Raw genomic sequence first — 210,000 nt, 5'->3', positions numbered from 1 at the left:
CTCTCTCTCTCTCTTTTTCTTTTTCTCTTTCTCTCTCTCTTTTTCTCTCTCTCTCGCTCTCTCTCTCTCTCGCTCTCTCTCTCTCTCTCTCCCCTCTCTCTCTCTTTTTCTCTCTCTCTCGCTCTCTCTCTCTCTCTCTCTCTCTCTCTCTCTCTCCCCTCTCTCTCTCTTTTTCTCTTTCTCTCTTTCTTTCTCTGTTTTGCTCCCTCAGAGCACCTCAGATAAGCATTTTCTGCTGAAGCAGCACACTCTCTCACTCAGACGCCAGAAGAAAACCTTCAAGGCGCCCACCACTGTTTCAGGCACTAGAGAGGGCAGCTCTACCACCATGAAAGACCCCTCAGCAGGCATCGGAGAGGACAGCCATATCGCTCAACTGAAGGACCCCTCTGCACAGCCTACAGGCAATGACAGCCCATCATAAAGATAGATAGAGGACTCTAGTGCCCAACAGCCAGTTTTAGCATGTGCAGCGACATTCGGGACTTTCACCATTCTGAAGTAATCAACTGAGTGGAACTACCTATGGTTTAAGAAAGCATCACATGATTCCATCCAGGTCATCAGGAGGGTTCAACCAATGAATTATCCTCGTGAGGAAACATTCCATAACTGCAGGTGGCTGTAAATGGCCAACATTGGCTTTACACCTGTTGAAACAACACCCTCCAGGTGGCAGGATGCACCCTTTCAGTTTGTTTACCAACTCATAGAAGTAGTAGAAGAAGAAAATGAACTAGTTTGAAATGAAGATTTCCTCAATGGCTCTTCCCATGCTCCCACAGACGCCCTATTGGGACAGATACAATGTTGTGTTCTCTAACTATCTCTATGCAGCCCATAGAGTTAGAAATAGAGCCCACCACCTATCATTGTGCCAAATGCACCCTCTATCCAACTCTATGGAGCAGACTGCCAAATGCACCCTCTATCCAACTCTATTCAAATGGCACCCTATTCTATATTTAGCACACAAAAGTAGTAGCAGATGTGACCTTTGAGCTTTTTGTCACTCCCTAACATTGAGTTTATTGCTCTGGGCTGTACCTACATGTCATATACAGTATTCAGAACAACAAGCGTGTCAGTTACAGAACTTGTGTTACTGTAGTGATGTGTTTAGTGGCTATGATGCAGTTGTAAAAGTTTCATTCTCAGGTGTGTTGTATGATCGGGGATGATGTTGCTATATAGGCTGTACTTGGAAACAGCGTTAAGGACAGAGTACTACTAATGTGTACTGTTAGAATACTGATGTGTTTAATGGTTTTATATATGCAGTGGGGAGAACAAGTATTTGATACACGGCCGATTCTGCAGGTTTTCCTACTTACAAAGCATGTAGAGGTCTGTCATTTTTTATCATAGGTACAAAATCCAGAAAATCACATTGTATGATTTTTATGTAATTAATTTGCATTTTATTGCTCACAGTTGAAGTGTACCTATGATACAAATTACAGACCTCTACATGCTTTGTAAGTAGAAAACCTGCAGAATCGGCCGTGTATCAAATACTTGTTCTCCCCACTGTTTATGTAAAAGCTCTGACTATGAAGTAGATGTTGTCTCTGCAACAGCTTGAGTTTTTTTTTTTTTTAAATACGTTTTTTAAACATTTGATCAAATACTGTTTTTAAATGTGAACTTCTATGAATGCCGTTTTAAAAGAGCTTCTATTAAAAGGCTGTGTTGTTACGTCATTCAGTGTTCTGTTGTTGTTTTCTCAAATCCCTGGTTCCTTGTGTCCTCCATTCAACAACTTCACCTGGTTTAGGTTAGTAGTCACAGTGTTGTCTAGATGGACAGTATAGTTGTTTAGGTTAGTAGTCACAGTGTTGTCTAGATGGACAGTATAGTTGTTTAGGTTAGTAGTCACAGTGTTGTCTAGATGGACAGTATAGTTGTTTAGGTTAGTAGTCATAGTGTTGTCTAGATGACCAGTATAGTTGTTTAGGTTAGTAGTCACAGTGTTGTCTAGATGGACAGTATAGTTGTTTAGGTTAGTAGTCATAGTGTTGTCTAGATGGCCAGTATAGTTGTACTAGGTTAGTAGTCACAGTGTTGTCTAGATGACAGTATAGTTGTTTAGGTTAGTAGTCACAGTGTTGTCTAGATGGACATTATAGTTGTTTAGGTTAGTAGTCACAGTGTTGTCTAGATGGACAGTATAGTTGTACTAGGTTAGTAGTCACAGTGTTGTCTAGATGGACAGTATAGTTGTTTAGGTTAGTAGTCACACTGTTGTCTAGATGACAGTATAGTTGTACTAGGTTAGTAGTCACAGTGTTGTCTAGTTGACAGTATAGTTGTTTAGGTTAGTAGTCACAGTGTTGTCTAGATGGACAGTATAGTTGTTTAGGTTAGTAGTCATAGTGTTGTCTAGATGGACAGTATAATTGTTTAGGTTAGTAGTCACAGTGTTGTCTAGATGGACAGTATAGTTGTTTAGGTTAGTAGTCATAGTGTTGTCTAGATGGACAGTATAGTTGTACTAGGTTAGTAGTCACAGTGTGTTGTCTAGATGGACATTATAGTTGTACTAGGTTAGTAGTCATAGTGTTGTCTAGATGGACAGTATAGTTGTTTAGGTTAGTAGTCATAGTGTTGTCTAGATGGACAGTATAGTTGTACTAGGTTAGTAGTCACAGTGTTGTCTAGATGGACATTATAGTTGTTTAGGTTAGTAGTCATAATGTTGTCTAGATGACAGTATAGTTGTTTAGGTTAGTAGTCACAGTGTTGTCTAGATGACAGTATAGTTGTACTAGGTTAGTAGTCACAGTGTTGTCTAGATGACCAATATAGTTGTACTAGGTTAGTAGTCATAGTGTTGTCTAGATGGACAGTATAGTTGCTTAGGTTAGTAGTCACAGTGTTGTCTAGATAGACATTATAGTTGTTTAGGTTAGTAGTCATAGTGTTGTCTAGATGACAGTATAGTTGTTTAGGTTAGTAGTCATAGTGTTGTCTAGATGGACAGTATAGTTGTTTAGGTTAGTAGTCATAGTGTTGTCTAGATGACAGTATAGTTGCTTAGGTTAGTAGTCACAGTGTTGTCTAGATGGACATTATAGTTGTTTAGGTTAGTAGTCACAGTGTTGTCTAGATGGACAGTATAGTTGTACTAGGTTAGTAGTCATAGTGTTGTCTAGATGACAGTATAGTTGTTTAGGTTAGTAGTCATAGTGTTGTCTAGATGACAGTATAGTTGTTTAGGTTAGTAGTCACAGTGTTGTCTAGATGGACATTATAGTTGTTTAGGTTAGTAGTCATAGTGTTGTCTAGATGGACAGTATAGTTGTTTAGGTTAGTAGTCATAGTGTTGTCTAGATGACAGTATAGTTGTTTAGGTTAGTAGTCATAGTGTTGTCTAGATGACAGTATAGTTGCTTAGGTTAGTAGTCACAGTGTTGTCTAGATGGACATTATAGTTGTACTAGGTTAGTAGTCACAGTGTTGTCTAGATGACAGTATAGTTGTACTAGGTTAGTAGTCACAGTGTTGTCTAGATGGACAGTATAGTTGTTTAGGTTAGTAGTCATAGTGTTGTCTAGATGGACAGTATAGTTGTTTAGGTTAGTAGTCACAGTGTTGTCTAGATGGACATTATAGTTGTACTAGGTTAGTAGTCACACTGTTGTCTAGATGACAGTATAGTTGTACTAGGTTAGTAGTCACAGTGTTGTCTAGATGGACAGTATAGTTGTACTAGGTTAGTAGTCACAGTGTTGTCTAGTTGACAGTATAGTTGTTTAGGTTAGTAGTCACAGTGTTGTCTAGATGGACAGTATAGTTGTTTAGGTTAGTAGTCATAGTGTTGTCTAGATGGACAGTATAGTTGTTTAGGTTAGTAGTCACAGTGTTGTCTAGATGGACATTATAGTTGTACTAGGTTAGTAGTCACACTGTTGTCTAGATGACAGTATAGTTGTACTAGGTTAGTAGTCACAGTGTTGTCTAGATGGACAGTATAGTTGTACTAGGTTAGTAGTCACAGTGTTGTCTAGTTGACAGTATAGTTGTTTAGGTTAGTAGTCACAGTGTTGTCTAGATGGACAGTATAGTTGTTTAGGTTAGTAGTCATAGTGTTGTCTAGATGGACAGTATAGTTGTTTAGGTTAGTAGTCACAGTGTTGTCTAGATGGACAGTATAGTTGTTTAGGTTAGTAGTCATAGTGTTGTCTAGATGGACAGTATAGTTGTACTAGGTTAGTAGTCACAGTGTTGTCTAGATGGACATTATAGTTGTACTAGGTTAGTAGTCACAGTGTTGTCTAGTTGACAGTATAGTTGTTTAGGTTAGTAGTCATAGTGTTGTCTACATGGACAGTATAGTTGTTTAGGTTAGTAGTCACAGTGTTGTCTAGATGGACATTATAGTTGTTTAGGTTAGTAGTCATAGTGTTGTCTAGATGACAGTATAGTTGCTTAGGTTAGTAGTCACAGTGTTGTCTAGATGGACATTATAGTTGTTTAGGTTAGTAGTCACAGTGTTGTCTAGATGGACAGTATAGTTGTTTAGGTTAGTAGTCATAGTGTTGTCTAGATGACAGTATAGTTGTTTAGGTTAGTAGTCATAGTGTTGTCTAGATGGACAGTATAGTTGTTTAGGTTAGTAGTCATAGTGTTGTCTAGATGACAGTATAGTTGTTTAGGTTAGTAGTCACAGTGTTGTCTAGATGGACATTATAGTTGTTTAGGTTAGTAGTCATAGTGTTGTCTAGATGACAGTATAGTTGCTTAGGTTAGTAGTCACAGTGTTGTCTAGATGGACATTATAGTTGTTTAGGTTAGTAGTCACAGTGTTGTCTAGATGGACAGTATAGTTGTACTAGGTTAGTAGTCATAGTGTTGTCTAGATGACAGTATAGTTGTTTAGGTTAGTAGTCATAGTGTTGTCTAGATGACAGTATAGTTGTTTAGGTTAGTAGTCACAGTGTTGTCTAGATGGACATTATAGTTGTTTAGGTTAGTAGTCATAGTGTTGTCTAGATGGACAGTATAGTTGTTTAGGTTAGTAGTCATAGTGTTGTCTAGATGACAGTATAGTTGTTTAGGTTAGTAGTCATAGTGTTGTCTAGATGACAGTATAGTTGCTTAGGTTAGTAGTCACAGTGTTGTCTAGATGGACATTATAGTTGTACTAGGTTAGTAGTCACAGTGTTGTCTAGATGACCAATATAGTTGTACTAGGTTAGTAGTCACAGTGTTGTCTAGATGACAGTATAGTTGTACTAGGTTAGTAGTCACAGTGTTGTCTAGATGGACAGTATAGTTGTTTAGGTTAGTAGTCATAGTGTTGTCTAGATGGACAGTATAGTTGTTTAGGTTAGTAGTCACAGTGTTGTCTAGATGGACATTATAGTTGTACTAGGTTAGTAGTCACACTGTTGTCTAGATGACAGTATAGTTGTACTAGGTTAGTAGTCACAGTGTTGTCTAGTTGACAGTATAGTTGTTTAGGTTAGTAGTCACAGTGTTGTCTAGATGGACAGTATAGTTGTTTAGGTTAGTAGTCATAGTGTTGTCTAGATGGACAGTATAGTTGTTTAGGTTAGTAGTCACAGTGTTGTCTAGATGGACAGTATAGTTGTTTAGGTTAGTAGTCATAGTGTTGTCTAGATGGACAGTATAGTTGTACTAGGTTAGTAGTCACAGTGTGTTGTCTAGATGGACATTATAGTTGTACTAGGTTAGTAGTCATAGTGTTGTCTAGATGGACAGTATAGTTGTTTAGGTTAGTAGTCATAGTGTTGTCTAGATGGACAGTATAGTTGTACTAGGTTAGTAGTCACAGTGTTGTCTAGATGGACATTATAGTTGTTTAGGTTAGTAGTCATAATGTTGTCTAGATGACAGTATAGTTGTTTAGGTTAGTAGTCACAGTGTTGTCTAGATGACCAGTATAGTTGTACTAGGTTAGTAGTCACAGTGTTGTCTAGATGACCAATATAGTTGTACTAGGTTAGTAGTCATAGTGTTGTCTAGATGGACAGTATAGTTGCTTAGGTTAGTAGTCACAGTGTTGTCTAGATGGACAGTATAGTTGTTTAGGTTAGTAGTCACAGTGTTGTCTAGATGGACATTATAGTTGTTTAGGTTAGTAGTCACAGTGTTGTCTAGATGGACAGTATAGTTGTTTAGGTTAGTAGTCATAGTGTTGTCTAGATGACAGTATAGTTGTTTAGGTTAGTAGTCATAGTGTTGTCTAGATGGACAGTATAGTTGTTTAGGTTAGTAGTCATAGTGTTGTCTAGATGACAGTATAGTTGTTTAGGTTAGTAGTCACAGTGTTGTCTAGATGGACATTATAGTTGTTTAGGTTAGTAGTCATAGTGTTGTCTAGATGACAGTATAGTTGCTTAGGTTAGTAGTCACAGTGTTGTCTAGATGGACATTATAGTTGTTTAGGTTAGTAGTCACAGTGTTGTCTAGATGGACAGTATAGTTGTACTAGGTTAGTAGTCACAGTGTTGTCTAGATGGACATTATAGTTGTTTAGGTTAGTAGTCACAGTGTTGTCTAGATGGACAGTATAGTTGTTTAGGTTAGTAGTCATAGTGTTGTCTAGATGACAGTATAGTTGTTTAGGTTAGTAGTCATAGTGTTGTCTAGATGGACAGTATAGTTGTTTAGGTTAGTAGTCATAGTGTTGTCTAGATGACAGTATAGTTGTTTAGGTTAGTAGTCACAGTGTTGTCTAGATGGACATTATAGTTGTTTAGGTTAGTAGTCATAGTGTTGTCTAGATGACAGTATACTTAGGTTAGTAGTCACAGTGTTGTCTAGATGGACAGTATAGTTGTTTAGGTTAGTAGTCATAGTGTTGTCTAGATGGACATTATAGTTGTACTAGGTTAGTAGTCACAGTGTTGTCTAGATGGACAGTATAGTTGTTTAGGTTAGTAGTCACAGTGTTGTCTAGATGGACATTATAGTTGTACTAGGTTAGTAGTCACAGTGTTGTCTAGTTGACAGTATAGTTGTTTAGGTTAGTAGTCACAGTGTTGTCTAGATGGACAGTATAGTTGTTTAGGTTAGTAGTCATAGTGTTGTCTAGATGGACAGTATAATTGTTTAGGTTAGTAGTCACAGTGTTGTCTAGATGGACAGTATAGTTGTTTAGGTTAGTAGTCATAGTGTTGTCTAGATGGACAGTATAGTTGTACTAGGTTAGTAGTCACAGTGTGTTGTCTAGATGGACATTATAGTTGTACTAGGTTAGTAGTCATAGTGTTGTCTAGATGGACAGTATAGTTGTTTAGGTTAGTAGTCATAGTGTTGTCTAGATGGACAGTATAGTTGTACTAGGTTAGTAGTCACAGTGTTGTCTAGATGGACATTATAGTTGTTTAGGTTAGTAGTCATAATGTTGTCTAGATGACAGTATAGTTGTTTAGGTTAGTAGTCACAGTGTTGTCTAGATGACCAGTATAGTTGTACTAGGTTAGTAGTCACAGTGTTGTCTAGATGACCAATATAGTTGTACTAGGTTAGTAGTCATAGTGTTGTCTAGATGGACAGTATAGTTGCTTAGGTTAGTAGTCACAGTGTTGTCTAGATGGACAGTATAGTTGTTTAGGTTAGTAGTCACAGTGTTGTCTAGATGGACAGTATAGTTGTTTAGGTTAGTAGTCACAGTGTTGTCTAGATGGACAGTATAGTTGCTTAGGTTAGTAGTCACAGTGTTGTCTAGATAGACATTATAGTTGTTTAGGTTAGTAGTCATAGTGTTGTCTAGATGACAGTATAGTTGTTTAGGTTAGTAGTCATAGTGTTGTCTAGATGGACAGTATAGTTGTTTAGGTTAGTAGTCATAGTGTTGTCTAGATGACAGTATAGTTGTTTAGGTTAGTAGTCACAGTGTTGTCTAGATGGACATTATAGTTGTTTAGGTTAGTAGTCATAGTGTTGTCTAGATGACAGTATAGTTGCTTAGGTTAGTAGTCACAGTGTTGTCTAGATGGACATTATAGTTGTTTAGGTTAGTAGTCACAGTGTTGTCTAGATGGACAGTATAGTTGTACTAGGTTAGTAGTCATAGTGTTGTCTAGATGACAGTATAGTTGTTTAGGTTAGTAGTCATAGTGTTGTCTAGATGACAGTATAGTTGTTTAGGTTAGTAGTCACAGTGTTGTCTAGATGGACATTATAGTTGTTTAGGTTAGTAGTCATAGTGTTGTCTAGATGGACAGTATAGTTGTTTAGGTTAGTAGTCATAGTGTTGTCTAGATGACAGTATAGTTGTTTAGGTTAGTAGTCATAGTGTTGTCTAGATGACAGTATAGTTGTTTAGGTTATTAGTCACAGTGTTGTCTAGATGGACATTATAGTTGTTTAGGTTAGTAGTCATAGTGTTGTCTAGATGACCAATATAGTTGTACTAGGTTAGTAGTCATAGTGTTGTCTAGATGACAGTATAGTTGCTTAGGTTAGTAGTCACAGTGTTGTCTAGATGGACATTATAGTTGTACTAGGTTAGTAGTCACAGTGTTGTCTAGATGACCAATATAGTTGTACTAGGTTAGTAGTCACAGTGTTGTCTAGATGACAGTATAGTTGTACTAGGTTAGTAGTCACAGTGTTGTCTAGATGGACAGTATAGTTGTTTAGGTTAGTAGTCATAGTGTTGTCTAGATGGACAGTATAGTTGTTTAGGTTAGTAGTCACAGTGTTGTCTAGATGGACATTATAGTTGTTTAGGTTAGTAGTCACACTGTTGTCTAGATGACAGTATAGTTGTACTAGGTTAGTAGTCACAGTGTTGTCTAGTTGACAGTATAGTTGTTTAGGTTAGTAGTCACAGTGTTGTCTAGATGGACAGTATAGTTGTTTAGGTTAGTAGTCATAGTGTTGTCTAGATGGACAGTATAGTTGTTTAGGTTAGTAGTCACAGTGTTGTCTAGATGGACAGTATAGTTGTTTAGGTTAGTAGTCATAGTGTTGTCCAGATGGACAGTATAGTTGTACTAGGTTAGTAGTCACAGTGTGTTGTCTAGATGGACATTATAGTTGTACTAGGTTAGTAGTCATAGTGTTGTCTAGATGGACAGTATAGTTGTTTAGGTTAGTAGTCATAGTGTTGTCTAGATGGACAGTATAGTTGTACTAGGTTAGTAGTCACAGTGTTGTCTAGATGGACATTATAGTTGTTTAGGTTAGTAGTCATAATGTTGTCTAGATGACAGTATAGTTGTTTAGGTTAGTAGTCACAGTGTTGTCTAGATGACCAGTATAGTTGTACTAGGTTAGTAGTCACAGTGTTGTCTAGATGACCAATATAGTTGTACTAGGTTAGTAGTCATAGTGTTGTCTAGATGGACAGTATAGTTGCTTAGGTTAGTAGTCACAGTGTTGTCTAGATGGACAGTATAGTTGTTTAGGTTAGTAGTCACAGTGTTGTCTAGATGGACAGTATAGTTGTTTAGGTTAGTAGTCACAGTGTTGTCTAGATGGACAGTATAGTTGCTTAGGTTAGTAGTCACAGTGTTGTCTAGATAGACATTATAGTTGTTTAGGTTAGTAGTCATAGTGTTGTCTAGATGACCAATATAGTTGTACTAGGTTAGTAGTCATAGTGTTGTCTAGATGACAGTATAGTTGTTTAGGTTAGTAGTCACAGTGTTGTCTAGATGGACAGTATAGTTGTTTAGGTTAGTAGTCACAGTGTTGTCTAGGTGGACAGTATAGTTGTTTAGGTTAGTAGTCATAGTGTTGTCTACATGGACAGTATAGTTGTTTAGGTTAGTAGTCACAGTGTTGTCTAGATGGACATTATAGTTGTTTAGGTTAGTAGTCATAGTGTTGTCTAGATGACAGTATAGTTGCTTAGGTTAGTAGTCACAGTGTTGTCTAGATGGACATTATAGTTGTTTAGGTTAGTAGTCACAGTGTTGTCTAGATGGACAGTATAGTTGTTTAGGTTAGTAGTCATAGTGTTGTCTAGATGACAGTATAGTTGTTTAGGTTAGTAGTCATAGTGTTGTCTAGATGGACAGTATAGTTGTTTAGGTTAGTAGTCATAGTGTTGTCTAGATGACAGTATAGTTGTTTAGGTTAGTAGTCACAGTGTTGTCTAGATGGACATTATAGTTGTTTAGGTTAGTAGTCATAGTGTTGTCTAGATGACAGTATAGTTGCTTAGGTTAGTAGTCACAGTGTTGTCTAGATGGACATTATAGTTGTTTAGGTTAGTAGTCACAGTGTTGTCTAGATGGACAGTATAGTTGTACTAGGTTAGTAGTCATAGTGTTGTCTAGATGACAGTATAGTTGTTTAGGTTAGTAGTCATAGTGTTGTCTAGATGACAGTATAGTTGTTTAGGTTAGTAGTCACAGTGTTGTCTAGATGGACATTATAGTTGTTTAGGTTAGTAGTCATAGTGTTGTCTAGATGGACAGTATAGTTGTTTAGGTTAGTAGTCATAGTGTTGTCTAGATGACAGTATAGTTGTTTAGGTTAGTAGTCATAGTGTTGTCTAGATGACAGTATAGTTGCTTAGGTTAGTAGTCACAGTGTTGTCTAGATGGACATTATAGTTGTACTAGGTTAGTAGTCACAGTGTTGTCTAGATGACCAATATAGTTGTACTAGGTTAGTAGTCACAGTGTTGTCTAGATGACAGTATAGTTGTACTAGGTTAGTAGTCACAGTGTTGTCTAGATGGACAGTATAGTTGTTTAGGTTAGTAGTCATAGTGTTGTCTAGATGGACAGTATAGTTGTTTAGGTTAGTAGTCACAGTGTTGTCTAGATGGACATTATAGTTGTACTAGGTTAGTAGTCACAGTGTTGTCTAGATGACAGTATAGTTGTTTAGGTTAGTAGTCACAGTGTTGTCTAGATGGACATTATAGTTGTACTAGGTTAGTAGTCATAGTGTTGTCTAGATGGACATTATAGTTGTACTAGGTTAGTAGTCACAGTGTTGTCTAGATGGACAGTATAGTTGTTTAGGTTAGTAGTCATAGTGTGTTGTCTAGATGACAGTATAGCGTTAAGGACAGAGTACTACTAATGTGTACTGTTAGAATACTGATGTGTTTAATGGTTTTATATATACAGTGGGGAGAACAAGTATTTGATACACTGCCGATTTTGCAGGTTTTCCTACTTACAAAGCATGTAGAGGTCTGTCATTTTTTGTCATAGGTACAAAATCCAGAAAATCACATTGTATGATTTTTATGTAATTAATTTGCATTTTATTGCTCACAGTTGAAGTGTACCTATGATACAAATTACAGACCTCTACATGCTTTGTAAGTAGGAAAACCTGCAGAATCGGCCGTGTATCAAATACTTGTTCCCCCACTGTTTATGTAAAAGCTCTGACTATGAAGTAGATGTTGTCTCTGCAACAGCTTGAGTTTTTTTAAATACGTTTTTTAAACATTTGATCAAATACTGTTTTTAAATGTGAACTTCTATGAATGCCGTTTTAAAAGAGCTTCTATTAAAAGGCTGTGTTGTTACGTCATTCAGTGTTCTGTTGTTGTTTTCTCAAATCCCTGGTTCCTTGTGTCCTCCATTCAACAACTTCACCTGGTTTAGGTTAGTAGTCACAGTGTTGTCTAGATGGACAGTATAGTTGTTTAGGTTAGTAGTCATAGTGTTGTCTAGATGGACAGTATAGTCGTTTAGGTTAGTAGTCACAGTGTTGTCTAGATGGACAGTATAGTTGTTTAGGTTAGTAGTCACAGTGTTGTCTAGATGGACAGTATAGTTGTTTAGGTTAGTAGTCATAGTGTTGTCTAGATGACCAATATAGTTGTACTAGGTTAGTAGTCACAGTGTTGTCTAGATGACAGTATAGTTGTACTAGGTTAGTAGTCACAGTGTTGTCTAGATGGACAGTATAGTTGTTTAGGTTAGTAGTCATAGTGTTGTCTAGATGGACAGTATAGTTGTTTAGGTTAGTAGTCACAGTGTTGTCTAGATGGACATTATAGTTGTACTAGGTTAGTAGTCACACTGTTGTCTAGATGACAGTATAGTTGTACTAGGTTAGTAGTCACAGTGTTGTCTAGATGGACAGTATAGTTGTTTAGGTTAGTAGTCATAGTGTTGTCTAGATGGACAGTATAGTTGTTTAGGTTAGTAGTCACAGTGTTGTCTAGTTGACAGTATAGGTGTTTAGGTTAGTAGTCACAGTGTTGTCTAGATGGACAGTATAGTTGTTTAGGTTAGTAGTCATAGTGTTGTCTAGATGGACAGTATAGTTGTTTAGGTTAGTAGTCACAGTGTTGTCTAGATGGACAGTATAGTTGTTTAGGTTAGTAGTCATAGAGTTGTCTAGATGGACAGTATAGTTGTACTAGGTTAGTAGTCACAGTGTGTTGTCTAGATGGACATTATAGTTGTACTAGGTTAGTAGTCATAGTGTTGTCTAGATGGACAGTATAGTTGTTTAGGTTAGTAGTCATAGTGTTGTCTAGATGGACAGTATAGTTGTACTAGGTTAGTAGTCACAGTGTTGTCTAGATGGACATTATAGTTGTTTAGGTTAGTAGTCATAATGTTGTCTAGATGACAGTATAGTTGTTTAGGTTAGTAGTCACAGTGTTGTCTAGATGACCAGTATAGTTGTACTAGGTTAGTAGTCACAGTGTTGTCTAGATGACCAATATAGTTGTACTAGGTTAGTAGTCATAGTGTTGTCTAGATGGACAGTATAGTTGTACTAGGTTAGTAGTCACAGTGTTGTCTAGATGGACATTATAGTTGTTTAGGTTAGTAGTCATAATGTTGTCTAGATGACAGTATAGTTGTTTAGGTTAGTAGTCACAGTGTTGTCTAGATGACCAGTATAGTTGTACTAGGTTAGTAGTCACAGTGTTGTCTAGATGACCAATATAGTTGTACTAGGTTAGTAGTCATAGTGTTGTCTAGATGGACAGTATAGTTGCTTAGGTTAGTAGTCACAGTGTTGTCTAGATGGACAGTATAGTTGTTTAGGTTAGTAGTCACAGTGTTGTCTAGATGGACAGTATAGTTGTTTAGGTTAGTAGTCACAGTGTTGTCTAGATGGACAGTATAGTTGCTTAGGTTAGTAGTCACAGTGTTGTCTAGATAGACATTATAGTTGTTTAGGTTAGTAGTCATAGTGTTGTCTAGATGACCAATATAGTTGTACTAGGTTAGTAGTCGTAGTGTTGTCTAGATGACAGTATAGTTGTTTAGGTTAGTAGTCACAGTGTTGTCTAGATGGACAGTATAGTTGTTTAGGTTAGTAGTCACAGTGTTGTCTAGGTGGACAGTATAGTTGTTTAGGTTAGTAGTCATAGTGTTGTCTACATGGACAGTATAGTTGTTTAGGTTAGTAGTCACAGTGTTGTCTAGATGGACATTATAGTTGTTTAGGTTAGTAGTCATAGTGTTGTCTAGATGACAGTATAGTTGCTTAGGTTAGTAGTCACAGTGTTGTCTAGATGGACATTATAGTTGTTTAGGTTAGTAGTCACAGTGTTGTCTAGATGGACAGTATAGTTGTTTAGGTTAGTAGTCATAGTGTTGTCTAGATGACAGTATAGTTGCTTAGGTTAGTAGTCACAGTGTTGTCTAGATGGACATTATAGTTGTTTAGGTTAGTAGTCACAGTGTTGTCTAGATGGACAGTATAGTTGTACTAGGTTAGTAGTCATAGTGTTGTCTAGATGACAGTATAGTTGTTTAGGTTAGTAGTCATAGTGTTGTCTAGATGACAGTATAGTTGTTTAGGTTAGTAGTCACAGTGTTGTCTAGATGGACATTATAGTTGTTTAGGTTAGTAGTCATAGTGTTGTCTAGATGGACAGTATAGTTGTTTAGGTTAGTAGTCATAGTGTTGTCTAGATGACAGTATAGTTGTTTAGGTTAGTAGTCATAGTGTTGTCTAGATGACAGTATAGTTGCTTAGGTTAGTAGTCACAGTGTTGTCTAGATGGACATTATAGTTGTACTAGGTTAGTAGTCACAGTGTTGTCTAGATGACCAATATAGTTGTACTAGGTTAGTAGTCACAGTGTTGTCTAGATGACAGTATAGTTGTACTAGGTTAGTAGTCACAGTGTTGTCTAGATGGACAGTATAGTTGTTTAGGTTAGTAGTCATAGTGTTGTCTAGATGGACAGTATAGTTGTTTAGGTTAGTAGTCACAGTGTTGTCTAGATGGACATTATAGTTGTACTAGGTTAGTAGTCACAGTGTTGTCTAGATGACAGTATAGTTGTTTAGGTTAGTAGTCACAGTGTTGTCTAGATGGACATTATAGTTGTACTAGGTTAGTAGTCATAGTGTTGTCTAGATGGACATTATAGTTGTACTAGGTTAGTAGTCACAGTGTTGTCTAGATGGACAGTATAGTTGTTTAGGTTAGTAGTCATAGTGTGTTGTCTAGATGACAGTATAGCGTTAAGGACAGAGTACTACTAATGTGTACTGTTAGAATACTGATGTGTTTAATGGTTTTATATATACAGTGGGGAGAACAAGTATTTGATACACTGCCGATTTTGCAGGTTTTCCTACTTACAAAGCATGTAGAGGTCTGTCATTTTTTGTCATAGGTACAAAATCCAGAAAATCACATTGTATGATTTTTATGTAATTAATTTGCATTTTATTGCTCACAGTTGAAGTGTACCTATGATACAAATTACAGACCTCTACATGCTTTGTAAGTAGGAAAACCTGCAGAATCGGCCGTGTATCAAATACTTGTTCCCCCCACTGTTTATGTAAAAGCTCTGACTATGAAGTAGATGTTGTCTCTGCAACAGCTTGAGTTTTTTTTAAATACGTTTTTTAAACATTTGATCAAATACTGTTTTTAAATGTGAACTTCTATGAATGCCGTTTTAAAAGAGCTTCTATTAAAAGGCTGTGTTGTTACGTCATTCAGTGTTCTGTTGTTGTTTTCTCAAATCCCTGGTTCCTTGTGTCCTCCATTCAACAACTTCACCTGGTTTAGGTTAGTAGTCACAGTGTTGTCTAGATGGACAGTATAGTTGTTTAGGTTAGTAGTCATAGTGTTGTCTAGATGGACAGTATAGTCGTTTAGGTTAGTAGTCACAGTGTTGTCTAGATGGACAGTATAGTTGTTTAGGTTAGTAGTCACAGTGTTGTCTAGATGGACAGTATAGTTGTTTAGGTTAGTAGTCATAGTGTTGTCTAGATGACCAATATAGTTGTACTAGGTTAGTAGTCACAGTGTTGTCTAGATGACAGTATAGTTGTACTAGGTTAGTAGTCACAGTGTTGTCTAGATGGACAGTATAGTTGTTTAGGTTAGTAGTCATAGTGTTGTCTAGATGGACAGTATAGTTGTTTAGGTTAGTAGTCACAGTGTTGTCTAGATGGACATTATAGTTGTACTAGGTTAGTAGTCACACTGTTGTCTAGATGACAGTATAGTTGTACTAGGTTAGTAGTCACAGTGTTGTCTAGATGGACAGTATAGTTGTTTAGGTTAGTAGTCATAGTGTTGTCTAGATGGACAGTATAGTTGTTTAGGTTAGTAGTCACAGTGTTGTCTAGTTGACAGTATAGGTGTTTAGGTTAGTAGTCACAGTGTTGTCTAGATGGACAGTATAGTTGTTTAGGTTAGTAGTCATAGTGTTGTCTAGATGGACAGTATAGTTGTTTAGGTTAGTAGTCACAGTGTTGTCTAGATGGACAGTATAGTTGTTTAGGTTAGTAGTCATAGAGTTGTCTAGATGGACAGTATAGTTGTACTAGGTTAGTAGTCACAGTGTGTTGTCTAGATGGACATTATAGTTGTACTAGGTTAGTAGTCATAGTGTTGTCTAGATGGACAGTATAGTTGTTTAGGTTAGTAGTCATAGTGTTGTCTAGATGGACAGTATAGTTGTACTAGGTTAGTAGTCACAGTGTTGTCTAGATGGACATTATAGTTGTTTAGGTTAGTAGTCATAATGTTGTCTAGATGACAGTATAGTTGTTTAGGTTAGTAGTCACAGTGTTGTCTAGATGACCAGTATAGTTGTACTAGGTTAGTAGTCACAGTGTTGTCTAGATGACCAATATAGTTGTACTAGGTTAGTAGTCATAGTGTTGTCTAGATGGACAGTATAGTTGTACTAGGTTAGTAGTCACAGTGTTGTCTAGATGGACATTATAGTTGTTTAGGTTAGTAGTCATAATGTTGTCTAGATGACAGTATAGTTGTTTAGGTTAGTAGTCACAGTGTTGTCTAGATGACCAGTATAGTTGTACTAGGTTAGTAGTCACAGTGTTGTCTAGATGACCAATATAGTTGTACTAGGTTAGTAGTCATAGTGTTGTCTAGATGGACAGTATAGTTGCTTAGGTTAGTAGTCACAGTGTTGTCTAGATGGACAGTATAGTTGTTTAGGTTAGTAGTCACAGTGTTGTCTAGATGGACAGTATAGTTGTTTAGGTTAGTAGTCACAGTGTTGTCTAGATGGACAGTATAGTTGCTTAGGTTAGTAGTCACAGTGTTGTCTAGATAGACATTATAGTTGTTTAGGTTAGTAGTCATAGTGTTGTCTAGATGACCAATATAGTTGTACTAGGTTAGTAGTCGTAGTGTTGTCTAGATGACAGTATAGTTGTTTAGGTTAGTAGTCACAGTGTTGTCTAGATGGACAGTATAGTTGTTTAGGTTAGTAGTCACAGTGTTGTCTAGGTGGACAGTATAGTTGTTTAGGTTAGTAGTCATAGTGTTGTCTACATGGACAGTATAGTTGTTTAGGTTAGTAGTCACAGTGTTGTCTAGATGGACATTATAGTTGTTTAGGTTAGTAGTCATAGTGTTGTCTAGATGACAGTATAGTTGCTTAGGTTAGTAGTCACAGTGTTGTCTAGATGGACATTATAGTTGTTTAGGTTAGTAGTCACAGTGTTGTCTAGATGGACAGTATAGTTGTTTAGGTTAGTAGTCATAGTGTTGTCTAGATGACAGTATAGTTGCTTAGGTTAGTAGTCACAGTGTTGTCTAGATGGACATTATAGTTGTTTAGGTTAGTAGTCACAGTGTTGTCTAGATGGACAGTATAGTTGTACTAGGTTAGTAGTCATAGTGTTGTCTAGATGACAGTATAGTTGTTTAGGTTAGTAGTCATAGTGTTGTCTAGATGACAGTATAGTTGTTTAGGTTAGTAGTCACAGTGTTGTCTAGATGGACATTATAGTTGTTTAGGTTAGTAGTCATAGTGTTGTCTAGATGGACAGTATAGTTGTTTAGGTTAGTAGTCATAGTGTTGTCTAGATGACAGTATAGTTGTTTAGGTTAGTAGTCATAGTGTTGTCTAGATGACAGTATAGTTGCTTAGGTTAGTAGTCACAGTGTTGTCTAGATGACAGTATAGTTGTTTAGGTTAGTAGTCACAGTGTTGTCTAGATGGACATTATAGTTGTACTAGGTTAGTAGTCATAGTGTTGTCTAGATGGACATTATAGTTGTACTAGGTTAGTAGTCACAGTGTTGTCTAGATGGACAGTATAGTTGTTTAGGTTAGTAGTCATAGTGTGTTGTCTAGATGACAGTATAGCGTTAAGGACAGAGTACTACTAATGTGTACTGTTAGAATACTGATGTGTTTAATGGTTTTATATATACAGTGGGGAGAACAAGTATTTGATACACTGCCGATTTTGCAGGTTTTCCTACTTACAAAGCATGTAGAGGTCTGTCATTTTTTGTCATAGGTACAAAATCCAGAAAATCACATTGTATGATTTTTATGTAATTAATTTGCATTTTATTGCTCACAGTTGAAGTGTACCTATGATACAAATTACAGACCTCTACATGCTTTGTAAGTAGGAAAACCTGCAGAATCGGCCGTGTATCAAATACTTGTTCCCCCCACTGTTTATGTAAAAGCTCTGACTATGAAGTAGATGTTGTCTCTGCAACAGCTTGAGTTTTTTTTAAATACGTTTTTTAAACATTTGATCAAATACTGTTTTTAAATGTGAACTTCTATGAATGCCGTTTTTAAAAGAGCTTCTATTAAAAGGCTGTGTTGTTACGTCATTCAGTGTTCTGTTGTTGTTTTCTCAAATCCCTGGTTCCTTGTGTCCTCCATTCAACAACTTCACCTGGTTTAGGTTAGTAGTCACAGTGTTGTCTAGATGGACAGTATAGTTGTTTAGGTTAGTAGTCATAGTGTTGTCTAGATGGACAGTATAGTCGTTTAGGTTAGTAGTCACAGTGTTGTCTAGATGGACAGTATAGTTGTTTAGGTTAGTAGTCACAGTGTTGTCTAGATGGACAGTATAGTTGTTTAGGTTAGTAGTCATAGTGTTGTCTAGATGACCAATATAGTTGTACTAGGTTAGTAGTCACAGTGTTGTCTAGATGACAGTATAGTTGTACTAGGTTAGTAGTCACAGTGTTGTCTAGATGGACAGTATAGTTGTTTAGGTTAGTAGTCATAGTGTTGTCTAGATGGACAGTATAGTTGTTTAGGTTAGTAGTCACAGTGTTGTCTAGATGGACATTATAGTTGTACTAGGTTAGTAGTCACACTGTTGTCTAGATGACAGTATAGTTGTACTAGGTTAGTAGTCACAGTGTTGTCTAGATGGACAGTATAGTTGTTTAGGTTAGTAGTCATAGTGTTGTCTAGATGGACAGTATAGTTGTTTAGGTTAGTAGTCACAGTGTTGTCTAGTTGACAGTATAGGTGTTTAGGTTAGTAGTCACAGTGTTGTCTAGATGGACAGTATAGTTGTTTAGGTTAGTAGTCATAGTGTTGTCTAGATGGACAGTATAGTTGTTTAGGTTAGTAGTCACAGTGTTGTCTAGATGGACAGTATAGTTGTTTAGGTTAGTAGTCATAGAGTTGTCTAGATGGACAGTATAGTTGTACTAGGTTAGTAGTCACAGTGTGTTGTCTAGATGGACATTATAGTTGTACTAGGTTAGTAGTCATAGTGTTGTCTAGATGGACAGTATAGTTGTTTAGGTTAGTAGTCATAGTGTTGTCTAGATGGACAGTATAGTTGTACTAGGTTAGTAGTCACAGTGTTGTCTAGATGGACATTATAGTTGTTTAGGTTAGTAGTCATAATGTTGTCTAGATGACAGTATAGTTGTTTAGGTTAGTAGTCACAGTGTTGTCTAGATGACCAGTATAGTTGTACTAGGTTAGTAGTCACAGTGTTGTCTAGATGACCAATATAGTTGTACTAGGTTAGTAGTCATAGTGTTGTCTAGATGGACAGTATAGTTGTACTAGGTTAGTAGTCACAGTGTTGTCTAGATGGACATTATAGTTGTTTAGGTTAGTAGTCATAATGTTGTCTAGATGACAGTATAGTTGTTTAGGTTAGTAGTCACAGTGTTGTCTAGATGACCAGTATAGTTGTACTAGGTTAGTAGTCACAGTGTTGTCTAGATGACCAATATAGTTGTACTAGGTTAGTAGTCATAGTGTTGTCTAGATGGACAGTATAGTTGCTTAGGTTAGTAGTCACAGTGTTGTCTAGATGGACAGTATAGTTGTTTAGGTTAGTAGTCACAGTGTTGTCTAGATGGACAGTATAGTTGTTTAGGTTAGTAGTCACAGTGTTGTCTAGGTGGACAGTATAGTTGTTTAGGTTAGTAGTCATAGTGTTGTCTACATGGACAGTATAGTTGTTTAGGTTAGTAGTCACAGTGTTGTCTAGATGGACATTATAGTTGTTTAGGTTAGTAGTCATAGTGTTGTCTAGATGACAGTATAGTTGCTTAGGTTAGTAGTCACAGTGTTGTCTAGATGGACATTATAGTTGTTTAGGTTAGTAGTCACAGTGTTGTCTAGATGGACAGTATAGTTGTTTAGGTTAGTAGTCATAGTGTTGTCTAGATGACAGTATAGTTGCTTAGGTTAGTAGTCACAGTGTTGTCTAGATGGACATTATAGTTGTTTAGGTTAGTAGTCACAGTGTTGTCTAGATGGACAGTATAGTTGTACTAGGTTAGTAGTCATAGTGTTGTCTAGATGACAGTATAGTTGTTTAGGTTAGTAGTCATAGTGTTGTCTAGATGACAGTATAGTTGTTTAGGTTAGTAGTCACAGTGTTGTCTAGATGGACATTATAGTTGTTTAGGTTAGTAGTCATAGTGTTGTCTAGATGGACAGTATAGTTGTTTAGGTTAGTAGTCATAGTGTTGTCTAGATGACAGTATAGTTGTTTAGGTTAGTAGTCATAGTGTTGTCTAGATGACAGTATAGTTGCTTAGGTTAGTAGTCACAGTGTTGTCTAGATGGACATTATAGTTGTACTAGGTTAGTAGTCACAGTGTTGTCTAGATGACCAATATAGTTGTACTAGGTTAGTAGTCACAGTGTTGTCTAGATGACAGTATAGTTGTACTAGGTTAGTAGTCACAGTGTTGTCTAGATGGACAGTATAGTTGTTTAGGTTAGTAGTCATAGTGTTGTCTAGATGGACAGTATAGTTGTTTAGGTTAGTAGTCACAGTGTTGTCTAGATGGACATTATAGTTGTACTAGGTTAGTAGTCACAGTGTTGTCTAGATGACAGTATAGTTGTTTAGGTTAGTAGTCACAGTGTTGTCTAGATGGACATTATAGTTGTACTAGGTTAGTAGTCATAGTGTTGTCTAGATGGACATTATAGTTGTACTAGGTTAGTAGTCACAGTGTTGTCTAGATGGACAGTATAGTTGTTTAGGTTAGTAGTCATAGTGTGTTGTCTAGATGACAGTATAGCGTTAAGGACAGAGTACTACTAATGTGTACTGTTAGAATACTGATGTGTTTAATGGTTTTATATATACAGTGGGGAGAACAAGTATTTGATACACTGCCGATTTTGCAGGTTTTCCTACTTACAAAGCATGTAGAGGTCTGTCATTTTTTGTCATAGGTACAAAATCCAGAAAATAACATTGTATGATTTTTATGTAATTAATTTGCATTTTATTGCTCACAGTTGAAGTGTACCTATGATACAAATTACAGACCTCTACATGCTTTGTAAGTAGGAAAACCTGCAGAATCGGCCGTGCATCAAATACTTGTTCTCCCCACTGTTTATGTAAAAGCTCTGACTATGAAGTAGATGTTGTCTCTGCAACAGCTTGAGTTTTTTTAAATACGTTTTTTAAACATTTGATCAAATACTGTTTTTAAATGTGAACTTCTATGAATGCCGTTTTAAAAGAGCTTCTATTAAAAGGCTGTGTTGTTACGTCATTCAGTGTTCTGTTGTTGTTTTCTCAAATCCCTGGTTCCTTGTGTCCTCCATTCAACAACTTCACCTGGTTTAGGTTAGTAGTCACAGTGTTGTCTAGATGGACAGTATAGTTGTTTAGGTTAGTAGTCATAGTGTTGTCTAGATGGACAGTATAGTCGTTTAGGTTAGTAGTCACAGTGTTGTCTAGATGGACAGTATAGTTGTTTAGGTTAGTAGTCACAGTGTTGTCTAGATGGACAGTATAGTTGTTTAGGTTAGTAGTCATAGTGTTGTCTAGATGACCAGTATAGTTGTTTAGGTTAGTAGTCACAGTGTTGTCTAGATGGACAGTATAGTTGTTTAGGTTAGTAGTCATAGTGTTGTCTAGATGGCCAGTATAGTTGTACTAGGTTAGTAGTCACAGTGTTGTCTAGATGACAGTATAGTTGTTTAGGTTAGTAGTCACAGTGTTGTCTAGATGGACATTATAGTTGTTTAGGTTAGTAGTCACAGTGTTGTCTAGATGGACAGTATAGTTGTACTAGGTTAGTAGTCACAGTGTTGTCTAGATGGACAGTATAGTTGTTTAGGTTAGTAGTCACACTGTTGTCTAGATGACAGTATAGTTGTACTAGGTTAGTAGTCACAGTGTTGTCTAGATGGACAGTATAGTTGTACTAGGTTAGTAGTCACAGTGTGTTGTCTAGATGGACAGTATAGTTGTACTAGGTTAGTAGTCACAGTGTTGTCTAGATGACAGTATAGTTGTTTAGGTTAGTAGTCACAGTGTTGTCTAGATGACCAGTATAGTTGTACTAGGTTAGTAGTCATAGTGTTGTCTAGATGGACATTATAGTTGTTTAGGTTAGTAGTCATAGTGTTGTCTAGATGACAGTATAGTTGTTTAGGTTAGTAGTCATAGTGTTGTCTAGATGGACAGTATAGTTGTACTAGGTTAGTAGTCATAGTGTTGTCTAGATGGACATTATAGTTGTTTAGGTTAGTAGTCATAGTGTTGTCTAGATGGACAGTATAGTTGTTTAGGTTAGTAGTCATAGTGTTGTCTAGATGACAGTATAGTTGTTTAGGTTATTAGTCATAGTGTTGTCTAGATGGACAGTATAGTTGTTTAGGTTAGTAGTCATAGTGTTGTCTAGATGACAGTATAGTTGTTTAGGTTAGTAGTCATAGTGTTTTCTAGATGACAGTATAGTTGTTTAGGTTAGTAGTCACAGTGTTGTCTAGATGACCAGTATAGTTGTACTAGGTTAGTAGTCATAGTGTTGTCTAGATGACAGTATAGTTGTTTAGGTTAGTAGTCACAGTGTTGTCTAGATGACCAGTATAGTTGTACTAGGTTAGTAGTCATAGTGTTGTCTAGATGACAGTATAGTTGTTTAGGTTAGTAGTCATAGTGTTGTCTAGATGACAGTATAGTTGTTTAGGTTAGTAGTCACAGTGTTGTCTAGATGGACAGTATAGTTGTTTAGTAGTCATAGTGTTGTCTAGATGGACATTATAGTTGTTTAGGCTAGTAGTCATAGTGTTGTCTAGATGACAGTATAGTTGTTTAGGTTAGTAGTCATAGTGTTGTCTAGATGGACAGTATAGTTGTTTAGGTTAGTAGTCACAGTGTTGTCTAGATGGACATTATAGTTGTACTAGGTTAGTAGTCATAGTGTGTTGTCTAGATGGACATTATAGTTGTACTAGGTTAGTAGTCATAGTGTTGTCTAGATGGACAGTATAGTTGTTTAGGTTAGTAGTCACAGTGTTGTCTAGATGGACATTATAGTTGTTTAGGTTAGTAGTCACAGTGTTGTCTAGATGGACATTATAGTTGTTTAGGTTAGTAGTCACAGTGTTGTCTAGATGACAGTATAGTTGTTTAGGTTAGTAGTCATAGTGTTGTCTAGATGACCAGTATAGTTGTACTAGGTTAGTAGTCATAGTGTTGTCTAGATGTACTGTATAGTTGTTTAGGTTAGTAGTCACAGTGTTGTCTAGATGGACATTATAGTTGTTTAGGTTAGTAGTCACAGTGTTGTCTAGATGGACATTATAGTTGTACTAGGTTAGTAGTCATAGTGTTGTCTAGATGTACTGTATAGTTGTTTAGGTTAGTAGTCATAGTGTTGTCTAGATGGACAGTATAGTTGTTTAGGTTAGTAGTCATAGTGTTGTCTAGGTGGACAGTATAGTTGTTTAGGTTAGTAGTCATAGTGTGTTGTCTAGATGACAGTATAGTTGTTCAGGTTAGTAGTCACAGTGTTGTCTAGATGGACAGTATAGTTGAACTAGGTTAGTAGTCACAGTGTTGTCTAGATGGACAGTATAGTTGTTTAGGTTAGTAGTCATAGTGTTGTCTAGATGGACAGTATAGTTGAACTAGGTTAGTAGTCACAGTGTTGTCTAGATGGACAGTATAGTTGTTTAGGTTAGTAGTCATAGTGTTGTCTAGATGGACAGTATAGTTGTTTAGGTTAGTAGTCATAGTGTTGTCTAGATGGACATTATAGTTGTACTAGGTTTGTAGTCATAGTGTGTTGTCTAGATGGACAGTATTGTTGTTTAGGTTAGTAGTCATAGTGTTGTCTAGATGGACAGTATAGTTGTTTAGGTTAGTAGTCACAGTGTTGTCTAGATGGACAGTATAGTTGTTTAGGTTAGTAGTCACAGTGTTGTCTAGATGGACATTATAGTTGTACTAGGTTAGTAGTCATAGTGTTGTCTAGATGGACAGTATAGTTGTACTAGGTTAGTAGTCATAGTGTTGTCTAGATGGACATTATAGTTGTACTAGGTTAGTAGTCATAGTGTTGTCTAGATGGACAGTATAGTTGTTTAGGTTAGTAGTCACAGTGTTGTCTAGATGGACAGTATAGTTGAACTAGGTTAGTAGTCACAGTGTTGTCTAGATGGACAGTATAGTTGTTTAGGTTAGTAGTCATAGTGTTGTCTAGATGGACAGTATAGTTGTTTAGGTTAGTAGTCATAGTGTGTTGTCTAGATGGACAGTATAGTTGAACTAGGTTAGTAGTCACAGTGTTGTCTAGATGGACAGTATAGTTGTTTAGGTTAGTAGTCATAGTGTGTTGTCTAGATGGACAGTAAGTTGTACTAGGTTAGTAGTCATAGTGTTGTCTAGATGGACAGTATAGTTGAAAGTTTTTGATGAGAGACGCACATACTCAAGTTATCTCCCTCTAGCATGTGGTGGACCGTTCAACACCCTGACACACACAAACACACACACACACACACACACACACACACACACACACACACACACACACACACACACACACACACACACACACACACACACACACACACACACACACACACACACACACACCCATGACACTTATACAGACAACATGCTTCGGATGAAGACTGAGCCTGAGTATGAAGAAAAATCGTGAATTATGTTTTTTGCCTGTTTTAGGTGAGTCAGTGAAACAATTTTGTATTCATTTTCTTTCAACAAAGTTATACCCTGTCCCCAGATCTGCTTACCGACTCCATTGCTGTCCTTGTCAAGCCAATGATGGCAATGCCATAAGGAGACTAGGACCCAGGCTAACAGAGCAAAGTTGACAAGTGTCCTGTACTAAGGTATTTCTGTTGGTTTGTTCTCTTCCAGTTGTGGCCTGTCTGGTGTCCATAATGGGTATGTATTCAAATTGTTCCGGTTTTCTGTTTTCCAATTACAATAAATTAAAAGCTGCATCTCACATATGACTCTTATCACAGTCCATTATATCCTCCATTTGGTTCGATGAGAAAATGTCAAGTTTTGAGTTTCACAGCCACACTAAACTCTCTAACTGCTTGACAGCAATGTTCTAAAGAACCTAAACAAATGTAAAACCATGTTTCTGAGCTCTGGGCTGAAGTTTCCTCTAGGTACAGATCTAGGATCTGCTTCCCCAACCCTAACCTTAGCCATTAAGGAAATGCAAAACTGACCCGAGATCAGCATCTTGAGACTACTTCAACCTACTCCCTCTCTGCAGGTGGTTCATCTCTCCCTAGCCCTATTCTGATTGGTCCAGACAAGGCCTACCTGAACTCCAAGGTAGAGTTCCAATGTAGGTCACCTGGGTCTCCTCCACCAAACGCATATGAGCTCCTGAAGGACGGCAACCACCTGGTCGCCACGAGCAACGACCTCCAAGACAACCAATCGGCTACGTTCTTCCTGAAGATCTCTGTGACGTCAGAAGGATCGTACCACTGCAGGGTGACGGCAGGTGGAAACATGGGCCTCAGTGGAACAGTCCGCCTGCAAGTAGTGAGTGAGTAGAAGGGTGTGTGTGTGTGTGTGGTAGAGCTGTTTCAGTGGAATAGATCATTTCACAGCTAAATGCTTTCACCCATCCCCTTCGTCCATCCTCCTCTCCTCCATCCTCCTCTCCTCCACCCCACCTCAGTCCCTGTCTCAGGCACTATGGTGACCTCTGACCCTGATCCTCCCATTCTCTACGAGGGTTTGCGGCTCACTCTCACCTGTGATGTCACCAAGGGCTCCCACCTCTCCTACACCTGGTTCTACAACAGAGAGGAAGTGAAATCATCTCCAACCTCACCTTTGACCCCGCTTCTGTTCTGGCCGGTGGGGAACACGCTGGTGGTGGAGAGGGTCACAGCAAAGCATGCTGGGAATTATTCGTGCATTGCCGGGACCAGGATGCAGACCAACAGCAGGTTCTCCAGCAGCAGAGAGGTCACGGTCAGGGTCAAAGGTACAACTGCAGAGGTTAAAAGTCGAAGGTTAAGTTTCACAACCACAACCGTACTGGACCTGCTTGAATGGAGATCACAGAGACTATTTACACAGAGAACCTATAACATGTCAAATGTTCTGCTCCCTTTTAACCCCTCTCTTCCTTTCCCTTTCTCTCCCTCCTTTCTCTCTGCCCTCCTTTCTCTCTGCCCTCCTTTCTCTCTGCCCTCCTTTCTCTCTCCCCCCTTTCTTTCAGCCCTCCTTTCTCTCTGCCCTCCTTTCTCTCTGCCCTCCTTTCTCTCTGCCCTCCTTTCTCTCTCCCTCCTTTCTCTCTGCCCTCCTTTCTCTCTGCCCTCCTTTTCTCTCTCCCTCCTTTCTCTCTGCCCTCCCATCTCTCTCTCTCTTCCTCTCCCTTTCTCACCCTCCTTTCTCTCCCCCTATTTCTGTCCCCCTCTTTCCTTCTTCCTCTCTGCCCTACTATCTCTCTCTCTCTCTCTCTCTCTCTCTCTCTCTCTCGATCTCTCTCTTTATCTCTCTCTCTCCCTCAGCCTATCTCTCCGTACCCCAAATATCCTTCACTATCTCCAAAGAGGGTTCAAGTTACAGCGGCAATGTGACCTGCAGGTCATCAAGGGGAACCCCTCCCGTGACCTTCTACCTCTTCCTTGACGACAAGGAGGTGGGTTCCGACGTGGCAACGGAGTCGCTGGTTGCCTGGTTCCCTGTTGCCATGGTTCCCGGGAGTGACATGGGCACGGTGCGGTGTACAGTGGAGAGTGATGCACAGAGACTGACCAGCAGACCCCTGACTCTGGTAGTGGGTACGGGCTAAACCTATGTGTGTGTGTGTATTGTAGTATTCCATGTGCTTCCTGCATGTGTTTATGTCATGATAGCTGTATGAGTATTGACTGTGTTTATGTCATGATAGCTGTATGAGTGTTGACTGTGTTGATGTCATGATTGCTGTATGAGTGTTGACTGTGTTTATGTCATGATAGCTGTATGAGTATTGACTGTGTTTATGTCACGATAGCTGTATGAGTATTGACTGTGTTTATGTCATGATAGCTGTATGAGTGTTCCTCTATCCCTTCCTCCTTCTCATTCCTCTCTCTCCCCTTCCCATCCCTTCCTCCTTCTCATTCCTCTCTCTCTCCCCTTCCCATCCCTTCCCCCTTCTCATTCGTCTCTCTCCCCCTTCCCATCCCTTCCTCCTTCTCATTCCTCTCTCTCTCCCCTTCCCATCCCTTCCTCCTTCTCATTCCTCTCCCTCCCCCCTTTCCATCCCTTCCTCCTTCTCATTCCTCTCCCTCCCCCTTCCCATCCCTTCCTCCTTCTCATTCCCCCTTCCCATCCCTTCCTCCTTCTCATTCGTCTCTCTTCCCCCTTCCCATCCCTTCCTCCTTCTCATTCCTCTCCCCCCTCCCCATCCCTTCCTCCTTCTCATTCCTCTCTCTTCCCCCTTCCCATCCCTTCCTCCTTCTCATTCCTCTCTCCCCCTTCCCATCCCTTCCTCCTTCTCATTCCTCTCTCCCCCTTCCCATCCCTTCCTCCTTCTCATTCCTCTCTCCCCCTTCCCATCCTTCCCTCCTTCTCATTCCTCCCTCCCTCCCCCTTCCCATCCCTTCCTCCTTCTCATTCCTCTCCCCCTCCCCATCCCTTCCTCCTTCTCATTCCTCTCTCTCCCCCTTCCCATCCCTTCCTCCTTCTCATTCCTCTCTCCCCCTCCCCATCCCTTCCTCCTTCTCATTCCTCTCTCCCTCCCCCTTCCCATCCCTTCCTCCTTCTCATTCCTCTCTCTCCCCCCCTTCCCATCCCTTCCTCCTCATTCCTCCCCCTTCCCATCCCTTCCTCCTTCTCCTTCCTCCCTCCCTCCAGTCCCAGTAGGAGGCTCACCAAAGGTGGATGTGGAGTACCTTTACAGGGTTGATTCCAAGATGGCCGCCGCTCGTCTCCAATGCCTCCTGAGCCTCGGGACATTCCCTTTCTTCTCCTGGTCCCTCAACGGCTCCCTCCTCCTTCACCCCTCCGAGGGAGACTCCTCTCACCCCTCTCACGCCCTGGCGGACGGAGGGCGCACCCTATTCCTCACCGAGATCACCCTAGAGGACTCTGGGTATTATCGGTGCAGGGCAAGGGACAGTTATGACGTAACGTCCGCCTGGGTGGAAAGCCAACCTGTCCTTGTGCAGGTCACAGGTGAGTTAGGATGTGTCCCAAGTGAGGGAGAATTAGTCACCCATAGGCCATAGTCAAAAGTAGTGCGCCAAATGGGCAATAGGGTTCCATTTGGGAAGCACGCTAAATGATAACAATTTATTTAACTGTATTAACTTTATGCATGTTGACGACTTTACAGGTGAGTTAGGTTGAAACTTTACAGGTGAGTTAGGTTGAAACTTTACAGGTGAGTTAGGTTGAAACTTTACAGTTGAGTTGGTTGTGGTGACCTCTCTCTCCCGTCTCATCTCTGTCCATACAGAAGTTGCCACGACAACCATAGAGGTCATGGCCATAGTATTCTGCTGCTTCCTCATGCTGACCCTGGCAGGGGGTGTGGCCTGTGTGATGAGGATGCTCAACCGCCAAAGAGGTGGGTGTGTGTTCAGAATATGGTCATTGTTCTTAAATGTGTCACTCTCAGTCTTTCGTTCTTTCCTTCTCTCTCTTCCTTCCCCCTCTCTCTCAGACATTGTTGCAAGCAGCGAGCAGAGAGCGAGAGCAGCAAAGTGAGTCCTGTATTTCTTTTAGTCTATTGTAGGCCTACAGTGTTTTGAAATTATCCAGTTTAATTCAACCCAACTATGATCCCTTCCAAGATCTCCTTGTACTGTCTCAGATTAGTGTCATTGCCCATACAAACATCTCCCTCTCTTTCTCTTTCTCTCTCTTTATCTTTCTGTCTGTCTCTCTCTCTCTTTTTCTGTTTGTCTGCCTGTCTGTCTCTCTCTCTCGCTCTCTGTCTCTTTAATGTCTCCCCTTCAGTGAAAGACGATTCAGCGAACATTTCTGCATCATTCCAGATCCACTTCCTCTGTCTGACATCACTACCAGGTCAGGGGTCAAGCAAGTGGACACTTCCTGTGTTGGCAGTGACGTTGAGAATCAGGTAGAGTTGATGACGCATTTAAAGCAGCTGAGAGCTCGGAACTCAGAACTCTGAAATCTCCGACTTCCGACTTCATTGCATTCAAAACAACGGAGAACCCGGAAGAAAACGAGCTCTATTTGAAAGATCATCCCACACGAAATTCCATCTCCGGAACTCTGGCCTCTTTCTTGTGCTCCGACTTTCCGATCTGAAGGTCACTGACGTCATGATTTGACCTCGTATTTTTCAGGGTTCCCAGTTGTTTTGAATGCAGCAATAGTACAGCCAATATACTACTGATATTAGGTGCATGATTTTGAATCTAGACTCCAGAATAATCCAGTGTAGAAAAAGGAGATCACACTGACAAATGTCCATAGAGTATATCACTTTTTTTGTGATATATATTTTGGTAAAATACAACTTTTTATCATAACTGTTCTTTCTCTTTTCAGACCCTTGAGATCACAATATAACCGACGTGATGAAATAAAACCCAACTTTAGACCGAGTTCCTCACAAAATGATCCTTCAATGTCATTTTATCCAACAAACTATTATAACGTTTTTTTCAAACACTTCAGCCCATTTTTCAGATTGAAGTGTTATATTTTCAAAACTCTTACAACAAAACTCATATTGATTGCAGTACTCGCGGGGGTAATACACTCGACCACTGTTACTCTAACTTCCGTGATGCATACAAAGCCCTCCCCCGCCACCCCTTCGGCAAATCCGACCACGGCGCCATCTTGCTCCTACCGTCTTATAGGTAGAAACTCAAACAGGATGTACCAGTGACTAGAACCATTCAACGCTGGTCTGACCAATCAGAACCGATTCTTCAAGATTGTTTGATCATGCAGACTGGGATATGTTCCGGTCAGCCTCAGAGAACAACATCGATCTATACGCTGACTCTGTGAGTGAGTTTATAAGGAAGTGCATTGGAGATGTTGTACCCACTGTGCATATTAAAACCTACCCTAACCAGAAACCAAGGATGGATGGCGGCATTTGTGCAAAACTGAAAGCGCGAACCACCACATTTAACCATAGAAAGAGGTCTGGGAATATGGCTGAATATAAACAATGTAGTTATTCCCTCCGCAATGCAATCAAACAAGCGAAATGCCGGTACAGGGACAAAGATGAGTTGCAATTCAACGGCTCAGACAGAAGACGGGTGTGGCAGGGCCTACAGGAAATCATGGACTACAAAAAAAAAACCAGCGCTGTCACGGGCACCGACGTCATGCTTCCAGACAAACTGAACACCTTCTTTGCCCGCTTTGAGGATATACAGTGCCAACGTTGAGGCCCGCTATCAAGGACTGAGCCCCCCCTTTCTTTCTCTGTGGCCGACGTGAGTAAAACTTTTAAACGTATTAACCCTGCTGGCCCAGACGGCATCCTTAGCCGCGTCCTCAGAGCATGTGTCCTCAGAGCATGTGTCCTCAGAGCATGTGTCCTCAGAGCATGTGTCCTCAGAGCATGTGCCCTCAGAGCATGTGCCCTCAGAGCATGTGCCCTCAGAGCATGTGCCCTCAGAGCATGTGCCCTCAGAGCATGTGCAGACCAGCTGGCTGGTGTGTTTACCGACATATTCAATTGCTACCTGTCCCAGTCTGCTGTCCCCACATGCTTCAAGATGGCCAACATTGTTCCTGTACCCAAGAAGGCAAAGATAACTGAACAAAATGACTACTGCTCCGTAGCACTCACTTCTGTCATCATGACGTGCTGAGAGACTAGTCAAGGATCATATCACCTCCACCTTACCGGCCACCCTAGAGCCAATTCAGTTTGCATACCGCCCCAACAGGTCCACAGACGATGCAATTGCCATCACACTGCACACTGCCCTATCCCATCTGAACAAGAGGAATACATGTGTAAGAATGCTGTTCATTGACTACAGCTTAGCATTCAACACCATAGTACCATCCAAGCTCATCATCAAGCTGGAGGCCCTGGGTCTCAACCCCTGTGCAATTGGGTCCTGGACATTCTGACGGGCTTCCCCCAGGTGGTGAAGGTAGGAAACAACATCTCCACTTCGCTGACCGTCTTACGGGAACTCGGAGAGTAGTGTCAGGAAAACAACTTCTCACTCAACGTCAACAAAACAAAGGAGATGATCGTGGACTTCAGGAAACAGCAGAGGGAGCACCCCACTATCCACATCGAAAGGACAGCAGTGGAGAAGGTGGAAAGTTTTAAGTTCCTCGGCGTACACATCACAGACAAACTGAAATGGTCCACCCACACAGACAGCGTGGTGAAGAAAGCGCAACAGCATCTCTGAAGAAATTTGGCTTGTCATCCAACACCCTGACAAACTTTTACAGATACACAATTGAGAGCATCCTGTCGGGCTGTATCACCGCCTGGTACGGCAACTACACCGTCCTCAACCGCAAGGCTCTCCAGAGGGTAGTGATGTCTGCACAACTCATCACCGGGGGCAAACTACCTGCCCTCCAGGACTCCTACAGCGCCCAATGTCACAGGAAGGCCACAAAGATCATCAAGGACATCAACCCCCTGAGCCACTGCCTGTTCACCCTGCTATCATCCAGAAGGCGAGGTCAGTACAGGTGCATTAAAGCTGGGACCGAGAGACTGAAAAACAGCTTCTATCTCAAGCCCATCAGACTGCTAAACAGCAATGACTAACTCAGAGAGGCCGCTGCCTACATTGAGACCCAATCACTGGCCACTTTAACAATGGATCACGAGCCACTTTAAATAATGGCAGTTTAATGTTTACATATCTTCCATTACTCATATCACATGTATATACTGTATTTTATACCACCTACTGCGCCTTGCCTCTGCCGCTCGGCCATCGCTCATCCACAATGTATATGTACATATTCTCATTCCCCCCTTTAGATGTGTGTGTATTAGGTAGTTGTTGGGGAATTGTTAGATTACTTGTTAGATATTACTGCACTGTCGGAACTAGAAGCACAAGCATTTCGCTACACTCGCATTAACATCTGCTAACCATGTGCATGTGACCAATAAAATTTGATCTGACTCATACAGTACATGTGTCAGTCTTAATGTTTCATTATCCGTGTACAGTACATATGTCAGAGTTAATGTTTCTGTCAGGAACCGGTTACGAACCTGGGTCTCCGGAGTGAGAAACAGTCACTTAACCAACTGAGCCACGAATAGTCAGCAGAACCCAGAAGATGAGGCAGACACAGCAGTACTTAAGACGGTGTATTTAATAAAGTAAAAAGGAGAAGTCCTTAAATACAAAAATGGCAAATCCAAAAGGTGGTAGGAATAGCACAAAAAGCCTCAAGAGACACTCAAAAACAAAAACAGAATTCCACAAGAGCATCCACCGGAATCGACAGGAAAACACAGAACACTAGGGCTGGGTGCTAACATACAAACACAGAGCACAGAACTGAGGGAAACTAAGGGTTTAAATACAATCAGAGGAAACGAGGCACAGGTGCAAATAATAATGGGGAACAAGGGAAAAAACATAAGGTCAAAAAGCACAATGGGGGCATCTAGTGACCAAAACCCGGAACAACCCTGGCCAAATCCTGACAGTTTCATTATCTGTGTACAGTACATATGTCAGAGTTAATGTTTCATTATCTGTGTACAGTACAGTACACGTGTCAGTCTTAATGTTTCATTATCCGTGTACAGTACATATGTTAGAGTTAATGTTTCATTATCCGTGTACAGTACATATGTCAGAGTTAATATTTCATTATCCGTGTACAGTACATGTGTCAGTCTTAATGTTTCATTATCCTTGTACAGTACACGTGTAGATGATCAGATATATGGGGTATTGTGTAGGTATTGTAATGCCGTAGGCTACAGTTATAATGTCCTGATGTAGTCTGGTGTAGCTATTTCTGCCCCATGCAACACTTTTCAGCTACACCTTTTCCTGTGTGACTCGTCAACTGATATGGCATCGCCTGTCTCTCCGCTTGAAATTCATCAGTGTATCAATGAAATCTGGATAACGAGTCGAATATATTGTTGTATTCAACTCAGGTATAAATATATTGTTATATACAACCCAGGTATAAATATATTGTAATATACAACTCAGGTATAAATATATTGTTATATACAAATCTACAAATCAGGTATAAACATATTGTAATATACAACTCAGGTATAAATATATTGTAATATACAACTCAGGTATAAATATATTGTTATATACAAATCTACAAATCAGGTATAAATATATTGTTATACAACTCAGGTATAAATATATTGTTGTATACAACTCAGGTTTAAACATATTACTATACAACTCAGGTATAAATATATTGTAATATACAACTCAGGTATAAACATATTGTAATATACAACTCAGGTATAAACATATTGTAATATACAACTCAGGTATAAATATATTGTAATATACAACTCAGGTATAAATATATTGTTATATACAACCCAGGTATAAATATATTGTAATATACAGCTCAGGTATAAATATATTGTAATATACAACCCAGGTATAATATATACAACTCAGGTATAAATATAATATACAAATCAGGTATAAATATATTGTAATATACAACTCAGGTATAAATATATTGTAATATACAAATCATGTATAAATATATTGTAATATACAGCTCAGGTATAAATATATTGTAATATACAACCCAGGTATAAATATATTGTAATATACAACCCAGGTATAAATATATTGTAATATACAACTCAGGTATAAATATATTGTAATATACAACTCAGGTATAAATATATTGTAATATACAAATCAGGTATAAACATATTGTAATATACAACTCAGGTATAAACATATTGTAATATACAACTCAGGTATATATTGTAATGTACAACCCAGGTATATATTGTAATGTACAACCCAGGTATATATTGTAATGTACAACCCAGGTATAAATATATAGTATAATGTACAACCCAGGTATATATTGTAATGTACAACCCAGGTATATATTGTAATATACAACCCAGGTATATATTGTAATGTACAACCCCAGGTATATATTGTATATAATGTACAACCCAGGTATATATTGTAATGTACAACCCAGGTATATATTGTAATGTACAACCCAGGTATATATTGTAATGTACAACTCAGGTATATATTGTAATGTACAACCCAGGTATATATTGTAATGTACAACCCAGGTATATATTGTAATGTACAACCCAGGTATATATTGTAATGTACAACCCAGGTATATATTGTAATATACAACCCAGGTATATATTGTAATGTACAACCCAGGTATATATTGTAATGTACAACCCAGGTATATATTGTAATATACAACCCAGGTATATATTGTAATGTACAACCCAGGTATATATTGTAATGTACAACCCAGGTATATATTGTAATGTACAACCCAGGTATATATTGTAATGTACAACCCAGGTATATATTGTAATGTACAACCCAAGTATTTCAGCAGTGCATTGTACAGCACAGTGTAATTCTGAATGGAAGCACTTCCAGTGACTCTCCACGTTGTCCAATTGAAGCACCCTGGCTGATGGAGAATGATGATGTAGTATTTACAGACACATACATATAGTATTTGATTTTAAATTCCAACATAAATTGATGACAATTGATACATTTATGTACATTCATTTTACAGTGTTCAGCAGTTGAAACTATATAGGTAAGCTAAGCACTACTCCATTTTGGTTCAGCAGTTATGAAACTATGTAGGTAAACTAAGCACTACTCCATTTTGGTTCAGCAGTTATGAAACTATATAGGTAAGCTAAGCACTACTCCATTTTGGTTCAGTAGTTATGAAACTATATAGGTAAGCTAAGCACTACTCCATTTTGGTTCAGCAGTTATGAAACTATATAGGTAAACTAAGCACTACTCCATTTTGGTTCAGTAGTTATGAAACTATATAGGTAAGCTAAGCACTACTCCATTTTGGTTCAGCAGTTATGAAACTATATAGGTAAGCTAAGTTTGTAGTACTCAGTCAATTGAAAATGTGCTTAGAGTTTTGACCACGTGACATTTTGATGATCTGTTTAGAGTCTAAGAGTTGTGAAAATGTACCACATACCAAAGTGAAACAAATTGCACCAAAGTGAAGAAAATTAAGACTGTAAATCGTCTTTTCAAATGTTTTATGACTTTTAATGGAAGAATTGTTATCAATACTGAAACAATACAAAATGTAATGCTACATCTCGTGTGTTAATAAAGTTGCGACATTTGAAGCATGTTGTGTTCTTGTGGATCTGCTGTTGGAGAGAGGGGGTATAAGGGAGGGGGACGGTGTATAGTACTATCAGTTCTGTGCACATGTGTGTGTGTGTGTGTGTGTCTGGTGTGTGTGTGTGTGTGTCTGGTGTGTGTGTGTGTCTGCTGGGTGTGTCTGCAGTGTGTGTCTGTGTGTGTGTGTGTGTGTGTGTGTGTGTGTGTGTGTGTGTGTGTGTGTGTGTGTGTGTGTGTGTGTGTGTGTGTGTGTGTGTGTGTGTGTGTGTGTGTGTGTGTGTGTGTGTGTGTGTGTGTGTGTGTGTGTGTGTGTGTGTGTCTGCTGGGTGTGTCTGCAGTGTGTGTCTGGTGTGTGTGTAGTGGGGCGTGTAGGTTACTAGGTCCTAACCTTTCTTTCTGTTATTTTTATCGGCCCCCACATCCTGCTCTCTCTCGCTCTCTCTGTCTCCACCATTCATTCACTCTCACCACCCTCCATAACCACTAACCCCTCCAACCACTATCTGCAGTACACACACACACACACACACACACACACACACACAACAAATGTGAATACATTCAAACCTTTACACACACACACGGATGCAAGTCCATATCTGCTTCTTCAGTCAAAAACAAACTTCCAGTCAAATTGGGTTTTGTGGATACGGAGGAAGGAGAGAAGATGACGACTCTCAAAACAACAGTAGTAGTTTTACTGGGTGAGTCCTGGGTGAGTCCTGGGTGAGTCCTGGGTGAGTCCTGCTGTAGTTGTTATTCTGGAGAGAAGATGACGACTCTCAGAACAACAGTAGTAGTTTTACTGGGTGAGTCCTGGGTGAGTCCTGGGTGAGTCCTGGGTGAGTCCTGGGTGAGTCCTGCTGTAGCTGTTATTCTGGAGAGAAGATGACGACTCTCAAAACAACAGTAGTAGTTTTACTGGGTGAGTCCTGGGTGAGTCCTGCTGTAGCTGTTATTCTGGAGAGAAGATGACGACTCTCAAAACAACAGTAGTAGTTTTACTGGGTGAGTCCTGGGTGAGTCCTGGGTGAGTCCTGGGTGAGTCCTGGGTGAGTCCTGGGTGAGTCCTGCTGTAGCTGTTATTCTGGAGAGAAGATGATTCTTTTATACAACACCAACAGTCTTTTTTTCTTCTTCTCTGAAGGTTTCTACACCTTCTGCCAGGAGACAAGTAAGTTTTGTGCCATTGTCTAAGGTGTGTGTGTGTGTGTCTGTGTGTGTGTCTGTGTGTGTGTGTGTGTGTGTGTGTGTGTGTGTGTGTGTGTGTGTGTGTGTGTGTGTGTGTGTGTGTGTGTGTGTGTGTGTGTGTGTGTGTGTGTGTGTGTGTGTGTGTGTGTGTGTGTGTGTGTTTCTGAGTGTGTCTGACTGTGTTGTGTACCCCCTGTTCTCCCAGTCCAAGGAGCCTCGGTCCCAGGAGCCTCGGTCCCAGGAGCCTCGGTCCCAGGAGCCTCGGTCCTAGGCAGACCGTTGCTGTACGGCCCCTCAACAGTGCTAGAGAAGACTGTAGAAGAATTCCAGTGTGAAGTTCTGCATTACCCTAAAGAGGAGTCCATCCTCTACCAGCTATTCAGGTGGGTGTTGCTGTAATGTAGGGAATTCAGGGGGAAGCCCTGACCGAGACTCAAACGACTGTCAACCCAAAACCTTAGTTGTTACGCCAAAAGATCCTTTTCCGAACCTCTTGACCAGCTTGCTAAGTGTTTGGTTAAGATTGCTACAATATCTACCTCAAGCCGCTAAGTACTGTAGATCTGAAAGGAGGTGTTATGAATATATCAGTAGGCAAGTAGGCTAATCAATCCAATGCAGTGCCTAGGGAGTAGGGTTCTAGGGGTCAATTTGAATCTCACATTAGACAAGACCTTAAAGATGCACAATGCAGAAATGGCTCCTCCATTTCCTGGTTGTTAAGATTCGAATAGTTTGCCTAATTTCAGTTTATGTGACAAAACAAGCATGTGTAGCGTAGAGAATCATTGTACCCTAAACCGCTATGAAATATATTTCTGTATATTTGCTGTTTGAAGCTGGTGTACAAAATTGAAAGTAAAAGATGCAAAAACAAAACTTAAGAACGGGAAGCATAGAAATAGCACACATAGAACAGATCTACCGCTTCTGAGACTGGCTTTTAATGAGGATTGCAGATCTATAACTCACATTTCTATGTGCATTTGGTTGGGTCGCCCTCAAAAAGTTACAAATTGCAGCTTTAAGTTTCTACAGAGCCCTGTCAATATAATGCCATGTAAACAACACAATAAAATATACATTTTACCACTGTTATGAATCCAATCCATTACTGTAATCTGTCCTCAGGGAAGGTGACCGGTCCAAGGCCTTGGGCTTCTACACTGCTCTGTCTGGTGAGATGGCCAATTTCCCTCTGTTCATCACTGCTTCCTACGAGGGCTACATGGTGTGTGTAGCCAGCGTCCAGAACAACACAGTAATACACCCCACTGTCAGTCAAAGACACCACCTCAGAGTAGTCGGTGAGTCGTAGGCCCTGTATTACGTCTGTTTTGTCCTGGAAGAATGGCGCCAGAGGGGATGGCTGCCATTTTACGGGCTCCTAACCAGTTGTGTGTTTTTCGCATTGTTTGTAACTTATTTTGTACATAATGTTGATGCTACTGTCTCTTATGACCGAAAATAGCTCCTGGAAAATAAGAGCAGTGACCTCAAACTGGACAAAGAGGATTTTCTTTAATGAGTCTGAAGCGAAAGATATAATGTTTCTCCCAGACAAGGCTCAAATCCCCTTCATTCGCATGAAGAAAATAAGGAAATACAGGGGGCGGAGATCAGGGTCCGATCAGATCCTTGTGAGAATTTGTCGTTGACCTGCCTCTACCATCTGTTCTATTAGCCAACGGGCAATCACTGGAGAATAAACTGGAAAAGCTCCGTTTGAGACCATCCTACCAATGGGACATTAAAAACTGTAATATATTATGTTTCACTAAGAATGACGACACGGATAATATACAGTTGTCTTGGTTTTCTGCACGTCGGCAGAACAGAACAGCTACATCTGGTAAGACGAGCGGTGGGGGTGTGTGTCTATTTGTCAATAACAGCTGGGGCGCGATGTCTAATATTAAGGTAACCTTAATGTATTGCTGAAGTAGAGTACCACATGATACCACACCATCTACCAAGAGAGTTTTCAGCTATATTTTTCGTAGACGTCTATTTACCACCACAAACTGACGCTGGCTCTAAGACCGAACTCAACGAGCTGTATAAGTCCACTCAGCGAGCTGTATAAGTCCACTCAACGAGCTGTATAAGTCCACTCAGCGAGCTGTATAAGTCCACTCAACGAGCTGTATAAGTCCACTCAACCAGCTGTATATGTCCACTCAGCGAGCTGTATAAGTCCACTCAACCAGCTGTATAAGTCCACTCAACCAGCTGTATATGTCCACTCAGCGAGCTGTATAAGTCCACTCAACCAGCTGTATAAGTCCACTCAGCGAGCTGTATAAGTCCACTCAGCAAGCTGCATAAGTCCACTCAACCAGCTGTATAAGTCCACTCAGCGAGCTGTATAAGTCCACATAACGATCTGTATAAGCCCACTCAACCAGCTGTATAAGTCCACATAACGAGCTGTATAAGTCCACTCTACCAGCTGTATAAGTCCACTCAACCAGCTGTATATGTCCACTCAGCGAGCTGTATAAGTCCACTCAGCGAGCTGTATAAGTCCACTCAGCGAGCTGTATAAGTCCACTCAACCAGCTGTATAAGTCCACTCAACCAGCTGTATAAGTCCACTCAACCAGCTGTATAAGTCCACTCAACCAGCTGTATAAGTCCACTCAGCGAGCTGTATAAGTCCACTCAACCAGCTGTATAAGTCCACTCAACCAGCTGTATAAGTCCACTCAACCAGCTGTATAAGTCCACTCAGCGAGCTGTATAAGTCCACTCAACCAGCTGTATAAGTCCACTCAACCAGCTGTATAAGTCCACTCAACCAGCTGTATAAGTCCACTCAGCGAGCTGTATAAGTCCACTCAACCAGCTGTATAAGTCCACTCAGCGAGCTGTATAAGTCCACTCAACCAGCTGTATAAGTCCAACCAGCTGTATAAGTCCACTCAACCAGCTGTATAAGTCCACTCAACCAGCTGTATAAGTCCACTCAGCAGCTGTATAAGTCCACTCAACCAGCTGTATAAGTCCACTCAACCAGCTGTATAAGTCCACTCAACCAGCTGTATAAGTCCACTCAGCGAGCTGTATAAGTCCACTCAACCAGCTGTATAAGTCCACTCAACCAGCTGTATAAGTCCACTCAACCAGCTCAGCGAGCTGTATAAGTCAACCAGCTGTATAAGTCCACTCAGCGAGCTGTATAAGTCCACTCAACCAGCTGTATAAGTCAACCAGCTGTATAAGTCCACTCAGCGAGCTGTATAAGTCCACTCAACCAGCTGTATAAGTCCACTCAACCAGCTGTATAAGTCCACTCAGCGAGCTGTATAAGTCCACTCAACGAGCTGTATAAGTCCACTCAACCAGCTGTATAAGTCCACTCAACCAGCTGTATAAGTCCACTCAACCAGCTGTATAAGTCCACTCAACCAGCTGTATAAGTCCACTCAACCAGCTGTATAAGTCTTTAAGGAAAGAAGAAAATGCTCATCCAGAAGTGGCGCTCCTAGTGGCCGGGGACTTTAACAGACAAACTTAAATCCCTTTTACATAATTTCTGCCAGCATGTCACATGTGCAACCAGAGGGAAAACAACTCTAGACCACAGACTGTCCTCAATAGGCTGAGAGAGGCTGGACTGAGGGCTTGTAGGCCTGTTGTAAGGCAGGTCCTCACCAGACATCACCGGCAACAACATCGCCTATGGGCACAAACCCACCGTCGCTGGACCAGACAGGACTGGCAAAAAGTGCTCTTCACTGACGAGACGCGGTTTTGTCTCCCCAGGGGCGATCGTCGGATTCGTGTTTATTGTCGAAGGAATGAGCATTACACCGAGGCCTGTACTCTGGATTGGGATCGATTTGGAGGTGGAGGGTCCGTCATGGTCTGTGGCGGTGTGTCACAGCATCATCGAACTGAGCTTGTTTTCATTGCATGCAATTTCAACGCTGTGTGTTTCAGGGAAGACATCCTCCTCCCTCATGTGGTACCCTTCCTGCAGGCTCATCCTGACATGACCCTCCAGCATGACAATGCCACCAGCCATACTGCTCGTTCTGTGCATGATTTCCTGCAAGACAGGAATGTCAGTGTTCTGCCATGGCCAGCGAAGAGCCCGGATCTCAATCCCATTGAGCACCTCTGGGACCTGTTGGATCGGAGGGTGAGGGCTAGGGCCATTCCCCCCAGAAATGTCCGGGAACTTGCAGGTGCCTTGGTGGAAGAGTGGGGTAACATCTCACAGCAAGACCTGGAAAATCTGGTGCAGCCCATGAGGAGGAGATGCACTGCAGTATTTAATGCAGCTGGTGGCCACACCAGATACTGACTGTTACTTTTGAGTTTGATTCAGGGACACATTATTCCATTTCTGTTAGTCACATGTCTGTGGAACTTGTTCAGTTTATGTCTCAGTTGTTGAAACTTATGTTCATACAAATATTTACACGTTTAGTTTGCTGGAAATACAGTGATGACATTTCTTTTTTTGCTGCGTTTACAATTTCCTCATAGAACTAGAATGTACTCATAGAACTAGAATGTACTCATAGAACTAAAATGTACTCATAGAACTAAAATGTACTCATAGAACTAGAATGTACTCATAGAACTAGAATGTACTCATAGAACTAAAATGCACTCATAGAACGAGAATGTACTCATAGAACTAGAATGTACTCATAGAACTAGAATGTACTCATAGAACTAGAATGTACTCTTATAACTAGAATGTACTCATAGAACATGAATGTCCTCAGATAAATTAAAATGTACTCATAGAACTAGAATGTCCTCATAGAACTAGAATGTACGCATAGAACTAGAATGTAGTCTTATAACTAGAATGTACTCATAGAACATGAATGTCCTCAGATAAATTAAAATGTACTCATAGAACTAGAATGTCCTCATAGAACTAGAATGTACGCATGGAACTAGAATGTACTCATAGAACTAGAATGTACTCATAGAACTAGAATGTCCTCAGATAAATTAAAATGTCCTCATAGAATTTGAATCTTTATACAATTACAAAGTCTTAATAGAACTAAAATGTTTTCACAGATCTAAAATGCCCTCCTAGAATTAGAACACAACATTATCAGATTCTATGGTGCTACGAATGGTTCTACTGCATGGTTGTATGTGTTCTCCCACAGACCCAGTCAACGGTGCAGAGGTTGTAGTCCAATCAGGGTCTGTGGAGTTCTATGAAGGGAAGCCACTGTCCCTACATTGTAACATCACCAAAGGGACCCACGTCTCCTACCAGTGGCTGGTGGATGGGAAGCCCCTCCCCCTGTCTCCTTTACACAATCAGACACGGGAACAACTCTTCATCTACAGGTACTGTATTGTGGATGGTCTGTTATTACCGGTCTGTCTGGTCTGTCTGTCTTGTGTTTGTCTTTTAGAGATTCATTTGTGCCCACCTGAAGATGCATCTTAGATCAGGGGTGCATTGGATATGCAAACAACTGAAGAGAACTGATATATTTATTGACAAATACACCATTCCAGTCACATAGATCTTTGTCAATTTTTGATTATTTAGCTTCTTATATGTGAACACTCACTGTAAATATTGTTGACAGTATCTGTATTTGTATGCACTACTACAGGATGGTGCCCCAGGACAGCGGGGAGTACGCCTGTGTTGCTACCAACCAACTCAACTTTACCAAGGTCTACTCCTCCAGGAGCACTGCCAAGGTCATCAAGGTCAAAGGTCAGAGGTCAGGGGTCATTTGTATCACATAATTATGGAGTAGGGTGAAGTTGCCCCTAGATGCTGATCTTGAGTCAGTTTTGCATTTTCCACACTAATGCTTAAGGCTTGGGGGAGGGGAAGCTGGTCCTAAATCTGTACCGAGGGTGTACTCATAGAGATAGATAGAGGGCTCTAGTGCCACAAAAAAAAAAACGTTTTAACATGGGCAGCAACATAGAGGGATTTCACCATTTTGAATTAGTCAAGTGGGTGGGACTTCCTCTGGGTTAAGGAAGGATCACATGATTCCATCCTGGTCATCAGGAGGGATCAGCCAATGAATTATCCTCGTGAACAAACATTCCATAACTGCAGGTGACAGTAAATCACCAACCTTGGCTTTACATCTGTTCAAACAACACACTCTAGGTGGCGGTATGCACCATTTCAGTTTGTTTACCAACTCGTAGAATTAGTAGAGGAAGAAAATTGACTACTTCAAAATGGAGATGCTCTCAATGGTGCTGCCCGTGCTCTCACAGATGTCATAATGGGACAGATACAAAGAAGAGTCCTCTATTATTCTTTATGGCAGTGGTTCTCAACTTTCTTGGTTACTGTACCACTAACTGAATGTTGCTCTGCCCGTAGTACCCCTCATGTGCATTTTACCAGCAGGCCTGCGGTCTCATCAGACTTCTCAAGTACCCCCTGTGGGTAGGCCAAGTACCCCCTGTGGGTAGGCCAAGTACCCCCTGTGGGTAGGCCAAGTACCCCCTGTGGGTAGGCCAAGTACCCCCTGATGAAGGGGAGGAGACAGGTTAAAGATGAAGGGGAGGAGAAGTGAAGATGTGGGTAGGCCAGGTTAAAGATGTGGGAAGGGCCAGGTTAAAGATGAAGGGGAGGAGACAGCGGTTAAAGATGACCCCTGGTTGGGAATCACTGATGAAGGGGAAACACCCTGGATCTAGAATCAGGGTGGCATGAGCAGTTAAAGATGAAGTGGGACTGACATGTTAAAGATGAAGGGGACCGAGTCTGTTAATACCTACATGTTTCAAGCAGACCAAAGTCCCTGGGCCAAAGAACGTGAAGGTAACCTTCCTAAATGACGCCGGCCACGTAGCACTCAGTTAGTAGAGCATGGCGCTTGCAACCAGGGTTGTGGATTTGATTTCCAAGGGTGACCAGTACAAAAAAGTAAGCACTCAGTATGTTGCTCTGGATAAGAACCAGGTGAATCCAGGTGAAAGCTGTGATCCCTTATTGATGTCCCTTGTTAAATCCACTTCAATCAGTGTAGATGAAGGGGAGGAGACGGGTTAAAGATGAAGGGGAGGAGACAGGTTAAAGATGAAGGGGAGGAGACAGGTTAAAGATGAAGGGGAGGAGACAGGTTAAAGATGAAGGGGAGGAGACAGGTTAAAGATGAAGGGGAGGAGACAGGTTGAAGATGAAGGAGGAGGAGACAGGTTAAAGATGAAGGGAGGAGACAGGTTAAAGATTAAAGGGGAGGAGACAGGTTAAAGATGAAGGGGAGGAGACAGGTTAAAGATGAAGGGGATGAGACAGGTTAAAGAAGAAGGGGAGGAGTCAGTGGTTAAAGATGAAGGGGAGGAGTCAGGTTAAAGATGAAGGGGAGGAGACAGGTTAAAAATGAAGGGGAAGAGACAGGTTAAAGATGAAGTGGGAGGGACAGGTTAAAGACCCCTTTCTAAAGTTGATGTTTTTATTGAAGAACACATACGCAAAACATTCTGCCCTCTTATTTCCCTTCAGAATGTGTTTACCTAAGTATAGAGGCAGGTAGCCTAGTGGTTAGAGTGTAGAGGAGGCAGGTAGCCTAGTGGTTAGAGTGTAGAGGAGGCAGGTAGCCTAGTGGTTAGAGTGTAGAGGAGGCAGGTAGCCTAGTGGTTAGAGTGTAGAGGAGGCAGGTAGCCTAGTGGTTAGAGTGTAGAGGAGGCAGGTAGCCTAGTGGTTAGAGTGTAGAGGAGGCAGGTAGCCTAGTGGTTAGAGTGTAAAGGAGGCAGGTAAGGTAGCCTAGTGGTTAGAGTGTAGAGGAGGCAGGTAGCCTAGTGGTTAGAGTGTAGAGGAGGCAGGTAACCTAGTGGTTAGAGTGTAGAGGAGGCAGGTATCCTAGTGGTTAGAGTGTAAAGGAGGCAGGTAAGGTAGCCTAGTGGTTAGAGTGTAAAGGAGGCAGGTAGCCTAGTGGTTAGAGTATAGAGGAGGCAGGTAGCCTAGTGGTTAGAGTGTAAAGGAGGCATGTAAGGTAGCCTAGTGGTTAGAGTGTAGAGGAGGCAGGTAGCCTAGTGGTTAGAGTGTAAAGGAGGCAGGTAAGGTAGCCTAGTGGTTAGAGTGTAGAGGAGGCAGGTAGCCTAGTGGTTAGAGTGTAGAGGAGGCAGGTAGCCTAGTGGTTAGAGTGTAGAGGAGGCAGGTAGCCTAGTGGTTAGAGTGTAGAGGAGGCAGGTAGCCTAGTGGTTAGAGTGTAGAGGAGGCAGGTAAGGTAGCCTAGTGGTTAGAGTGTAGAGGAGGCAGGTAGCCTAGTGGTTAGAGTGTAAAGGAGGCAGGTAAGGTAGCCTAGTGGTTAGAGTGTAGAGGAGGCAGGTAGCCTAGTGGTTAGAGTGTAGAGGAGGCAGGTAGCCTAGTGGTTAGAGTGTAGAGGAGGCAGGTAGCCTAGGGGTTAGAGTGTAGAGGAGGCAGGTAACCTACTGGTTAGAGTGTAAAGGAGGCAGGTAAGGTGGCCTAGTGGTTAGAGTGTAGAGGAGGCAGGTAAGGTAGCCTAGTGGTTAGAGTGTTGGGCCAGTAACCGAAAGGTCGCTGGTTTGAATCTCTGAGCCGACTGGGTCAAAAATCTGCCTGTGCCCTTGAGCAAGGCACTTAACCCTAATTGCTCCTGTTAGTTGCTCTGGATAAGAGTGTCTGCTAAAATGTAAAATGCTAGCCAGTATGCACATATCTAAGTCTTACCAAATTGTATTTTTCTCTGTTAGAAAAGAGTTGTTTCCCTGAAGGGAGTTGTTTTCCTCCAAACTGCCCTATCTCTCTTGTCTAGGGCAGGAGTTTTCCCCGGGTAGGTCCAGCGGTCAGGAAAACTCCACACTGCGTATTTCTCAAAGCTCCTGACAGCTGAAATGGATTCTGTCATAAGTCTGTCACATATTCACATTTTGACATTATTTTTGGTGAAGTCAGTGGGTTGTATTCAATCAAACCCTGTATTCAGATGATATCTTGTTCAAAACTCTCTCCATCCATCCTCTCCTCTCTTTCAGAGCTGGTGTCTGAACCAGACTTCCTCTTCCTGGTACTGAAGGAAAGAGGCGGGACCTACTTTGCCCTCGTCACGTGTCAATCACTCAAGGGGACTCCGCCCATCACCTTCTCCCTCTACAGCAAGTCAGAGTTCATTGGCATGGAGACGGTTGACGAGCGATTCGCCACGTTCTCTATTCCAGTGGTTCTAGATCTCCACATGGGCTTTCTACAGTGTCAGGCGCAGAACGGAGACAGGGTGGTGTACGGTCAGTGGACGGCCATGCACATTGGTAAGTCTGTCTGTCTCGCTGTCAGTCTGTCTCTTTGTCCGACAGTCTGTTTCAAGCTAAGGATTTGACCTATAGTTCTGTTCTCAGCACTCAAGACCCACTGGACTTATCACCCACTGGACTTATCACCCACTAGACTTATCACCCACTGGACTTATCACCCACTAGACTTATCACCCACTGGACTTATCACCCACTAGACTTATCACCCACTGGACTTATCACCCACTGGACTTATCACGACTTATCACCCACTGGACTTATCACCCACTGGACTTATCACCCACTAGACTTATGGACTTATCACCCACTAGACATCACCCACTGGACTTATCACCCACTGGACTTATCACCCACTAGACATATCACCCACTGGACTTATCACCCACTGGACTTATCACCCACTAGACTTATCACCCACTGGACTTATCACCCACTGGACTTATCACCCACTAGACTTATCACCCACTGGACTTATCACCCACTAGACTTATCACCCACTAGACTTATCACCCACTGGACTTATCACCCACTAGACATATCACCCACTGGATATCACCCACTGTACTTATAAACTTATCTGGACTTATCACCCATTGAAACCCATCATTTCATGGACTTATGCATCCCAAACTTGGCATCCTTTGGACTTATCTAGACTTATCACCCCCTACAGAGTGAAAATGTTTTTGCTCTGGTCAAAAGTAGTGCACTATGTGGGGAATAGGGTGCCATTTGTGTCGCTGAGTATATCTACCCCCCAGTTCCTGTAGGGGAGCTGTGACGATGCACTACGACACCGACGTGGGAGAAAACTTCTCCATTGTGGGCCTGAGGTTCTACTGTTCCGTGGAGAGGGGAACCTTTCCCCAGTACCGCTGGTTCCTCAACGGAACTATTCTAGAAGGCCGTGGAGAGTTCTACTGGGTGGAGAACCAGCCGGAGCAATCCATTTTGTTGTTATCTGTGGGGAGGAGCAGTGCCGGAACGTACCATTGTGAGGTGTCCGACAGCTTTGATGGCACTGTGGTGATCAGCAGTGAGGCGAGGTACATCGATAAAGAAGGTTTGGTCTGAGACTCTGAGTCTTTGCTTTTTCTTAAATATATTTTGATTGGATAGAGAGAGATAGCTGAAAGAGCAGTGGGCCAGATTCAAACCCATGCTGGCAGCGGTACATTGAGGCCAGATTCAAACCCATGCTGGCAGCGGTACATTGAGGCCAGATTCAAACCCATGCTGGCAGCGGTACATTGAGGCCAGATTCAAACCCATGCTGGCAGCGGTACATTGAGGCCAGATTCAAACCCATGCTGGCAGCGGTACATTGTACAAATGCTCCAGACACAGAGGCTTAGACCACTGGACCATCCCAGGCATGACAGTCCTTGTGTGGGTAGAATGTGTCATGTTAACCTCTCTCCTCTCTCCTCTCTCCTCTCTCCTCTCTCCTCTCTCCTCTCTCCTCTCCATCCCAGGCATGAGGGTCCTTGTGTGGGTAGAATGTGTCATGTTAACCTCTCCTCTCTCCTCTCTCCTCTCTCCTCTCCATCCCAGGCATGAGGGTCCTTGTGTGGGTAGAATGTGTCATGTTAACCTCTCTCCTCACTCCTCTCTCCTCTCTCCTCTCCATCCCAGGCATGAGAGTCCTTGTTTGACTTGGCTGTGTGTGAATCTTACAGACACATGGCTCTACATAAGGTCAATGGGTTGTATGTAGTTCAATCAAAGCCTGTATTTAGATGTTTGAAGTTGTTTTTGTTTGTTTACCTCTTCTTCTTCCTCTGCCAGTGTTGCACCACCTCCCTACCACGGTGGTGGCTGTTGTGTTCGGCTGTTTCCTCTTCCTGGTTACCTTGGTGACCACCTGTTGTTTCATCGGTCTGCTGTACCGTGAGTGTACACTTTACTTATTCTCCTCTCTCTCTTTTCAGTTTGTCTCTCTGTCTCTCTCGTCTCTCTCGCTCCTCTCTCTCTTTTCAGTTTGTCTCTCTGTCTCTCTCGTCTCTCTCGCTCCTCTCTCTCTTTTCAGTTTGTCTCTCTGTCTCTCTCTCTTTTCAGTTTGTCTCTCTGTCTCTCTCTCTTTTCAGTTTGTCTCTCTGTCTCTCACACTCCTCTCTCTCTTTCAGTGTGTCTCTCTGTCTCTCTCTTTTCAGTTTGCCTCGCTGTCTCTCTCTCTTTTCAGTTTGTCTCTCACACTCCTCTCTCTCTTTCAGTTTGTCTCTCTGTCTCTCTCTCTTTCAGTTTGTCTCTGTCTCTCACACTCCTCTCTCTCTTTTCAGTTTGTCTCTCTGTCTCTCTCTTTTCAGTTTGTCTCTCTGTCTCTCTCTCCTCTCTCTTTTCAGTTTGTCTCTCTGTCTCTCTCTCTTTTCAGTTTGTCTCTCTGTCTCTCTCTCTTTTCAGTTTGTCTCTCTGTCTCTCTCTTTTCAGTTTCTCTCTGTCTCTCTGTCTCCTCTCTCTTTTCAGTTTGTGTCTCTGTCTCTGTCTCCTCTCTCTTTTCAGTTTGTCTCTCTGTCTCCTCTCTCTTTTCAGTTTGTGTCTCTGTCTCTGTCTCCTCTCTCTTTTCAGTTTGTCTCTCTGTCTCCTCTCTCTTTTCAGTTTGTCTCTCTGTCTCTCTCTCTTTTCAGTTTGTCTCTCTGTCTCTCTCTTTTCAGTTTCTCTCTGTCTCTCTGTCTCCTCTCTCTTTTCAGTTTGTCTCTCTGTCTTTTCAGTTTTTGTCTCTGTCTCCTCTCTCTTTTCAGTTTGTCTCTCTGTCTCTTTTCAGTTTGTCTCTCTGTCTCTCTCTCTTTTCAGTTTGTCTCTCTGTCTCTCTCTTTTCAGTTTCTCTCTGTCTCTCTGTCTCCTCTCTCTTTTCAGTTTGTGTCTCTGTCTCTGTCTCCTCTCTCTTTTCAGTTTGTCTCTCTGTCTCCTCTCCTCTCTTTTCAGTTTGTGTCTCTGTCTCTGTCTCCTCTCTCTTTTCAGTTTGACTCTCTGTCTCTCTCTTTTCAGTTTGTCTCTCTGTCTCTCTCTCTCTCTTCAGTTTGTGTCTCTGTCTCTGTCTCCTCTCTCTTTTCAGTTTGTCTCTCTAACCCTGTTGCCTGTTTTTCCCACAGAGAAAAGACAGTATCTTGTTGAAAAGTCTCCGTAAGTGAATTTACTTCCCGTAACAACCTCAGCCCTGAGATCTCCCTGTTTCCCAGTGGCCAGATATTCATCCGGGTATTCCTCCATCTCCTACAGGCTGGATCTCAAGCTGGGTCTGGAGATGCACAACATAATGGTGTCTGGTGATGATGATGATGAAAGAGGTTATGGTGGCCGAGAATGATAACAAAGTTATCGTGTGTGTGTGTGTGTGTGTGTGTGTGTGTGTGTGTGTGTGTGTGTGTGTGTGTGTGTGTGTGTGTGTGTGTGTGTGTGTGTGTGTGTGTGTGTGTGGAAAGATAATAAGTACATACTTCACATTCAAGTTCATTTCGAACTTCCCCACAGAGTGTAACATATTCCCCTTTTCTCCCGACGAAGGATGAAGAGGAATACATGGAGGACGACGGAGTGGTGAGAGCAGCCAGGATCGTTGACTCAGATCAGGTAATGTAGCCTCGATCAATCAATCAATCAATCAATCAATCAATCAACTAACTGATCAATCAACTAACTGATCAATAAATCAATCAATCAATCAACTAACTGATCAATCAATCAATCAATCAATCAACTAACTGATTAATCAATCAACTAACTGATCAATCAATCAATTCATCAACTAACTGATCAATCAATCAATTCATCAACTAACTGATCAATCAATCAATTAACCAACTAACTGATCAATCAATCAATCAACTAACTGATCAATCAATCAATCAACTAACTGATCAATCAATCAATTCATCAACTAACTGATCAATCAATCAATTCATCAACTAACTGCTCAATCAATCAATTAATCAACTAACTGATCAATCAATCAATTAATCAACTAACCCATCAATCAATCAATTAATCAATCAACTAACCCATCAATCAATCACTCAATCAATCAACTAACCCATCCATCCACCATGAATCAGTTAACCAATTAATCAATCAATAAATTAACCAATCAATCAGACTGATGTCACTGGTCCACAGGAGGAAGTAGAATCGACAGACGATTGGCTGCAGCTACACCAGGAACTGAAGAACATCTTGGAGGATGAAATTCCAGAAAATAACTTTTGAATTCTACAACCATCTAAAAAGAAGCGATTCCTACACATTCCATCACAAAGCCCTCCCCTACAGAGAGATGAACCCAGAGCAGAGGCCCCTCAGCCAGCTGGTTCTGGGGCTTTGTTCACAAACACAAACAGACCCCACAGAGTCCCAGAACAGCAACACAATTAGACCCAACCAAGTTATGAGGAAGCAAAAAGATAACTATTTGACATACTGGAAATAATCACCCCAAAAACTGAGCAAACTAGAATGCTATTTGGCCCTAAACAGAGAGTACACAGTGCCAGATTGCCTGACCACCGTGACTGACCCAAAATGATGTATAGACTCAGTGAGCATAGCCTTGCTATTGAGAAAGGTAGGCAGGCAGACCTGGCTCTCGAGAGAAGACAGGCTATGTGCTCACTGCCCACAAAATGAGGTGGAAACTGAGCTGCAATTCCTAACCTCCTGCCAAATGTATGACCATATTAGAGACACAGATCCACAAAGAATTAGAAAACAAACTAAACATTGATAACACCCACATCTTCTAGGTGAAATACCAGTGTGTAATCACAGCAGCACGATGTGTGGCCTGTTGCCATGAGAAAAGGGCAGCCAGTGGAGCACAAACAGCATTATAAATACTACCTGTACTTGTGTTCATTTATCTTCCCCTACTATTCGTACTACAACTATTTTTACGTTGCTAAAACATTGTACATAGCTGATAATATAACACTTGAAATGTCTTTTCCAAACCTTTGTGACTGCAATGTTTACTGTTAATTTCTAATAGTTTTTCCGTTAATATTGTTTTGTCTTTTCACTTTTGTTTGTTGTTTATATCACTTGCTTTGGCAATGTGAACACATGTATTCCATGCAAATAAAACCCATTTGAATTGAAACTGAATTAATGAGAGAGAGACAACCGAATACAATGAACTATTAGGGAGGTGTCCATTGCTACAAGACAGACAAATGAAATATATTTTTGTCGAATAAAAGTGGATAGCCAATTATGACTTCTTCTGTCTGCGACGTCACAAAGAGAACCGTATGACCATGTTTATGACCACGTGAGCCGCATCGTATCCATATTGTTCACTTTTGTGTGAAATTACATTTTCACGACGGTCCCTTGGGAGATAGCACGCCACGTACGTCGTTGTGGGCGTCCTTTTACTTTCAGGAAAGTCGTTGGCGAGAAAACAAGAAGGCGGTTGGTAGTCTAGCTATCTGTGTGTTTACAAGGAAGATCCGTGGCTAAATCAACGGCTGCTTGTCTTGTGACCTGTGCTGAAGTTGAGCGACAGAGATGGAGGAGACCGGGGGAGTTGGTGGCGCTAGTGCGTACGGAGCTTCGCTCGCAGGCGGCGGCTTCGACTTTCACAAGTTTGCGAAACAACCGCACACTATCGTGCGCTTCTTGAGTTGGGTGAGTTTGACAAGGCAAGGAACACAGAGAGTAATAACGAGAGTTACTTATTGACTAAAATGTTTCAAGGAAGTTGAGCACAGAGGCTTAACGTTAAGACATTGTCTAACGGCACCTGTCACTTTGTCTTTGGATAATATCTAACGCAACTGAGCGAACTATGCCGTTTGTGTTAAATGTTGATCTGATCATCCCGAATATATATATTTTTTTTTTACCACAGATGGCCCTCTAATTGCATATTAGCCAATGTGTTATTGTCGACTCGTATTCCTCTTGATAGATGTATAATGTTACAGTTGATGTCACCACACTGCAAAGTACAGCTGCTCACGCGGACGTGCGACTGTTGACAACAACAATCAGGATACTATTGAAGCGATAATGGAGGGGGGGGGGGGGGTTATTTGATAAATCGATTAGGCCTAGCAATGTGCCTAGGTTACACTTCCAACTAGGCTTACATGGAGCTTCATTGTCAGTCCATATGCATGACATGACACAATGTGTTGAAGATGTTACCAACACACCCTCCCACACTGAGGGGAACTCGCCTCCATGTGATGCCTGCGGCGGCTGCTGTTATTGTTTAGAAACACAACGCAGAAGTATATATCAGACTTAAAGGATTCACACAGCTTGAACCAGGCTGAAGTGAAACTTCGTGAACACGGTGTGTTTCCATTGTCTGATACAGGTGAGGTTATAGAACAATGGACTTAATGGGACAACAGCCTAAAGTAGCCTAAACACATGGACACTTCTACCTTCTGAGATACCAGGGCCTGTTTGTCCAATAATGACAATCACACACATTCAACTCTGAGAAAAGTCGTTCCCTCTCAACATTAGGCCTATTCTTTGACCTAGGAAAAGACGTGTCCTATAGAAGTGAGTGGTAGCAGCACACACTGCCTGTCCAGTTTGGTTGGTCATCAACAGACATGTTGTAATGCCATGTTGATCCACCAGATGGCAGTGAGAGGGACTTTCCAAAGAGGAAGAGAGAGAGGCCCAGTTTGTCAGTCTGTGGTCTGATAGGTCTAATGGTAGAGATTGTAATTTTAGGGATCTTCCTGGTTTGATTGGTCCATTAGGTTTGAGGAAGTCCCAAAAATGTTGTGTGGGTGTGACATCTATCTACTTTTCAGATGCCCCTAGGCCCTGTTCAATAATATCTGACCAAGACCAGATGCCCCTAGGCCCTGTTCAATAATATCTGACCAAGACCAGATGCCCCTAGGCCCTGTTCAATAATATCTGACCAAGACCAGATGCCCCTAGGCCCTGTTCAATAATATCTAACCAAGACCAGATGCCCCTAGGCCCTGTTCAATAATATCTGACCAAGACCAGATGCCCCTAGGCCCTGTTCAATAATATCTGACCAAGACCAGATGCCCCTAGGCCCTGTTCAATAATATCTGACCAAGACCAGATGCCCCTAGGCCCTGTTCAATAATATCTAACCAAGACCAGATGCCCCTAGGCCCTGTTCAATAATATCTGACCAAGACCAGATGCCCCTAGGCCCTGTTCAATAATATCTGACCAAGACCAGATGCCCCTAGGCCCTGTTCAATAATATCTGACCAAGACCAGATGCCCCTAGGCCCTGTTCAATAATATCTGACCAAGACCAGATGCCCCTAGGCCCTGTTCAATAATATCTGACCAAGACCAGATGCCCCTAGGCCCTGTTCAATAATATCTGACCAAGACCAGATGCCCCTAGGCCCTGTTCAATAATATCTGACCAAGACCAGATGCCCCTAGGCCCTGTTCAATAATATCTGACCAAGACCAGATGCCCCTAGGCCCTGTTCAATAATATCTGACCAAGACCAGATGCCCCTAGGCCCTGTTCAATAATATCTAACCTCAGGTCTTGTAGCTACATACCACCAAGATGTCTGTTGCTCAAACAGTCTCCTCCATACAGAGACATACACTTAACACGAGAGCCACACGGTGTAAATTGTCAGTGTAGTTGGCCTGTAAGCCTGAGCTGTGTAGCGCACCAACATGTAAACAGTGTAACACAGTAGGGTCTGTGACTCAAATGGCATCCTATTGCCTATATAGTGCACTACTTTTGATCAGGGCCCATGGAGCTCTGGTCCAAATAAGTGCCCTATGTAGTGAATATGATGCCATTTGGGACACTGCCTAGGTCTGGACAGAATGTGCTGTCTGTCGACACAACCACTTCTCCTCCCTGCTCCCTAGTGGTGGGGGCAGAAAGGGGCAGATGGGAGGTAAGGTGATACCCCATTGAGCCCCCCTCCCTCCAGTACTCTCTCTGGCAGTGTCTTCCAATGACCCTGTCATATCCAGTGGAACACACACTCGTCATCACACACACACACCATTGTTGTATGACATGGCGTGAGGAAATAACATGGGTTATCATCTGTTGGTGCTCTCACACTGTTTCCTTTGTTTCTGTCTCTTCCATCACCTCCTTCTCCAGTCAGCATTCTCTCTCCCTCTCTCTCTGTTGTTGTTGAATTCTCTCTCTTCCCCAGTCAGCATTCTCTCTCTCTCTTCCCCAGTCAGCATTCTCTCTCTCTCTCTCTCTCTCTCTCTCTTCCTCAGTCAGCATTCTCTCTCTCTCTCTTCCTCAGTCAGCATTCTCTCTCTCTCTCTTCCCCAGTCAGCATTCTCTCTCTCTCTTCCCCAGTTAGCATTCTCTCTCTCTCTTCCCCAGTCAGCATTCTCTCTCTCTCTTCCCCAGTCAGCATTCTCTCTCTCTCTTCCCCAGTCAGCATTCTCTCTCTCTTCCCCAGTCAGCATTTCTCTCTCTCTTCCCCAGTCAGCATTCTCTCTCTCTCTTCCCCAGTCAGCATTCTCTCTCTCTCTCTTCCCCAGTCAGCATTCTCTCTCTCTCTCTCTTCCTCAGTCAGCATTCTCTCTCTCTCTCTCTTCCTCAGTCAGCATTCTCTCTCTCTCTCTCTTCCTCAGTCAGCATTCTCTCTCTCTCTTCCCCAGTCAGCATTCTCTCTCTCTTCCCCAGTCAGCATTCTCTCTCTTCCCCAGTCAGCATTCTCTCTCTCTCTCTTCCCCAGTCAGCATTCTCTCTCTCTCTCTTCCTCAGTCAGCATTCTCTCTCTCTCTTCCCCAGTCAGCATTCTCTCTCTCTCTTCCCCAGTCAGCATTCTCTCTCTCTCTCTTCCCCAGTCAGCATTCTCTCTCTCTCTCTTCCCCAGTCAGCATTCTCTCTCTCTCTTCCCCAGTCAGCATTCTCTCTCTCTCTCTTCCCCAGTCAGCATTCTCTCTCTCTCTTCCCCAGTCAGCATTCTCTCTCTCTCTTCCCCAGTCAGCATTCTCTCTCTCTCTTCCCCAGTCAGCATTCTCTCTCTCTCTTCCCCAGTCAGCATTCTCTCTCTTCCCCAGTCAGCATTCTCTCTCTCTCTCTTCCCCAGTCAGCATTCTTCTCTCTCTCTTCCCCAGTCAGCATTCTCTCTCTCTCTCTTCCCCAGTCAGCATTATCTCTCTCTTCCCCCAGTCAGCATTATCTCTCTCTTCCCCCAGTCAGCATTCTCTCTCTCTCTTCCTCAGTCAGCATTCTCTCTCTCTCTTCCCCAGTCAGCATTCTCTCTCTCTCTCTTCCCCAGTCAGCATTCTCTCTCTCTCTTCCCCAGTCAGCATTCTCTCTCTCTCTTCCCCAGTCAGCATTCTCTCTCTCTCTCTTCCCCAGTCAGCATTCTCTCTCTCTCTCTCTTCCCCAGTCAGCATTCTCTCTCTCTCTTCCCCAGTCAGCATTCTCTCTCTCTCTCTTCCCCAGTCAGCATTCTCTCTCTCTCTCTTCCCCAGTCAGCATTCTCTCTCTCTCTCTTCCCCAGTCAGCATTCTCTCTCTCTCTCTTCCCCAGTCAGCATTCTCTCTCTCTTCCCCAGTCAGCATTCTCTCTCTCTCTCTCTTCCCCAGTCAGCATTATCTCTCTCTTCCCCCAGTCAGCATTATCTCTCTCTTCCCCCAGTCAGCATTCTCTCTCTCTCTTCCTCAGTCAGCATTCTCTCTCTCTCTTCCCCAGTCAGCATTCTCTCTCTCTCTCTTCCCCAGTCAGCATTCTCTCTCTCTCTCTTCCCCAGTCAGCATTCTCTCTCTCTCTCTTCCCCAGTCAGCATTCTCTCTCTCTCTCTTCCCCAGTCAGCATCTCTCTCTCTCTCTTCCCCAGTCAGCATTCTCTCTCTCTCTTCCCCAGTCAGCATTCTCTCTCTCTCTCTCTCTTCCCCAGTCAGCATTCTCTCTCTCTTCCCCAGTCAGCATTCTCTCTCTCTCTCTTCCCCAGTCAGCATTCTCTCTCTCTCTCTTCCCCAGTCAGCATTCTCTCTCTCTCTCTTCCCCAGTCAGCATTCTCTCTCTCTCTCTTCCCCAGTCAGCATTCTCTCTCTCTCTCTTCCCAGTCAGCATTCTCTCTCTCTCTCTTCCCCAGTCAGCATTCTCTCTCTCTCTTCCCCAGTCAGCATTCTCTCTCTCTCTTCCCCAGTCAGCATTCTCTCTCTCTCTTCCCCAGTCAGCATTCTCTCTCTCTCTTCCCCAGTCAGCATTCTCTCTCTCTCTTCCCCAGTCAGCATTCTCTCTCTCTTCCCCAGTCAGCATTCTCTCTCTCTCTTTCCCCAGTCAGCATTCTCTCTCTCTCTTCCCCAGTCAGCATTCTCTCTCTCTCTTCCCCAGTCAGCATTCTCTCTCTCTCTTCCTCAGTCAGCATTCTCTCTCTCTCTTCCCCAGTCAGCATTCTCTCTCTCTCTTCCCCAGTCAGCATTCTCTCTCTCTCTCTTCCCCAGTCAGCATTCTCTCTCTCTCTCTTCCCCAGTCAGCATTCTCTCTCTCTCTCTTCCTCAGTCAGCATTCTCTCTCTCTCTTCCCCAGTCAGCATTCTCTCTCTCTCTTCCCCAGTCAGCATTCTCTCTCTCTCTTCCCCAGTCAGCATTCTCTCTCTCTCTTCCCCAGTCAGCATTCTCTCTCTCTCTTCCCTCAGTCAGCATTTCTCTCTCTCTCTTCCCCAGTCAGCATTCTCTCTCTCTCTTCCCCAGTCAGCATTCTCTCTCTCTCTTCCCCAGTCAGCATTCTCTCTCTCTCTTCCCCAGTCAGCATTCTCTCTCTCTCTTCCCCAGTCAGCATTCTCTCTCTCTCTCTTCCCCAGTCAGCATTCTCTCTCTCTCTCTTCCCCAGTCAGCATTCTCTCTCTCTCTCTCTTCCCCAGTCAGCATTATCTCTCTCTTCCCCCAGTCAGCATTATCTCTCTCTTCCCCCAGTCAGCATTCTCTCTCTCTCTTCCTCAGTCAGCATTCTCTCTCTCTCTTCCCCAGTCAGCATTCTCTCTCTCTCTCTTCCCCAGTCAGCATTCTCTCTCTTCCCCAGTCAGCATTCTCTCTCTCTCTCTTCCCCAGTCAGCATTCTCTCTCTCTCTCTTCCCCAGTCAGCATTCTCTCTCTCTCTCTTCCCCAGTCAGCATTCTCTCTCTCTTCTTCCCCAGTCAGCATCTCTCTCTCTCTCTTCCCCAGTCAGCATCTCTCTCTCTTCCCCAGTCAGCATCTCTCTCTCTCTCTTCCCCAGTCAGCATCTCTCTCTCTTCCCCAGTCAGCATTCTCTCTCTCTCTTCCCCAGTCAGCATTCTCTCTCTCTCTCTTCCCCAGTCAGCATTCTCTCTCTCTTCCCCCAGTCAGCATTCTCTCTCTCTTCCCCAGTCAGCATTCTCTCTCTCTCTTCCCTCAGTCAGCATTCTCTCTCTCTCTTCCCCAGTCAGCATTCTCTCTCTCTCTCTTCCCCAGTCAGCATTCTCTCTCTCTCTTCCCCAGTCAGCATTCTCTCTCTCTCTCTTCCCCAGTCAGCATTCTCTCTCTCTCTTCCCCAGTCAGCATTCTCTCTCTCTTCCCCAGTCAGCATTCTCTCTCTCTCTTCCCCAGTCAGCATGTCTCTCTCTCTTCCCCAGTCAGCATTCTCTCTCTCTTCCCCAGTCAGCATTCTCTCTCTCTCTCTTCCCCAGTCAGCATTCTCTCTCTCTCTCTTCCCCAGTCAGCATTCTCTCTCTCTCTTCCCCAGTCAGCATTCTCTCTCTCTCTTCCTCAGTCAGCATTCTCTCTCTCTCTCTTCCCCAGTCAGCATTCTCTCTCTCTCTTTCCCCAGTCAGCATTCTCTCTCTCTCTTTCCCCAGTCAGCATTCTCTCTCTCTCTTCCCCAGTCAGCATTCTCTCTCTCTCTCTTCCCCAGTCAGCATTCTCTCTCTCTCTCTTCCCCAGTCAGCATTCTCTCTCTCTCTCTTCCCCAGTCAGCATTCTCTCTCTCTTCCCCAGTCAGCATTCTCTCTCTCTTCCCCAGTCAGCATTCTCTCTCTCTCTTTCCCCAGTCAGCATTCTCTCTCTCTCTTCCCCAGTCAGCATTCTCTCTCTCTCTTCCCCAGTCAGCATTCTCTCTCTCTCTTCCCCAGTCAGCATTCTCTCTCTCTCTCTCTTCTCCAGTCAGCATTCTCTCTCTCTCTTCTCCAGTCAGCATTCTCTCTCTCTCTCTTCCCCAGTCAGCATTCTCTCTCTCTCTCTCTTCCCCAGTCAGCATTCTCTCTCTCTCTTCCCCCAGTCAGCATTCTCTCTCTCTCTTCCCCCAGTCAGCATTCTCTCTCTCTCTCTCTTCCCCAGTCAGCATTCTCTCTCTCTCTCTCTTCCCCAGTCAGCATTCTCTCTCTCTCTCTTCCCCAGTCAGCATTCTCTCTCTCTCTCTCTCTTCCCCAGTCAGCATTCTCTCTCTCTCTCTCCCCCAGTCAGCATTCTCTCTCTCTCTCTTCCCCAGTCAGCATTCTCTCTCTCTCTCTCTTCTCCAGTCAGCATTCTCTCTCTCTCTCTCTTCCCCAGTCAGCATTCTCTCTCTCTCTCTTCCCCAGTCAGCATTCATCTCTCTCTTCTTCCCCAGTCAGCATTCTCTCTCTCTCTCTTCCCCCAGTCAGCATTCTCTCTCTCTCTCTCTTCCCCAGTCAGCATTCTCTCTCTCTCTCTCTTCCCCCAGTCAGCATTCTCTCTCTCTCTCTTCCCCAGTCAGCATTCTCTCTCTCTCTCTTCCCCAGTCAGCATTCTCTCTCTCTCTCTCTTCCCCAGTCAGCATTCTCTCTCTCTCTCTCTTCCCCAGTCAGCATTCTCTCTCTCTCTCTTCCCCAGTCAGCATTCTCTCTCTCTCTTCCTCAGTCAGCATTCTCTCTCTCTCTTCCCCAGTCAGCATTCTCTCTCTCTCTTCCCCCAGTCAGCATTCTCTCTCTCTCTTCCCCCAGTCAGCATTCTCTCTCTCTCTCTTCCCCAGTCAGCATTCTCTCTCTCTCTTCCCCCAGTCAGCATTCTCTCTCTCTCTCTTCCCCAGTCAGCATTCTCTCTCTCTCTTCCCCCAGTCAGCATTCTCTCTCTCTTCCCCAGTCAGCATTCTCTCTCTCTCTCTTCTTCCCCCAGTCAGCATTCTCTCTCTCTCTCTTCCCCAGTCAGCATTCTCTCTCTCTCCCTCTCTCTCTTCTTCCCCAGTCAGCATTCTCTCTCTCTCTCTCTTCCCCCAGTCAGCATTCTCTCTCTCTCTTCCCCCAGTCAGCATTCTCTCTCTCTCTCTCTTCCCCCAGTCAGCATTCTCTCTCTCTCTCTCTTCCCCCAGTCAGCATTCTCTCTCTCTCTCTCTTCCCCCAGTCAGCATTCTCTCTCTCTCTCTCTTCCCCAGTCAGCATTCTCTCTCTCTCTCTCTCTTCCCCCAGTCAGCATTCTCTCTCTCTCTCTCTTCCCCAGTCAGCATTCTCTCTCTCTCTCTTCCCCAGTCAGCATTCTCTCTCTCTTTTTCCCCAGTCAGCATTCTCTCTCTCTCTTCCCCAGTCAGCATTCTCTCTCTCTCTTCCCCAGTCAGCATTCTCTCTCTCTCTCTCTCTCTCTCTCTGTTGTTAAATTCTCTCTCTTCCCTCAGTCAGCATTCTCTCTCTCTCTCTGCTGTTGATGAATTCAATTTGAATTCAAAGGGGTTTTATTGGCATGGGAAACCTGTATTTACATGGCCAAAGCAAGTGAAATAAACAACTCTCTCTCTCTCCCCATCACTTCCCCAGTCAGCAGACTCTCTCTGTTGTTATTGAATTATCTCTGTCTCTCTGGCTTTGATCTCTGTTACTTTCACTTTTCAGTTCTCTCTTTTTGGAAGTCCCCAGTAAACTATCTGTACCATTCTCTCCTGTTGTCTTTCTTTCACTGGACAGAGACACCTTTCTCCTTTCTCTGGCTCTCTTTTCCATCCCATTCTCAAAGGAAACACACATTTCTCTCGCTGTCTTTTCCATCCCATTCTCAAAGGAAACACACATTTCTCTCGCTCTCTTTTCCATCCCATTCTCAAAGGAAACACACATTTCTCTCGCTCTCTGTTTCACTAATATTTGAAGAGGAAATTGGTGGCATCTCTGGTCACAAGTATGTCAGTGCTGCTGGGTCACATGACGGTGGTGGACCAGTAATGAGACAGAGACAGGAACTGAACTGACAACAGAGGCCTGGGTTCGGTTCATTAGGCACCAAATGGAGAGAGAAAAAACTAGACTAAAACAGGGAGGGACTTCCCGGACTCGTCCAATAAGAAGTGTTCATTTTTGTTTTCAGTTTTCTGATGTCCTAACGAACACAACCCTGGTGTTGGCATCAGGCCCTAGTTTATTCTGTTCTCACAGTCATTGGAATGGAAAGAGAGAGAGCCCAAGTGGATGATGTCGCCTGTTAGAATATCTTTCAGAAGACCGCTCATCTCCTCTCATTGTATGTTTCTACTGGCCCGTCGGTGATAGATGACTGGAGGGAGAAACGAGGCCCCGTCGGTGAGGGAGGGAGAAACGAGGCCCCGTCGTTGAGGGAGAGAGAAACGAGGCCCCGTCGGTGAGGGAGGGAGAAACGAGGCCCCCGTCGGTGAGGGAGGGAGAAACGAGGCCCCCGTCGGTGAGGGAGGGAGAAACGAGGCCCCGTCGGTGAGGGAGGGAGAAACGAGGCCCCCGTCGGTGATAGATGACTGGAGGGAGAAATGAGGCCCCGTCGGTGAGGGAGGGAGAAACGAGGCCCCCGTCGGTGATAGGTGAGGGAGGGAGAAACGAGGCCCCCGTCGGTGATAGATGACTGGAGGGAGAAACGAGGCCCCGTCGGTGAGGGAGGGAGAAACGAGGCCCCCGTCGGTGATAGATGACTGGAGGGAGAAACGAGGCCCCGTCGGTGAGGGAGGGAGAAACGAGGCCCCCGTCGGTGATAGATGACTGGAGGGAGAAACGAGGCCCCGTCGGTGAGGGAGGGAGAAACGAGGCCCCCGTCGGTGAGGGAGGGAGAAACGAGGCCCACGTTCATTGAGGGAGGGAGAAACGAGGCCCACGTCGGTGAGGGAGGGAGAAACGAGGCCCCCGTCGTTGATAGATGACTGGAGGGAGAAACGAGGCCCCCGTCGTTGATAGATGACTGGAGGGAGAAACGAGGCCCCCGTCGTTGAGGGAGGGAGAAACGAGGCCCCCGTCGCTGAGTGAGGGAGAAACGAGGCCCCGTCGCTGAGGGAGGGAGAAACGAGGCCCCGTCGCTGAGGGAGGGAGAAACGAGGCCCCGTCGCTGAGGGAGGGAGAAACGAGGCCCCGTCGCTGAGGGAGGGAGAAACGAGGCCCCGTCGCTGAGGGAGGGAGAAACGAGGCCCCGTCGGTGAGGGAGGGAGAAACGAGGCCCCCGTCGCTGAGGGAGGGAGAAACGAGGCCCCGTCGTTGATAGATGACTAGATGGATAAATAAACATGCAGGTCAGTCAAAACAGTCAAATTTAAACTTTCCTCTCTTCCTCTTCTTAGATTTTTTCCATCGTGGTCTTCTCCTGCATCACGGCGGAGGGATTTGTCAACAAATCGCACAGCCCCGACGCGCATTGCGTCTTCAACCAGAATGACTCGGCGTGCCACTACGCTGTGGGCATCGGTGTCATAGGTAAGTAGTCTAGTGGTTCTGGGTTACAGGTTCTAATCCCAGGGCTGACTGAGAAAATGCTGTTGGGTGAAGTCGCCTCAAGATGCTGATCTTGGGACAGTTGATCATTTCCCCCACTAATAGTTCCGCTTGGGGAGGGGAAGCTGAACCTAGATCTGTGCCGAGGGGGAAACCCCCCTCGAGTGGAAGAATCTGTTCGGGGCCAGGCAGCAAACCGGATCAGAGATGGCATCTCCCGCCGTTGTGCCCTGGGTTCAGATAACAGAAAAATAATTGTTTGTGTCTCTGTGACAATCGACAATAGAAAGTATCTCTTTATGCAGAGCTATGGTGTAGTGGTAACACTCCTGGCACATCTCATCATACGACTCCCCTGCAGGAGACTGGGGTTGATTCCTTGTCTCATACGACTCCCCGCAGGAGACTGGGGTTGATTCCTTGTCTCATACGACTCCCCTCAGGAGACTGGGGTTGATTCCTTGTCTCATATGACTCCCCTCAGGAGACTGGGGTTGATTCCTTGTCTCATACGACTCCCCTGCAGGAGACTGGGGTTGATTCCTTGTCTCATATGACTCCCCTGCAGGAGACTGGGGTTGATTCCTTGTCTCATATGACTCCCCGCAGGAGACTGGGGTTGATTCCTTGTCTCATACGACTCCCCTGCAGGAGACTGGGGTTGATTCCTTGTCTCATATGACTCCCTGCAGGAGACTGGGGTTGATTCCTTGTCTCATATGACTCCCCGCAGGAGACTGGGGTTGATTCCTTGTCTCATATGACTCCCCGCAGGAGACTGGGGTTGATTCCTTGTCTCATACGACTCCCCTGCAGGAGACTGGGGTTGATTCCTTGTCTCATATGACTCCCCTCAGGAGACTGGGGTTGATTCCTTGTCTCATACGACTCCCCGCAGGAGACTGGGGTTGATTCCTTGTCTCATATGACTCCCTGCAGGAGACCGGGGTTGATTCCTTGTCTCATACGACTCCCTGCAGGAGACTGGGGTTGATTCCTTGTCTCATATGACTCCCCTCAGGAGACTGGGGTTGATTCCTTGTCTCATACGACTCCCCTGCAGGAGACTGGGGTTGATTCCTTGTCTCATACGACTCCCCGCAGGAGACTGGGGTTGATTCCTTGTCTCATACGACTCCCTGCAGGAGACCGGGGTTGATTCCTTGTCTCATACGACTCAAGTCGCCTCAAGATGCTGATCTTGGGACAGTTGATCATTTCCCCCACTAATAGTTCCGCTTGGGGAGGGGAAGCTGAACCTAGATCTGTGCCGAGGGGGAAACCCCCCTCGAGTGGAAGAATCTGTTCGGGGCCAGGCAGCAAACCGGATCAGAGATGGCATCTCCCGCCGTTGTGCCCTGGGTTCAGATAACAGAAAAATAATTGTTTGTGTCTCTGTGACAATCGACAATAGAAAGTATCTCTTTATGCAGAGCTATGGTGTAGTGGTAACACTCCTGGCACATCTCATCATACGACTCCCCTGCAGGAGACTGGGGTTGATTCCTTGTCTCATACGACTCCCCTCAGGAGACTGGGGTTGATTCCTTGTCTCATACGACTCCCCTCAGGAGACTGGGGTTGATTCCTTGTCTCATATGACTCCCCTCAGGAGACTGGGGTTGATTCCTTGTCTCATATGACTCCCTGCAGGAGACTGGGGTTGATTCCTTGTCTCATACGACTCCCCTGCAGGAGACTGGGGTTGATTCCTTGTCTCATATGACTCCCCTCAGGAGACTGGGGTTGATTCCTTGTCTCATATGACTCCCTGCAGGAGACTGGGGTTGATTCCTTGTCTCATATGACTCCCTGCAGGAGACTGGGGTTGATTCCTTGTCTCATATGACTCCCCTCAGGAGACTGGGGTTGATTCCTTGTCTCATATGACTCCCCTGCAGGAGACCGGGGTTGATTCCTTGTCTCATACGACTCCCCTGCAGGAGACTGGGGTTGATTCCTTGTCTCATACGACTCCCCTGCAGGAGACTGGGGTTGATTCCTTGTCTCATATGACTCCCCTCAGGAGACTGGGGTTGATTCCTTGTCTCATACGACTCCCCGCAGGAGACTGGGGTTGATTCCTTGTCTCATATGACTCCCTGCAGGAGACCGGGGTTGATTCCTTGTCTCATACGACTCCCTGCAGGAGACTGGGGTTGATTCCTTGTCTCATATGACTCCCCTCAGGAGACTGGGGTTGATTCCTTGTCTCATACGACTCCCCTGCAGGAGACCGGGGTTGATTCCTTGTCTCATACGACTCCCCGCAGGAGACTGGGGTTGATTCCTTGTCTCATACGACTCCCTGCAGGAGACCGGGGTTGATTCCTTGTCTCATACGACTCCCCTCAGGAGACTGGGGTTGATTCCTTGTCTCATATGACTCCCCTCAGGAGACTGGGGTTGATTCCTTGTCTCATATGACTCCCCTGCAGGAGACCGGGGTTGATTCCTTGTCTCATACGACTCCCCGCAGGAGACTGGGGTTGATTCCTTGTCTCATATGACTCCCCTCAGGAGACTGGGGTTGATTCCTTGTCTCATATGACTCCCCTCGGGAGACTGGGGTTGATTCCTTGTCTCATACGACTCCCCTGCAGTAGACTGGGGTTGATTCCTTGTCTCATACGACTCCCCTGCAGGAGACTGGGGTTGATTCCTTGTCTCATATGACTCCCCTGCAGGAGACTGGGGTTGATTCCTTGTCTCATACGACTCCCCTGCAGGAGACTGGGGTTGATTCCTTGTCTCATATGACTCCCCTCAGGAGACTGGGGTTGATTCCTTGTCTCATATGACTCCCCGCAGGAGACTGGGGTTGATTCCTTGTCTCATACGACTCCCCTGCAGGAGACTGGGGTTGATTCCTTGTCTCATATGACTCCCTGCAGGAGACTGGGGTTGATTCCTTGTCTCATATGACTCCCCGCAGGAGACTGGGGTTGATTCCTTGTCTCATATGACTCCCCGCAGGAGACTGGGGTTGATTCCTTGTCTCATATGACTCCCCTGCAGGAGACTGGGGTTGATTCCTTGTCTCATATGACTCCCTGCAGGAGACTGGGGTTGATTCCTTGTCTCATATGACTCCCCGCAGGAGACTGGGGTTGATTCCTTGTCTCATATGACTCCCCTGCAGGAGACTGGGGTTGATTCCTTGTCTCATATGACTCCCTGCAGGAGACTGGGGTTGATTCCTTGTCTCATATGACTCCCTGCAGGAGACTGGGGTTGATTCCTTGTCTCATATGACTCCCCTCAGGAGACTGGGGTTGATTCCTTGTCTCATATGACTCCCCTGCAGGAGACTGGAGTTGATTCCTTGTCTCATATGACTCCCCTCAGGAGACTGGGGTTGATTCCTTGTCTCATATGACTCCCTGCAGGAGACTGGGGTTGATTCCTTGTCTCATATGACTCCCCTCAGGAGACTGGGGTTGATTCCTTGTCTCATATGACTCCCCTGCAGGAGACTGGGGTTGATTCCTTGTCTCATATGACTCCCCTCAGGAGACTGGGGTTGATTCCTTGTCTCATATGACTCCCCTGCAGGAGACTGGGGTTGATTCCTTGTCTCATATGACTCCCTGCAGGAGACTGGGGTTGATTCCTTGTCTCATATGACTCCCTGCAGGAGACTGGGGTTGATTCCTTGTCTCATATGACTCCCCTCAGGAGACTGGGGTTGATTCCTTGTCTCATATGACTCCCCTGCAGGAGACTGGAGTTGATTCCTTGTCTCATATGACTCCCCTCAGGAGACTGGGGTTGATTCCTTGTTTCATACGACTCCCCTCAGTAGACTGGGGTTGATTCCTTGTCTCATATGACTCCCCTCAGGAGACTGGGGTTGATTCCTTGTCTCATACGACTCCCCTGCAGGAGACTGGGGTTGATTCCTTGTCTCATACGACTCCCCTGCAGTAGACTGGGGTTGATTCCTTGTCTCATATGACTCCCCTGCAGGAGACTGGGGTTGATTCCTTGTCTCATATGACTCCCCTCAGGAGACTGGGGTTGATTCCTTGTCTCATATGACTCCCCTGCAGGAGACTGGGGTTGATTCCTTGTCTCATATGACTCCCCTGCAGGAGACTGGGGTTGATTCCTTGTCTCATATGACTCCCCTGCAGGAGACTGGGGTTGATTCCTTGTCTCATATGACTCCCCTGCAGGAGACTGGGGTTGATTCCTTGTCTCATATGACTCCCCTCAGGAGACTGGGGTTGATTCCTTGTCTCATATGACTCCCCTCAGGAGACTGGGGTTGATTCCTTGTCTCATACGACTCCCCTGCAGAGACTGGGGTTGATTCCTTGTCTCATATGACTCCCCTGCAGGAGACTGGGGTTGATTCCTTGTCTCATATGACTCCCCTGCAGGAGACTGGGGTTGATTCCTTGTCTCATATGACTCCCCTCAGGAGACTGGGGTTGATTCCTTGTCTCATATGACTCCCCTCAGGAGACTGGGGTTGATTCCTTGTCTCATATGACTCCCCTCGGGACACCGGGGTTCAAACTCTGCATCCTTCCTGTTTCTCCCACTTGCCTGACTCACCACCTCATTTCCTTACGGTCTCAATAAAGTGTTAAAATATATATTTCTAAAGTATCTCTTTATTTCTCCAGCCTTCCTGGCCTGTTTTTTCTTCCTCTTATTGGACGCCTACATGCCGCTGATGAGCAACGCAAAGGAGAGGAAGTACGCTGTCATGGCCGACCTGGGATTCTCAGGTGAGGGGGGGGGTGGACCTAGGGTTGTGGTGTGAGGAAGGAGCTTCCAGGCACCTGGGTCTTGTTCATCATAGCACCACATGGAAGAAAACGGACTGAAACGGGGCGGGACTATCTGGAGCGTACAATAAGAAATGCTTATATATATATTCTCCCATTGATAAAAGGTTTCATACCATTTTCAGTTGTGTTCCTTAATGAACGTGACCCTGTAGGTAGTTGTAGTGTAAATATGTATGTTCCATGTTTCCTGTCTGTTTGTATCAGTTGTGTGGACGTTCCTGTGGTTCGTGTGTTTCTGCCTCCTGACTAGCCAATGGAGTCGTACGATTGATGTCAGAGGAATCCCCCAGGACGCCGCCCGCTCCGCCATTGCCTTCTCTTTCTTCTCTATCGCCACCTGGGTGAGGAGGACTGTCACTACAGCTGCCTGACTGCCTCTCCTTTACTACAGCTACACTATGGCCTGGTCACAACTTCACCACACTGACGGACCTCTTCAGTAACGGACTGACTCCATTCATTAACTTACTGAATTATTGATTCATTAACTAACTGACTCCATTCATTAACTGACTGAATTATCAATTCACTAATTGATTCATTAACTGACTGACTCCATTCATTAACTGACTGAATTATCAATTCACTAATTGATTCATTAACTGACTGAATCCATTCATTAACTGACTCCTCTCTTTGTGTCTACAACAGGGAATCCTAACCTACTTCGCTTTGGGGAGATATCGCCGTGGTGTTGCCGACGTCACCCAGAGCATCTATGCCGAGTCTCCGCCGGAGCAGCACACCCCTTACCCTCCGACCTACGCCCCCTCAGCCTACACCCCCACCACCTACTCCCCGTACCCTTCCAGCGCGCCAGATGACTTCCAACAACCCCCCAGCACCATCACCACCACCACCCAACCCCAGGGGGAATACCAACCCCCCAACTACTGAGGGCTCCGCGTGAAGTTTCCCCTAGATACAGGTCTCGGATCAGCTTCACTTCCCCCCATTCCTAACCTTCACCATTAGTGGGGGAAATGCAAAACTGACCCAAGATCAGCGTCTAGGCCAAGGGGCAATTTCACCATACTATTACTGGGAAAGAATTATGGAGAAAGGAAGTGGAAGCTCCTTATCACCAGACCTGGGTTCAAATACTATTTGAAATATTTGTTTTGCTTTTGTCTGTCTGGAGTGCAAGGTGGGTGGAGTTTTCACTCAACTTTTCTACTGGTTTAATTTGCAACAGGGAAACTGGATGAAAGCACAGACCGATAAAGTATTTGAAATGGTTTTAAATAGTGTTTGAACACAGGTTTGCTTACTACTAATGCAGTGGATGATGTGGTTAAAAGGAGACTTCTACCCTGAGACAGGGGTGCAGCTGAGGGGGAGGGGCAAAAGTCAGATCCTGGTCACGTGACACTGGAGCTCACATGATTTGGGATATGCGAAAAACAGCCAATGAGAGCTCTCGTGGGAGGGGCAAGTGCTTGCTTTAGCTAATCTGTGTGCTTGTCTCCCCCCTGTTCAGAACTCTAGTCCCCTGCTTCTGTGCTCCAGAAGGAAGGAGAATGTGTGTCTGTCAGAGGAGGCTGGTGGGAGGAAGATATAGGAGGACCTGCTCATTGTAATGGCTGGGATGCAATAAATGGAACGGTATCAAAAATGGAAACCACATGTTTGACTATTTCATTCCAGCCATTAGTGAGCCGATCCTCCTATATCTTCCTCCCACCAGCCTCCTCTGGTGTCTGTACATACTAGATATTCATAGTTGAACCGCCAATTCTTTGAATGGCTGTACTGTCTTAATGTTGTTTTTTAAAAATCTTTTTGTTTCCAATTTAGCACAATTATCTTGATGACATGCAAGCACAATGTTTTATTCAATGTCAAAAAAAGTAAGTTTATTTAATTGACCAGTGTATCGTGAGACTACTGAATTCTACAGGATAAGCCAAATGCCCAAGAAAGCCTTACTATTAATGTCCTATGTAAACTGCTGGGTTTTTGTCCCACTTCAGGAGCCGTAGGCAGACTTTGATTATGTCCCAAATGGCACCCAATTCCCTTTTATAGTGCACTACTTTTGACCTGGACCCATAAGGCTCTGGTTAAAAGTAGTGCACTATATATAGGGGATAGGGTGTCATTTAGGATTGTCTACAAGTCCTTTCTCATAACTCTTAAACCCTGTTTATCTGATAACAGTCAAGGTAAAGCCAAAGGAAAACAAACACATTAAACCGCATGTTAAATTAAACCGCCCGTTGAAAACAAGGCTTGTTTGCTCAACTGATCTGTGTAATATGCATGTTCCTATCTAGTCATTTATGTACTGATTGAATTTTCAGTCATATTTTTATGTCTACTGTCCACAAAACTATAGCAACTGGATAAGTTGAAACCAGGCTTGTAACCAGGAGATAAATTAGTCCCAATTGTCCACCCTTCTCCCAAAGTGTGCACTGCACTTGCCTACTTTCCCCCTATGGCTTTGACAATGGAATCTCCCTCCAGCCTCACAGCCAATCCTGACACCACTGCTATGCTTTTAGAACCATGTGCACTGGAAAAGGGGGGAGAATCGGAACAGAAGTCTTCCACTGCCGCTAGATAAATTAATCTATGGTTGGTATTACTGAGTGGGTTTCCTATCAGTCGTTCTGAGTCTCAGACCACTTCCTGCTTTGTAATACTAAAGGGAAAAGTCATTCATGAATAAATCCTCTTACTGCCAAGACTGACTTCAGGAACCTCAGTGTAGCAGCTGGGTCATGTTCATTAGGCACCAAAAGGAAGAAAAACAGGCTACATATGAACATTAACAAACACACAATTACCGAACTTCAGAAGCTATTTTGAATACATTTTCTTGGCCCTAGAGTCATTAAATGTTCAGAGTACATTGAGGGGAGTTACTTGCTTTCAAAACAAGTAAAACAGTTGGAAGATTTTCATCAGGCAAATGCTTAGTTTTTTTTTTATCATTGCAAGAAGTTTTGCTGTGGTGTGCACTAATGAACACGACCAAGGGCTGCGGCTGTGTAGCTCCGGTCCACTGTGTGCTTTGGCACTTCATAGATTACTACTTCAAATCATCTGACTGACTTTAAATGTAAGTCACACAGGACTAACTTAAGCTCTTGATAACAGTACAATACTTGGGATTTCTTTGAAGTGGCCAACCTGCAGATCCATTGTTGGACGTACTAATGATCTGTACCAATTGATTCTTGAAGAATAGAACTTATAAATGCCTCATGAGGTTAGTTCAATTGTTGTACCCCATCAGAACCCAAAATAATATATATTTTTTTAAACTCCAATGTTTGTAAACAAAGTAAATGTAAACAAACACTATTTAGCGTCAACATGGTTAACTATAATTTTCATATCATGGATGGTCAGTCCTCATAACCATAACTCTTGAGTTTGCCATTAAAGAATGGCTTCTATGGAAATGTTATGCACTTCTCCTTAACAAGAACCCTGGTATACTTTGTTGACGGTGCCTTAGACTTACTGTATGTAATGTTGACACCACAAAGGTCACCATAGACGAGCATAGATGTACATATTCGCATATAGATGTGTGTAGGTAAATATAGACACACAAAGATAAGTTGTATATAAACACATCATTGGAGTCCACTTGGCCAAAGTGAAGACCTCAAACTGTGTCCAAAATGGCACCCTATTCCCTATATAGTGCACTACACTATATGGGCCCTAGTCTAAAGATGTGCACTACATATGGATTAGGGTGCCATTTGGGACACATGTTGCATTTATTAAATATGAGTGATGCTACTATGCAAGGCTAATGGAAACATTTAGGGAGGGTGGAAACGCTCCCTCTGTATTTCTATGTATACGGGACAGTGGAGGCTGTTGAGGGGAGGACGGCTCAGAATAATGGCTGGAACGGTATCAGACACGCGGTTGTCTTATGTTTGACTCCATTCCAGACATTAATATGAGCCGTCCTCCCCTCAACAGCCTCCACTGACAGTGTCACCTACCATTTCAACTTCTCCGCTAGTGCCTGTGTGAAGTGTCCTTCCGACAGAAGGCTCAAACGCCACGGTGTATACACTCTATTGGCCCAATCAACCTCCTCAAACTGTCCATATATTTACATTATAAAACCGTGGACAAAATCATTTAAAGCCATGATAACACGCACTTGAGCAAAAACTGAAGGGCATATTCAGGATTATCAAACTTGCGTTCATAAATGTCGGGTTTGTGTATGGGAGATGAGTGATGTTGCAATTTGTTGTTTGCATTCTGAACATACCCCCTCATGTCCAGCGTGGCCTAGTAAGGCAGCATCTACACAGGCAGCCAATTCTGATCTTTTGACCAGTGAGATCAGATCTTTTGCCAATAATTGGGATAAAGATCAGAAGTGGGCTGCCTGGGTAGATGCAGCCTTACTGTTCAAATTTAACCTCCCCAGTGAGCAACCTTTGTATCTAGGATTAATCGATAGCCAAGACTTCTGTAAGTATGTGATTTGTAGTTTAGTTATTGGGTTGTTAATTGATTGCGTTTTGTTTTCTGTAGTTGTAGGGGCGATGTGTATATTTCACTTCTTGTTCATTGTTTTATCGTGTTACGTCATTGGTTATCTGTGGTTTTGATTTGCCATTTGATCTCCACCACCACCACTGATCAAAATGAAATAGTGTAGATTTGAGTTCCTCACTTATTTTACATTTATGAAGTTTATTTGCAAATTCTGTGTCTCACATAACTTTAATACACCAAAAAAATGATAGCAGCAGAAACCTGTTAATTCAGTTGTGTTCTATTGAATCCATTGTTGTATAAGGAAGTGTCTGTCATCAGCTGTGACGTATGTGATGTCACAAGGTTCTAATTCAACTTCTGTTCTGTCTAAATGACGTGTGTGTCGGCGTGGGGCAGAATAAAAAAAAAAGACATGTTTACAAATCCAGATTGAAGTGACTGTCTAATGTAACCATGCTACAGTACTGGTAACATGTGCTTTGGAGATCTGTGTTACCATAAAAATAATCTTAAATGGCAGCTAGTTGTACTGTACAACAACATGGCAACTGCCAAGACCTTAACAGGTTATTTCAGTCAAGGCTAGTACATTGGATTGTAATCCAACGCCATTTCTTTCACTCAGTTCACTCGGGTGATTGGCAACTATAATGTTAAGTGTTGGGTGCATGTTTCATGAGCTGAAGAAACAGAAATTTCCCTATACGCACAAAAAGCTTCTCAAACGTGTTAACATCCCTGTTAGTGAGCATTTCTCCTTTGCCAAGATAATCCATCCACCTGACAGATGTGGCATATCAAGAAGCGGATTAAACAGCATTATTACACAGGTGCACCTTGTGCTGGGAATAATAAAAGGCACAATTGTCACAACACAATGCCAGATGTCTCATGTTGAGGGAGCGTGTAATTGGCATGATGTAGTGGCACAACCGAGCCCCTCCACCGTATGTTTTTTAGGGGTGATTGGCACAAAAAAAAGACCTTGCACACTGAGTTGTGTGTTTGACTTATGATTTTGTAAAATCCAGAAAATGACTGAACCCAACCACAAATGAACATTAAAAAAAATATATATATAAATATATATTTGTATTATTATAGGAGGCAAATCAGACCAGAACTACAAAAAGTAACAGTTGAATATTAAGTTGTGTACACTAGACTCATTGCATGGCAGTATTTATGTTTTAGCAGGTGTATCCAAGTCTTACAAAATATGATATGTACGAAGTATATGAAGCCCTATAAAATGACCGTTCAGCGGGTTGATGGAGCTTCATTTATTGTCCAAGCTCATTCCAAGTGCAAAACTTAAGGGATAGTTCATTACTCCAATTAGAAAATTAAGTCAACTATCCATTTTAACTCATCTCCAGTCAAATCACCAAACCTAAAATTAAAAGGGATTGTTCACCATCTCATTCAGTTCCAATTCAAATCAACTTCCCCTTTAAAGTCATGGGAGTGAACTATCCCTTTAAGAATAGTCTACTGGTAATTATCAGAGTTGCAGGGTGGCGAAGAGTTTCCGTGGCGATGTAGTGTTGTCAAGCAGTTTCCCTGTCATCACATGCGGTGGTGTCTCGTCCCTGTGGGGGGCGCTATTCTCCTTCAACACATCCATCAGGCCACCGTAACACTTCCTGCACCGCGCATGGTACATATCGGCTCCACCAATCACCTCCACCTGGGGGCGGGGCACAGACAAGAAACAGGAAGTGAGATCATGTCCAAATATAGGCACAGACCTAAAATCAACCTCTTAACCCTTACTCCTTTGGGCAGATGTGAAAGGATCGGATGGGTTATAAAACGGTGAAATGGGACACAGTGATAATTGTGATTCCTGCAGGGACGTTTCATTCCTAACTGGTTGACTAATAAAACAGGGATGATAGAGATCAAGAGGGGATTTCAGAAAGGGAGAGAAGCAGGTAGACCAGGACTGTGAATGTCAATAGAGATTGGTTGTGACGACAAAGAGGATATGAAAAACCACCAGTCTCATTTCACTCCCAGAAGTCCAAGGGAATACAACCTTTGAGTCTGAAAGGCATGTGATGTTTCTCCTCAGTTCTAATATAAATCACACCCCCACCCCCCTCACCTCTTTCTCTGCCCCCAGTCTCTTGGTGTATGCTGCCTCCTTGTAACACTGCATACAGACAGCGTTCAGCTTCACAACGCTCTCAGCCAGGGGAACCAGGTTCAGGATGTCTCCAAAGGCCTGCAGACAGACAGGGCAGAGTTAGGTCAGACAGTAGTTCTCTGGCTAGTGTACTGTCTGAAGCAGACAGACAGACAGGGCAGAGTTGGGTCAGACAGTAGTTCTCTGGCTAGTGTACTGTCTGAAGCAGACAGGACAGGGCAGAGTTAGGTCAGACAGTAGTTCTCTGGCTAGTGTACTATCTGAAACAGACAGACAGGGCAGAGTTAGGTCAGACAGTAGTTCTCTGGCTAGTGTACTGTCTGAAACAGACAGACAGACAGGACAGAGTTAGGTCAGACAGTAGTTCTCTGGCTAGTGTACTGTCTGAAACAGACAGACAGGACAGGGCAGAGCTAGGTCAGACAGTAGTTCTCTGGCTAGTGTACTGTCTGAAACAGAGACTGGACAGGGCAGAGTTAGGTCAGACAGTAGTTCTCTGGCTAGTGTACTGTCTGAAACAGACAGACAGGACAGAGTTAGGTCAGACAGTAGTTCTCTGGCTAGTGTACTGTCTGAAACAGACAGACAGGACAGGGCAGAGTTAGGTCAGACAGTAGTTCTCTGGCTAGTGTACTGTCTGAAACAGACAGACAGGACAGGGCAGAGTTAGGTCAGACAGTAGTTCTCTGGCTAGTGTACTATCTGAAACAGACAGGACAGGGCAGAGTTAGGTCAGACAGTAGTTCTCTGGCTAGTGTACTGTCTGAAGCAGACAGACAGGACAGGACAGAGTTAGGTCAGACAGTAGTTCTCTGGCTAGTGTACTGTCTGAAACAGACAGACAGGACAGAGTTAGGTCAGACAGTAGTTCTCTGGCCAGTGTACTGTCTGAAACAGACAGACAGGACAGGGCAGAGTTAGGTCAGACAGTAGTTCTCTGGCTAGTGTACTGTCTGAAACAGACAGACAGGACAGGGCAGAGTTAGGTCAGACAGTAGTTCTCTGGCTAGTGTACTGTCTGAAACAGACAGGACAGGGCAGAGTTGGGTCAGACAGTAGTTCTCTGGCTAGTGTACTGTCTGAAACAGACAGACAGGACAGGGCAGAGTTAGGTCAGACAGTAGTTCTCTGGCTAGTGTACTGTCTGAAACAGACAGACAGGACAGGGCAGAGTTAGGTCAGACAGTAGTTCTCTGGCTAGTGTACTGTCTGAAACAGACAGACAGGACAGAGTTAGGTCAGACAGTAGTTCTCTGGCTAGTGTACTGTCTGAAACAGACAGACAGGACAGAGTTAGGTCAGACAGTAGTTCTCTGGCTAGTCTACTGTCTGAAACAGACAGACAGGACAGGGCAGTTAGGTCAGACAGTAGTTCTCTGGCTAGTGTACTGTCTGAAACAGACAGACAGGACAGGGCAGAGTTAGGTCAGACAGTAGTTCTCTGGCTAGTGTACTGTCTGAAACAGACAGGACAGGGCAGAGTTAGGTCAGACAGTAGTTCTCTGGCCAGTGTACTGTCTGAAACAGACAGACAGGACAGGGCAGAGTTAGGTCAGACAGTAGTTCTCTGGCTAGTGTACTGTCTGAAACAGACAGACAGGACAGAGTTAGGTCAGACAGTAGTTCTCTGGCTAGTGTACTGTCTGAAACAGACAGACAGGACAGGGCAGTTAGGTCAGACAGTAGTTCTCTGGCTAGTGTACTGTCTGAAACAGACAGACAGGACAGGGCAGAGTTAGGTCAGACAGTAGTTCTCTGGCTAGTGTACTGTCTGAAACAGACAGGACAGGGCAGAGTTAGGTCAGACAGTAGTTCTCTGGCTAGTGTACTGTCTGAAACAGACAGGACAGGGCAGAGTTAGGTCAGACAGTAGTTCTCTGGCTAGTGTACTATCTGAAACAGACAGACACACATCATTCATACTCAGTTATTAATTCAAATTAAACTGAAACTCTACATATAAAATATTATATTCTCTGAGACAACGGTTACCGATGACGACACGATTACGATGCACGACAACCAGGAGGCAGGCAGCAGACGTTGGATAGGACTCATCATCCATGTTTACCTTTCTCTGGAAGGTTCCGTCCAGGGCCGCTACGATTATAGTCTTCCCCATGTTGGCCATCTCCTCACAGAACTGCACTACGTCTGGGAACTGACAAACACCAAAATAAGAAGAATATGACGTGGATTCATTAGCATACGGGTACAACAGTTAGGACATCATTGGTAATGTAGCCCAGGTCAGTGTAATGTAGGTAATGTAGCCCAGGTCAGTGTAATGTAGCCCAGGTCAGTGTAATGTAGGTAATGTAGGCCAGGTCAGTGTAATGTAGGTAATGTAGCCCAGGTCAGTGTAATGTAGGTAATGTAGCCCAGGTCAGTGTAATGTAGGTAATGTAGGCCAGGTCAGTGTAATGTAGGTAATGTAGGCCAGGTCAGTGTAATGTAGGTAATGTAGGCCAGGTCAGTGTAATGTAGGTAATGTAGGCCAGGTCAGTGTAATGTAGGTAATGTAGCCCAGGTCAGTGTAATGTAGGTAATGTAGCCCAGGTCAGTGTAATGTAGGCCCAGGTCAATGTGTAATGTAGCCCAGGTCAGTGTAATGTAGGTAATGTAGCCCAGGTCAGTGTAATGTAGGTAATGTAGCCCAGGTCAGTGTAATGTAGGTAATGTAGCCCAGGTCAGTGTAATGTAGGTAATGTAGCCCAGGTCAATGTAATGTAGCCCAAGTCAGTGTAATGTAGCCCAGGTCAGTGTAATGTAGGTAATGTAGCCCAGGTCAGTGTAATGTAGGTAATGTAGCCCAGGTCAGTGTAATGTAGGTAATGTAGCCCAGGTCAGTGTAATGTAGCCCAGGTCAGTGTAATGTAGATAATGTAGCCCAGGTCAGTGTAATGTAGGTAATGTAGCCCAGGTCAGTGTAATGTAGGTAATGTAGCCCAGGTCAATGTGATGTAGCCCAAGTCAGTGTAATGTAGCCCAGGTCAGTGTAATGTAGGTAATGTAGCCCAGGTCAGTGTAATGTAGGTAATGTAGCCCAGGTCAGTGTAATGTAGCCCAGGTCAGTGTAATGTAGGTAATGTAGCCCAGGTCAGTGTAATGTAGGTAATGTAGCCCAGGTCAGTGTAATGTAGGTAATGTAGCCCAGGTCAGTGTAATGTAGGTAATGTAGCCCAGGTCAGTGTAATGTAGGTAATGTAGCCCAGGTCAGTGTAATGTAGCCCAGGTCAGTGTAATGTAGGTAATGTAGCCCAGGTCAGTGTAATGTAGGTAATGTAGCCCAGGTCAGTGTAATGTAGGTAATGTAGCCCAGGTCAGTGTAATGTAGATAATGTAGCCCAGGTCAGTGTAATGTAGAAAATGTAGCCCAGGTCAGTGTAATGTAGATATGGTAATGTAGCCCAGGTCAGTGTAATGTAGATAATGTAGCCCAGGTCAGTGTAATGTAGCCCAGGTCAGTGTAATGTAGGTAATGTAGCCCAGGTCAGTGTAATGTAGAAAATGTAGCCCAGGTCAGTGTAATGTAGAAAATGTAGCCCAGGTCAGTGTAATGTAGATATGGTAATGTAGCCCAGGTCAGTGTAATGTTGATAATGTAGCCCAGGTCAGTGTAATGTGTAGCCCATGGTAATGTAGCCCAGGTCAGTGTAATGTAGATAATGTAGCCCAGGTCAGTGTAATGTAGAAAATGTAGCCCAGGTCAGTGTAATGTAGATATGGTAATGTAGCCCAGGTCAGTGTAATGTAGATAATGTAGCCCAGGTCAGTGTAATGTAGATAATGTAGCCCAGGTCAGTGTAATGTAGATAATGTAGCCCAGGTCAGTGTAATGTAGAAAATGTAGCCCAGGTCAGTGTAATGTAGATATGGTAATGTAGCCCAGGTCAGTGTAATGTAGGTAATGTAGCCCAGGTCAGTGTAATGTAGATAATGTAGCCCAGGTCAGTGTAATGTAGATATGGTAATGTAGCCCAGGTCAGTGTAATGTAGATAATGTAGCCCAGGTCAGTGTAATGTGTAATGTAGCCCAGGTCAGTGTAATTGGTAATGTAGCCCAGGTCAGTGTAATGTAGGTAATGTAGCCCAGTGTCAGTGTAATAGCCATTGGTAATGTAGCCTAGGTCAGTGCAATGTAGGTAATGTAGCCCAGTTCAGTGTAATGTAGGTAATGTAGCCCAGGTCAGTGTAATGTAGGAAATGTAGCCATTGGTAATGTAGCCTAGGTCAGTGTAATGTAGGTAATGTAGCCCAGGTCAGTGTAATGTAGCCCAGGTCAGTGTAATGTAGCCCAGGTCAGTGTAATGTAGGTAATGTAGCCCAGGTCAGTGTAATGTAGATAATGTAGCCCAGGTCAGTGTAATGTAGATATGGTAATGTAGCCCAGGTCAGTGTAATGTAGATAATGTAGCCCAGGTCAGTGTAATGTAGATAATGTAGCCCAGGTCAGTGTAATGTAGGTAATGTAGCCTAGGTCAGTGTAATGTAGGTAATGTAGCCCAGGTCAGTGTAATGTAGGTAATGTAGCCATTGGTAATGTAGCCTAGGTCAGTGTAATGTAGGTAATGTAGCCCAGTTCAGTGTAATGTAGGTAATGTAGCCCAGGTCAGTGTAATGTAGGTAATGTAGCCTCGGTCAGTGTAATGTAGGTAATGTAGCCATTGGTAATGTAGCCTAGGTCAGTGTAATGTAGGTAATGTAGCCTAGGTCAGTGTAATGTAGGTAATGTAGCCATTGGTAATGTAGCCTCGGTCAGTGTAATGCAGGTAATGTAGCCATTGGTAGTGTTGCCTAGGTCAGCGATCTCCTCAGAGACAGTTCTGTTGTAGCCCTGCTAGATCACCCGATTCAACTAGTCAAGGGCCTGATGATTAGTTGACCAGTTGAATCAGGTGTGCTCGCTCTGGAATAGTTTAAATACGTGGAACGTCTGGGGGAGATGTTTGAAAAAAGGTGGGCCGAGGTCATAACACTAAGGAATATGGTGCTGATGATGCCATGTGCTTAACAGATGAATATAACAGATGCATATCAATGGCAGGTTATTTAGCTGTCGAGGACATACAGGTAATGATCTAGTGATGAACAAAGAGGATCACTCTGTTGGACACAGTGAGAGGCTAACAGACTAATGTACTGTACTTACAAACTGCCCTTCGTCGATTCCGATGACGCACGCCTGCAGAGCTAGAGAACGCACGTCGCTCAGGCAGTTGGCTGGTACAGCTTCCATTGTGTTTCTGGTGTTTGTGTATAAATAAATAAATAAATATATATACACACACACACACACACACACACATGTATACATACACACACATATACACACACACACACATATATACACACACACACACACACACACACACATGTATATATATAAAAAAGAGACCATCCCACTAAATACATTAGTGATGCTGCAATTGGGTACATTTTGCCATGGGGCAGAGAGGAAAATGAACTGTTTTACAGATAATTTCATGCAATTCTGCAACAGGGTGGAGAGAAATGTTGAACGTTTTAAATATATCTGCGCGAGACTGACAAAAAACACACAAAAAAAACAATCGGCCCCAGGCTGGTAATTCGACCATGATAACAAGTTTAAATAGCTGGCCGCTAAACTAATTTAGCAATCTAAAAAATGGTTAGCTGACATGGGCTATTTGATTGTCTGTCAGTGAGTGACACAACAAGAGAAACTGCCGAAGCACCGCCACACGTCACAATGACACCTTGTGTATTCTACTGTTCAACCTCGCTAAAGCAGAGGGGAAACAACTGTTGTCCTGGGTGGCGACAATGAGAATCAGGTGAAACAGGGTATTGATTAGTTCATGGGGGTGAGGTTAAATGTAATGTTATCTATACAAAATCAGGAGATCATGTATTTGACATAAACCAGAGTGCTCTTACTTGTCGTGCGTGGCCATGCCCTTCTCAGAGTAGCGTGTATCTTTGGCATATTTGACCACCAAACAGTTGTACTGAGCGATCTGGAAACGACGCACTCGCCTTATCAACTCAGTGCTGTTAATAAGAAAATACATTTCAGTCAGTTATAGAAAAAATGTATCACAAACTAGTAATGCAGCTATGAAGCGCTCTCTAAAACACTGACGAGGAGTAGATGGTTACAGTTTATAGGATAAATGCAAATCCTATTAAATTACTAATATATATTCTAATTTGTAATACTATGTAACGTACACTACAGTAGCTTGTTGGGAGCAGTGCTTGAGATGCTGATTACAGTACACCGTGTACTGATGCACTGTTACATTTGGCGGGCTACAATTCTAACGAGTTGTTATTGTTGTGCCATCAAGTTACGGCGGTTCACCGGCTGTCGGTACAAAATCTTAGCTCTTGTCGTTAACAAATAAACAGTTGTTTATGTAGAATTAGCGAACAGAAACCTTTTGCCTGAGAACATTGGGCCAAAGATGACCTGCAAACAAATGAGAGACAATGAGTTTGATGTGTACGATCAACATAGAAATATGAACGTACAGTCAGTGCATTGCATATTTGTTTTGTTATATGATTATAAAAAGGTTTAGGGTGACGTTGGAAAAATGCTAGCAAGCATTTGTCTCAAAAAAAAATGTGAACGTACCTGGATCTGTCCTATTGCTTTCCGTGGGGAATTTGGCAGGATTCTTGGAACATTCAAACACTCCATTACGTTAACCTTCTGTTTCACAATATTTCTAATAATTATGAAAAATAACTCTGCACTCTTTCGAGCGGCTGAAAAGATTACGAATGTCCCTCCGCGGCGGTTTCTGTAAACGCTTGATCAGGGTCACTGAACGAACCAATCAGCTCACAGAATAATCACGTGACAAACGCGCCAGTAGGTCAAATGTTCGTTCTTCTGGCGGGAGACTTTGTTCCTTATACTCATCATAAAGTTGTACTTTCACATAACTCATTTGTGATTGTACTGAGCTCCACAGTATTTAACATGTATCTAGACAATTCATTATAATACTCTGAAGGCACTACTGTACTAATGCACTGTTACATTTGGCGGGCTGCAATTCTAACGAAGCTGTTTGAATGTTAAATGACGAGACAAGAGGCATTGATGCGAGTAACAAGTCTTGTTCAGTACATCACAACACATCCGGATATCTCAAGCACCCCGGTAAAACACAAGAGTTGCAGCAATGAACATTTACCAACAGATGTAATCACTGTGCCATCTTACACCCATAACAGAAGCTCAAATCAAATCAAATTTTCAAATCAAATTTTATTTGTCACATACACATGGTTAGCAGATGTTAATGCGAGTGTAGCGAAATGCTTGTGCTTCTAGTTCCGACAATGCAGTAATAACCAACAAGTAATCTAACTAACAATTCCAAAACTACTGTCTTATACACACAAGTGTAAGGGGATTAAGAATATGTACATAAAGATATATGAATGAGTGATGGTACAGAGCAGCATAGGCAAGATACAGTAGATGGTATCAAGTACAGTATATACATATGAGATGAGTATGTAAACAAAGTGGCATAGTTAATTAAAGTAGCTAGTGATACATGTATTACATGAAGATGCAGTAGATGATATAGAGTACAGTATATACGTATACATATGAGATGAATAATGTAGGGTATGTAAACATTATATTAGGTAGCATTGTTTAAAGTGGCTAGTGATATATTTTACATCATTTCCCATCAATTCCCATTATTAAAGTGGCTGGAGTTGAGTCAGTGTGTTGGCAGCAGCCACCCAGTGTTAGTGGTTACTGTTTAACAGTCTGATGGCCTTGAGATAGAAGCTGTTTTTCAGTCTCTCGGTCCCAGCTTTGATGCACCTATACTGACCTCGCCTTCTGGATGGTAACGGGGTGAACAGGCAGTGGCTCGGGTGGTTGTTGTCCTTGATGATCTTTATGGCCTTCCTGTAACATCGGGTGGTGTAGGTGTCCTGGGGGGCAGGTAGTTTGCCCCCGGTGATGCGTTGTGCAGACCTCACTACCCTCTGGAGAGCCTTACGGTTGTGGGCGGAGCAGTTGCCGTACCAGGCGGTGATGCAGCCCGCCAGGATGCTCTCGATTGTGCATCTGTAGAAGTTTGTGAGTGTTTTTGGTGACAAGCCGAATTTCGTCAGTCTCCAGAGGTTGAAGAGGCGCTGCTGCGCCTTCTTCACGATGCTGTCTGTGTGGGTGGAGCAATTCAGTTTGTCTGTGATGTATATGCGGAGGAACTTAAAACTCACTACCCTCTCCACTACTGATCCATCGATGTGGATAGGGGGGTGTTCCCTCTGCTGTTTCCTGAAGCTGTTATTGTTGTGCCATCAAGTTACGGTGGTTCACTGGCTGTCGGTACAAAATCTTAGCTCTTGTCGTTAACAAATAAACATCTGTTTGTAGAATTAGCCAACTGAAACATTTTGCCTGAGAACATTGGGACACCGCGCAGACACTCGTCCCGCAGACCCGTTGACCCACTGGACTCCATGGTCGTTTTTCCCCGACTTATCTTTTGTCCAATTCCAAAGGTTCTCTGTGTTGTGCCTATCGGAGTCTATATGCTGTTTTCCATTGCAGAGCAACAATGTCACGTTGGAAGGATATGAATAAGGATGTAAGTGATGTTAAGATGATGTACGTTTTGTGTCTGTTCATACAATGTCACGTTGGAAGGATATGAATAAGGATGTAAGTGATGTTAAGATGATGTTGTGTCTGTTTACACAGTAGTAGACATTGTACTGTAAATATGTAACCGGTGCAGCTGTAGCGCTGCTTTGTGTGTGATTGATTGCGACTAAAGCCGTGGACCTCGGATATCAGGTTGTTTTAACGCATTACAGTTCTCTCCTGCAGCCCAAAGAAAATACACAACATTTGTAGAGCACAAATATGTGCGTCTCTCGTAAGTGCGCGCGCCCCTATTCCCCAGGAAGCAGGCATGCATAATAACAAAACAACATGCTATTAACATATGAACCTGCTGGGAAAAAAATGGAAAAAATTAAATAAAAAAAATGTAACCTTTATATAACTAAGTATTTTAACAACTGTTAGAAATATATAATAATGTCTGCAAGTAGCCTAGTTCCTCTTTTTCATAACCTACTCTTCATTTCTAATCTTTGCCTATCCGTTTGCCATTATTACTATAAAATAAAGCACCGTTTCTCATTATAAAAACTTTAGTTCACTGCTCACATCACCTGTTGAAACAACAAAAGTATAAACAAACATCTGTATGTTGACTTCTGCTATTAATCAAAAGTTCCGAATGACTACCGACTGGGGGCACTGTTGGACTGCGCCCTCGCTGTCTGCCTGGTCTTAATGAGCTAATGTTCCCACTCCAACCTGCTTGTACCTATGGCCGCCCCGATTCACAACACACTTGTGTGTGGTTGCTTTGACAGGAGCTCGAGAGGCAGTTTTCGCCCAGCCAATGGTCGCACAGAATGTCGGCAGACGACGTTATCAAATCCCACGTGACGGCGCTCAAAGAAGGTCAGTCGATGATTGATTAACTAGCCGATAAAGTTGATTATTGACAAGTGTGGGTTCAGGAAAGAGCAATAGCCAACTGATTGCTATGGGGAGCTTCTTTAGGCTAGCGGTGATATATGGGTGGTGCCCGCAGTCCGAATAATGAAATGAATGATTGGAAAGTAACCAACTGTATGTCCTTGGTTTGATTTCTATTGTTGTTGTGCACCGTATGGCTAACAAGTATTTCTGTATCCGTAGGTTACACTACAGTTTAGTCAAAATACATTTTTTGCAAAGTAAATACAAGTAAGTACATGTTTTTGGTGCGTGTTTAGGTACGGAGCGTGCCCGTGGTCTGGCCCAAACCCTCCTCAACGTTCCCTATGGAGAAGGAGAGGGGGAGAAACTAGACGTCTATGTTCCCACCACCACTGCTCTAGGTGTGTGTGTCTGTGATATCGCCTGTTTGTCAACAACACACCCTCTCTGATAGTGTCTTCAACTGGAAGATGACGATAGAATAACAGGATAATCAAGTGACACAAGTATAAACGCAACATGCAACAATTTCAAAGATTTTGGTGAGTTCGAGTTAATATAAGGAAATCAGTCAATTGAAATAAATTCATTTGACCCCAATCTATGGATTTCACATGACTGGGCAGGGTCGCAACTGTAACAGTATAACTTTAGACCGTCCCCTCGCCCCGGGCGTGAACCAGGTCAACAGCATCAATGTAACTGTATAACTTTAGACCGTCCCCTCGCCCCGGGCGTGAACCAGGTCAACAGCATCAATGTAACAGTATAACTTTAGACCGTCCCCTCGCCCGGGCGTGAACCAGGTCAACAGCATCAATGTAACAGTATAACTTTAGACCGTCCCCTCGCCCCGGGTGTGAACCAGGTCAACAGCATCAATGTAACAGTATAACTTTAGACCGTCCCCTCGCCCCGGGCGTGAACCAGGTCAACAGCATCAATGTAACAGTATAACTTTAGACCGTCCCTTCGCCCCGGGCGTGAACCAGGTCAACAGCATCAATGTAACAGTATAACTTTAGACCGTCCCCTCGCCCCGGGCGTGAACCAGGTCAACAGCATCAATGTAACTGTATAACTTCAGACCGTCCCCTCGCCCCGGGCGTGAACCAGGTCAACAGCATCAATGTAACAGTATAACTTTAGACCGTTCCCTCGCCCCGGGCGTGAACCAGGTCAACAGCATCAATGTAACAGTATAACTTTAGACCGTTCCCTCGCCCCGGGCGTGAACCAGGTCAACAGCATCAATGTAACAGTATAACTTTAGACCGTTCCCTCGCCCCGGGTGTGAACCAGGTCAACAGCATCAATGTAACTGTATAACTTCAGACCGTTCCCTCGCCCCGGGCGTGAACCAGGTCAACAGCATCAATGTAACAGTATAACTTTAGACCGTCCCCTCGCCCCGGGCGTGAACCAGGTCAACAGCATCAATGTAACAGTATAACTTTAGACCGTTCCCTCGCCCCGGGCGTGAACCAGGTCAACAGCATCAATGTAACAGTATAACTTTAGACCTACCACTCGCCCCGGGCGTGAACCAGGTCAACAGCATCAATGTAACAGTATAACTTTAGACCGTCCCTTCGCCCCGGGCGTGAACCAGGTCAACAGCATCAATGTAACAGTATAACTTTAGACCGTCCCCTCGCCCCGGGCGTGAACCAGGTCAACAGCATCAATGTAACAGTATAACTTTAGACCGTTCCCTCGCCCCGGGCGTGAACCAGGTCAACAGCATCAATGTAACAGTATAACTTTAGACCGTTCCCTCGCCCCGGGTGTGAACCAGGTCAACAGCATCAATGTAACTGTATAACTTCAGACCGTCCCTCGCCCCGGGCGTGAACCAGGTCAACAGCATCAATGTAACAGTATAACTTTAGACCGTCCCCTCGCCCCGGGCGTGAACCAGGTCAACAGCATCAATGTAACAGTATAACTTTAGACCGTTCCCTCGCCCCGGGCGTGAACCAGGTCAACAGCATCAATGTAACAGTATAACTTTAGACCGTCCCCTCGCCCCGGGCGTGAACCAGGTCAACAGCATCAATGTAACAGTATAACTTTAGACCGTCCCCTCGCCCCGGGCGTGAACCAGGTCAACAGCATCAATGTAACAGTATAACTTTAGACCGTCCCCTCGCCCCGGGCGTGAACCAGGTCAACAGCATCAATGTAACTGTATAACTTTAGACCGTCCCCGGGCGTGAACCAGGTCAACAGCATCAATGTAACAGTATAACTTTAGACCGTCCCCTCGCCCCGGGCGTGAACCAGGTCAACAGCATCAATGTAACAGTATAACTTTAGACCGTCCCTTCGCCCCGGGCGTGAACCAGGTCAACAGCATCAATGTAACAGTATAACTTTAGACCGTCCCTTCGCCCCGGGCGTGAACCAGGTCAACAGCATCAATGTAACTGTATAACTTTAGACCGTCCCCTCGCCCCGGGCGTGAACCAGGTCAACAGCATCAATGTAACAGTATAACTTTAGACCGTCCCCTCGCGTGAACCAGGTCAACAGCATCAATGTAACAGTATAACTTTAGACCGTCCCCTCGCCCCTCGCGTGAACCAGGTCAACAGCATCAATGTAACAGTATAACTTTAGACCGTCCCCTCGCCCCGGGCGTGAACCAGGTCAACAGCATCAATGTAACTGTATAACTTTAGACCGTCCCTCGCCCATACCAGGGCGCGAACCAACCCTCTGCACACATCAACAACAGTCACCCACAAAGCATCGTTACCCATCGCTCCACAAAAGCTGCGGCCCTTGCAGAGCAAGGGGAACCACTACTTCAAGGTCTCAGACGAAGTGGCGTCACCGATTGAAACGCTATTTAGCGCGCACCACCGCTAACTAGCTAGCCGTTTCACATCTGTTACACAACCATGGGTGGGCCTGGAAATCAGCATGAGTTTTCCTCCACAATAGAGCTTTATTACAGACATAAATACTCCTCAGCCCCCCTCAGCCCCCCCCCATCACCACAGACAGCCCCCCCCCCATCTCCACAGACAGCCCCCCCCCATCACCACAGACAGCCCTCGGCATCTCCACAGACAGCCCCCCCACACCACAGACAGCCCTCGGCATCACCACAGACAGCCCCCCCATCACCACAGACAGCCCCCCCCCCATCACCACAGACAGCCCTCAGGCATCACCACAGACAGCCCCCCCCCATCTCCACAGACAGCCCTCAGGCATCTCCACAGACAGCCCTCAGGCATCTCCACAGACAGCCCCCCCATCACCACAGACAGCCCTCGGCATCACCACAGACAGCCCCCCATCACCACAGACAGCCCCCCCCCATCACCACAGACAGCCCTCAGACATCACCACAGACAGCCCTCAGACATCACCACAGACAGCCTCCATCTCCACAGACAGCCCCCATCACCACAGACAGGCATCTCCACAGACAGCCCCGGCATCTCCCAGACAGCATCTCCACAGACAGCCCTCAGGCATCTCCACAGACAGCCCTCAGGCATCTCCACAGACAGCCCTCAGGCATCTCCACAGACAGCCCTCAGGCATCTCCACAGACAGCCCTCAGGCATCTCCACAGACAGCCCCCCCATCTCCACAGACAGCCCCCCCATCTCCACAGACAGCCCTCGGGCATCATCCCTCTGATCCCAGCTCCTGAGACACACACCTTCATTCTTCATCTCGTGGTGAAATTAAATAAAAGAAGGGTTTCACTGAAAACATGAAAACTGAGTTATTTTCTGTCACTGATTATTTAAGATATTACATCAAAATAGCATTAAAAGGAAGCATAAACCAAAACTCTCCAGATTCAATCTCCTGATCTAACACTGGTGTACTGCAGCTACAGTATGTTGTTGAGACCAAAGGGGGTACACTGTTGTGTAGTACTGTAATGTAGTGTTGTACTGTGGTGTTGTACTGTAGTGGAGTAATGTAGTGGCATCTCCACAGTACTGTGGTGACAGTACTGCAGTAATGTAGTGTTGCCCTCAGGCATCTGTACTGTAGTGGAGTAATGTCCACAGTTGTACTGTAGTGTAACAGACAGTACCGTAGTGCAGTACTGTAGTGTACTGTGGTGTTGTACTGTAGTGGAGTAATGTAGTGTAATAGCGCTCCACAGACAGCCCTCGGGCATCTCCACAGACAGTGGTGTATTCTCCACAGACAGCCCTCAGGCATCTCCACTGACAGTAATGTAGTGCATCACCACAGTACTGTGGCATTGTACTGTAGTGGCAGTCCACAATGTAGTGCATTGTACTGTAGTGTAGCCCTCGGGCATATCCGTAGTGATCCCAGTCCTGTAGTGTACTGTCATTTGTACTGTAGTGGAGTAATGTAGTGTTGTACTGAAAAGTGTAAAACTGTAGTTATTTAGTGTACTGTGGTGTTGTACTGTAGTGGAGTAATATAGTGTTGTACTGTAGTGTAATAGTGTAGTACTGTAGTGTAGTACTGTAGTGTACTGTGGTGTTGTACTGTAGTGGAGTAATATAGTGTTGTACTGTAGTGTAATAGTGTAGTACTGTAGTGTAGTACTGTAGTGTACTGTGGTGTAATACTGTAGTTCAGTAGTGTATTTTTTATTTGTTTTATTTAACCAGGAAGGACTCATTGAGATTTAAAATGTATTTTTCAAGAGCGTCCTGGCCAAGATAGGCAGCACCAAGTCATGACAAAAATTACAGACAAACAACATGAAAAACTACAAGTAATCTAGTAAAAACCATAGAATTCACAAGAGTATAACAAAATCAAAAACAGCAAATTAAAAACATTGACAGGTCAGGGAATCAGTCTCAAGATCATTCATCAGTGATTTAAAAATACCAATCGGGACAAGTTCTGGCCAGGGATCTTCTAGGTGGGTGTTTGCGGGGGAGGGGGTCAAGGTGTGTGGAAGGATGGAGAAAATGGAACAAATCGTCATTCTGTTACCAAACTTAGCATATGCACTGTTCTTCAAGTAAATTCTATTTTTTTTTGTAAATTTTCAGTGGAAATGGTTAAAAGTAGTTATTGTGTTGTACGGGGCTGTTTAACTTTGTTTTTTGTTTGACATATATTTTAAAGTAAAGCAATCTGAGTGTCCACATCATTCTGTTACTGTGGAATTGCCCATAACCATGTTTTCTTTCTTCTTATAGATGTTCCACTGGTCATCTACCTCCATGGAGGCTACTGGCAGTTCCTCAGGTACCTGTCTATTATCTATCTATCTATCTATCTATCTATCTATCTATCTATCTATCTATCTATCTATCTATCTATCTATCTATCTATCTATCAGTATGTATTTATCTATTTGTATTTATTTAACCAGGAAACTCAATTCAATTAAAATGTATTTTTATTGGCATGGGAAAGTCATGACAAAAATTGCCAAAGCAAGTGAAAAGGTAGATAATATAGTAAAGTGAATATATAACAAAGTCAAAAAACAATAAAACATTAACAGGTAGGGAACATTAGATCATTCACAGTGATTTAAAAATAAAGTGAACAAGCAGGTAGGGAACAGCAGGTGGGTGAACAGCAGGTAAAGAACAGCAGGTAGAGAACAGCAGGTAGAGAACAGCAGGTAGAGAACAGCAGGTAGAGAACAGCAGGTAGAGAACAGCAGGTAAAGAGAACAGCAGGTAGAGAACAACAGGTTATTGTGTTGAACAGCAGGTAAAGAACAGTTTTTTGTTAGAGAATAGCAGGTAGAGAACAGCAGGTAGAGAACAGCAGGTAGAGAACAGCAGGTTTTGAACAGCAGGTAGATGAACAGCAGGTAGAGAACAGCAGGTAGAGAACAGCAGATAGAGAACAGCAGGTATCTATCTATCTATCTATCTAGGTAGAGAACAGCAGGTAGAGAACAGCAGTCTAGAGAACTGTCTATCTGTAGTCTGAACAGTCTGTCTGTCTGAGAACAGCAGGTAGAGAACAGCAGGTCTGTCTGAACAGCTATTTAGAGAATCATATATCTAGAACAGCAATTAGAGAACAGCTTTAGGTGAGAAACATGGTTAACAGAAAGCAGGTAGAGAACAGCATATAAAGTGAATATATAAAGTGAAAAACAATACAAATTAACAGTAAACATTACATATACAGAAGTTTCAAAACAATAAAGAGAACAGCAGGTAGAGAACAGCAGGTAAAGAACAGCAGGTAGAGAACAGCAGGTAGAGAACAGCAGGTAGAGAACAGCAGGTAGAGAACAGCAGGTAGAGAACAGCAGGTAGAGAACAGCAGGTAGAGAACAGCAGGTAGAGAACAGCAGGTAGAGAACAGCAGGTAGAGAACAGCAGGTAGTGAACAGCAGGTAGAGAACAGCAGGTAGAGAACAGCAGGTAGAGAACAGCAGGTAGAGAACAGCAGGTAGAGAACAGCAGGTAGAGAACAGCAGGTAGAGAACAGCAGGTAGAGAACAGCAGATAGAGAACAGCAGGTAGAGAACAGCAGGTAGAGAACAGCAGGTAGAGAACAGCAGGTAGAGAACAGCAGGTAGAGAACAGCAGGTAGAGAACAGCAGGTAGAGAACAGCAGGTAGAGAACAGCAGGTAGAGAACAGCAGGTAGAGAACAGCAGGTAGAGAACAGCAGGTAGAGAACAGCAGGTAGAGAACAGCAGGTAGAGAACAGCAGGTAGAGAACAGCAGGTAGAGAACAGCAGGTAGAGAACAGCAGGTAGAGAACAGCAGGTAGAGAACAGCAGGTAGAGAACAGCAGGTAGAGAACAGCAGGTAGAGAACAGCAGGTAGAGAACAGCAGGTAGAGAACAGCAGGTAGAGAACAGCAGGTAGAGAACAGCAGGTAGAGAACAGCAGGTAGAGAACAGCAGGTAGAGAACAGCAGGTAGAGAACAGCAGAGAACAGCAGGTAGAGAACAGCAGGTAGAGAACAGCAGGTAGTGAACAGCAGGTAGAGAACAGCAGGTAGTGAACAGCAGGTAGTGAACAGCAGGTAGTGAACAGCAGGTAGAGAACAGCAGGTAGAGAACAGCAGGTAGAGAACAGCAGGTAGAGAACAGCAGGTAGAGAACAGCAGGTAGAGAACAGCAGGTAGAGAACAGCAGGTAGAGAACAGCAGGTAGAGAACAGCAGGTAGTGAACAGCAGGTAGAGAACAGCAGGTAGAGAACAGCAGGTAGAGAACAGCAGGTAGAGAACAGCAGGTAGAGAACAGAAGATAAAACATCTGAAAAAGAGAATGCATATCCATTTATATATAGAATGTTTTGCTAAATGTGTTTTGTCACTTTACACATATATTCAGAGATTTTCACCCGTGTAAACGTCATTTACCTGATGCCGCGTGTGTGGAGAGGAGTCTAATTTCATACAAGCGCATTTTTCTCCACGAGGATGCAGGAGAGAGGATGCAGGTGAGGAGAGAGGACGCAGGAGTTGAGCAAATCCATTTGAGAAAAGGCCTATATGTTTCTTCTTCCTAGTAAGGAGGAGTCCGGGTTTATGGCTGTCCCATTGGTCCATAAGGGCATCGTGGTGGTCGCCGTGGGTTACGACATCGCTCCCAAAGGTACCGTTGATGTGTCCCTGGTTTGTGATGTCATAGCAACATAGGAGACATTATGAATGCGTCCCAAATGTCTCCCTGTTCATCTATAGCGCACTACTTCTGTAGACTGCAGCTGGGGTCTTCAGAGCACAGCAGCCTGTTGGGCTAAAATTGGGCCCTGGTCTAAAATTGTGCACTCCACCTGTCCCTTGTTTGTTCCTATTTTTTCTTACTTTCCTCCTCTTCCCCCTGTTTCCCATCCAGGGAACATGGATTTGATGGTGTCTCAGGTGCGGAGGAGTGTGGTGTCCGTCATTCAACAGTATTCACACATTAGGTGCGCCCTCTTCATCAGTCTCAATCTCAGATCTGTACTTACTAAAGGCAGTCTTAATGATATAGAAGCACATTTTTTTATCAACTTCCATTGCCCTCCAAGAGTGGCTGAATATAATCTTTACTATCTGACTAAAGGAGATGGTAACAAATATCTAATGATTTGATGATATGAATGTCTAGGTTAGGGGTTGGTTTCTGACTGGCAATCCTCTCTCTCTCTCTGTGTTTCTCACTCTCTCTCTCTAGTGGTCTGTACCTGTGTGGCCACTCTGCGGGGGCCCACCTGGCTGCTATGATCCTCTCTACAGACTGGTCTCAGTACAGTGTGACCCCTCAGATCAAAGGTGAGAGGTTAGAGGTCAGTAGATAGCGGGTTGTCAGCAGAGACATGAGCTCAGTAATCTTTCTCCATAATCACAGAAAGACCTGCTTTTTTATTTTGAATAATTGACAATCTTCTCTCCCTCCTATCTCCTTACCCAAACATTGTCTCTCCCTCCTATCTCCTTACCCAAACATTGTCTCTCCCTCCTATCTCCTTACCCAAACATTGTCTCTCCCTCCTATCTCCTTACCCAAACATTGTCTCTCTCCTCCTATCTCCTTACCCAAGCATTGTCTCTCCCTCCTATCTCCTTACCCAAATACATTGTCTCTCCCTCCTATCTCCTTACCCAAACATTGTCTCTCCCTCCTATCTCCTTACCCAAACATTGTCTCTCCCTCCTATCTCCTTACCCAAACATTGTCTCTCCCTCCTATCTCCTTACCCATACATTGTCTCTCCCTCCTATCTCCTTACCCAAACATTGTCTCTCCCTCCTATCTCCTTACCCATACATTGTCTCTCCCTCCTATCTCCTTACCCAAACATTGTCTCTCCCTCCTATCTCCTTACCCAAACATCTCCCTCCTATCTCCTTACCCAAACATTGTCCCTCCTATCTCCTTACCCAAACATTGTCTCTCCCTCCTATCTCCTTACCCAAACATTGTCTCTCCCTCCTATCTCCTTACCCAAACATTGTCTCTCCCTCCAAATCTCCTTACCCAAACATTGTCTCTCCCTCCTATCTCCTTACCCAACATTGTCTCTCCCTCCTATCTCCTTACCCAAACATTGTCTCTCCCTCCTATCTCCTTACCCAAGCATTGTCTCTCCCTCCTATCTCCTTACCCAAACATTGTCTCTCCCTCCTATCTCCTTACCCAAACATTGTCTCTCCCTCCTATCTCCTTACCCAAGCATTGTCTCTCCCTCCTATCTCCTTACCCAAACATTGTCTCTCCCTCCTATCTCCTTACCCATACATTGTCTCTCCCTCCTATCTCCTTACCCAAACATTGTCTCTCCCTCCTATCTCCTTACCCAAACATTGTCTCTCCCTCCTATCTCCTTACCCATACATTGTCTCTCCCTCCTATCTCCTTACCCATACATTGTCTCTCCCTCCTATCTCCTTACCCAAACATTGTCTCTCCCTCCTATCTCCTTACCCAAGCATTGTCTCTCCCTCCTATCTCCTTACCCAAACATTGTCTCTCCCTCCTATCTCCTTACCCAAACATTGTCTCTCCCTCCTATCTCCTTACCCAAGCATTGTCTCTCCCTCCTATCTCCTTACCCAAACATTGTCTCTCCCTCCTATCTCCTTACCCATACATTGTCTCTCCCTCCTATCTCCTTACCCAAGCATTGTCTCTCCCTCCTATCTCCTTACCCAAACATTGTCTCTCCCTCCTATCTCCTTACCCAAGCATTGTCTCTCCCTCCTATCTCCTTACCCAAACATTGTCTCTCCCTCCTATCTCCTTACCCAAACATTGTCTCTCCCTCCTATCTCCTTACCCAAGCATTGTCTCCTATCTCCTTACCCAAACATTGTCTCTCCCTCCTATCTCCTTACCCAAGCATTGTCTCTCCCTCCTATCTCCTTACCCAAATATTGTCTCTCCCTCCTATCTCCTTACCCAAACATTGTCTCTCCCTCCTATCTCCTTACCCAAGCATTGTCTCTCCCTCCTATCTCCTTACCCAAACATTGTCTCTCCCTCCTATCTCCTTACCCAAGCATTGTCTCTCCCTCCTATCTCCTTACCCAAATATTGTCTCTCCCTCCTATCTCCTTACCCAAACATTGTCTCTCCCTCCTATCTCCTTACCCAAGCATTGTCTCTCCCTCCTATCTCCTTACCCAAACATTGTCTCTCCCTCCTATCTCCTTACCCAAGCATGGTCTCTCCCTCCTATCTCCTTACCCAAACATTGTCTCTCCCTCCTATCTCCTTACCCAAGCATGGTCTCTCCCTCCTATCTCCTTACCCAAACATTGTCTCTCCCTCCTATCTCCTTACCCAAACATTGTCTCTCCCTCCTATCTCCTTACCCAAGCATTGTCTCTCCCTCCTATCTCCTTACCCAAACATTGTCTCTCTCTCTCAGGTGCGTTCCTGGTCAGTGGTATATATGACCTCCTGCCCATCCTGTCCACCTATGTCAACGAGCCTCTGAAGATGACAGAGTACGTACCACACACCCCCACACCCATCCTACCCTGAAGATGCACCACTGAATGCTCTACCTCAGGTATTCCCAAACTGGGGTACGCGCAATGCTGTCGGGGGTACACCAAATAAATAAAAAATATGTAATTTAATGTATTTTTTTCTCACATTTTCAAACAGTACATTAATGTTTTCCATGGGGCTGTACATTTGGGTGAGTTATTTTTCTCTCGCCAGAGTAGCCTCGTTTCACTACCAAAAAGTAAAATGAAACCATCCAGTGTTCAGCGAAATAACAACACAATGTCAAATACAGGTAGCCTAGTCAAATAATTAACATCCAATCACATTAACTGTTACTCTCTCAAAGGAAACCTTCACTCTTGTGCAGACATTTAGAAACGAAACATGACAATTTGAAAAATAAGCCACAGGAGTTTTTTGAGCGAGAATAAAGACGACTTTTGAGTAGTAAGACATGTATAAAAGCAACAGATACCATTAATAAGAAGGTGCTAGAAGAGTCTTATATGGTGAGCTACCGAGTGGCCAGGACAGGCAAGCCCCATACTATCGTGGAGGACTTGATTCTTCATGCGCCGCGGATAGGCTCTTGGGTCCACTGCAGCATCCACCCAGAGGCTCTTGGGTCCACTGCAGCATCCACCCAGAGGCTCTTGGGTCCACTGCAGCATCCACCCAGAGGCTCTGGGTCCACTGCAGCATCCACCCAGAGGCTCTGGGTCCACTGTCCAGCATCCACCCAGAGGCTCTTGGGACATACTTTGCAAACCATCCACCCAGAGGCTCTTGAGGATATTTTTGTCCAGCATCCACATCAAAGGCTTTGTGGTCCACTGCAGCATCCACCGAGATGGCTCTTGGGTCCACTGCAGCATCCACAGAGGCTCTTGGGTCCACTGCAGCATCCACCGAGAGGCTCTTGGGTCCACTGCAGCATCCACCCAGAGGCTCTTGGGTCCACTGCTGCATCCACCCAGAGGCTCTTGGGTCCACTGCAGCATCCACCCAGAGGCTCTTGGGTCCACTGCAGCATCCACCCAGAGGCTCTTGGGTCCACTGCAGCATCCACCCAGAGGCTCTTGGGTCCACTGCAGCATCCACCCAGAGGCTCTTGGGTCCACTGCAGCATCCACCCAGAGGCTCTTGGGTCCACTGCAGCATCCACCCAGAGGCTCTTGGGTCCACTGCAGCATCCACCCAGAGGCTCTTGCTGCCAAAGGAATGCCTGACAGCTTGAAAGATGTTTATAACACTACAGTGAAAATGGTTACCTTTGTTAATGCAAGGCCCCTGAACTCTTGTGTATTTTCTGCATTATGCAATGATATGGGCATAATGCAACATACAGAAGAACAACATACAGAAGAAGTGCGCTGCTTATCAAGAGGCAATGTATTGACATGTTTTTTTTTAAATTGACAGACGAGCTTAAAGTTTTGACCATAATTTTCACTTGTCTGACCGCTGGCATGATGACGAGTTTCTCACACGACTGGCCTATCTGGATGATGTTTTGTCTCGCCTGAATGATCTGAATCTAGGATTACAGTGACGCTCTGCAACTATATTCAATGTGTGGGACAAAATTGAGGCTATGATAAGAAGATGGAGCTCTTCTCTGTCTGCATTAACAAGGACAACACACAGGTCTTTCCATCATTGTGTGATTTTTGTGTGTGTAAATGAACTCAAGCTTATGGACAATGTCATGTGATATAGCGAAGCACCTGAGTGAGCTGGGTGCACAATTACGCAGGCACTTTCCCGAAACGGACGACACAAACAACTGGATTCGTCATCCCTTTCATGATCTGCCTCCAGTCCACTTACCGATATCTGAACAAGAGAGCCTCATTGAAATAGCAACAAAATTGTGAAAATTGAATTTAATCAAAAGACTCTGCCAGATTTCTGGATTGGGCTGCGCGTAGTTTCTTGCCTTGGCAAATTGTGTTGTAAAGACACTGATGCCCTTTGCCCCCATGAAAACTACATACAGGCACAGACTGTGGGAAATGATTTAAGACTGAGACTCTCTCCAATACAACCCAACGTTGCAGAGATATGTGCATCCTTTCAAGCTCACCCTTCTCATTAACCTGTGGTGAGTTATTCACCATTTTTGATGAACAAATAAGGTTTTATATGTAAAATGGTTTAATAAAGAGCAAAATTATTAATTATAATTATTTGTGCCCTGGTCCTGTAAGAGCTCTTTGTCACTTCCCACGAGCCAGGTTGTGACAAACTCACTCTTATGTTTAATAAATGTATCGTATAGTGTGTGTGTGGAGGCTTACAATGATGGCAAAAAATATTTGAGAGTGTGCTGACCCTGGTGCTTGAGGGGGTACAGCTGGAGGTTGAATGTTTGAAGGGGTACAGGACTTTTAAACGTTTGGGAACCACTGCTCTACCTTATCTACTAATGGTCATATAAGGTCAATGAGTATGGTGTTTATCAATGGCCGATTTATTTGTGTGTGTTTGGCATTGTGTATGTGAGAGAGTGAAGAAGATGAAATGAATCCTATATTTAGAGAGAGAGATGTAGTCTGTGTGTTTGGCATTGTGTATGTGAGAGAGTGAAGAAGATGAAATGAATCCTATATTTAGAGAGAGAGAGAGAGATGTAGTCTGTGTGTTTGCTCTGTGGGTGTCCAGTAGCAGTCAGTGCCAGTCAGAGCCATCACCAGAAGCTCCTCTCTCTCTGCCTCTTTTTCCCCCTCTTTCTCTCTGTCTCACTCTCTGTCTCTTCACAGAGAGGTGGCTCTGAGGAACAGTCCTAGTCAGCTGGTTCCCCAGCTCAAACTCTCCTCCTCCAACTGTGACATCGTGGTTGCCGTGGCGCAGAAAGACTCGCCAGAGTTCCGGAAGCAGTCGGAGGACTACTACAAAGTCAGTACAGACTGAACACATAGAAGTAGAACACAGAATCAGAGCTGATGAATAGAATGTGTCTGAGTTCCATGGATGGAAAAACAGACATTGTCTGGGACACATTAGAATACATCTAGATTGTTCTTGTAGCATGATTTCAGAAAGTGACAAAACAATTCACCTTTATAACACAGCTGCACACTTATATTTTTGGAAGAGTTTTAGGGCCTAGAAAATTACTAACTTTCTGTCCCTTCCTCTCTCCCTCTCTTCCCTTCCTCTCATCCCTCTCTTCCCTTCCTCTCTCCCTCTCTTCCCTTCCTCTCTCCCTCTCTTCCCTTCCTCTCTCCCTCTCTTCCCTTCCTCTCTCCCTCCTCTCCTCCTTCCCTCTTGCAGACTCTGGAGTCAACAGAAGGACTGAAGGTAACATTGGAGGACGTTCCAAACACAGATCACTTCAACATCATCGAGCAGCTAGTCGACGGAGACTACCACCTCACTCAGGTAGGTACCCCATCCCTACCTCTTTCTCCCTCTTCCTCCTTATCTATCCCTTCCTTTTTCTTCTCCTTCTCTTGCTCGTCCCTCCCCATCTCCTCCCTCCCTCCCTATCTCTTTCCAAGTCACAGTCAACCTTTGAAGAAAATAAAAAATGTATTAGCGAGACAGGGTTATTTCCTCCAGACCTTAGTGTGGTGTGCTTTTTGTGAGGCACTCTCCTTGAGCTAATGATCATTACTCATCATGAGTATCAGTTTGTCTGTCTCAAAGGTTAAGATTAACTTGACCTTTGTGACCTTTGTCTTTATGTGTCTACTTCCTCCTTATACAGCTGCTGTTAAAGATGATGGGGAAGAGCTAAAGAGATACAGGGACACCAGACAATCAATGAAGAGATACAGGGACACCAGACAATCACTGAAGAGATACAGGGACACCAGACAATCATTCATTTACATATCAACCACAAACACCTCTGTTCTGAACCACATCTAGAGGCACCACGCACCAGTTATTATGGACTGATGGCTATTGGCTAAGCAAGGTGGTGTTGGAAGAAATTATAGTTGAACTGATTAATTATGTATACATTATTATTAGAACCATTAAGTTTTAATACTATTATGTTATGGTATGAAATGTATGGATTTTTGGTTAAACTAGGACCGAAAATGTAGGTAAAACAAATTAATTGTCTGTACCTTGCGGGTTTAAGGGAGAAAGGAGGGCATATATCTTTTCAGACAGATAAGAATCTTCTTTGATGTTCCATTAGTGGAGGAGAAAAAGTCTTTAATACAGATTGGAATGTTTGCTTTATGAGGGGAGTAGGACACAATCTCCTGAACTGAAGACACTGCGCTATTGTGTGGATCGGAGAGAGTGTGAGAAAACGCTGACGTCATTTTCAGTTTATAACCTGTGGAAAAATGTGTATGTACCAGTACTCTCTTGAATTAAATGCTGTTACCTGACTTTTAAGACTGGTCTCAATCTATTTCATGCAAAAATGATAAACTTACAACTTATTATGAAATAGATAGTGTGAATTTGGTTTTGGCTACAAAACATAGAAATGTAGAATTCCTCTATCAGGTGGTTAGGTAACAGGTATTATGTTTTGTGTTACAGAACCTCCGGGGGGAAGATTCCCTTAGTTACAGTTCTTGGATCAGTTTTTGATTCCTCTTAATTTGAACTATTAGTGGGGAAAAAATGCAAAACTGACCCAAAATCAGCATATAGGGGCATCTTCACCCTGCTCCGTTACAAAAGCTATCGCCTGGAGTTCTTCCTGGTTCAAGTCATGACCAGGAAATACTCCAGGAAATACTCCAGGCCCTGCTTTATGTCCTATAGAAAGATGGACAATCATTTTGGCTCAAAGGCTGCATCGGGATTTTCTAAATTCCGAGGATGGCCGCACAGATTTTTTTCCCGGACCGATTTGTTCGTCAAAAGCAATTTGTGGGCCAGAAAAAGGGAAGTTATTTAACTTTTAGGTCCAATATAATCTCTACATACTTTCTCATTTTAAATGTTCAAGAGCCATGTTCCCTCTAAGCTGCCACTTCCTCCAGGACTGCTGCGTAGAAGGTCTTTTGAGAGTGTGTTTGTGTTAGAGAGGCACATGGTTTTGTTTGGTCTCTCCTGTGTTAGTCTCTTGTGGTCGGTTACCTCAGTAAGTCCTCAGACTGGCTGATAACCTCATGATGATGCATCCTACTCTCCTTACCTACACAGCTAACCTGTTGACATCTTTTTCATTATTTAACGAGGCAAGTCAGTAAAGAGCAAATTCTTATTTACAATGATGGCCTACTTGTAAAGCTCGTAGGAATCTTTTAGGGAAATGGTCAAACTGATCCTGGACCAGCCAAAGTTTGACAACATATTATGCGTCCCAAATTGCATCCTTATATAGTTCACTAGTTTTATCCAGGTCTATTTCACTAGGTAGGGTATAGGGTGCCATTTGGGACTGAAGCATAGCCTGCCAGGATAAAGTAGCAACACTTGTTTCCAGAGCGAGCGAGATAGCTAATCAGTCAACCAATCACTATGCACAAATTAATATTGTCTTCATGGCAATTTTGCCATTGACCAGTCGATTTCATCGCTTGTTTTAGTGGCACAGTGTAGTTGATAACGCGCCGACAGTGACACTTTTTTGTTTCTTTGTTTTGTTACATCACTTCCTGTGTTTGTTTCCAAACCTCTCTGAACCATAGAAATAGTCCACCCATTATGACGTCATTGACTTGAATAAGGCCTGTTCTCTGAACCATATTGACTGGGAATCTTTCCCCACTATGTTGTTCACCTGTTATTATAACTTTATTCACCTGTCATCAGAACCAGGGTTCAAATTATACATCGCCTCCTGGGGGTGTATGAATGGTGAGGGTGTTCAATCTGGCCTATCCCCCCTCCCCCTAATTCAAACCCTGGTTATTTTCTAAAGGACATGAACAGGGTCTGGACTTCTCGTGTTAAGATTAAGTACATGACATGAATTGCAATCAGTATGAAGAAAGGTGAATGTTGGCATTCAATAGGGTATGTCTTGAATGGTGAAAAATAGTGCACTTTTTTTTAGGGAAAAGGTTACCATTTTGGACATATGTCAAATTGACCTATATAATTGTCAGATGTGTGTTACACATGGAATTAATTGTAACATGTACCCCAAAATAACCGTTTGACACTTGAATTTGTCAATCTAGAACTAAGGAATACTGTATTTTGTTTATTATTCTACCCTAATATGAAATTGTCAATCTAGATTTGCACACTAAAATGTAATAATGGTTTTATGTGGGTCATTATGCTTCTTTGTCTAGTAGCCTAAATGCTTGTTTCCATGACTAGTAATAATGTTGGTGGGAGAATTATGTAAAATATCACAATAAATGTGTGTCATAGAAGTGTGCCATTCTGTCAAAGCTTTCTTTTTGAGAAAATATTGGTGAGTTTCAGAGACGGGACTGTCAGGGAAAACTGTGGTTGCAACTGTGGTTGCAAGGGAAATCGAGCCTTTTCATAACCCTCATATGAAACGTTATAAATAGGACCATTGTTTTTGGGGAACATAAGGGATATTGTGTTCGACCAGCCTTCTGACACCCATTCACCAGAGAATATCGCTCTCGAGAGACAACGCGTTGTTCTAGAACGTTATTTTAATTCTACCGCGGCAGCAATTCTATTCGTTTCGTTTGGAGTTTTTAGGGAAATATTATTTATCTCTGAGTCTGAACTGTACTGTACCCACTTGTATGGACTGTACATGTTACCCGAGAAGGTCAGGGTCAATGTGTTCATCTCAGCGCGACGGACAGAATATTTTAAGCAACCGCTGGTTCAAGCGACGCAGAAAGGAACGGACCAATCAGGACGCTCGTTGGGATGCGTCGGTCGGCGGCTGTGCGTCGTCATGCGCGGCAAGTTGGCAGAGTTCATTCCGCTCGCGCCAGGGAAGCAGCGACAAGGCGGAAGTCGAGCTGGCTGCCTCAACTCTCTTCCAACGATGGAGCAAGGGGAGTAGGGACCGAGAACCACCGAAACATCGGATAACCTCCTCCAAACAGTCGCTACGGGGGGACGCGGAGACCTCCCTCTCACCCAGTGAGTACGGCCTGTCTAAAGTATTCCCAGTAAGTACGGTCTGTCTAAAGTATACAAAGCCAGGCATAATAAAGTAACGGATCAATCATTTGAACTGACATGCAGTCTGGAGGCGGATTTATCAATGCTATCCAATAAGCTAGCCCCTAATGCTAAAGTGTTTTTGCAGAAGCTAGCTAGGAGCTTGCTGAAAAAGGAATACACTTTCCGAAACTATTTCCGACCTTCTCTGACTTTTTCCAGAGTTTCTATTGATTGACAGTCATCCAGCCTTTGGCGTAACTCCTACATGTATCATAGCTAGACCTTGATCATGACTCTGTTCCGTTACTTTACACACAGGAGTAATTGGACGAAGGCGTCGACAGTGGAGGTTTGTTATTAATTAGAGCCCAGACGTTCGGTCTAAACATTAACACGCGTCACTTACGTACGGTTTTGGAAGCATAACCGAGACATACTTTTCTCAAAACAAAAGTTTAAATTGAAACGCACATTTTTAGAGGGTTAGGGTTGGTGTTCCCACAAGGTCATATCTCCATGTTACAGCTGTTTACGGAAGACAGACGGAGGAATGCTACATGCTAATTGGCTGTCTCGCACGCTCTGAACACCTGTGTGTAACAGAAGGCCGACAGAAACATGTTGTCACGGAAAGATACTGTCAGCTGCGACTGTGATGAAGCCGGTTAAAACACTGTACAGTAAGTGTATATCGTATGTGTTTTGCATTTGTGAAATGATTTTGTGATATGAAAGTACGGGGCTTTATGTTTCTAGAACCGTATCGCAATTGAGAATCGATTGACGTTTAGATGGAGTATTTGGCTGTTTTGGCTGCGGAGATGGTCTACCTCTGAAAATAGTGAAGGTATCAAAGCTAACTAGTAGCTAGATACGCATTTGGTCAGTCTGCTAGTTTGACAGTCATTCGTTTTGCCCCAAGATTACTGGGGTGTAATCATTACACCGATTCTATAGCAAAACGTTTAGTCTGCTGCAAAACGTTTTGCAACAGAAACCCTTTACTCCATAGAGATGGATGACTCATCTTTTTTTATCTGGTGAGTTATAGTGTCTGTGACAGAATGAGCAGTGCCATTGAAGCTAAAGCTAACTCCATTTTAAAGTACAGTAAAACTTCAATTAGTAGGGTATCCCGGGCATATATTTGCTTGACATTTGTTGACTGTTTTCGTGCTTGCAAGTTAGCCCTCAGTGACACTGTCCATGTTAACAGTTTATATCCACGATGAGTCCTCTATCGATCTATGGTTTACTCCAAATGGAAAACGCAAGCAAGAGTTTGTATTGGACACATTTGGGTAGGTCCATTCCTGTTTAGTTCCTTTTTCCTCTGTTTGCTTCCGTTTGGTTCTTAAACAGTTTCCATAATGAATACACCCCTTGTAGTCTGGCCAGATTTCTGGCTCCACCTCTCTTCCTGTTTTTGTGGCCATGATGTCTTGAAGGGACCTAAGGGGTATCAGTGGTGTCTGCTGGTTTTGTTATTTCCTTTCAATGTTTTTGATTCAAGACGTAGATGACCAGGTGATGGGAATCATAACATGAGTGACATGTATAGGGAGCAGACAGTTCAACATAGAGGGGTCATGCAGATAGGACATTGATCCTGCTTGGTAGTATATCTGCTGTAAACTAACATCAACCAGTTTCAATCTAGGAAAACTAGTTTAAAGGAACACAAACTGGTTTGAGGCTAGTTTGATCAGATTTAGGAGATTTTCATCTGGTTTTAGCTCACAATACTGTCATCAATATCCCATAGGTATCCCAAGCTGGCTCTAATAGCATCTGATTGATTTAGTGAAGGGGAGTCCAACTCATTCCATGGAGAAACCAGCCGACACTAGACCATCTGATTGGCTGGTTTATCTCCTTTCACCTTGTGTCCAGTTAAGACCTGGACAACCATGTGAGGGGAGTCCCTAACTAATCAATGCCTTAATTGATCAGTCAAATACAAGGGAGGAGCGAAAACCATCCGACACTCGGCCCTCCGTGGAATGAGTTTGACGTGTGCCCTACTTTTGACCTGGTAGTGCACTATATAGGGAGTAGGGTGCCATTTGAGACACAGACCTGTGTTATAACAGCCTATTAGCACATGGTGAAAAGTGATTAAATCACCATGAAACAGTGATGGTTTTGCCTCTTCTGTGTTGTTTACTTATGGGTTAGCGCTTCATTCTTTTGTGCTCCAGCCAATCAAACATCGTTACCTCATTTACCTGTATTAGGTTACATCACCTGGCTGCATCACAAATGGCACCTTATTCCCTATGTAGTGTTCTACTTCTGAACAGGGCACTATGGTAAATTAGAGTACAATATTGGGAATGGGGTTCCGTTTGGGAAACACTTGGTTTGGAGGTTCTTTTACTCAGTCATTATTGCAGTTCTACCTCTCCTCTCACTGGCTAGAGAGAGAGGGGGGGACGGAGAGAGAGAGAGGGGGGGGGGACGGAGAGAGGAGGGGGGCGGAGAGAGAGAGGGGGGGGGACGGAGAGAGAGAGAGGGGGGGGGGAGAGGGAGAGAGAGAGGGAGGGGGGCGGAGAGAGAGGAGGGGGGGACGGAGAGAGAGGGGGGGGGAGAGAGAGGGGGGGGGACGGAGAGAGAGGGGGGGATACAAGGACGGAGAGAGGAAGAGATGGAACTCACTTGCTGGATGAGTGGGCGGCTGAAGAAATGGATGTGTGCGAAGGAGAGGAATATGTCTGTTGCTGAGTGCTCAGAGAGAAGGAGAGGAATATGTCTGTTGTTGAGTGCTCAGAGAGGAGGAGAGGAATATGTCTGTTGCTGAGTGCTCAGAGAGAAGGAGAGGAATATGTCTGTTGTTGAGTGCTCAGAGAGAAGGAGAGGAATATGTCTGTTGTTGAGTGCTCAGAGAGGAGGAGAGGAATATGTCTGTTGCTGAGTGCTCAGAGAGAAGGAGAGGAATATGTCTGTTGCTGAGTGCTCAGAGAGAAGGAGAGGAATATGTCTGTTGTTGAGTGCTCAGAGAGGAGGAGAGGAATATGTCTGTTGCTGAGTGCTCAGAGAGAAGGAGAGGAATATGTCTGTTGCTGAGTGCTCAGAGAGAAGGAGAGGAATATGTCTGTTGCTGAGTGCTCAGAGAGAAGGAGAGGAATATGTCTGTTGCTGAGTGCTCAGAGAGAAGGAGAGGAATATGTCTGTTGTTGAGTGCTCAGAGAGGAGGAGAGGAATATGTCTGTTGCTGAGTGCTCAGAGAGAAGGAGAGGAATATGTCTGTTGCTGAGTGCTCAGAGAGAAGGAGAGGAATATGTCTGTTGCTGAGTGCTCAGAGAGAAGGAGAGGAATATGTCTGTTGCTGAGTGCTCAGAGAGGAGGAGAGGAATATGTCTGTTGCTGAGTGCTCAGAGAGAAGGAGAGGAATATGTCTGTTGCTGAGTGCTCAGAGAGAAGGAGAGGAATATGTCTGTTGTTGAGTGCTCAGAGAGGAGGAGAGGAATATGTCTGTTGCTGAGTGCTCAGAGGAGGAGTAGAGGAGAGGAATATGTCTGTTGCTGAGTGCTCAGAGAGAAGGAGAGGAATATGTCTGTTGCTGAGTGCTCAGAGAGAAGGAGAGGAATATGTCTGTTGCTGAGTGCTCAGAGAGAAGGAGAGGAATATGTCTGTTGCTGAGTGCTCAGAGAGAAGGAGAGGAATATGTCTGTTGCTGAGTGCTCAGAGAGGAGGAGAGGAATATGTCTGTTGCTGAGTGCTCAGAGGAGGAGGAGAGGAATATGTCTGTTGCTGAGTGCTCAGAGAGAAGGAGAGGAATATGTCTGTTGCTAAGTGCTCAGAGAGAAGGAGAGGAATATGTCTGTTGCTGAGTGCTCAGAGAGAAGGAGAGGAATATGTCTGTTGCTGAGTGCTCAGAGAGAAGGAGAGGAATATGTCTGTTGCTGAGTGCTCAGAGGAGGAGGAGAGGAATATGTCTGTTGCTGAGTGCTCAGAGGAGGAGAGGAATATGTCTGTTGCTGAGTGCTCAGAGGAGGAGAGGAATATGTCTGTTGCTGAGTGCTCAGAGGAGGAGAGGAATATGTCTGTTGCTGAGTGCTCAGAGGAGGAGGAGAGGAATATGTCTGTTGCTGAGTGCTCAGAGGAGGAGAGGAATATGTCTGTTGCTGAGTGCTCAGAGAGGAGGAGAGGAATATGTCTGTTGCTGAGTGCTCAGAGGAGGAGGAGAGGAATATGTCTGTTGCTGAGTGCTCAGAGAGAAGGAGAGGAATATGTCTGTTGCTGAGTGCTCAGAGGAGGAGAGGAATATGTCTGTTGCTGAGTGCTCAGAGAGGAGGAGAGGAATATGTCTGTTGCTGAGTGCTCAGAGAGAAGGAGAGGAATATGTCTGTTGCTGAGTGCTCAGAGGAGGAGAGGAATATGTCTGTTGCTGAGTGCTCAGAGGAGGAGAAGAGGAATATATCTGTTGCTGAGTGCTCAGAGAGAAGGAGAGGAATATGTCTGTTGCTGAGTGCTCAGAGGAGGAGAGGAATATGTCTGTTGCTGAGTGCTCAGAGAGGAGGAGAGGAATATATCTGTTGCTGAGTGCTCAGAGAGGAGGAGAGGAATATATCTGTTGCTGAGTGCTCAGAGAGAAGGAGAGGAATATGTCTGTTGCTGAGTGCTCAGAGAGGAGGAGAGGAATATATCTGTTGCTGAGTGCTCAGAGAGAAGGAGAGGAATATGTCTGTTGCTGAGTGCTCAGAGAGGAGGAGAGGAATATGTCTGTTGCTGAGTGCTCAGAGAGGAGGAGAGGAATATGTCTGTTGCTAAGTGCTCAGAGGAGGAGGAGAGGAATATGTCTGTTGCTGAGTGCTCAGAGGAGGAGAAGAGGAATATATCTGTTGCTGAGTGCTCAGAGAGAAGGAGAGGAATATGTCTGTTGCTGAGTGCTCAGAGAGAAGGAGAGGAATATGTCTGTTGCTGAGTGCTCAGAGAGGAGGAGAGGAATATGTCTGTTGCTGAGTGCTCAGAGGAGGAGGAGAGGAATATGTCTGTTGCTGAGTGCTCAGAGAGGAGGAGAGGAATATGTCTGTTGCTGAGTGCTCAGAGGAGGAGGAGAGGAATATGTCTGTTGCTGAGTGCTCAGAGAGGAGGAGAGGAATATATCTGTTGCTGAGTGCTCAGAGAGAAGGAGAGGAATATGTCTGTTGCTGAGTGCTCAGAGGAGGAGGAGAGGAATATGTCTGTTGCTGAGTGCTCAGAGGAGGAGGAGAGGAATATGTCTGTTGCTGAGTGCTCAGAGAGAAGGAGAGGAATATGTCTGTTGCTGAGTGCTCAGAGGAGGAGGAGAGGAATATGTCTGTTGCTGAGTGCTCAGAGGAGGAGGAGAGGAATATGTCTGTTGCTGAGTGCTCAGAGGAGAAGGAGAGGAATATGTCTGTTGCTGAGTGCTCAGAGAGAAGGAGAGGAATATGTCTGTTGCTGAGTGCTCAGAGGAGGAGGAGAGGAATATGTCTGTTGCTGAGTGCTCAGAGGAGGAGGAGAGGAATATGTCTGTTGCTGAGTGCTCAGAGAGGAGGAGAGGAATATGTCTGTTGCTGAGTGCTCAGAGAGGAGGAGAGGAATATGTCTGTTGCTGAGTGCTCAGAGAGAAGGAGAGGAATATGTCTGTTGCTGAGTGCTCAGAGGAGGAGAGGAATATGTCTGTTGCTGAGTGCTCAGAGGAGGAGAGGAATATGTCTGTTGCTGAGTGCTCAGAGAGGAGGAGGAGAAATGGTGAATAACGGAACACAGCTGGATCTGAGAAGGGAAGAGATCAATAGACCTCACAGCTGGATTTGAGAGGGGAAGAGATCAATAGACCTCACAGCTGGATTTGAGAGGGGAAGAGATCAATAGACCTCACAGCTGGTTTCTGTGGCAGTAGGTTTGGGTTTACATGCAGTGGTGATTTAATGAGTGACTGCCTGAGTGAGAGTGTATTTGTGTTAGAGAGGCACATGGTTTTGTTTGGTCTCTCCTGTGTTAGTCTCTTGTGGTCGGCTACCTCAGTAAGTCCTCAGACTGGCTGATAACCTCATGATGATGCATCCTACTCTCCTTACCTACACAGCTAACCTGTTGACATCTTTTTCTTTTTAAACCTTTTATTTAACTAAGCAAGTCAGTTAAGATCAAATTCTTATTTACAATGACGGCCTACTCCGGGAAAACCCGGACGACGCCGGGCCAATTGTGCGCCGCCCTATGGGACTCCCAATCACGGCCGGATGTGATACAGCCCGGATTAGAACCAGGGTCTGTAGTGGATGCGGTGCCTTAGACCGCTGCACCACTCAGGAGCCCTAGCTGGAGTGGAACAGAACCAGTGTTTATGTAACAGATTTTCTTTCCAAAATGGTTCCCTATTCCCTACATAGTGCACTGCTTTTCAACCCTATGGCCCCTGGTCAAAAAAGGGGCCTTAAACAGGAAATATGGTGCAGTTTTGGACACAGTCTCTCCTAGACCAGAGGCAGATAGCATCTAGGGAGACGCCACTCCATGGTAGTTGGTTCTGTGTGTGTTTCCCTGGGTTCAAATACTATTTTAAATAATTTCAAATACACGATCTGGGCTTGATTGAGCTTGCCTGGCACAGTGGAACCAATAGAATAGTTGCAGGCGGTCAAACCCCACCCACCTGGAACTCCAACATGCTAGAGAGCAAACACCAGAAGTCTTTGAAAGATTTCAAATAGTATTTGAACCCTGGTATGTATTCTACAGTATTGTAGTGTCTAGCCCTTGCTGCCTGTCTTGAAGCATTGCGTGACTCAGTAGTACAAGTGAGTGGGTGCAGAACTGTGACAGAGGAACAATGGAACTAGTACCTACCTGTCCTCTACCTTTTAAGTCTGTTGCCCCGAGCAACCACGATGCAAGACTGTCAGAGAACATGTCATCTTGTCTGTAGCAGTACTGTACCACACAGACACAGAGCCCTCTCCAGTTTCAACTGGAAGGCACCTGTTCCCTCTCCTCCACCCAGCCATGACACCCTATTCCCTACATAGAGCCTTATGGGACCATGTCAACAGTCAGGTACCACACCTGTGTTCAGGTAGGGAGAAGTTGCCCCTTGATGCTGTTGTTGGGTCCGTTTGGCATTTTCCCTACTTCCAGTTAAAGATAGGACTGGGGTAGGTGAAGCTGATTCTAGATCTCTACCGAGTGGTAAACTACACCCAGAAGCACTGGTAGCCCAGGGTCGTATTCATTAGTGCAAACGTGTTGCAACAGGAAATGTAATGCAAAGGAAACTGAGATTCTTAACCTATTGGATAAGTTCAGTTTCTGTCTGTTTTCTTTCATTTAGTGTCTAGTGAATATGACCCAGTCCTGGGGAGCCTTGTCCAGTCACTAGCTGGTCTAGGGTCTAGTGAATACGACCCAGTCCTGGGGAGCCTTGTCCAGTCACAAGCTGGTTTAGGGTCTAGTGAATACGACCCAGTCCTGGGGAGCCTTGTCCAGTCACTAGCTGGTCTAGTGTCTAGTGAATACGACCCAGTCCTGGGGAGCCTTGTCCAGTCACTAGCTGGTTTAGTGTCTAGTGAATACGACCCAGTCCTGGGGAGCCTTGTCCAGTCACTAGCTGGTTTAGTGTCTAGTGAATACGACCCAGTCCTGGGGAGCCTTGTCCAGTCACTAGCTGGTTTAGTGAATACGACCCAGTCCTGGGGAGCCTTGTCCAGTCACTAGCTGGTCTAGTGAATACGACCCAGTCCTGGGGAGCCTTGTCCAGTCACTAGCTGGTTTAGTGTCTAGTGAATACGACCCAGTCCTGGGGAGCCTTGTCCAGTCACTAGCTGGTTTAGTGTCTAGTGAATACGACCCAGTCCTGGGGAGCCTTGTCCAGTCACTAGCTGGTTTAGTGTCTAGTGAATACGACCCAGTCCTGGGGAGCCTTGTCCAGTCACTAGCTGGTTTAGTGTCTAGTGAATACGACCCAGTCCTGGGAGCCTTGTCCAGTCACTAGCTGGTTTAGTGTCTAGTGAATACGACCCAGTCCTGGGGAGCCTTGTCCAGTCACTAGCTGGTTTAGTGTCTAGTGAATACGACCCAGTCCTGGGGAGCCTTGTCCAGTCACTAGCTGGTTTAGTGTCTAGTGAATACGACCCAGTCCTGGGGAGCCTTGTCCAGTCACTAGCTGGTTTAGTGTCTAGTGAATACGACCCAGTCCTGGGGAGCCTTGTCCAGTCACTAGCTGGTCTAGTGAATACGACCCAGTCCTGGGGAGCCTTGTCCAGTCACTAGCTGGTTTGGTTCTAGTGAATACGACCCAGTCCTGGGGAGCCTTGTCCAGTCACTAGCTGGTTTAGTGTCTAGTGAATACGACCCAGTCCTGGGGAGCCTTGTCCAGTCACTAGCTGGTTTAGTGTCTAGTGAATACGACCCAGTCCTGGGGAGCCTTGTCCAGTCACTAGCTGGTTTAGTGAATACGACCCAGTCCTGGGGAGCCTTGTCCAGTCACTAGCTGGTTTAGTGTCTAGTGAATACGACCCAGTCCTGGGGAGCCTTGTCCAGTCACTAGCTGGTTTAGTGTCTAGTGAATACGACCCAGTCCTGGGGAGCCTTGTCCAGTCACTAGCTGGTTTAGTGTCTAGTGAATACGACCCAGTCCTGGGGAGCCTTGTCCAGTCACTAGCTGGTTTAGTGTCTAGTGAATACGACCCAGTCCTGGGGAGCCTTGTCCAGTCACTAGCTGGTCTAGTGTCTAGTGAATATGACCCAGTCCTGGTGAGCCTTGTCCAGTCACTAGCTGGTCTAGTGAATACGACCCAGTCCTGGGGAGCCTTGTCCAGTCACTAGCTGGTCTAGTGAATACGACCCAGTCCTGGGGAGCCTTGTCCAGTCACTAGCTGGTTTAGTGTCTAGTGAATATGACCCAGTCCTGGGGAGCCTTGTCCAGTCACTAGCTGGTCTAGTGAATACGACCCAGTCCTGGGGAGCCTTGTCCAGTCACTAGCTGGTCTAGTGAATACGACACAGTCCTGGGGAGCCTTGTCCAGTCACTAGCTGGTCTAGTGAATATGACCCAGTCCTGGGGAGCCTTGTCCAGTCACTAGCTGGTCTAGTGAATATGACCCAGTCCTGGGGAGCCTTGTCCAGTCACTAGCTGGTCTAGTGAATACGACACAGTCCTGGGGAGCCTTGTCCAGTCACTAGCTGGTCTAGTGAATATGACCCAGTCCTGGGGAGCCTTGTCCAGTCACTAGCTGGTTTAGTGAATATGACCCAGTCCTGGGGAGCCTTGTCCAGTCACTAGCTGGTTTAGTGTCTAGTGAATACGACCCAGTCCTGGGGAGCCTTGTCCAGTCACTAGCTGGTTTAGTGTCTAGTGAATACGACCCAGTCCTGGGGAGCCTTGTCCAGTCACTAGCTGGTTTAGTGTCTAGTGAATACGACCCAGTCCTGGGGAGCCTTGTCCAGTCACTAGCTGGTTTAGTGAATACGACCCAGTCCTGGGGAGCCTTGTCCAGTCACTAGCTGGTTTAGTGAATACGACCCAGTCCTGGGGAGCCTTGTCCAGTCACTAGCTGGTTTAGTGAATACGACCCAGTCCTGGGGAGCCTTGTCCAGTCACTAGCTGGTCTAGTGAATACGACCCAGTCCTGGGGAGCCTTGTCCACTCACTAGCTGGTTTGGTGTCTAGTGAATACGACCCAGTCCTGGTGAGCCTTGTCCAGTCACTAGCTGGTTTGGTGTCTAGTGAATACGACCCAGTCCTGGTGAGCCTTGTCCAGTCACTAGCTGGTTTGGTGTCTAGTGAATACGACCCAGTCCTGGTGAGCCTTGTCCAGTCACTAGCTGGTCTAGTGAATACGACCCAGTCCTGGGGAGCCTTGTCCAGTCACTAGCTGGTTTAGTGTCTAGTGAATACGACCCAGTCCTGGGGAGCCTTGTCCAGTCACTAGCTGGTCTAGTGAATACGACCCAGTCCTGGGGAGCCTTGTCCAGTCACTAGCTGGTCTAGTGAATACGACCCAGTCCTGGGGAGCCTTGTCCAGTCACTAGCTGGTTTAGTGTCTAGTGAATACGACCCAGTCCTGGGGAGCCTTGTCCAGTCACTAGCTGGTTTAGTGTCTAGTGAATACGACCCAGTCCTGGGGAGCCTTGTCCAGTCACTAGCTGGTTTAGTGTCTAGTGAATACGACCCAGTCCTGGGGAGCCTTGTCCAGTCACTAGCTGGTTTAGTGTCTAGTGAATACGACCCAGTCCTGGTGAGCCTTGTCCAGTCACTAGCTGGTTTAGTGTCTAGTGAATACGACCCAGTCCTGGGGAGCCTTGTCCAGTCACTAGCTGGTTTAGTGAGTGAATACGACCCAGTCCTGGGGAGCCTTGTCCAGTCACTAGCTGGTTTAGTGTCTGAAACGACCCAGTCCTGGGGAGCCTTGTCCAGTCACTAGCTGGTTTAGTGAATACGACCCAGTCCTGGGGAGCCTTGTCCAGTCACTAGCTGGTTTAGTGTCTAGTGAATACGACCCAGTCCTGGGGAGCCTTGTCCAGTCACTAGCTGGTCTAGTGAATACGACCCAGTCCTGGGGAGCCTTGTCCAGTCACTAGCTGGTCTAGTGAATACGACCCAGTCCTGGGGAGCCTTGTCCAGTCACTAGCTGGTTTAGTGTCTAGTGAATACGACCCAGTCCTGGGGAGCCTTGTCCAGTCACTAGCTGGTTTAGTGTCTAGTGAATACGACCCAGTCCTGGGGAGCCTTGTCCAGTCACTAGCTGGTTTAGTGAATACGACCCAGTCCTGGGGAGCCTTGTCCAGTCACTAGCTGGTTTAGTGAATACGACCCAGTCCTGGGGAGCCTTGTCCAGTCACTAGCTGGTTTAGTGTCTAGTGAATACGACCCAGTCCTGGGGAGCCTTGTCCAGTCACTAGCTGGTCTAGTGAATACGACCCAGTCCTGGGGAGCCTTGTCCACTCACTAGCTGGTTTGGTGTCTAGTGAATACGACCCAGTCCTGGTGAGCCTTGTCCAGTCACTAGCTGGTTTGGTGTCTAGTGAATACGACCCAGTCCTGGGGAGCCTTGTCCAGTCACTAGCTGGTCTGGTGTCTAGTGAATACGACCCAGTCCTGGTGAGCCTTGTCCAGTCACTAGCTGGTCTAGTGAATACGACCCAGTCCTGGGGAGCCTTGTCCAGTCACTAGCTGGTTTAGTGTCTAGTGAACACGACCCAGTCCTGGGGAGCCTTGTCCAGTCACTAGCTGGTCTAGTGAATACGACCCAGTCCTGGGGAGCCTTGTCCAGTCACTAGCTGGTCTAGTGAATACGACCCAGTCCTGGGGAGCCTTGTCCAGTCACTAGCTGGTCTAGTGTCTAGTGAATACGACCCAGTCCTGGGGAGCCTTGTCCAGTCACTAGCTGGTTTGGTGTCTAGTGAATACGACCCAGCCCTGGGGAGCCTTGTCCAGTCACTAGCTGGTTTAGTGTCTAGTGAATACGACCCATTCCTGGGGAGCCTTGTCCAGTCACTAGCTGGTTTAGTGTCTAGTGAATACGACCCAGTCCTGGTGAGCCTTGTCCAGTCACTAGCTGGTTTAGTGTCTAGTGAATACGACCCAGTCCTGGGGAGCCTTGTCCAGTCACTAGCTGGTTTAGTGTCTAGTGAATACGACCCAGTCCTGGGGAGCCTTGTCCAGTCACTAGCTGGTTTAGTGTCTAGTGAATACGACCCAGTCCTGGGGAGCCTTGTCCAGTCACTAGCTGGTCTAGTGTCTAGTGAATACGACCCAGTCCTGGGGAGCCTTGTCCAGTCACTAGCTGGTCTAGTGAATACGACCCAGTCCTGGGGAGCCTTGTCCAGTCACTAGCTGGTTTAGTGTCTAGTGAATACGACCCAGTCCTGGGGAGCCTTGTCCAGTCACTAGCTGGTCTAGTGTCTAGTAAATATGACCCAGTCCTGGGGAGCCTTGTCCAGTCACTAGCTGGTCTAGTGAATACGACCCAGTCCTGGGGAGCCTTGTCCAGTCACTAGCTGGTTTAGTGTCTAGTGAATACGACCCAGTCCTGGGGAGCCTTGTCCAGTCACTAGCTGGTCTAGTGAATACGACCCAGTCCTGGGGAGCCTTGTCCAGTCACTAGCTGGTTTAGTGTCTAGTGAATACGACCCAGTCCTGGGGAGCCTTGTCCAGTCACTAGCTGGTCTAATGTCTATTGAATACGACCCAGTCCTGGGGAGCCTTGTCCAGTCACTAGCTGGTCTAGTGTCTAGTGAATACGACCCAGTCCTGGGGAGCCTTGTCCAGTCACTAGCTGGTCTAGTGTCTAGTGAATACGACCCAGTCCTGGGGAGCCTTGTCCAGTCACTAGCTGGTCTAGTGAATACGACCCAGTCCTGGGGAGCCTTGTCCAGTCACTAGCTGGTTTAGTGTCTAGTGAATACGACCCAGTCCTGGTGAGCCTTGTCCAGTCACTAGCTGGTCTAGTGAATACGACCCAGTCCTGGGGAGCCTTGTCCAGTCACTAGCTGGTCTAGTGAATACGACCCAGTCCTGGGGAGCCTTGTCCAGTCACTAGCTGGTTTAGTGAATACGACCCAGTCCTGGGGAGCCTTGTCCAGTCACTAGCTGGTTTAGTGTCTAGTGAATACGACCCAGTCCTGGTGAGCCTTGTCCAGTCACTAGCTGGTCTAGTGAATACGACCCAGTCCTGGGGAGCCTTGTCCAGTCACTAGCTGGTTTAGTGTCTAGTGAATACGACCCAGTCCTGGGGAGCCTTGTCCAGTCACTAGCTGGTCTAGTGTCTAGTGAATACGACCCAGTCCTGGTGAGCCTTGTCCAGTCACTAGCTGGTTTAGTGAATACGACCCAGTCCTGGGGAGCCTTGTCCAGTCACTAGCTGGTTTGCATCTAATTTGCTGACAGATCTTCATGCAAATATATAAAAATCTGCGTAAGTAAAACATTTGATCATTTTCCCAACAGTGGGGTTTCCTCAAACTGACTTGTTGTGGTTAAAAGTCTGTGCTTGATGACTTGGTGAACAAAATGTACTTTTTAACTTTTTAACATTTCTATTTGATACATGAAAACTTAAAGTTCAATGTGTTTCCATCACATTTTCCCCTAGCCACAGCTGTCTCATGCAGTGTGGGTAGGCTGCCGACATTATGATGTTACTATGGACAAGAACAAGAGTTGTTTTATTCATCAAGCAGCAGTGAAACATCAATCATCACGTCACCAGAATCAAACCCTTGATATTTATTGAAAGGAGCATCAAGCTCATCACTGTGCACTTTCTCCCCACACTGTGAAGTTCATTATAACTTATTTAATCTGTAGCCTAATAAACTGCATGCTGTCCTGAGTCGTGGTGGGAGGACCACACACACCAGCTCATCACGTGACTCCATGTTTACTTCCATATGATGTCTAATAAACCAATATTTGCCCTCTTCCTTTTTCCAATTCTCTATCCCCTTTTACCCCCTGTACCTGTCTTCTCTCTCTCTCTCTCTGTCTATCTCTCTCTGTCTATCTCTCTCTGTCTATCTCTCTCTGTCTATCTCTCTCTGTCTATCTCTCTCTGTCTATCTCTCTCTGTCTATCTCTCTCTGTCTATCTCTCTCTGTCTATCTCTCTCTCTCTCTGTCCATCTCTCTCTCTCTCTGTCCATCTCTCTCTCTCTCTCTCTCTCTCTGTGTCCATCTCTCTCTCTCTCTCTGTGTCCATCTCTCTCTCTCTCTCTCTCTCTCTCTCTCTCTCTCTGTGTCCATCTCTCTCTCTCTTTCTCTCTCTGTGTCCATCTCGCTCTCTCTCTTTCTCTCTCTGTGTCCATCTCGCTCTCTCTCTTTCTCTCTCTGTGTCCATCTCTCTCTCTCTCTCTCTCTCTCTCTCTCTCTCTCTCTCTCTCTCTCTCTGTGTCCTCTCTCTCTCTCTCTCTCTCTCTCTGTGTCCATCTCTCTCTCTCTCTCTCTCTGTGTCCATCTCGCTCTCTCTCTTTCTCTCTCTGTGTCCTCTTTTCTCTCTCTCTGTGTCCATCTCATCTCTCTCTCTCTCTCTCTGTGTCCACTCTCTCTCTCTCTCTCTCTCTGTGTCCATCTCTCTCTCTCTCTCTCTCTGTGTCCATCTCTCTCTCTCTCTCTCTGTGTCCATCTCTCTCTCTCTCTCTCTCTCTCTCTCTCTGTGTCCATCTCTCTCTCTCTCTCTCTCTCTCTGTGTGTCCATCTCTCTCTCTCTGTGTGTCCATCTCTCTCTCTCTGTGTGTCCATCTCTCTCTCTGTGTGTCCATCTCTCTGTGTCCATTCTCTCTGTGTGTCCATCTCTCTCTCTCTGTGTCCATCTCTCTCTCTCTGTGTGTCCATCTCTCTCTGTGTGTCCAGCCTAATAAACTGCATGCTGTCTGGTCGTGGTCTCTCTCTCTCTCTGTGTCCATCTCTCTCTCTCTGTGTCCATCTCTCTCTCTCTGTGTCCATCTCTCTCTCTCTGTGTCCATCTCTCTCTCTCTGTGTCCATCTCTCTCTCTCCGTGTCCATCTCTCTCTCTCTCTCTCTCTCTCTGTGTGTCCATCTCTCTCTCTCTCTCTCTCTCTCTCTCTCTCTCTCTCTCTGTGTCCATCTCTCTCTCTCTGTGTGTCCATCTCTCTCTCTCTGTGTGTCCATCTCTCTGTGTCCATCTCTCTCTCTGTGTGTCCATCTCTCTCTCTCTCTGTGTCCATCTCTCTCTCTCTGTGTCCATCTCTCTCTCTCTGTGTCCATCTCTCTCTCTGTGTCCATCTCTCTCTCTCTGTGTCCATCTCTCTCTCTCTGTGTCCATCTCTCTCTCCGTGTCCATCTCTCTCTCTCTCTCTCTCTCTGTGTCCATCTCTCTCTCTCTCTCTCTCTGTGTCCATCTCTCTCTCTCTCTGTGTGTCCATCTCTCTCTCTCTGTGTGTCCATCTCTCTCTCTCTGTGTGTCCATCTCTCTCTCTCTGTGTGTCCATCTCTCTCTCTCTGTGTGTCCATCTCTCTCTCTGTGTCCATCTCTCTCTCTCTCTGTGTCCATCTCTCTCTCTCTGTGTCCATCTCTCTCTCTCTCTCTCTCTCTCTCTCTCTGTGTCCATCTCTCTCTCTCTCTGTGTCCATCTCTCTCTGTGTGTCCATCTCTCTCTCTGTGTGTCCATCTCTCTCTCTGTGTGTCCATCTCTCTCTCTGTGTGTCCATCTCTCTCTCTCTGTGTCCATCTCTCTCTCTGTGTGTCCATCTCTCTCTCTCTGTGTGTCCATCTCTCTGTGTCCATCTCTCTCTCTCTGTGTGTCCATCTCTCTCTCTCTGTGTGTCCATCTCTCTCTCTCTCTGTGTCCATCTCTCTCTCTCTGTGTCCATCTCTCTGTGTCCATCTCTCTGTGTCCATCTCTCTCTCTCTGTGTGTCCATCTCTCTCTCTCTCTGTGTCCATCTCTCTCTCTCTGTGTCCATCTCTCTCTCTCTGTGTCCATCTCTCTCTGTGTCCATCTCTCTCTCTCCGTGTCCATCTCTCTCTCTCTGTGTGTCCATCTCTCTCTCTCTCTGTGTCCATCTCTCTCTCTCTCTGTGTCCATCTCTCTCTCTCTCTGTGTCCATCTCTCTCTCTCTGTGTCCATCTCTCTCTCTCTCTGTGTCCATCTCTCTCTCTCTCTGTGTCCATCTCTCTCTCTCTCTCTCTGTGTCCATCTCTCTCTCTCTCTCTCTGTGTCCATCTCTCTCTCTCTCTCTCTGTGTCCATCTCTCTCTCTCTCTCTCTGTGTCCATCTCTCTCTCTGTGTGTCCATCTCTCTCTCTCTCTGTCTGTAGATCCCTCTCTCTCTCTGTGTCCATCTCTCTCTCTCTGTGTGTCCATCTCTCTCTCTCTGTGTGTCCATCTCTCTCTCTCTCTGTGTGTCCATCTCTCTCTCTCTGTGTGTCCATCTCTCTCTCTCTCTCTCTGTGTCCATCTCTCTCTCTCTCTCTCTGTGTGTCCATCTCTCTCTCTCTGTGTGTCCATCTCTCTCTCTCTGTGTGTCCATCTCTCTCTCTCTCTCTGTGTGTCCATCTCTCTCTCTCTCTGTGTCCATCTCTCTCTCTCTCTGTGTCCATCTCTCTCTCTCTCTCTCTGTGTCCATCTCTCTCTCTCTCTCTGTGTCCATCTCTCTCTCTGTGTCCATCTCTCTCTCTCTTTGTCCATCTCTCTCTCTGTGTCCATCTCTCTCTCTCTCTGTGTCCATCTTTCTCTGTGTCCATCCTGTGTCCCTCTCTCTCTCTCTCTGTCTCTCTGTCTCTCTCTCTCTCTCTCTGTGTGTCTGTGTCCCTCTCTCTCTCTCTCACCCTCCCCTCTTTCCCCACCCTCCCAGCTCCCTCTCCCTCCCCATGTCCATTATCTCAGGGTATAATTCAGAGCCGGAACGTGGTGGTGGTCCTGATGATTCCGGTTCCATGAATTCCCTACGGGTCTCCGTGCGAGGCCTTCCTGCCCTGGCCTTCATGGCCGGCGCCACCTCTGACCCCCGCTTCCGCCTAAAATGGAGGGCCATCACCGTGGCAACACTCATTGCCCTCGCCCTGCTGTTCTACCTGCACCAGACGACGGGGGTCGGAACTGGCGGCGATGACGTCTTCGGCGTCTCCTCTGACCGCTTCCATCACCATGGTAACGGGGCGCAAAGCTGGTGGACGAACAATGACAATGAAATAAACAGTAATGGGAACCGTCACCCGGTGGCTGCAGTGGGGAACAACGGCGGCGTCACCTCGAATAATAAACACTACAACGACACATATCCTCTCAGTCCCCCGGAGAGGATGGCGTCTGGGAGCATCCGTTACCGTATTGGGGTGATCGCAGACTTGGACACGGCCTCAATGAGCACCAAGGTATTTAAATCATGCTTGAAAACACACATTTCAGCTTTATCCGTAATTAGACTATGTACTTTATTTTTTATTATTTTTCATTTATTACATTTTATATAAAACATTTATTTTTCTATTATAAATCTCCCCAATTTCGTGGTATTCAATTGGTAGTTATAACGTCTTGTCTCATCACGGTCTTAGACCACAGCTAGCAGTGAGATGCAGAGCCTTAGACCACAGCTAGCAGTGTGATGCAGAGCCTTAGACCACAGCTAGCAGTGTGATGCAGAGCCTTAGACCACAGCTAGCAGTGAGATGCAGAGCCTTAGACCACAGCTAGCAGTGAGATGCAGAGCCTTAGACCACAGCTAGCAGTGTGATGCAGAGCCTTAGACCACAGCTAGCAGTGAGATGCAGAGCCTTAGACCACAGCTAGCAGTGAGATGCAGAGCCTTAGACCACAGCTAGCAGTGTGATGCAGAGCCTTAGACCACAGCTAGCAGTGAGATGCAGAGCCCTAGACCACAGATAGCAGTGAGAGAGCCTAGACCACAGCTAGCAGTGAGATGCAGAGCCTTAGACCACAGCTAGCAGTGTGATGCAGAGCCTTAGACCACAGCTAGCAGTGAGATGCAGAGCCTTAGACCACAGCTAGCAGTGTGATGCAGAGCCTTAGACCACAGCTAGCAGATGCAGAGCCTTAGACCACAGCTAGCAGTGTGATGCAGAGCCTTAGACCACAGCTAGCAGTGTGATGCAGAGCCTTAGACCACAGCTAGCAGTGTGATGCAGAGCCTTAGACCACAGCAGCAGTGTGATGCAGAGCCTTAGACCACAGCTAGCAGTGAGATGCAGAGCCTTAGACCACAGCTAGCAGTGTGATGCAGAGCCTTAGACCACAGCTAGCAGTGTGATGCAGAGCCTTAGACCACAGCTAGCAGTGAGATGCAGAGCCTTAGACCACAGCTAGCAGTGTGATGCAGAGCCTTAGACCACAGCTAGCAGTGTGATGCAGAGCCCTAGACCACAGCTAGCAGAGCCTTAGACCACAGCTAGCAGAGCCTTAGACCACAGCTAGCAGTGAGATGCAGAGCCTTAGACCACAGCTAGCAGAGCCTTAGACCACAGCTAGCAGTGTGATGCAGAGCCTTAGACCACAGCTAGCAGTGTGATGCAGAGCCTTAGACCACAGCTAGCAGTGAGATGCAGAGCCTTAGACCACAGCTAGCAGTGAGATGCAGAGCCTTAGACACAGCAGCAGTGAGATGCAGAGCCTTAGACCACAGCTAGCAGAGCCTTAGACCACAGCTAGCAGTGTGATGCAGAGCCTTAGACCACAGATAGCAGTGTGATGCAGAGCCTTAGACCACAGCTAGCAGTGAGATGCAGAGCCTTAGACCACAGCTAGCAGTGAGATGCAGAGCCTTAGACCACAGCTAGCAGAGCCTTAGACCACAGCTAGCAGTGTGATGCAGAGCCTTAGACCACAGCTAGCAGTGAGATGCAGAGCCTTAGACCACAGCTAGCAGAGCCTTAGACCACAGCTAGCAGTGTGATGCAGAGCCTTAGACCACAGCTAGCAGTGTGATGCAGAGCCTTAGACCACAGCTAGCAGTGTGATGCAGAGCCTTAGACCACAGCTAGCAGTGTGATGCAGAGCCTTAGACCACAGCTAGCAGAGCCTTAGACCACAGCTAGCAGAGCCTTAGACCACAGCTAGCAGTGAGATGCAGAGCCTTAGACCACAGCTAGCAGTGAGATGCAGAGCCTTAGACCACAGCTAGCAGTGAGATGCAGAGCCTTAGACCACAGCTAGCAGAGCCTTAGACCACAGCTAGCAGTGTGATGCAGAGCCTTAGACCACAGCTAGCAGTGTGATGCAGAGCCTTAGACCACAGCTAGCAGTGTGATGCAGAGCCTTAGACCACAGCTAGCAGTGTGATGCAGAGCCTTAGACCACAGCTAGCAGAGCCTTAGACCACAGCTAGCAGAGCCTTAGACCACAGCTAGCAGTGTGATGCAGAGCCTTAGACCACAGCTAGCAGTGTGATGCAGAGCCTTAGACCACAGCTAGCAGTGTGATGCAGAGCCTTAGACCACAGCTAGCAGAGCCTTAGACCACAGCTAGCAGTGAGATGCAGAGCCTTAGACCACAGCTAGCAGTGTGATGCAGAGCCTTAGACCAACATGCTAAAATAAACTATTGATCTCATGTCCTGTAGGGTCAGACGTGGTTCAGCTACATGCTAAAATAAACGATTGATCTCATGTCCTGTAGGGTCAGACGTGGTTCAGCTACATGCTAAAATAAACTATTGATCTCATGTCCTGTAGGGTCAGACGTGGTTCAGCTACATGCTAAAATAAACTATTGATCTCATGTCCTGTAGGGTCAGACGTGGTTCAGCTACATGCTAAAATAAACTATTGATCTCATGTCCTGTAGGGTCAGACGTGGTTCAGCTACATGCTAAAATAAACTATTGATCTCATGTCCTGTAGGGTCAGACGTGGTTCAGCTACATGCTAAAATAAACTATTGATCTCATGTCCTGTAGGGTCAGACGTGGTTCAGTTACATGCTAAAATAAACTATTGATCTCATGTCCTGTAGGGTCAGACGTGGTTCAGCGTCATGCGGAGGGGCCACCTGGTGGTGTCTGAGAGTGGGGACCGAGTGGAGGTGGAGTGGGACGCAGACAGCCTGACCCTGGAGAGCCACCTGGCTGAGAAGGGACGAGGTGGTTTGAGTTACTGCTGTTCCATCTAAAATGGCACTCTCTTCACTCTTTAGTGCACCACTTATTAGTGCAGAAAACAGCGAATAGGGTGCAATTTGGGACTCGAACCGTGTTGTACCATTTATTAAAATGGCTTCAAAGCTTCTTTTTTTATATATCAGCATTTGTCACAAACTGCCTTTAAAGCTGCAATATGTCACTTTTTGGGCGACTTGACCAAATTCACAAAGAAATGCGTGTTATAGATCTGTAGTTCTCATTGAAAGCAAGTCTAAGAAGCAGTAGATCTGTCCCGTGTGCGCTATCTCTATGCTTCCTGTTCTTAAGTTTTAGATTCTCTACGCTATACCTGCATTTTGTCACAACTATTAGAATTGTAGCAAGCAGGAAATGGCGGAGTGATTTCTGCACAGTGCGTCTTTACGGTAAATCAGCCGAGACCCCAAAGACGAAGCAGAAGAGGAGAAGGGTTTTAACCAGGGGTTGTCAGACCTCTCAGGGACCCCCAAGTCGTTCCATGTTTTTAATGTACTCCAGAGCTAGGACTGCAGATTCAACTCCTCATCAAACCGTCAACTCGGGGAATCAGGTGAGCTAGTTCTACAATGGAATTGTGAAACGTCCGAGGTTCCACGAGGAGAGGTTTGAAAGCCCCTGGTTTTAAACCACTGTGTTGTGTTCTCTCTGCCTGGCTGCCAGACCACTCTGATTCTGCTCTCTTGCCAACTCCTTATGGAACTGTCTTGTTTTGTAAGGAGTGGCTAGAGGGCAGAGACAGACTGGCAGCCAGGCTAGTATCACATAACAGTAGTTGGAATGTGTTCTCCTTTCTCCTGGCGTATGAGAAGAATAAATCTTCAGAGAGTATTCCATGACTTATTCAACATTTTATTGTGTTACAGCCTAAATTCAACAGATTTATGTTTCTCCTCTCACCCATCTACACACAATACCCCGTAATGACAAAGTGAAAACATTTATTGAAAATGAAATCCAGAAATATCTTATTTACATAAGTATTCACACCCTTGAGTCAATACATGTTGGAATAATCTTTGGCAGCGATTATAGTTGTGAGTCTTTCTGGTAAAGCTGTGCACAACTGGATTGTACAATCTTTGCCTTCTTCATTTTAAAATTCTTCAAGCTCTGTCAAATTGGTTGTTGATCATTGCTAGACAACCAAGTCTTGCCGTCGATTTTCAAGTAGATTTAATTCAAAACTGTAACTCGGCCACTCAGGAACATTAACTGTCTTCTTGGTGAGCAACTCCAGTGTAGATTTGGCCTTGTGTTTTAGGTTGTTGTCCTGCTGAAAGATGAATTAATCTGCCAGTGTCTGTTGGAAAGCAGACTGAACCAGGTTTTCCTCTAGGATGTTGCCTGTGCTTAGCTCTATTCCATTTCTTGTTTATCCTGAAAAACAACTCTGTCCTTAACAATGACAAGCATACCCATAACATGATGCAGACACCACTATGCTTAAAAATATGTAGAGTGGTACTCTGTAATGTATTGGATTACAGAGTACCAAACACAACTCTTTGTATTCAGGACAAAAAGTGAATTGCTTTGCCACATTTTTAGCAGTATTACTTGTTTTGTAATATTTTTTATTCTGTACAGCCTTCCTTCTTTTCACTCTGTCCATTAGGTTAGTATTGTGGAGTAACTACAATGTTGTTGATCCATCCTCAGTTTTCTCCTATCACAGCCGTTAAACTCTGTAACGGTTTTAAAGTCACCATTGGCCTCATTGTGAAATCCCTGAGCGGCTTCCTTCCTCTCCTGTGTTAGGAAGGACGCCTTTATCTTTGTAGTAAAAATGTCTGAAAACATTATTCCACTTTGACATTATGAGATATTGTGTGTAGGCCAGTGACAAAACAATCTCAATTGAATCCATGTTAAATTCAGGCTGTAACACAACAACATATGGAAAGAGTTAGAGTGAATACTTTCTGTACTTAATATTAATGAAGACTGTGCTGTGCTGGGTGCATCGTTTTGACCGTTTTGAGTGATCATTGTACCCCCAGGTATGGAGCTGTCGGAGCTAGTTGCGTTCAACGGTCACCTGTACAGTGTAGACGACCGTACAGGAGTTGTCTACAGGATAGAGGGGAACCAGGCGGTACCCTGGGTTATACTGACTGATGGAGACGGGTCTGTCTCAAAAGGTCAGTGTGTGGGGTGGGGGTGGGGGTGGGGGTGGGGGGCTCAAAACAGAGTGGCTGGCCCTGATGAGTGTCTGTACGTGAGGGGGGGATCACCAGGTCCATACTGTAATAACCTCTAACCCTTGACCTCTGTGTAGGGTTCAAGGCGGAGTGGCTGGCGGTGAAGGATGAGTGCCTCTACGTGGGTGGTCTGGGTAAAGAGTGGACGACCACTACCGGAGAGTTCATCAACGACAACCCCCAATGGATCAAGGTGGTGGGTTACCGCGGCAACGTGCAACACAAGAACTGGGTACCGCGTTACAACGCCCTGCGCAGCGCAGCCGGGATTCAACCGCCAGGTGAGGCAGGGGGGAGGAGTCTAATACACCCGTCTTTAATCCGCTTGGTTCCTGGAAGAATGTATGACACACCCTTTAATCTTTGTGTCACGCTAACGCTCTCTGTTCCTCTGAAGATGTCACTTTCTATTGTCTTTCTCCGAGGCGACCTGATGCACCAAGTCAGTTGTGTGGAAAAACACTCCCTCGATCATCTCACCATCTCTGTCAACTTGGTTAATCTCACACTTTCTCTCTCATGTATCTCCCCTTTCTCCCTCCAGGTTACCTGATCCATGAGTCTGCAGCGTGGTCCGACCGCCTCCAGCGCTGGTTCTTCCTCCCCCGCCGCGCCAGCTCCGAACGCTACGATGAGATCGCCGACGAGCACCGCGCCACCAACCTCCTCCTCTCTTGCCCCTCGGACTTCCGCGAAATCACCGTGGGGCACGCTGGACCCCTCCACCCAACGCACGGTTTCTCCTCGTTCAAGTTCGTACCGGACACCGACGATCAGATCGTACTCGCGTTGAAGTCGGAGGAGGACGCAGGGAAGATAGCGACGTACATCCTGGCGTTTACTTTAGACGGGAGGATGTTACTGCCAGAGACGAAGATAGGAGACCTGAAGTATGAAGGACTGGAGTTCATTTAAAATGGATGAGGAGGAAAGAGAGGAGGGATGGAGAAATCCTGAGGAGAGACTGGAGAGAGGGTTGGTTTTTAGAACTTACCTCCCTGTGGCCTGACACACCTGTGAAGTAGTGTGATGAGGTAGGAGGACTCTGTTCCAGGAAGGGTTACGGTCCCAGTCATCACCAACAAGGTTGTCCAGAGAAATGACTAGTGTTTGGTGACAGACACCCTAAGATTCTTCACACACTTCCTGGCCCCCAAATGAGTCTGGGTAATGTAGTCCACTAAGTTTGGGTTTAAACAGACAGCCCAATCTGATGTTTACATCAGATCTGACTGGTCAAAATACTTGGCTGCATATCTAAACGCAGCCTAAGAAGATCTATGGTTGAACAGTGGTCAAACGCTCACAGGGTTGTGTTCAGTAGGCACAAATCGTAAAGAAACGTTTTAAAACTGAGCATTTATTTACCTGAAGTTTTCCGTTATAATTTATCTTTTTACGTTTGTGCCTTCTGAAGAGGACCCTTGTTAACACTAACTCACAAATGCAAAACTTAAGATGACGTTGGGTTGTCAACATTTGCCATATGTTGAACAGACTACTGAATAAGATGCATGATCTTCTGACACCAGCTGTTATGTTAATAACTTGTTTTCTCTCTTCCTTTTAAAACAGAACACCTCAGATTAAAATGTTCATTCTGGTTCAAAGAGTTGGTTGAATAATGGACAGCTTACCACAGAAAACATGGGTCACACATATTCAAAATTTTCAAATCTTTATTGATCAACAGATACAGTACATTAGTTAGATCCTCTTACAGGCTGATTTAAATGCGTCAATCATTCACTTCAATATGGGATTGTAAAGACGGAATTTACAAAGATTACGTTCCACAAATACTCAGTCAAACAAGGTGGATCCCAGTGACAAACTTGATCAGATACATTTCACACATCATCCTATAGTAATTGATTGACGCATGGCCATCAAATAAACAGCTGAATTAATCAAAAGTTCTCGTCCCGGTTATCCAAAAGGTCAATTTAAAAACCTGACGACGTAGTAGTGCAAGGTGGTGGCAAGTTTACAAGCTGGTTCCCATGGCGACGACGTCCTGAGGCAGCCCGCCATAGTGAGCGTTGTGAAGGAGCCCAGTTTAGAGTAGAAGTCAAACATCCTCCTGTCAGCCTGCCTCAGCTCACAGAACACACCTCTGGAACCTGTAGGAGGAGATTCAGATGACTACAGTCTAATGACAAGGGGAAAAGAATGTGAGGAACAAACTGAACCATGCACCTCATTCTGAATGTAGATGTGTGTTCTGATAATCCAGGCCTATGCCATCTGGAGAGAAGCACCATCTGGCATAGACACATCTGATCCATTTCTGGATCAGTAACTGAGTCATACTTTATATTGTGCCAATAGTCAATTCCCTAAAGCAAAAGATCAGTCTGATTACAATGGGGTTGGAGTGAACTCTCTCATCACGGCAGCCTCACACTAAGCCAGGAACAGGTGTGCCAGGAGAGCTACCCTCCTGTAGGTTCGGCTCAGTCCCAGTGTTCCAGGAAACCCTCCTGTAGGTTCACTCCAACCCTGTTCCAGGAGCACCATAATATCCAAGTTAACAACTCACCCTGGGTTCATCAACCCTGTTCCAGGAGGCTACCAATCATCCTGGCGGGGTCTGTAACCCAACCCTGTTCCAGGAGAAGTCCCTGGCAATGTCCTCTACAAGACGGAGGATTTTCACAGAGTCCAACCCAACCATCTAGAATGCAATGGTTGTAATAATTCCAACAAGACCTGTCATATGATCAGTGTGTGATTGTTACAACTGGGGTTGGAGTGAACACCTCTAGGAAGGTATCTCTCCAGGAACAGGGTTGGAGAGTCCTGCTCTCGGCTCAGTCCAACAGTGACCAGAAACCCACTGTGCAGGTGCACCATAATATACAAGTTAACAACTCACCACTGGTCTTCATCAACGAGAGCAGGCTGCCAATCATACGCCTGGCGGGGGCGGGGTCTGTAACCCGGGGGTGGAGCTGCATGGTTACCAAGGAAGGGAAGTCCCCTGGCAATGTCCTCTACAAGACGGATGGGGGGGGAGAAAAGATTTAAATCGTATTTTCAGAGTCAAGTAACTCCAACCATGTAGAATAATGTTGGGGTCAATGATTCCAACAAGACCAAGTCATATTCCAGTGTGTGATTGTCCCGTTGGATCCATCACCCATCAGAGACTTACCTGGTTGTTCAGTGCAGCTGCTGTACACACACACTCCATTGAGACTGCCCAGAGTGGCGGAGTCACATACCCCCTCCATCATCCTCCAGAACCAGACCACAGTTTGGGGAGGGGGACAGCTGCCCTCCTGCTAGCCTGGGGAGAGGTACACTGGGACATGACATACTGGACGTCTAAGACTGAAGAACAAAAACTACTGGCTGATCAGAGACTGTCCAGAGTGGATCATTGGGGAGTCATGCTGTACACACACACTCCATCACCCATCAGAGACTGTCCAGAGTGGATCATTGGGGAGTCATGCTGTCCAGAGTGGATCACAGTCACACTCCATCACCCATCAGAGACTGTCCAGAGTGGATCATTGGGGAGTCATGCTGTACACACACACTCCATCACCCATCAGAGACTGTCCAGAGTGGATCATTGGGGAGTCATGCTGTACACACACACTCCATCACCCATCAGAGACTGTCCAGAGTGGATCATTGGGGAGTCATGCTGTACACACACACTCCATCACCCATCATCAGAGACTGTCCAGTGGATCCCATCCATCACCCATCTGTGTCCAGAGTGGATCATTGGGGAGTCATGCTGTACACTCCATCACCCATCAGAGACTGTCCAGAGTGGATCATTGGGGAGTCATGCTGTACACTCCATCACCCATCAGAGACTGTCCAGAGTGGATCATTGGGGAGTCATGCTGTACACACACTCCATCACCCATCAGAGACTGTCCAGAGTGGATCATTGGGGAGTACACACACACTCCATCACCCATCACTGTCCAGAGTGATCATTGGGGAGTCATGCACACACTCCATCACCCATCAGAGACTGTCCAGAGTGGATCATTGGGGAGTCATGCTGTACACACACACTCCATCACCCATCAGAGACTGTCCAGAGTGGATCATTGGGGAGTCATGCTGTACACTCCATCACCCATCAGAGACTGTCCAGAGTGGATCATTGGGGAGTCATGCTGCACACACACACTCCATCACCCATCAGAGACTGTCCAGAGTGGATCATTGGGGAGTTGCTGTACACTCCATCACCCATCAGGACTGTCATGGATCATTGGGGAGTCATGCTGTGTCCAGAGTGGACACACACACTCCATCACCCATCAGAGACTGTCCAGAGTGGATCATTGGGGTCAGTACACACTCCATCATGACTGTCCAGAGTGGATCATTGGGGAGTCATGCACACTCCATCACCCATCAGAGACTGTCCAGAGTGGATCATTGGGGAGTACACACACTCCATCATGACTGTGTGGATCATTGGGGAGTCATGCACACTCCATCACCCATCAGAGACTGTCCAGAGTGGATCATTGGGGAGTCATGCTGTACACACACTCCATCACCCATCAGAGACTGTCCAGAGTGGATCATTGGGATCATTGGGGAGTCATGCTGTACACACACTCCATCACCCATCAGAGACTGTCCAGACTGGGGAGTCATCCATCACCCATCAGAGACTGTCCAGAGTGGATCATTGGGGAGTCATGCTGTACACACACTCCATCACCCATCAGAGACTGTCCAGAGTGGATCATTGGGGAGTCATGCTGTACACACACTCCATCACCCATCAGAGACTGTCCAGAGTGGATCATTGGGGAGTCATGCTGTACACACACTCCATCACCCATCAGAGACTGTCCAGAGTGGATCATTGGGGAGTCATGCTGTACACACACTCCATCACCCATCAGAGACTGTCCAGAGTGGATCATTGGGGAGTCATGCTGTACACACACACTCCATCACCCATCAGAGACTGTCCAGAGTGGATCATTGGGGAGTCATGCTGTACACACACACTCCATCACCCATCAGAGACTGTCCAGAGTGGATCATTGGGGAGTCATGCTGTACACACACACTCCATCACCCATCAGAGACTGTCCAGAGTGGATCATTGGGGAGTCATGCTGTACACACACTCCATCACCCATCAGAGACTGTCCAGAGTGGATCATTGGGGAGTCATGCTGTACACACACACTCCATCACCCATCAGAGACTGTCCAGAGTGGATCATTGGGGAGTCATGCTGTACACACACTCCATCACCCATCAGAGACTGTCCAGAGTGGATCATTGGGGAGTCACTGTACACCATCACCCATCAGAGACTGTCCAGAGTGGATCATTGGGGAGTCATGCTGTACACACACTCCATCACCCATCAGAGACTGTCCAGAGTGGATCATTGGGGAGTCATGCTGTGGATCACACACACTCCATCACCCATCAGAGACTGTCCAGAGTGGATCATTGGGGAGTCATGCTGTACACACACACTCCATCACCCATCAGAGACTGTCCAGAGTGGATCATTGGGGAGTCATGCTGTACACACACACTCCATCACCCATCAGAGACTGTCCAGAGTGGATCATTGGGGAGTCATGCTGTACACACACTCCATCACCCATCAGAGACTGTCCAGAGTGGATCATTGGGGAGTCATGCTGTACACTCTCACCCATCACTGATCAGAGACTGTCCAGAGTGGATCATTGGGGAGTCATGCTGTACACACACACTCCATCACCCATCAGAGACTGTCCAGAGTGGATCATTGGGGAGTCATGCTGTACACACACTCCATCACCCATCAGAGACTGTCCAGAGTGGATCATTGGGGAGTCATGCTGTACACACACACTCCATCACCCATCAGAGACTGTCCAGAGTGGATCATTGGGGAGTCATGCTGTACACTCCATCACCCATCACTGATCAGAGACTGTCCAGAGTGGATCATTGGGGAGTCATGCTGTACACACACTCCATCACCCATCAGAGACTGTCCAGAGTGGATCATTGGGGAGTCATGCTGTACACACACACTCCATCACCCATCACTGATCAGAGACTGTCCAGAGTGGATCATTGGGGAGTCATGCTGTACACACACACTCCATCACCCATCACCCATCAGAGACTGTCCAGAGTGGATCATTGGGGAGTCATGCTGTACACACACACTCCATCACCCATCAGAGACTGTCCAGAGTGGATCATTGGGGAGTCATGCTGTACACACACTCCATCACCCATCACCCATCAGAGACTGTCCAGAGTGGATCATTGGGGAGTCATGCTGTACACACACACTCCATCACCCATCACTGATCAGAGACTGTCCAGAGTGGATCATTGGGGAGTCATGCTGTACACACACTCCATCACCCATCACTGATCAGAGACTGTCCAGAGTGGATCATTGGGGAGTCATGCTGTACACTCTCTCACCCATCACTGATCAGAGACTGTCCAGAGTGGATCATTGGGGAGTCATGCTGTACACTCCATCACCCATCACTGATCAGAGACTGTCCAGAGTGGATCATTGGGGAGTCATGCTGTACACTCCATCACCCATCACTGATCAGAGACTGTCCAGAGTGGATCATTGGGGAGTCATGCTGTACACTCCATCACCCATCACTGATCAGAGACTGTCCAGAGTGGATCATTGGGGAGTCATGCTGTACACACACACTCCATCACCCATCAGAGACTGTCCAGAGTGGATCATTGGGGAGTCATGCTGTACACTCCATCACCCATCACTGATCAGAGACTGTCCAGAGTGGATCATTGGGGAGTCATGCTGTACACTCTCTCACCCATCACTGATCAGAGACTGTCCAGAGTGGATCATTGGGGAGTCATGCTGTACACTCTCTCACCCATCACTGATCAGAGACTGTCCAGAGTGGATCATTGGGGAGTCATGCTGTACACTCTCTCACCCATCACTGATCAGAGCAGGTAGTGCTACTGCAGGAGCCTTGGCCTCTCCTCTCTGCATCTCCATGTGGATCTTCTGTATCTCAGTCTGAAACAACAGAGATGTTATAAAGACAAAATCAATAAAGATGTCAGCTAGCCGATACATGCCTCACGTATTACAGAGGTGGTTTGAACCAAACCTAACGCAGCTAGCCGATACATGCCTCACGTATTACAGAGGTGGTTTGAACCAAACCTAACGCAGCAGTGGATCATAGCCGATACATGCCTCACGTATTACAGAGGTGGTTTGAACCAAACCTAACGCAGCTAGCCGATACATGCCTCACGTATTACAGAGGTGGTTTGAACCAAACCTAACGCAGCTAGCCGATACATGCCTCACGTATTACAGAGCTGGTTTGAACCAAACCTAACGCAGCTAGCCGATACATGCCTCACGTATTACAGAGCTGGTTTGAACCAAACCTAACGCAGCTAGCCGATACATGCCTCACGTATTACAGAGCTGGTTTGAACCAAACCTAACGCAGCTAGCCGATACATGCCTCACGTATTACAGAGCTGGTTTGAACCAAACCTAACGCAGCTAGCCGATACATGCCTCACGTATTACAGAGCTGGTTTGAACCAAACCTAACGCAGCTAGCCGATACATGCCTCACGTATTACAGAGCTGGTTTGAACCAAACCTAACGCAGCTAGCCGATACATGCCTCACGTATTACAGAGCTGGTTTGAACCAAACCTAACGCAGCTAGCCGATACATGCCTCACGTATTACAGAGCTGGTTTGAACCAAACCTAACGCAGCTAGCCGATACATGCCTCACGTATTACAGAGCTGGTTTGAACCAAACCTAACGCAGCTAGCCGATACATGCCTCACGTATTACAGAGCTGGTTTGAACCAAACCTAACGCAGCTAGCCGATACATGCCTCACGTATTACAGAGCTGGTTTGAACCAAACCTAACGCAGCTAGCCGATACATGCCTCACGTATTACAGAGCTGGTTTGAACCAAACCTAACGCAGCTAGCCGATACATGCCTCACGTATCACAGAGCTGGTTTGAACCAAACCTAACGCAGCTAGCCGATACATGCCTCACGTATCACAGAGCTGGTTTGAACCAAACCTAACGCAGCTAGCCGATGCATGCCTCATGTATTACAGAGCTGGTAATAACCTAACGCCCGGGCTAGCTTATAACTACACGCGTTAGCTTCTTCATGCATCAGCTAGCTTATAACTACACGCGTTAGCTTCTTCATGCATCAGCTAGCTTATAACTACACGCGTTAGCTTCTTCATGCATCAGCTAGCTTCTCAATGAGAATGAAACGCGTGAGTCATATTAGAATAATTATTAAAACAATTGAGTACCACAGTATGAGTCAGAATACCCATAAAACCTAGTATCATTCATTTTTCCCCATCTAGGATTTTAGAAACACTTAAAATAAGTGCTGTGTTTTGTGTAGGTTTACCCTGGCGTGGCATTCTGATAACCATGTAAACCCCCCCCATCAGACAAGGTGACTTATCAATATATTCGCCAGTATTTACCTCCCAAAAATGTAATGCTAATGTGGCTATCATACAGAACTACAAAGGCCATGACAGAGACGAGACTGCTGAATCGATGTAGTAATGAATAAATTGTATGGAAAATTCTGTGAACTGTCTTGTGCAAGTTTTAAATTGACACAAAACCTGTTAGCAAAGGTGTCAACTAGCGATGACATGCAGGATCTTGCAGGGATTTGTAGTCTTGCATGATGTCTACTTTGATGCTAATTAGCATTTTTGAATCAGAGTACATAGTGCTGAATATATTGATAAAAGTCACCCTGTCCGAGAGAGATTTACATAGTTAACAAAACATCACGCCAAGGTAAGTCTACATGAAACACAGCCCTTATTAAGTGTTTCTAAAATCCCCTATGGGAAAAATGAATGGAGGAAAAACGTTTGGAACCATTTCCCTGTTTGACTGCTAGGTTTTATGGGAATTATGACATGTCCACTGTGGTGCTCTATACTACAGGCTTTCGCTCAGTGGACTAACACAGTCTTATGGCAAAACACTCAGAAGACCTGGTTTCCATTCCCAGTCGGCCCACACGTCTCATATTTTAATAGATATGTTGGAGTCAGTTCTAGATATATTGAAATAACTAACCTTGTCTTCTGGGCAGAAGGGTCGTATAGAATACACTGATGTCATAGGAGGGTGACGGAACAGATCTCTGTTACCATGGCAAGGCAGCATTCTCTGAACAACAACAAACAACAGCAATACTATGGTCATCAACCAGTCAGTACCAAGTCAAAGATCTCTTTATGCCGGAGAGATCAATGTCTCTGTCTAGATGGTTGTCTGTGATCCCCTGTGTGTGTGTGTGTGGCTTGTCATTGTTTGAGTGTTGATCTGTGATGTGACAGCAGTTCTTGTAGACTTGACAAATAGTAGCAAAAGGTGAATGTTGAACTTTTGTTGCACACATCCAGTAACAATTTTGGATGACATAATTACACTTAAAAAAAGTTTGACTGCAGAATTTATTACCAATGTTGATGCAATGACGCTGTTGACCGATTGAGATGTCAGAGACATACAAAAGAATTTCAGTCATCTCATCAAAGGGGTGATGGGGGTTAAAAAGGGATGGGATATGGGGGTTAAAAAGGGGCGGGATATGGGGGTTAAAGGGGCGGGATATGGGGGTTAAAGGGGCGGGATATGGGGGTTAAAGGTGTGGATGATGGGGGTTAAAGGGGTGATGGGGTTAAAGGGTTGGATGATGGGGTTTAAAGGGGTGGATGATGGGGTTAAAGGGGGGGATGATGGGGGTTAAAGGGGTGGATGATGGGGTTAAATGGGGGTGGATGATGGGGTGGATGATGGGGTTAAAGGGGTGGATGATGGGGGTTAAAGGGGTGGATGATGGGGATGGGGTTGGATGATGGGGTTAAAGGGGTGGATGATGGGGGTTAAAGGGGTGGATGATGGGGTTAAAGGGGTGGATGATGGGGGTTAAAGGGGTGGATGATGGGGTTTAAAGGGGTGGATGATGGGGTTTAAAGGGGTGGATGATGGGGTTTAAAGGGGTGGATGATGGGGTTTAAAGGGCTGGATGATGGGGTTTAAAGGGGTGGATGATGGGGTTTAAAGGGGTGGATGATGGGGTTTAAAGGAGTGGATGATGGGCTTAAAGGAGTGGATGATGGGCTTAAAGGAGTGGATGATGGGCTTAAAGGAGTGGATGATGGGGCTTAAAGGGGTGGATGATGGGGCTTTAAAGGGGTGGATGAAGGGGTTTAAAGGGGTGGATGATGGGGGTTAAAGGGGTGGATGATGGGGGTTAAAGGGGTGGATGATGGGGGTTAAAGGGGTGGATGATGGGCTTAAAGGAGTGGATGATGGGCTTAAAGGAGTGGATGATGGGCTTAAAGGAGTGGATGATGGGCTTAAAGGGGTGGATGATGGGGCTTAAAGGGGTGGATGATGGGCTTTAAAGGGGTGGATGAAGGGGTTTAAAGGGGTGGATGATGGGGGTTAAAGGGGTGGATGATGGGGGTTAAAGGGGTGGATGATGGGGGTTAAAGGGGTGGATGATGGGGGTTAAAGGGGTGGATGATGGGGGTTAAAGGGGCGGATGATGGGGGTAAGCGCCGTACCTGGAACTCCCCGGAGAGACCCCCTCTAAACCCCCAGGGCTCTGGGTCATCAGTCATGACCTGGGCTGAGGGCCTACTCTGCCCCCCTGTGGACACAAACAATATTACACGTAAATGATACATCAACCTGTATGCTTATTGCCTACTGCATACAGCTCCTTGTGCCACACCATACAACAACGCACCGACCTACACAACAGCGACCTACACAACAACGCACCGACCTACACAACAGCGACCTACACAACAACGCACCGACCTACACAACAACGCACCGACCTACACAACAACATACTGACCTATATGGGTCTCTCTTCCCACCCACCCGTTGTATTTAATTGTTTGGTGTGGCCGCTTCATGCATCTCACGCGCACACTATCCCCCCCCAGACCCTGTTGTACCCAATTGTTTGACGTAGGCGCGGGCCAGGGTGACACCACTCTTGATGTCACAGATGTAGTTGTAGAGGTCGTAGAGGATGCTCCGGTTGGGGGCGTTGGACAGGCGGTTAAACATGGTAAACACAGCAACACACATCACGTCAAAACACTTCGCCCTGGAACGCCACTCTGCTGTCTGTAGAGAGGGAGAGAGGAGGCCGAGAGATACATAGAGACAGAGAGAGGGAGATGCATAGAGACAGAGAGAGGGAGATGCATAGAGACAGAGAGAGGGATACATAGAGACAGAGAGAGGGATACATAGAGACAGAGAGAGGGAGATGCATAGAGACAGAGAGAGGGATACATAGAGACAGAGAGAGAGAGATACATAGAGACAGAGAGAGGGATACATAGAGACAGAGAGAGGGAGATGCATAGAGACAGAGAGAGGGATACATAGAGACAGAGAGAGAGATCCATAGAGACAAAGAGAGATGATCCATAGAGACAGAGGGAGATGCATAGAGACAGAGAGAGAGAGAGAGAGATGCATAGAGACAGAGATCCATAGAGACAGAGATCCATAGAGACAGAGAGAGAGATCCATAGAGACAGAGAGATCCATAGAGACACAGAGACAGAGAGAGACATAGAGACAGAGAGACATAGAGAGAGAGGGATACATAGAGACAGAGAGACATAGAGACAGAGAGAGGGATACATAGAGACAGAGAGAGATACATAGAGACACAGAGAGAGAGGGATACATAGAGACAGAGAGACATAGAGAGAGAGGGATACATAGAGACAGAGAGACATAGAGACAGAGAGAGGGATACATAGAGACAGAGAGAGGGATACATAGAGACAGAGAGAGGGATACAGAGACAGAGAGAGGGATCCATAGAGACAGAGAGAGGGATCCATAGAGACAGAGAGAGGGATCCATAGAGACAGAGAGAGGGATCCATAGAGACAGAGAGAGGGATACATAGAGACAGAGAGAGGGATACATAGAGACAGAGAGAGGGATACATAGAGACAGAGAGAGGGATACATAGAGAGGGATACATAGAGAGGGAGACAGAGAGAGGGAGACAGAGAGAGGGAGACAGAGAGATGGAGACAGAGAGATGGAGACAGAGAGATGGAGACAGAGAGAGGGATACATAGAGACAGAGAGAGGGATACATAGAGACAGAGAGATGGAGACAGAGAGATGGAGACAGAGAGAGGGATCCATAGAGACAGAGAGAGGGATCCATAGAGACAGAGAGAGAGTGTGTATGTGTGTTAGAGAGTTGTCCATGTAAGTTCTTACAATTTCCACATCAATAAAGATACTTAAATTATTACATTGATTGAGTCCCACTCAGTATTTGTCTCTATATCCCACACTGCCTCTGAGTCCCTTCAGCCAGTACAGTCCCAACACACACACACACACACACTCCTCACCATCTCAGTCCCAACACACACACACACACACTCCTCACCATCTCAGTCCCAACACACACACACACACACTCCTCACCATCTCAGTCCCACACACACACACTCCTCACCATCTCAGTCCCAACACACACACACTCCTCACCATCTCAGTCCCAACACACACACACTCCTCACCATCTCAGTCCCAACACACACACTCCTCACCATCTCAGTCCCAACACACACACACTCCTCACCATCTCAGTCCCAACACACACACACACTCCTCACCATCTCAGTCCCCACACACACACACACACACACTCCTCACCATCTCAGTCCCACACCAACACTCCTCACCATCTCACACACACACACACATCTCACCATCTCAGTCCCACACACACACACACTCCTCACCATCTCAGTCCCAACACACACACACTCCTCACCATCTCAGTCCCAACACACACACTCTCCTCACCATCTCAGTCCCAACACACACACACTCCTCACCATCTCAGTCCCACACACACACACACCATCACACACACTCCTCACCATCTCAGTCACCATCTCACACACACACACTCCTCACCATCTCAGTCCCAACACACACACACTCCTCACCATCTCAGTCCCAACACACACACACTCCTCACCATCTCAGTCCCAACACACACACACTCCTCACCATCTCAGTCCCAACACACACACACTCCTCACCATCTCAGTCCCACACACACACACTCCTCACCATCTCAGTCCCAACACACACACACTCCTCACCATCTCAGTCCCACACACACACACACACTCCTCACCATCTCAGTCCCAACACACACACACACTCCTCACCATCTCAGTCCCAACACACACACACACTCCTCACCATCTCAGTCCCAACACACACACACTCCTCACCATCTCAGTCCCACACACACACACACTCCTCACCATCTCAGTCCCAACACACACACACACTCCTCACCATCTCAGTCCCAACACACACACACACACCTCACCATCTCAGTCCCAACACACACACACACTCCTCACCATCTCAGTCCCACACACACACACACTCCTCACCATCTCAGTCCCACACACACACACACACTCCTCACCATCTCAGTCCCACACACACACACACTCCTCACCATCTCAGTCCCACACACACACACTCCTCACCATCTCAGTCCCAACACACACACACTCCTCACCATCTCAGTCCCACACACACACACACACCTCACCATCTCAGTCCCAACACACACACACACACACTCCTCACCATCTCAGTCCCAACACACACACACTCCTCACCATCTCAGTCCCAACACACACACACTCCTCACCATCTCAGTCCCAACACACACACACTCCTCACCATCTCAGTCCCATCACACACCTCACCATCTCAGTCCCAACAACACACACACACTCCTCACCATCTCAGTCCAACACACACACACACACTCCTCACCATCTCAGTCCCAACACACACACACACACTCCTCACCATCTCAGTCCCAACACACACACACACACTCCTCACCATCTCAGTCAACAACACACACACACTCCTCACCATCTCAGTCCCAACACACACACACACATCCTCACCATCTCAGTCCCAACACACACACACACACTCCTCACCATCTCAGTCCTCACCATCTCAGTCCCAACACACACACACACACTCCTCACCATCTCAGTCCCAACACACACACACACACACTCCTCACCATCTCAGTCCCAACACACACACACACACATCCAGTCACCATCTCACCATCTCAGTCCCAACACACACACACACTCCTCACCATCTCAGTCCCAACACACACACACACACTCCTCACCATCTCAGTCCCAACACACACACACACACACTTCCTCACCATCTCAGTCCCACACACACTCCTCACCATCTCAGTCCCAACACACACACACACTCCTCACCATCTCAGTCCCAACACACACACACTCACATCTCAGTCCAACACACACACACACACTCCTCACCATCTCAGTCCCAACACACACACACTCCTCACCATCTCAGTCCCACACACACACACACTCCTCACCATCTCAGTCCCAACACACACACACACTCCTCACCATCTCAGTCCCACACACACACACACTCCTCACCATCTCAGTCCCAACACACACACACTCCTCACCATCTCAGTCCCAACACACACACACACTCCTCACCATCTCAGTCCTCACCATCTCAGTCCCACACACACACACACTCCTCACCATCTCAGTCCCACACACACACACACTCCTCACCATCTCAGTCCCAACACACACACACACTCCTCACCATCTCAGTCCCAACACACACACACACTCCTCACCATCTCAGTCCCAACACACACACACTCCTCACCATCTCAGTCCCAACACACACACACACTCCTCACCATCTCAGTCCCAACACACACACACACACTCCTCACCATCTCAGTCCCAACAACACACACACACTCCTCACCATCTCAGTCCCAACACACACACACACTCCTCACCATCTCAGTCCCACACACACACACACTCCTCACCATCTCAGTCCCAACACACACACACACACTCCTCACCATCTCAGTCCCACACACACACACACACCATCTCAGTCCCCACACACACACATCTCACACACCTCACCATCTCAGTCCCAACACACACACACACTCCTCACCATCTCAGTCCCAACACACACACACACTCCTCACCATCTCAGTCCCAACACACACACACACACTCCTCACCATCTCAGTCCCACACACACACACACTCCTCACCATCTCAGTCCCAACACACACACACACTCCTCACCATCTCAGTCCCACACACACACACACTCCTCACCATCTCAGTCCCACACACACACACACTCCTCACCATCTCAGTCCCAACACACACACACACACTCCTCACCATCTCAGTCCCACACACACACACACACTCCTCACCATCTCAGTCCCAACACACACACACACTCCTCACCATCTCAGTCCCAACACACACACACACTCCTCACCATCTCAGTCCCACACACACACACACACTCCTCACCATCTCAGTCCCCACACACACACACACTCCTCACCATCTCAGTCCCAACACACACACACACACTCCTCACCATCTCAGTCCCAACACACACACACACTCCTCACCATCTCAGTCCCACACACACACACACTCCTCACCATCTCAGTCCCAACACACACACACACTCCTCACCATCTCAGTCCCAACACACACACACACACTCCTCACCATCTCAGTCCCAACACACACACACTCCTCACCATCTCAGTCCCAACACACACACACACTCCTCACCATCTCAGTCCCAACACACACACACACTCCTCACCATCTCAGTCCCAACACACACACACACTCCTCACCATCTCAGTCCCAACACACACACACACTCCTCACCATCTCAGTCCCACACACACACACACACTCCTCACCATCTCAGTCCCAACACACACACACTCCTCACCATCTCAGTCCCAACACACACACACTCCTCACCATCTCAGTCCCAACACACACACACTCCTCACCATCTCAGTCCCACACACACACACACTCCTCACCATCTCAGTCCCAACACACACACACACTCCTCACCATCTCAGTCCCAAACACACACACACTCCTCACCATCTCAGTCCCACACACACACACACACTCCTCACCATCTCAGTCCCAACACACACACACACTCCTCACCATCTCAGTCCCAACACACACACACACTCCTCACAATCTCACACCACACACACACACACTCCTCACCATCTCAGTCCCAACACACACACACACTCCTCACCATCTCAGTCCCAACACACACACACTCCTCACCATCTCAGTCCCACACACACACACACTCCTCACCATCTCAGTCCCACACACACACACACTCCTCACCATCTCAGTCCCAACACACACACACACCTCACCATCTCAGTCCCAACACACACACACACCATCTCAGTCACCATCTCAGTCCCAATCTCAGTCCCAACACACACACACACTCCTCACCATCTCAGTCCCAAACACACACACACTCCTCACCATCTCAGTCCCAACACACACACACACTCCTCACCATCTCAGTCCCACACACACACACACACTCCTCACCATCTCAGTCCCCACACACACTCCTCACCATCTCAGTCCCAACACACACACACACTCCTCACCATCTCAGTCCCAACACACACACACACTCCTCACCATCTCAGTCCCAACACACACACACACTCCTCACCATCTCAGTCCCAACACACACACACACTCCTCACCATCTCAGTCCCAACACACACACACACTCCTCACCATCTCAGTCCCAACACACACACACACACTCCTCACCATCTCAGTCCCAACACACACACACTCCTCACCATCTCAGTCCCAACACACACACACTCCTCACCATCTCAGTCCCAACACACACACACACTCCTCACCATCTCAGTCCCAACACACACACACACACTCCTCACCATCTCAGTCCCACACACACACACACTCCTCACCATCTCAGTCCCACACACACACACTCCTCACCATCTCAGTCCCAACACACACACACTCACCATCTCAGTCCCAACACACACACACACCATCTCAGTCCTCACCATCTCAGTCCCACACACACACACACTCCTCACCATCTCAGTCCCAACACACACACACACTCCTCACCATCTCAGTCCCACACACACACACACACTCCTCACCATCTCAGTCCCACACACACACACACTCCTCACCATCTCAGTCCCAACACACACACACACTCCTCACCATCTCAGTCCCAACACACACACACTCCTCACCATCTCAGTCCCAACACACACACACTCCTCACCATCTCAGTCCCAACACACACACACTCCTCACCATCTCAGTCCCAACACACACACACTCCTCACCATCTCAGTCCCAACACACACACACACTCCTCACCATCTCAGTCCCAACACACACACACTCCTCACCATCTCAGTCCCAACACACACACACACACCACACACTCCTCACCATCACCATCTCAGTCCCAACACACACACACTCCTCACCATCTCAGTCCCAACACACACACACTCCTCACCATCTCAGTCCCAACACACACACACTCCTCACCATCTCAGTCCCAACACACACACACACTCCTCACCATCTCAGTCCCAACCACACACACACTCCTCACCATCTCAGTCCCACACACACACACTCCTCACCATCTCAGTCCCAACACACACACACACTCCTCACCATCTCAGTCCCAACACACACACACACTCCTCACCATCTCAGTCCCAACACACACACACTCCTCACCATCTCAGTCCCAACACACACACACACTCCTCACCATCTCAGTCCCACACACACACACACTCCTCACCATCTCAGTCCCAACACACACACACACACTCCTCACCATCTCAGTCCCAACACACACACACACTCCTCACCATCTCAGTCCCAACACACACACACACTCCTCACCATCTCAGTCCCAACACACACACACACTCCTCACCATCTCAGTCCCAACACACACACACTCCTCACCATCTCAGTCCCAACACACACACACACTCCTCACCATCTCAGTCCCAACACACACACACTCCTCACCATCTCAGTCCCAACACACACACACACTCCTCACCATCTCAGTCCCAACACACACACACACTCCTCACCATCTCAGTCCCAACACACACACACACCATCTCAGTCAACAACACACACACACTCCTCACCATCTCAGTCCCAACACACACACACACTCCTCACCATCTCAGTCCCAACACACACACACACTCCTCACCATCTCAGTCCCAACACACACACACACTCCTCACCATCTCAGTCCCAACACACACACACACTCCTCACCATCTCAGTCCCAACACACACACACACTCCTCACCATCTCAGTCCCAACACACACACACACACCTCACCATCTCAGTCCCAACACACACACACACACTCCTCACCATCTCAGTCCCAACACACACACACTCCTCACATCTCAGTCCCAACACCATCTCAGTCCCAACACACACACACACACTCCTCACCATCTCAGTCCCAACACACACACACTCCTCACCATCTCAGTCCCAACACACACACACACACTCCTCACCATCTCAGTCCCAACACACACACACACACTCCTCACCATCTCAGTCCCAACACACACACACTCCTCACCATCTCAGTCCCAACACACACACACACTCCTCACCATCTCAGTCCCAACACACACACACACTCCTCACCATCTCAGTCCCACACACACACACACACTCCTCACCATCTCAGTCCCAACACACACACACACTCCTCACCATCTCAGTCCCACACACACACACACACACCTCACCATCTCAGTCCCAACACACACACACTCCTCACCATCTCAGTCCCAACACACACACACACTCCTCACCATCTCAGTCCCACACACACACACACTCCTCACCATCTCAGTCCCACACACACACACACTCCTCACCATCTCAGTCCCATCTCAGTCCCACACACACACACACTCCTCACCATCTCAGTCCCAACACACACACACTCCTCACCATCTCAGTCCCAACACACACACACACTCCTCACCATCTCAGTCCCACACACACACACACTCCTCACCATCTCAGTCCCAACACACACACACACTCCTCACCATCTCAGTCCCAACACACACACACACTCCTCACCATCTCAGTCCCAACACACACACACACTCCTCACCATCTCAGTCCCAACACACACACACACTCCTCACCATCTCAGTCCCAACACACACACACACTCCTCACCATCTCAGTCCCAACACACACACACACTCCTCACCATCTCAGTCCCAACACACACACACACTCCTCACCATCTCAGTCCCAACACACACACACACTCCTCACCATCTCAGTCCCAACACACACACACACTCCTCACCATCTCAGTCCCAACACACACACACACTCCTCACCATCTCAGTCCCAACACACACACACACTCCTCACCATCTCAGTCCCAACACACACACACACTCCTCACCATCTCAGTCACCATCTCAGTCCCACACACACACACACTCCTCACCATCTCAGTCCCAACACACACACACACTCCTCACCATCTCAGTCCCAACACACACACACACTCCTCACCATCTCAGTCCCAACACACACACACACTCCTCACCATCTCAGTCCCAACACACACACACACACACTCCTCACCATCCCAGTCCCAACACACACACACTCCTCACCATCTCAGTCCCAACACACACACACTCCTCACCATCTCAGTCCCAACACACACACACACTCCTCACCATCTCAGTCCCAACACACACACACACTCCTCACCATCTCAGTCCCACACACACACACACTCCTCACCATCTCAGTCCCAACACACACACACACTCCTCACCATCTCAGTCCCAACACACACACACACTCCTCACCATCTCAGTCCCAACACACACATCACACCATCTCAGTCCCAACACACACACACACCATCTCACCATCTCAGTCCCACACACACACACACACACACCTCACCATCTCAGTCCCAACACACACACACACTCCTCACCATCTCAGTCCCAACACACACACACAGTCCCAACACACACACACTCCCAACACACACACACACTCCTCACCATCTCAGTCCCAACACACACACACACTCCTCACCATCTCAGTCCCACACACACACACACTCCTCACCATCTCAGTCCCAACACACACACACTCCTCACCATCTCAGTCCCAACACACACACACACTCCTCACCATCTCAGTCCCAACACACACACACTCCTCACCATCTCAGTCCCAACACACACACACACACTCCTCACCATCTCAGTCCCAACACACACACACACACTCCTCACCATCTCAGTCCCAACACACACACACACACTCCTCACCATCTCAGTCCCAACACACACACACTCCTCACCATCTCAGTCCCAACACACACACACTCCTCACCATCTCAGTCCCAACACACACACACTCCTCACCATCTCAGTCCCACACACACACACACTCCTCACCATCTCAGTCCCAACACACACACACACACACACTCCTCACCATCTCAGTCCCAACACACACACACTCACCATCTCAGTCCCAACAACACACACACACACTCCACCATCTCAGTCCCACACTCCTCACCATCTCAGTCCCAACACACACACACTCCTCACCATCTCAGTCCCAACACACACACACTCCTCACCATCTCAGTCCCACACACACACACACTCCTCACCATCTCAGTCCCACACACACACACACTCCTCACCATCTCAGTCCCAACACACACACACACTCCACCATCCAGTCCCAACACACCATCTCACCAGTCCCACACACACACACACACACTCCTCACCATCTCAGTCCCAACACACACACACACTCCTCACCATCTCAGTCCCCACACACACACACACTCCTCACCATCTCAGTCCCAACACACACACACTCCTCACCATCTCAGTCCCAACACACACACACTCCTCACCATCTCAGTCCCAACACACACACACTCCTCACCATCTCAGTCCCAACACACACACACACTCCTCACCATCTCAGTCCCAACACACACACACTCCTCACCATCTCAGTCCCAACACACACACACACTCCTCACCATCTCAGTCCCACACACACACACACTCCTCACCATCTCAGTCCCAACACACACACACTCCTCACCATCTCAGTCCCACACACACACACACTCCTCACCATCTCAGTCCCACACACACACACACTCCTCACCATCTCAGTCCCACACACACACACACACTCCTCACCATCTCAGTCCCACACACACACACACTCCTCACCATCTCAGTCCCAACACACACACACACTCCTCACCATCTCAGTCCCCACACACACACACTCCTCACCATCTCAGTCCCAACACACACACACACTCCTCACCATCTCAGTCCCAACACACACACACACACACACTCCTCACCATCTCAGTCCCAACACACACACACTCCTCACCATCTCAGTCCCAACACACACACACACACTCCTCACCATCTCAGTCCCAACACACACACACACTCCTCACCATCTCAGTCCCAACACACACACACTCCTCACCATCTCAGTCCCAACACACACACACACACACACACTCCTCACCATCTCAGTCCCAACACACACACACACTCCTCACCATCTCAGTCCCACACACACACACACACTCCTCACCATCTCAGTCCCAACACACACACACTCCTCACCATCTCAGTCCCAACACACACACACTCCTCACCATCTCAGTCCCACACACACACACTCCTCACCATCTCAGTCCCAACACAGTCCCAACACACACACACTCCTCACCATCTCAGTCCACAACACACACACTCCTCACCATCTCAGTCCCACTCCTCACACAGTCCCACACACACACTCCTCACCATCTCAGTCCCAACACACACACACTCCTCACCATCTCAGTCCCCACACACACACACACTCCTCACCATCTCAGTCCCAACACACACACACTCCTCACCATCTCAGTCCCAACACACACACACTCCTCACCATCTCAGTCCCACACACACACACACTCCTCACCATCTCAGTCCCACCATCTCACACACACACACTCCTCACCATCTCAGTCCCACACACACACACACTCCTCACCATCTCAGTCCCAACACACACACACTCCTCACCATCTCAGTCCTCACCATCTCAGTCCCAACACACACACACACTCCTCACCATCTCAGTCCCACACACACACACACTCCTCACCATCTCAGTCCCACACACACACACACACACTCCTCACCATCTCAGTCCCAACACACACACACACTCCTCACCATCTCAGTCCCACACACACACACACTCCTCACCATCTCAGTCCCACACACACACACACTCCTCACCATCTCAGTCCCACCACACACACACACACACTCCTCACCATCTCAGTCCCAACACACACACACACTCCTCACCATCTCAGTCCCAACACACACACACACACTCCTCACCATCTCAGTCCCACCACACACACACACACACTCCTCACCATCTCAGTCCCACACACACACACACTCCTCACCATCTCAGTCCCAACACACACACACTCCTCACCATCTCAGTCCAACACACACACACACACTCCTCACCATCTCAGTCCCAACACACACACACACTCCTCACCATCTCAGTCCCAACACACTCCTCACACACACACTCCTCACCATCTCAGTCCCAACAACACACACACACTCCTCACCATCTCAGTCCAACAACACACACACACTCCTCACCATCTCAGTCCCAACACACACACACACTCCTCACCATCTCAGTCCCAACACACACACACACACTCCTCACCATCTCAGTCCACTCCTCACCATCTCAGTCCAACACACACACACTCCTCACCATCTCAGTCCCAACACACACACACTCCTCACCATCTCAGTCCCAACACACACACACTCCTCACCATCTCAGTCCCAACACACACACACACTCCTCACCATCTCAGTCCCAACACACACACACTCCTCACCATCTCAGTCCCAACACACACACACACTCCTCACCATCTCAGTCCCAACACACACACACACTCCTCACCATCTCAGTCCCAACACACACACACACACACTCCTCACCATCTCAGTCCCAACACACACACACACACTCCTCACCATCTCAGTCCCAACACACACACACACTCCTCACCATCTCAGTCCCAACACACACACACTCCTCACCATCTCAGTCCCACACACACACACTCCTCACCATCTCCTCCTCAGTCCCATCTCAGTCCCATCTCAGTCCCAACACACACACACTCCTCACCATCTCAGTCCCAACACACACACACTCCTCACCATCTCAGTCCCAACACACACACACACTCCTCACCATCTCAGTCCCACACACACACACACTCCTCACCATCTCAGTCCCATCTCAACACACACACACTCCTCACCATCTCAGTCCCAACACACACACAGTCCCACACTCCTCACCATCTCAGTCCCACACACACACACACACTCCTCACCATCTCAGTCCCCCACACACACACACTCCTCACCATCTCAGTCCCAAACACACACACACACTCCTCACCATCTCAGTCCCAACACACACACACTCCTCACCATCTCAGTCCCAACACACACACACACTCCTCACCATCTCAGTCCCACACACACACACACTCCTCACCATCTCAGTCCCAACACACACACACTCCTCACCATCTCAGTCCCACACACACACACACTCCTCACCATCTCAGTCCCAACACACACACACACCATCTCAGTCCCTCACCATCTCCTCACCATCTCAGTCCCACACACACACACTCCTCACCATCTCAGTCCCAACACACACACACACACTCCTCACCATCTCAGTCCCACACACACACACACACTCCTCATCCCAGTCTCAGTCCTCACCATCTCAGTCCCAACACACACACACTCCTCACCATCTCAGTCCCACCATCTCACACACACACACCTCACCATCTCAGTCCCAACACACACACACTCCTCACCATCTCAGTCCCAACACACACACACACTCCTCACCATCTCAGTCCCACACACACACACACACAGTCCTCACCATCTCAGTCCCACACACACACACACTCCTCACCATCTCAGTCACCATCTCAGTCCCAACACACACACACACACTCCTCACCATCTCAGTCCCAACACACACACACACACTCCTCACCATCTCAGTCCCAACACACACACACACACTCCTCACCATCTCAGTCCCAACACACACACACACTCCTCACCATCTCAGTCCCAACACACACACACTCCTCACCATCTCAGTCCCACACACACACACACACTCCTCACCATCTCAGTCCCAACACACACACACACACACACCTCACCATCTCAGTCCCAACACACACACACTCCTCACCATCTCAGTCCCAACACACACACACACACACTCCTCACCATCTCAGTCCCAACACACACACACACACTCCTCACCATCTCAGTCCCAACACACACACACACACTCCTCACCATCTCAGTCCCAACACACACACACACACTCCTCACCATCTCAGTCCCACACACACACACACTCCTCACCATCTCAGTCCCAACACACACACACACACTCCTCACCATCTCAGTCCCAACACACACACACACTCCTCACCATCCCAGTCCCAACACACACACACACACTCCTCACCATCCCAGTCCCAACACACACACACACACTCCTCACCATCCCAGTCCCAACACACACACACACACTCCTCACCATCTCAGTCCCAACACACACACACACACTCCTCACCATCCCAGTCCCAACACACACACACACACTCCTCACCATCTCAGTCCCACACACACACACACACTCCTCACCATCTCAGTCCCAACACACACACACACACTCCTCACCATCCCAGTCCCAACACACACACACACACTCCTCACCATCTCAGTCCCAACACACACACACACACTCCTCACCATCTCAGTCCCAACACACACACACACTCCTCACCATCTCAGTCCCAACACACACACACACTCCTCACCATCTCAGTCCCAACACACACACACTCCTCACCATCTCAGTCCCAACACACACACACTCCTCACCATCTCAGTCCCAACACACACACCCTCCTCACCATCTCAGTCTCTGCATCTCCCACTGCTTCTCTGTGTGCTTTGAGCCAGTCCAGTTCCGTCAGCATGGTTCTAGCAGTAGAACCGTGTTCATACGGCAGGTAGAACAGTTCTGAGAGGAGCTGGAGATCGTCCAGGGTCAGGGGTTCTGCAGTGAACAGGGGGTTGTCCCCAGAACCTGGCACGTACACGGGGTCTCCCACGTCAGTCTGCATGGGCTCCTCGTCAGAGGACTCTTTCTTCAGGTGGGTGGGGTTCAGAGGTCGAAGGCCTGAGGTGAAGACGACAGCCAGAGAGTTAATTCATCCGTTTTATCTCTTCACAATGAGTAGATGTAATTAAAAAGTGGATCTGGAATCACGGTCCGCATGGAGACGAAGATGTGTTGTTTTCATGCGTTTGCCCACGAGGGGATAAATAAAGTTGTATTGAATTGAATGTTGAAGCTGCCCTCTTGGTTGGTCATCTTTCCCTTCTGTACCTCCAGGCTGGTCCGTGCTGAGGAACTCCTGTAGCCAGTCAGTCAGGGCCAGGGTGAGGGCTCTCTTGGGGCTGTAGCAGGGGTCTGAGCCTGCCTCATCATCATCACCACCTGCTGGGGTGATGACGTAGTTTAGGGTTGATTTAACTCATTGGCATTGTGGTTCATCCTAAGATTGGAAAGTTGGGGGTTCGATCCCCCAGGTTGAGTCATATGGCACTCAGAGGATGGATTGGGGGCGAGGCCTCTCTGCATGGCACTCAGGGGATGGATTGGGGGCGAGGCCTCTCTGCATGGCACTCAGGGGATGGATTGGGGGCGAGGCCCTGCGATAGACTAGCGTCCTGTCCAGGGGTTACTTGTACATCAAGCTGCCTCACAGACATTAAAAGGAGTAAAACAGTATCACCCCATAGATACTCACTCATCTCCACGTCTCTCTGTCCTCCTACTCGTCCTCCTTCAGACCGGCACCACGTTGCCAGGGTATGGATCGCCACGAAGTTAGGGTGGTACTCACAGTTAGGGTTGGTCAGCACCCCTCTCAGCTTGGGGATCAGGTCTGTGGGACGATCCTAAGAAGAGGAAGACATGTAGCGAATTAGGGGGGGGGGGGTGAAATTGTTCCCAAGACCCACTAGAAGAGGACCACAGTAGTGGAGGAGAAAAACTTCTCTATTATTCTACATCTACTATTTTAATTTCCCCTTTATTTAACCAGGTAGGCTAGTTAAGAACACCTTTATTTAACCAGGTTTAACCAGGCTAGTTGAGAACAATTTCTCATTTGCAACTGCGACCTGGCCAAGATAAAAGCATAAAGCATAGCAGTGTGAACAGACAACAACACAGAGTTACACATGGAGTAAACCAATAAACAAGTCAATAACACAGTAGGAAAAAGAGAGTCTATATACATTGTGTGCAAAAGGCATGAGGAGGTAGGCGAATAATTACAATTTTGCAGATTAACACTGGAGTGATAAATGTTCTAGATGGTCATGTACAGGTAGAGATACTGGTGTGCAAAAGAGCAGAAAAGTAAATAAATAAAAACAGTATGGGGATGAGGTAGGTAAATTGGGTGGGCTTTTTACCGATGGACTATGTACAGCTGCAGCAATCGGTTAGCTGCTCAGATAGCAGATGTTTGAAATTGGTGAGGGAGATAAAAGTCTCCAACTTCAGCGATTTTTGCAAGGAAAGGCGGCCAAATGAGGTGTTGGCTTTAGGGATGATCAGTGAGATACACCTGCTGGAGCGCGTGCTACGGGTGGGTGTTGCCATCGTGACCAGTGAACTGAGATGAGGCGGAGCTTTACCTAGCATGGACTTGTAGATGACCTGGAGCCAGTGGGTCTGGCGACGAATATGTAGCGAGGGCCAGCCGACTAGAGCATACAAGTCGCAGTGGTGGGTGGTATAAGGTGCTTTAGTAACAAAACGGATGGCACTGTGATAAACTGCATCCAGTTTGCTGAGTAGAGTATTGGAAGCTATTTTGTAGATGACATCGCCGAAGTCGAGGATCGGAAGGATAGTCAGTTTTACATTTAACATTTACATTTAAGTCATTTAGCAGACGCTCTTATCCAGAGCGACTTACAAATTTTACTAGGGTAAGTTTGACGGCGTGTGTGAAGGAGGCTTTGTTGCGGAATAGAAAGCTGACTCTAGATTTGATTTTAGATTGGAGATTTTTGATATGAGTCTGGAAGGAGAGTTTACAGTCTAGCCAGACACCTAGGTACTTATAGATGTCCACATATTCTAGGTCGGAACCATCCAGGGTGGTGATGCTAGTCGGGCGTGCGGGTGCAGGCAGTGAACCGTTGAAAAGCATGCATTTGGTTTTACTAGCGTTTAAGAGCAGTTGGAGGCCACGGAAGGAGAGTTGTATGGCATTGAAGCTCGTTTGGAGGGTAGAAAGCACAGTGTCCAAGGAAGGGCCAGAAGTATACAGACTATTAACATACTCCCTGTCTACCACACTGCTGCTAGAACACTGCTGCTGCTAGAACACTGCTGCTGCTAGAACACTGCTGCTGCTAGAACACTGCTGCTGCTAGAACACTGCTGCTGCTAGAACACTGCTGCTGCTAGAACACTGCTGCTGCTAGAACACTGCTGCTGCTGGAACACTGCTGCTGCTGGAACACTGCTGCTGCTGGAACACTGCTGCTGCTAGAACACTGCTGCTAGAACACTGCTGCTGCTGGAACACTGCTGCTGCTAGAACACTGCTGCTGCTAGAACACTGCTGCTGCTAGAACACTGCTGCTGCTAGAACACTGCTGCTGCTAGAACACTGCTGCTGCTAGAACACTGCTGCTGCTAGAACACTGCTGCTGCTAGAACACTGCTGCTAGAACACTGCTGCTAGAACACTGCTGCTGCTAGAACACTGCTGCTGCTAGAACAATGCTGCTGCTAGAACACTGCTGGTGCTAGAACACTGCTGCTGCTAGAACACTGCTGCTGCTGGAACACTGCTGCTGCTAGAACACTGCTGCTGCTAGAACACTGCTGCTGCTAGAACACTGCTGCTGCTAGAACACTGCTGCTAGAACACTGCTGCTGCTAGAACACTGCTGCTAGAACACTGCTGCTAGAACACTGCTGCTGCTGGAACACTGCTGCTGCTGGAACACTGCTGCTGCTGGAACACTGCTGCTAGTGCAATAGTTGTGCATTATATAGGCAATAGTGGTTGAAAAGACAATAATCATCATAAACCTTCCACAATAGAAGGTGAATAGAAAAGTCTATTAATAATAGACACCTTGTATGGTCTCATCCCCTGGGGTCACAGTGTTAATAGACACCTTGTATGGTCTCATCCCCTGGGGTCACAGTGTTAATAGACACCTTGTATGGTCTCATCCCCTGGGGTCACAGTGTTAATAGACACCTTGTATGGTCTCATCCCCTGGGGTCACAGTGTTAATAGACACCTTGTATGGTCTCATCCCCTGGGGTCACAGTGTTAATAGACACCTTGTATGGTCTCATCCCCTGGGGTCACAGTATTAATAGACACCTTGTATGGTCTCATCCCCTGGGGTCACAGTGTTAATAGACACCTTGTATGGTCTCATCCCCTGGGGTCACAGTGTTAATAGACACCTTGTATGGTCTCATCCCCTGGGGTCACAGTGTTAATAGACACCTTGTATGGTCTCATCCCCTGGGGTCACAGTGTTAATAGACACCTTGTATGGTCTCATCCCCTGGGGTCACAGTGTTAATAGACACCTTGTATGGTCTCATCCCCTGGGGTCACAGTGTTAAGACACCTTGTATGGTCTCATCCCCTGGGGTCACAGTGTTAAGACACCTTGTATGGTCTCATCCCCTGGGGTCACAGTGTTAAGACACCTTGTATGGTCTCATCCCCTGGGGTCACAGTGTTAATATACACCTTGTATGGTCCCATGAAGATTCTCTGGGGGTCGTAGTCATTGGCGTGGATGTTGTCCCAGATAACCGGCGCCCTCTTCAGGACGGAGGACACCTCTACAATGGACTCTACCGTGATGTGGTGCGACACCACCTTAGGACCTGCAGGACAGGATAGCATAGAGTGGGTTAGATGGGATGCCTGATAGTCTTAACACTGCGCTTTGTAATGTCCTTAAAACTCACTCATCCGAGGAAACATTCCAGGAGCGAAATTAGCAAACAGACCATAGTTGGTGGACAACAAAAGGAAGGAAAGTGACTTCCTGGCTGCTCTCACCTGTCCAGAGAACATCAATCCCAGGTAGGAGGTTCCCTCCCACAGTGTGAAGGTAGGCCGACTGGGAGACGTTAGGAGTGCAGAATGCTGCACAGTAATCTGAAACAAACCACAACACACACAGACATTCTAGTCCTTGACGACACTTGCAAAAAGCAGCAAATTGTGAGAAAATAAATCATTTATATTGAATCTTAAAACAGGGTTGTGTCCAATATGGCTGCCAGCAACCAACATGTAATGGAACACTGCTTTTAATTACAATGACCTTCTCACTGTGCGGTTGTCTGACATTGGAATGTTGATATGGAATTAGAATGTCCATTCTAGATCCTTCTGATTCTATTTCTATGGGTCTGACTGACCGTTCTTCCATTCTAGATCCTTCTGATTCTATTTCTATGGGTCTGACTGACCGTTCTTCCATTCTAGATCCTTCTGATTCTGTTTCTATGGGTCTGACTTTCTATGGTCTGACTGCTCTTCCATTCTAGATCATTCTGATTCTATTTCTATGGGTCTGACTGACCGTTCTTCCATTCTAGATCCTTCTGATTCTATTTCTATGGGTCTGACTGACCGTTCGTCCATTCTAGATCCTTCTGATTCTATTTCTATGGGTCTGACTGACCGTTCTTCCATTCTAGATCCTTCTGATTCTATTTCTATGGGTCTGACTGACCGTTCTTCCATTCTAGATCATTCTGATTCTGTGGTGATGGTCTGAGCTCACCTGTGGGGCAGAAGAAGGAACTGTCCCAGGCTGTCCCAGAGGAATGCCTGCTTGTCCGCCGGACACATCTCTGTCTCGATGTCGTCGAAGAGGAGGGAGAAGGAACTGACCACTCACCTGAGGAGCTTTTCTCTCTAAACAGTTCGAGCTGAATGCCAGCTTTTCCATGGTTCGGACACATCCAGTTCTAGGTACCTCTGGAACATTGGTCCAGTTCTAGGTTACCATGGTTCTGCAGCCAAATCCACTCACCTGGAAGAGGAGGGGAGGAGAAATCAGCTTTTCTCTCTAAACATAGTTCTAATACCATCACCTGGTCCAGTTCTAGGTTACCATGGTTCTAGAACATCACCTGGTCCAGTTCTAGGTTACCATGGTTCTGGAACATCACCTGGTCCAATTCTAGGTTACCATGGTTCTAGAACATCACCTGGTCCAGTTCTAGGTTACCATGGTTCTAGAACATCACCTGGTCCAGTTCTAGGTTACCATGGTTCTAGAACACATCAGTTCTGGTTCCATGGTTCTAGAACATCACCTGGTCCAGTTCTAGGTTACCATGGTTCTAGAACATCACCTGGTCCAGTTCTAGGTTACCATGGTTCTAGAACATCACCTGGTCCAGTTCTAGGTTACCATGGTTCTAGAACATCACCTGGTCCAGTTCTAGGTTACCATGGTTTAGAACATCACCTGGTCCAGTTCTAGGTTACCATGGTTCTAGAACATCACCTGGTCCAGTTCTAGGTTACCATGGTTCTAGAACATCACCTGGTCCAGTTCTAGGTTACCATGGTTCTAGAACATCACCTGGTCCAGTTCTAGGTTACCATGGTTCTAGAACATCACCTGGTCCAGTTCTAGGTTACCATGGTTCTAGAACATACCTGGTCCAGTTCTAGGTTACCATCGTTCTAGAACATCACCTGGTCCAGTTTCCTCTTCAGGGTGGCAACCTCTTTGGGGTTGGAGAATGTGATGTCCAATCCAGGGGAGATGGCGTAGATGAAGTCCACTCCGTTCTTCTTCGCTGCAGTTATCAGAGCAACCAGTTTCTCTGGAACAGAAGATTAAGATTCACCCCAAATGGCCCCCTATTCCCGTTATAGTGCACTACTTTTGACCAGGTCAAAGGTCGTGCATTATATATCCTGTACATGCTGTATAGATTAGGGAAGAGGGTGCCACGTCAAAGTAAAATAAAAAGACCATTTTAACTTCACTTAACCAGGTAAATGGATTGACAAGAACACATTTTATTTGATCAAGTCTCAAAATGACGACCTGAAGATGTGCACCATCTACTTCTACTATCTGAGGGAAATGGTGTCATTCGAGACAGAGGCTTTCACAACAATGCGATAGTTGCTAAGTAGATCAATTAAATCAAAGTAGATCAAAAGGTAAATGGGAGTGGATCTTCAGGTCAAAGTGAGGGCATCAACGATGATCTGACATGACAACATATCATCAGTATGGAGCTGCATCTCCTAGGCAACGCCACAACAACAACAACACACATCACAATCACTATGTCTCTTATCTGAACTAAGGGTGGGGTGTAACTAGGTGGTACTGATAGGCCACAGGGGTCAGGGGTTTGCAACGCTGTGTGTGTGTGTGTGTGTGCGTGTGTGTGTGTGAGACGCTGTGTCCTCCTAACCTGCCTCCTCAGGTGAGTACAGGTCCCTCCAGTACATTCTGTGTTTGTAGTCATCTTTAGGGGCGTAGAGGTACGTGTTCAGACCCCACTTCTTCTCCCTACACAAACAAACACACTGTGTGAGACACTTCTGCTCTCTACACAAACAAAAACACACTGTGTGAGACACTTCTGCTCTCTACACAAACAAACACACTGTGTGAGACACTTCTGGAAAAGCAAAAACACACTGTGTGAGACACTTCTGCTCTCTACACAAACAAAAACACACTGTGTGAGACACTTCGGTACAAAACAAACACACTGTGTAAGACACTTCTGGCAACAACTTCCTGTAAAGCTGGGATCTGGAGTGAAAGGAACAACTTCCTGTAAGGGCTGGATCTGTAAGGGCTGGTGAAAGCAACAACTTCCTGTAAGGACTGGATCGGTGAAAGCAACAACTTCCTGTAAGGACTGGATCGGTGAAAGCAACAACTTCCTGTAAGGGCTGGATCGGTGAAAGGAACAACTTCCTGTAAGGACTGGATCGGTGAAAGGAACAACTTCCTGTAAGGGCTGGATCGGTGAAAGCAACAACTTCCTGTAAGGACTGGATCGGTGAAAGGAACAACTTCCTGTAAGGACTGGATCGGTGAAAGGAACAACTTCCTGTAAGGGCTGGATCGGTGAAAGCAACAACTTCCTGTAAGGGCTGGATCGGTGAAAGGAACAACTTCCTGTAAGGGCTGGATCGGTGAAAGGAACAACTTCCTGTAAGGGCTGGATCGGTGAAAGGAACAACTTCCTGTAAGGACTGGATCGGTGAAAGGAACAACTTCCTGTAAGGGCTGGATCGGTGAAAGGAACAAGGTGGATAATAAGTTCCCTGTGACGAAGAGGGAGAGAAAGAGGATGATGAAGAGGGAGAGAAAGACTGATGAAGAGGGAGAGAAAGAGGATGATGAGGGAGAGAAAGAGGATGATGAAGAGGGAGAGAAAGACTGATGAAGAGGGAGAGAAAGAGGATGATGAAGAGGGAGAGAAAGAGGATGATGAAGAGGGAGAGAAAGAGTATTGGTGAGTGTGTGTTTAGAAATGGTTTACTACCTTTGGAAAAGCTCAGTCCTCTGTTCCATAGTCCATGGTCGCCCGTAAAAGCCTGAGTGAAGCAAAGGTCATAAACGTTTACAGTTGTCAGGCATAATGTGGGGCACAGAGCAAAGCTGTCATCAAGGCAACGGGTGGCTGCTTTGAAGAACATAAAATATATTTTCATTTGTTGAACACTTTGTTGCTTACTACATGATTCCATATGTGTTATTTCATAGTTTTGATGTCTTCACTGTTATTCTACAATGTAGAAAATAGTAAAAAATAAAGAAAAACCCTGGAATGATTAAGTGTGTCCAAACTTTTGACTGGTACTGTAAATGGGATTGGTAACTCCGGTCCTCCAGAGCCTGATTGGTGTCACTGTTTTTGCCTCAGCTAACACACCTGACTCCAATGATCAACTAATAGTCGTCTTCAGTTTAGAATGCAATTAGCTTAAATCAGCTGTGTTTGCTAGAGATGGGGGAATGTGACACCCCTCCACCCCTCAGGACTGGAGTTTCCCAGCCCTGATATAAACTCAGCAACAACAAAACAATGTCCCCTTTTCAGGACCTTGTCTTTCAAAGATAATTCGTAAAAATCAAAATAACTTCACAGATCTTCATTGTAAAGAGTTGAAACACAGTTTCCCATACTTGTTCAATGAACCATAAACAATTCATGAACATGCACCTGTGGAACGGTTGTTAAGACACTAACAGCTTACAGACGGTAGGCAATTAAGGTCACAGTTATGAAAACTTAGGACACTAAAGAGTCCTTTCTACTGACTCTGAAAAACACAAAAAGAAAGATGCCCAGGGTCCCTGCTCATCTGCGTGAACGTGCCTTAGGCATGCTGCAAGGAGCATGAGGACTGCAGATGTGCCCAGGGTCCCTGCTCATCTGCGTGAACGTGCCTTAGGCATGCTGCAAGGAGCATGAGGACTGCAGATGTGCCCAGGGTCCCTGCTCATCTGCGTGAACGTGCCTTAGGCATGCTGCAAGGAGGCATGAGGACTGCAGATGTGGCCCGGGAGACAGGACGGGCAGCTGATCATCCTCGCAGTGGCAGACCACGTGTAACAACACCTGCACAGGATCGGTACATCCGAACATCACACCTGCTGCACAGGTACAGGATGGCAACAACAACTGCCCGAGTTACACCAGGAACGCACAATCCCTCCATCAATGCTCAGACTGTCTGCAATAGGCTGAGAGAGGCTGGACTGAGGGCTTGTAGGCCTGTTGTAAGGCAGGTCCTCACCAAAAATCACAGGCAACAACGTCGCCTATGAGCACAAACCCACCATCGCTGGACCAAACAGGACTGGCAAAAAGTGCTCTTCACTGCGAGTTGCGGTTTTGTCTCATCAGGGGTGTTGGTCGGATTTGCGTTTATTGTCGAAGGAATGAGAGTTACACCGAGGCCTGTACTCTGGAGCGGGATCGATTTGGAGGTGGAGGGTCCGTCATGGTCTGGGGCGGTGTGTCACAGCATCATCAAACTGAGCTTGTTGTCATTGCAGGCAATCTCAACGCTGTGCGTTATAGGGAAGACATCCTCCTCCCTCATGTGTTACTCTTCCTGCAGGCTCATCCTGACATGACCCTCCAGCATGACGATGCCACCAGCCATACTGCTCGTTCTGTGCGTGATTTCCTGAAAGACAGGAATGTCAGTGTTCTGCCATGGCCAGCGAAGAGCCCGGATCTTAATCCCATTGAGTACGTCTGGGACCTGTTGGATCGGAGGGTGAGGGCTAGGGCCATTCCCCCAGAAATGTTCAGGAACTTGTAGGTGCCTTGGTGGAAGAGTGGGGTAACATCTCACAGCAAGACCTGGAAAATCTGGTGCAGTCCATGAGGAGAAGATGCACTGCAGTATTTAATGCAGCTGGTGGCCACCAGATACTGACTGTTACTTTTGACCCCTCCTTTGTTCAGGGACACATTATTCCATTTCTGTTAGTCACATGTCTGTGGAACTTGTTCAGTTTATGTCTCAGTTGTTGAACCTTATGTTCATACAAATATTTACACGTTTAGTTTGCTGAAAATAAACGCAGTTGACAGTGATGACATTTATTTTTTTGCTGCGTTTACAATGTCTTCATAGAACTACAATTTTCTCATAGAATGTACTCATAGAACTAGAATGTACTCATAGTACTAGAATGTACTCATAGAACTAGAATGTACTCATAGAACTAGAATGTACCCATAGAACTAGAATGTACTCAGAACTAAAAATTTACTCAGATAATTCAAGTCTTCATAGAACTAGAATGTCCTCATGGAATTTGAATGTCTTAATACAATTACAATGTCTTAATAGAACTAAAATGCCCTCCTAGAATTAGAAAATAAACGCAGTTGACAGTGAGAGGACGTTTCTTTTTTTTGCTGAGTTTAATATGGTGTATATCCAAATGTACCATATTATAATCTGACACATGCACTGAAATATGTGGCGTAATGTAACTACATTGAATCAAAACAGACACTATTTGTGGGCCTTTCCTACAGCACGCTATTTGATTGACATTTTACAGTAGGTAGACCAATTGACGTGATGACGAGTAGAACTCTCACCTTCCACCACACCACTGATGAACCTGCGGGTCTTCCCTGTCGCCTTGGAAGCGCTCGGCTTCGGCATGGTTTTCTCCAAGTTCTAGGTCGTTTCAATGTGTGTACCTGTCCCGGAGATGATTTGATCTGGCGTTAGATGAAGCCTTTAGTAGCACATCGAGCTAAGTAAAGTTACTCAATGACAATCGATCACTCAAAATGGCCAAGCTGTGTTTGTGTCAACCACGTAGCTCTGCATGGGATTTTATTAGAATGATAGTTGAGTTCCTTATTGCTCCCTAGTGCGCAGACTCAGTAGCTCGCCAAATAAAGCGATACAAGTTGTATTACACAATTAGACAGTGTAATGCCAATCATAGGAAGAATGATAAAAGTGAAGAAAATATTGTTTTAGTTAACCATGCGCGTGTGCAATCGTGGATCGACGTAGGGCTACTGGTTGATGCGTGCTTAAAGAGACAGTGTACAATTTCCTTTAAAGGGTCCGCTCTCCATCTTATCAACATGTCAAATAAATAAACTGGCATTAGTTCACAAGTCTACTTTAACTTAATTAATCTTCATCTTAAACTAGTCTTGCTTGTGATTACCTTGTCCCATCCTTTTCAAAGTCAATGTAGTTTTGGAAATGTATAGTGTTGCAGGTTAATTATTTTCTACATTGTGAGCTTCAAAGCCAAAAGGTTGGCTGTTTACTAAGCAATTCATTTCCACTTTAAGAAGACTGACAGTGTAGGTTTTGAGATATTCCTTCATCCAACCAGTCGGGACAATGGGATGGACACTAGTTCAGTATTACACAATAGTCTTTATTCATTCATAAAGAACATGTTCATAATTGGGAATAAAGTGACTAAGGGAATCTCAACTTTTTAAACATTGTAACAGACAAGAGTAAAGCAAAGCTTGCAAGTGCAATATTAGTGCAAACAAAGAGATTTAAAAAGATCCTTCTTAAAAAAAACAATAATAATTTAAAAAAACTTAACAATATTCTAATCATTTTCCTATGATTCTTTTTCCTTAAAAATATTTTTACTGCATCAACAAAGTTTTGCTATCACGGTAAATAAAATGAGTTGATAAGAGTGAACCAATACAAGTTAAAACAACATTTAAACATGTTAAAGTATGTGCATATAGCTCTGAGGTAAGTCTTGCTAACGTGTTGGCTCAGTCCCAAATAACACCCCGTTCCCTTCTATAGAGGGCACTGCTTTGAGACCAGAACCCTAAGGTTAGTACCCTCTATAGGGAATAGGGTGACATTTGGGACCTTCTCTCCATCATTCCTTTCTTGGCTCCCTCTCTTCCTCCAGGACTCTGCTACCGCTTCAAGCCTTTCTGTGCCTGCTTCAATAGAGTGTCAAAGTCCAGCTCCTCCTCCTCACTTTTCGCTGGAGTGGGTTCCTCCTCTTCCCGATTAGAATCTGGTGAAACAAACCAGTTCAGTTACCAATATGCTATGATTTCAACCTGTTTACCCTGCAATTACATCTGCGACCCTGGGCATGTGACTTAGTAAACTCGTCATCTATTTCCCAAAAGGGGAAAGCCTTCGTTCGAGAGGCTGATACACATTCTTAATAAACACAGGGCGCCATTGTGTGGCAGGTAGCCTGGTGGTTAGGAACGTTGGGCCAGTAACCGAAAGGTTGATGGATCAAATCCCCGAGCTGACAAGGTCAAATCTGTTGCCACTGAGCAAGGCAGTTAACCCACTGTTCTCCAGGCGCCCGAATATGTGCATGTCGATTAAGGCCACCGCACCTCTCTGATTCAGAGGAGTTGGGTTAAAGTGGAAGACATTTCAGTTGAACAACTGAGTAGGTATCTCCCTTTCCCATTGGGACCCTTAAAGGTTCTCACCTAGGTCGGCGTACGTAGATTTGCAGAACTGACGCCTGCCCCCGAAGCAGAGGTCAAAGGGCAGCTCGTCAGGTCTCCTCAGCTTGTAACCGTTCTCGATGGCTGCGAACGCATCTTTCATGTTGTAGAACGTCACAAAGCCGTAGTGGTCGCTATGGAAACAGAACACAGGTTCTGACATTGTTATTTCCCAACCACCTGACCTGGACAAAGGTAAGTCACCTGATGAAATAAGTCTCCAATAAATAACATGAAGTATGATTTTATCTGAGGGGACAGAGAGAGAGAGGTGAGGGGGACAGAGAGAGAGAGGTGAGGGGGACAGAGAGAGAGAGGTGAGGGGGACAGGGGGACAGAGAGAGAGAGGTGAGGGGGACAGAGAGAGAGAGGTGAGGGGGACAGAGAGAGAGGTGAGGGGGAGAGAGAGGTGAGGTGAGGGGGACAGAGAGAGAGAGGTGAGGGGGACAGAGAGAGAGGTGAGGGGGAGAGAGGTGAGGGGGACAGAGAGAGGGGGACAGAGAGAGAGAGGTGAGGGGGACAGAGAGAGAGGTGAGGGGGACAGAGAGAGGAGGTGAGGGGGACAGAGAGGTGAGGGGGACAGAGAGAGAGGTGAGGGGGACAGAGAGGGGGACAGAGAGGAGGGGGAGGGGGACAGAGGGGGAGAGGTGAGGGGGACAGAGGGGGGGAAAGAGGACAGAGAAAGTCTAGAGACAAAAAGAGTTTAAAGACACTGATGCTAACAATCTCTTTTGATGCAGAGAGAGACTCACCCCCTGTCTCTACAGTGCAGGGTGCATTCCTCCACCTCTCCAAACAGAGAGAAGCGTTCTCTCAGCTCCGCGTGCATCATGGTCCTCTGGATGCGGCCCACGTACACCACCCTGCGCTCGTCCTGGCCACACAAAAACAACGCACCAAGGGTTGTCACTATCACAAGCCCTGCAGATTCATACAAATGATCTTCTTAAAATCCGATTTTAAACTCAGCTGTAATGTGTTTTAATGGGATGTGTGAAAGGGGACCGCTGTCATAGGCCCTCACCTCACAGGCCTCTCCCAGGAGCATCTGTTATGCTTTTAGAGGAGAAGGAGATGAGCCTCCAGCAATGTCATTGAAATACATTGTAGTGCATGCTGTTCTATCACACATACAATGATGTCGGGGAATAAAAGTGCTTGTTGTTTCAAACATCTTTGTTATTGTAATAATCTCAAACAGGCGTGGCAGTTTCACCGCAACTCATCCAACGGTCACCCTGACCACACTGCTAACCTTATTCCTGACCTAAATCCAACACCAACAAGCTCATTTTGGGTTCCATAAATGTTTATGATATAGCCAATCTTCAATTTGCAGCTTGGCCATCTGGTGGGAACCGAAGAGGACAGTTGGTGGCAATTTGGTCTCCAAATCAAATCAGGAAGTAATGTCACATTTACATTTAACATCTTAAAAAGTATAAAAATTATATTTCTAAAATGTTAACAGCAAAAACACAAGGTGTACCACAGTTTGTAATGTACTACACAGTACTCACTATGGCTTTCAGTTTTTGACTTCTCATATCTTGTTGTCTCTTTCGTTTCCTGGAGTCCCTGATGTTGTTGGAGCTGAAGGTTGGGGCAGGGGAGAGGAGACAGCAAGGTGAGACGGACTACAGAAGACCAGTGTGGCTATAGTTTAATCTAATAGTCTAATACAATCATTCAGAACTCCTTTAATAATACACAACCCTAAAAACATTTACAAAATACTTTTAAAAAAGTTATTTAAGTAACAACAACCATACCCAAAAGGCACAATATCCACAACCAAGGGAAGGTAGTGTTGCGTTTTAGAATCAATACCCAAACTCACACGGGGCCCAAGGGCAGTACGGGGGGACAGCCTGTCACTTCGCACACAGGGCCCTTGCCCGGAATGTGGCGCTTGTGAATTCTGGGGCAGGATGTATGACTAGTATCCACCTGGTGGTAGTGTGGTACAAGTAATGAATGCAATAATAACAACAACCATACCCAAAAGGCACAATATCCACAACCAAGGGAAGGTAGTGCAGGAGGGGGGGGCGTTTTTAGAATCAATACCCAAACTCACACGGGGCCCAAGGGCAGTACGGGGGGACAGCCTGTCACTTCGCACACAGGGCCCTTGCCCGGAATGTGGCGCTTGTGAATTCTGGGGCAGGATGTATGACTAGTATCCACCTGGTGGTAGTGTGGTACAAGTAATGAATGCAATAATTAACCCTCCCGTTGTCTCGGCGGGTCTGACCCGTGGGCAGGGGAGTTGATCCCCCGCTGTGTGTGTGGGTCAGAGTGACCACGGGCAGCCTTAGCAAGGTGTATGTTGTAACCCTCCCAGCCCTGTCTGGACCGGGTCATAGTGACCCCGGGCAGCATTACGAGTTGATTTCCCCGTGTCTGCGTGGGTCAGAGTGACCCTGGCAGCCTTAGCAAGGTGTATGTTGTAACCCTCCCAGCCCTGTCTGGACCGGGTCAGAGTGACCCCGGCCCTGTGTTACGAGTTGTTCCCCTGTGTCTGGGCCGGGTCAGAGTGACCCTGGCACCACTTGTCCACAAGAACTCAGTGCAAGAGCTTGTTGTAATCACACGGGGAGGCCAGCCAAGCATACCGGATGGACCGAAGGGCCCGAAGGAGCAGACAGGGCCGACAACGCGCATCGTCCGTTCGCGTGCCTCGTCCCATTCACGTGGCCTGTGTAAGCTGGCCGTAGAGAGGCTACTAATATTGTCAGGAAGAAGAAGAAAGAAGAAGGAAGAAGAAGACGAGGACAACGACAAGGAGGAATAGGACCCCGCCGAGCGTGAGCCCTCCGCCTACGACTGTAAGCCGGCCGTACAGAGGCTACTAATATTGTCAGGAAGTAGAAGAAGAACAAGAAGGAACAAGGAGAAGGAGAAGAAGATGAGGACCATGATGAGGACCATGATGAGGACGACGACGAGGAGGAATACAACCCTGCCGAGCGTGAGCCCTCCGCCTACGACGCCTCGCAGTCCTTGTTTCAGCGCGGCTCAGGTCCTGGAACAGATATCCTCCAGTGTCGACCAAGAAGACTACTGCGAATCCGAAGAGGAGGACGTTTCGGAAGATGAAGACGGTGAGGAATACAACCCCGAGCGTGATGCGGACGACTACGACGGCGACTCGGCCTCGCGGTCGTGCTCCTCTTCGGAGGAAGAGGGAGAGCGAGACACGGCCGCTGCCCGAGAGCGAGACAGAGAGCCAGATCGAGACAGAGCCAGCGAGACAGAGAGGACGCGGCGTCATCCGCCCGAGCCCAAAGGGAGACGTTGCTGTCAAAGAACGGCAAAATCAAATGGTCCTCCGTGGCCATCCGCCGCCACGGCCCCGTCGTGACGCCGGGCCCCACGGCCTACGCCGCATCGCGAGCGCTCGACATCGAGTCCACCTTCCGGCTGTTTGTCACACCGGCCATAGAAAAGATAATTGTGGACATGACAAATCTGCAGGGGGTGAGAAAATACGGCGACGGCTGGCGACCCATGGACTCCACCGACCTGCGCGCCTACGTAGGGCTGCTGATCCTAGCCGGCGTCTACAGGTCCCGAGGCGAGGCCGCGGCCAGCCTGTGGGACGCCGAGAGCGGCAGGACCGTGTTCCGCGCCACCATGCCGCTCAAGGTGTTTCACAAGTACTCGAGGCTGCTGCGATTCGACGACCGCCAGTCGAGACCCGCGAGACTCGCCACCGACAGACTGGCGGCCATAAGAGAGGTATGGAACCTGTGGGAGGAGCGGCAGCCGGCCCTCTACAACCCTGGGCCCGACGTGATGGTGGACGAACAACTGGTCCCGTTCAGAGGTACCGTCTATGTATCTGTGTATGTACGTGTAGCATAGAGAGGTAGCACTAGTAGCGTGGGCAGTACTAGCAATCGGCAGTAGTAGCAATCGGCAGTAGCGGCGGCGGCTGCGTGTAACATAAACGCAGTGCCCCAACTTTAACCATGACGCTGCTAATCTCCTCTCCCCTCCCTTCACCCCACCGAAAGGACGCTGTCCTTTCCGACAGTACATTCCCAGCAAGCCGGCCAAATACGGCATCAAGTCGTGGGTGGCCTGCGACGTCAAGTCCAGCTACGCTTGGAAGATGCAAGTCTACACCGGCAAGGCGGCCGGCGGTGGCCCCGAGAAGAACCAGGGCACCCGCGTCGTCCTCGATCTGACCGAGGGACTGCCGGCCGGTCACAACGTCACGTGTGACAATTTCTTCACCTCCTACGAACTGGGCCAGCGGCTCCTCGAGAGGAACCTCACCATGGTGGGCACGGTGAGAAAGAACAAGGCCGAGCTCCCGCCCGCGCTGCTCGAGTCAAAGGGCAGACAGGTCCTGTCCTCCAGGTTCGCCTTCACAACGTGGTTCTTCTGAGCACGCTGCACGCGGAGCCCGACGTTAGCGATCGCCGCGACCGGAAGCCGGCCCTCATCCTAGACTACAACTGCAACAAGGGCGGCGTGGACAACCTAGACAAGGTGGTCGGCACCTACAGCTGCAGACGGATGACCGCCCGCTGGCCCCTGGTCATCTTCCACAACATTCTCGACGCATCCTCCTACAACGCCTTTGTCATATGGCGAGAGATCAAGCCCGACTGGATGCCTGGGAAGCGGAACAAGAGGAGGGTGTTCCTGGAGCAGCTCGGAAAGGCACTCGTGAAGCCCTTGATCCAAAGAAGGCATCGTCTCCCCCGCACCCAAGCCGCTTCCGCACTTGTCAAAGTCCTACAGAGTGCCACCGCCGAGGCTCGTCCGCCAGCCCGGGAGCAAGCCGCTGGCCCGGTCTCCGCCGCCGCCCCCCCGCCGGTGGCGAGTAAGAGGTGTCAGCTCTGCCCACCCAAGGACGCCAAGACACACACCGCGTGCTGTAGGTGTAAAAAATATATCTGCAAAGGCAGTTCACACGCATACTGTCACACTTGTGCCCACTGGGCCTTTAGCCAAGACGGGACAGGGTGACCCGGGGGGGGACACTGTGTGGTAGGCATAATAGGAGGACAACGGGAGGGTTAACAAATGTATTAATGCCATCACTGACCTGTAGCAATCCCTCCACCTCTGGGCCCTGCTGTAGGCCAGTGTGGTGGGGGATCTGGACCGAGATCTGGAACCAGACTGAGTCCAGGACTGTGATGTGGACCGAGAGCGGTTCCAGGACTTTGGGTAGGGGAGCCGGTACCGGCAGGGAACCGGGGAACGGGAGACGGAGCTGGAGCAAGAGGACGAGGAGGAGGAGCTGCTTTCAGAACGCCTGGGACAGAACCTGGTGGGGGAGGAGGGAGAGGGATGGGGAGGAGGGAGAGGGATGGGGAGGAGGAGAAGGATGGGAGGGAGGAGGGAGAGGGATGGGGAGGAGGAGAAGGATGGGATGGGGAGGAGGAGAAGGATGGGAGGGAGGAGGGGAGGGATGGGGAGGGAGAGAGAGGGATGGGGAGGAGGGAGAGGGATGGGGAGGAGGGAGGGGATGGGGGAGGATGGGGGGAGGGGGGAGAGGGAGGGGGGGAGGGGGAGGGATGGGGAGGAGGGGGAGAGGGATGGGGAGGAGGGGGAGAGGGATGGGGAGGGAGGGGAGAGGAGATGGGGATGGGGAGGGATGGGGAGAGGGGGAGAGGGATGGGGGAGGGGAGGGAGAGGGATGGGGAGGAGGGAGAGGGATGGGGAGAGGGGGGGGAGAGGGATGGGGAGGAGAGAGGGATGGGGAGGGGGGAGGGATGGGGAGGGGGGAGAGGGATGGGGGGAGGAGAGGAGGGATGGGGGGGAGGGATGGGGGGGGAGAGGGAGGAGGGGAGGATGGGGGGGAGAGGGATGGGGAGGAGGAGAGAGGGATGGGGAGGGGGGAGGGAGGGGGGGGGGAGAGAGGGGGAGAGGGATGGGGGGGGGAGAGGGATGGGGAGGAGGGGGAGAGGGATGGGGAGGAGAGAGAGGGATGGGGAGGAGGGGGAGAGGGATGGGGAGGAGGAGGGAGAGGGGGGAGAAAGAGGAATGGGGAGGAGGGATGGGTTAAAGCAAGGGAAAAGGGATTTTGGGTTGGTACAAGGGTTGAGTGTAAACTTAATGACTAAAACCAGATGTAAAGTATGTAGTAGATATAGAGGAGCCATTTATCTTGAAGATCAGGGATTTTAGAACTAACAATCACCAAAATAAAAAGTACACAGTGGGGGAGGAGGGGGAGAGGGATTGGGGAGGAGAGAGAGGGATTGGGGAGGAGAGAGGGATGGGGGAGGAGAGAGGGATGGGGAGGAGAGAGAGGGATGGGGAGGAGGGGGAGAGGGATGGGGAGGAGGGGGAGAGGGATGGGGAGGAGAGAGAGGGATGGGGAGGAGGGGGAGAGGGATGGGGAGGAGGGGGAGAGGGATGGGGAGGAGGGGGAGAGGGATGGGGAGGAGGGGGAGAGGGAGGAGGGGGAGAGGGATGGGGAGGAGGGGGAGAGGGATGGGGAGGAGGGGGAGAGGGAGGAGGGGTTGGAGAAAGAGGAAGGACGTGGATTAAAGCAAGAAAATACATTTTGGGTTGGTACAAAGTTGAGTGGAGAAGTGAAGATCACCTTTTAGAACTAACAATCACCAAAATAAAAAGTACAGGAAAAGTTCAAAACCTCTCATGTCATTGATTGGTGGCTTATAACGTGTTTTTATGCTTTGGCGAAATGTGTAAAACTGCAAAAAATTATCTTTAAAACTGATCTTTTTTTTCTGTCAGCCTCATGGCAAAACGTGTAGAATTGGAAGCAATTGGGTTTAAAACAGCAAAAACAAAAAAGTACCTTACCATTGGCCACACCCACTAACATGGCCACACCCACTAGCATGGCCACACCCACTAACATGGCCACCCTCCTCACTCCCCAACTTCAATTCAAGAGCAATAACAGTCACCACACAGAATTTGAACCTACCTCTTTCGGGGTGGAGTGCGAGACCTGGATCGAGAGGAGGATGAGGAAGATGACGACGAAGAAGGGGACCTAGAGCTAGAGTCCGAGCATGAAGACCTTGTCCGATAGCGCCGGGACGACCTCCTACCTCTGGAAGGGGGACTGGGTGAAGGAGGGGAGGGGATGCAGGGGCTGGTTCTCTCTTCCTGTGTCTCCCCTGCAGTAATGGCGTCCGTCCTAGAGGGGGAGCTCTCTGTAGATGGCGGAGCAGAGTCTGAGGGAAGTTGTGTCTCTGGAACAGTCCTGGAGTCCACTGGCTGCTGCTGGCGCAAATATTTCCCAGAGTTCTGCGTGCCAGGCACTGAGGAGGGGTTGGGAATTGGTTGGTGGTCGGGGAGTATGGTTTGCCTTTTGCTGCATAACATAGTAGTATTACTTCCTGGTTGATCCTGAGATAGACAGTAGTCGTGGTCCGAGGAGACAGATACTGGTGTCAGGAACTCAGTCGGGGTGACAGGGGGCTTTGTGGGGAGGGGGTGGACCTTTTTGGGTGGTAGAGGACGGGGGTCGATGATTTGGATGGCCTTGTGAGGGAGAGGTTTGGGGGTCGCCGGTTGCTTCCTCTGAGGTGCGACAGGGGTAAGTGGTTTCCAGCGCGGCTGTGCAGGGGCCTGTTCCTGAGTGCTGAGAACATTCTGGGTGCTGAGAGGTTCCTGAGTAGTTCTGAGGAGATAGGTCCCGGAGTTCAGATGATGAACTGAAGGAGCATGTAACCACAGCAAAGTCCTCTGAGCAACTGTCGCAGCGTTCCAGAGTTCTGAGGGGCTCCGGAGTTCTGAGGGGTTCCGGAGTTCTGAGGGGCTCCGGAGTTCTGAGGGGCTCCAGAGTTCTGAGGGGCTCCGGAGTTCTGAGGGGCTCCGGAGTTCTGAGGGGTCCCGGAGTTCTGAGGGGCTCCGGAGTTCTGAAGGGTCCCGGAGTTCTGAGGGGTTCGAGTGTGTTGACAAGTTCTGGAAAGCCAGTGGGTGCTGGAAGACAGAGTTTATCTTGGGTGCTGAGGAGATAGGCACCCAGCAGTGTCAGCATCCCTGGAAAGAAAGCAACAAACCAGATGATGAACTGAAGTTCTGTTGTGAAGCATGAGAATCACCACAGCAAAGTCCTCTGAGCAACTGTGCGGACTAAACTAGAACATTAAGTAGAAGAACAGTTTCATCCCAAATGGCCTCCTATTCCCTTTATAGTGCACTACTATTGACCAGTGCCCATATATGGCTCTGGTCAAAAGTAGTGCACTAAGGAGGAACACCTTTATTTAACCTGGGAGGCCAGGGTGTATTAAGTCTCCAGGCTGAGCCCTTCCTTTAACTCACCTTCAGTGTTGTTGCTCGGCTCTTCATCTCTAACAGGGCTCCTATCTGGACTGCCTTCAGGTTCAGTCTCAGTCTCCTCTTTGGCTGTGGGAAGAGACAGACATGGGGGAGGCAAGTTAGTTAGGCTAGTTGAGAACACCTTTATTTAACCAGGTAAGTTTGTTGAGAACAAGTTCTCATTTACAACTGCGACCTGGCCAAGATAAAGTAAATCAGTGCGACAGCAACATCACAGAGTTACACATGGAGTAAACAAACATACAATAAATAATACGGTAGATTAAAAAGAAAGTCTATATACAGTGTGTGCAAATGGTGTGGGGAGGTAAGGCAAAAAATAGGCCACAGTAGCGAAGTAATTACACTTTAGCAGATTAACACTGGAGTGATAGATGAGCAGATGATGACAAGCAGATGATGGTGCGTAAGTAGAGATACTGCTGTGCAAAAGAGCAGCAAAGTAAATAAAAACAATATGGGGATGAGGTGGGTAGATTGGATGGGCTATTTACAGATGGACTATGTGTATGTAAGATGACAAGGACAGGGGTAGCTGGGATGTATGCATCAACCAAATCAATACATCTTAATGCAAATCCCAGAACGGATTGGACGTAGTACAGCTGGAAGAAGAATGGGAGAGAATTAACGAAACCCCACTGATCCCTCACTCACCTTGTGTTTCCTCAAACCGCTCCAGAAGGCTGCTCAGATCTGTGGCTTGGATTCCTGCAACGCAACCAAGAGAAATCAGTTTCTGAATGCAGGGACAGTAGCAGTTTGTCGAGGTGAACTTTCTGCTGGTCTGGTGTTCTAAGCTGCTTCCTCCAGAACACCACAGCAGCATGGGTTCCAGTCCAGACCCCTGCTATTTCAGCAGCATGGGTTCCAGTCCAGACCCCTGCTATTTCAGCAGCATGGGTTCCAGTCCAGAACCCTGCTATTTCAGCAGCATGGGTTCCAGTCCAGAACCCTGCTATTTCAGCAGCATGGGTTCCAGTCCAGACCCCTGCTATTTCAGCAGCATGGGTTCCAGTCCAGAACCCTGCTATTTCAGCAGCATGGGTTCCAGTCCAGAACCCTGCTATTTCAGCAGCATGGGTTCCAGTCCAGAACCCTGCTATTTCAGCAGCATGGGTTCCAGTCCAGAACCCTGCTATTTCAGCAGCATGGGTTCCAGTTCAGCAGCATGGGTTCCAGTCCAGAACCCTGCTATTTCAGCAGCATGGGTTCCAGTCCAGAACCCTGCTATTTCAGCAGCATGGGTTCCAGTCCAGAACCCTGCTATTTCAGCAGCATGGGTTCCAGTCCAGAACCCTGCTATTTCAGCAGCATGGGTTCCAGTCCAGAACCCTGCTATTTCAGCAGCATGGGTTCCAGTCCAGAACCCTGCTATTTCAGCAGCATGGGTTCCAGTCCAGGCTATTTCAGCAGCATGGGTTCCAGTCCAGAACCCTGCTATTTCAGCAGCATGGGTTCCAGTCCAGAACCCTGCTATTTCAGCAGCATGGGTTCCAGTCCAGAAGTCCAGCATGGGTTCCAGTCCAGAACCCTGCTATTTCAGCAGCAAGTCCCCTGCTATTTCAGCAGCATGGGTTCCAGTCCAGAACCCTGCTATTTCAGCAGCATGGGTTCCAGTCCAGAACCCTGCTATTTCAGCAGCATGGGTTCCAGTCCAGAACCCTGCTATTTCAGCAACTCTTTCATCTCCATCTTTCCTATCTGAAAATATGAGTGGGACTGCCCCACCCATTACAAAATAAATACAACATAAACACTTTCTGAAAAGCAGTCGTCAATTTTTTTATTTTACCTTTATTTAACCAGGCAAGTCAGTTAAGAACAAATTCTTATTTTCAATGACGGCCTAGGAACAGTGGGTTAACTACCTGTTCAGGGCAGAACGACAGATTTGTACCTTGTCAGCTTGGGGATTTGAACTTGCAACCTTTCGGTTACTAGTCCAACACTCTAACCACTAGGCCTAATCTAATATATGTTTAAAGCTTTGACTCCTTCAGCTGAACATGGAGACAACAATCTCTTTCTGAATGGGTCTTAGAGAGAATTTGACACAGGATATCAAAGTAATCACAAATTATACATTTTTGTTAATTTCACACCAGCTCCAACTAAATCACAACTCATCTACTTTTAGCTATAGCTTAATTAGCTTTATCTGAAGAAATATATACTCAGGGTGTAGTTTCCCCTAGGTACAGATCTAGGATCAGAGTCCACTCCCCCAAACCTAACCTTAACCTGTAGTAAATAAAATGCTAAACTGACCCAAAATCAGTCAACTTCACCCTACAACAAAATATATTGTTTATATGTGTGTTATGGCTAATCTGGCTTACCTGTGCCGCAGGTGGGGGTCTGTATGCAGGTGTTACTCTCTGGAGAGGTGGACAGTCGGACATGGGGGAGGTTACCAAGGGCTACCCGCTTTGCCCTCTCCATCTCTGGGTAAGGAGCAACAGCATGGGTGGATGGATGGACTGAGGGGCTGGACGATGGACTTGCCATTACTGGTGCACTTGGGGAAAACTTGGACCCTTCTGGTACGGTCTTGGTTCCTTTCCTTGTGCTGAGAGAGCGAGGCTGATCCCCTTGTTTCGTGGTCTCTGCAGTGTTTTGGGTGTGAAGTAATTTCCGCAATGGTTGTTTGGTTGAGAACCTGCGCTGGATCTCAAGGAGGAGACTGGTGCTCTTCAGGCTTCGATCCCGGTTGCAGAACACCATTTTGGGCTTGGGCGCCGGAGACTCCTGGGTGGTGGATGGAGGTAGAGATTGTTCCTGCTTCTCCTGGTTGGTCCCACGGCTCCTATCAAATCCCTCCAAAGATGGACGGGTTCCTGGTAGTGGGACCAGGACAGGGTTTGGGGGGTCGCTACTGACCGCAACAGCACTCTTTTCTGGGCTAGTCCTGTTCTGGCCCAGACCCGCCACTGAGTTGGAGTTCAGGTTGGGACTTGGTAAGGGACTAGCAGGAGAGCTGGTCTCAGTCCAAATAGGCTTTAATACATCAACATCATTCGCAGATTTAGCTTCATTTGAGTTGTGTTTGGGCTTTAAAGCTGAGCTGGTAGGAGGAGTCTTAGTCCCACTTCTTACAGGCTTTGATCCATTGATGCCAATGGCTTTACCAGGTTTACTGGGACAAGCAGGAGAGACAATCTTCGTCCTCGTCTTAGAAATAGGCTTGAATCCACTGACATCACCCCCTGTTTTACTTCCTATGTAATGATGTGTAGGATGTGTGGTCGTTGGTCCCCACATGTTATATTTAGGTCCTTGTAAATAGGGTATAGGAGGCAACTCCGTGGGGGTTTCAGGTAGAGAGGGCCATTTGGTGGTGTAATTCTCAGGTTTCCCCACCAGGGGTAGTCTTTGCTGGCGCAGCAGGCGGTACTGCTGGAGACTGAGGGCCGGTCTGGGCTTGGACTCGCCCCGCTGTGGCGGAGGCTCCGACGACGACTTATCTCCGGTCCTTTCAGACAAGTCAGTTACAACCTGATGCCGGTTGTCCTTTGAAGATGCTGCTGAAGACTCTGGAGAGGATGTGGTGAGGGAAATGGTCCTTGTTTTGGTGTTGAAGTCAAAAATGGGGATTTGGCTGGTGAGCTCGCTCAAGTCCGGGAGCACGTTTAAGTCAGGTTCGTCTGCTGCTGGTAGCTCGTAGGATGTCACCAGGACAGGTCCGAAGCTCACTCTTTTTTTGTTCTTGGTCTTCTGGCCTTCTTTGGGCCCGTCCCACTTCACAAGTAGACTTTTTAGTTGCTTCACTTCTTCACCTTTACTTCCCTGTTCTCCACCCCCCTCTTTCTCATCCTTCATCCCTCCTACCGAGGGACACTCGTCATCTGATCCGTCCACATCAATTTCCTCGTCGCTCTCTTCCGAACCAGGCTTCGTATACCTCCACACCTCGCCCTCCAGGGGTACACTCTGGTCCGCGCTCCGTTCCCCCAGGGAGGAGGCCTCCTGCCTGGATGTGCCGACCCAGTCCTTCCCCTCCTCATCCAGGCACACCCTCAGGCAGTAGGGGTGCATGAGTTTCACCAGCTCCACCAGGGACACTGTAGAGGAGTAGCCATGGTCCTTCTCTACAGAGTTCAGCGCTCTCACTTCTGATCGGTCGAGGGAGAGTTCTCCCGAGTCCTGATTGGTCAGATTGAAGCCGTGAGGCGGGCTGTGAATGTGGACCTTGCCGCCCTCTTCCTCCTCCTCCTCTCCATCGCTCCTCTGTGTGGATGTGGAAGAGCCCTGGGCTCTGGGAGTTAGCCTAGCCCTCCAGGGTCTGTCTGGAATGACCGTCTCAACCTGGAAGGAAGAACGACGTCAAGACTGTTACTCCAGCTATGCTCATAATCGCACTCGCTAGTGCTCTATTTTTAATAAAGATATCATTCTCTATATTATTTTTCATGACACACTCAATCCCATAGTGTAGTACACTAATATTTTTTGTATATAAATTTCCAAACTATGACACAACCCAATCCCATACAAATTTATGTAAAATTCATTATGATAGGCATTTTATTTAGTACAATAAAACGAATGTAAATCTTTGACCGTTTTTCTTTTTGAAATCAAACAAGTTACTCCAGTGCAGGGCTCGTCCTACGGTACTCATAACTTCGAGAGGAATATTTATCTTGCACAGAAATAGATAAACAATTCTACAATGGGGTTGACAGATTTTTCTATTCATAACTTGCTTTGTTTGCAGAGGAAAAGTAAATGTTGACTGTTCCAGCATCTTCAAAGCGCCTCGACAGAAATATATATTTTTTTACGTGACTGCCAATGGCCCCTCTAAGGTGAGCGGTTGCACTGCTCGCCCCTCGGACTGCCAATGGCCCCACTAAGGTGAGCGGTTGCACAGCTCGCCCCTCGGACTGCCAATGGCCCCTCTAAGGTGAGCGGTTGCACTGCTCGCCCCTCGGACTGCCAATGGCCCCACTAAGGTGTGCGGTTGCACAGCTCGCCCCTCGGACTGCCAATGGCCCCTCTAAGGTGAGCGGTTGCACTGCTCGCCCCTCGGACTGCCAATGGCCCCACTAAGGTGAGCGGTTGCACTGCTCGCCCCTCGGACTGCCAATGGCCCCACTAAGGTGAGCGGTTGCACTGCTCGCCTCGGACTGCCAATGGCCCCACTAAGGTGAGCGGTTGCACTGCTCGCCCCTCGGACTGCCAATGGCCCCACTAAGGTGAGCGGTTGCACTGCTCGCCCCTCGGACTGCCAATGGCCCCACTAAGGTGAGCGGTTGCACTGCTCGCCTCGGACTGCCAATGGCCCCACTAAGGTGAGCGGTTGCACTGCTCGCCTCGGACTGCCAATGGCCCCACTAAGGTGAGCGGTTGCACTGCTCGCCCCTCGGACTGCCAATGGCCCCACTAAGGTGAGCGGTTGCACAGCTCGCCTCGGACTGCCAATGGCCCCACTAAGGTGAGCGGTTGCACTGCTCGCCTCGGACTGCCAATGGCCCCACTAAGGTGAGCGGTTGCACTGCTCGCCCCTCGGACTGCCAATGGCCCCTCTAAGGTGAGCGGTTGCACTGCGGACTGCCAATGGCCCCTCTAAGGTGAGCGGTTGCACAGCTCGCCTCGGACTGCCAATGGCCCCTCTAAGGTGAGCGGTTGCACTGCTCGCCTCGGACTGCCAATGGCCCCTCTAAGGTGAGCGGTTGCACTGCTCGCCTCGGACTGCCAATGGCCCCTCTAAGGTGAGCGGTTGCACTGCTCGCCCCTCGGACTGCCAATGGCCCCTCTAAGGTGAGCGGTTGGCCCCGGACTGCCAATGGCCCCTCTAAGGTGAGCGGTTGCACTGCTCGCCCCTCGGACTGCCAATGGCCCCTCTAAGGTGAGCGGTTGCACAGCTCGCCCCTCGGACTGCCAATGGCCCCACTAAGGTGAGCGGTTGCACTGCTCGCCCCTCGGACTGCCAATGGCCCCTCTAAGGTGAGCGGTTGCACTGCTCGCCTCGGACTGCCAATGGCCCCTCTAAGGTGAGCGGTTGCACTGCTCGCCCCTCGGACTGCCAATGGCCCCTCTAAGGTGAGCGGTTGCACAGCTCCCCTCGGACTGCCAATGGCCCCTCTAAGGTGAGCGGTTGCACTGCTCGCCTCGGACTGCCAATGGCCCCTCTAAGGTGAGCGGTTGCACTGCTCGCCTCGGACTGCCAATGGCCCCTCTAAGGTGAGCGGTTGCACTGCTCCCCTCGGACTGCCAATGGCCCCACTAAGGTGAGCGGTTGCACTGCTCGCCTCGGACTGCCAATGGCCCCTCTAAGGTGAGCGGTTGCACTGCTCGCCTCGGACTGCCAATGGCCCCACTAAGGTGAGCGGTTGCACAGCTCCCCTCGGACTGCCAATGGCCCCACTAAGGTGAGCGGACTGCCAATGGCCCCACTGCGGTTGCACTGCTCGCCCCTCGGACTGCCAATGGCCCCTCTAAGGTGAGCGGTTGCACTGCTCGCCTCGGACTGCCAATGGCCCCTCTAAGGTGAGCGGTTGCACTGCTCGCCTCGGACTGCCAATGGCCCCACTAAGGTGAGCGGTTGCACTGCTCGCCCCTCGGACTGCCAATGGCCCCTCTAAGGTGAGCGGTTGCACTGCTCCCCTCGGACTGCCAATGGCCCCACTAAGGTGAGCGGTTGCACTGCTCGCCTCGGACTGCCACGCAGATGAAATATCATCCCACGCAGAGAAGCACGAGATTGAACTTCGCTCGACTTTCTAGAGCATACCCCGTTAGTTAACACCAACGTTTCCCTCTACTGTGGGAATTAGGATCGAATCAACGCAATGTTAGTCACCTTCAATGCAACATACAGAAACAAAAAGGAACTACGCAGGACTTAGTATGCAAAACTAACTGTGCAGATGTTCGGCATCGGAGTAGGATTCTATTGCATTGACATGCACCACTACAGACCAGTGCACCATAACCAATCAGAGCCGCAGTAGGCCTATATGCAAATAGCCATTACCATATATGGATCATATATGGCCACTGGACAGCATGCGCTTGTTTTGAGATCAAAACGAGAGCTGCATGTAGTCACCTGTGCACATTTGTTCATATCCTTTGCTAGTTAGTGAGTTATTAGCCCAGTTATAGGTCATTTGTAGTTAACAACGGGGGCAGTGGTTGCTGCCTACAAGAGCACAAAACGTTTGTATTTCTAAACATCTTTGAAAAGCCAGTCAAGTAAAGAGCATTTGCATGTCTTAAAGGGGCAGTGTTGTATTTTGAGATGGCCTTGAATGAGCTAAGTATCCAATAGGCAAAGGGAAGCATAATGTCTTGGTTCTCTGTAATAACGGTATGGGAATAATTATTTTGTAAAGTGGTTTCTTGCATCAAACAACATTTTTCAGTCACCTCCTTATATGAAGGACAAGTGGATAAACAGGTTCATGTCAAGACCTACATGTGTTTTATTCCAAAAGTATCATGGATGTAGCCTATATTGAACACTACACATTTGCTGCTACTGTAGGCTGAATGACTGAACAGCTATTTCCATGTTAAAATGTTATGGGAGGCAATTGTCTCTCTTGTTTTTGATGGTAGGTCCACTCTGGTAGACCGACATGATGGTCAAATAGCCACAGTAACCCACTAACTAACTTAAAGCTGGTACAGCTGGATGGAAAAAAGCGAAGCACCACAGCCAAATGACTGTTCTGCAACAGAAACAATTCACTCCAAAGGAAAAACGTTTTTCAAAAAAATCGAGTTTCTATTGGACAAATTCAAGTAGGACCCTCCCCATATCATTATGTTTGCTTCTTAAAACAGTAAACGGTTTCCGTTGCAATACGTAATAAATACACCCCAGGATAGTTAAAATAGGGTTGGTGTCAAAACCTACAGGAGGGTAGCTCTCCAGGAACAGGGTTGGAGTGAAAACCTACAGGAGGGTAGCTCTCCAGGAACAGGGTTGGAGTGAAAACCTACAGGAGGGTAGCTCTCCAGGAACAGGGTTGGAGTGAAAACTTCCAGGAGGGGGCTTCCAGGAACAGGGTTGGAGTGAAAACCTACAGGAGGGTAGCTCTCCAGGAACAGGGTTGGAGTGAAAACTTACAGGAGGGTAGCTCTCCAGGAACAGGGTTGGAGTGAAAACCTACAGGAGGGTAGCTCTCCAGGAACAGGGTTGGAGTGAAAACCTACAGGAGGGTAGCTCTCCAGGAACAGGGTTGGAGTGAAAACCTACAGGAGGGTAGCTCTCCAGGAACATGGTTGGAGAGCACTCTTCTAGTGGTTATTTTATCATTGAAATTACCTCTGTAAACCCAGATTAACGGGTGGGATTACCAGTAGTAGTATGGCTAATCTGAATCTGACACACACACTTCCATAAAACAGAAAGGGATGAGGTTTCTACCTTTCCAACAGAGGAAGAGGGGGATGAAGATGAAGAGGGGGTCTTTATGGAACGAAAGAGTGCTTCTTTATCAGGTGGAGACCGTGTTAAACTCAGCAGCCGCCTCAACTGGAGAAACACACCAAACAGGAGAAATACAGTAATTACAAAACAACAATCACATTGTTCTCCCATAGACACACCATTTTCAGCATGACTTATTTGGGAGAAAATGTACATATATGGAGGAGCATAAATACTATAACACAAGAGAGAGATACACTTATAGAGTGAATTTGCCATTCTGGTAAAATACGTTGTCTATTGTATAGCAGAGGAGACCAGAGGAGGCCATAGAAGTATAGAATAGCTGAACACTAAAAACAGACCACATGAAGGGAAGGTGACACATAGGCACCAGGATAGCTGGACATACCAAGGCCAGAGGGATATACAAAGGAGGGGGTCAGTCAAATGACTAACTGATGACCAATAGACATAGCTCGCATATTTAGGACATGGAGATGCAGAAGGAATGACAGAGGAGACACATAGTCTGCTGATCTGAGATAAAGACACACATACAAAGGAACACATTGAGCTAAGTGCAGAGCCAAAGCATAGGCCTGTAAAATAGAGGAATGTATAGTATTTTTAGTATAGTTGGACACGCTAGAAACTGAGGAGACACATAGTCTGCTGATCCTAGATAACACACAAACAGAAGAATGCATTTAGCTAAGTGCAGGAACAAAGCAAGGGTCTTATCATTATAATCTGACGGAAAGCAGGTATGGGCGTTATCGGGCTGAACAAGCAGGATGCACGGATTGGAATGTAACTTCATTTGCATGAGGGATGGACTCAGATGTTGTATGTGTATAAATCAGAGCGAATTCTCTGAAAAAGGTGTGTGTTCCGCGGAGCACTCCGGCTTGCTATACTCTTGTATTAAAAGTCTATAATTGAATTCAAAGTTCCTGCAAGTGTCTTATTTTGAAATGATTACGAAAGACACTTACAGATAAAACCAAAATGAAAGCGGTACACCTGATTCTCATCAAATCAAGAACATCTGGGACTGTTTTCACACAGCGTCTCAGAGCAGGACTGCTGGTTACCAAGAACACCTGGGACTGTTTTCACACAGCGTCTCAGAGCAGGACTGCTGGTTACCAAGAACACCTGGGACTGTTTTCACACAGCGTCTCAGAGCAGGACTGCTGGTTACCAAGAACACCTGGGACTGTTTTCACACAGCGTCTCAGAGCAGGACCGCTGGTTACCAAGAACACCTGGGACTGTTTTCACACAGCGTCTCAGAGCAGGACTGCTGGTTACCAAGAACACCTGGGACTGTTTTCACACAGCGTCTCAGAGCAGGACTGCTGGTTACCAAGAACACCTGGGACTGTTTTCACACAGCGTCTCAGAGCAGGACTGCTGGTTACCAAGAACACCTGGGACTGTTTTCACACAGCGTCTCAGAGCAGGACTGCTGGTTACCAAGAACACCTGGGACTGTTTTCACACAGCGTCTCAGAGCAGGACTGCTGGTTACCAAGAACACCTGGGACTGTTTTCACCTGGGACTGTTTTCACACAGCGTCTCAGAGCAGGACTGCTGGTTACCAAGAACACCTGGGACTGTTTTCACACAGCGTCTCAGAGCAGAGAACACCTGGGACTGTTTTCACACAGCGTCTCAGAGCAGGACTGCTGGTTACCAAGAACACCTGGGACTGTTTTCACACAGCGTCTCAGAGCAGTACCCCTGATTCTCATCAAATCAGGAACACCTGGGACTGTTTTCACACAGCGTCTCAGAGCAGGACTGCTGGTTACCAAGAACACCTGGGACTGTTTTCACACAGCGTCTCAGAGCAGGACTGCTGGTTACCAAGAACACCTGGGACTGTTTTCACACAGCGTCTCAGAGCAGGACTGCTGGTTACCAAGAACACCTGGGACTGGACAGCGTCTCAGAGCAGGACTGCTGGTTACCAAGAACACCTGGGACTGTTTTCACACACAGAGCAGGACTGCTGGTTACCAAGAACACCTGGGACTGTTTTCACACAGCGTCTCAGAGCAGGACTGCTGGTTACCAAGAACACCTGGGACTGTTTTCACACAGCGTCTCAGAGCAGGACCGCTGGTTACCAAGAACACCTGGGACTGTTTTCACACAGCATCTCAGAGCAGGACTGCTGGTTACCAAGAACACCTGGGACTGTTTTCACACAGCGTCTCAGAGCAGTACCCCTGATTCTCATCAAATCAAGAACACCTGGGATTGTTTTCACACAGCGTCTCAGCAGGACTGCTGGTTACCAAGAACACCTGGGAGAGCAGGACTGCTGGTTACCAAGAACACCTGGGACTGTTTTTTTCTGGTTACCAAGAACACCTGGGACTGTTTTCTCAGAGCAGGACTGCTGGTTACCAAGAACACCTGGGACTGTTTTCACACAGCGTCTCAGAGCAGGACTGCTGGTTACCAAGAACACCTGGGACTGTTTTCACACAGCGTCTCAGAGCAGGAGTTACCAAGAACACCTGGGACTGTTTTCACACAGCATCTCAGAGCAGGACTGCTGGTTACCAAGAACACCTGGGACTGTTTTCACACAGCGTCTCAGAGCAGGACTGCTGGTTACCAAGAACACCTGGGACTGTTTTCACACAGCGTCTCAGAGCAGTACCCCTGATTCTCATCAAATCAAGAACACCTTTGGCTATTTTCACACAGCGTCTCAGAGCAGGACTGCTGGTTACCAAGAACACCTGGGACTGTTTTCACACAGCAAGACTGCTACCAAGAACAGAGCAGTACCCCTGATTCTCATCAAATCAAGAACACCTTTGGCTATTTTCACACAGCGTCTCAGAGCAGGACTGCTGGTTACCAAGAACACCTGGGACTGTTTTCACACAGCGTCTCAGAGCAGGACTGCTGGTTACCAAGAACACCTGGGACTGTTTTCACACAGCGTCTCAGAGCAGGACTGCTGGTTACCAAGAACACCTGGGACTGTTTTTTCAGAGCAGGACTGCTGGTTACCAAGAACACCTGGGACTGTTTTCACACAGCGTCTCAGAGCAGTACCCCTGATTCTCATCAAATCAAGAACACCTGGGACTGTTTTCACACAGCGTCTCAGAGCAGGACTGCTGGTTACCAAGAACACCTGGGACTGTTTTCACACAGCATCTCAGAGCAGGACTGCTGGTTACCAAGAACACCTGGGACTGTCAGAGCAGGACTGCTGGTTACCAAGAACACCTGGGACTGTTTTCACAAGCGTCTCAGAGCAGGACCGCTGGTTACCAAGAACACCTGGGACTGTTTTCACACAGCGTCTCAGAGCAGGACTGCTGGTTACCAAGAACACCTGGGACTGTTTTCACACAGCGTCTCAGAGCAGGACTGCTGGTTACCAAGAACACCTGGGACTGTTTTCACACAGCGTCTCAGAGCAGGACTGCTGGTTACCAAGAACACCTGGGAACACCTCAGAGCAGGACCCTTTTCAAGAACACCTGGGACTGTTTTCACACAGCGTCTCAGAGCAGGACTGCTGGTTACCAAGAACACCTGGGACTGTTTTCACACAGCGTCTCAGAGCAGGACTGCTGGTTACCAAGAACACCTGGGACTGTTTTCACACAGCGTCTCAGAGCAGGACTGCTGGTTCATCAAATCAAGAACACCTGGGACTGTTTTCACACAGCGTCTCAGAGCAGGACTGCTGGTTACCAAGAACACCTGGGACTGTTTTCACACAGCGTCTCAGAGCAGGACTGCTGGTTACCAAGAACACCTGGGACTGTTTTCACACAGCGTCTCAGAGCAGGACTGCTGGTTACCAAGAACACCTGGGACTGTTTTCACACAGCGTCTCAGAGCAGGACTGCTGGTTACCAAGAACACCTGGGACTGTTTTCACACAGCGTCTCAGAGCAGACTGATTCTCATTCAAGAACACCTGGGACTGTTTTAACACAGCGTCTCAGAGCAGGACCGCTGGTTACCAAGAACACCTGGGACTGTTTTCACACAGCGTCTCAGAGCAGGACTCATCTGGTTACCAAGAACACCTGGGACTGTTTTTCTCAGAGCAGGACTGCTGGTTACCAAGAACACCACAGCGTCTCAGAGCAGGACTGCTGGTTACCAAGAACACCTGGGACTGTTTTCACACAGCGTCTCAGAGCAGGACTGCTGGTTACCAAGAACACCTGGGACTGTTTTCACACAGCGTCTCAGAGCAGGACTGCTGGTTACCAAGAACACCTGGGACTGTTTTCACACAGCGTCTCAGAGCAGTACCCCTGATTCTCATCAAATCAAGAACACCTGGGACTGTTTTCACACAGCGTCTCAGAGCAGGACTGCTGGTTACCAAGAACACCTGGGACTGTTTTCACACAGCGTCTCAGAGCAGGACTGCTGGTTACCAAGAACACCTGGGACTGTTTTCACACAGCGTCTCAGAGCAGTACCCCTGATTCTCATCAAATCAAGAACAACTATTTTCACACAAGAAGCATCTCAGAGCAGGACTGCTGGTTACCAAGAACACCTGGGACTGTTTTCACACAGCGTCTCAGAGCAGGACTGCTGGTTACCAAGAACACCTGGGACTGTTTTCACACAGCGTCTCAGAGCAGGACTGCTGGTTACCAAGAACACCTGGGACTGTTTTCACACAGCGTCTCAGAGCAGGACCGCTGGTTACCAAGAACACCTGGGACTGTTTTCACACAGCGTCTCAGAGCAGGACTGCTGGTTACCAAGAACACCTGGGACTGTTTTCACACAGCTGATTCTCATCAAATCAAGAACACCTGGGACTGTTTTCAGAGCAGTACCCCTGATTCTCATCAAATCAAGAACACCTGGGACTGTTTTTACACACCTGGGACGTCTCAGAGCAGGACTGCTGGTTACCAAGAACACCTGGGACTGTTTTCACACAGCGTCTCAGAGCAGGACCAAGAACACCTGACTGTTTTGGTTACCAAGAACACCTGGGACTGTTTTCACACAGCGTCTCAGAGCAGACCCCTGATTCTCATCAAATCAAGAACACCTGGGACTGTTTTCACACAGCGTCTCAGAGCAGGACTGCTGGTTACCAAGAACACCTGGGACTGTTTTCACACAGCGTCTCAGAGCAGTACTGCTGATTTCATCAAATCAAGAACACCTGGGACTGTTTTCACACAGCGTCTCAAGAAGGACCTGGAACACTGGGACTGTTTTCACACAGTCTCAGAGCAGGACTGCTGGTTACCAAGAACACCTGGGACTGTTTTCACACAGCGTCTCAGAGCAGGACTGCTGGTTACCAAGAACACCTGGGACTGTTTTCACACAGCGTCTCAGAGCAGGACTGCTGGTTACCAAGAACACCTGGGACTGTTTTCACACAGCGTCTCTCAGAGCAGGACCCCTGGTCATCAAATCAAGAACACCTGGGACTGTTTTCACACAGCTGGTTACCAAGAACACCTGGGAGAGCAGGACTGCTGGTTCAGAGCAGTCTCAGAGCAGGACTGCTGGTTACCAAGAACACCTGGGACTGTTTTCACACAGCGTCTCAGAGCACCCTGATCAAGAACACCTGGGACTGTTTTCACACAGCGTCTCAGAGCAGGACTGCAAGAACACCTGGGACTGTTTTTTCAGACAGGACTGCTGGTTACCAAGAACACCTGGGACTGTTTTCACACAGCGTCTCAGAGCAGTACCCCTGATTCTCATCAAATCAAGAACACCTGGGACTGTTTTCACACAGCGTCTCAGAGCAGGACCGCTGGTTACCAAGAACACCTGGGACTGTTTTCACACAGCGTCTCAGAGCAGGACTGCTGGTTACCAAGAACACCTGGGACTGTTTTCACACAGCGTCTCAGAGCAGGACTGCTGGTTCACACATCCAAGAACACCTGGGACTGTTTTCACAGCAGCGTCTCAGAGCAGGACCGCTGTTACCAAGAACACCTGGGACTGTTTTCACACAGCGTCTCAGAGCAGGACTGCTGGTTACCAAGAACACCTGGGACTGTTTTCACACAGCGTCTCAGAGCAGTACCCCTGATTCTCATCAAATCAAGAACACCTGGGACTGTTTTCACACAGCGTCTCAGAGCAGGACTGCTGGTTACCAAGAACACCTGGGACTGTTTTCACACAGCGTCTCAGAGCAGGACTGCTGGTTACCAAGAACACCTGGGACTGTTTTCACACAGCGTCTCAGAGCAGGACTGCTGGTTACCAAGAACACCTGGGACTGTTTTCACACAGCGTCTCAGAGCAGGACCGCTGGTTACCAAGAACACCTGGGACTGTTTTCACACAGCGTCTCAGAGCAGGACTGCTGGTTTACCAAGAACACCTGGGACTGTTTTCCAAGAACACCTGGGACTGTTTTCACAGCGTCTCAGAGCAGGACTGCTGGTTACCAAGAACACCTGGGACTGTTTTCACACAGCGTCTCAGAGCAGGACTGCTGGTTACCAAGAACACCTGGGACTGTTTTCACACAGCTGGGTCTCAGAGCAGGACTGCTGGTTACCAAGAACACCTGGGACTGTTTTCACACAGCGTCTCAGAGCAGTACCCTGATTCTCATCAAATCAAGAACACCTGGGACTGTTTTCACACAGCGTCTCAGAGCAGGACTGCTGGTTACCAAGAACACCTGGGACTGTTTTCACACAGCGTCTCAGAGCAGGACTGCTGGTTACCAAGAACACCTGGGACTGTTTTCACACAGCGTCTCAGAGCAGGACTGCTGGTTACCAAGAACACCTGGGACTGTTTTCACACAGCGTCTCAGAGCAGGACTGCTGGTTACCAAGAACACCTGGGACTGTTTTCACACAGCGTCTCAGAGCAGGACGCTGGTTACCAAGAACACCTGGGACTGTTTTCACTGGTTACCAAGAACAGACGTCTCAGAGCAGTACCCCTGATTCTCATCAAATCAAGAACACCTTTCTATTTTCACACAGCGTCTCAGAGCAGGACTGCTGGTTACCAAGAACACCTGGGACTGTTTTCACACAGCGTCTCAGAGCACTGCTGGTTACCTGAACACCTGGGACTGTTTTTACAGAGCAGGACTGCTGGTTACCAAGAACACCTGGGACTGTTTTCACACAGCGTCTCAGAGCAGGACTGCTGGTTACCAAGAACACCTGGGACTGTTTTCACACAGCGTCTCAGAGCAGTACCCCTCTCATCAAATCAAGAACACCTGGGACTGTTTTCACACAGCGTCTCAGAGCAGGACCGCTGGTTACCAAGAACACCTGGGACTGTTTTCACACAGCGTCTCAGAGCAGGACTGCTGGTTACCAAGAACACCTGGGACTGTTTTCACACAGCGTCTCAGAGCAGGACTCCTGGTTACCAAGAACACCTGGGACTGACTGCAGGACCGCTGGTTACCAAGAACACCTGGGACTGTTTTCACACAGCGTCTCAGAGCCGGACTGCTGGTTACCAAGAACACCTGGGACTGTTTTCACACAGCGTCTCAGAGCAGTACCCCTGATTCTCATCAAATCAAGAACACCTGGGACTGTTTTCACACAGCGTCTCAGAGCAGGACCGCTGGTTACCAAGAACACCTGGGACTGTTTTCACACAGCGTCTCAGAGCAGGACTGCTGGTTACCAAGAACACCTGGGACTGTTTTCACACAGCGTCTCAGAGCAGGACTGCTGGTTACCAAGAACACCTGGGACTGTTTTCACACAGCGTCTCAGAGCAGGACCGCTGGTTACCAAGAACACCTGGGACTGTTTTCACACAGCGTCTCAGAGCCAAGGACTGCTGGTTACCAAGAACACCTGGGACTGTTTTCACACAGCGTCTCAGAGCAGGACTGCTGGTTACCAAGAACACCTGGGACTGTTTTCACACAGCGTCTCAGAGCAGGACTGCTGGTTACCAAGAACACCTGGGACTGTTTTCACACAGCGTCTCAGAGCAGGACTGCTGGTTACCAAGAACACCTGGGACTGTTTTCACACAGCGTCTCAGAGCAGTACCCCTGATTCTCATCAAATCAAGAACACCTGGGACTGTTTTCACACACCGTCTCAGAGCAGGACTGCTGGTTACCAAGAACACCTGGGACTGTTTTCACACAGCGTCTCAGAGCAGTACCCCTGATTCTCATCAAATCAAGAACACCTGGGACTGTTTTCACACAGCGTCTCAGAGCAGGACCGCTGGTTACCAAGAACACCTGGGACTGTTTTCACACAGCGTCTCAGAGCAGGACTGCTGGTTACCAAGAACACCTGGGACTGTTTTCACACAGCGTCTCAGAGCAGGACTGCTGGTTACCAAGAACACCTGGGACTGTTTTCACACAGCGTCTCAGAGCAGGACTGCTGGTTACCAAGAACACCTGGGACTGTTTTCACACAGCGTCTCAGAGCAGGACTGCTGGTTACTCTTAATTAATTCTGAATCACACACACAGACCCACACTTGGTTTGTACCCACCGGGGAGTTGTCCCGTAGCCTCTGGTCAGAGAAGAGGCCAGTGTCAGGCAGGGTGTCAAAGGGGGACAGGGTCTCATCGTCAACACTGTCCAGGATCTCTGTTAGAGCTGTCAACAACGTGGACTCACTCTCCTCATCCAGTCTGCTCCTAGTCTAAAAGAAAAAATGAAATAAATGGAATTAATTTAAAAATAGTACAAATGGCATCTCTCATTTCTGTGACGGGAAACAATAGTTGCAGAGGAACAGGCAGAGTGTTTCTAATTGGACAAGTTCATGTAAACCAGGAGTTTTTCTGCACACGACTCCAAATTGGCACTAGAAAATGCAGGGGGCCCCACTTGGAAACATGATATTCCCTAGTTAACGCTGTGTGTCGATATTTCCTCCACTTTATGCCCCGCAGGCTGTCCCAACCCATAATAATGACATGAAAGGGCATTCTAATAGTGTAAAAGGCCCTTAGTTGACACTAAAATGTTGTACTCTATATCCATTTTAAGATTTAAAAAAAATCTTAATTTGTTTGACAAGAACACAAATGTTCTCAGGGGACCCCAGATTGGGTCCCGACCTGAAGTTTGGGAACCACTGATGTAGAACCTGTGTCGGATGGGAACAGGGTCTACATCAGGGGAGTATTCATTACAGAAGCCGTTTAAGACCCAAACTGTAGCAAACAACAAAATTAGAGTTTCTATTGGACAAATTCAGGAAGTTCCCTCCCTGTTTCATTTGCCTTCTTTTATTTCAGCATAATGAATACACCCCAGTATATCTGAATGTTGCACAACATTGTGTCCTGATGCTGACCTCTGCAGCTACGGCGGAGTCTTCAAACATGGCCAGGATGGAAGGGTCCAGGCAGGAGTGAGTGTCCATTTCCAGATCACTGACTTCCCCTTTACCCAGGACAGCCTGTAACAAGCAACAAGATCAAAAAGTGAGAACAAGTTCAATCACGAGTCAGGCAAATAGGCTGCCCAATTATTGGGAAAAAGATCTGATCTGATTGGTCAAAAGAGCAAAGCAAAAATATCTGAATTGGGCCTCCTGTGTAAACGCAGCCTACAGAAACAGTTGTTCCATCATAAGTCTTTGTGTTTCCCCGCCTCCCATCTCCTCGTCTCTTTCCCATTGGAGGAGAGGGTCCAAAGTCCCTCCCTTCTCACATTCTTCTTTAATGTATTTACAGAAAGTGGCAAAGAGGAAGGACGGGGGAATTAAGGAAAGATTGAGAAAGTTAACACATTTCTACTGAAAGACACTTGAGGAACATAACTCAAAGGGCAGTCTGAATACAATAAAACAAGCTGCTAGTCAATAGTGTTTGTTGAGGCTGCGTTTGTATGCTTCCTCCTCCCATCAGAACGAGTGTGTGTGCATGCCATGTTTTCAGACTGTTGAAGAGCAGAGCCCTGACGCGGGGGCGGAGGAGGGAAATGTTCAGACAGTCATTCCCACACTTCAGTTTGATTTATCCAACGAGGTGTAAAAACAGCAGCACAAAGTGTCTCGCATCATAAGGACATGCGTTGTCTTGTCATAGAAAGTGACAGTTAGCCCATAGCACACTAGTCTGCACTCTCACTCCTTGACAACAACAGGCCCCTCCCTGGGTGTGGTGGTGGTTGTTGCTGGGACACTGTCTGTCTATAATATGATTATGGGGCTACGTCCCAAAAGACACCCTATTCCCAAATGCAGTGCACTACTTATGACCAGGGCTTACAGATCCAAATGGAGCTTTCTTGAGAAACGTGATAGTCACAAGCTGAATCCCATATGGCATCCTATTACATATGAAGTGCAGTGCACTACTTTTGACCAAGGCCCATAGGTCTCTGGTGAAAAGTAGTGCACTATAGGGAGTAGGGTGCCATTTAGGAGAGTTCCCAGTCAGTGTTCTTTTCAGAGTCACCCAACCAATACGTGTGTGAGAGATGAGAGCAGACAGTGAACAGTAACAATGGGAGCATTGTAAAATGTGCAGAAAGGGGATAACAGAAAAGTGTGGCTTAATGTTATTTATTTATTATTATTGAGTCCATTCCAAATGGCACCCTATTCCTTATATAGTACACTACTTTGGACCAGAACCCATAGGGCCTCTATGTACTAATCCCTCATTACCTCTCAGGAAACATCATCTATTTTAATTGAGCGGGATAGTACAGTAGTACAAAGAGGTGGACAGCGTTGAAATAATAGGCCATTGTTGGCTACTAGGTGCCTGACACTCCTATTAACGTCAATGTTAGGCCTATACAATCACACTAGCTACAACGCTGTTTATCATTCATGTTTGCCACAAGAGTAAAGCGGCTATAGTTCGTTCAACAAAACAAGACCCTGGGTGAGACCAGTTTTGACATGTGTGAATGATATATGGAGGATGTTTACTGAAATGGGTGGTACGCAAAGGCAATTATATAAAAACAAATAGTAAAATAAGGGTGCATTTTAGCGGAATTGGATGTACTTTTGTATGAACCCATGGTTGACATAGGTAGCATGCCAACACTTGGACCGTACCAGTTCCAACATTACAAAAGTAATGTGTCCCTGTCTGCTATGTATGGGACAGTGAGTGTGTTCGTTCTAGTACTTTGCTAAATATCCATATCGGCAGCCACGTGAATGCAGAATATTCGAAAGAATAAACTCAACAATTTAATCTTATCATTTGCTTTTGATTGACGCCAACCGACAATTCATTGTTGCCAGCTTCCGGATACCAACACGACCAGTCTTTAGAAGGTGTGCGAGTCCAGCAACTATGAACGTTAGCAGCAGACGGAGCATCGCTTTTTCCGAGTAGAGAAGAAACTTTGCTGACTCCCTACTGAATTATAGCACATTCAACTTACTGTCACGGCAACTTAGACAGGTATTACTTTGCAGAAAGCCAATAAGATTATTTTATGCCGAACTAAATCGTGAAATAAGGGAGACAACGTAGTTAGCTACTTGTGTCACCAGCAGTTATTTTCCCATGCCACCATGCGATTCGCAGCTAATGTTAGCTACTACTAGCCGTTCACATCCACGTGTAGGCACCGCGTGCTGGAATGGCATTTTTCGTGTATGAAAAAGGCTAAAGACAAGTGGTACAAGTAATTTTTATTTGGCCGCATGTATGCAGAAAAATTATGTATCAAAGCCGTACCTCATTGAATGTGTTTGCAGTCAGAAAGTCCGTGTTGCCGGTGATTATAAGCTCATCTTTTCCACGCCACTGCGCCGCCATTTTACAGATCCTCACATGGCTTCGTTCAGCTATAGCTAGGAGCGTTGCCATTGGTCAGCGCACAGACACGTGGTCGCCAGCACACGGAGGTTGCCGGTAAACGCAGATCTGGGATCAATGTATCTTGCTCAAATCTTAACCAAGGACTGTTTTGCAAGTAACAACAAAACTGACCGGAAATCAGATCGTTATCCGATTCGCTTTGGTCTCTGCAGAAAGCCCCAAATTAAATATATTTGATATGTCAAATGCTATTGCTGTCATGCACCTGCACAGTAGTTACCTTAATCATGTCAAAGTCAACGAAGAACGGATTTTATACCTGTCAAGTAAATGTTTTCTAGTTGTATGCCCAACCCAACTGCAATGCCAGAGTAGCAGTTTGAAGTTTGACTCAAATACAAAAAATTATGTATATAGCTGAGTCAAATCTGATTTTTTTCCCCTGTAGTCTGCACAGACAAAAAGCACATGGAATCAGATATTTCAAGCCACATTTTGAAATCACATACATCTGATTCCTGGCCATGTGACTTGTCTGAAAGGTGAAATGCCCTTAAGTGGTTTCCAGACTGTGATTTAGCATATATTGTTGCTTGCTAGCTACTCTGTTAACAGTTTGACAAGAACATCTGGTAGCTCACACGTTTGTTTATTGTTTGAATGATTGAATGTGCTAGCAAGCTAAACAACTACCTAGCTAGCTAGTTAAATGCTGTTGCCAAAAATGACTCATTTTGAAAGTTGGATCATCTTATCCTTTGATGCTTTAAAAGTGTTCTTACACTAAGATTTCAAACATTCAAAGCAACTGTGGGAGACTTTCATATCAAACATTAAAAGCAACTGGGGTAGACTTTGCAAGCTACAAAACAACTTCTGATAGAGAGGAAGAATGGGCACCACCACCAATCAGCCTATGCCCCTGCACACACCCACCTTTACCATGACAACTAGAGTAGCCATGTCAGTCTGAACACATCTGACTGAGCATTAAGGCACAGATAGAACAGATATTTCACCGGATGTATAAATGTGAAGCATCCGCTTGGTGTTTCCACTCACTACCAAATATGGTAGTGAGAGGAAGCCCAGTGGCCGGCAATGGGAGGAGATTGAACGAGATGGATTTTGGCAGACATTCTGCAAATCTTATCATCGATTAAACATTTGATCTCAGTACAGTTTTCTGTTCTCAATACAATAAACTGTTACGAACAGAGTGGACTAAGTTTTGTAGACTTTACCCTTGTCAAAGTTTCCAAAAATTGCGTTGTTTCGAAGGAGTGCAAAGGCGAAAGGAGTTATTGCACACGTGCACTTCACAGAGTAGGCGTTCCCTGACGGAAATATGACGCCCCAAACTACTTCCCCCAGCGATGTCTGCACCTGTTATGAAAAGTCACTTCTAGTCGTAGCTGTATCGAAGTGGTATGTTTTAGGGGGTCCAGTATACCTCTCTGTTTTACGCCTCAAATTATAAGGTTGGTTGTTTAGCAAACAAAACTGATGCTTGCGCAACTATGGGGCAAAACACACACAGGGTGGCTTAGATTGTTGACAACATGGAAACTAGATTTCATCTCCAATGTTTATTGAAAAGATAAATATATTTGCGCAATGAGCACTTGTTGTCTCTCAAATACATCATTACACTTGCTGGTTAGATAACTAGCTGAAAAGAGCCACATACGATTCCCCACAAGGCAGCTTCTTGTTATTGTTGCTAGCTATCTGGCCATCCAGAATCACAACACACGGCTTTCTGCCAGTTGTCAACTAACCCATCGATTGTTATTCTTCATTATTACAAAAGTGCCATCTAGCGGCATGAGGACGCACAGTCAAAAATAACGTAGGCTCCAAAATGTGCAGGAATCTCAATCCACAATATTCTGAACAGTTTCCAGTTTGAAGTAGACTTCTTATTGCAGATGTTTGCTCCCGGAGTTAGCTAGTTAACTTAACCGCTAGTTGAATAGTACATTTTACCTTCGTTAACGTTGTTTTTTTTTGTTTGGTTCAAGCTAATACACCATTAAAAAGGTCAGAATGCACGCGTCCACCATGGTACACATTCCATCGTCTACCAACTGCAGAAGAAGACTAAGCGATTGTGGTTGCGAAATCTCAAATGAATGAAACCACCCAAGACATTGTGTCTGCTCGTTCCACTTTGTTGACCAAGTCGAGAACCCTTACCCACAACCCTACGACTAGGCTGCGGTAGAGCTCCAGAGAAGAAACGCCAACGACAGTTGCACAGTCACTGACAACATTATGACAGAAGGTTGGTGTTTTCAGCTCACTGACCGGGCAAACAATTTTTATTCGTTGACTCCCAAAATGTCAGTGTTATTGATCAGATGTTCCAGTGCCATTGCCAAATGATGTACTACTTGGTAGTATATTTAACAGAATTGTTAGATATTACTTGTTAGATATTGCTGCACTGTCGTAACTAGAAGCACAAGCATTTCGATACACCTGCAATAACATCTGCTAAACATGTGTATGTGACCAATAACATTCGATTTGGAGCCTCGGGTCACATTTGACCTCCAGGATCCAGAATCCCAGCTGCCGACCAGGGGTGTCCAGGATGCACCACCATGCCTTTTCTCTCCACAGCAAATCCTCTGCCTTCCATCAGTTGTGTGCCTTTGTCCTTGTTGCGGTACCAAGTGGCAGAATTCCCTCTAAAAGTCAGGAGCAAGTGTTCATTTAAGAATTTTCCTGGGTTTGTTGTGCTGCGTCTGGGAACTGTTTGTGCTATGCTGGCAGTGATCTCCAGCGTCCTTGCATTGTGCCACAGCTGGGAGGCTCTCTGCGTCTGTGTTTCATGTGTCAACCCATCCACTTGGTCTGGGCTTGGCTTAAAAAGTTACACACTTATCACAGGTAAACTTCGTGCCATGGTCATTGTGAGGCAATTGTGGGTCAAAAGGTAGACCTCAATGTAATATCTCAGAGGATTGTATGTCTCACCACCAGTGAACTATAATATCTTTGATAGATTGTTATGTCTCACCACCAGTGAACTATAATATCTTTGATAGATTGTTATGTCTCACCACCAGTGAACTATAATATCTTTGATAGATTGTTGTATGTCTCACCACCAGTGAACTATAATATCTTTGATAGATTGTTGTATGTCTCACCACCAGTGAACTATAATATCTTTGATAGATTGTTGTATGTCTCACCACCAGTGAACTATAATATCTTTGATAGATTGTTATGTCTCACCACCAGTGAACTATAATATCTTTGATAGATTGTTATGTCTCACCACCAGTGAACTATAATATCTTTGATAGATTGTTATGTCTCACCACCAGTGAACTATAATATCTTTGATAGATTGTTGTATGTCTCACCACCAGTGAACTATAATATCTTTGATAGATTGTTATGTCTCACCACCAGTGAACTATAATATCTTTGATAGATTGTTATGTCTCACCACCAGTGAACTATAATATCTTTGATAGATTGTATGTCTCACCACCAGTGAACTATAATATATTTGATAGATTGTTGTATGTCTCACCACCAGTGAACTATAATATCTTTGATAGATTATTGTATGTCTCACCACAAGTGGTCTTCCTCCTGTTGTAATACATGAGACCAACTGCACCAAAGACCACCCCCAACACCAGCCCAGACGGCTATCTTTCTCCTCTCAGACTCTGAGTTAGAATGGCTCAAGTTACAGTCACAAAGCAAACACATCTCTAACATACATATAACCACACTTAAATCATGCAGAGTTGTGTCTGGGATGAAATAAAAGTATGTCTGAAATGGTGAACCACATGAATATGAGCTGTTTGATCCCCCACTGCCCCATTTCTTTAGTTCCTTGTTCCCTTACCACAGAAATTCCCATCAGTCACTGAGTTTGCTTCCTTACTTCCTTATTCCCTTACCCTAGCCATTTTGAGTCACTCTTGCCTGCTTGTTTCCAATTTCCTAATCTCCTTGTTGTCGTCGTCCCCCCCTTCCCTAAGCCATTCCAGTATCACTCAGTTTGTTAAACCAGTAAATTCCTGTCAAACTCGGTGTGGTTACTTGTTTCCTCATCTCTTCATTCCCTTAATTCCTTGTGCCGTTACAGCCTCGTTCCCTTACCCCAGTGTAAGGTCTTTGGTTCAGTGAAGCTGGCGTGCTTCACCATACAGGAGATGCTGTCTAAGGGTATGGGCGTGTACTCCAGGTAGGTATGGATCTGGTGGTACCCGTTGCCATTGGCCAAGTCCTCAGGGGAAGTTGCATCTGAGGTCACTTCCTGACCATTCCTCCACCAGGTCACCCTGATCTGTTTGGGGTTGAACTTGTAGGCGCTGCACGTCAACATGGAGGGGTGTCTGTCACCGTGGGGAGTCATGGACCTCAGATGAACGGAGGGCTCAACTGAGAGGGGAAAATAACATAACTTATTTTCTGTTCTCTATTGAGGTATTTATTCTTCTCAAGAACTCCAAGAAAATCAAGGATGATCTCACAAAGAAAACACACATCTTCTTTACAAGAACAAGGAACACAAGGTGAGCATCTTTAAACTACAACATAAATCACAGGTGTGTCACCGCCTTAACGATCCGTTCGTAGAGAGCTCCCTTGGGATGGTGGTCTGGATACGTGGAGGCCATTCCCCAGAGGTAATTTGTCCTCTCCTTTTCCCTTCTGAAAGGTTTGTCCTCTCCTTTTCCTTCTGAAAGGTTTGTCCTCTCCTTTTCCCTTCTGAAAGGTTTGTCCTCTCCTTTTCCCTTCTGAAGGTTTGTCCTCTCCTTTTCCCTTCTGAAAGGTTTGTCCTCTCCTTTTCCCTTCTGAAAGGTTTGTCCTCTCCTTTTCCCTTCTGAAAGGTTTGTCCTCTCCTTTTCCGTTCTGAAAGGTTTGTTTCCTTTTCCCTTCTGAAAGGTTTGTCCTCTCCTTTTCCCTTCTGTAAGGTTTGTCCTCTCCTTTTCCCTTCTGAAAGGTTTGTCCTCTCCTTTTCCCTTCTGAAGGTTTGTCCTCTCCTTTTCCCTTCTGAAAGGTTTGTCCTCTCCTTTTCCGTTCTGAAAGGTTTGTCCTCTCCTTTTCCCTTCTGAAAGGTTTGTCCTCTCCTTTTCCCTTCTGAAAGGTTTGTCCTCTCCTTTTCCCTTCTGAAAGGTTTGTCCTCTCCTTTTCCGTTCTGAAAGGTTTGTCCTCTCCTTTTCCCTTCTGAAAGGTTTGTCCTCTCCTTTTCCCTTCTGAAAGGTTTGTCCTCTCCTTTTCCCTTCTGAAAGGTTTGTCCTCTCCTTTTCCGTTCTGAAAGTTTGTTTGTCCTCTGTAAGGTTTGTCCTCCTTTTCTGAAAGGTTTTTTCCTTCTGAAAGGTTTGTCCTCTCCTTTTCCGCTCTGAAAGGTTTGTCCTCTCCTTTTCCGTTCTGAAAGGTTTGTCCTCTCCTTTTGGCGAAGCAAACACTTTTTTCTTTCTCCAGTCCCCCTCACTAGCGGTTCCTCCTCTTTCTCCTAGGGGAAAGAGAATAGGTCATTAGTACCATCAGCTGTGCATAATAGCCTCTGATCACCTTGACTCACATGCTGGGCTGGGCTACTATCCTGGGACCAGCCTGCCCTCTGGTGGTCCCTCCACATAAACAAAAAGTGTTACACAAATCAACAAATATTTTATATTTGAGATTATTCAAAGTAGCCACCCTTCACCTTGATGACAGCTTTGCACACTCTTGGAACTCATAGTGGTTAATTCTCTTAACCAAAGCTTCATCAGGTGAAAATAAGAATTTGTTCTTAACTGACTTGCCTGGTTAAATAAAGGAATGCTTCATCATTTAAGCATTTTCACAGGTGTGCCTTGTTAAAAGTTAATTTGTGGAATTTCTTTCCTTCTTAATGCGTTTGAGCCAATCAATTGTGTTGTGACAGGGTAGGGGTGGTATACAGAATATAGCCCTATTTGGTAAAAGAACAAGTCCATATTATGGCAAGAACAGCTCAAATAATTACTTTAAGACATGAAGGTCAGTCAATGCGGAACATTTCAAGAACTTTGAAAGTTTCTTCAAGTGCAGTCGCAAAACCCATCAAGAGCTATGATGAAACTGGCTCTCATGAGGACCGCCACAGGAAGGAAGACCCAGAGTTACTTCTGCTGCAGAGGGTGAGTTCATTAGAGTTACCAGCCTCAGAAATTGCAGCCCAAAATAAATGCTTCACGGAGTTCAAGTAACAGACATCTCAACAACAATTGTTCAGAGGAGACTGCGTAAATCAGGCCTTCATGGTCGAATTTCTGCATAGAAACCATTACTAAAGGACACCAATAATAAGAAGAGACTTGCTAGGGCCAAGAAACACGAGCAATGGACATAAGACCAGTGGAAATCTGTCCTTTGGTCTGATGAGTCCAACTGCTGTGTCTTTGTGAGACGCAGAGTAGGTGAACGGACTATTTCCGCATGTGTGGTCCGCACTGTGAAGCATGGAAGAGGAGGTGTGATGGTGCTTTGTTGGTGACACTATCAGTGATTTATTTACAATTCAAGGCATACTTAACCAGCATGGCTACCACAGCATTCTGCAGCGATACACCATCCATCTGGTTTGTGCTTAGTGGGACTATCATTTGTTTTTGAACAGGACAATGACCCAACACACCTCCAGGCTGGAAAAGGGCTATTTGACTATGAAGGAGAGCTGCGTCAGATGACCTGGCCTCCACAATCACCCAACCTCAACCCAATTGAGATATTTTGGGAGGAGTTGGACCACAGAGTGAAGGAAAAGCAGCCAACAAGTGCTCAGCACAGGGCCGTAATTATAATATTGTAATGAAACAGCAGGGGTCTCGAACCCTCGACCTTCGAGCTCGAGGTCCGGCGCGCTATCGACTGTGCCGCCAAAGCATGCTCATGTGGCAGGGTCGATTTCCGCGAGTTATAAACCCAGGGTCGTTACACTATATACAGGTGGGGCAAAAAAGTATTGTCAGCCACTAATTGTGCAAGTTCTTCCACTTAAAAAGATGAGGCCTGTAATTTTCATGACAGACAAAATGAGAGAGAGAAAAAAAATGAATTTATTTGCAAATTATGGTGGAAAATAAGTATTTGGTCAATAACAAAAGTTTATCTCAATACTTTGTTATATATGACAGAGGTCAAACGTTTTCTGTAAGTCTTCACAAGGTTTTCACACACTGTTGCTGGTATTTTGGCCCATTCCTCCATGCAGATCTCCTCTAGAGCAGTGATGTTTTGGGGCTGTTGCTGGGCAACACGGACTTTCAACTCCCTCCAAAGATTCTCTATGGGGTTGAGATCTGGAGACTGGCTAGGCCACTCCAGGACCTTGAAATGCTTCTTACGAAGCCACTCCTTTGTTGCCCGGGCGGTGTGTTTGGGATCATTGTCATGCTGAAAGACCCACCCACGTTTCATCTTCAATGCCCTTGCTGATGGAAGGAGGTTTTCACTCAAAATCCACCCCCATGCTTCACAGTAGTTATGGTGTTCTTTGGATGCAACTCTGCATTCTTTGTCCTCCAAACATGACGAGTTGAGTTTTTACCAAAAAGTTATATTTTGGTTTCATCTGACCATATGACATTCTCCCAATCTTCTTCTGGATCATCCAAATGCTCTCTAGCAAACTTCAGACAGGTCTGGACATGTACTGGCTTAAGCAGGGGGACACGTCTGGCACTGCAGGATTTGAGTCCCTGGCGGCGTAGTGTGTTACTGATGGTAGGCTTTGTTACTTAGGTCCCAGCTCTCTGCAGGTCATTCACTAGGTCCCCCCGTGTGGTTCTGGGATTTTTGCTCACCGTTCTTGTGATCATTTTGACCCCACAGGGTGAGATCTTGCGTGGAGCCAAAGATCGAGGGAGATTATCAGTGGTCTTGTATGTCTTCCATTTCCTAATAATTGCTCACACAGTTGATTTCTTCAAACCAAGCAGCTTACCTATTGCAGATTCAGTCTTCCCAACCTGGTGAAGGTCTACAATTTTGTTTCTGGTGTCCTTTGACAGCTCTTTGGTCTTGGCCATTGTGGAGTTTGGAGTGTGACTGTTTGAGGTTGTGGACAGGTGTCTTTTATACTGATAACAAGTTCAAACAGGTGCCATTAATACAGGTAACGAGTGGAGGACAGAGGAGCCTCTTAAAGAAGTTGTTACAGGTCTGTGAGAGCCAGAAATCTTGCTTGTTTTTAGGTGACCAAATATTTATTTTCCACCATAATTTGCAAATAAATTCATTAAAAATCCTACAATGTGATTTTCTGGATTTTTTTTTCTCATTTTGTCAGTCATAGTTGAAGTGTACCTATGATGAAAATTACAGGCCTCTCATCTTTTTAAGTGGGAGAACTTGCACAATTTGGCTGACTCAATACTTTTTTTTGCCCCACTGTATGATCCCCAATTAGAGGCAACGATTACCAGCGGCCTCTAATTGGGAACCACACAAACCACCAACCTAGAAATCTAAAAACTAGATAAACCCCCCTAGTCACGCTCTGAACTAAACACCATAGAGAACAGAGGGCTCTCTGGTCAGGGCGTGACAGTACCCCCCCAGTCACACTCTGAACTAAACACCATAGAGAACAGAGGGCTCTCTGGTCAGGGTGTGACAGTACCCCCCCCAGTCACACTCTGAACTAAACACCATAGAGAACAGAGGGCTCTCTGGTCAGGGTGTGACAGTACCCCCCAGTCACACTCTGAACTAAACACCATAGAGAACAGAGGGCTCTCTGGTCAGGGCGGGACAGTACCCCCCCAGTCACACTCTGAACTAAACACCATAGAGAACAGAGGGCTCTCTGGTCAGGGCGTGACAGTACCCCCCCAGTCACACTCTGAACTAAACACCATAGAGAACAGAGGGCTCTCTGGTCAGGGCGGGACAGTACCCCCCAGTCACACTCTGAACTAAACACCATAGAGAACAGAGGGCTCTCTGGTCAGGGCGTGACAGTAGATATTCCCCCCCCCCCAGTCACACTCTGAACTAAACACCATAGAGAACAGAGGGCTCTCTGGTCAGGGCGTGACAGTACCCCCCCAGTCACACTCTGAACTAAACACCATAGAGAACAGAGGGCTCTCTGGTCAGGGCGGGACAGTACCCCCCCAGTCACACTCTGAACTAAACACCATAGAGAACAGAGGGCTCTCTGGTCAGGGCGTGACAGTACCCCCCAGTCACACTCTGAACTAAACACCATAGAGAACAGAGGGCTCTCTGGTCAGGGCGTGACCTTACCCCCCCAGTCACACTCTGAACTAAACACCATAGAGAACAGAGGGCTCTCTGGTCAGGGCGTGACCTTACCCCCCCCCCCCCCAGTCACACTCTGAACTAAACACCATAGAGAACAGAGGGCTCTCTGGTCAGGGCGTGACAGCACCCCCCCAGTCACACTCTGAACTAAACACCATAGAGAACAGAGGGCTCTCTGGTCAGGGCGTGACAGTACCCCCCCAGTCACACTCTGAACTAAACACCATAGAGAACAGAGGGCTCTCTGGTCAGGGCGTGACAGTACCCCCCCAGTCACACTCTGAACTAAACACCATAGAGAACAGAGGGCTCTCTGGTCAGGGCGTGACAGTACCCCCCAGTCACACTCTGAACTAAACACCATAGAGAACAGAGGGCTCTCTGGTCAGGGCGTGACAGGTAGTCCTTTATTAATCCCCCCAGTCACATTACAAACAATAAACAAGAAATAGAGAACAGAGCAATGTGACACATAATTTAACATTATTGTAAAACATAGATAAAGTTAATCCCATGTGTCACATTTTTTATTATTTTAGAATGACACCATAGAGAAAATGTAGATTTGTTTCAGGGGAGACAGACCCCCCAGAGTCACAATCTGAACTAAACACCATAGAGAACTCCTTCAAGACTGTTGGAAAGGCATTCTCTCTGGTCAGAGTGTGTAAAGCTGTCATGAGTCACACTCTGAACTAAACACAAATAGAAAATATAGGGATTTGTTTCAGGGGGTGACAGTATGACCCCCAGTCACACTCTGTACTAAACACCATAGAGAACAGAGGGCTACATGACTCTGGTCATAGTTTGGGGCGTGACCATGACCCCCCAGTCACACTCTGAACTAAACACCATAGAGAACAGAGGGCTCTCTGGTCCATATGTGTTATTTCAGTCATATGTGTTATTTTAGTTTGCGGGTTACTACCCCCAGTCACAGTCTGAACTAAACACCATATGAGAACATAGGGTCTCTGGGGGGGCGTGACAGGTAGTCCTTTATTAATCCCTCCTCTCTGTTATTACAAACAATGAAACAAGAAAAAGGTTATTTCAAGTTTGGGGGAAAGAACAGAGCAATGTGACACACTATTAAACATTTTGGGGGTTAAAACAAACTCCAAAGTTAATTTCATGTTTGTTAGTGAATTTTATTTTAGTTTTTAGAATGACAGGATTTTAGTTTTTAAAATGTAGATTTGTTTCATAGTTTGGGGAGACCCACATGACTCCCCGTGTTATTTCAGAGTTTGGTCCCCCTAATGCTGACTAGTTTGGGGGGGGCCATGACTCCATTGGTTATTTCATAGTTTGGGGGGGGGGGGGAAACTCCTTCAAGACATAGTTTGGGGGGGGGATAAGGCATTCCATATGTGTTATTTCATAGTTTGGTTGAGAGAATGACCAATAGTGTTAAAGTTTGTCATGAGACTCCATATGTGTTATTTCATAGTTTGACAAATCACAAATATAAAATATATTTTGATTTGTTTCATAGTTTTTGGGGGGTTACTACATGACTCCATATGTGTTATTTCATAGTTTGGGGGGTTACTACATGACTCCATATGTGTTATTTCATAGTTTGGGGGGGTTACTACATGACTCCATGTGTGTTATTTCATAGTTGGGGGGGTTACTACATGACTCCATGTGTGTTATTTCATAGTTTGGGGGGGTTACTACATGACTCCATATGTGTTATTTCATAGTTTGGATGTCTTCACAATTTTTCAGTCCCTCCAGGGTTTCGCACAATTTTTTGTGTGATTTCTGCAGCCAAAAAATGCTTGATTTTGCAGTAGCTGTTGTGAAATTCTGCGATATATTTGGAAATGTTTTTGTTTTTTTACATTAATTTCATAAAGCAATAAAAAGTAATATGTGCTCAGTTTTAATTAAAAAAAATAAAGTTTTTTATGTGTTTTTACATGTTCTATGGTTCATTCATGTTTTTTTCTCACCAGATGGACACTTTATCACCATCCTCAACCTTTGTTATTACAGAGGGGAAGATCCACACGATGTGGAGTACATCTGGAGAGCTATTTCAGACCTGGCGAAGGTCATGGAATACAACAGCACTCTCAATAGATTTACTGGTTACACACCCATTGGGATACATAAGGCTGAGCAATGTAACGCCGATCTCGTGGTCCTGGCATCGTTTCAAACGCCACTTCATTTCTTCTGCAAACATTATGGTGTTTCAAACCTCACTTCATTTCTTCTGCAAACATTATGGTGCCTACAAGGCCGTGGGCCTGGCATCGTTTCAAACCTCACTTCATTTCTTCTGCAAACATTATCACCTACAATGGTGCATTTCTTCTGCAAACATTATGGTGCCTACAAGGCCGTGGGCCTGGCATCGTTTCAAACCTCACTTCATTTCTTCTGCAAACATTATGGTGCCCATCGTTTCAAACCTCACTTCATTTCTTCTGCAAACAAGGCCGTGGGCCTGGCATCGTTTCAAACCTCACTTCATTTCTTCTGCAAACATTATGGTGCCCTCGCCTACAAGGCCGTGGGCCTGGCATCGTTTCAAACCTCACTTCATTTCTTCTGCAAACATTATGGTGCCCTCGCCTGGCATCGTTTCAAACCTCACTTCATTTCTTCTGCAAACATTGTGGTGCCCTCGCCTACAAGGCCGTGGGGGCCTGGCATCGTTTCAAACCTCACTTCATTTCTTCTGCAAACATTATGGTGCCCTCGCCTACAAGGCCGTGGGCCTGGCATCGTTTCAAACCTCACTTCATTTCTTCTGCAAACATTATGGTGCCCTCGCCTACAAGGCCGTGGGCCTGGCATCGTTTCAAACCTCACTTCATTTCTTCTGCAAACATTATGGTGCCCTCGCCTACAAGGCCGGATTAAACAACAATGGTCAGCAGTTCTATGGAGAGCAGTGGTGGGAAAAAAAGATATTTCAGGAAAAATTGATTTCACATCATAAATTTTACAATATTTCTTTAAGCACCATTTTGTTGATTATTACATGAGTTACGTTTGGGTTTGACAAGTCAGGGAACTTCCAGAAAGAAACCTGTCTGTGCAGTTCTTATCTAACTCGCACCATCCCAGGGTGGAATCTTGCGGAGTTTGTTTTGAGGGAATAAAAGAGAACTAGCTCGGGCATCAGTCTGACACAACACAAGAGGCACCTCAATTGACTCCGTCTAAAATGACACTTACTAAAGCTTATAGGTGGAACACATTGACACCCAAGATAGAAAGGGAACTGACGCGTATATAGACGTACGACCTTAGTGGACATGTCCATACCTGTCCATTGAAAAACACCAAGCAGTAGAAAACAAAAGAATAGTATTTTATTATATTATTTTCCCCTCTCAGTTGAGCCCTCCGTTCATTTGAGGTCCATGACGCCCCACGGTGACAGACACCCCTCCATGTTGACGTACAGCGCCTACGAGTTCTACCCCAAACAGATCAGGGTGACCTGGTTGAGGAATGGACAGGAAGTGACCTCAAACATGACTTCCTCTGAGGAGCTAGTCAATGGCGACTGGCACTATCAGATCCACTCCTACCTGGAGTACACTCCCACGCCTGGAGAGAAGATCTCCTGCATGGTGGAGCCCACCAGCTTCACTGAACCAAAGATCCTCCACTGGGGTAAGGAAGTCAGGGGACAAGGAAGTCAGGGAACAAACTGAGTGTTACTGGAAATGGTTTAGGGAAGGGAATAAGGAAGCAAGGAAGTAAGGAAAGATTAAAATAAGGGAGCAAAGAGCTCTGATAAGTTAGGTAATTAATGATGTGTTGTTTTTCAAACAACTGTAACTATAACTAGATTCATGTCACTATGTTTCATCCCAGACATGTCTCTGCCAGAGTCTGAGAGGAGTAAGATAGCCATCGGGGCATCTGGGCTGGTGCTGGGGGTGGTCTTTGCAGCAGCTGGTCTCTTCTACTACAACAGGAGGAAGACCACTGGTGGCGATGGTGAGTATAAGATGTTTTATTGTCAAATACACGGTAATGTGTTGTTTTACAGGGTCAGCCATAGTAGCACAGCACCCCTGGAGCAAATTAGGGTTAAGTGCTTTGCTCATGGGCACATCTTGTCAGCCTTCAGTCAGGGATACTGTGAGATACGCTAACCGCTAGGCTACCTGCGATCTCTATAGACAGATAGTATAGTTTATTGTTCAGTCTGTTGCTCTCTGCCTCTACAGTATTTATCCCCCAGGATTGTGCTGCTGTCACTTTTCAAAACCAACAATAAACAAATATGTTAATAAACTGCTTCTTAGTCAATCAATGCTAACAACCAAAATTGTGGTGTATTTTTTCAACAGGGATTCAACAAGTCACCCATCCCAGTGATGGAACTGATCTCTCAGTGACTACATATCCCAGTGATCTCTCAGTGTCACCCATCCCAGTGATCTCTCAGTGACTACATATCCCAGTGATCTCTCAGTGACTACATATCCCAGTGATGACTCATATCCCAATGTGACTACATATCCCAGTGAGTGACTCATATCCCAGTGAGTGACTACATATCCCAGTGATCTCTCAGTGACTACATATCCCAGTGTGATCCCTCTCAGTGACTACATATCCCAGTGATCTCTCAGTGACTACATATCCCAGTGATCTCTCAGTGACTACATTACAGTTCTGCAAATGGCCCCCTATTCCCTATATGGACCCCGGTCCTGGTCAAAATAAGTGTACCATATAGGGAATAGGGTTCCATTCGGGATGCTCCTAATTCTTGTGTCTCCGACTGCAGGTTTGATGATGGCGTCTATATCTTATAGATGTGTAAGGAGCTGCTGCTTTTCTGAAGACTACCAAGGGTTTAGATTATTGTTACAGTAACACTTCAAAACAACTTCCTACATATATGCTATAGGATGCAAGATATATTTTTAGGAAGTAGTTTCTCACAAATGGTCTTGAATTGAGGTTGGAACCACTTTTTTTATGTTGTTAAACGACCTTAATGTACAACTGTGTAAACTAGCCTTCTACCTCCTGTCATTGCGCTAACGCTAGTTAGCATTGGCTCGCCAAAGTACCGCTAACTTCCTTCTGTCAGGTGTTAGTTGTGCAGAGGTGAGAACGGAGTGAGGCGCAGAACACTGAGTAAAAAATGACGAACTTTACTCAGGAAAAAGAATACATCCACGCAGTGATCATTAACCCGAACACAAAAGAGGAACAATCACGCACAAAACATAATGGGAACCAGAGGGTTAAATAGGGAAATAATAATAACTAAATGGGAACCAGGTGTGTATATTCAAGACATAACAAATGGAAAACAGAAACATGGATCGGTGGAAGTGAGAAAGCCGGTGACGACGAGCGCCGAACGCCGCCCGAACAAGGAGAAGCACCAACTTCGGCGGAAGTCGTGACACCTTCATACTGCACGCAGGGAAATAAAAATGATATTGTAAACGCCAGAATCTCGCAGTATCCCTTTAACCCTGGAACCCGTCATTGTGAAACTGCCTCCTCCTTTTGCGATATTACAACAACAACGTACACCGTTTTTTCTCCTTGGACACCATTGTACGTCATTGTACATACAATATAACAGCAGAGTATGTACTGCAACATTGTTGTTGTTGATACTCCTCAACAAAAACAATAACATTAACAAATATGCTGGGTTGAACAGTGGCACTGTTTCCCCTGGTGCAGATTTCAGTTTTAAGAATGTTGTGTTTGCTATTACTGTTAACATGCTTTACTTCTCATTCTGATATTATGCTAGTCTCCACTGTAGTTTGCTGAACATTGAAGTTTCATATTGGTATGTGTGCGTGTATAATGTCTGTGTGTAGGTTACAGATGTAGGATCTTAATTTGACCTATATTGTCACAGCAAAATAATCCTGTAGGAACAGGATTGAAACGTTTTGTCCATAACATTGCTGGATCGATCGGTGGTTAGGCTATAAGCTGGACAAAAGTAGGCTACATGAAAAGTGCAATACTGTTAATATAATCTTGTGTTTTCGGGTGGGGCTTTCAGTGAACTTATGTACATCACAAAGCTCATCTGCATTTCCTGTGGTGCAGGTAAATTCTCAGCAACAAAAGAGTGATCAATTTAAGATCCTACATCTGTGTATCACTGAGACTTTTTACATTGCTGTTACAGTACCAACTAATTCCTTTACTGCAGCAACACTCTGGGTGCGTCGCAAAGGGCACCCTATCCCCTATATAGTGCACTAGTTTTGACCAGAGCCATATGTGCCCTGGTCTAAAGTAGTGCACTACATAGGGAATAGGGTGCCATTTGTAAACATTTGGAGAGCAGCCTTTGTATAGGATGGATGCCTTTTGGTCAAAATGACACAATTCCGTTTCACTTGTTTTTTCCTTTAAACTTGAGCAATCTGACCTTACACCCAGTGGTGTAAAGTACTTCAGTAAAAATACTTTAAAGTACTACTTAAGTAGGTTTTTAGGTCTGTACTTTACTATTATATTCTTAAAGAAAATAATGTACTTTCTACTCCATACATTTTACTGACAACCAAAAATACTCATTACATTTAGAATTCTTAGCAGGATAGGAAAATGGTTCAATTCACACACTTATCAAGAGAACATTCCTGGTCGTCCTACTGCTTCTGATCTGGTGGACTCACTAAACAGAGAACATCCCTGGTCGTCCTACTGCTTCTGATCTGGCGGACTCACTAAACAGAGAACATCCCTGGTCGTCCTACTGCTTCTGATCTGGCGGACTCACTAAACAGAGAACATCCCTGGTCATCCTACTGCTTCTGATCTGGCAGACTCACTAAACAGAGAACATCCCTGGTCGTCCTACTGCTTCTGATCTGGTGGACTCACTAAACAGAGAACATCCCTGGTCGTCCTACTGCTTCTGATCTGGCGGACTCACTAAACAGAGAACATCCCTGGTCGTCCTACTGCTTCTGACCTGATGGACTCACTAAACACACATGATTTGTTTGTAAACAATGACTGAGTTTACAAGAAAATGGTGCCGCCTGGTTTGATTAATAGAAGGAATTTGAAATGATTTATACTTTAACTTTTGATACTTAAGTATATTTTATCAATTGCATTGACTTTTGATACTGAAGAATATATAAAACCAAACTCATTTAGACTTTTACTCAAGTAGTATTTTACTGGGTGACTTTCACTTCTACTTGAGTCATTTTCTATTAAGATACTTTTACTCAAATATGACAATTAAGTACTTTTTCCACCACTGCTTTTATACATATAACTTCTGTAATACTTGGGAGAGTTGGGTTTACGAATAAAGCTTTAAAATGAAGTTTTGAAACTGGCCTCACTTTCTCAATGACTGAAAGGAACCAAAATCTTCACGTGCATTTTTATCTGACAATATTTAGCAATAATTAGAAAACCATTTCAATGACCATGTAATATATGGGGATTTTGGATGCATTAACATTACAATAAAAGTCACTATTACCACAGATAAGTCTGACTTCATTAACATCACAATGTCACTATTACCACAGATAAGTCTGACTTCATTAACATTACAATGAGGATTACCACAGATAAGTTGACTTCATTAACATTACAATAACAGCAAGTGCTATTACCACAGATAAGTCTGCCTTCATTAACATTACAATAAAGCGAGACACTATTACCACAGATAAGTCTGACTTCATTAACATTACAATAACAGCGAGTCACGATTACCACAGATAAGTCTGACTTCATTAACATTACAATAACAGCAAGTCGCTATTACCACAGATAAGTCTGACTTCATTAACATTACAATAACAGCGAGTCGCTATTACCACAGATAAGTCTGACTTCATTAACATTACAATAACAGCGAGTCACTATTACCACAGATAAAAGGGGAACAGATAAAAGAATCTTCAGCGTTACCTCTGTGCTATTGGCTTAGTCAAAACCACCACCGAGTGGATGAGGTGGGTCAAGTTAGTAGTAACAGTCCTGGTTCATTATTATTGGGACATGTAGGCTCTACTTGGCAGCTAAAAAGCTGAATTACAGTACACCTCCCATACAGGTGAACAAGGACCATTAAACCGTCAGAAAGTCAGGATGGGAGGCTCTAGGAGTTGAAGCAGATTGGAAAGTATTGAGAGCGGAGGAAGCATCGATGGTATTACTGATGAAGGAGCTGGTCAGACTCAGGAATTCTACTTTTCAGTTGATATCTTGAATGCACTCTGCTGAAGTCAGACTTATCTTGAATGCACTATGTTGAAGTCAGACTTATCTTAAATGCACTCTGTTGAAGTGAGACATCTTGAATGGATCTGTTAAGCTTAAAAGCTCTGATAATTGAAGGAGACAGTTTGAATGCACTATGGAGTCTATGGTAATTTGAAGGAGTCAGTTTGGACCCAGAGTTATCTTGAATTTAAGTTGAGTCAGTTTGGATCTTGAATGGAGTCTATGGCAATTTAAGGAGTCAGTTTGAACCCTATGGGAGTCTATGACTATGGTTTCTTATCTTGAATGCACTCTGCTGAGGTGAGACACGGGAAGGGATCTTAAGGAGTCAGTTTGAACCCAAGGGAGTTTATGCCTATGGATCCTCATCCAAAGGAGACAGTTTAATCTAAACAAATGGTAGCTAAGGAGACAGTTTGGCTGGAATATGATAAGAAGGAGACCTGTATAATGTTTGATCCACACCTAGATCATATCAGTCAAACTAATGGGTGGAAAATGCCCCTTAGGGACATGAGGGCAAATATCTGGTTTGAACCCTAGGAGTCTATATAAACAACAACAACAAATTAAACAAGTGGAATATGGTGAGCATGTGAGTCAAAGCACCTAGGGAGTTATGGACAGTTTTATTTTAAGCAAAGTCATGATTAAACGTGATGTGATTTGAACCCTAAAGTGGGTTAACTGTATGGACACAGTTTGAAGCTTGTTTTTATCTGTCTAGCAAGAAGCCAATTTGAACAACTTTTCTACCTGTTCTTGACTATGGTGATACCATCTCCTGAAGTCTACAATGGACTCTTCTCTAAAATCCAAATGTCATTGTGTTTATCACAGAGCCCTTCATCCACTGGATGGAATATGAATTCACCAATTTGTAAGACCTGTCTCTGGATACAGAGTGATCATATCAAAACTAAATGTAAAATTAAATGTAAATTTATTACATCTGACAGCTTTAATGCTCATCACAACATCCTTTAAAACAAGTTGAATTGGTGAGCATGTGAGAAAGCACCTGATCAGGCTCATGGACAGTTTTTTGTTTATTAAGCAAACTCCATGATTAATACCTGACATCTTTTTGATATGTGGGTTTCAGGACACATTGTTTGATCATTTTGTCTCTGCAGGAAGCCAATTTAGAATCAATTTTAAGGATTTTTATAGTGATGAATGTGTTTGATTTTATTTGATCATAATGGACTCATGTGTATATTGTATTGATTGTGTTTATAATGTTTATTTATTACATTGTATGTGTTTAATGTCATCATTGTTTGTTATATTGTTGTATTGGATCTTTTATATTGTTATATCATTTGTGTTTTGTTTATTAAGCCCTACTCCATAAGCTGCCAATTGTATATATTGACATCTTTGTTGATATGTGTAATTTCAGGACATTGTTTGATATTTGTGCATCTTGTCAATTTGTAAATTGTTAGGATTTTTATAGTGATGAATGTGTTTGTTTTATTTGATATAATGGCTCATGTGTATATTGTATGTGTATAGTGTGTATAATGTTTATTTTGTGTATATTGTATGTGTATATTGTATGTGTATATTGTGTGTGTATATTGTGTATAATGTGTATATTGTATGTGTATATTGTGTATAATGTGTATATTGTATGTGTATATTGTGTATAATGTGTATATTGTATGTGTATATTGTGTATAATGTGTATATTGTATGTGTATATTGTGTATAATGTGTATATTGTGTATAATGTGTATATTGTATGTGTATATTGTGTGTGTATATTGTATGTGTATATTGTGTATAATGTGTATATTGTATGTGTATATTGTATGTGTATATTGTGTATAATGTGTATATTGTATGTGTATATTGTGTGTGTATATTGTATGTGTATATTGTGTATATATAACTGTGTGTGTGCTGATGTGACTGTTGTTCCCAGGGCTTGTGAATGAGACCGAGGCCTCAGTGTGTCTCCCTGGTTTAATACAAGTTTAATAAATCAAATAAAACTTTGACTTCCTTACCCACTCAGATGAAGCACATCAGGTGTTTTAATTGGTTCACTACGTGAGAGAAGGGAGGAGCCAGGGAGGGAGGTATTGGAGCTCCTTGTTTTTCCTCCTTTCTTGTGTATTTTATTTGTCTTGTGTTGCTATTCTATTCTATATATATTTTTTCATGTTTTTAATATGCATAGTTGGGAAAGGCTCGTAAGCAAGTATTTCACGGTAAAGTTTACAGGTCAGAGTACCAGGCCTATTCAAGTCGGTTGTAACCTATTTTATCCACTAGGTGGCAGTACCTGTTCAAATGATAAACACGCTATGTCGAGACTTACTGTATCTGTCTGTCTCTTTTGTCAAATCAATTCAAATCTGGTTTTATTGGTCACACGCGCTGAATACAACAAGTGAAGACTTTACAGTGAAATGTTTTACTTACGAACTCGTTCCCAACAATGCAGAGTTAAAAAAGTCAACCAAATATTTGCTAAACAAAAGGAAATAGTAACAATAAAAACAATAGTGAGGCGATGTCCAAGGAGTACCAGAACTGAGTCAATGTGCAGGGGTACGAGGTAGTTGAGCTGGTTGAGGTAATATGTACATGTAGGTAGGGGTAAAAGTGACTAGGCTATCAGGATAGATAATGAACAGAGTTGCAGCAGTGTGTGTGTGTGTGTGTGTGTGTGTGTGTGTGTGTGTGTGTGTGTGTGTGTGTGTGTCGTGTGTGTGTGTGGTGTCTGTGTGTGTGTGGGTAGAGTCTAGTGAGTGTGTAGGTAGAGTCTAGTGAGTGTGGTGGTAGAGTCGAGTGAGTGTGTGGGTAGAGTCGAGTGAGTGTGTGGGTAGAGTCTAGTGAGTGTGTGGTAGAGTCTAGTGAGTGTGGTGGTAGAGTCTAGTGAGTGTGTGGTAGAGTCTAGTGAGTGTGGTGGTAGAGTCTAGTGAGTCTGTGTGTAGAGTCTAGTGAGTGTGTGGGTAGAGTCTAGTGAGTGTGGTGGTAGAGTCTAGTGAGTGTGTGTAGAGTCTGTGAGTGTGGTGGTAGAGTCTAGTGAGTGTAGTGAGTGTGTGGGTAGAGTCTAGTGAGTGTGGTGGTAGAGTCTAGTGAGTGTGTGGGTAGAGTCTAGTGAGTGTGGTGGTAGAGTCTAGTGAGTGTGGTGGTAGAGTCTAGTGAGTGTGGTGGTAGAGTCTAGTGAGTGTGGTGGTAGAGTCTAGTGAGTGTGGTGGTAGAGTCTAGTGAGTGTGTGGGTAGAGTCTAGTGAGTGTGGTGGTAGAGTCTAGTGAGCGTGGTGGTAGAGTCTAGTGAGTGTGTGGGTAGAGTCTAGTGAGTGTGGTGGTAGAGTCTGTGAGTCTGTGTGTAGAGTCTAGTGAGTGTGTGGGTAGAGTCTAGTGAGTGTGGTGGTAGAGACTAGTGAGTGTGTGGGTAGAGTCTAGTGAGTGTGGTGGTAGAGTCTAGTGAGTGTGGTGGTAGAGTCTAGTGAGTGTGGTGGAGTCTAGTGAGCGTGTGGGGTAGAGAGTCTAGTGAGTGTGTGGGTAGAGAGTGAGTGTGGTGGTAGAGTCTAGTGAGCGTGGTGGTAGAGTCTAGTGAGCGTGTGGGTAGAGTCTAGTGAGGGTGTGGGTAGAGTCCAGTGAGCGTGTGGGTAGAGTCTAGTGAGCGTGTGGGTAGAGTCTAGTGAGCGTGTGGGTAGAGTCTAGTGAGCGTGTGGGTAGAGTCTAGTGAGCGTGTGGGTAGAGTCTAGTGAGCGTGTGGGTAGAGTCTAGTGAGAGGGTAGTTGTAATTCTGAAACTCAGGTGTGTCAAACCATTTGTCGGCCCATCTCCTGATTTTTTGTGGTCCGGCTAGTACACCTGTCTGATTATTTGATGTTGCTGCTGGATTGACAGATAACAGGAATGAGACACTTAGGGAAAATGTTTTTATCAAATCGAAAACTGATCAACCTAACAATCTAATTGACAAAGCGTCATGTTGGGAACCCTGATGAAGCCTTGAAGAAGCCCATCTCTGTCCCACCAACCCAACCAAACACACCTCTTCCTCTGAGGAGAATCTCAGCCTTTCTATAATGAATCACCATCACACCTGAGTTTCATTCAGTTTAATCCAAGATGGCCGAACAGGAGTAAAATGAGATGGATACTGTAATTACTTTCAGACCTGGGCTAATTCCCAAACACCACCCCGTTCCCTATACACCACACTACTTTTAACCAGAGCCCTATTGACCCTTGACCTTTGTTCAGAGCCCTATGCTGCTCTGGGGTTGGCGGGTGGTGGGACACAATTGCAGATAGTCCGGTTAGCCAATGTTCGGAGGCGCTGGTTGGTCGGCCCAATTGAGGTAGTATGTACATGAATGTATAGTTAAAGTGACTATGCATATATGATAAACAGAGAGTAGCATCAGCGTAAAAAGAGGGGTTGGAGGGGGCACACAATGCAACTAGTTCTGGTAGCCATTTGATTACCTGTGCAGGAGTCTTATGGCTTGGGGGTTAAAAACTGTTGAGAAGCCTTTTGGTTCTAGACTTGGCACTCCGGTACCGCTTGCCATGCGGTAGTAGAGAGAACAGTCTATGACTGGGGTGACTGGGGGCTTTAACAATTTTTAGGGCCTTCCTCTGACACCGCCTGGTGTAGAGGTCCTGGATGGCAGGCAGCTTAGCCCCAGTGATGTACTGGGCCGTACGCACTACCCTCCGTCGTGCCTTGCGGTCAGAGGCCGCGAAATTGCCGTACCAGGCATTGATGCAACCAGTCAGGATTGCTCTCGATGCTCTCGATGTTGCAGCTGTAGAATATTTTGAGGGTCTCCGGACCCATGCCAAATATTTTTAGTGTCCTGAGGGGGACTAGAATTTGTCATGCCCTCTTCACGACTGTCTTGGTGTTGTTTGGACCATGTACGTTTGTTGTTGCTGATGTAGACACCAAGGAACTTGAAGCTCTCAATCTGCTCCACTACAGCCCCGTCGATGAGAACGGGGGCGTGCTCGGCCCTCCTTTTCCTGTAGTCCACAATCATCTCCTTAGTCTTGATCACGTTGAGGGAGAGGTTGTTATTCTGGCACCACCCGGCCAGGTCTCTGACCTCCTCCCTATAGGCTGTCTCGTCGTTGTCGGTGATCAGGCCTACACAAAGGCAACCTGCCTAAATGACTAC

General features: G+C 46.1%; 11 protein-coding genes across 14 annotated transcripts in view; 8 read left to right on the top strand and 3 right to left on the bottom strand.

Moving 5' to 3' along the window:
* The window catches only part of tmc8 (transmembrane channel-like 8), a 24,732-nt gene extending 23,801 nt beyond the window's left edge, over positions 1 to 931 (top strand). For both annotated transcript variants that reach the window (XM_064960768.1, XM_064960767.1), the window contains one exon: positions 212 to 931. In XM_064960768.1, coding sequence (XP_064816840.1) covers positions 212 to 424 — 213 coding nt within the window. In that variant the 3' untranslated portion in view covers positions 425 to 931. The remainder of the gene's footprint in view (positions 1 to 211) is intronic.
* Positions 932 to 24,338: 23,407 nt separating this feature from the next.
* LOC135533420 (Fc receptor-like protein 5) lies at positions 24,339 to 32,030 on the top strand. 2 transcript variants are annotated; one of them, XM_064960759.1, is made up of 10 exons: positions 24,340 to 24,602; positions 24,801 to 24,827; positions 25,174 to 25,455; positions 25,591 to 25,902; positions 26,432 to 26,704; positions 27,765 to 28,085; positions 28,369 to 28,479; positions 28,576 to 28,615; positions 28,872 to 28,995; positions 29,433 to 32,030. In XM_064960759.1, exons 1-10 carry the CDS (start codon positions 24,563 to 24,565, stop codon positions 29,451 to 29,453), a joined length of 1,551 nt encoding a protein of 516 aa, XP_064816831.1. In that variant the 5' UTR covers positions 24,340 to 24,562; the 3' UTR covers positions 29,454 to 32,030. The 2 variants fall into 2 exon arrangements, with proteins under 2 accessions (XP_064816824.1, XP_064816831.1); XM_064960752.1 differs by having other exon boundaries at positions 24,339 to 24,602; positions 28,369 to 28,615.
* A 3,504-nt stretch (positions 32,031 to 35,534) lies between these two features.
* On the top strand, positions 35,535 to 50,761 carry si:dkey-93h22.7 (uncharacterized). The gene is made up of 13 exons (XM_064957167.1): positions 35,535 to 36,407; positions 36,630 to 36,807; positions 37,556 to 37,731; positions 41,569 to 41,755; positions 42,031 to 42,137; positions 45,172 to 45,189; positions 45,392 to 45,730; positions 46,413 to 46,730; positions 47,456 to 47,557; positions 48,757 to 48,787; positions 48,884 to 48,923; positions 49,169 to 49,234; positions 49,757 to 50,761. Exons 1-13 carry the CDS (start codon positions 36,332 to 36,334, stop codon positions 49,865 to 49,867), a joined length of 1,749 nt encoding a protein of 582 aa, XP_064813239.1. The 5' UTR covers positions 35,535 to 36,331; the 3' UTR covers positions 49,868 to 50,761.
* Positions 50,762 to 50,980: 219 nt separating this feature from the next.
* On the top strand, positions 50,981 to 70,966 carry syngr2b (synaptogyrin 2b). The gene is made up of 5 exons (XM_064960738.1): positions 50,981 to 51,286; positions 61,103 to 61,235; positions 65,888 to 65,992; positions 66,260 to 66,396; positions 66,707 to 70,966. Exons 1-5 carry the CDS (start codon positions 51,167 to 51,169, stop codon positions 66,950 to 66,952), a joined length of 741 nt encoding a protein of 246 aa, XP_064816810.1. The 5' UTR covers positions 50,981 to 51,166; the 3' UTR covers positions 66,953 to 70,966.
* A 632-nt stretch (positions 70,967 to 71,598) lies between these two features.
* On the bottom strand, positions 71,599 to 79,499 carry tk1 (thymidine kinase 1, soluble). Its single transcript, XM_064960745.1, has 7 exons — positions 79,321 to 79,499; positions 79,121 to 79,152; positions 78,618 to 78,731; positions 77,848 to 77,941; positions 74,767 to 74,856; positions 72,654 to 72,773; positions 71,599 to 72,233 (listed from the first exon to the last, which is right to left on the bottom strand). Exons 1-7 carry the CDS (start codon positions 79,384 to 79,386, stop codon positions 72,048 to 72,050), a joined length of 702 nt encoding a protein of 233 aa, XP_064816817.1. The 5' UTR covers positions 79,387 to 79,499; the 3' UTR covers positions 71,599 to 72,047.
* Positions 79,500 to 80,942: 1,443 nt separating this feature from the next.
* On the top strand, positions 80,943 to 96,975 carry afmid (arylformamidase). 2 transcript variants are annotated; one of them, XM_064960724.1, is made up of 11 exons: positions 80,943 to 81,313; positions 82,113 to 82,203; positions 82,521 to 82,625; positions 87,393 to 87,441; positions 89,688 to 89,773; positions 90,017 to 90,089; positions 90,338 to 90,435; positions 92,535 to 92,613; positions 95,383 to 95,518; positions 95,897 to 96,004; positions 96,333 to 96,975. In XM_064960724.1, exons 1-11 carry the CDS (start codon positions 81,284 to 81,286, stop codon positions 96,360 to 96,362), a joined length of 885 nt encoding a protein of 294 aa, XP_064816796.1. In that variant the 5' UTR covers positions 80,943 to 81,283; the 3' UTR covers positions 96,363 to 96,975. The 2 variants fall into 2 exon arrangements, with proteins under 2 accessions (XP_064816796.1, XP_064816802.1); XM_064960730.1 differs by lacking the exon at positions 80,943 to 81,313 and adding an exon at positions 81,356 to 81,387.
* Positions 96,976 to 99,577: 2,602 nt separating this feature from the next.
* On the top strand, positions 99,578 to 122,619 carry cant1b (calcium activated nucleotidase 1b). Its single transcript, XM_064960716.1, has 6 exons — positions 99,578 to 99,657; positions 115,932 to 116,451; positions 119,048 to 119,174; positions 121,214 to 121,354; positions 121,492 to 121,695; positions 121,959 to 122,619. The coding sequence occupies exons 2-6, from the start codon at positions 115,948 to 115,950 to the stop codon at positions 122,327 to 122,329; spliced, it is 1,347 nt and encodes a 448-aa protein (XP_064816788.1). The 5' UTR covers positions 99,578 to 99,657; positions 115,932 to 115,947; the 3' UTR covers positions 122,330 to 122,619.
* Positions 122,620 to 123,075: 456 nt separating this feature from the next.
* ogal (O-GlcNAcase like) lies at positions 123,076 to 157,440 on the bottom strand. The gene is given in 20 exon segments (XM_064957154.1): positions 123,076 to 123,537; positions 124,293 to 124,410; positions 124,572 to 124,591; positions 124,642 to 124,706; positions 128,362 to 128,447; positions 130,550 to 130,642; positions 132,049 to 132,134; positions 132,451 to 132,625; positions 146,719 to 146,987; positions 147,198 to 147,311; positions 147,622 to 147,772; positions 150,619 to 150,758; positions 150,937 to 151,035; positions 151,670 to 151,700; positions 151,702 to 151,777; positions 151,905 to 151,921; positions 152,596 to 152,726; positions 153,333 to 153,430; positions 154,422 to 154,473; positions 157,008 to 157,440. Coding segments are annotated over 20 exon segments (2,070 nt in total). The 5' UTR covers positions 157,075 to 157,440; the 3' UTR covers positions 123,076 to 123,355.
* Positions 157,441 to 157,795: 355 nt separating this feature from the next.
* LOC135528212 (peroxisome proliferator-activated receptor gamma coactivator-related protein 1-like) lies at positions 157,796 to 187,587 on the bottom strand. The gene is made up of 14 exons (XM_064957144.1): positions 187,248 to 187,587; positions 184,892 to 184,996; positions 184,079 to 184,231; positions 175,570 to 175,677; positions 169,529 to 171,494; positions 167,844 to 167,897; positions 167,169 to 167,252; positions 166,573 to 166,883; positions 165,820 to 166,511; positions 163,960 to 164,184; positions 160,415 to 160,487; positions 159,647 to 159,768; positions 158,877 to 159,028; positions 157,796 to 158,437 (listed from the first exon to the last, which is right to left on the bottom strand). Exons 1-14 carry the CDS (start codon positions 187,377 to 187,379, stop codon positions 158,334 to 158,336), a joined length of 4,281 nt encoding a protein of 1,426 aa, XP_064813216.1. The 5' UTR covers positions 187,380 to 187,587; the 3' UTR covers positions 157,796 to 158,333.
* LOC135525426 (piggyBac transposable element-derived protein 4-like) lies at positions 161,806 to 163,880 on the top strand. The gene is made up of 4 exons (XM_064953062.1): positions 161,806 to 162,105; positions 162,207 to 162,726; positions 162,917 to 163,235; positions 163,295 to 163,880. Exons 1-4 carry the CDS (start codon positions 161,806 to 161,808, stop codon positions 163,878 to 163,880), a joined length of 1,725 nt encoding a protein of 574 aa, XP_064809134.1.
* A 7,553-nt stretch (positions 187,588 to 195,140) lies between the features above and the next one.
* LOC135528205 (rano class II histocompatibility antigen, A beta chain-like) lies at positions 195,141 to 201,415 on the top strand (the record flags this gene model as incomplete). Its single annotated transcript, XM_064957130.1, has 5 exons — positions 195,141 to 195,174; positions 198,581 to 198,819; positions 199,943 to 200,258; positions 200,463 to 200,601; positions 201,388 to 201,415. Coding segments are annotated over 5 exons (756 nt in total), but the record flags the coding sequence as incomplete, so codon positions are not given.
* Between the last annotated feature and the right edge of the window lie 8,585 nt (positions 201,416 to 210,000).

This window comes from Oncorhynchus masou, chromosome 5 (assembly GCF_036934945.1).
Source record: "Oncorhynchus masou masou isolate Uvic2021 chromosome 5, UVic_Omas_1.1, whole genome shotgun sequence".
NCBI classification, from domain to species: domain Eukaryota; kingdom Metazoa; phylum Chordata; class Actinopteri; order Salmoniformes; family Salmonidae; genus Oncorhynchus; species Oncorhynchus masou.
Note: the sequence above shows the minus strand (reverse complement) of the source record. Positions and strands in the feature narration are given on the sequence as shown.

Bases quoted from the DNA above. Each gene is read 5' to 3' on its own strand.
- si:dkey-93h22.7 (XM_064957167.1), top strand. From the start codon at position 36,332: ATGATTCTTTTATACAACACCAACAGTCTTTTTTTCTTCTTCTCTGAA. The intron at 37,732-41,568 runs GTGAGTCGTAGG...GTTCTCCCACAG, and splicing joins ACACCACCTCAGAGTAGTCG to ACCCAGTCAACGGTGCAGAG. The intron at 48,788-48,883 runs GTAAGTGAATTT...CATCTCCTACAG, and splicing joins TATCTTGTTGAAAAGTCTCC to GCTGGATCTCAAGCTGGGTC.
- tk1 (XM_064960745.1), bottom strand. From the start codon at position 79,386: ATGGAGTGTTTGAATGTTCCAAGAATCCTGCCAAATTCCCCACGGAAA. The intron at 74,857-77,847 runs GTAAGTACAGTA...GGTGTTTGTCAG, and splicing joins GAATCGACGAAGGGCAGTTT to TTCCCAGACGTAGTGCAGTT. The intron at 72,234-72,653 runs GTGAGGGGGGTG...CCCCGCCCCCAG, and splicing joins GACTGGGGGCAGAGAAAGAG to GTGGAGGTGATTGGTGGAGC.
- LOC135528212 (XM_064957144.1), bottom strand. From the start codon at position 187,379: ATGGCAACGCTCCTAGCTATAGCTGAACGAAGCCATGTGAGGATCTGT. The intron at 166,512-166,572 runs GTTACATGCTCC...AGAACTACTCAG, and splicing joins GCTCAGAGGACTTTGCTGTG to GAACCTCTCAGCACCCAGAA. The intron at 164,185-165,819 runs GTAGGTTCAAAT...CTCCCCCACCAG, and splicing joins CGCACTCCACCCCGAAAGAG to GTTCTGTCCCAGGCGTTCTG.
- afmid (XM_064960724.1), top strand. From the start codon at position 81,284: ATGTCACGTTGGAAGGATATGAATAAGGAT. The intron at 89,774-90,016 runs GTACCGTTGATG...TTTCCCATCCAG, and splicing joins TTACGACATCGCTCCCAAAG to GGAACATGGATTTGATGGTG. The intron at 96,005-96,332 runs GTAGGTACCCCA...CTCCTTATACAG, and splicing joins GAGACTACCACCTCACTCAG to CTGCTGTTAAAGATGATGGG.
- syngr2b (XM_064960738.1), top strand. From the start codon at position 51,167: ATGGAGGAGACCGGGGGAGTTGGTGGCGCTAGTGCGTACGGAGCTTCG. The intron at 65,993-66,259 runs GTGAGGGGGGGG...TGTTTGTATCAG, and splicing joins GGCCGACCTGGGATTCTCAG to TTGTGTGGACGTTCCTGTGG. The intron at 66,397-66,706 runs GTGAGGAGGACT...TGTCTACAACAG, and splicing joins TCTTCTCTATCGCCACCTGG to GGAATCCTAACCTACTTCGC.
- LOC135533420 (XM_064960752.1), top strand. From the start codon at position 24,563: ATGAAGAAAAATCGTGAATTATGTTTTTTGCCTGTTTTAG. The intron at 28,086-28,368 runs GTGAGTTAGGAT...CTGTCCATACAG, and splicing joins TGTCCTTGTGCAGGTCACAG to AAGTTGCCACGACAACCATA. The intron at 28,616-28,871 runs GTGAGTCCTGTA...TCTCCCCTTCAG, and splicing joins CAGAGAGCGAGAGCAGCAAA to TGAAAGACGATTCAGCGAAC.
- LOC135525426 (XM_064953062.1), top strand. From the start codon at position 161,806: ATGAGGACCATGATGAGGACCATGATGAGGACGACGACGAGGAGGAAT. The intron at 162,727-162,916 runs GTACCGTCTATG...CCCCACCGAAAG, and splicing joins ACAACTGGTCCCGTTCAGAG to GACGCTGTCCTTTCCGACAG. The intron at 163,236-163,294 runs GTCAAAGGGCAG...GGTTCTTCTGAG, and splicing joins CTCCCGCCCGCGCTGCTCGA to CACGCTGCACGCGGAGCCCG.
- cant1b (XM_064960716.1), top strand. From the start codon at position 115,948: ATGTCCATTATCTCAGGGTATAATTCAGAGCCGGAACGTGGTGGTGGT. The intron at 119,175-121,213 runs GTGGTTTGAGTT...TTGTACCCCCAG, and splicing joins CCTGGCTGAGAAGGGACGAG to GTATGGAGCTGTCGGAGCTA. The intron at 121,355-121,491 runs GTCAGTGTGTGG...ACCTCTGTGTAG, and splicing joins AGACGGGTCTGTCTCAAAAG to GGTTCAAGGCGGAGTGGCTG.